The sequence below is a fragment of the Simochromis diagramma genome, unplaced genomic scaffold, assembly GCF_900408965.1.
Source record: "Simochromis diagramma unplaced genomic scaffold, fSimDia1.1 OVJJ01000822.1, whole genome shotgun sequence".
Classification (NCBI taxonomy): Eukaryota; Metazoa; Chordata; class Actinopteri; order Cichliformes; family Cichlidae; genus Simochromis; species Simochromis diagramma.
The window spans coordinates 1,318,566-1,528,856 of record NW_024387520.1 but is presented as its reverse complement, the minus strand read 5'-3'; the positions used below and the strand labels follow the sequence as shown (position 1 = coordinate 1,528,856).

Below are 210,291 nucleotides of genomic sequence, written 5' to 3'. Positions count from 1 at the left end.
GGCCTCCAAACCTTGGAGGGCCTGAGATGTCCCCAGAGAGGTGGCGTCTGATACCCAACCTGACATATAGACACAGACATACAGGCACACACAGACACAAACATCCATTCCCACCCTCATGCTCTCATAGGCACTTACTCCACACTCAACCAACATGGAGACAGACATAAAGAGACGCTGTACACACAATCACACTCCCCAAGCGTACTCTACAAACCGGGTCTAGGTACCCTTGCCCCTGGAGGGGGGAATTGCACCCAGACCCAGGTGGTGTTACCCTTTTCCCTGCGGTGGGGAGAGGCAGACCACCCCGACTCCGCAGCAGCAGGGAGGCCCCACACCCCAGACCGCAGTCGGACGGCCAACTCCTCCTCCTAGCCCCCCCGCTCCAGCAGGCCGCAGAGAATGGGGGTGGGAGAAGACTCCAAACCTCCCTCCACCCGCTCATTGTAGTGTTGATGCATATGTGTTCTAAGGTGCAATTAAAACCCAGGAGGGCATGGAGCTACCTGCCAAGGAGCAGCAGGTAGGCGCATAGTCCCTCCTGCTAGCCCTCAATGACTAAGTGTATTTAAAATTGAGAGGTGGGCAACGACGTCAGGGGTGAGGTATACACCCTGATGGTAATTTGGACTCCGTGATTGTGCCCACCCCCAAGATCCTATATGTATGTGTAATGAGAGTGTGAATAATGTGAATGTCTAAGTTGTGGGATAAAATTGAGGCAGAGGCAGCCAGAAGGGGACAGAGGGGGGGGTAGCCTCCTCTGCACCCTGGTGACATACCCCTACTCCAAGGCCCTGCATGTGTGGGTGGTTGTGGAGGAGCGGGAAGAGGGAGGCAGCTGGAGATGGGGAGGGAAGGAAGGGAGGGGCAGGTAACCCCTCCCTGGGGCCAGCTCCCCCGCTGACCCCAGTAGGCACTCCCACCCTCCGCGACCCGCCAGGGAAAGGGGGCCCAGGCCCATCAGACCGGGGCCCAGTGCAGTAGCGCCCCCCGGCTCCACAGAGCCCTGGACAGTCCACCCAACCCCACCACAGAGAAAACTGCACCCACCCCACCATCCATTCATCTTCCAGACTACATGAGACAATAGACGCCCAGGCTGAGATCTTCCTCCACCTCTCCTGTGTCTCCCCCTCCTGCAGAGAGTTCCTGAGGAGAGGAAAGCTCCTGCAAGGTGTGACAATCTCCCCCACCAGTTGAAGAGCCCCCCAGGCGGCTCGACGCACCGGCGGCACCCCGCGCCAGGGATGGGCCCCCATGCACCCACCCGCCCACAACCCCGGCGACACACAAACCAGGACCCAAGGCCCCGAGGCCCGGCCCGGGCCCCAGCCCAGAGACGGAGCACCCCCAGAACCTCACGCCCATCCCGGACCCACCCAGGGGCAGCCAGGCTACCAGGTCAGTAACCCACGTCCGTCAGCACAGACCCTCCCCTAGCCCCGCTGCACGCAGCCACGAGGAAACAGTCACCCGAGAGCCAAAAGAGCCCCACCCGGACATGACCGCTACCCCCGGGTTGAGCCCCCCAAGGAAGATGCCTCCGGGGAACCCCCCGACGCCCTAAGCCTGTCCCTACCGCCACACCAATCACAACAGTGAAGGCGGGACCAAACTATGACCCCCCACCCCCACTAGGTGATGAAGCTGATCAAAGGAGCCCAGAGCAATTGATCTGATGTGGTGGCAGAGGCTGTATCAAGACTAATGTAATCTAATAGATAATTTCTATATTGGTTAGAATTAAGATTGTTTTTATTTTTCCAGTTCATGAGGACAGTTTTCTTGGCTATGCATAGGGCAGTGAAAACCATATGGGCTATATTCTTTTCTGAAGTAACATTATCTAAGCTGCCTAACAAACACACTAAGGGGGAAGTTGGAATGTTACATTTCAGACACTTTGATAAGTCTTCACATATCTCGCGCGAGAAATCTCAATTCCAATGAAGTCAGAAATGAAAGGTGTAATCTTTTAATTATCAATAATGGCACAGTGTAATATGTCAAATGTCGTTCATTTCAGGTTTTATTTGTCAAATTTTAATTCCTTTCAAGGGTTACATATTTTTTTCCATTACAGTACATCCTGATATGTAAAACCGTAGACTTAACAGTGTTTCTAAGTCTATAACTGTCTTAGCACAAATGTTAAGGACATCTCCAAGCAATGAAAAAGTATTGTGATCATGCAGTTTTTGTTAAAAACATAACCATCCTCATTGAACTTTTCATGTTTTATTTTTTATTTTACAACAGCAAATCGCATTGGATTTAATTACAATCTTCTAACACTGACCTTCAAAATAAATGCTTTATTAGGTCCGTTTGAAACCACTACAATTTTGAGGCATTATCGGCACCAAATGCTCATTTTAACAGGAAACTTGTGAAATGTTATTCACCCATCCATAGGCTGATACAATATGGCCATTTATCTTAACCCACCATTTTTTTCTCATTTATTTTCAGAGATGTTGAGCCGTCGTGTACATTCATTCAGAATAATCCCAGGGCATTCAACAAAATTAAATGGTTGTTTTAAATAAACAATATTACATTTCATTTTATTCTGAGACTTAGCTTATCATATATTGCTAGTAACAATGGATTATTGTATGGAGGACAAAATCAGGAAATTGCACATTAGTTAAAATCAAATCATTAATAATAGAAAACACTAAGAATAAGCAATACTGAATGGAAAGAAATACTGACTAAATATTATAGGTGAATTTACAAAACTAAAGAGTTAAACAAATGATGAAGAGCATTAACAAAACATAAATTAATGAAATAAAATTGCATTTCTTATGAGTGGTTCTGATAATAAGGCCGTGTAGACATGCGAGTGGTGTTTGACACTCTTGGTCATTGTACATTTAGGTAGGACCTTACTTGACAGACATATGTTTTAGGTTATTTGCCTGCTCTCTACACAAGTCACATCACATTGTCACTTTACCTCCCAAAACAACTGGCAAGAGCAACACATTATTGTTGATTATCACTGAGATTTAAGCAGCAAACAAAAACAGAACAGTAAAGTTCTCACATGAAGAAAATGCAACATTTATCCTATAAAATTAAGGTATTTTTACTGCTAATTACATCATTTTAATGGCTCTTTCATTTATTGATTCTTCTGTTGTTATTTATTAAACATATTACATGACAGACATGGAGAAGCATGTTTATAGTTGATAACATTAATGATGATTTGATTTAGAATTTGTAGTGATAGGACTCTCAAGTAGACTGATAGCTAATGCCATTCGTTTAAAAAATATATATACACACACACACACACACACACACACACACACACACACACACATACATACATATATATATATATATATATATATATACAGGGAGTGCAGAATTTTTAGGCAAATGAGTATTTTGTCCACATCATCCTCTTCATGCATGTTGCACTCCCTGTATATGAGAGAACGAGGGAGAGATACTCACATACTTTTTAACATCAGGACTGATTTTGTCCTCCACAGATAGTAAAGTAGTTGCATATTTTCACATATATTTCAGTCCTTAGTGGGGAATCAGTCACTTAGGAGTGAAATGTTTTGACTTTTTCAGATGAACATCAAAGACTTCATTTACTTCAAACCAACTGATACTCCTTCCATGTTTTCAAAATGCTCAGAAGTTTCTCAGGGATGGAAATAAATATTTCTTATCAATCCATCAATGTGCTTTAGAACGTCATTGTGAACTTCATAGTTACGTCAAGTGCTCCATTAGAACAAGCTGACATCTGAGAGTAAGAACAATTAAACGGACTCATAGTGGAGAATACTAAGCCTCGGCTGCATGTAGTAAACTGATTCAGTATTTGTAGAGCATAACTTTTTTTTCTCAAGCTCTCATGATGTACATCACAGTGCACAATCATGTACAATTCAAACAGGCAAAGAGACAGGAAATATGATACGTCATTAACCTCCCATTCTATCAGCCATGCAGTACTTCTTAATACAGTGTTTCAGATTTAAATTGGCCCCTGGTGCTCACACACTCAGTTACCAGTTAATTATATCTCGGACATGGCCCCACAACTTGGTAATCCACAGGTTCACCCCAAGCTCTGTTAAGTACTGAATCTCAGGCATTAACATCTTGCGACACAGCTTCCGATGTGCTTTGTCTATATTCTTTTTTAAATTATAGCCCATGATAGACTTCTCTCCGATTGGCTGCCAGGGCTGCATGTCTGTCTCTTGGATGCTGCCAGCTTCTACAGCATGGCCACCCTCAATGCAGATAGATGTCATCTCTTTGTTCCTCTTCTTGAGCTCTGCCACATCCGCAGCCATACGCTTCCGCCCGTACGCATCTACTTTCTTCCAGAAAGTTTGATTAAAATGCTGGTATAGCTTCCAATCAATAGCATTCCACTCAAGGGCTCTAGCTCTCAGCTCAGGAGTAAATTTAGACACAGTGGATCCCTTACGGATATTGAGCTTAAAGAAGAGCAAATCATCCATCTCCCAGCAGAGGGCATCCTTTAGCAGGATGAGTGATTCCTCAAAGTGTTCCACTAACATGACCAGCTGAAAACGGTCACTGATGAATTTGATTCCTTCTTCCACTCGCGGATCAGTCACATCCAGAGAGTTGTCCAGTCCAAAGTCAAAAAACAGCAGATTCTTGAGGTAGTAAGAGTTGAAACTCTCTGGATCAAAGTACTTGTGGGGATCACGTAGGAACTCAGTAAGCTTGTCATCACCTGGTATCTTCCAAGTAAAAGGCACCAGGCGGCCAAAGTAGTGGAAGGAGGATTCAAAAAGCTCTGCAGGGTCTCGCAGAATGGTGATGTAGGATGTGTCCACAGGCAGCAACTTGGACACTTCAGGTGCATTGAAGCGCATGTGATTACAGATAATATTGAAACACATTCCCGGTCTGTAGTCTTTAACCTGGGAGCGCTGGAAAAGAGATGGGTAGAAGAAGTCATTTCTGCTCTCAGGAAAAGCAAATTTGAGCTGGTGTTTCTCTCCAAATCGGAAAAGGATGTTAAGGAAGGTGCTGCTGGCTGTTTTGTGGGTCTTCATGAACATGATATCAACTTTAGGAGCACAGGTGTAGGCAGTGTCTGAATTGTTGATGGTTGGTTTGGGGTGGGACTGTGTTGGACGGTGGGCGCAGGAATAAGGCACAGGAACCCTACATAGATAAAAAGGAGAACAAACTATAAAGACATATGGAGTTTTGTGGAAATTGTCTCTAAATATGATGTGACACAAAATAAACAAAAGCATCAACCCATCGCACTTGAGAAACTAGAAAGAAAATATTTGTTTTTAAAAACAACTTCAGTTTTGCATTTTTTAAATACTTAAATAATTGAATGTGAAATATATTCCTTGCAGACAAATGCAAATTTTACATGAGGGTTTCTACAGAACACATCCACACCATCTTACTCAGGCAGACTGAAGTGGACCTGTGGCGTGGAGAGGCAGTAAACAAGGATCATGCAGCTTGTCAGGAATGTACCCAGGACCAGGCTTTTGCACATGGACCTCCATTGGATTCTTTGCTTGCCAGTCATGGTCCAGCAGAAGAACAGCTCACCTGAAATGCAGAACAAATCTCTTCTTCATCCTCATAATATGAGGTCTGTAAGATGAAATGGGGCCTGATTATTCAAAATCTTGTAGGATCATTCGATTCTGGATTTGACAAGGAGCCAATCAAGAGAATCCAGTAAAGGAGAAATATGCTCTCTCTTTCTAAACCCGGTCAATACTCCTGCTGCAGCATTTTGGATCAACTGAAGGCTTTTCAGGGAGTTTTTAAGACACCCTAATAATAATTAATTACAATTAAAATTGCAATTAAAATAATGACAGTAGTCTATAGTAATAATCAACTTGTTTCTCATCACCACAGGACAGGATATTTTTAATTTGAGAGATATTGTGCAAATGGGAGAAAGCGTCTACATATTTGTTTAATATGCACATTGAGCTACATATTCTGTTCAAAAACAACTCCAAGATTCCTCACAGCGTTACTGGAGACCAAGGTAATGCCATCCAGAGTAAGCATCTAGTTAGACAACATCTAACCATCTATATAAGAGTTTTTGCACATTGTACAATACAGCATCATGGATAGATAAAGTTGGGTATCATCTGCATAGCAGTGAAAATGTATGCTATGTCTTCTATTGATACTGCCTAAGGGAAGCATGCATAAACAGAACTGGAACTAACACAAAACCCTGTGGAACTCCATAATTAGCCTTAGTGTGTAAGAGGACTCTAAATTTACATCAAAAAAGTGGAGTCTGTTAGCTAGATATGATTCAAACCACTGCAGTGCAGGGCCTTTAATGCCTATGGCATGCACTAATCACTGTAAAAAATATTTTTGGTCAACAGTAATGACAACATGCTCTGATTGCTGTAATAAAATATTATGATCAACAGTATCTAATGTTGCTCTGAGATCCAGCATGATAAGTCCACTATCGGAGGCCATAGGAAGATCATTTGGAACTTTCACTAATGCTGTTTCAGTACTGTGGTGAGCTGGAGTTAACCCAGAAAGATCAACTGGAGAAAAAGACTCTAGATAAATATCAATGGTATTGAACGAAGCTGTACACAATGTAATGTTTTTAAAATGGTCATGAGTATTTTTTTCTCTAATGGATAAATTTTTAGGCAGCACAATAGCAGGGTGGTTAGCCCTGTTGCCTCACAGTGAGAAGGTCCTGGGTTCCACCATCTTCTGCCTTTCTGTGTGGAGTTTGCATGTTCTCCCCGTGTCTGTGTGAGTTACCTCAGGGTACTTTCCCATAGATTTGAATGTGAATGCAAATGGTTGTCTGTCTCTTTGTGTTAACCCTGCAACAAACACCTCTCATCCTACGGGAGCTGGGACAGGCTCCAGCACCCCTGTGACCCTGAATTTGCCAAGTGAAAGAATGGATGGATGGATTTTATTTGTAAAGAAATTCATGAAGTTGTTAAGATTAAAAGAATGCTTGACTCAACAGAGCTCTGACTTTTTGTCAGCCTGGCCACAATGATGAAGAGAAACCTAGAGTTCTTATTTTCTTCTATCAGTGAAGACGAGTAAGATGTTCTAGCTTTGTGGAGGGCTTTTGAGCAACAAACTACTTTCCAGGCTAAATCATGATCTTCTAAATTAGCGAGACAACATTTACTCTCCAGCTTACAACTTATCTGTTTTAAGGTGTGCATTTGAGAGTTACACGAGGGAGTCAAATATTTCCTAATTTGAGATTCTCTTTTCAGAGGTTCTACAGTATCCAGATTCAAATGCATTGAAGATGTAAAATCATTAACAAGATAATCAATTCTGTGGGATTAAAGTTCAGGTACCTGCTCTGCACTCTGCTGGCACAAGGCACTGGAGAAGATAAAACTGGGGGAATTATATCTTTAAAGTTAGTTACAGCCAGTGTTGGTCAAGTTACTTGAAAAAAGTAATCAGTAACGAATTACTGATTACTTACCCCAAAAAGTAATCCCATTACTTTACTGATTACTTATTTTCAAAAGTAATCAATTACTTAGTTACTTTTTAAAAACACGATTTACAACCTGAATAGGTAATAAAGCGATAGATCTTTCAGCCCAATTCTACTTTTTCTACATAATCCATCATACAAAATGTAATCAAATGTAAAAGTCCCTTTTTAAAACTTTTATTAGTTTTAATCTTTTAACTTTATGCATCAAGCAAAAATTTGATTATATGCAACATTCTCTGACTGGAAGAAATTTGTTTAATATTCAAACCTATTTTCTGCACATTCCAGCACATAAAATAATTTTTTTTGTGTGTGTTTACACTCAGTCTTTCAAATAGATTCAAGTAAAACACAGCAGAAAATAAATAAAGTCAAAGACTAGCGGTCCTGTTGCTCTATTTTCACCTGTAAAGCAGGAGTTAGGTAGGCGGAGGTTTACCCTGGTGCAGGTGTGCCGCAGCTGTCAGTGGAAGAATCCGCAAATTTCTCTGTGAATTTCCCATTACCTCGCAGCGCACTCGGTGCTTGCTTGGATGTTTAGGGGTTTTTTTCGCTGTAAAAATAAGTTTTCTTCCCACGCACAACGGAGACTAATGTTTTTGTCACTTTTTATGGAATCAAACTTAAAGTAAGGTCAGTACTTCCACGTAGAGGTCTGCGCGGGAATGTTTTTTTAGTCCCGCTCCCGCCCGCTCCCGCAAGGTTTTGTACCGCACCCGACCGCTCCCGCTGTATATTCAGTCTTTGTTCACCCGCTGCCCGCTTAGAATAATTTTCTACCCGACCCGACCGTTCCCGCTAAATTTAGATCTGGTTTCCAAAATCTCACATTTAAATGGGGTACCACCAAAAAATAGAGATAACAGATAAAACTGCAGGTTGTGCAATGATTGTATTTATTTTTCTTAAACAAGATGCATTTATCTGTCAACATGCAACATTTATCTTTTAACATGGAAAACGTGTTGCAAAAATATGGGATGGGACATGAGTGCCGCCTTAAACCTGAGGTTCCAGTCTTGTGACTGCAAAAGGGTAAAACTTTGAGGCATTTATCGCATTGTACAAAGGGTAATTTTTTTCCATTTGCGTCTATGACGCATGAAAAAGACTCCCATACATCAGACTTGCCTGATGTGGGTTTCCTTAAAGTAAACTGACCGTTGTCTAATCCCAGCTGAACGTCCTTCAAGGAAATTGCATCTTCAGTTTGCTCTGCCATGTTGGTAAAGCGCGCTCTGATGCAGGTGATGCGCGCACAGAGTCACAGACTGTGCAAGTAAAATGCACGTGCAAAAAGCACTGATCCATGCGCTCAGTGCGTGTAACAGGCGTGAGCACTGGCTGTACCAGTGCTCAATTAGAATGAGGAAATCACAGATATGCTGTTCCGAAAAAATGTCGGGCACGCTATATTTTCAGACCGCGCGCTCCCGTTCAAATTACACCAGAGTTACCGACCGCTACCGCATTTTATTTGGAAATTTATTCCCGCGCCGCAAGAAATCTGGTCGGGTCCCGCGGCTCCCGCGGGAATGCAGACCTCTACTTCCACGCTTTAAACGCTGCACGCTCATACTCTCTCCCGCACTCGATATGTGATCCATTGTTGATCTGCACACAGCTGTTGTCACAAACGTTGCACTTGCTTATGTCACTGTCATGAGACATTCTCGCAAAAAATCACGGTTTTAGTAACGCAGCGTTCCTACGGGAAAGTAACGGTAATCTACCGTTTTTGCAATAGTAATCCCTGACTTTACTCGTTACTTGAAAAAAGTAATCGGATTACAGTAACGCGTTACTGCCCATCTCTGGTTACAGCACCTTCAAAAAGACATGTACTGTAATGAAATGTATTCCCCAATTCTGTGTGATCCTTTATTGTAAATTTAAATGTTGGAAAATATCCGACAATAGAGGGTTTTGGGGAAATATTGTTAAATGTTCCGTTTCTGTAGAATAAGTTAGAAGAAGACCTAGAGTGTGGTTAAAGTGGTGGATGGGTTCTTTTACATTTTGAGAGAAGGTAGTCAGAGGTTAAGTTTAAAAATGCCATCCAGAGGCTTTCGTTTTCAGTATCTACATGTATGTTAAAATCACTCACAATAAATATTTTATTTGAGCACTAAATCAGATAAAAAGCCTGAGTAATCAGATGGAAACCCTGAGTAAGGCTCAGGTGGATGATAGATAACAACAAATAAAAAGTTATTATACAGTTAGTATAACTCAGGGGTGCTGATTCATTTAAACTAACATAATCATCCTGCTGTAACCAGGTTTCTGTAGGGAGTTAGAACATGCATTAATCTCACACCTCACTGTTTTACTCTTTGGTACAGTTGTATGTGATATATTGGTCCTCCTGTGATTTTTTTTTTTTATGTTTAATTTGTTTTTTTGGGGGGGGGGTCTTGGGGGGGGGGGGTTGGTGGTCGGGGACCAGACACAGTCTCTAAGGGGATGGGGATTTGGGGGTATAGCAGGAAGAAAGAAGCTGCAGAGAGAAATGTAAGCCTGCAACTTTGCTTCCTGGTCTCAACTCTGGATAGTCATGTTTTGGGGAGTTTAATCAATTTGGCCAGATTCATAAAAATGAGAGCTGGTTTATCCAAAGTGGGATGTGTGTCATCTGTCTTAACAAGACCAGGTTTGCCCTAGAAAGTTTCCCAGTTATCTGTAAAACATACATAATTATTTTTGACACCACTCAGACAGAAGGCAAATTAAGAAAAACATGCAGCTAAACACGTCACTACTGGTGCGAATGGGGACCAGAGAAAGCTGCAGAGTTCGATATTCTTTTGGCAAAGTTACACACTGATTTAATATTAATTTTAGTGACCTTCGATTGACTTAACCAAGTGTCTTTACTGTTGATGTGAATTATAATTTTACAAATTTATGTTTATCTTTAGCCAGGAGTTTTAGGGTTCCCTCAGTGTTGCCTGCTCTGGACCCTGTAAGACAATTATCTATGGTTGCTGGTTTTTCTAGCTTCACGTCTCAAAACAGAATCACCAAGCAGAGTTTGTTCCTCAGCGGGTGTGTCGCTGACAGAGCATAACAAGAACACTTGAAATGATTGATTTAGATAGTTTCTTGGTTATTTAATTGTAATTTGATTACAGGGATTATAATCTTTGTTCGGTTGTGTGTGCAGAAGTGCACACAAAAGCAAAGTGAAAAGAAAAATGCACCACAAAGGCAGGTGAAAGTTGCATTTGTCATTTAGGAAAGGAAGCACTGAATGCGTAGCTTTAACGGTGGTTTTGGTACATGTATTGCTCAGTGGGAACACTCTGACAGAGGGCAGGAACAACAGCTATTTTGGTTTAAAAAAAAAATTAAAGAAGCTCACTAATAGCAGGTTTACAAACCAGTAATTTTACATGGATAGCAGTGCTATAGTGTGGCCTATAATTTAAGGTGCTAAAGAATATGAACCCACAGGGAAAGGTTACACTTACATAGTAAACCTTGGCTGTCTAGTTTATTTAGACAGTTTCACTGAGATTAAGATCTCTTTTTCAACAGAGACCTGTCGAAGAGCAGGTAGGTACAGATCAATAAGTACAATCTTTCAAAATGCTCCAATGAAGTCAGTGAATGTAGTTTCACAATTTGGTCCAGCTTGTTCAAATACATAAGCAGCAAAGTATTTCCACCTTTTCCAAGTTGAGTGTGAATAAGCGGTAACATAGTACATACTGTATATAATGTAAGTGTATCTAATGAATATTTTAAACAGAAAGAATTTGAACTGTATGAGGAATGACAAAATAACATATTTGTTTCTCAGCTTCCTGTGAAATAAATAATGCATCAACACGGAAAGTGATATTGCATTCCCACCTGCAGACTGCGGTAAGGCGAGCCATCTGCTCACTCAGCTACATAAGTAACGAGTTGAAACTCACCACCTGGAATTTGTAACATTATCTGAACCAGTGTGAACCCAATGCATATACATTCTTTTAATTAAAAATTAACCACAGCTTAGCAAAACATAGTATTCTTTGGTATCAACTTGTCAACCACTAGTGGAATAAGATCGCTTAGAGAGAAAATTACCAAATTAAACTACCCCTTTCCACCCCCAGTCCTCAAAAGGTTTTGTACAGTTTTGTAGTTTAGTCAAATGGTTCCTAATCTGGGGTGGGGCCTCTGCAAAGTGCCTCAAGCAGTGTTGGGTGTAACGCGTTACTGTAATTAAATTACTCTACTTTTTCAGTGGAAAAGTAACTGATTACTGTTCATATTTAGGTATTTTAATTACAGTTACTTACAATGTACTTGCGTTACATTGTAAAATAATTAAACTCGCTGAATATCATTATTTAATTTCAATAATTTATCTTCTAAAGGTAAAAGTAAACTCTGCCGCGTTAACATCGCTGTAGTGCAGGTTCAAGTCATTTCGCGCCAGTTTGCTGCATAGTCGTATTCTAAAGCGGAAGATGTCGGACTCGGCTGGAGCTTGTGGCTCTTTTATGAAATGGACATATTCCCGTCTCTTCACTTTTCTGAAACAAGCAGACAAGAATATTACAGTAATATGTAAAAACTATCGGCTGCTGTTAATAGCGCCTGACACGAGAGTATAGACGAACACTTCTGAGTGATCCTTGTTCATCATCCATGGATAACACCACGGCAACTCCTGCTAAGCAGGCAAAACTTGATTTTACTTCAGCAGCACAGAAAGTGTCTGAAGGTGAGCTTAAAATATAATTACAGGCTACATTGTGGAAGAGATGCTACCGCTGCGTACTGTAGAGTCTCCGTCTTTAAAAAAAATTTATTATTTAAAGAGTTTCATTTCTATTGTTTGTCCACTCAAGGTTTATAGGAATTTTAAGAAGTATTTAGTTAAATTACTTATTGAGTAATTAAGTTACTTTTCAGACACAGTAATTAGATAAGTATTTTAAATACAATATTGATTAAGTAATTAGTAATTAATTACTTTTTTAAAGTAACTTACCCAACACTGGTCTCAAGATATGTGAGTGAGCACAAAATTAATAAAGAGTGTGAGTGTGTGTGTGTGGGGGGGAACTTTTCAGACTTATAGTGAAAGAGAGCAGGAGAAGAATTAGAAATATAGAAGTACAAGGACTTACAAGAAGTACATGTACTTTTGGTAACAGTTGCGTATATGAATTATACAGAGCTGACCTCCTTACGGACAGAAGCATTCCAGAATGTTTGGAGCTCTCCAACTGGAGAGATTCTCGAATGTTTCGGAGTTGTAGGAGTGTTATGGCCTGGCCTGTAAATGTTCCAGTCAGTGACACAGGGGGGCATTTTGCCAGCATAGGACAGCTCTGTGTTGTGACAGAACTAAATTGCCTGTTATGTGCTGCTGTTGCTTCATAGACATGTCATCACTGTGCAACTCTGTTTCAGTTGCTGTTTACATTCTTGGATTACTGGTTCCTCTACCATCACGGCGTCAATTAAACACCATCCCACACAATAATTTCATGTCTTCATGAAGTAACAGCATACACAAAAGTTGCTAAAAATTATATTTTTATGTATAATGTAGAAAGATAAACCTATTACAGTGACCATTCTAATAACAGCTTTAAATTAGGTTTCCATTAGAAAATGATCATCTGCGTCCCCTCCTTTTCTGATCAAAGCAGAACTCCTTAAATATTTTTTCTTTTAGTCATTATTGTAAGTCACACATGGCAGTGTGCGTTTGTCTGTGCTGAACTGAATCTGACAGTGTTTTTGCTCCTTTAGAGAATCTTGACTGTTAAGTACGTCATTGCTTCTTGGTATCCACTATGTCAAGTATTCATCTCTTTTTTTGGACTGAGGCCAGCTTTCGAATGAGGTTTAGAGCAGATCTAGTAAAAAGTCCATGCAGAGAAAAGTAACTGTTTGAAGTTGGGAATAGATTGTTCGCCTGCAAAGGTGCAGTGAAAACATTTCCCACAATAATATCAAAACACCAGCCTGGATAAATAAAAACTCAGTTGTGAGGGTAACGTTTAGATTTTCACTAAAGCTTGATTTATCAAAAATGCATCCCTGGGTAGGATCAACATTAGCATTACTTCACTTACTTTCCTGAATGTTTCCTCATCTATCATGGCTCTTAAGCTTTGCATAGCTGGACTACAAAGTTTGTTTTTTCTCTCTCCCCCATTTATATGAGAAGGAATTGAAAAGACAGAACACAACATTGTTTTAAGAGTAAACATTAAGGGTAACAATTACTAGATTTAGTTGAATCGCTGCATTTCGTGCAAAAACACTGGACAAAAGGTGTTGGAAAAGTACAACATGCTTAGAATTGAGATTTACTAAAAGATTATTGTGAAAAGAGCGGAGAAGAAATTCTTACCCTTATGCGCAAGTCCAAAGACAAACTGGTGGTAATGGTAATTTATTGACAATCATTTAGTCCGCCCAGTTCCCAAAAAGTGAATACAAGTTCATCTCCCTCTAACGGCTGTCCTTGTATCTTGATTGTGACAAAAACATGCCGCTATTGACCCAGCACGGTCCTGCTGTCCTATCACATGTCCTGTGCAGCGCAGCTCATTCATCTGATTGCTGTTCCTCTTCTCTTCTTTCTCCCCCTGCCTCTGTACGCACACCTGATGCTTTCAAGCAGCCAGCTGCCTCCTCCCTCAACTTTTGATTCCAAAACTGATCACGCTGAACAAAGCACTGCAGGGAAGCTCATCAAGCCACCTGTGACGTCAGTAATTGTGTCAAGGGACAAGCACTTGCTAGGAAGCGTAAAAGAGGAGGGGTGAGAGGGAGGGAGGTTGAACTGGTGAGGGAGGAGTGAGACTGTACAGTGCCTATTCAGTGTCTACATACAAAAGACCATTGAGTGTAGACACTGGAGTCTGAGCTGCAAGCTGATAGGAGGGGTAGAAAACAGCATAAGAGAAACAAATGTAGAAATCCAGAGCACAAAGACCGAGTGTACTAGTTGATCAAGGCTGCCGAGTATGTGTTGTTAAATTTTACACCACAGATCAGATATTTGATATTTATTTCACAACAAACCTGCACACAAGTTTTTCCAGCTTGTATTTACAAAGGATTGATCTTTTAAATCTCCCTTATCTTTATCTGCAATTCATTAACTAAAGGCTATCGATATTTTAACTCTACATACAAGTTATACCACACGATACCTTCTGATGTGAAACTGCCATCCCAGGCAACCATTTTAGCAGAAAGTGAACATTACTGGAGCGACAAGTCTATCTGGCTTTGTGTACAGATGTTGCAATACGCTGTCAAGACACCGGCCAAAAAAAAACTAAATAAAAAACAAAACCACACTACACATGAACTCCATCTTCCTCTAAACTGATTTCTCGGTTCTTGGAAGGCAGACTTGATCTGTGCTGGTCAACCCACATTCATCAAGCTCAGGCACAACACCGTTTTTGTTCAGCGGGGAGTGGTTCTGCCTGTAGGCAAACAGAGTGCCAGGCTGAGACTTGAACTGGGTGGGCTTGTGAGGAATGTAGATTTGGGTCCTAGGCAAGGGATGAGAGGCTTCAGCGAGTGTGAAACTGTGTGAGGAAACCAAGGAGCGGAGGGGTATGATGGGTGTAGCCTTTGCCCTCTGAGATGGTGCTTTGGTCTTGTGGTTCTTCGTCATTACCACCCACTACTTAAGTGTTAACCAATCAGCAAAGAGGTTCAACCGACAGCAGCAGCATGACCTGAGCCTCTGCAGATGTGAAATCTTAAGCCTTGCGTTACAGATTATATTCTGACCTTTTGCCATCTTGTCTGATCCATGCACAGCTTTGAAAAGAGACAGCTGCCCTAAAGCTACAGCCTCAAGGATAAATAATCATTTTTCAATATGGCGCCAAGACTAAGAGAATCATTTCTTCTTAGAGATGCAATATCACAAGTAACAGGTTTAATTCAGTCCGTTTAACTGTAAAATGTTTCGGTTACAGATTTTAAAATAAACAGGAAGTTGTATTGTACAATACAGAAAAGTGGAGCACAGATCAAACAGTTACTTTTACAATAATAATCACACAACTAGCATTTGTGACAACCTGCGCTGTATGAAGTTCTGCAGAGGTCATTAGAGTGCATGTAGCACGCAGAGCTCTACTGCACTTTCAGGTTTTATGGTATGTAAACCTGCAATGCACTGAGTCTCAAAGTTAAAAAGAAAGTCAGTCTGAAGAAGGCACCAGTTATTTTCGGGCCTTTTTCTTTTTTGCTTTTTCTGCATCATCGTGAGCCTTCCTCTTGGCAGCAAGCTTGTTAGCCTGTAAAAAGAGAAGGAGCCCAGTTAATGGAAGATACTCAACACCAGTTACGCAACCATTTTTAAGCTCAGTGAACTCGGCGGGGGTCAACGCTGGGCTGCGCCGTTCTCTCCGCAGCGGCTACATAATACTGGTAAACACTGTGGCCTGAGATAAAATGCTCAGTATCAACACTAAAATATTCAAAGTTAAAGCTTTTAGGTTGAACAAATATTCTTAGCGAAGCGGCAATGTACGCACCTCACGGACTTTTCTTTTCTTTCCAAACATGATTTTGTCATAGAGGTACTTTTCCTTTTTCTTCATCATCATGATGGCCAGACGCTTCTCCTCTGCTTTCTCCTCTTGCTCCAAGCGTGCCTTATTTTCTACCTTCAGCTTTCCAGGTGTCACTTTGACATGTAGAGACTAAAAGGGAACGAGACGAGTCAATAAAGATTCCAAAAGATGACTAAAAAATAAAATCACAATGACAAAGAAAACAGGATCTGACATATCACCTTGCCCTGGGATCTTTGTTCTTCCATTTTCTTAAGGTTTTTCTCTTCTGCTACTTCCTCTTCATCATCCTCTTCATCACCATTGTCATCCTCTTCTTGTTCTTCTTCCTCTTCTCCCTCCTCCTCCTCCTCCTCCTCCTCCTCTTCTTCCTCATCCTCCTCTTGTTCATTGCCTATAAAAGGAAGAAAAAGGAATTGTTTAAAATTAGTGCTGCTGACATTTCAATCCTGTGTGCCTATATTAAATATTCACGCTGTGAATATTCATCTTTTATTTTCATTACTGTGTGATGCCAAAGTGGCTTTTTAGGACTCTGATCAGATAAACTATAACCTCCACAAGCTGTCTCACTTACAGTTCTTTTAGTAAATCACAACATTTCGATCCAGCCACCAGGAAAAATTTAATCATCCAATTAAGAAATGCTGGCAGTAATTATTCACATAAGCAGACCATCAGAACAGTTCTGTGTTAAAGTCTCCAAAACAACCCAAAAAAGGAAGCAAATTATTAAACTTTTTAAATCAATCACAAATATCAATTACATCCATTCAGATTAAGAGAGGCCATGAATGTCTATTTAACTCTCCACGTGACATTTTAAAAATTCTTTTATCTGTTTTCAGGTTGTTACATGGCCTCGCTCCAAACCACCTCTGAGTTGCTGCACTTGCACTCCCCTTTCCTAGTCGCTCAGATCAGCTGACCGACTCCTTGTATATGCCGAGGACACAGTGCAGGCTCACAGGGGACAGGACTTTGGTGTAGTAGCTCCCAAATTGTGGAATTTGCTGCCATTTCACATTAAACAGGCCTCTTTAAAAAAAAAAAAAGTTTTATTCAAGTGTGTTTTTCTTCCTACGTCCAACCCTTTGCTCAGTGGTTGTTCTTTATAAATAAAGTTGGCTTAACTACTCGATTATGTACAATACTCATAATTTTATGATGTAACAAAATAATGACAAGAGACCATGGTTAGAGGTTATGGTTATCTTATAATTTTCCCTCCTATGCATCTGTTGTTCATTCAGATCTGAAAGTATTTTTTGTTTGTCGTTTTTAAAACTAGGACTCTGACCAGAGGGGAAAAGTCAGTGAATTGTGGGCGTGACCTGCATACACACTGAGATATAACTGAACCACACCTGGTTTTTCTCCTCGCTGTAAGGCCATCATCTTCAGTTTCTCTGGAGGCACATAGTCACCTTCCTTCTCCTCCACAAACGGAGACAGGTGAGGGGGTAGAGTCACCCCAAGGAAATAATCCTCCACAGGCAAGAGAATTTTGGCATTGACACAGTCGTATAGCCACTGGGGTTGGATGTAGTATCTAAAACAAGCAAGGGTTTCGAAAATCATCTGTTATGATGGCAAATAAGTGCATATTTTCATGCGTCTACTATGTAATAATGAGAATACAATCTTGCTCGTTGGTGAGGATTTTTTCTGCTGCAGGATCAAGGGGTGGGGGGATGGGATGGGAAATATTCCAGTGAAAGGAGTCATTGTAAAAGTGGGTAATGTACATGAATGACACACTTCCTGTCTCTAGGATTAGGAATTCTATGACAAAATCAAATACCTCTATAAGAAAAAAAAAAAACCTTCTCATACATGATGAAAAGCACAGCATTTCTCTACCTGTTGATATACTGTTTGCCAACACTGGGCCTGTCAATAATTTGATGGGTGATGGTCTCATCCGTCACATCGTATGTGCTACCAATGCACACAGACTTGTCCCAAGATACCTGACCTCCAAAACACCTGAAAGGCAACAGAAATACACAAAAGTGAAAAAGTCAGCTTCAGGCTTCCGTGGACGTTTCTTTGCTTCACTGTAGCATCTCTCGCTCACCTGATGACGAATGCCAGAGACTCTCTGGGAACTTCTCTGTTGAGGTAAAACTTGAGTCCCTCAAAAAGCTTCTTCTGAGCTTCTTGCTGTTTCAGTTCCTTTTCCCTAGCCTCCATCTTCTCCATGTCCTCCTGTAGCGAAGAAATAAAGGGAAAACATTAATTATTCTTCAGGGAATTTCTATTTACAATTAAATCAGAAAAGTTGTAAAGTCATTGCTTTAAAAACAAGCCAGCAACTAAAAGATGATTTTTATTTATTTTTTTTAAACAACTTCCAACTTGTTGATGTATCATGGTGTCTGATCCATGACAGAGGAATTGTGCAGCTAGATTTATTGGGATTACAACCCTAAAAGAATTCCAAAAGGCAAATGTAAAAAAAGCTATGTAAAAAGTACAACTCACAACTCGACAATTAATACATTTACTTATCTCTGAATTTAAGTTGCTCAGATTTAACTAAAGAATCACAGTCAGGTTCAACAAACTGTCTGAACCGGTGTTAAATTGGTCAGCAATGGTGATTAGTAGACTTTGTTATCTCAGCTTCCCAGCGCAGTTTCCAACAATGGCGGCAGCTAGTTAGTTTTAATGTTACTCTTATTATTCTTTCTGGGTCACAAAATAAACGTTTAACATATTTTCAGGCGAGAATGTGGCTGTGTAAACCTCAAATATCTGCTCAGTTTATCAGGACACCACATATTTTCAAAAGCGCTCCGACGTTTTCGGAGATGTCTGTTACCCACTAGCTCGTTAGCGAGCCGGGGGCTAGGCTCACTAGCGCAGTGAGAACACCGGACTCCCCGCAAATCGTTTTCAAACCCACCGCCGTCTTTCGCTACTCAGGTTAAATATATATGAGTCACTTAGATAACTTAAAATGTTATTGTTTGGCTTTTTTTTTTTAGTATTTTATTTGTTCCTGAGTAAATCGGTTTGGCTGAGGTTAAAGTTATAGTTTTTACACAGCTGAATAAACGTCAAGCAGACAGCTGATTATCAGAAGTGTGAGATGCTCGAGAGTTTACTCCGGTGTCCTGTTATATTTTTATCAGCTGAGGATGCACTTATACATAAAACAGTTGTTGGTGGCATCTGATGACCAATCCCAGACCTGTCTGGAGACTGAAATTTAACATATGAAAAGCAATTTAAAACCAATAAAAACATGTGACATTTAATTAAATAATCAAGGGTAAAAGCAGAAACTGTTGTGTTGTGACAATTTATATCACACTGACTATGCATGCTTTGAAGTCTAATAGAAACGACTACTCAGATGTTGGATAACCAGCTTTAAAGTACCTTATAAATAAAGTTGGCTTGGCTACTCTATCATATGTATAATACTCAAAGAATACAAAATGTAACCGAGTATTAGTGCAGGCTTCATCACATAATTTCCTTAGGGATTATTAAAGTATTCTGATTTTCTTGCATCTTTTTCCACCAGCTTAGCTTGTAGTGTTTGTTGCTTGCAGCATTACCAAGCTACTGCTATGCCTCTGCTGACTGGCTATCTTAAGACAGCAAAAACATTAACATCTCCATAACCAGCTCCTTCAGAGCCTAGACATGGCTTTGCTTGCCTCAAGATGTGTCACACAGCACCACTGCCTATTCATATGGGTGGCAGCACTAATTGCATGCATATGGAGTGGATGACCTGGCTTGCCATGTGCCAGTAACAAATGGAGTTCAATGGTCCACAACTAACAGACAAAGTCCTAGTGGCAAGATGCACCGTGTTATCCTATAATCACCAATCAGATGCCACTGATAAGCAGTAAGCTACGACAGCTTGCCCTTGGGTCTACTTCGAATCATGGATGGCAGAAGCTGATTTTAAAGGAATGCAGTTTATGTTGCATCCCCGTGGACCCCCCAGCTCTGAAATGCAACCATGGAAGTTTGCAGCCAGTTTGCTCACTAATTCCAGGTTAGGAGAATTGAATTGGCTTTTTCACCCACAAAAGACCTTGAGCATACTACACCTATATCTTGAAGGGTAGATGCATTGTGACCTTACTCCTGACAACCCAGGAATAAAGTCTATGGGACCCTGAAACACCTTCAAATATTAACCTAGCCAGCGGGCAAGCCCCAGTGTGATGCTCCACTCTGGAAGAAAAGGAACTAGAGCATCTTGTAGACGGAGCTGGTCTTTGTGAACAACAGTGCAACCTGTACTTCATCAATAGGAAGTACAGGTTCCTTTATTCTGGTCAGCCTGAACACTAACCACATAACAGCAATACCATCTGTTCCAAGTTAAATTCGTGTCATTGGCTTGAAAGGGGTGTCCTCAAGGATTACCACAGCCTCACTGACTCCGACTAGAGAGTAATACCATCACTGCTCGTGCACCAACTTTCTAACTATAGACTACAGCTACAGTATCATAAATGAACCAACAAACATCTTTGAAATTTCATGCAGCCAGCAGAAAACCACTCATCAAGGGATTACAGTTCCTTCCTCTGAGATTATAGGTCTGTGATCGAGACTCATCGGGGAAAAACCAGAGGGTTTAGATTGTCTCTAAAAAAACAAAAAACAAAAAACACCAAGCCCCAAAGGACCAGGGGGTGTAACTTTCCAGGAAAAGTGACAGGTTAGTAGGCCGCTTTAATAATGTGCAGAATTTATCTGTTACGTTCTCAGAACACACAGGAACGCCCGGATAAGATTCCAAAGCTCTGGTAAAATTAATACACCAGGAAGTTACACCTCATGTCTAAGTAATAATTAAGTCCTGAAGTTCCCTGCTTTGTAGTAAAGCTAATGTCTCAGAAGCACTAACATTTTTCAACCTAACTGCACAGCAGAAGAGAAATAGACAAACAAAAAAGTTAAATAAAAATATGTGCTCATCAGGCATGTAAAAAGTTTGAAAAGAAGACAGACATCTATAAGATCAGCCACAGTTTCCACAGTTGATCTGTTAATGCCTTAACCCCTTAAGACCGGTCGGAGCGGGCACGCTCCGTTTTGCGCAGCCATTTTAAAATTCCTGTAGAACTGGAATCACATAAGCTAGCGCAATCATTTTTTTTGCATATGAAACCGGAGGAGTTGTACTTGCATCTTATGCATTCAGCTTGTCCTATGACACGGTTTCCTTCCACATATAGCTTTGAAAATAAATTAAATAAAAAAGCATTTGCAGCAACAACAACATAATATTCCAGAAACACGTTTTGCTGATCCGATCAGCTGTTCATAACACTTCCTACGTTGGAATAGACGTCAGCATGTCCACCATTACCTGCCCAGAAGTGACGTCATTTTCGCGGAAAATGTAGTTGTTGGGTTTTTTTTTTACCTTCAGGGCCTTATTTTTAAAAGTCATGTTTGACTTTTCCGTATCGTTTCTGGGATGCTTCAAACTATAATTACACTGCTGGAAATAGTTTATTTTGATGCACATGCTGTTTTTTTGGGGGGTAAATTTGCATTATATTTATTTTCGTTTTTCCAGCAGTATATAAAAATTGGTGTATCTAAAAAAAACAAAAAAAAAACAAAACAAAAACACAACTATGAAGACACTCAAAATAAATTTCCTGTGGTTCGAAACTATTTTGTGCAACTTTTGTGTATTTAGTTTTGAGGGATAAACTTCTTAAATTTCTCTAACTAGAAATATATGTTAAAAAAAAAAAACAAACCCAAAATGATTTTCATTTTGTAGTTTATTGCACGTTTTTGTAATTTATGTAGTTACTATGCACTTAATGCATATATATTATATAAATTTGGGCTATAACGGTTGTATTGACATATAGCAACTTGAAACAATCCCAAAAATGGCTCTACAGCATGTAAAAATATCAAGATAAGCTCTGGCAAACTTGGCTCTATGGTAGGTCTTAAAGGGTTAATAAAGCACTTTAGTCTGAAAGCTGTAATGTTGAAAGATCATTCAGGTGAGTTGACTTGAAAACTTTATAAAAATCTGTTATTCTAATTTTTTATTCATAAAATTCTCCCGATTAAGTGCCCATGCTTGAGCAAAAAAGTTTTTCCCCTCTGTAATTGAAAAATTGTTACACAACTGATTGTTTCAGTGGATGAAAATACTGTTTTATTAAACTGAGAACGTATTACTAAGACTTAAACTTTTTAATAAAAATTAAGAAACCCAACAAATAAAAAAAGCAAAAAAGCAGAACTGTCCTTTTTGGCAAAAAAACCAAAAACACGCACACACAAAACAGAAAATTTAAATAAATAAACTAAAGCAGAGTTTGAACTACCTACTACTCCTACCTATAATTATAAAAAAGCAGAATGAATTGACAAAAACAATTGTTAACTTCAAATCAGTCAGTGACAACAAGCTTCCCAGGATGAGAAACATATCGTCAGTAGCAACCAAACAAAGCTGTAAATCCCTTGTATCACAGCTTCAAAAGATCAACTGATGTAACCATTAATGTTTAACCTTAGAGACCAATTAGAGCAAAAAGAAAGAATGAAAGTATTTTCTAAGATAAGATAAGACTTTAATGATCGGACGGGGGGGGAATTTGTGCGTTATTACAGCTCATGTACAGATAACAGAAGAATACAAGAATATAAAACCAAGAATACCAAGAATATAAAGCCAAGAAATACTAAATTAATAAGATGATACACTATATACAACAGTAGCTGAGGTTCTATGTACACTCATACACAGTATGTGTTATGGATAGAGGGTTGTGGAAATATGCAAGTAATAAATTTAACTATTCTACTACTACTATCCCTGTGTAAGTAACATATCTATAAGTACCTGTAAGTATAGGCATGTACATGCTCAATTACATTGGTGGGAACTACTGCATTAGCGCAGTTAGCTTGTTAACATGTTAACGCCGTCCAGCCCCACGGTAAGTCGTTAACGGAGATTTGCCGCGTTATGGCGTTAATGTCATTTCAACGAGATTAACGCTGACAGCACTAGTGGGGACACAACGAATATGACTGCACATTTATGCCGACATCATCCTAGTGCAAAGACAAGTGGAAGCAGACAAAACCAACGAGCACGCATGCTACAAACTTTACCCGAGCCATTTACCATGACACCAGAGTATCGCGCACACGTCCATAGATTTATAAGAGGCATTATGCATGAAGTGGTGATCTGTGTGTTTTGATTATATTTCTCAATAACAAATAGTTATGCCTTGCCTGGGTAAATCAAAAGATACATGTGATGTGTCGTGTTTTGCAAGTTAGCTTTCTTACCCCTTCACTGGGAAACTGGTCCAGTTGAGCCTCCTCCTCATCTGCAGAAGAAACCACGCGTGCCAGACTGGCACTCAGAGCTGACAGTTTCTACAAAATCAAAAACAAGGTAAGCACAAGTGTTAGCATTTACACCTCAATGTGTGCGTACTTAATAGATTTAGTTAGTCAACAGTTTAATTTAAGCATGAGGCTTGTTTCTTTAAAAACATGAGTTTACACAATTTCTCTATTAGCATACTGAATGCTTTTAGGTAGACTACATGTTGAGCTCTAATTAAAGTGTCTGAAATGATATAGGGCAAGACCTCATGTTAAGTGTACTGTATGTGTAAGTTAAATTAATACACTTACAAGTTGCTTTATTACAGACACCTGTTCAACTGTTTATTTATGCAAATACCTAATCTGCCAATCACATGGCAGCAACCTTTCTTTCTGGCCAGGCTGGTGATGGCAAGGCAACAGAAACTTGAATAACCACTTATTACAACCATGGCAGAAGAGCATCACATCAATTTTGTGTAAACAACATGAAAGCATGGCTCCATGCTTCTTTGTATCAATAGCTCAGTGGCGAAATAATAATGTGGGCCCCTTAACTGGTCATCATTTAAACCCCACAACCTACCCGAGTATTGCTGCTGACCATGCCCATCCCTTTATGACCAGTGTAACAATCTTCTGATGTTTGCTTCCACCAGGATAACACACCATGAAACAAAGCTCAGATCATCTAAAACTATTTTCAACCTGAGCATGACCATGAGTTCAATGCACTTAAATAGCTTATAGAAGTCAGCAGATCTCAATCCAATAGAGCTCCACTGGGATGTGGTGGATCGGGAGATTTGCACCAGAGCTGAGCAGCAGACAAATGCACTAAAATCTCTGAGGAATGTTTCCCCCAACTTGTTGAATCTATGGCATAAAAAATTCAGGCAACTCTGAAGCAAAAAGGAGGTCCAACCCAGGCGTAACGCAGTGGTTCTCAAACTTTTCACAACGAGTACCACCACATAAAATATATGGCTCTTGAAGTACCACCCCTATGACCGACATTAAAGTACAATAGTATAGGCCTACTTAACACCATATACAGTTTACACGAAACAATTTTATTTCTTATATGAATGTTATTTATTTTAACTGTCAGAAACAGAATGTGACAAGTGATAATAATAACAACAACTATACTGCATTAAAACATTCACAGCAGGTAGGATATCCAATCTTTAAGTGATGCCGCATGAACCCTGCTTTTGGGTACTCTGCGTTTATTAAGGCTGTTGGGTTTTTAACATGTTTTACTGCTTTGTATTTTATTCTATTTCATTTGAACAAGCCCCTAAAAAAGTCAGTGATCACTGTCCGCCTGTCTCGGTTTTTATTACCACTAATCATTTTAAAGCCCAGTTTTTATAACCTTACGATGTAACTACACCCCAGCCCATGCAGCAATATATTAATGACTAACCTCGCATTGTGGATGGATTATCGCAGTTGTTCTCCTGACTGAAGTTTGGTCCGTTTACAGCAGGGGTCCCCAATCCCAGTCAACGAGGACCGGTGTCCCTGAAGGACATGTGTCCTTGATCCAACACAGCTGATTTAAATGGATAAATTACCTTCTCAACATGTCTTAAAGTTCTCCAGAAGCCTGGTAAAGAACTAATCATGTGATTCAGGTGTGTTGACCCAGGGTGAGATCTAAAACCTGCAGGGACACCGGCCCTCACGGACTGGGATTGGGGACCCCTGGTTTACAGCATCCTGCCGTGCAGTTACATTTGTCCCTAACCATCAGGAACCCTCACGTTAGCTTGTAGCGAGTGGGAAAATGTTAGCATTCATCCTCCAGCTTCACTGTGTTTATATTATGCTAACCATAGCTGTGTAGCTGGCCACCACATAGTACATCATTATATACCAGCTAGCTAGGACTGGGCAATATGGCCCCAAATTCATATTTCGATATTTTTTAGCTGGATGGCGATATACGATATATATCTCAATAATTTTGTTTTAAAGTCATAAAGTAAGAAAAGAGAGTTCTTAGTCAAAGCTGTGTCCCAGATGTCACACAGGCACTTTTGTTAACATACAGCATATATGTACATTTAAAAAATTACTCAAAAATAAATAAATACATTATTAAATAATAATGCTTGATAAATAAAAGAAAACAATGTTGTTGTTGTGCACAACAAAAAGCTCACAATTGTGCAGTCAAAATGTAAACTAAAAGATGCTGAGCATAATAACAAAGAGATACATTTCGTAGCTGCTCTGTTCCGAAGTTCTACTGCGTGACTGACAGCCTGGAGTTTGAAATCCGCTTCGTGCCATTTATGGTCCTTATACACACAATACGGTAATAGACTATGTGCACGTTAGCATATGCTACTTCCGGTGCGGAAACTCCTGTTGGGAGCTTTGTTTCCGGTGTCCTATTCGCGCATTGTTTATGGTCCAAAACAAGTTAAGCAAATGAATGAATCAAGCGGCGATTTACATTTCTATAGATGTCTTGGGCATTTACCCAATATATCTGTAAATGATGTTCATCGACTTGTCGATATTTTTTCCCCCCGCGCCTCAGAGCAAAAGAGAAAAGGGATTCAAATGTTATATTTCTCAGCTGTCCCTCGTTTATCGCGGGTGTTATGTTCTAAAAATAACCAGCGATTGGTGAAAAAAAGTAGCCAATTTTATTTTTTGACAGTGCAAAACCTTTCGTGGACATCGTGGACATACAGTACTGCACTTCAGAGTCACACTGCTACGGATCGATGCAGCAATTCTGTACTGTACAGGAGAGACGTCACGGAGGAGATCGTCTGCAGCAATCAGGACGCAGGACACAATGTGACGTAAAAAAAATAAATAAAAATAAGCATGCAAACTTGCACTAAAAAAAAAAAATCCGTGAAACAGCGAGGTGGAAGGTGAACCGCATTATAGCGACTATACTTGACTAGCTGATATCGACATAACGGGGGAAACATCTGGTTTGACTATTCTTCACCTGTAGTTTGAATGCTGATCATTTGCCTGTTTAAATCATAAGACCAGTCACTATACAGAGATGTGTTTCTAAATGTGGACGATGTGTCTTCTGCATGCAGTAATGCAGTTCTGCTTGTGTTGAGTGATGTAAACAACTGATCGATCTAAACTCTTTAAACGTCAAAATTGATCATTAGATTTTTTTATGACACAACAGTGGTGAGTGTTCCCACCTTCTGCTCTTTGTAACTTAACGCGATCTTTCCGTTTTCGAGTTTTGGACATGATTTTGGAGGATATCTTCGCAGTAGCGATTGACCGCAAAGTAAAGCTACCGGAAATTTACAACCCTACATCCGGTCTCAAACCAGGAAGTTAGCATTTTGTCGTGCACAGGGTCTATACTACGTTGAAGCACAGTACGTATTACTCCGCGAGGCTCCAGACTACGGTAGCCGTAATGCTCCGACAATCCATCAAGCGGTGCAGCTCCGTAACTCTACCAAAGTCGTACTAAAACATTTTTTGACAGATTGCTGAGCGCTGTGTACCACATAAAATCGGTTTGCGGTCATCAAGCACAGAATTCATACACAAGGCGCGATGTCAACTTTTGAGAAAATGAAAGGATTTTAGGCGTTAGCGTGATTAGCTCGTTAGCACGGTTAGCTCGCTAACACGTTGACGCCGTCCAGCCCCACGCGCGGGGCGATGCACGGTAACTCGTTAACGGAGATTTGCCGTGTCCATCTTGTTGTTGCCTGCAGGTGAAGCGATGGGGGAGGGGGAGTTGTGTTCAATGAAGGAGAGAAGCGAGGCCGAGTAACGTTGCGTAGAGACAAAAGTGGACGCAAGAGAGGCAAACCTGCGGCTCCACAAGTATAATTATAACGTAACATAGACTATATCGATATAAAGGATATTGTCACATCTTATCTCGTATAAAAATATATCGATATTTAAAAAAAAACCTCAATATAGCGCCCAGTCCTACAGCTAGCCCAACTTCAGCAACCCTACAAAGCCACTGCTGTTTAGTTTTCTGTCTTCGTTTATGTCAGAAGTGATAGCAGAGCTGTACGTTTTAATTTAATCCCTCAATCAGAACATGGTATCATGGCGTGTTGGGAGTGACTAGTTATCTCCAATCATGCCTTGGGAACATGTGTTGCCGTTTAAGCGAGGAAACTTGTGTTATTTACATCTGTTATTGTTGCGTGACTCTTTACTGTTCCTGTTAATGCTACAGTGTAAATGCATTGGCTGACTGAGTGGGTGAGTTCATGTAGGGGGTTATTGAACCTCTGAAGCACTGTGTAGTACAGCGAACTATTCAATAAAGAGCTCCCCCTGAGCTCCCAATGACAACCCCACTGGATATAACCTAGTAAGGAATATGGATCATATTCAGCAGAGTACAAGTCTAAACTTTATAAATGCACATTAGCACATATCCCAGTTTTATGTCTCAGTAAAGCTGAGGGAAAATAAAGACGACTCCTGCTTGAATAACAGAATGCATTGTCTTTACAGATTGGTAAAGCAAGGAAAACAACGTACCCTGTGCTTTAAAAGCTTGTTTTAGAGGTCACCTGGGACATGTTTTTTCCCAAAAAGCATCAACAACGCTTTTGCTATCCTTCCTGGAGAAGTTGTGTGACCGAGTTCTCTCTGCCACTGAAGTGGTGATATAGTTTTAACAAAACTCCAACGCTGCTTTATGCTGGATGGTTTAAGTGAATTTATTCTGTCACTCTGGATAACCAACAAGCCTCCTTTCATTGTAATGAGCACCACGAACAAAAGACAGAGGTCTTTTACACGGTTTAAAACAAAGTGACTCACCTCTAAGTAACTTTCTGAATTCATGGCATAGTCATCCTCACTCTCTTCCTTAGGCTCTGACTCTCCATTACTGTCCAGCTGCAAAATGAGAGGCAATATTAACTGAGGGCAGGTCTGGTTACATATGATCAATTTATCATAAATCCTTTTTTATATTACAGTCCACGATACCTTTGGTGGGTAGACCAAGTTGAGGGAACTGTAGAGCCTGAAACTGACAAAGCCCAGCAGAGTGGTGTACAACTCTGTGAAGGTTGCCATTACTCTGTAATCAACATCAACGGGGTGCTGAAAGAGAAACAAATATTAGTTTGACCAAATTTCAGTGATGCATTTATAAGTGTGAGTTCAATCAGAGTCACTTCCAACATAATTTTTAGTATATTCTAATTTTAAAACAGACAAGCTGCTCACAAGTTAAAGCCATCAGCAAAGTCAGTTTTCTTGTTCATAAGTGCCACACATTTTCTGATTCTTAATGAGCAGGCAAGACATTAAGGACAATTTTTTTTATTTACAATGTTGGCCTGGCAACCTACATTATAACCCAACAGTAATAAAGTGACTGCTTATTATTAGCACTGTCCCTGTTGACTGCAATTTGCCAAACTGCACTTACATCATGGGAGAACTGATATGGCACCACCCATGTAATGAGCTGTCCCATCACCTCAGCCTGATAATATATTCCCTTGATGGAGAGGAAAACCTATCAAAACAGAAACGTTTAGCACATTACAGAACACAGGTCAACCAACTCTCACAGAGTCAGATCAATAACAGGCTGGTGAACTTGCACCTTTCGGAGAGAACGTGATGCGATCACATAGTTCATCCACTCCACAGTGAGGCGTCTGCACAGCTGGATTGTCTGCACATGACATTTTCCTGTTCGAGCAAAAGTGGAGAAGAGGAAGCACATGCAGAGGGCATCGTCGATATCACGGAGGGCATCAATGAAGGTTGGATACCTGCCAAACAAAGAAGCACAAGCAATATTTATGAGGTTTTGTTTTGACAAAAACATCTTACCTTTGAAATAAAATAAAAAAAACAAGATAACTTGCATATTAAAAGCTGTAATAAAAAAAAAAATAAAAAAAAAAAAAAAATAAAAATACTGACAGACTCCTAAAGACTCTGTTCTACTGTTACCCTACAATTTCAATTTAATTCATATAGTGGCAGAGAAAAAAAAAAGAAAAGAAAAAGAGATCAACTATGCCCTCTTATGTTCAGTGTGAAGAATAACCACCCCACCTTTCTTTGATGACGTGATCCAATTTATAGGTCGGCTTGTTCTCTCTCAGTCTTTCCACTGCAGACCACTCTGTTTTTCCATAAGCCTTCTTAAGCTTACGCACAAATATCTACAAGACAAAAATAAATGTTGAAACTAACACAGGTACCAAAAAGATTGTCAACCAAATTTAAATCAAATGATAAACCAAAGACATGATGAGGAAAAACTGATTCAAGCAAAGTGATTTAAACATCCTTTTTATAGAGGTAAAGAACACTAAGGTACTGGTTTCTTATGTAATATACCTTGTACTCTCTGAACTTTCCAACAATTGGCTCATGGAGCAGAAAGCGGATGTCTTTGAGCAGGTAGAAGGTCCTTGGGGCTGTAGAGCCCTTGTTCACCTTCTTCTTGTGTTTTGGCTCATGAGGGTATATGCCTTTGAGAATGCAAAGTCGCCTGAAAATCAGAGAAGAGAAATTATTTGTCTGCAACAAGGCTCCTTTCTGAGAAAGGCTGGAAATCGAGATTTGGAACAAACTTGGAGAAAAGTAAGTTGCTGTGATGGTGTTTAAAAAAAAAAAAAAAAAAAAAAAAAAAAAAAAAAAAAAAAATTATATATATATATAAAATCTTATTAGGGGGAAAAAAATAAAAATAAAATAATAGTTGACCGGTCCATTTTTGAAAATTTAAATATCGTTACATTTGAATTGCTGGTTTTACAAAAAACAAAACACCCAAAAAAGTAATATTGGCATGGAGAGTAACACTTTCAGAACCATGGATTTATTTTGAAATTACCAACCACTGCTAAATATTCTGATCACATTCACTGAAAATTTAAGACACCTCAGAATTTTTTGTTAAATTAATTTATACACATTATATGTCAGATGTGATTTATGGATATAGTGTTGATCATAGAGAATATAACTAGGTGCAGATTCATTACTAACTACTAACATAACTTTGTCTCACTAACTTTGGCGTCAATACAATCTTTCTTGTTGATGGTAATGTTTTTACTGATGTGCTAATTAAATTTTGCTTCACTTTCGAGGCTGCATTAATACTTTTTGCATTTCACTAACTAGGAGCAGAGGCAGTGAAAGAGGATGAGTTTTAATGCTGGGGTCAACCATCCAAAGCAACAGTGCACAAGAGAAGTGAAGAAGAGAGTTCAGGGAGGGTGGAAAAGATGGAAATGAGAGTCAGGGGTGATTTGTGGCAGAAGGATAGCAGCAAGAATGACAGCTAAGTATTGCAAGATGGTAGTGAGACGTGCTGTGAAGTATAATTTGGATGGGAGGCCAAGCTGGTAGAGCTGTAGATGCTGAGACTTTCAAATTTACAGTAGGAATGTAAGAATTGAGTACATCAAAGGGACAGCTAAGATTGAGAAGAGAAAGTTAGAAATAGAAACAAGGCTGGGATGGTTTGGACATGTGTAGAGGAGGAACAGTGGATAATTACTGGACAAAGGATGTTGATGAAGGAGCTGCCTGGCAGGTGGAAAAGAGGAAGACCACAGAGAAGATTCATGGATGTAGTGAAGGACATGCAGAGCGTTGATGTGAAAGGAGGACGCTAGGGACTGGACTACTGTTGTGACCTCAAAAGTCAGGAGCCGAAAAGAAATGCACTTTTGTTTGACCCTGCAAAATTGTCTACCTTGTTCAATACAAACGCGTGAGTTTCACAGCACCCCCCCCCCCCCAAAAAAATAAACTCACTCACTGAGTTTTAAAGACTTTGCGTCATAAAGGGGCCCTCGCACTTTTTCTCACCCAGAAAGCGTTAGCGTTACTATACAATAACGAGAAACTAATACAGCGCCGGCGGGGTATGACTAAATCGTGATTTAAAACACACACACACACACACACACACACGTGTACAATTGCTAACTGCAACGTTACCTGAAATCTGGGAGGCTGAGCTGCAACTTCTTTCGAGCTCTGTTTCTTGTGATGTAGTTGGTGGCAGAGCCCCTCTCAAACTGAAAAACATAGGAAGATGCTCATATTCAACTCAAACGGTATGTGTTAACAAGGCACATAAGCTCATCCGCGTCCAGAAGAATCTACTGTTTGAGAAAAACAAACTTCAGCTAGCTGTTAGCTAACGGGATAGTCAGATTTTTGGTAATAAAACGCCCGACATTACGCGAACACCCACACCAACCTTTTTCTTTTGAAGACCTCCCATTTAGAGACCGTTTCTAACCCTCCACTGAGTTTTATCCAAATGTAGTTGTGTACAAATTACAAAATTCGCAAGGGTACACAACAACGACCGACACAACACGCAGGAGATGCACGTGTGGCTTGACATGCGCGAAAGAGAGGCCCAAGCAGTAGGACCCACGGGTGGGCCGTTTCTTTGCCTGTTTACAAAGGAAAGCCGAAGCAGTGTTTGCACGTGAAACATTCGTACATATAAAACTTATACTCATCTTTGGGATTTTGTTGTCCACAACAAACAGCATATAGCCAACATGATGAAAAGCACCTTCTTTATTAAATCCGCAGTCATCTAAAGATAAAATGTCGTGCCAGGAGTAAAGGTTTACATACACTCATCAATGGTGTGCTTTTAATGATTTCTTTGAACTGTTCTTTTTCCTGAGTGGAATGGTTGTACAGCACACATCGTTAATGACTTTAAAAACCAAGAGCTGGGTACAGAAGTTTGATTTTCTTTTGTATTTTCTCTAATCCAAACAGTAGATTATACAAAATTGTACATACTGGTTTAAATAAATACATACAGCCCCACTTATAATTGGTTCAATGTCACTTAGCAAGTTACACCTCAGCCTCACACTTGATAGAGTTCAGTTATCTTGGTTTGTTTCCCAGCACAGACCTCACTTATAAGGGTCAGTATTGGACTTTTCCATTACTCCGAGAATTGGTCAATAGAATAAGCGCTTTTTAAAAAAAATCCTTTTTATGCTGGAAAGAGAAACTACCACTTGTAGCCAATCATTATCACTAAAAATAAGTTCATAGGTCATCATAGAACTGTCAGCGTCATTTATTAAAAGATTTAACCGAGTGTACGTATATGTTTAAGCCTGTATGTATAATTTTGAACCTGTGTGGATTAGAGAAAATCCAAAATAAATTCAAACTTGTGCACCCAGTTCTTGTTTCATCTTTAAAAGCTCAAAATTATGGCGTTATTTTTGTGCCACTATTCTGAGCGCACGTAAAAAAAAAAATTGCAGGTGCAAAGGTTGCATTTTGAGAAGAAATTTATTTTGGGCGAAGAAAAGCTAAATTTGAGTGAACAAAATTCATTGCTGCGTGCAAAAAACATATTTCAGTGTTTGCTATTATCCATACACACACAATAGCAGCCCCTCTCTCTCAGTTTTGCATTTGCGCTTGCTTGCAATGTGCTACTTGCGCTCTCAACATTTCTGCCCATTCGCGTTCAACTCTTTCTGTACACCGTTATATTTGTGCCACAAAACCAACCAATCACAGACTTGGATGCAAAAAAAATCAGATTCAGAGACTCTGTTGTCCTGCTGGGAGACTTCAATGCTCACGTGGGTAATGACAGCGAGACCTGGAGAGGCGTGATTGGGAGGAACGGCCTCCCTGATCTGAACCCCAGCGGTGTTTTGTTATTGGACTTCTGTGCAAATCACAGTTTGGCCATAACAAACACCTTGTTCGAACATAAGAGTGTCCATAAGTGCACGTGGCACCAGGACGCTCTAGGCCGCAGGTCGATGATCGATTTTGTAATCGTATCACCAGACCTGCGACCATATGTTCTGGACACTCGGGTAAAGAGAGGGGCTGAGCTGTCAACTGATCACCACCTGGTGGTGAGTTGGATCAGGTGGCGGGGGAGGACGCTGGACAGACCCGGTGCACCTAAACACATACTGAGGGTGTGCTGGGAACGTCTAGAAGAGGCCCCAGTCCGCGAGATCTTCAACGCACACCTCCGGCAGAGCTTCAACAGCATTCCGAGGGAGACTGGGGACATTGAGTCCGAATGGACCATGTTCAGCGTCTCCATTGCTGAAGCTGCTGCATTGAGCTGCGGCCGCAAGGTGGTTGGTGCCTGGACACCAGAGGTGAAGGGAGCCACCAGGCTGAAGAAGGAGTCCTATCGGGCTTGGTTAGCCTGTGGGACTCCGGAGGCAGCCGACAGGTATCGACAAGCCAAGCGGAATGTGGCTCAAGTAGTGGCTGAAGCAAAAACTCGGGTGTGGGAGGAGTTCGGAGAGGCCACGGAAAAAGACTTTCGGACTGCCTCGAAGAGATTCTGGCAAACCATTAGGCGTCTCAGGAGGAGAAAGCGGTGCTCTACCTGCACTGTGTATAGTGCAGGCGGAGCGCTGCTGACGTCGACTGAGAAAATTGTCAGGCGGTGGAAGGAATACTTCGAGGACCTCCTTAATCCCACTGACACGTCTTCCGAGGAGGAAGCAGAGTCTGGGGATGAGGGGAATGAACCGCCAATTTCCGGGGGCGAGGTCACTGAGGCAGTTAAACAACTCCTTGGTGGCAGAGCCCCTGGGGTGGATGAGGTCCACCCCGAGTTCCTGAAGGCTCTGGACGTTGTAGGGCTGTCCTGGTTGACATGCCTCTACAATGTTGCATGGAGATCAGAGGCAGTACCCCTGAACTGGCAGACCGGGGTGGTCTTTAAGAAGGGAGACCGGAGGGTGTGTTCCAACTACAGGGGGATTACACTCCTCAGCCTCCCTGGGAAAGTCTATGCCAGGGTGCTGGAAAGGAGAGTTCATCCGCTAGTTGAACCTCGGATACAGGAGGAACAATGCGGTTTTCAATCTGGTCGTGGAACACTGGACCAGCTCTTTATCCTCTCAAGGATACTTGGGGGTGCATGGGAGTTTGCCCAACCAGTCTACATGTGTTTTGTGGACTTGGAGAAGGCATTCGACCATGTCCCTCCGGGTGTCCTGTGGGAGGTGTTGCGGGAGTATGGGGTGTCTGCCCCATTGCTACGGGCCGTTCGATCCCTATACAACCGTTGCAAGAGCTTGGTTCGCATTGCCGGCAATAAGTCGGACTCGTTCCCGGTGGGTGATGGGCTCCGCAAGGGGTGCCCTTTGTCATCGGTTCTGTTCATAATTTTTATGGACAGGATTTCTAGGCGCAGCCAAGTGGCGAGGGCTTTCACTTTGGTGGCCTCAGAATCTCATCTCTGCTTTTTGCGGATGATGTGGTTCTGTTGGCTTCATCGGGTGAGGGCCTCCAGCTCGCACTGGAACGGTTCGCAGCTGTGTGTGAAGCAGCGGGAATGAGGATCAGCACCTCCAAATCTGAGGCCATGGTTCTCAGCCGGAAAAGGGTGGAGTGCCCACTCCGAGTCAGGGATGAGTTCCTGCCCCAAGTGGAGGAGTTCAAGTATCTCGGGGTCTTGTTTGCGAGTGATGGGAGAAGGGAGCCGGAGATCGACAGACAGATTGAGGCTGTGGCTGCAGTGATGCGGACACTGCACCGGTCCGTCGTGGTGAAGAGGGAGCTGAGTGTAAAAGCGAAGCTCTCAATTTACCGGTTGATCTACGTCGGGTAGGGACGTAGATCCCTACGTCCCTGCGATCTCGTTCTTTCGGTAGTGACCGAAAGAACGAGATCGCAGATACAAGCGGCAGAATTGAGCTTCCTCCGAAGGGTGGCTGGCCTCTTCCTTAGAGATAGGGTGAGAAGTTCGGCCATCCGGGAGGGGCTCAGAGTAGAGCTGCTGCTCCACATCAAAAGGAGCCAGCTGAGGTGGTTCGGGCATCTGGCAAGGATGCCTCCTGGGCGCCTCCTGGGTGAGGTGTTCCGGGCATGTCCCACCGGGAGGAGGCCCCGGGGCAGACCCAGGACACGCTGGAGAGATTATATCTCTCGGCTGGCCCCGGATAAGCTGGAGGAGGTGGCTGGGGAGAGGGAGGTCTGGGCCTCTCTGCTTAGGCTGCTGCCCCCGCGACCCGGCCTCGGATAAAGCGGATGAAGATGGATGGGTGGATGGATATATATATATATATATACATATATATATTATTATTATTTTTAATTCCCCACTCAACCTGTAGGCAGTCTTTATCCTTCAAGCTTGGCTTCCCTACCAGAGGCCTGGGAGCTTAAGGGTCCTGTCCAGTATCTTTGGTGTTCCCAGAACTTCACTCTTCTGGACAGAGATCATGTCATTCCTGGGATCTGCTCAAGCCACTCGCCCAGTTTGGGAGTCACTTTCCTGAGTGTTCTGATTACCACTGGGACCACTGTTGCCTTCACCCTCCACATCTTCTCGAGCTCTTCTCTCAGCCCATGGTATTTCTTGAGCTTCTTCTTTCTGATGATGCTATCCTAGCTACATCTATCACTATGGCCGTCTTCCTCTTTTTGTTCACCACTACTTTCAGACCATAAATGACACAGATATATCTGTATATACCAGCTTCCTCATTATGGCATTCCATGCATGCGCTACCTGCTACCATCTTGCACCCTGGTGTTATGTGTTGGATTGTCTCAGGGACATCTTTGCACAGCTTGCACTTGGGGTCTAGGCTGGTGTGGTACACCATGGCCTCTATGGATCTTGTACTTGCAGCTTGTTCCTGCGCTGCCATGATTTGTGCCTCTGTGCTGTCTTTCAGTATAGCTTTATCCAGCCATTGGTTGGATTTCTTGATAACAGACACTTCTTCTATCTGCCGGTGGTAGATACTTTACGGGGGCCTGTCCTTCCATGATGGTTCCCCTTCTTGCTCTTCTTCTTTCTCATGTTTCTGATGCCTGAAGTATTTGCTAAGCACATGGTCATTTGTTGGCATCTTCCTGATGTACAGGGTTGGCTGTAGTTCAGAAGCTAGAGTACCTACTAATTGGATTCTTGGTTGTTTGATCCCTGGCTGCTCCAGACTGCATACCATATATTCTTGTGCAAGATATTAACACCTTGTTGCTCTCCAATGCATCCATCCAAGTGTGAATGTTAGATAGAAAACACTTAAGCATAGAAAAAGGGCTTGTATGAATGGGTGTGCATGGGTCAATGAGGGATGCTGTATAAAGCACTCCGAATGCTCTGATTGAGTAGTAAAAGTACTCGTACAGTTCTAGGCATTCCAGGATCCACGTGTGAGTCATTGAGTCAGAGGCTTTCTTGAGGCTTTCTAGCTTCTTTAGTCAGTATCTGTGTATCATGTCAAGGCCTGGTGCTGTCCAAATCTTCATGCTTAAGACCCTTTCTCGGATGTCTACTACTAGCCACAGAGCATTATTGCTATAGGTTGCATCCATCCCCCACATGGTCTTCCAGTATTGCTAGGTCTCCAGCATTGGTGGGGCTGTTGTTCTCATATTGTTTAGCTGCCACTAAGAGTACCTTGGATGGTTTATTCTCCTGGCTTCAGTCTTTCTGGTATACCTTTCCAAGCAGCTACCCAAGGCTGCGAGTCTTTGCTTGGCAGTTTCTAAGACCTTAGGTATGGACAGGTTATTGTACTTCTTTGGCATCCCTTTTTTCATCACACCTTTCTGCAGGTTTGACAGTTGACCAGAAACATCCAGACCAACACACAGGGGTCAAAGCCAGTCATTTCAATTTAAAATCGACAATTTAAAAACAGTTTATGTGCAAAGTAAGCCATTATGTAAAAAAAAAAGAAAGATAAAAAACTAATAACAAGAAAATGAAAGTTAAAAAAGTCTTGTACAGGGAGAAGCTGATCCAGGCATAAAGCTGATTTATCAGAATAGAGTTGCATAAAAAAAAAATGAAGCCTGCCTTCAACCACATCAGGACCCCACCCCCTACTCTCTCGTTCACTCACTGGTGCCAGGGATGCTTGAGAGAAATGCAGGCTGGAGCGGAGAAAAAGACACAATGACAGATATTTAAAGCTAAATATACAGATTCAATCATAAGACTTCACAAGAACATCTGAGGATATGACGGAAACGTGCCATAAAATCATCATGGGGCTACATAACTTCCTGAAGGAGTATATTCATGGCTTTTGGGACTATGAGACCCCCAAGGTGATGGTGGTTAAGAACAGAACTCTTGGCGTGATTTACAGGGGTGTTCAGTTTCTTGTGATCACTTATTTCATATGGTAAGCTTCATGTTTGTACTTTTGCATGTCTAATGACCAGGTGTGTGGACAATATATGAAATTCAAAGGTTTATTTTGTCTTTTCTACATTTTTTCCTGTTAGATCTGTTGGTCTAAATGTGTTTTCTTTTAAATTTAATTACAGTAAAATTAAAAGCATTTTTTAATGAATAATATTCATGCAGATAAAATAAATACACTACGGCTTTAAATTTGAACTCATGTAGTGCAGTTTTGTGGGGAGGAAATGCATCCCATTTGCAATTAACAGCATAAAATTCAACAATCCAACTGAATGTGGCTCATCCCCTCTCTATATTATCAGAGATTTAAATGCTATCCAAGGAGAACAGATGTAAAGTGTTTCAGATTTGAAATAAACTAAATGCCCTGAATTAAAGTACATCATCACCTTTTCTTGGCTTCAGCAAAGAGGGCTGAGCAGATCCAGTGTAACATGACACCTCCAATAAAAACTGACATCATGGTAGAAAATGTGATATTACCGCTGTCTCTTCTATCATCCTGAAGGTATGTCTTTATAAGTCAGAAAGCATACCAAGAGAGCGAAACCCGTCCAGAGAGCTCTGTTTATACTCTCATGAAAGGCTCAGCAATTCATGGAGATGAGATCCTGGACACTGTGGAGTATGCCCAACCCTCAGAGGTGATTTCTCAATTAAACTTGTGCAGCATAGCTCATGCTTGAGTTAACCACTTTAAGTCTTTTTTTCCCCCTTTTTGTTTAGGGTGGCGATGTGATTAGCACAATACTGAGACGAGAATTCACATTCAATCAGAGACAAGGCACCTGTGCTGAGGTGAGAGGTCAACTAAAATCTACTGAGTAACAAAGACACCTTTTCCCTCCCATCACTGACATGTTTCTCTATTCACTTTAGCATTTTAATGTTGCCGATGCCAACTGCACCACCGATTCTGACTGCGTTGAAGGGGAAGTCAACTTCAGTGGCCACGGTAATGTTTTCACTTCTCATCTAAGTTTTTTTTCATGCCTTTTTTGGTTTGTATTTGCCACCCTTTGTTTCAAACACTTTCCTACAGGCAGAAGGACGGGCAGATGTGTTCAGTACTACAACCACACCTTTAAAACCTGTGAGATACAAAGCTGGTGTCCGATTGAGGAATACGCTGTAGTACGGTAAGATGGGTGCTACAGAATCATCAGCATCATGTCAGGTATATATGCATTGCTCTAAAAATCCATATAAGTTCTAAACAGACTCAAACTGAGCCTAAATATCCAAAAACATGGGAAACTAACATGAAATAAAATACGAATTGGTGCAGCGATTTATTAAAACATGTGCAAACATACATGGAAATGAAGGCAAAAACAAAATGGTACAGTCCTAACAAGCTTGAAAGTCAATATTTACTGAACACACTCAGCCAAGCTTTCTTGTAATTTCTTTTAGTAGTCTTCAGGAATTGAGAGGCCGGTGAAGAATATGTAGGATGAGTTGTGTGGTAGGAGTGACAGATGTTTTTGAAGTGGAGGTGGGATTACATCAGGGGTTGGCTCTGAGCCCTTTCTTGTTTGCAGTGGTGGACAGGCCGACAGATAGGGTCAGGCACGAGTCTCTGTGGACTGTAATGTTCACAGAAGGCATTGTGATCTGCGCTCAGAGTAGGCAGCAGGTGGAAAAGAGCCTGAAGAGGTGGAGGTATGCTCTGGAGAAAAAAGATATTAAAGTCAGTGGAAGCAAACAGAATGCGTGTGTAAATGAGGGAAACAGATGTTACAGTGAAGCTGCAAGGAGGAGAGGTAGTGAAGTAAGATGAGTTTAAAAACCTGTTTAAAAACATTTAAATCCACAGTGCACAAGAGAGGCGAAGAGGAGAGTGCAGGCAGGGTGGAGGGTGTCAGAGGTGATTTGTGATTATGATAGCAGCAAGAGTGAAAAGTAAAATTTACAAGAGATTTGGCTTGATGCATGATTTTGACAAAAAGACAGGTGGCAAAGCAGAAAAATTAGTAAAGCATTAAATATTAAGTCATCATTAAATACAGCTTGGAAAAAAAAACTAGTCATCAAGACACATCCACATGAGTAAAACACAATAAAGTTCACATATTTTGGGCTTTTTGAAAGAACCAAGAACCTTCTCTATGTGAGAAAACAGATCGACTGTGCTTCCTTGGAGACAAGATATTATCAGTTGCTTGGTCACTACTTTGACCAAATGATGACCAAACCAGTCAAACAAATTGTGTAACCTGAACCAGATGCAAGAACCACTTCAAGGTCACTTTAAGGAAATGTTAAATATTTGCTGTCTTCAACAGAGAACCACCATTAGAGGAGGCCATCAATTTCACAGTGTTCATCAGGAACTCTATCCACTTCCCCAAATTTAAAGTGCTGAGGTAGGGTCACATAGAAGTTAATACTTCTGGACATTTAAGCTGCAGATACTGATGTTCTTGTCTTTGGCAGGGGAAACATTAAGGATGCCCGAAACAAGCGAGACATTAAGAGATACCTGAATAAGTGTCACTATGATGAGGAGCGTGACCCCTACTGTCCCATCTTCCGCTTGGGATACATCGCAGCACAAGCGAGGGAGAATTTTAGTGAGCTCTGCAACACCGTGAGTATGATGCCTGCATTGCATGGTGTTCACAATATTTCATTTGTGGAGAGTGTTTCTCATTTAAAAATGTGTGGATCAACATCAACCCCCAGCCAGCAATCTAAAATTAGAACAAATCTTAGAATTACAATAGAAATTAGAATAAATTCATGTCTCTATAAATAAAATTCATATAGACATAAAATAGACATATAAAACTTAGACAGAAAGGCCATTCTTGCGATTTGTCCCAAATCAGCTATTGTAACACTTCAGTAAATATGAAACTTATTTTATAGTTTTGCAGATTCTTATGTGTTAATATCATTATGGTTTGTGCCGTCTCTATCCAAATTTCTCATTAGTTAATTCTAATCTGATTGGTGTCTTGGTGTTTGAATTTTCCCAAGATTAATTTTAGGATTTGCCCAGAAAGTACTCAGGCACGTATTTCATTTGTGTTACTGATAAAGTTTGAATACTTTATATTCTTCTCCTGGGCTATCGCTGTTTACATGATGTCTTAAGAATGGCACCCACGAGGGTTAAAATTGACTACTGTCATGCTGTCTGGGTTCAGGGAGGAGTGATCGGTGTTTTCATCAACTGGAAGTGTAACTTGGATCTGGATCCCTCACACTGTAAACCCACATACTCGTTCCGTCGCCTTGACCTCCGAAAGGATCTGCCCGACGCTGGTTATTATTACAGGTTAGCACCGGCGTCCAACGCTGACTTTTATACTTTATTTTTAAAACAGTCTTTAAAACGCTCTTCTGCTATGCTCACCTGTTTTTTTTTTTCTTGTTGTAATAATTTATGTGTAATTCTACAGGTTTGCCAAATATTACAGTAAGGATGGGGAAGAAACTCGGACACTAATCAAGGCCTTTGGTATCCGTCTAGACATCATAGTTCATGGACATGTGAGTAGATTCTACTTTAGACCTGCTTATTGTTGTATCTATCAAAATATATTTTTTTATGTTATTTTTTTTTTGTTTATTAGGAATTAACTCTTTAGTATTACAAACATTTTCAATTTTCTACGATTTTTTCCCCCAATATTTCAATTCAATTTGTGCCAAATCACAACAACAGTCACCTCAACGTGCTGTAAGCTAAAGACTCTACAATAATACAGGGAACACCGCAACAATCAGAGGACCCCCTATAAACAAGTGCTTCAGTCTACTGAGTGTGGGAACAAAGAAAAAAATCTATCTATCTAGATGTACAACTCCATAACAACTGTGTGTCATTTTTGTGCAGGCTGGTAAATTTAGTCCTATTCCAACCATCATCAGCACAGTGACTGCTATGACTTCTGTTGGGATTGTGAGTATTGACTAATTTGTTTTTATCCTGAGACATTAAAGCGGCACCGTTCAATTAGTGTAACTGTTATTCTGCTTCATCTCCCCTCTCTGTAGTGCACAATAATCTGCGACTGGATCATGCTGACATTTATCGACAAGAATGAAGTCTACAGTGAGAGAAAGTTTGATGAAGTGAGTAAAAAAAAGAGAGCGTTATTCATTAAACGCAACTCAGTTTCATTTGTTTTTGTGAATCTACTTCTATATCCAGTAGAAGACTTTTATAAATAGAATGAAATCGTCCATCCAGAGAAGAAATCTAGTTTGTCTCCAGGTCTTGTGGAGAATGCTGTCAATTATTAGCTCATCAGCCTGAAGGACTGATGAGCTGAGGTCATGGGGAGGCGTCTGTTGTCTATCTTTTCACAATTCACAAGAATCGCTGCTCCTACAGTATTGTTCAAGATTTAATCAAGCATAGACTTAATGGTCAGCTAATGGGTCTTCACTTTAACTGTGGTCAAAGTCAGGGCTACATTTGTCATTTTATGGACAATAACCATGAGACTCTAACACACGTTGTGAAGCTCACTGGCTTCATTACTTTGCTCCAGGCACAAATCATACAACTGTATAGCTGTGTTTTGGTGACTGTTTTCTTATTTTTAGGGACTATTTTGTGAGATATGTTTGTCTTTCACAGGTGATCAAGGAGCCCACAAATCCCATACCCACAGAGCTCAGCTACATCAACAGCTTCGGCTCAAACCATTCTGACCTGTCAGACGGCGTACCGCTGTGACCAAAGTCCTCGCTGGCCAAGTGCATGGACTCCCCACCACCAACTGTGGCAAACAGCAACTGCATCTCAGGTGTCAGTGACAGCTCACTTTGACACTGTGCTGATGTTAGTGGGGATAAAAACGGGCAAAAGAAAGAGATCCCTGTGGAAATCTTTGCATAAGACAGTTAGTTCTCTTTAACTTGACACGACCTCAGAATATATTAACAGCATATAGAGAATGTGTTTATTTTGAAAACAGGAAACCATTTCAGTACACTGTCATGAGAAAAAGACTGGCAGCACTTTATAACAACGCCACACTAGGAAACATTAGTAAGTGCTTAATTCATCATTTGTATGTCATTACTTCTCCTTAGTATGCCGTTTATAAATACAGATGTTTATCCATCATGTACAGCTATCACTGCTACCACATCACTGCTAGAAATAATCATAGTCATAATAATATATCAGTATTTATAAAGGCCATACTAAGGAGGAGTAATGCTATATAAATGATGAATTTGGGCACTTGCTAATACCTTAATAATGTTTGATAGTATGGCATTATTCTAAAGTGCTACCAAAAAATAAAAACCATACAGCATATGTCGATGTATTGTAGACATTCAATCCAACAATAAATAACCTTTAACTTGGTTCAAACATAAAGACTGGTGGGACTTTTTCAAAAGGAAAAACAAAATCATGAAATTGTGACAAAGATAAAACTGAAGCATCTGAAGGCTCTGATTCATTTCCTTCTTTCAGTCTGATGTGCTCAGCACACAGGAGGAAACTACCAGGAGAAACACAAGGAGGGCAATGAACGGTAATCGAATAATGCAGACATTTCCCATAAAATGGTTCCTGTAACAAGATTGTGGGGAAGTGTGAATCCATCTGGTTGCCAATGAGCAATACAGATGTCAGTGGTTTAAAACAACAAAAAACCCACAAAAATTTAAGACTCAAGTCGAATGATCAATATCTGCTATGAAGGTTGGCAGAAAGTCACTTCATTTTGGAAACTGTAGACTTGCACCATATAAAAAAAAATTGTGAAGATTCACAGCATACAGCTTAAATAGTTTTTTGTAATTTGTCTGACAAACCATACTAACTAAATGTAACATTTGCTGAGATCCTGATGCAAATAAGTCATTTAAGAGCACAAAATTGCTCTCATCATTTCATTTTATCAACATACATGCAGAGCATGTCTATGAGAACCTCAAAGAAGTGAATCTGATTGTACAGCAGTTAAGTCTGAAATGTGATTACTTGTCTGGGAGACGCCCACCAGGAGGTAACGTGAGTCATCTGTGAAACAATGAAGTTAAAGTGAAGGGGATGTGTGGATTAAGGCAATTCTAAAGCAGACATACATAACGTTCACTACCAGATACATATTTCCCATATGGGATAACGACAAAAAAAACCCCAATTTCCAACCAACCAGAAATTCGTCTGTTTCAGTCTGCAAGGTTCAAATTTGCTCAATAAAAAAAAAAAAAAAAAAAAGGACGTTAGATTTGTCAAAGTTTTCTTCACTGTCGCCAAACCAAAGAAACAATGAAAGATTACGCAACATGCAATGAGGCAGCATTAGTCACGTTTCACAGCAGAAGAAATTAGAGTGGATGCAGGTCATGTAATTGAAGCTGTGCGCAATTTACAGCAGACACATTAGCAGCCGAGGGAGGGAGGAGAAAACTGAGACAGCGTAACGACAGAGTAGATGTAATTTAGGAAAAATACAGAACTGCAGCAATCACAAGCAGACCAAGACACATGAAAAACACATTTATTATCAGTGAAAAGCTTCATACACATGCATAACTAATACAATCTAAACATATTTACAGGGGAATCATCTTGGTTACACAATCACACAGCAAGAAGCAGAGACCGATGCTGCTGAAGTTTGCTAAAACTCAAAAATGAATTTCAGCACTCTGTTTCCTGATTTGGATGGAGCGAAGGAAGTGTCAGTGAAGCTCATATTCAGTGAACACCCTGGTTGATCTGAGGGCTCATAACGAGCAGCCAGCCTATGGTCTCCTCCAGGAAGCTCATGTTGTAGTGGGATGCTATGTTCCTAAACACCGTGATCTGCTCAGAGAAGCTCTGTAAACAGACCAAAAACAGCAGTGTCAATAATATGCGTTCAACGCTGAACAGAATGGTGCCGTGTGCTTCAAAGTACGAACCTTGGCTGGGAAGGTGAGGTCAAAGTCTCCAGCACATTTGCAGTAGAGGGTCATGTTGGTTTCCTTCACTCCCTTACATTTGCTACACACCTGAAATTGAACAAAACCTGTGAGGCACCTTCTGGAAAATGGGCTGTCAAAAAGCATGCAAGTTAGATTTTACTGCCAGGAAAACTTTGCTTTTTTAAGAAAAACAAACAAACAAACAAACAACCAGAAGTAGTGAGTGCATTTTTTTTTTATCATTTCATTGCTTAAATTTTGCCAGGTGTTTTGATATACTGAGCATTATTTTACCCACCAGATCCTGCAGCGTATAGCTCATCAGTTTCTTCTGCAGAGCTTCTACCAGAGCCATCTCAATAGACTCTGTGTCATACTGCGCCTGACAGTTGGAGCAGAACCACTGAGGCAAAACCGAACCATCCTGAGGAAAAGATAACAAGTTTATCTCATTTAGATTTCTGACTTTCACAGTTTCGAAATGTGATTATCAGGAGTTATTGTACTCTTACCTGTGCCACTGACGGGTCCTTGCAGAGGTCAAGGTCCCGACAGAAATTGCAGTGGTGACAGATAACCTCTGGCAGGATGTAGGAGTTACACGGGTCACGGAACTGGGCTTCCTCTGAAAACTCTCCAACATCCACAAGACGTAGGAGGTCTCTCTTCAGCTTGTTCACCTGATTTACAATGTTGGCGTCTAGTGAAAGAACCTAAACAAGGGAAGGATGGGGGAAATATAAATAACCGCTGCAGGAAAAAAAAAAAAAAAAAAAAAAAGGAGCAGATTTCTTTTCTTTTCTTTTTTTTTTTTTACCTGGCAGACATATTTGATAAACTCCAGTGCTGGGTTGTTGAGTGGAAGGTGTGACCCAGGCAGGATGGGGAACATCTCTGAGGTGTGGGTAACACTCCTGGTACCAGTGACCTTCTTCTGGATTTTCTGAGTGATGGTGAAAATGTTCTGTGTCAGCTCGCTGGACACGTACTCCTGGGAGAAGGAGATCATTCCTGTGGAAGAGAATTTTTAAAGCCGTAAACATTAAACACTCGGCTGAGCGTAATCTGCAGTCCCAGAGAAATACAACAGAAGTCTTTAGCACATACAACAGCTTCCTGATCAGCTTCTTACCAGGAAGTGCACTCAGATCCCCAATTGCCTGCTGGGAAGCCTGGCTGTTGCCACGTCTCTTTACTGGTGTTGCTCCTGGGCCGTTACGTCTCAGCTCCTCTTTCATACTGTGATAGACCGCTGCAATGTACGCTGGTAAGGTAAAGGTGTTTTGAGAGTTAGTAACTTGGAAAGCAAAGAAAAAAAATGTTGGGAGATTTTCCTTCTTTTACCTGAGACGATCATGAGGAAGTACTTCTGACAGGAGGCGGTTTGAGGAAGATACTGCATGATATTCCAGTTACTCTCAATCAAATCCTCTACTTCATCTGTCTCTCCATCTCCATCCTCCTCCTCAGCATTTTCTTCATCTTCATCCTCACTGCCATCCTCATCCCCCTCCTCTTGTCTGGTTTTCTTCTGTTGGGCTCCTTCCTACAAAAAAACAAAACAACAACATTGGAGATGAATTCAGTTCAGGGCCTAAATCGCAAAAAAGAGTCGCCTCAAGGTGCTTTAGTTTGTAAGATAAAGACCCCCAAACCCCCAGCAATCAGACATCCCTGTATGAGCAAGCACTTGGCGACAGTGGGAAGAAAAAGCTCGCTTTTAACAGGAAGAAACCTCCAGCATCTGGCAGTACCTCTCCATACATGACGCTGGAGGGCAGTTTGCCCTTCACGCCACCATAGTTGGCAGGGTCCATCCACAGCAGGAACTCCCAGCACCGCGAGAAGGAGATGGACAACGAGTGGAAAATTTCTTTGGAATGGATGCTAGAAGAGAAACGGTTAGAAATGTGAGATGTTGTGGTTACACGTAAAAGACTGGAAACAGGAAATTAGACTTTCAAAAGTTGTAAACAATAAAAGTCAAACATTTAAAAGGTATTGGTGCTTATTTTAGTCACATACTTTCAGAAAACCAGAGAAAAAAACCACAACAATATTTCAAGAACCAAAATCCCAGGAGGTATGTATCTCCGAGTAGCAATATTGATTTTATATTCATATTTTGTCATAAAGTCAATATTTAAATATCACATCCATTATTTTAATGGGCAGTTCTCCCATTTTGGGTTTAATTTACAGAAATCACTTCAGCTGATGGAAACCACAACAATCCCTGCCGTCTCACTCTTCTAATGGATTATTTTTGTTTTTCTGATTTTAGTGTTCTGGCTCTTGCTTTGCATCATCATCATTTTACTAATATACTATTGTTAATATGTCAAAATAGCCAACAGCTGTGAACACATGCATGCATTTTTACATCTGATTGGATCTGATTTTCTCCAGTAGTTTACTAAAGGAGACGTGCAAAATCACTTTAGTTTGTGATCCAATCAGAGGGAATGAATTTTATTGATAAATGATGTTAACAGCCTACAAAAATGGAACCGATCAATTTTATTATCAGTTTTCTATCAGCTAAAAATCAAACAAACTTAGCAGCAGATTAAGATCAAATGTAATATAATTACATTTTCTGCATCATCAAGAAAATACATTCGATTTCCAGTGATGTGATGCACTAATGTTACAGCTGGAGTTTATTCTGTGAGGTTGCAAATAAAGACATAATTCTTACCTGTTGCCATCAAATGTTCTAATTAAGTGTATTGACACTTGGACTATTTTCACTTACATCTTGTCTATACAGTTAAAGTACTGTTTTAACTTTAGAATATTTAATTTAAATTTAACATGGCACTTTTAGGGCCTCAATTGTATATATTGTTTTATAAACAAAATTTGTGTATTGAAACAAAATAATTTCTCACTGGGATTAATTCTGATTTCGAAAATAAAAACATGTGAAAACTAAAACTCTGGTCATCCCAGATCAGACTGGAGAATTTAAAAAACACTGACCTGTTGGTGATATACTCAACATAGCCAATGGCATCATCAATCCTGCGTTTTTTAGTACACAGAATGATCCTGTTAAAGTTTCCGTACACCACAGTCGAGCCGAGACGTTTGAACTCTGCAACCAACCTAAGGCCAGAATGAGAGAATGAGGTCTGGATAAATGGAAACTGAAAGCATTATTATGAATCAGAGTTCACATCGTCAAATTTTCTAATAAAGTTTTACGCTTAAAATGTAAAAAACAAAAACACAAACAACAGCAACAACCTAAAAATACCAGGGCTTTCTCTTAGTGGTGAAGTCCTACTGATGTAGAGTTTACCATTATTTCAAAAGAAAGCTTTCAGATTTCATTGTTGAAGTATAAAGGATTTGGCACTCACTGCAGAAACACTTTCTTCATCATGTTATGCAGGGTGCGGTGCAGGGCGGGGTCATACAGCAGCGAGCTGGGGGAGCGCAGCCAGCGGTAGAAATGCATCACCTGGTTGTCTGCATACACATTGTGGTACTGTGTGATCTCCCTGACCCATCCCACCACCATGCTCTTTAAGATCCTGCTCAGAGAACCCAGAAAAATTAATCAATGAAAATTGTGGTTTGAGCAAAACACAAAACACAAATCTTGCGCTCAAACACAGAAGTTTACACACCTGAAGGTGTTGGAGCAGAGAGCTGTCTCATCGTAGCTAGCCAGAGCGCTTGCTCCCTGGTTTCCTGACATCATGTCCTCCAAAGATGCCTGCTGGATCACATCAAAACTGACGCCCAGGCTGGCTCCGCCCTCCATGTCGTTGACATGCTGAGACTGGAGGATGGTGTTCACCGCCAGGCTCTGCAGGTCCAACTCCACACATGCTGCACGAAAGATGATGATTAAGACAGACTTCAAAAATCCCTCTAGTGATTTCCTTTTTTTTTTTTTTGTACCTGTTGAATAACATCCCTGAGCATTGATCTCCACAGAGCCTCTGTCATCATTTTCCATCACCAGACGGCTGTCATCAGCCTCTTTTCCTCCCAGGTCAGGCCTGGATGTGGGTGAAAGCCATAGCAGGTGGTTGTGCTTCCGTAGATGTCTTGCCAAAAACAAGTCTGAGCCAAAGATGGACACATCCTGTGGCAAGTTCCCCACAGGTAAGTGGTAATATCTGAAAGTAAAAGAACAATTCACAAGTGCTTGAAAATGTTTTACAACAATTTCTGCTGCCTGGATAAATCTTTTATTAGAGGCTACAACCACAAAGTTAGCATGTAAGACGTTCATAGTGTCCTCTTACAAAAAAAAAATGGTTTAAATAAAAATAAAATGTCTTCCTCTCCGTCTGGAACAACCTTATGTGTGAAGGGAAACTCAGCAGAAACATGCAGATCATACCTGGCCATGTCAAAAGCCTGTGACAGACAGCTGTCCAGGTTGAGGTAGTGGCGGATCATGCGCCGGGCACCGAGCCGTTGCCAGTCCAACACATTATAACTGATCTCATCAACCACATGAACCGGAACGACCGGGAACTCCTCGAGCACCGGCATCCCGGCCGTCAATCGACGCAACTCCCAGTTTGACTGCACTGCGATGAGGGTGGGCCCACGGCGCTCCTCCTGTCAACAGCAACAAACAAAGCAGGCATTTGCAAATTTAGTCGCATGAAACTTAAAGATTAAAAAGTAATAAAAATGTTAAATATAACCAGATTATTTTACCTTGTAGTTTAGGAGTATTCGTTGGAGTGCACGTGAGATCGCCTTCATGTCATTTTCAGCCCGCACCTCAAAGGTGTGTTTCTCCGGAGGCAGAAGCTCCTCCGTCGTTTTCTCCAGGAGGGCCGTGCGTTCAGCTGTGTAGAGGTTACTCAAGTTGGGCATCTGGTTGCTTCGAACCTAAAAAACGCAAGCCAACAACTGAGCTTTATTCTCAATGCAATTAAATGTCATGATGGTACTGAGAGGAAAACAGACTTCTTCTCTGGTACTAAAACAAAGAGGAAACTCAAAGAAAGCCCATTATTCTTACCGTGTCCAGGACGAAGATGCTAGCTTTGCGCTGAGAGGGGATGAAGAGGCCAAACAGAGCCTTGTGGCCTTGGCTGTGATGATACAAATACATGTGGCGAACACTCCCTGAGAAGCAAACATAGTAGTTGCAGATCAAAATTCACAAGTAATTGCAGTGAAACGGTTTTCTTTTTCAGTAAAGGGAAAAGTCATAATTTAGGTCAACCTAAATATTCAAAAAAAGTAAATATTAAATTGTGACATTTATGACCATCAAAAGTCTGCTGTCAAAACTTTTAAATCTAAAGTGTCTGAATGACTCTTACCAGGTTCCAGGTAGCTAAACTGGGCCAGCGACCTCATCTCCAGATGTTCCAGATCAAACGTGTCGGCCTCCCTTCCGGCCATATCTCTCACAACATGTTTGTTGAACATGCACACGCATCCTAGCTGCACCAAAGCTCGAAACAGCAAAGGAACCTGAAACAAACGACTCGCTGTGTTCTGTTTCCAGTACTATACAGTTATAACACAGACACTATGCAGTGTAAAAATTTACACTGACCTGTGTTTCATAGACTCCTTCGATGTCAGGTGCAGAGAGGTCTGCGTTGATCTCATTGATGTGCTCTTGGTACATGTCCTCTGGCACAGAGTACTCATAGAGGTAGTAAACCATGTTGGAGCGAGGCAGCATGCGGTTCACCTGTAATCACACAGCTCTGATAGTTATTTTGGGTAACTTCTTCTATAGTCACAGTGATGTCATTGCATTATTTTATGTATTTTTTTGTAGCGTGCCTTTTTGTACGTCGCTCCCTCCTCCTGTTTTGGGACTTTTTGATTGACGTAGAAGACACGTGGGATGTTGAGTTTCATGCAGTGGAGGTCATTTCCAATCACAGCCCAAAGCTTATACAGACCAGGGTGACTAGTTTCTGCAATCTGAGAAAAAAAAGAAGAAGTAAAAGTAGAGAAGATCAATATCTTTACATTATTAAATTATTTGTGGATGATAACAGGATCGCTCTGCACTACCTGGACAATTTGCCACGGCATATCGAGGATGCTGCGAGCTGTTCTGCGGAGGAAGCTCCCCAGGCCTGTGATGGGACCACCTCTGATCACTCCTCCGCCCACTGGTTGAGCCTCCCCATCCAGCAGCCTCCTCCTCTTTTTCCTCTCCTTTCTCTGCTTCAGCTGTAGCTCCCACTTTTTCTTATGGTAGCGCAGCCAAACTTGACGTTCCTCCTGCACACAGAAAAAGTTGTTTGAACCTTTTAACATTCACCACTGGAACGTCTTGGATTCCAAATGCACTACAAGTGCATTTGGAATTGCATGAAAATGTCTCAAGCTTAATATACTGAAACCTCTGCTTTCTTACCCGTGTTTTTCCCGTGGGAGGGGGCGGTCCCAGGATCTCTCGCCAGGACTGCGTAAGCTCTAAATCCTGAGACTCCACCTGGCTGTCGTCTCCGTGTGACGCCCGCTTCCGCTTAGTGCTGATAAGGATAGCTGGCTGCAGGGGTTTGGGTGGCATCCCAAAATCCTCTATGTCAGCAGCAGGGCCTGCTTCAAGAGGCTGATGGGCAATCTGAGAGCGAGGAAGACATTTAGAGTGCAACAATAAGGCTTAGTGGTTGACACTTTACTGTGAGGTTAACCTTACCTGTCTCTTGCCCTCGCTGGTAAACAGCTCACTAATTTTCTTCTGCTTGTATATGTCATTTTTCTCCAGGAGTTTCTTGTGTAGCCAGTCAGGATGCCTCACTCTGGGAACAGGATTCTTCACCTTATGGAAATAAAAAGTGGAAGGTGCCATTATTATTTTCTTAATCAATTAAATTAATTATTTAGTTTTAAGTTTTCTGTTTATTTATTTATTTTTTAAACATTTTACCTGTTGCAGAGCAGCAGGAATAGTGATGATTTTCTGGATTGCACTACCCAACCTCTCTATGTAATAGCTCCAATCAAGGATCTGGAAAAAAGAAAGAAAGAACCAAAAAACCATATGACATGAAAGTACTTGAACATTTTTGTCTTTGTTATTCGCGTTTAATTTTACCCTTAAAACTCACAGAGCGGATGTCCATGTCATGCAAGCTGGGCATCTTCAACCACTTGCGAAGGAAATGTTTCTTGACGCTCGGCTCGGCCTGAAAGATGGCTAGAGGAATGGCCCTGATGCACAGAAGCAAAAATGAGCCGATGGCTTTAACTTCTGATCATATTAGAGATCGCTAGTTTCCTAAGGATATTCAAAAATTAGAAAGCGAGCTCAAAAAAAGTCTTTGGTGCTGTGTAACACCAGGAAACCTATCGAATCAGTAGCCTAGTTTTTAAATACGGTATTGCTGCAATAGTCTGATGTGACAGATGGATACATCACTGATTTGTGGAGTCATTTTGAAGTCTCAATATTAGCATTGTGGACGTTATCATCTTTTCATTTTTGTTTTGGTTTTTTAAACCAGACCTGACAACCGAGGCACCGCACACTCACACAGTAGCAACTTACCAATTATAGTGTAGCTACAGCCTAAAGGTTTCCCTGCTTTACCATCTAACATATTCAGTACAATACGATAAGTTTACTTTCGCGGCAACTGTCGAACCTTTCTGTGACGGGGGAACCCTCAGGTTTTCGGGAGATGACATAGCGACAGCTCAGACCGGCATCTTTCACCATTTGATCCCCCAGGAACTCTGCCAGCCTCTTAGCTGTGCTGATGGACGTGGACTTCTGCTCACCGTAATCTTCGAGCTTTCTAGACATTGACCGATTCTCTGAAATCAGGTCAAAAAGCTCTGCGTCTGGCATGTTGGCAGCCTGCATCACACATGAAATGATCCAGTGAGTTTTTTTGTTATGCATTTTCTATAAAAAATTATTCTAATAAACGATTGCTGAACAATACAATTCAGAAATATGACAAAAACACCTTGTTACAGGAGACCCTAGTTTATCAGAACCTGGTCAGAGATATGCACCTTGCTGTAAAGTACATCCAGCCAGTAGTCGGCCACTTTGGCCACTGAAGCGTAGACCTCCTCTAGAGTAGTTCCTTTGAGGAAAGCCTCGAACACAGACGACTGAAAAATCTTGATGAGCTGGAGCTCTCCTCTTCTCTTCACTTCAAAACCTTTCAGCTCGGCTAAAGAACCATCCTCATTAAACACAGCGTACCTAAAAAGAAAGGCGACTACCTTTGTTAATTACACCCTGTAAGAAGGCCACAAATCATTTCACAAAATTATCACCTTACCTCTTTTTCAGCTTCTTGCCCTCCTCTTTGGAGGCTGGCAGGATCATTGCCAGATACGGTCCGTCCACCTCAAAGAAGATGCTGTTCTCTGCCCTGATGTTGTAAGTGACGGACGCGGGGTCGACCAGCTCGTGGTACTGATCGTTGGTAAATCCCTCTTTTACCATGATGTTCAACATGGCACCCGGGTAGGAGATAGTCACCTTGGTCTTCTTCTCGTTACTGGTCTTCACCACAAAGTTCTCCGGGAAGGTATTGGGGAGGACACACCAGATACCATCAGTGTCCAACTCAAGAGGCCTCCTGTGTCACAGAGAAGGAGATTTATTGCAGCATTTTTATAGTTGAATAAACTGACCCGCAGCATAAAATATATACTGTAAAGTGTGTGAGCTCAATTAAAGCCAACATGCTGGCAAGAATTATGCAACTCACCCTATTTGCTCAATGAGCTCTCTGGCCTGAGTAATAATATTGGCTCCAGTGAAACACACAATGCCGGCCATCTCCATAGAGTACCATCGGGCCCTGATGGAAACATAAAAAAAAAACAACAAAAAAACCACAGAGAGCATCAAGTCAACAGCACTCAGTACTGACTGCAGCGAAAAGCTCAGGTAACAGCGCAAGTGGATCTGTGATGATTGATGAAAACCGCGGCCGGCTCCTACCCCTTCCTCATGACGTAGCCGTAGAAAGAGTTGAGAATGCACTTGTGAGCGAGCTGAAGGGATTCGTACAGGATCTCCATGTTTTTGCAGCGCTTCACCTCAGCGGCGTCTCCACTGTCCTGAGCTGACGAAAGTTTCTTCTTCCACACCTAAAGCAAAGGTAGCACCGAAAAGAAAACCTTTACCGCACGTAACTATAAAAAAAATAAATACATAAATGAGACAGATCAGGTATAATTTGATCAAATAGCTACAATACCTTGTGAAGTCCTTTGAATTCATAACGGCGATCTCTGAAAGCTCTTACAGTATCCACATAGAAGGAGTTCTCCCTCTGACAGATGGTGGTAACTCGCTCCTCCAGCTTGGTGACGTGTGTCTTTTTATAGGCCTTCTTACAATAGTCTGATTTAAAAAAAAACATAAAGTCAGGACTAACTTTAGCCCTGATAACCCACTATTTTCATTACTTATAGTCAAAGTCTACTATAAGGAGCCAAAAAGAAAAGAGGAACCTGCAAGACGTTTCTTCTCATGCTTGGCCTGCTCCTCCCTGTTGAGCGTGTGGAAAGCCCGAGGAGGACCGTTGGGGAACAGTGGCGGGAACTTCTCAGACTCAAGTTGCTGCTGGATGCGGTGAAACTCACTGCGGCTGGCGGGCACTGCAGAGAGAGACAGCGAGAGACAAAGGTTTCGTTTCCCCCCCCAAATCGCTTAAAAGCAGAGTACAAATATCCAAAGACAACTTACTGATTTCGCCTCTCCATTGCCAGGCCATCCTCCTCTGACACGTGGCACCAGGCTTGTTGAAGTCACAGGCAGCGCACGTGGCCTCATCAACCATAGCAGATGGCTACAAAATTAGAAGATAAAGACTAAATTTAATGCTTTTCTAGATGTGATTGTGAGCATTTTTTGATTAATAAAGTAATAACCTGAAGGCGGTTGGTGAGAATAATATTGGGGTACATCGCCCCAACGTCCAGATGGTAGATGAGGGGACATTCAATCCTGTTTGGAACCTCCTTGAGGGACGTCAGCTTTTTCTTAATTTCGTCACAAACCTGAGAAAATACCGGCGTTAATTCTGAATTTCAAGCTCAGAAAAAAACTTGAGTAACTTATTAAAAAAAAGACAGACAGAGGCAACTCCCCTCCTCCACAAACCTCATTAAAGTTAGTGACTTGCTCCAGAGGGATTTTCTCCTCTTCCTCGATGGCATGACGCATCGTTCTCTCAACTCTTTGCAGCAGGAAGTCAAATGCAGCCGGGTTCTGTTGCAACATCAAAAATGAGAGCGACGTTTAAAAAACAAAACAAAAACAAACAAGTGCTGATGAAGAGTGAGCTCTGAGAAGTGAGCAGACTGTACCATTTTGAAACGGCACGGGATGTCACTCCGAAACACTCCAGACTCCAGCGCCTCCACGTGACCGCCCACGTAAGTCTCGGAGTCCAGGACGTGGCCGTCGTCTGTCAGTTTGTTGAAGATCTGCTCCTGCTTGTTGGGGAAGATGATGTTGGCATGGAAGGCCTGCACCATAAGTAAAGCTTCACACAGCGTTCCCGAACCTTTACGCAGCACCTGAAACAGGTGAACAACGCAAGAAAAGAGAGACTGGTAATTAGTAAAATGCACTTTAAAAAAAAAAAAGAAGAGAACTCTACTTAATCTTTTACAAAGCACGCCATAGACGAACCTCATCGGGCTCCATGGGGATGATGGTACACAGAGCGAAGATGAAGGGGTGGACATATTTCATGTACAAGTAATATGTGGCCACGGCATCTGACACAGAATAGGTTGCTAGAGTCTGACAGGAGGAAAGAAAAGACAGTAAGTGGAAAGTTAACATCCCGTTAAAAATGACTCCGGTTTTTATTTTATAAAGACGGGAGTTTAGTTCTGCACCTGCGGCTCCTCAGTTGCCATGCGGCACATTTCTTCTGGGTCGAGCTCCACGGGGTCATAACCCAGTTTGGCCTTCGCTGCTGCCTTCAGATTGTGGCTTCCCACCGGCAAGTAGCTGTCTCTCTTTACCCACCTGATACAGGATAAGGAGGTTTGAAGTTGGATATATGAAAAACCAACATTACATATAACATTTACTTTGATTATATGTGTTAAAATGTGGTTAAACATGAGATTTTAAATCTTTATAAAATGCTTTCTATTAGGGGTGCAACGATACACAAAATTCACGGTTCGGTTCGATACTTTGGTGTCACGGTTCGATATTTTTTCGATACAAAAAAAATGTTCATGCCTTTTTAATTTGTCATTTATTAAAATTATAAATATATATTTTAACTCAAAAGTACAGTTTTTAAATTTAATGTTGCTGAAACAAAAGTAATTAAAAAAATAAATATATCTCAGGGCTCTCAAAATTTCAAAATCCCTGGTAGCCCTTCGGGCAGGGACTCTTCAGTTTTTGGTAGCCCAAAATAAATGTAAGTAGCCCGAATAAAAAAGAGAGCAATTTTTTGATTGATGTTTTGTTTCCTTTACAATATTATACATTAAAGTATAATATTGTAAAGGAAACAAAACATTAATCAAAAAAATTGTTGAAACACAAATTACAACATTGTATAAAAATTACAATCATCAACTCAAATACTTGGTTCTAATTGAACAGAAATTTCTATGAACTTGTAAGAACTGTGTAGGACATGAATCCGTCTGTGTCAGATCCTGAATTTGAAATTTCCGCTGAAGTCACGGGTAAGAGACAAGTGGAACCAAGATCGAGGCCATTTGCTTTTTGAAGTTTGCAAAGACTGCTAAATTTTGCCAGTGGTAGTTCACTCTTTGCAACATAGTACGCTGTTCTAAACAGATTTTTCAGGTTTATTTTTAGTATGTTATTTGCAATTGGTGTTTGTTCTGGGAAAGATATTGCAGACTGAGCAATAATGCATTTCTTGCATTTCTCATGGCTTCTAATGGGGGCCTTTCTTAAAATGACTGGTCCCAGTAACAAAGGCGCTTGTCGACTCAGAAATCGAGAGAAAACCAACAACACAGCCGGCAGAACATTATGTTATTTACACGGGTGCACATAAGTGGTCCGCATGTGCGCATTCACTGTCAAAATAAAAGACGCGCACCAGATAAGAAGTTGCAACGCGCGTTTGCGTCCATATAAAAAGCACTGTTTTTGTCCGCTACAGTGGGATTTTCACGGCACATTCCGCACCACATCTCTGTGCGTTCATCATTTGTTTGAAGCCAGCTCACCTCCTGCAACCACTTTTCCGAGAATACGTGCTTCTTTTGTGGTTCGGACTCCTTCTGACATTTCTTTGGAGGTAGAGGAACACCAAAGTAATTGCTTAAAGGAGCTTCTTCGACATCTTTAAGAGTTTTAAACAAATGTCTGTCCTCCCCCAGAAAATCTTATGTATGCAAACACGCGTTGCAACTTCATATCTTGTGCGCGTTTTTTTTATTATTTTGACAGCGAATGCGCGATTGCAAAGTGAAAGCAAAAAACAAGCGCAAATTCAAACGCGATTTCAATATGTCACATATTGACAGTGGCTCACCGATGCCAATGACATAATTACCCAGCTACATTTCCGAAAGAATGCAAAAGCATTGACATATATTTTTCCTTCCTACGATAGGCCTACGGGCAGGGCAGAGATAGATTTTGGTAGCCCAAATCGCTAGCCCCGGGACGTCGGGCTAGCGATTTTGCGAGCCCTGTATCTGATTGAGGAATCACTCATCTTTGGAAAAGAGAGTTTATTACAGAGAAATGGCTCTTTCCAAAATAAAAGCTATACTATACGCTTCTTCTGAGCTATATTCTCAGCAGCATATTGTAGCGGGTCAGGGCTGTTCGGGGTTCTGTTTGTACAGTTATGTTTTGTTTATGTTGCCATAGTGACGGGTGACGCCCTCTCGCTGCGACGGTGTGTCCTTCCGGGGTCAGAGGGCGCTCTGTGTGTTGTTGTTGCTGTGCGGTTGCCGCGCTGAGCAGTTAGCTAGTGGCAGTGTTCTTCTGCAGATGTCAATAAACGGCTGTGCTCCCTGGCTAGCTCACCGGAAGCAAGACCAAACGACACCTCCGTCTCCTCCTTGTCTGAGCTCGCCACAATATTAAACATATCAGGTCCCCATAAGGAGAATCATGTGCTAACGGCTGTCTAAATGACTCGGGTAAAGTTTGTAGCATGCATGCTTGTTGTTTTTGTCTGCTTCCACTTGTCTTTGCACTAGGATGATGTCGGCATAAATGTGCAGTCATATTCGTTGTGTTCCCACTAGTGCTGTCAGCGTTATCGTGAATGACGTAACGCCAACATGGCAAATCTCCGTTAACGAGCTACCCCTGCACGAGCTAACTGTGCTAACACACTAGTTCCCACCCATGTAATTGAGCTTTGCGTGGCACATCCAACATACTGTTTTACTTTAGTCCATGACGCGCTTACCTTCAGGGTCATATGTCACATGAAAACCAAAATAATTCCAAACGCCAGATCTGAATGAGGGTGGGGGAGGTTCAATTTGCCATGTTGCAAGGAGAGCTTAACTTCTGTCTCGCTAGCTTGCCCTGCGCTCTTCCTTCTGAGGATGCTGTCTGTGTTGAACGCTCAGTGGATCTGCGCTCGACAGTGCAGCCTAGGCGGAGTAGTCGAACGCAGATTCACTGAGCGCTCAACACAGACAGCATCGTCAGAAGGAAAGTTGATAAAATAAATTACAAATTTTGTATTGTTCGAAAGCACTGTATCGAACGGTTCAATATCGATACGAGTATCGTTGCACCCCTACTTTCTATGTGTTGACAATAGACATTACACAAGAATCATCGTATCCAAGTTATAAAGCTACAGACAGAAAGAGATGCATGCAAATGTTACCAAAAACATAACCTCCTTTATGGAGGTAAAGTGTATGCTTATCAGTTTAAGAGTGTAAAACTTTTGCACACCTTAAACAATCCATGTGGATGGCCTGACTGGCCTTGTACTCTCCCTGGTTATCTTTCTGGAAACCGATCTCCCTGTGCATGCTCAGTCCATGGAGGGCAGCCCGAACCTCAATGAAAGGCCTAGAGAGAAACAGTATGAGGAGAGGTGGAGGATCAAGAAAAGTAATCAGCATAACAAACAGAATAAGAATAAATATTGAATATCTATTATCTAATATAATCAGCTTTTTAACAGTTTAAATAATTCACTATTAACAGCTTCATCATTATGTCGTAGCTGCCTATTGTCACAAAGAACTGGTGCTTGGGCCACTTTTGTTCGAGCTGAAGTGAAACCAAGGACTTAAAAATAATAAAAAGTGTTCACTGCAGCCACTGCCTGTAATGTATTCTACCCACTTCACCTTTAAAGTAAGTAACTGGCTTTTACAGAAACAGAAAATAGGCTTACCAATCAAAGAAGTCTCCATTGTAGGTCACAAAGATGTTTGGCTTTGTTTCTTGAACGTGATCAAACCACCTCTGAATGAGAGCTGCCTGCAACCGTTACAGCGTGTTATTAAACTGACAGAAACACACAGCAGCCTATTATTCACCAATGCTTTATTGTTAGTGGCTACATACCTCATTGTCCTCATTAAAAACAGTGAATGGCCCTTCATACTCAGGTTTGGGGGTAAACTCAAAATCCTCAATGTTCTCAGAGACGATCTCTCGGTTTGTGATCAGAAACCCCTACGTGAAAACACAAGGACTGTTAGATGATACTACAAACAGGAACGTAACAAAAACTTGAAAAATCAAACGCAAATGAACCTTACCTGTCCATCTATCATGTAGGAGATCATCATAATTTGATCCGTCTCTGCGTCTGGGAATTTCAGCGGAAGCTTGGTGGTCTCGATGTCAAACGCCAAAACGACAGGGTCCTGCAGGGAAACAACGTTTCACAGAAAAGCCCCGACATAAATCAAAACTTCAGTATAACTCCGAATGAATGATGGAAGGCTTAAAACAACAAAATCCTGATACCGGTCGCTCCACAAGATCGTCTCTCCGTACAATCTCTGGCGGGTAAGCGCTGCCTCTGTATCGAACATTGTACCAGTGAGCCTGAAAAATAAAGACAGTTAAGATAAGAAGAGCACGTACAGGTGCACAGGTGTAGAGGAACACCTCACTGGAAAACACTGGAACCAGATATAGTTGATCTTACCACGTGGATCTTGAGGTCAATGGAGACACGCACATGGTAAGGCACGTCATACTCTCTCATGTCCACTATGTTGTCTAACTGATCTGAAATACTCTTTGACATCCCGTCTTCATCCACTGAGGTCACGTTGCCACCTGATAGCGCACTAAGAGGACAAAAAGGTGTCCAGGGGTTATTATAAAGCTGGAAACGTCAGGCGGAACATCAAAGGAATCTAACGAAGGTTCGGTGATACCTTGACAACATTGAGGTGTAGGCATCGTTGGACTGCTCCCTCTCTCTGTTTTTACGTACCGCCGGGGCAATCTCACGCTTGACCTTCACGAGGTCGTCCACTGTGTTGAACGCCAGCTTGATGTAGTTTCTCTTCAGTCCGACAAGGTGGTTTGGCTGGAGACACCAGATCAGCAGAATCAGCATGTGAGTGGCTGCACAAAGTCAACACTAGCAGCCAATAGGGTAGTATACTGCAACCTGTTCACGATACCTTCAAAAACACTGATACTAAGGACACTAAATACTAAGGACAAGAGTGCCACAGTGGTAAAGGGGATATATATTTTAGATTTTTCTTAAATGCGTACACTCACTTGGCCACTTTCTTAGGTACAGGTACTCAACTGCTCACTGTAACACATCAGCCAATCACATGGGAGCATCTTAATGCATAAAAACAAGCAGACGTGGTCAAGATGGACCGCTCAAGTTTAAACTGAGCATCAGAATGTGGAGGAAAGACGATTTAACAGACTCTGAACGTAACATGCCTGACGGGCTGGTCTGAGTATTTCACAAACTGCTGATCTGCTGAGTTTTTCCTTCACAAACATCTCTAGAGTTTACACAGAATAGTCCAAAAAAAGGGAAAATATCCAGTACGTGGCAGTACACCTCGTTGATGCCACATTTGGATGGTTCAGTCAGAATCTGACATAAGCAAAATGAAAGCATGGATCCATCCAGCCTTCCAACCCAGTACTAGTGAGGCATATCTAATGAAGTGTCTGGTGAGCATACATAAACAGATTAGATTTTTAAATGAGTGAAAATGTGTTGTGGTGGTGCTCTTGTCAAAAATCATCCATTAATTAACCGCCAACTATTCCTTCATTAATTCTGTGTAAATAAATATAGAAAATATTTATCTACATTTATTTGACTTATTTATTTACTCACTATTTATTTATTAGATAACTTAAAGTCAGTTGAAACTCTCACCAGGTCCAGGTCCTCTTTTGGGAGAATTTCGAGCTTTGCCACCTTTCCTTGGAACTTCTTAGATAAATATGAGATGACTTCTCTCTCGCAGTTCTGGACATACACATTTTGTTATTTATTACTTTTAAAAAAAAAAAATGTTCACTTGGCATAACCACAGTCACTAACTTACCTTTTTCGTCGCAATGTAAAAGTATGGCTTGAAGGGCAGAGACACCTACAGCACAGACAGAACACATGAGAGAAAATGTAAAATGCAGGACATTTAATAAGCTGCGTTACAGCGCTCTGCTTTCCCCCCAAACACACCTTGAACCTGCTTCCATCCTCCTGTATGAAATAATAGTCCACCGCGCTGATCATCCTCTTGTCTTCATCCAGGATCTCTGCCTACAAATGCAGAGCATCAAAAATAAATGTTAAGTGTTTATTTTGCAGCAGACAGAAAGGAAAAACTGTCGCACTGCGAGGACTCACGGGGTGCATGTTGATCAGCCAGCCCGTTTTCTCTCCCGGCTCCTTCATCCTGTCGAATCCGAAGCGAGCGTCCATCTCGTCGGTGAACTGACTGCGCTCCAGCCGCTTGAGGGCCGATAAGGAGGATCCATCATCCCTGGTTCAAACGCACACAACAGTGACACTAAATTCTGACAGTCCTCGGTCATCCATTAATATTCTGAATAAGAAAGTGTTATGAAGCGTTTGATCTGTTAGAGCTGCTGGGACTTACTGGTTTTCCGGATCCCCACTCGGTCCTCGGTCCGCTTTGTAGCGTCCACTGTTCTGCAGAACCATCTTCTATCGCGATGTTCCGGGTACAAAACACTAAAATAAAACAGCTAAACGTGTGCGTGAAGCCGCATTTGAAGACACGCCGCTTTAATAGAAAGTTTTGTCTGCTGGATTTGTCTGCGCCTGTCACAGACTCGCCTGCTGTTTTCCTATTTTGGCGCGTTCGTGCAGTTGCCGCGAGAGGACGAGAGGACGGAGCTGAGAACCGGAAGTACAAAGATCGTTAATGAGAGAGATGAACCCCTCACGGTGGTGTTGAGACGTATCTAATTAGGTTGAATGTCGTGTTCATTGTAACGTTGGTGCTCATAGATCTGCCTTTAAAACAACAACAAAATAAAAACAATACGTTAGAAAGCAAAATGTTTACGTGATTTAGTGTAATTCAGTTACACTAAATCACTTTTAAGTGATTTAATAATTTTAAGTTACATTATGCAATATGGAACTGCTTAAAAAGTAAAAGTTTTTTGGGTGATTTGCAACAAATGTAAGTTACTACTGCTTGCTGGTAAAATCCAGCCTTCCCTGTGCGAAAGGATCTCAATCAGATTTGAGTCTGGACTTTGGCACGTGTAACAAGTGTCACCTGGTAGTTTGTTGCTCTCTGCCAGGTGATTGGCTGAAGAGCTGTGAAAAGGTAGTGGGTGTGTGGGGTGAAGTCAGCGCTCTTCTGTGGAAAAACCCAGAGGCAATTAATTCACTCAGGTGCGAGTGGGTTTACTGTCGGTAAGAGACTTTTGCCATTTTTGTTTGGATCATTTGCTATTGCATGTGCCTATTTTTAATGTGTCATTGGACTTTTTTTTTAGTGTGACTACGAATTTTAATAGAAGAATTGATCAAGCCCTAGATCGACTGCGCGCAGGGAAACTGATCAATATTGTAGGTATATTGAGTGTTTGTTTTAGCTTCATGATTTTGAATGGTTTCATAAAATTGATATTTTATTGGGTAATATTTTACTTGATAATGTTGTTTGTGTTTTTCAGCTGTGCTGTCTCTGCTGTCCTTTTTTCGTTCTTTTTTGATTGATTTGTAATTTTGTTTTGGTTAGTCCGTCCAGCCGTAAAGGCGGTTATTGATTGAGAGTAAATTGTGTAAGGGCGGACTAACCTCCTTTTTTTGTTTAATTGTTTGTGCCACTTCCCTTTATCTCCCAGATCGCAGGCCATGCATAGCACTGATTCCCAGCTGCGCTGAGACCCGAATTGTTTGCAGTGTGTGCCACGATTGAAGTGTCGCTAAGCGGGGTGTGACGGGTTGCAGTGTTGTTATTTTCGCACAGTTTGTGTGGTAAGTCTCATGTGCAGCTGGGATATCAGCAGGGTGTGTTGTAAGTCCTGTCTGGAAATGACTGGGAATTTGTATGTCTAACTCATGTAATAAATAAATGATCAATTTATTTCTTTGCCCCGTTTACTCATCCCTTGTCCTCTGTTACACACGGTCTCTCCAAAAACTTCATTTAGTTTAAAAAAAAAAAAAAAAAAAAAAAGTTTCTTTGTTTCTAACCATTCAGTTGTGTACTTGCTGGTGTGTTTTCGATTATTGTCCTGCTGCATAATCCAAGTCCACCCTGAGCTTCAGGGCATGATCTGATGACCAGACATTCTCCTCCAGGACTTTCTGGTAGAGAATAAAATTCATGGATTCACCAATCACTGCAAGTCTTCCAGGACCTGAAGCAAAAAAAGCTGTTCATACTGCCACCACCACGTTTGACTGTTGAGTGTTATTTTTATGAAATGCTGTGTTAGTTTTACAGCAGGTTTAATGGGACTCAAAGTTCAGCTTTTGTCTCATCAGGCCACAAAAATCTCAGGGATCTGGGAAGGGAAGCTGTGTTTTTGTTGGCAAATGTGAGACGAATCTTTGTGTCCTTTTTGTTCAGAAGTGGTTTTTGCCCCGGGAGTCTCTCATCGGTGCCATTTTTGCCTAGTCTCTTTCTTATTATTGAATCATGATCACTGACCTTAACTGTTCTGCATGCTCTTGGAGTCAGTTTGGGAGGATGACAACTCTTGGAAAAGTTCATCACACACATAATACAGAAGTAACAAGAAATGAAAACAAAGGTGGGCATTATATCAATCAAATTCCATTAATTTGAAGAAAAAAAAAGGTGCTTGTTGATTGATTTTTAATATGAGCTGAACGGTCTTAAAGTTCAAATACACCTTTTCCCCATTGTTCATGAACTCAACAGAAGACCGAGGAACCAAACATTTTTCCGCTGATCGGAAATATAGATGCTTACTGCTTTTCTATCGAGCAGGAACATCTCGCGTATACACGATCTTTGGAGGAACCCTTAACTCTGGGAGAGACCCCCTCCCCACTCACAATCCGCTGAGCAGTGGAGGTAGTGGTAGGTGACTTTGACATTTGTAGCTGCTGGCGAGGCACTGTCTATAATCATAAAGACATTGGCAGCGGTAGCGTTTGGAGGGATTCTGGGGTCTGTGTCACATTAATAAGATAATGACGGATGTATTTTAATTCATGATAAGTTCCGAGTGGTGTGGAGGTGTGGGAAATAATCAGTGGGTTTAAATCGGTTAGCCTGGTACTGTAGCTCTCTGGCTGTGTGAAACAACGCCATCAACAACCCGGGAGCAGAGCTGCCCGGTTTCTGAGTTTGTGCAGGTGAGTGAAAATGGCACGTTTTGATTTACGCGTTACCTTTAATTTAAAAGACAGTCTCGTTTTTCTCCAGACTGAACTCTGGAAAAGATCAGATCAGTGCGCTGATTTAACTTTTATGTCAGGCAGAATCAGTTGTTGTGCTTGGTTCAACTTTTCTGTTAGTTCACAGATATTTGTATGTTTACGAGGTAAAACGTTCACGCCAGAAGTTGGATGCATTAGTAACCTTTTTAAAAGTGACACTCCTATAAAAATTGTTATGTGCTTAACTTTTAATTAGAACAGCAAGTCCTGTGAGAATAAACCTGTTCTTTAAAGAAAAGCACAAGAGAAATAAATCATTCATCTGCTATATGGTATCAGGATATATTTTTAGAAAAATACAGATAAAAAGTAAAAGTATTTCATAAATACATTGCTTCAGATCTTGTTGTTTCTTGAGGAAAGTGACGGTTTAGCCTTTTCCTTTTTTTTTATGTCAGCTTTAAATTTGCTCCAAAGGATAAATTCACAAATTTTGTGCTTCTATTATACAAAATGAATGCTAATAAATCCTTATAATTGTTGTTTATTTAAAAAACAAAACAAAAAACCAATGATATCTTTCAATGGGACAAAGAACATGTGTGTAATGTATATTCTGTATTTGGATGTGTTCAAGTGTTCCTGCTATTGCTGCTGTTTTTTATAGATGTTTTTTTCTTTCCATCCTCCTTCACCTGAACTTCCCTTCCTTTCATTCCCTCAGTGCTGACCTTTACCCCACATGAAGCAGCGCATGCTCTCCATGTCAGCTGTTACAGGCAGGCTGTTTACAGGACTCTCACTGGGAAATGTAGCCTGCAGCCAGGTCCAGCTGTCATAGATAACACACTCGTGTGTATACATAGGACTTAGTCATCTAAAGTATACACGTGACTGTGTAGATCGTAATTACTTCTCTTGCTTCTGTTTGACTGAATTTACTGAATAATTTTCTTAATATATGAAAGTAAGAACTTCAGTGTTGCTGTCCTGAGAGAGTATCTGACCTCTGACCTTCAAATCAGTAACTTAAACAGTACACAGAGACAAACACTACTTAGTATTTCAGTTTTTCTTATAGTCATGATGTATTTTAATATGCTTTAAAGAGGAGTTTATTTCTTATGGGGATTCATTAAGTTTGGACATCAAAAGAATTGTGCTTTTTCCAAGAAGGAGAAAGACAAATATTTAATAGTGATCTTTAAAAAAAAAAAAAAAAAAAAAAGAGTCTTAAACATTAAGTATATGAACAGTTGACCAATTAAAACATAATAATGGCTGAAAAAAGCAATTACTTCATTGTTGTCTAGTTGTTTTTATACAGGGAGTGCAGAATTATTAGGCAAGTTGTATTTTTGAGGAATAATTTTATTATTGAACAACAACCATGTTCTCAATGAACCCAAAAATCTCATTAATATCAAAGCTGAATGTTCTTGGAAGTAGTTTTTAGTTTGTTTTAGCTATTTTAGGGGGATATCTGTGTGTGCAGGTGACTATTACTGTGCATAATTATTAGGCAACTTAACAAAAAACAAATATATACCCATTTCAATTATTTATTTTTACCAGTGAAACCAATATAACATCTCCACATTCACAATTATACATTTCTGACATTCAAAAACAAAACAAAAACAAATCAGCGACCAATATAGCCATCTTTCTTTGCAAGGACACTCAAAAGCCTGCCATCCATGGATTCTGTCAGTGTTTTGATCTGTTCACCATCAACATTGCGTGCAGCAGCAACCACAGCCTCCCAGACACTGTTCAGAGAGGTGTACTGTTTTCCCTCCTTGTAAATCTCACATTTGATGATGGACCACAGGTTCTCAATGGGGTTCAGATCAGGTGAACAAGGAGGCCATGTCATTAGTTTTTCTTCTTTTATACCCTTTCTTGCCAGCCACGCTGTGGAGTACTTGGACGCGTGTGATGGAGCATTGTCCTGCATGAAAATCATGTTTTTCTTGAAGGATGCAGACTTCTTCCTGTACCACTGCTTGAAGAAGGTGTCTTCCAGAAACTGGCAGTAGGACTGGGAGTTGAGCTTGACTCCATCCTCAACCCGAAAAGGCCCCACAAGCTCATCTTTGATGATACCAGCCCAAACCAGTACTCCACCTCCACCTTGCTGGCGTCTGAGTCGGACTGGAGCTCTCTGCCCTTTACCAGTCCAGCCACGGGCCCATCCATCTGGCCCATCAAGACTCACTCTCATTTCATCAGTCCATAAAACCTTAGAAAAACCAGTCTTGAGATATTTCTTGGCCCAGTCTTGACGTTTCAGCTTGTGTGTCTTGTTCAGTGGTGGTCGTCTTTCAGCCTTTCTTACCTTGGCCATGTCTCTGAGTATTGCACACCTTGTGCTTTTGGGCACTCCAGTGATGTTGCAGCTCTGAAATATGGCCAAACTGGTGGCAAGTGGCATCTTGGCAGCTGCACGCTTGACTTTTCTCAGTTCATGGGCAGTTATTTTGCACCTTGGTTTTTCCACATGCTTCTTGCGACCCTGTTGACTATTTTGAATGAAACGCTTGATTGTTCGATGATCACGCTTCAGAAGCTTTGCAGTTTTGAGACTGCTGCATCCCTCTGCAAGATATCTCACTATTTTTGACTTTTCTGAGCCTGTCAAGTCCTTCTTTTGACCCATTTTGCCAAAGGAAAGGACGTTGCCTAATAATTATGCACACCTGATATAGGGTGTTGATGTCATTAGACCACACCCCTTCTCATTACAGAGATGCACATCACCTAATATGCTTAATTGGTAGTAGGCTTTCGAGCCTATACAGCTTGGAGTAAGACAACATGCATGAAGAGGATGATGTGGACAAAATACTCATTTGCCTAATAATTCTGCACTCCCTGTAGTCATCATTTGCCCTGAAATGCCAAGTTAAAACAGTCTATCCCATTTTAAAAATCTAGAAATGTCTTTTTTCCATATTTCTTTGGGGTCATTTCATCTCAAATCACCTTTTACTTGACCATATTTTCCAAAAAACAATTGCAAATTCAAAATTTTGCATTATGTATCACAAACCTTTATACCCTGATAGTGGCCTTTCCTACCATTAAAGATTAGTCAGGATCTGTAATTTGGGAAAGTTACACTGAAAAATTGGGGAAAAATCTAAAAAATAAAACATGAAAGCAGCCCTTTAAAAAAAAATGCAACAATGTTTCATAAGAACCGAGAATTCATCTTTCATTCCTCTTAATGAATCTTAATTGATTCGCTGCATTTATTTGCATGTTCAGAGAAGATTATATCAGTACTTGTTGTCTTTTTAATGCGTCTTAATAAATTTTATTCTTAACATGAATTATCAGACTCGTCCAGGACAAAGTGCACGTGGTTTTTGATAATTAAAATCCTGCACATATTTATCAAAATTATTATCTCAGATAGAGTTAATGTACCACCTGGAAACTCCAGCATTTACATATTTTATTTTTCATTATTGTCAAATACAGCTATAGACCATTCAGACATTGTCTTTAGTTGTTGTTTGCAGAGTTAAGTTTGTTTTATTAATGTATTTTTCAAATATGGTACTTCACTAAAGGCTTTAATTACAGTGTGGGGCCAAACAAGGCCCGAAAGATGGGCTTTAAAAAAATCTAGGATAGGAATTCACAGGCAATTATCATACATGTCCAAGAAATGAGATGATTTGAGATGGAATGACCCTTTTGTGTTTTAGACCAAAACTACAGCTGCAGCTTTCAGCCACCAGGTGGTGTCTGACACTAAACTATTTTTCACATTCATAGTTCAGACTCCAGTTTTTAATGCACTTATAGAAAATCCATTCCAAGTGTCAAAAAGACAGTTGGTATACTGTTAACTTGGCTCACATTTGATGAAAAAATGTTTCTGTTCTCTCGAATTAGTTTTGACATCCGCCTTGTTCCTGTTGCAGTTTCAGGAGGATGTCTGTGAATGCTGGAGTTTGCACTTTGGGGATTTATTCTGTGGGTTCTGCTGCTGTGGAGGATAAATAGTAAGGCCGTAACAATGCCCGTGAAAGGGGAGGAACTTCCTTCTGCAGCCAAGGAGGACGTGCCCACTGCATGCAGCCCTGATGCAGGCATGGATCCTCTGTCAACAGTTGCAGCTGCCTCACAACATGCTGAACATAACGTGCCTCAGGCTGCCAGTGCATTTGCGGGTCTTTGTGGCAGAATAGTGGACTCTGATGCTCTGCAGGGCTCCATGGAGGCAAATTCAAAACAACCAACGGTGCTGCCGACCACCCAAAAACCTTCTAAGAGCATCCCACCAATGCTGAGCTCAGGACCTAAGGCGAGGGAGCGCCTGAAGTTTATTCTTGGAGCATCAGAGGATAACTCTTCGGACGAGGAACCTCTGGTCACGAAACCTCCAAGCGGTGCATCTCAGCCACCGACCTCCACCATCAAATCTTCCCCTCCACAGGCGCCTTCTGTAGTACCACAGCCCAGCTCAACGGTCATCAAGTAAGAGCTTTAAGTAAATGAATGTCAGCTATATAGGTTGGGGCGTGTTTTTACTGCTCTGTCATGTTATAAACAAACAAGCTGTTCACTTACACCATTTATACACTCGCACTATAATGAGGGCATAATGTAAACTGGATTGTTTTTTAGGTCTAGATCAGGGGTGGGCAATCTCAGTCCACGAGGGCCGGTGTCCCTGCAGGTTTTAGATGTGTCCTCGAACCAACACAGCAGATTTAACCCTTGTGTGGTGTTCATATTTTTGTTACTCAGCCAGTGTTCATGGGTCTGGTGGACCCTCTAGAGTTTTGGTTTTCCAAATTAACACTATCAAACAATTTTATGTTAAATTACTCAACAGATGTTTACTTCATCCCAATTACAAGCCATATGAACAGCAAACATGGTTAATGTTTTCCCTTTACCTTTGTTAGATCACATTTACGAATTAATGTGCTTCTCGTTTTTTTTTTTTTTTTTTTTTATAAAATGTTATAAAAACATAAATCAGTTATAATCAAGTGGAGTGAATGGAAAGACACAATACATTTACACGTGAAGCAATATGTTTCACAACTAAATGGGATCAGCTGCTCATCAATGGTGACATTAGGCCCAGGGTTGTAAAACAGGGGGAGGTGGTGCACACACTTATCCCACACTGTCCTAATGGCAGCAAGCTTGTCTCTCTGCCGTCTCGGTTATCAAAACAGATAATCCTGGAAATTTTGTGGAAGTTTTCCAGAGACACTGATGCACAGAAAGGTTCTTGCCGGTTTCTGCATCCCACAGGGATTCTGTGGATTCCCCTTTGGACCTGAAAACTCCTGCAAGGATAAGAACCCCAAAGTAGGCCTTTGGGGTTCTTAGATGAATTTGGTCCATCTCCTTCCACCTCTTTCCAAAAACACACCTTCCTTCTAGATTACTGCAATCCAGAAAAATTTTCTGGATGGAATCTGGGATGAAAAGCTCAAATGAAGACTTGATGCCCTGCACATGAGTAACTGTCAGCCGTGTTGGCCCTGGCTTATCACAGTAACAGCTCTGCAGGGTGGCTCATTTCTTGGGCAAGAAAACCATTCAATTTCACCAGTTATTGACATCCATATTTCTTCACTTGCTGTTTGGTGGGCTTGTTCTGGTCCTGGCTGCAGATGGGGTACTCGTCTTCGTTTTGTTACTAAATGGTGCTCAACCTCATCCTCTTCTTCAAAGTCACTGTCAGACTCTGAATTTTCAGAAATGTGAAATATTCTGAAACCTCTTTGTCAACATCATCATCCGAAGCTCCTCTCTCTTCCAAAATCAATTGGATGGCCCTCGCAGCAGATAATCTTTTGCCATCTTGATCAGTTGTGATAAAGAACCACACTGGCAAACTCTTATTTATAGTATTATGCCCCTAATTTGCAGGTGGGACAGGGTATGAGAAAATAAAATTTGGATCCCTCAAGAAAGAGGGTAAAATGTGTGGGAATGTAAGAGCAGACGGTGTGTTGATAGTTGAATTTTCAACAATGTTGCAACTTTGAGCGAGAGCAGGAGGGGAAGAAAACACTATCAGCAGCACCAGAAAGGAGGAAGACAGAGTGTGGGAACACAGGACCTGCACTTTCAACACTTTTATTAGACCTGGGTCCAGTGGACCCGAACACCTTGTATGTAATGTAAATGCGTGGGGGGAGGTACAGTATGAGGTCATTGAAAATTAGTCCGGATTTATGTTCTTCACAGAAAATAAGCCAAAGCCAATGAATTTCAGGTTGAAAAAATAATTAATTGTTTAATTTTTCTTTTGAAAAAAACTGAAAACGGGTCTCACAGACCCGAACACCATACAAGGGTTAAATGGCTAAATTAGCTCCTCAACATGTCCTGAAGTTCTCCAGAGGCCTGGTAACGAACTAATCATGTGATTCAGGTGTGTTGACCCAAGGTGAGATCTAAAACCTGCAGGGACACCGGCCCTCGTGGACTGAGATTGCCCACCCCTGGTCTAGATGAACATTCCCCCCCAAAAATTGGGCACACATTATCGCATCGGTAGCGCGCTCCTTCGTGCCCTGTCTCCACAAGCTGCACGAGCTGACCTGTGTTATTGTCGCATGCCAAATATCTTGGCTCTATTAATGGAACAAGAGCCTCAGCCAATGACTTTGACAAGCGGTGGTGGCATTAGTCGAGGTCACAGCACAGCAAGCGCTTTGCAATTGTCAACAAATGTTAGTTTTCTTCTTGTTCCTCTGCGATATCGGTGAATTAAGAATTACTTTCATACCAACGGGTGGTTTGTGATATCATGGAGGGTACAAGGATTCCTTCAGTGCACACAGGTAAGTAACTAGCTTGACACGAGTAGCTGTATTGACTTATGGTCTTTATTGTAGTTTAAATATTCTTCTTTTTATTATTAATTTTCTTTCTTTCTTTATTTGCTGTTTAAACAGTTTTTTTATGATAACTATTTACCAAAAGCATATTCGGGTTACTCTTATACTCTATAATAAACATGGGCTTAAACTGCAGACCCTCAGCTTTAGTTTGAGGGTATTCATATACATATTAAATGAAGGGTTTAACTGTCAAAGATGTCTAATCTGTAGCCTCCTCTCTTTTGAAATTGGAAAATGACCTCAAAAGCGTGGCCGGTGCCTGCTATTTCCTCATTTTTCATAAATGAACCAGTTAAAAGGTCAGTATTTGTTTTATTTTCTATATTTTCTTTTTCCTTGGACCCACAACATGTGGTCAAAGGAACATTCAGTGCATGTAAAACATGCAAGAGAAAAGAGCGGGATCATTAAGCTACATTCTGACAAAATAAGGAGGCTCTGGTGAACTCTGCAGGTTAAACATGACACCAGTGGCGGTGGTGGAGGCTCACAGGATCCTTTCCATCCAAACCAATCAAGAAGACTCTCTAAAAGGCATCCAAGTGATACTTATTCAAGTCTACTTTCAGAAGAAGACTTGAGCAAACAGAGATGTAGAGACCCACCATAGGGTGCAAACCATACATCCGCCTGGTGAATAGAAAGGTCAGATTAATCTTTGCCAAATATCTTCAGTCTCTGGATGATTATTCCTTACAGATTAATCAATATAAATATCAGAGGGATGGGGAAAAATACGGAAGCCAGAAAAATGCGGCTCAGGAAATAGAGAAAGTCATTTTCCAATTGGAAGGTCGGTGGTTCAATCTCTGCCTCCTTTCAGCCCATGCGTGTCGTTGGGCAAGAAACTGAACCCCAAATTAGAATCTATCCATCACCACTGGAGTGTGAGTGTGAGTAATAAATAAAAGGTGTGTAAATGGGTGGCTATGAATGCCACTGAACTTCATGTTCACAGCACAGATAGGCAATGACCCAAAACATACCCTGAAGCCAACCCAGAAGTTTGAAGAGTAAACAAGCTGCAGCAAATCTCAAAGTTAGAAACCGTTTCTTGATTAATATCCAGAAGTTCTAGACATGAGATAGCCACTAGCTGACAAAGATTTTTATTTTTGTTCAATTAGAAAACTGTTTTGTTTATTTATCCATGTATTTATTGCATAAAAACAATAAATACATGGATATTTATTAGACTGGCTGTAGCTCAACAGGTAGAGGAGTCGATGCTAAATATCTTTGGTTAAGTTATTCTCTGATGCGCCCACTGGGGCGTGAATGTGTATGAACGTTAGATGGAAAACACTTGAGCCAAGAAAAAGCTACTAGAGCTCCATCGGCCTGGATTTAGTGGGTATATTGTGGTTTACACGGCGAAGAAGAGAAAAGTGAGATGTTTCGAAGCCTCTTCCTATACTTTGTTGTTACTGCACTTAAAAACAAACAAAATCAGTCTGCTCGTGTCGTGCGCTACCGTTTTTAGCCCTTTGATGCCCAATAATAAACATTTCCAATAATGGATTTAGTGGAGCACTGCTCGCTTTGTTTCCAAAGAGCAGCCAGCGCTTTGGCTCAGGGGACTTTATTTGCAGATATGCGGCTGCACATGTGGGAGGGGAGAAGGGAGGAAGCGGACAAGAGGAAGCACTTTGTGGAAGTCTCCTTTGTTTTGGTTTTAGGTTTTAAAAACTCTTTTTTTTATCCTAGTAGTAACACAGCGCGATGTATCATGGAGGGAAACGACTACCCGAGTATCAGCTTATTCCCATATCTCCACAGGTAAGTCCGATAATGCAGAGGGCTGCTGCAGTTTTCGGTAATGTGATACTTTGGTATGTGGAAACTAAACACAGAACTAGTAGTTACTCTGTGTTGAAACTAGTGCCGCTGCAGCACCTTTTGTAGGCTCGTTTGTGAACAGGAAGGGCCGCTGTAGTTTACGGGCTGTGCACAGCTTGCACGCATATAAGGAAACGGTAATAATCAAGCAGTCATTATTGCCGCAAGCCTGTCACTGCGACAAGCCACCGATTTTTCTAGTAATCCCCAAGTCGTGGTTATGATTAGATTATCACTGTTTGTGCAACGCAGTAGGCGTATCGGGTTAAACTAAACCCTCTTGTCCCGGAAAAAAAGTCAGCAAGTGGTTGATACCGAAATGGAAAGCGTTATCAGAAAGCAGCACAATAACAGACTGTATTTCCCCGAGTGAACAGGAGTGAAGTGTAAAGTTCACACATCAGCACAGGCGCACAAACTGCTGCTGCGCTGCAGCTTTACTGTGTGGCTTCACTGATGGGGCAAGGGCGTATCTCCCCGGGGGTGGTTTAAAAAGAAACAGCGAAACCCCGGATTGAACGGCACCCCGGCGGACAGATGACGATAACCATGGTATGTGCGTGAAATGTTCAAATGTTCTGGTGCTGTGCAGTCCAGTTATGTATTTCCAAACATGGGAAAAAGCTTCGCCTGTTTCTTATCGTTGCTCGGTGTGTGTGTGTGTGTGGTGGGATTCATGTGTGTGTGTGTGTGTGTGTGTGTGTGATATCACTTAAAATAAGTACAGCTCAGTTTAACTTATTTGCATTTATTTCATATTTATCTGTAGTTGATTTATTATTGTTATGTGAAAAGTGATAACAGAGACCAACATTTCATTGTCCTTACACCACTACTGCATGGCAGTCTGTGGGCAGAGGTGGAGGATCCACGGCTGCACTTGTTCAAAATGACTCATATATACATATACCGCTAAAACAAACAACTTAACTGCTAACTCTTAACTCTGATTTTTGAAGCCGGGCCTCAAAAGATTGATGATTTTGGTTTCCACTGACCCTTAAGACATTTTGTTTTCAACAAATTACACAATGTTTATTAGTCAAGATTGTCAAGAGTCTGTGTTTGATTTGACTATTTATTTATGAATGACTGATTATTTTGGGTCATGATTATTCTGAGTCATTACCTCCAGCTGTACGTCTGCGCTGCTCTGACATGTGAGACGGTGCACTGCCAAAATCAAAACGCCAAATAAAGGGCAGTTTTTAGAAGAACGGTGCTTCATCTCTCCAGTACTGTCCCAGATTGTAGTCATCGGGGGTGTTTTCACTACTGTTCATGGGGTATAAAGGAAAAAAACATTTTAAGCACACTACATTTTAACATGTCACTGTAGGTAGGTTCTCAGTCATCCAGGCGATAGGAATTATGCTGTGTGTATATAATGAGCAGGAAATTGGACTAAAGGTAAAGTGTGCATGATTACACCATGATGACAACACATGTACATTTATTGGCTTAGCTGTGGTGAACATCTGATAAAAGGGGCCGTCAAGAGTGGTAGATTCAATGCAACATCTGCCCCTATTACTGTGTTCAGGTTACACTGTTCTGAGTTTTGTGCGCAGACTCTTGGATTTAAGGGTATAAAAACTGGGCTGCTCCACAGGCTGCCCTTGCCTGTTGCAGAGAGACTGATTCTAGACTTTGGGTTTTGATTTTCAGTTTAAATTCAGTTGCTTGTTGTCTTCATGCAGTTCACTTTTTGGAGGGGTCAAGACTAACTGTGAACTTTCCAATGCAGGCCTAGCATGTCTGGTCTTCACTTGGTGAAAAAAGGACGTGAACACAGAAAGATGGATCTGCACAGGGACTTTACCGTGGCCTCTCCTGCAGAGTTTGTCACAAGATTCGGTGGCAGCCGTGTCATAGAAAAAGTAAGAACGAAACCCTTCTTGAATTTCTAATTTATCTACATTTTTTTGAGCGGTATTTATGTTGGGTCCTCTTACAGGTGCTGATCGCTAATAATGGCATCGCTGCAGTCAAATGTATGCGCTCTATCCGCCGCTGGTCCTATGAAATGTTTCGCAATGAGAGGACCATCCGCTTTGTTGTCATGGTAACCCCTGAAGACTTAAAAGCTAATGCAGGTAATTGTTATCAGTCATCGCCTAAAACGTATGTGATGAACCAGTAGAAATGCTTTTCTCACTGCGAGTATGTTCTGAGCCTTGCTGCCTGTTTCCCTGCAGAATACATTAAAATGGCCGACCACTATGTGCCTGTACCCGGTGGCACCAACAATAACAACTATGCCAACGTGGAGCTGATAGTTGACATTGCAAAAAGGATTCAAGTGGAGGTGCTGCTCACCGTTTATTTAAACAGCGGTTCTTTTTAGCACGGGCCCACCTGCTGTATTCAGTTGTTACTTTCTCTGCCTGTAAATAAACTACAGTCTGTTTCTGTGCACATTGCTCTTTACAGGCTGTCTGGGCTGGTTGGGGTCATGCATCTGAAAATCCCAAACTGCCTGAGCTCCTGAGTAAAGCGGGCATTTCATTTTTGGGTAAAAGAGCAGTTTCTTTTATTTTATTACTTTCATTTAGTTAGAAAGCTTTGTGCTGCTTCTCATGATAAATTGACCTCTGCTGTTTCTCTCAGGGCCATCCAGTAAAGCCATGTGGGCTTTGGGGGATAAAGTGGCTTCTTCCATTGTGGCCCAGAGTGCCGACATTCCCACACTACCGTGGAGTGGATCAGGTGATGCTTTTCCTCTCTGCACTAACTCCGCCATAAACAAAGCAGCTCTAAGCAGGTGTGAGAGAGTTATCACTGTGCTCTATGCAGTCCTGTGAAAGCTATGTACACCTTTACTGCTTCAATAGGAATTAAGAGGGTAAATAGTAGCCGGGTGCTGCTAATTGAATGTGCTCAATTAACTGCTCATCAGCAGATATGAACATCTTTACAAAAGCAGAAGTTCAGCAACACAATGCTGAGGAGTAAAGAGATCAGCAATGATCTCAGAGAAGCGATTGTTGTTGCCCATAAATCTGAGAGTGGTTATAAATCAGTTTTCACACAAGTTAAAGTCCATCATTTTACAGTGATTAATCATAAGTAGAAAACATTCAAAACATTGTTCAATTTTCCCTGGAGTAGACTGAAATTTGATTGCGCACCAGATTAAGATGTGGTTACACAAACTCCACAGGCCTCAGTTGGCATGTTAAATGTTAAAGTTCTTGACAGTGGAAGTAGAAAAAGACTGAACAGGCATGGCCTGCCTGAAAGAGTTACCAGGAAAAAGCCTCTCCCCTGTGGAAAAAAAACAAAACAAAACGTGGCAGCACGGCATAGGTTTGCAGAGTTGCTACCGAACAAACGAAATGTCCTTCGGACAGACAAGACCAAAGTGGAGATGTTTGACCCTGATGCAGCGCGTTGTGATTGGTGAAATCCAAACACAGCATATCAGCATAAACACCTAATAACAACTGTAAAGCACAGTGGTGGACAGACCTGTGCACATTGTAGTCACTCAGTCTGTCATGAAGTACTTTGTATACCAGAGTCAAAGTCCAGACCTTATCCTGACTGATATACTGTGGCGGGTCCTTAAAGGAAAAATGTGAACGAATGCCCACAAACCTCGAAGAACTAATTGTTAAAAAACCCCCAAAAACAGTGGGCCGCATGACTGTTACATGCATTAAACTTGTAATGTGCTGTTTTGCACATGGCGTAGACTCTATTATGTCGTACATACTCAGTTGGGACCACTTTGTTCTTACCTAGCGTGTGCTTGTGCTCCAGATCTGAGACTGGACTGGGCTGAAGAGGACCAAAGAGAGGGCAATGTCATCAATGTTCCTCCAGAGGTCTACAAACAGGGCTGTGTTCACGATGTCGACGAGGGGATAGCAGTAAGTATAGTAACAAATCAACAATATTAATATCTACAAATTAATTTGTTTTAATTGAAATCTTTAGTACATACTTTCAGTTATAAGTTGTGTCTGGTGCGTATTTTTCTTTTCTCTTCAGGAAGCTGAGAAAATTGGTTATCCGGTTGTAATCAAGGCCTCTGAGGGTGGAGGTGGAAAGGGTATTCGGAAAGTTGAGTGCTCTGATGATTTCCCAGGTTTCTTTAGACAGGTTTGTGCAGTTACGTTTTACAAACTAATGTCTAATTTACCCAGTTTCTTTTAATTTTCTTAGCAGCCAGGATGTCCACACTCAGTTGTTAATTTGCATGGTCATAAAATAAAATGGCACAGTACTCAGTTTGATAGACTTCCAGATTACAGCTCTATACTATATAAACTGTGATTGGATAGGCTGTGATTGTCGAGGAACAAGAAGACTTTACACTTCATGTGTTATTCTGAGTGCAGGTCCAGACGGAGGTGCCCGGCTCACCCATCTTCATCATGCAGCTGGCTCAGCATGCGAGACACCTGGAGGTCCAGATTCTGGGGGACATGTATGGAAATGCCATCTCTCTTTTTGGACGAGACTGCTCCATCCAGAGGAGGCACCAGAAGATCATCGAAGAGGCTCCTGCCACCATAGCTCCCGCTTCAACATTAGAGCAAATGGAGCGGGTAAGTTTATGTCCTTGTATTCTAATGCTAACACCCTAACGTCTGCTCTTAGAGACATATTGTCTCCTCATTATTTGCTTTGTGGCCTAGTGTGCTGTGCGACTGGCCAAGATCGTAGGCTATGTGAGCGCAGGTACTGTGGAATATCTCTACTCTGAAGATGGAAGTTTCCATTTTCTGGAGCTGAATCCTCGCCTGCAGGTGGAACATCCTTGTACAGAGATGATCGCAGATGTAAACTTGCCAGCTGCTCAACTTCAGGTAAACCTCGGTTAGGAGGCTCAGACACATAATTATACCCAAGGAACAAAATTAGAAATTTGTTCTTATTGATCCTACAGATGCTGATCAGATTCTCCCATCTAAATATTTGCTTAATCTCTCACAGATTGCGATGGGCATCCCACTTCACAGAATTAAGGACATACGTGTGCTTTATGGAGAAAGTCCCTGGGGTGACACCATTATTAACTTTGAGTCTCCAGATTGCGTCCCTCGTCCGAGAGGCCACGTCATAGCTGCACGGATCACCAGTGAGAACCCAGATGAGGTGGACTTCAGCTTCATTAACCAGGAAACATGACACTGTTATGTACTGTTCATGTTTTTTAAACCACTGATTCACACTCACTCACTCACAGGGGTTCAAGCCCAGTTCGGGCACCGTGCAGGAGCTGAACTTCCGCAGCAGTAAGAACGTCTGGGGTTATTTCAGTGTGGGCGCGACTGGTGGCCTACACGAATTTGCAGATTCCCAGTTTGGACACTGTTTTTCATGGGGCGAGAACCGTGAAGAAGCCATTTCGTAAGCTCCTTTATTTTATTTTAATTGTATTTTTCCTATTATCAGCTACTTGTAGGCTGTGCGGCAAAGAGTACCGTTTTACCTGATTCCAGATAAAGCGGTACTCTGTTAGAAGATGCAGCATGCCTTTGCCAGCAGTACAGTTGTCTTAAATTTGTCAGCCTTAATTGGTGTTAGATTGTTAGTGTATGTATTTGGGTTTTCTGTATTTTCCAGAAACATGGTGGTGGCTATGAAAGAGCTGTCCATCAGAGGTGACTTTCGGACGACGGTCGAATACCTCATTAAATTACTTGAAACCGAAAGCTTCAGAAACAATGACATTGATACCGGATGGCTGGATCATCTCATTGCAGAGAAAGTGCAGGTAAGAGACTGAAGACAGATATGGACCATTGAACTTGTGTATAATTCCTTTAATTCACAAAGCCACGTGTTCTTTCTGCAGGCAGAGAGACCAAATACCCTGCTTGGTGTTGTCTGTGGAGCTTTGCTTGTTGCAGATGCTATCTTCAGAAAGAGCATGTCTGACTATCTACATTCCCTGGAAAGGTCAGTAGGCACTTGTCGTTAATGTTTCACTGCAGCGCTCTTCTCGTGTCTTTATGCAATTGACTCTTATAAACATTATCTGCTACATCTGTAGAGGTCAGGTACTGCCTGCAAACAGTCTGCTCAACTCTGTCAATGTGGACCTAATATATGAAGGAGTCAAATTCTGTCTGAAGGTATCTGTTTTGTTCCTTTCCTGTTTTGTTTTGTTTTTTTTAAATTCAGCCTCTTACCTTTTTTAATGAATAGATTATCACTGCTGTTTCCTGCAGGTGGCTCGCCAGTCCCCAACAACGTATGTCGTTATTATGAATGGCTCGCACATCGAAATAGACGTCCACCGTTTGAACGATGGCGGCCTCCTGCTGTGCTACAATGGCAGCAGCCATATAACCTACATGAAGGAAGAAGTAGACAGGCAAGGCTACCACTGCGGGGTTTTTTTTTTTTTTTTTTTTTTTTTTTTTTTTCCCAGTTTGGTTATTTACTTCTGGTTTAACTGATTACTCATTACCGGTACGATTTTAACCTTTCAGGTTTCGCATCACCGTTGGCAACAAGACCTGTGTTTTTGAGAAGGAGAATGACCCCACGGTCCTACGCTCTCCCTCTGCTGGCAAACTGCTGCAATACATGGTTGAGGATGGAGATCATATTTTTGCAGGGGAAACTTATGCAGAGATTGAGGTAACAGAATATACGGTGGATAGGATTTTGTGACTTATGCCATTTGTGCCGGTTCGTTTTGCTTACTTGTCCTTATTATTCAGGTGATGAAGATGGTGATGACGTTGACTGCGCAGCAGTCTGGCTGTATCCACTTTGTCAAGCGACCGGGAGCGGTTCTGGAGCTTGGCTGTGTGGTGGCACGTATGGATCTGGATGATCCCAGCAGTATACACAGGGTGGGTTGTTCCAGAGCACATCAAAATCTTCATTTCAAATTTTTTGCAAAAATTTCTAGCAATACTTTGGTGTCCTGTTTACATATTTGGTCTGTATCTATTCATTTTATTTTCTTTTACTTCAGTGTAAGTTCTTCCTGTTATTGAAATTGCTGTGAAAACTTCCTCTCATTTTCTTTCCTCTTCCTTCACAGGTGGAACTCAACACAGCGGTGCTACCGCCTCAGCAGCCACTTCCCATGGCTGGGGAGAAGCTTCACCAGGTGTTCCACAGTGTTCTTGAAAACCTGGTTAATGTCATGGATGGGTACTGCCTTGAAGAACCCTACTTTAGCACCAAGGTATATATCAGCCCTTCTGCCACTGCAGATTTCTCATTACAAGACAAAAGCGTTTTATTGACGTATATGAGCATGTTTGCATGTAAACCTACAGCTGAAAGAGTGGGTTGCTACCCTGATGAAGACTCTAAGGGACCCCTCACTGCCGCTTTTGGAACTTCAAGAGATCATGACCAGCGTGGCTGGCCGTATTCCACCTACTGTTGAGAAAGAGATCCGCAAAGTCATGGCTCAGTACGCGAGCAACATCACCTCCGTCCTCTGCCAGTTCCCCAGTCAAAGGGTAAAATGCTATGCAAAGGCTGCTTGTGAGCTTTTTAAATAAATCGCTTTTACCAGTGTGATAAGATGACGTTTGGCTTATCTGATTCCAGATTGCAAACATTTTAGACAGCCATGCAGCAACCTTGCAGAGGAAAGCTGACCGAGAGGTTTTCTTCATGAACACTCAGAGCATTGTACAGCTGGTGCAGAGGTCTGTTGTTTTTTTTTTTTTTTTTTTTTTTTTTTTTTTTTTTTTTTTTCTCTCCATTTGGTCAGATGCATATTGTGTAGTGGTGGTAGTAGCAGTAATATCTTTGAATTATGTTACCGTTGTAATTGTTGACACATCTGAATTTTTTTCTGTTCAGATATCGGAGTGGAATCCGTGGCTACATGAAATCTGTGGTTCTCGATCTGTTGAAGCGCTACCTGCAGGTAGAGATGCAGTTTCAGCAAGGTAACATCAGCACCCCTTCAGGTTTTATGTCACCTCTTCTTTATTGCAATTGCAGCTCAGTTATGATGGAAATGCTTTTATTTATTTATTTTTGGTCCTTAACAGCTCACTATGATAAGTGTGTCATCAACCTGAGAGAGAAGCACAAACCTGACATGAGTCCTGTGCTCGACTACATCTTCTCTCATGCTCAAGTATCCAAGAAGAACGTCCTGGTCACAAGACTCATTGTAAGGCTCTCATAGTTTTTCACTGACGCAAACCTGATAACCGTTCATCCTGCACAAAGTCACGTGGACGGACAGTGATGAAGGTTTGTCTTTAACTTTGTATAGGATCAGTTGTGTGGACGGGATCCCACTCTGGCAGATGAGCTCATGGCTATTTTGAATGAACTCACACAGCTTAGCAAGATGGAGAACTCAAAGGTAGCCTTGCGAGCTAGACAGGTAAGAGAGCTTGCATTGAGTTTTGCTATTTATTTTTAGTATAGTAAACCTTCTAGAGAGAGAGAAGCAAAAACTGTAGGAATGTCCAAATCAACATTCTGTCTCATTCTTAAAAAGAAGGTCTGCACTGACCAGCCCAGCAACACCAAAAGGCCTGAAAGACCACAGGAGACAAATAAATTGGATGGTGACAGAATTTTTTTCTGTGGTTAAGAAAATAATGTCTCAAAAAAACCCCTCAAGAACAACAAGGTGCAAACCGCTGGTTACACTCAGGAACACGAAGGCCAGATTGGAATTGGCCAGAAAAGATCTGACAGATGCTGCACCTTTGTGGCAGAAAATTCTTTGAACAGATGAAACCAGAATGAACTTGTACCAGGAAAAATATGGAGGAGGATCCAAAGCATTATCTGTAAACATGGTGGAGACAAAGCTATGGCATGGGCATGTATGGCTTCCAGTAGAACTGGGTATCTAGTGTTTATTGATGATGTGACTGCTGATAGACACGGCAGGATGAATTCTGAAGTGTACAGGCCTGTACTCTCTGCAAACTGGTAATGATCCAAAGCGTACTGCAAACACAACCCAAGAGTTTGTCAAAGGCAAATAAATGGGATATTCTTCCGAAGAAGAAAAAAGTTTTGTTTTCCTTCCCCCCCCCCCCCCCCCCCCCCCCAGAAATCTTTCATTGGCCAAGTCTGTCACCTGATCTCAACCCAACAAAGCAGCTTTTCAGTTATTAAGCTGAAGGTGTCTGTGGTATAAGCCTGGCAGAGCATTTTAAGGGAGGAAGCAAAGCCTTTTGTGATGTTCATGAGTTCTAGACTTTCAGGCAGCCACTGACTTCTAAGGATTTTCATCCAAGGATTAAAAACAGTTCTTATATATAAAATTATGTTAGTTTGTCCAGTTATGTTGAGCCTCTGAAAATGGTGGACTGTGCATAAAAACTACTATAATTAGTAGTAAACCCATAGAATTAAAGATGAAAGTCGTCACTTCGATCGTGTCAAGATTTTTTGATTTGAAATCCACTGTGGTGATTGACAGAAGCAAAGCTACAGGATTCTGTCTTTGTCCAACAAATTACAGATCTAAAGCAGATGCATGATTATTCAAACTTCAACAAAACATATGCAGTTAAAGTTATTTTATTTGACTATGTTGTTATAGTATTTGCAAATATCTCATAGGTCCTGATTGCTTCTCATTTACCATCATATGAACTGAGACACAACCAGGTGGAGTCCATCTTCCTGTCAGCCATTGATATGTATGGTCACCAGTTCTGTCCAGAGAATTTGAAGGTTGGCTTTGTGTTTTGTATTTTAAAAAAACGTCTTTGTTACATCACTTTAGAGCAGCACATTTATACCGTGAATGATAAATATATTTTTTTATTTGCCATAGAAACTCATTCTCTCTGAAACCTCAATTTTTGACGTTTTGCCCAACTTCTTCTATCACTCCAATCAAGTTGTATGCATGGCTGCTTTGGAGGTATGGTTAGTGCATTCACACAGACATGTTCTGTCTTATGCGTTTTTATTAAATGGTCATTCTGTTGTTCTGTCTTGACTTTCAGGTGTACGTCCGCAGAGGTTACATCGCCTATGAGCTAAACAGCATCCAGCATCACCAGCTGCAGGATGGAACATGCGCTGTAGACTTTCAGTTTATGTTGCCATCATCACATCCAAACAGGTGACACTTTTACTTCACACCGAGCCACGGATGAATCAAATGATATTCTCTCATTTCTGAGTCACGAATGAGTCACTACCACCTCCAAATTTGACCACATATTTCCTCTTTGTAGCATCCGAGGCTGTAAGCTTTCTCTTTCTCTGTGGAGATCGTTCACTTGTATTGATGGGGATTCTTTAAAGAGACTTTTCGTATGAAATCCAGGCCTTAAAAACATAATTTAGGTGTCCTCTGTACAATGGTGGCCTGATCGATTACCGGTAATCCAGAAAAGAAATGTTCACCTGTCCCCATGGGGTACAGGTGCAGTGCCACCCTGGTGCTGTGAAGTAACATATGGCTAACCCTGAATGCAGTTTTGCCATACTTGACTTTGATGTGAATGTGCTTAGTCTCTTTAAAATTGCTTCAGTCTAATCATATTACCAGACGTAGTAGACATACAGTTTGATCATGCACTGCTAATATTCACCTGTTAATCATCTTATTTCAGAGGGAGCAGCCCTACTCTGAACAGGTAGAGTAAAGCTCCTCCCAACCAAACCACCGTATCCTCTGTTTGTCTCACAGCAATGCATGCTGGATGCATCATGTTGCTTTTTCCTTCTGCCCAGATACATTTGCTTAAGGACTGATTTGTCCTTTTAAATTCACTTTTATGCTGAACTGGGCAATCTGATTTTTTTTTTTTTTTTTTTTTTTTTTTTTTTTCCTGCTTCTTTTAACATGTAAAGCATAGCTGGGCTTTTTAAGAGGCACATTTTCAGCTTTTTTTTTTTTTTTCATGTTCCTCCTAAAAACCTCAGGCCTGAAATTACATTAGTTGTTACCTAATGGCCAGCCTGCATTCTCCAACCTTTAATTTGCAAATCTAAAACCCGATATAGTAACAGTTGCTCTGGATTACAACAGCTCATAATCCCTTTCAGCTCACTTCCTGGTGGGGAATCAGCTTTGAACTGAGCCGGACTTGAGTCATGCATCTACTGACATCACTTGGACTTTAGCTGATGACTTGACTTGGCGATCCTCCCTGTACTCTGAGATAAAAATACATTACTTAGCTAATCAGCCAGACAGCAGATAATCGGGCCACGTAAGCAGAAGACAAAGGTGCATGCACATAGGCACATAATAAAATTCAGGCAGTAAAACATTTTGGTAATCAGAATTACAATGTCTATATTCCATAATTTAAATGACCGAGTATTGTGCAAAAGTCTTGAGCCACCCCTTGTTTTGTCATATTTTGTTTCCAAGGAGCCAGACTTCATTTTATTGTGCTTTTTTTTTTTTTTTTTTTTTTTTTTTTTTTTTTTTCCTTTTCCAAAGTGGTCTTGGTCAACAGTTATTCTGGCTTTCTGGAGGACTTTCAAAGTTTTTCTTTGAAATTGGCGGCTTTTTCACTTATTTTCAGTTCAATCCTAATATCTGATTATTTTCAAAGGTGATTGCCAAAGGAGCTATTAGCTGAAAACTCGGCATATCTTGCCATGCTATGCAGTGTGTCCTTAAAAAGAAAAGAGGAAACTGGAAAAAGAAGTTTCAGGCCTTAAAATAACAAACAAAAACCCTACAGCTGGTTAAGTCTTTGTCAGGAAAAAAAAATCCACCCAAGACTGTCAAAGACTGACTGTAAAGGATACATTCTTAGGAAAGGGGAACAGGGAGAAAAGGCTGATGTTCGCTAAATTACACGAGAACTGGACTGAATATCAGCAGCAACAGATCTTTATTTTTGAGTGATGGACCCATATTTGACATTTTTGCTTCAAATCATCATCAATGTGTACAGAGGAAGTCAGGAGAGAGGAACAGTGAGTGTATACAGCCCTCTGTGGGTGGAGGCGCAGTTGTGATTTAGGGCTATATTTCCATCAGTGGTGTTTGGAATCGTGTCAAAATAGTCCTACTTGCATGACAAGGATCCCAAACACACTGTCAGTGCAGTAAAAGCAGACCTGGATTAAAAAAAACCCACAGTGGAGCACTATCAGTAACGGATTGGCCTCCCAGGAACCCAGACCTCAACATAATTGAAGCAATGCGGGGTCATCTTCACAGAGAACAGAACAAAAGGTAGCCAACATCCAAAGAAGAGCTTTGAATGTCCTTTAAGAAGCCTGGAGAACTATTCCTGTAGACTAAATAAAGATATTAGAAGAAAGTTGCCTGAGAGAGTTCAGACAGTGTTGATGAATAAAGGTGGTCTCACCTTTACTTTCAAGCTTGTCAGAATCGTGCAAACTCAGTTTTTGCCTTATATACTGTTTTTCCACGTATGTTTGCACGTTTCAGCAAAATATGAAGAAATGAGTGGCAGTTTAAGACTTCATCACTGTACAAAATCTGATACTAACAGGTTCTGTCAGTTGTGTATATATAACCTGTTACCCACCCTTACTGGACGACTGAGAACTTTATGCTTAGGACTTTAAGCTGCCTCTGCTATCACCTGTATGTAATTCCAATATGATCTGATGGTGGTGACACTCTGTAATTTGTTTTTAAATAGACAAGACGAGTTATCCACTCTTGCTTTAATTGCTCTCTTTATGAATTTTTGGGCATCTTGTTCGTTGTCACCTCATTGTCCAGTGGTTTTGACTTATTTTTAAATGTGTTTTTTTTTTTTTTTTTAGGGTTCCTGTGCCAGTCAGTGGATCAGGCCAATTTAAATTGAGAAGGCAGGGCAGTGAGCTCCTCCTGGATGGAGCCTTGTCTCCACCGTGCCAGCGAATGGGGGCCATGGTGGCTTTCCAGTGTTTTGATGACTTCAAAAGGTCTTTTTTTTTTTTTTTTTTTTTTTTTTTTTTTTTAAATTTGATGAATTATCTCAAAGTGAAATTAATCAAATGTTAATGTCTTTCTTTTGGTTTTGCAGGAATTTTGATGAAGTTCTTTCCAGTTTTGCCGAGCCACTTATGGAGAATACTCCTTTCTCTGAGTCCTGCTCCAGCTTCTACGATGAGGAGCACTTCAAGGTGAGCGGCTGTGACTGTATAAGGAGGACGGGGCTTAACAATAATTAGACTGTTTTAATCTATATGTGCACGCTCTGATTTCTCTTTTATCTCCTGCAGAGTGCCAGGGAGAACCCAATCCACATCATTAATGTGTCCATAAAAACAGCAGACACAGAAGATGACGATGCCTTGGTCCGAGCCTTTACTGCCTTTGGACAGTCAAAGGTTACCAACCAAATCTAAAATAAAGCATTCTTCTTTTAAATAGCAGATCACAGTTTTCCTTTTTTTTTAATTTTTAGTGATTTTGACTTTTTATTTTATTTTATTTTTTTACAGAAAGCTATTCTCTTCGAGTATGGAATAAGGAGAATCACCTTTCTGATTGTACAGAAGGTAATTGTGTATCTTATGTGCAATGCATCATGATCATAGATGGCTTTAATTTCATTCACATATCACTTTTCATAAAAATCAAGATTTGGGGGGGTACTTACCTTGACTAAATCCTATTGTTTGTGTTTTTCCATTTTCATTTCATTTTCCATTTGGAAAGTCCTTGCAGGCTACTTTTACTTTGAAAGGCTGCAGTCTAATTATTGTTTTAAATTTTCATTTAAACAGAGAGAATTCCCCAAGTTCTTCACATTCAGAGCTAGAGACGGGGTAAGTGTTTTTAAACAACCTGCATTTTCAGAGCTGACATGTCATTTCTAAGGAAACAATGACTGAATCTGTGTTTCCCTTCAGTTTCAGGAAGATCGTATTTACCGGAATCTGGAGCCAGCTTTGGCCTTTCAGCTGGAGCTCAACCGAATGAGGAACTTTGACCTGACAGCTGTTCCCTGCGCCAACCACAAGATGCACCTCTACCTGGGAGCTGCCCGTGTTCAGGAGGGTGCTGAAGTTACGGACTACCGCTTCTTCATCCGAGCAATTATCCGCCACTCAGATCTCATTACAAAGGTAAGTAAACAGAACAAATTTTGACTTTTGTTTTATATGTCCAACAAGATGAGAAATGTGCTTGTAGCATGTGTTATTTTGCTGTTTGAAAAAGATTTTTGCACTCAAAGAACTTAAAGCCACTACATGTTTATTAATAACCAGGAAGCTTCATTTGAATACCTCCAAAATGAGGGAGAACGTCTGCTGTTGGAAGCCATGGATGAGTTGGAGGTGGCCTTCAGTAACACCAGTGTTCGCACAGACTGCAATCACATCTTCCTCAACTTCGTCCCCACTGTTATCATGGACCTATCTAAAGTCAGTGTTCTGCAATCTCTATTGCAGTACATCTTCACAATAAGTTATTAAGACAAAAATATGCATAAAGTTCTCGAGATTATAGTATATTTTATTTTGGTGAATAAATTGTGCTATGACTTTTTTTTTAATATGCACTACATAATATTAGTGTTTTATCAGTCTTTCAGGTATGATTCTTTTTCATAAATGTTTTACTGCTTTTAATATTTTACTACTTGTTTGTTACTAATATTTTGTTGTATCAGTAGTCCACATTCACAGATTCGATACCTAAACCGTGACCTGTAAAGCCTTCAGACTTCACATGTAACATGCTTGCTTGTCCTGATCTTTGATTTATCAGATCGAGGAGTCTGTCCGCTCCATGGTGATGCGATATGGCAGTCGCCTTTGGAAGCTGCGCGTCCTTCAGGCAGAGCTGAAGATCAACATCCGCCTTACACCGACTGGGAATGCCATTCCCATCCGCCTGTTCCTTACTAATGAATCTGGCTATTATTTGGATATCAGCTTGTATAAAGAAGTCACTGACCGAAGTTCTGGACAGGTGAGGACAGTGTGTTTAGCTTTTTTTTTTTTTTTTTTTTTTTTTTTTTTAAAAACCACCAGGCGTTCATATTTTATTTTTCACGGTCATACAAATGTAAAAAATCAACTTGCCAATTTTCCCTTCTCAGATCATGTTTCAGTCATATGGGGATAAGCAGGGCCCCTTGCACGGGATGTTAATCAACACCCCCTATGTGACAAAAGACCTGTTGCAGGCCAAACGCTTCCAGGCTCAAACTCTGGGTACTACATATGTCTATGATTTCCCTGAGATGTTCAGACAGGTACTGTTAGCTCACTGATTTACTTATTTCAGTCTTTGATGTTCTGATGTTGTCTAAGCTCACTGCGAAACTCTTCTCGTAGGCGTTATTGAAGCTTTGGGGTCCAGGGGACAAATGCCCAAAGGATGTGCTGATGTGCACTGAGCTCGTCCTGGACCCTCAAGGCCGACTGGCGCAGATGAACCGCCTGCCTGGAGACAACGATGTAGGATTTTTTTTTTTTTGTTTTGTTTGTTTGGTTTTAAAGATCATTTTCGTCAAAGGATGTTTCTTTAGTGATGCTTTTACCGATTATAATGATTCTCCTCCAGGTGGGAATGGTTGCTTTCAGGATGAAAATGAAAACTCCGGAGTACCCAGAGGGCCGAGACATTATTGTCATCTGTAATGACATCACTCACATGATTGGCTCATTCGGCCCTCAAGAGGACGAGCTGTTTGTCAGAGCCTCGGAGCTGGCTCGCACAGAAGGCATCCCCCGAATTTACCTTTCAGCCAACAGTGGGGCGCGCATTGGCCTCGCTGAAGAAGTCAAGCACATGTTCCACGTGGCCTGGATTGACCCCGCTGACCCCTACAAGGTCTCTACACGTGTTCACTTTGTGAAAGCAGATGAAATAACCACTGATTATTGCAACTCTTATTTTACATTTATAGTGGGTTGTTGTTGTGTGTGTTTTTTTTTGTTTTTTTTTTTTTTTTGTTTTTTTTTTTCCTGCAGGGTTTCAAATACCTTTATCTGACACCTCAGGACTACACCCGTATCAGCGCCACCAATTCTGTTCACTGTCAGCATGTAGAAGAAGGTGGAGAGTCCAGGTACGATCTGTGCTCAAAGGAAGTTGCAAAGTATTTGACATCCTTTACTTTTTGGATGCTTGTAAAGTATTTTACATATTCATTTCTTATGTTGTGGCTCCTTGTTGTTTTCTTGGACTTACATTTTAAGGTAAAGACGTTACAACATTACAGTTTTATTAAAGAAATATTCAACGAGCATAGAGAGACAAACGACAAGCAAGACAAATCACAAACTACAGTTTGTTAATAACAGGCAAGAGTGGGAATAAAAGGCTTGTTTATTGAAATCTAAAATATTTAACTGAAATCCAACTAATCTGAACTGATTTGAATGATAGAGATTTTTCACCTGTTTCAGGTACATCATCACTGACATTATTGGGAAGGACGATGGTCTTGGTGTTGAGAATCTGCGAGGCTCAGGCACCATTGCTGGAGAATCTTCTCGGGCCTATGAAGAGATCGTTACAATCAGTCTGGTGAGAACATGGATCTGATTTTAAGCAGCAGCATGCCAGAGTCCCTGAGATTTTCATGTAAGCCTGTTGGTGCTCTTGCAGGTGACATGTCGTGCTATTGGAATTGGAGCTTATCTGGTCCGTTTGGGGCAGCGAGTGATTCAAGTAGAGAACTCTCACATTATCCTGACGGGGTCAGGTGCTCTAAACAAGGTTAGTAAGTCTAATCAGTTTTTCGCTCATCCAGCTAAAGGACCAATGGGCTCATGCATGGTGTGCTGTTTGTCCATCTGTCCCCAAGAAGAAGAAAAAAAAGTGTCAGTTCCTGTTTCTCTCCAGGTTTTGGGCAGAGAGGTGTATACTTCCAACAACCAGCTTGGCGGAGTTCAGATTATGTACAATAATGGAGTCACACACACCAGTGTGCCAGATGACTTTGAGGGTGTCTTTACTATCCTGCAGTGGCTCTCTTACATGCCAAAGGTTCTGCTGACTGAGTGAATTTCCCACATTTTGTGGTCTAAATATAATCATACAATAACTCAGGCAGTCCTTCAGACCATCTCATATAGTTCTTCTGTCTTCACAGGACAAACACTCACCTGTGCCCATTATAGCAACTACAGATCCAGTGGACAGAGAGATAGAATTTACTCCCACTAAAGCACCGTATGATCCCCGCTGGATGCTAGCTGGCAGACCTCACCCGCGTAAGCTGCAAGATCTAAACTCTAAAACGTCTTTATGTCAGTAGTAGATGAAACTATTTCCTTTTTTCATTTGTGTTGTTAGTGGTGAGAGGTGCCTGGCAGAGTGGATTCTTTGACCATGGCTCTTTCATGGAGATCCTGAGTTCTTGGGCTCAAACAGTGGTGGTTGGGAGAGCACGGTAAATCTGCGCACTTGAAACGTACTTTATATGTATGCTAAATTGCAACTAGACCTTAACCACAAATTGAATGAACACAGGTTAGGAGGAATCCCCCTCGGCGTCATCGCTGTTGAAACTCGCACGGTTGAGTTCACTGTGCCAGCAGATCCAGCCAACTTGGATTCAGAATCTAAAGTGAGTGAATGTCTCTTTGCATTTTTGCCGTATAATAAAGACATATAAAGCCATCACTCTTATTTGAAGAGCATTTAAACTCCATATTCTGTGTGTTCATGTTAGGTCCTGCAGCAGGCGGGCCAGGTGTGGTTTCCAGATTCAGCTTTTAAGACGGCTCAGGCGATTTGTGACTTCAACCGTGAACGTCTGCCTCTCATAGTGTTTGCCAACTGGAGGGGCTTCTCTGGGGGGATGAAGGGTACACCACGAATATGCTAAACTCTGCAAACAGATAGCATGACATTTGCACAGTCTGATATTTTTTATTGTTTAGGCACTTTTAAATTAAAAGTATGGATCTCATAATAAAGTTATATTTACAGCAAAGCTTAACAGTTTAGAGAGAAGTGTCTCATACATGTGGTGCAGGACATGTATGAGGACGGTGGCACAGTGTTGAGGTGTGCACCTCGAAGGATAGATGGGTTTGGAGATGGTGGCATTAACAAAAAGGCAGGAGGCCTAGCTGGAAATATTCAGACTTTCATTGAGAGAGACCAAGATGGTGAAGATTAGAAATGAGAACATTAGAGGGACAGCTCAGGTTGACTGATTTAGAGACACAGTTAGAGAGCAAGGCTGAGATGGTTTGGACATGTGCAGAGGAAGGATAGTGGATATACTGGGCAATATGTTAACTATATTTAATGTCTCATTATGATCTGATAAACCACAGCTGAAGCTCTGCACTTTTAATGCAGTATTCATTATTGCATTTCATTTAAAAAAGAGCCGTGTAACTGCGAAAATATTTGCATTCTGGACTATCAAACGCTGTTGTGTTAATCAAGTCTTCCTTTCTCCAGACATGTATGACCAGATATTAAAGTTTGGGGCCTACATTGTTGATGCTCTGCGTGATTTCCGCCAACCAGTGCTGGTGTACATCCCACCACAGGCTGAACTGAGAGGGGGTTCCTGGGTGGTGATAGACCCTACTATCAACCCACTGTGTATGGAGCTCTATGCTGACAGAGAGAGCAGGTACATGAAGAAAAGTAACGCTTCAAATCTTAGAAATGGATGGATTTTGAGGGTAAGTTTGACGTTTATGCTTCTGGGTATGCTTTTTCTATTCAGAGGGGGCGTGTTGGAGGCTGAGGGTACAGTGGAGATCAAATACAGAAGGAAAGACCTCCTGAAAACCATGAAAAGGCTGGATTCGGTCTATGCTAGTCTGGCTGAGCAACTCGGTAAAGCCTCTTTCTGTCTCAAGTCTAAATATTTGAACTTTTTTTTTTCCCATTACAAGAGAGCTGACTCAGAGCTCTTCTGTTTAAAAGCTTCCCCAGACCTGTCTGACAAAGAGTGCAAAGAGTTGGAGGCAAAACTCAAAGCGAGGGAGGAGTTCCTGTTGCCCATCTACCACCAGGTGGCAGTGCAGTTTGTTGATCTCCATGACACCCCAGGCCGGATGCAAGAGAAGGGGGTCATTAATGTGAGTGTGCACTTCAGCACTTCATGAACAATTTGGTATTGTGTGTGTGTGTGTGTGTGTGTGTGTGAGAGAGAGAGAGAGAGAGAGAGAGAGAGAGAGACCAGGAATTACAATGGAATCAAAGCTTTTCAAACTTATGCTACTGCTCCCTTTTGATCCTCTTAACAGGATATTTTGGACTGGAAGAATGCTCGCAGCTTCTTCTACTGGCGCCTACGTCGCCTCCTGTTGGAGCAGGTGGTAAAGAGTGAGATTCTACAAGCCAACAAGGATCTCAGCGACGGGCACATGCAGTCCATGCTGCGTCGCTGGTTTGTTGAAACCGAGGGAACAGTGAAGGTATGTGACAGCAGCAGTTACTGCACAAAATTCAATTTGCTCTGTTTGTTTTTTTTGTTTTTTTGAAAAATGCAGGTATTAGAGAGTAGGTTACTTTATTTACATTAACATTTTTGAATTGTCAAAGATTTTAAATCATCAAACTGAAATTATGAGACTTATTTACTGCTCATCCGAGTCATGTCTAGTAAAGTTGTTTTTGGCTGTGGATCACAGATCATGAGCAAGTCATTATATATTCCATGCATCACTGTTCATAGGTTTAAAGACATGTTCTCATGCTTTTCCAGGCTTACCTTTGGGATAATAATCAAGCAGTAGTTGAGTGGCTTGAGAGGCATTTGTCCCAAGAGGATGGCATCAGGTCAGCTGTTCGAGAGAACATCAAATACTTGAAAAGAGAAAACACTTTGAAACACATTTGCAGGTATGGAGACACACACAGAACATTAGTTTATTACATCTCAATAAAAGAGCTGGACTGTGTACATAATTAAGTGTTTTGGTCAGAATGACTTATCACATTTGATCATGTTTGAGTAAAATTACCTGTAGAGTTGCATTATTTTTAAGGGAACCTGAATCAGTTCCCAGTATTTTTCCGGAAACTCTGTGAAAGCCTCTCTTACATTCTGGGTTTGGCAAAGTAATTTAATACCTGTGGAGTGATGGTGGTGATAGACGATCAAACCGACTTTCTTGATTATAATTGATGCCACTGAAAACAATATTTTCTCCAGCCACATACAAATATAGTTTAGTACACTACTACATACATACTATTACACATTAGTATTAGTCACACAGCCTGAACTCTCTTAGACAAGCTTTATTGTCATTTCTTGTAGTCATCAGTGTGAGAACATGTTTAAAAGACAACTTCCCCTTGTGTCTAGTCTGGTCCAGGCCAACCCTGACGTAACCATGGACTGCATCATCCAAATGAGCCACATCATCACTCCGTCTCAGAGGGCCAAGCTGTCACATCTACTGGCGACTATGGACAGCACCAGCGATAGTTAACATATGATGCCTTATCGGGATGAACTAAAACAAAACTCGGTGAATCTTGCGTTTAAGATTACAGTTCAGGTATTTAAAAAAATAATGCACAAGGAGAGCGTGTCCTAAACTTTTGTTCTACTGAGTGCCTTCCCGTTTGAAAATGTTAGTCTTTCACATTGTTCATTTATGCACTCACTCACTCAGTCCAGGAACACAGTTTCCCAGCCCCCAGGCTATCACTGTGATGCACATTTCACTTTGCTGTATTTCTGCACAAGTTTGAGTGTTGAATTTGCCTTACTCGACTATTTCCAGTCCAATGAGCCTGAAGTTATTCAGACTTCATGAAATGGAAGACTTAATATGTCGGTGCTAGTTATCGTTGTTAAAGATATTACACCAGGAATGAGCTTTCACTTTTGAATGTAATCCGTCTAAAAATAAGCTTTAAACTGCCTGTTAGTAATTTGATAATTATTCAAATAAAACCAAAAGAAAACACCGTTAACCGTCAGTTCTGTCTTACTTGTACTTTGAGTCAAATAAAAGTTTGACTATTATTGCGATCAAGAATATTAAATATTAAAATAGCTTATTTTATCAAGCAGGTTATGATTTTACTCCTGACGTTTGACTTCAGTCCATCTATTCTGTTTGTGGTATGTTTGGGTGGATTTGCACAGTATTATGAACGATGGTGTGACACTGTGTACTCAGCACCTCATTTGTAAAACTCAGGTTTTGTGAAAAATAGATGGTAATTGGCAAAAAGGTCATAAAAGCCTTACCTGTGATTAAAACACAAGCCGTGACGTTTCATTTGAATGTATATAAACGATCTTTGCTATGACTTGTATTTTACCAAAGGCTGTACTTTAATAAATATCATTGATGTATTTAAATATGAAGAAGCTTCTTTTATTTACCCATTTGACTTTTATTATGATCAAGTTAGTGAACGTAAGATGTACCAGACCTTCAGAAATGTTAATCCATGTGTAAAATGATAATGTGTGAACAGGAAGTGTTGGAATAAACAGGAAGTGTTGGCAGACCTTCACATTTGGGAATGAAGTCAGAAAGCTTTTCTGTGGTGATAGCAATTTGAAACATTCAAATATATACAGCAAAACATTGATAGAGTCATTACTTTCTCCAGCTGTCTTTTTATAAATATAAATAAAACATCACAGCAAAAATGTCTAGCACAATACAACAGGCAAGAGTAAGGGAGCTACATTTATGGAAAGGCTTTAAAATGCAGTGTGAACAGTAGAAAAACTGGTGTGTACTAACACTCATGTTCTCATACAGGCTTTCAGTCTTTGCTTGGCAAAACCAGATACTTGCAGTCTTGCTTTGTCTTTCTTACAGTCGTCTCTTTTTCACTTCTCAGTGAGTTTTTCTGCGGACTCCAGGTGGTTCTCCAGCTCTGATACTTTCAGTCGGACAGAAGAAACCAACATTTAGGCTTTGATTTCAGGCCTCCCTTTAAAAGTATCCAGACAGTGGACTCTATTAGAAACAGTTTGGCTGGTTCAGAGCAGGGCAATAGGCTTGCTGTTAGATGGTGCTCCCATGTACTGGGAAGACAGGGCATCTTGGGAAGCGTAGGAGGTGTAGAGCCCCGTCACCTGCACGTCTGACAGCGACAGGTTTGCGCCACTGGAGACGGGAGGGAGACTGGCTGTTCCCAAGTCACAGTCTGATAGTCGGAGAGGCGAGTTACTGAAGGTGCCTAAAGCATCCAGGTTAAAGCTGTCGTCCTTCATTTCTTCCCACAGATTACCTGAGCACATAAATGGAGAGGTTGGTGTAAGCATGTAATGACACCATAGTTATCATGGAAACAAATACCAAGCCTTAATTTTAGAAGAAGTTGTTACCTTGCAGGGCAAAGTCCATGATGCTCGGGTCCAGAGCGTCCACCTCTGTGTGAGTGTCCCCTTGCATGTTGTAGAAATCATCAGGGGGTTTGCTGGGCTGTTGGGTGAGCGGACTGTGGGACAGGTCGGGGACTGTGTGGAGAGGGGGAGTCTGGGCTGGGGCAGGGGACATGGGGGCCAGTCGAGCCTGAGCCTGAAGCTGGGCCTGAAGCTGGTGGTGCTGGTGCATGGGTAAACACGGCAGGGACAGCGTGACTATAGGTTGAGGTTGCATTTGGGCTGGGACTGGCAGTGGGAGGGCATTTGGACAGCTGTTCAGCCGGGTCATGCCTGGCTCTAAAGGCTTTCGTCTGCAGTTCTCTGGGCGATCTGTGATCAGCTTGTCCAGCTCATCTGTAAGGACAAAGACAGGCTGTCAGGTCAAGCAAAAGTGTGGCCTGGTCAGATTTGTGACAGACCTGTTGCCTCATTAACTGTTTGGCCTTTTACATTTAACAAAATACATTTCTGACCAGGGTTAGCCATGCTGCGCCGAATGGCTGGGAGGTCCTTGCGTTTCCACTTCTGCATCTCTTCTTCCATCTTGTCAATTTTGGCGGGGTTCAATGCCCATAAGCAGCCCTTACGGGATGAGCTGCTCGTCTTGTTCTCCACCTTTTCGAAGCATTTGTTTAAGGAGAGGTTGTGTCTGACTGAATTCTTCCATCCATCAGGTGCAGTCTGCAAGCAAAGAGGTAGAGCCGCTTCTTATTTACAGGCAAGTTCTAGTTTTAGCCTTATTTGATAACATTCAGAGTACTGTACCTTGAAATAAGGGAAGTGTTCCTTCATAAAGCTATAGATCTCACTGACTGGGAGGCTGCCAGTTTTGCTGTTCTTCAGAGCCATGGCAATCAAACAGCTGAGGGAGGGGACAAAAACACATTTCCAAGCGAACTGAGGTAGAAATATGGACACTTGCACACTTTGCAATTCATAAGTCATAAATTTTGTGCCAACAGCTAAAAATGTTTAGTTGATATGAAGTTGGATGTGAATATTTTTATTTTAAGTAAGGTTTTGAGCACTGACCTGTAAGAGTAGATTGGCTTGGGGAAAGACTTCGGCTGCAGCTCCTGTTCTTGTGGAGCCAGGCGAGGTTGTGTGAATAGACTTTGGTTGTTGAATGAGACATTGCTATAGAGTCCACCAGTTGTACACTGAGAGAGAGAGAGAGAGGTGTGAATACTGAGGACCTGATGACCTTTTTTTTAAACCATAAAAACAAGTATTTTCATTAGCTTAACGTATAATACCTGCTGTCCAGTTTGGCTTAAAGAGTACACCTGCTGGGATGTGGGTTGGTAGACTGAGGTAGGGCACTGGTATCCTGGAGAAGGCAGCCCATTCATTGAGAACGGAGACATCTGGGAAATAAACATGGAGACAGGTCATTTTATATTAAAGTAAGCACTGTCTAACATAAAATACACTTTCTTACTGTCCCGTGAAAACGTACATTTCCACTGTGGGTGTTGATGATACTGATTCCCAGAGGGCTGTGCTGCATATTGCTCTGGAGGTGGAGCATGGAGCCCTGACTTGTGGTCATAGTCATGTTGTTCATCTGAGCTGTAATGACAAACAGATGTCAGAATTCCCTGTTTTTCATGCAGATGTTGTGCTCATGAATTATTTGGAAGACATTTTCTGTAACCAGTGATGGTAAAATGAAGCTCAGTAGTATTTATACCATACATATGAAGCTCACATATCAAGATAAGTGTTCAGAAGCAAAACTCTGATTTTTCTTTACACTGACATTATAAAAGGAAGTTGGTGAACTTTTCTCTGGTGGATGTTTTGTTTTGTTTTTTTGGTTTTTTTTTAAAAAGACCAAAGTTTTACATGAAGACCTCAGGCTACTTTAATCTGGACCCTGGTGTGGAGTTGATTGGATTTTATCCTTATATGGTAGAGAAGGAGGCTGGGCTTACAAGCACTGGGTTCTGTTTGTAGAAGCAGGCAAGGGGCAGCCAATAAGGAGAAACTGGACTTGATCTCTTGAAGAAGAGATCAAGTCTAAATCAGATATCAGCTGAAATATGAACCATGCAAAACTACTCTAGTCAGTTTCCAGAATATGAGCCTAACAGGGGGCTTTAAAACAGAATTTAGTGCTACATATGTCATTTATAGGCCTTTACAGAAAAAAACAATAACTTTACTTTGACATAGTGGCTGGTCTTGTTTAGTCAACAAGTTTATACAGGGCTGAGGAAAAACTGAGAGTTTAGACCTGATCACCATAGGTATCAAAACATTGTAATCTCTAAGATTAACTATTTCTGTGATTGTAGATTTATAGATGGGCAATCCCCAGTGGCACCAAAGCAACCTTGATCTTTTGAGGGGGTCCTCTATAACTTTTGCAAAGAAAACAACGAACCAGAAGAATCCAGTAGCCCTGATCTATCCAATCAGAGAGTTTTATCAGATTTTGAATGTTGCACTGTCCCCTCCCTGTCACCTTACCTGTCTGTTGCTCCAGCAAGCTGCCCTGGGAGGGCCCATTGCTGTGGCCTCTGCTATCAGCCATCTGCTGCAGCCGGGGCACATCCACAGAGGTGAGCCATGACAGAGACTGCAGGTCCCCAGGGAGGTCCTCCTCCCTCAGTTGGGAGGGGTCCGTGGTCAGAAGCCTTCAGGAGGGGAGGGAAGAGGGGGAGGTTTTCAGGGTTAACACGGCTGTCAGCCCAGACACACACAGACCACAAGTGGAATTTAAATCTAAACACTCGATGCAACATCCTGTCCTTCAGACAAAACCTCTATAATGAGTCTGAATGTGGGGTACACAGCGATGAAAGCTGCTCGGTGAGTGCGTATTAACCATTGAGGATTTACCATAAGAAGATTACCTACAAGTGTTATTTAACAGTGACAGTTTTAATCAACAAAGAGGGACTTAAATACGCTTTTCATTCACAGCAAATCATCTGTTTACATTATCGTGGATTTTTTGGTTTTGCTGTTTTACTCGAGTGGCGCAATGATCTTTGTTTCCCTCTCGCCTTTTAATTCTGGATTCTTCTGCTATGCAAATTTACAAAACAAACAAACAAACAAACAAAAAAAATCATTTCATACACATTACTTTTCATCAAAGAACAGTTTTCAGTCAATCATTTAATACATTTAAACTTAGAAACTGGATTAATTCAGGCTTTCTGTTTGCCCAGAGCACTACCAGTATCAATCAACTTTCAGTTATTGTGTCTTTTATTACGGCGAGCCCTGAAGAGAAGGAAAGAAAAGAGAGGAATCCTCTTGAATCCTCTCCAGTCTTCTCTGCACACACACTTACTGTGCAAGGGTTCAGTAATTGGGGTCGCTATGACAACACAGGCTATTCAGTTACTTTGTGTGTCTGTGGACAGTGCAGGAACCCCCCCCCCCCCCCCATCCCTCCATTGACACACACCAAATCTCCTAATAAAAAAAATCAACCCTGTGTCAGGTGACCACGGTCTCGCCTTAGCCATTGGCTGAATCATAAGTAAACAACGCAAGAGATCGTTTCAAACATGGGACAGCAGCACATGTTGCCTGCAACAGTTGGCCTTGTCTATTGAAAAATGATCACCTATTGTGTCCTAAACGACAAATCTGCCCAGTGGCACGTGGCTCCATTGTCTTCTCCAGACCCTTCCTTGATTGTCTCTGTCATTTCTTTTCTTTACCCGCCCTTGCATTAATCTGTTGGAATGACAGCCCTCACATAAGAGGGACAAATAGGATGCCATCTGCTTCCCTGTCCCTTTCCAGCCTCTATCCCCACAGCCCCCCCAACCCCCTCCATCACCCCCCAGCCCTTATCGGGGAAATCAACGGAGCCTCAGGCCAAAGGGGGGCTTCAAGTGTAGTTTGAGGTCAGGGTTCTATGTCGGCCATCTGAATGAGTGACATCATTACGGCCAAGAATCAGCAGCGCACGTTGTCAAACACCTTGCATCCACATCCACAAAGGTTGAAGCTAGTTAACCTTTCTTTGTCCCTTTTGTTTGTTTTTTTTGTTGAAGGCTGAAAAACAAATCTTCAAGTACAATTTCAGAAGCAACAAAAGATGCATCAGCAATTTTGTAGGTTTTCCAGAGCTGGCCTATTACACTTTTGCTTGAAGAAAAAAAATATTTCCTGCAATCATCCATCATCTGTGGAGAACAACTACTGATAAAAAACAAAGAATAGATGACACACTTAGGACATTCCCACTTCCCTTCTTTCCTCACTAGTCAAGCATAGAAAATGCTCGCTGATGCAAAACATGTTGAGCTGGTGTTTCCATCTATCATCCATGTCTTTGCAGAAATTCAACATCAACACTGTGCCTCCCCCCTCCTTTCCTTCCTCCCCCATCCCTCCTTTTCTAATTGGGAGCCACTTGTGCACACTGGTGACCCAGAGCGCCCCATCTCCCCCTGAGCTGGCAAACCAAGAGGTTCAGGCTCTCCGTGCGCCGACAGCGGGAGTGTAAACAGAGCTGATGGTTTCTGACAGATCCATTCAGACTGAAAATCATTTATTCTTTGGGATTTTGTCCCTTTCTCCTTCTTCATGCAACCCCCCATGCACAAAAAGAGCTGTCCATCTACCATTAGATTAAACACAGTGGACTACAAAGTTTGCTGCACAACCATTTCAAAATCATAAAGTCAGAAAAATATGGATTTGATCTATTAGGGACTCTCGTAGTGTTTTATATAACAAGAAAAAACAACAACACATTATTTAAGGCTAAAATTTTGCAAACTCTTGTTCTAATATGGCTGAAAATGGTTTTGTCCTACCTGTAATCCTGTGGAGACGGATGATGTCCAGCATTCTCAGTTATTCCTGACATCCTGGAAGTTATTCCTCCTTCTATCATTTCCTGGGATATGTAGTATCTCTGCAGTAAAATACGCTAAACAAAAACAGCATGCACTTTAGTTTGTGATTTAGTGAAACTTCAAGTGTCAATAAACAAGCTATACAGAAATAACATTTTTAATATAGATAATATTGCTTAAAATACAAGTAAATGAACATGAGCACGTGCAATTGTAGAAAATAGAAAGTTGCTCCATGTTTTGAAGGTTGATTAAAGGTTTGATAAGCAGCTAATATAATAATAAACGAAAGCATAAAATTAGCGTTGGTCACCTGCATGCATCTGAAGCTCAGTTTAGTGTTTCTCAGTAATTAGATTACAGAGTTAAAATATGTAGATTAAGCTGTTTATATATTTTTTTAATTAAAAGAAAAAGCCCACTGTGCTTTTGTACCGTGTGCTTTACTAAGTACACAGTACAAATGTTAGTTTCAGTCTAGATTTGAGTGGCTAATTATAAATCCAGCTATAGAAATTACAGTTACACACTAAAAATCGTTTACATGACAGCTGGCTTCACACAACTAACAACCCGACAAAGACTGTGTTGCTGAAAGAGAGAAATCAGGAAAAGAATCACCTGTTTTTGGTTGATACTGAAGAATGTGAGCGCCGCTGCTGAGCCGCTGTACTGTATTGCACTTGATTCTCGAAAAACCGTTTTTAAATTTCCCTCTCTGGAGCTGTCCAGCGCTCTGACATGCGCAGTGGAGACCTCAGCGGCGCTCCCACTGGTGCAGGGGGCAGGATCCCATGAGTTTGACAGCTGTTGTTAATGCAGTGTCTCTCGTAAACCCTTGTAACATTCACACTTTCAGCAGCAAGTGCTTAAGTAGCAACGTGGAGACTTTATTTTCTGTTTCTGTGGATTTTGTGCGCTCGTGGTGCGCTCCTTAATACATCCAGTAGTCAAACACAGGTTTGTTGCGTCAAAAGTCAGGCCATACTCGATCCATACACCGCAGTCTTCTCATTGAATGATTATTGAACAGACGAGCCCCTGTGCACTTTTTTGTCCAGGGGTACACAGGTGCGCTAAGAGCGTCTCAGTAAAACAAAACACACAAGTTCAGGCCTGAAACCTGTTCAGTTAGTGTTTAAAAGTATTTTTGATTCCAGCTGAGCAAAATAAAACCAACTGAAAACAAAAAAATAAAAAAAATAAAAATATAATCATCAACGATCCATTTTGCTCCACCTGTCCTCCTGCGAGGTCATTCCCAGTAACTCCTTCGTGCGGGTCTTAAGACGTTGTGAGTGGTTGCTTGTGGTGGTATCTGTGTATGTGAGTGTGAACTTTTTTTTTTTTTTTTTTTAGGGATGTACTTGTAGATAATTTGCTTCCCGCTGCTGTGGCCGCGTCCCGCTCCCCTCGGCAGTGGGAAAAAGACCCGGGGAGGCGGGTAGGGAGGACAGGGGCTGCAGCAGGAGGCGGCAAACGCTTACACTTGTCTGGAGACCAAGTCTAAAAAAAAAAAAAAAAAAGCACAACCCCCCGCACACAAAAAACTGTTACAATTCTGTAATGGAATAATGGAAAATACAATTAATAAAAAAACAAACACACAAACAAAAAAAGCTGAAAACTGTATAACTTTGCATATTATGAGAAAATATTTATGACTTTTTCTAACTTCTTAACTCTTTCTCTGTCAGGTATGGTTCTTTATACCAGGATCACATTTGAAACCAGGCTGAGATTAAACTTCTGCAGGAAATTAAAGGGGAATTCCTTAAAGTCTGCAGGGAGACAGCAGTAGGCCTATCAGCCCCATGGGACTCTACAGATGGTAAATCTGCCTGTCACAATAGGCACAATCAATGATTACATGCATGAACGTAACGGACAAAAACAAGACCGTCCTCACAGGGCAGACCTTGTAGGTCCTAAAGCCCGTGGGTTTATTATGTGGAACCAGGGGGACGTCCACAGAGCAAGGTGTGCTCAAACTGTGTGAATACTACCAGGTTAGTGTTGTTGGTGTGGTGATGCTTAAAAACTGACACTAGATTATAGTTTGACCTTTGGAATCAGCGTTCAAGAGCGCTGCCAGCAGTGGCTGTTGGATTATACAACACAAACACCTCATCACCTCTGGAAGTGTGATAGCCAGTTAATAATTTCAGTGTTTTCATTTCACCAAAAATGCCAAAGAAATTCTCGGACTGAAGATTTTATGCTTTTGTTTAAGTTTGCAAGCAGGGTTATGTCTTCACTATGGAGACACATTTTATGTTCGTTATATTATTAGTGTTTACGCAGCTCTGCAGAGCCTGGTGTTCAGGAAGTGATTTTCTGAGCTCTGCAGATAAAGCCTTGGCTGGTAACGTTAGTGGTTTCTAAACTGACATTAGTTTAACTTCATGTACACCCGCCCCCCCCAAATCCACTTCTTATTCTTTAATCTAATTCCACACACTGATCAGTCTTAGTAATGCAATTTATTTAACAATATCCCCACAGTATCCCCATCGTCCCATGCTATGGCAGTATTGCTTTTCAAGTTTGTGGTTCTACCATTTCAGGTGCAGAATTTCTTTTTTCATTTAAGGTTTTGACTTATTTCAGCTGTTCCTCAGCTGGTGTTGTATTTTTCTTGTGTTTTCTGTTTGCTGATTAAAAACAAGGCATTTTACTATTCCTCCCCATTCACCTGTGCATGCCTTTTAATGCTGATTTTAGTAAAATGTGGCTTTTTAGCTAATGGCAGTGACCTGTGGGCACCTGGGAGGCTGTGACCTGGCTCTGTGAGATACATACAGACACAGTGCTGCTAACTGCACAAGGACTCCCTGCAGCTCAGGGACTCAGAGTAAATGCTTTCCTCTCTCATGCCTGTTCAGGAGTAATGGGGAAACAATGGGATCACGGCCTGAAGGTTGGCCTTGTTTGTAACCCGTGTTTTTGTCTTGCATCAAGTGTTTACTCAAAACACACCAGCCTCTCTGAGAACGAGGTCAGCTCACCCCTCTAATCGCCTCCACAGGCAGAGACTCAGTGTCCCCCAGAAGAGCATGTTACCCAGAGTGACCCTCTGGCCATACAGAGGAAGCGGCTGTCAGCCACACTTAGCCAAAGAGCAACATCAGTGTCCTGCCAAACACTTTGTTTTCCCACTAAAACCTCCACCTAAATGGAGCAGGAGTGCCTAGGTTGCCAAGCTGTGAGTTGTCTTGTCAAAGATCATCAGTTAGAGATTAAAAAAAAAAAATTGTTTGTTTTTAAAGATAACCTTTGGGGACATTTTATGCCTTTGTTTGAGAACGCAGTGGAGAGAGGAAACAGGGCGAAGAGACAGGAGGAAATGATTCAGCCAATCAAGACTCACTGCTCAGAGGTTAATCTCCATGTGGTACTAGTACATGCCTAACTTGACTATTGTGTTATTGTGCTTTTATACAAAACTTATATAAAATACACATATATAGCAAATGATGAGAAAATTGAGGGAATGTTCTTTACACATCATGCGCACTACACTCATACCTATACCCCCACAATCACCCCGTAACTATTAGCTTGGATAATATCCCTATAATCGATTTTTTTAAATCTTTAACAGACACTTAATGCAGGGATGTCAAACATAACTCCCAGGGGCCAGAAGTGGCCCGACAAAGACTTCAATCTGGTGAAAAATGTGAAACTGTATGTATAACTGTATTTTCTGCTTTGGCTACATATAAAAAAAACCCATCCCACACAGCCAATTATCCTACACTAGAATAAATAAGTACTAGATGATCAATGAAATGACAGAAAGGCTCTTGATTTTCCACTATAGAAATGTCATTTTTTACAATAGGTACACAATTAAAAAAAGCATTTTTCTCTCAAGCAGATGATCATACCAGCTAATTATTGGATGATTACTGTGTGATGTCAGTGCCTGAAGATGGAAGACACAAACTCTAATTAAGATTAAGGGTCTAGAACACACTCATTTAAGACAGTCTTTTAGAGTTTAAGGTATTCTACCTATTGTAGAATTAGTTTTTAAACTATGACAATGTATGGTTGCACTTTCTACCATAGAACAATATATATGAAAGTATTAAAATTATGACCTATATGAAAACATTGAAGTAAAAGTGACTAAACACTTTTTCGGCTTTGTGGACACTTTTTCTGATGATTTTTTTTTTAAAATACTCACTAATGATAGTTTAGTGAGTGAAGTATTTTCAATGCAAGATACTATGAGTTTTTGGTTAGACTCTATAATACGGCTTGTGGCTAAGGCTGTAATTCCACTATAATGAAATGGAGTTCAATGTATTTTATTTGAAATTATGACGTAATTATATTTACTTTCAAATAGTTAAAGGTAGGTACACTAAAATAAGGGGGTAACAACTCAGGTTACAGGAAACAAAGACATAATTTTACTGTAAGTAAATTTAAATAGTGCGTAATTTCTCTGTTATTTAACACTAGAACACTATAGGCCATGTTATAGAGTGGCTTAACCTTGACCATCTTCTAGGTGTTTTACAGGAAAGAAGACAGTAATTAAACTGTAATTTTAAGTACAATGTAACAAAAAAAGACAATTGAATAACAGAAAATTCATAATGAATATTAAATAAAAATGTTTTAAAATAAATGCTCTTCATAATAAAGCTTTTCTGCTATATTTTCAGGAAATTACCCAGATTTAAAATTACTGACAGTATAATTTGTGTCTCCTTTCCTGTGAAATACCTGCAAGTTAGGCAAGGTTAAGCCACTTTATGACATGCACCCCAAAAATATAGCATACCAGCACCAAATTACAGAGAAATTCTGCAGTAGTTAAAATGACTTACAGTGTCAGTCTAAACCTGACTTGTTACCCGCCTGTAATAGTTTACTTGCCTCTAAGTACTTGTATATAAACATATTTCTGTTGTAATTTCTAATAAAATATAATCCAATTCCATTTAATTACAGGGGTTTAACATCCTCATATTATAAAGTGTTACCAAGTTTTTAATATCAACCATCTGTTTCTTTTGGCGTGAACAGAGGAAAGGTGAAGTTGCAGTGGTTTGACAGAGTAATGGTGAATACTGGTCAATCACAGATTCCCCTGCAGCTGAGATCACACCATCTTCTTCTCTTCTACTCAGCAGGTGACCTCTCTGGACAGACTGCTGAATCCCCCGCCCAAGTCCCGCTGTCCTCGAGGATCACCTTTTTTTATTGACCTCTAGTGACCTGTGTCACCCCCAAAGCCTCTGGTCTGAGTTGAGGTCAAGCCTTTTTCATTTCCTAAAGGGCTAAAGATTGAGCAAAAGCCCTCTTGTTTTTCATAGCTGATTGAGTGCAAAAGAGCTTCATTTCCAAAAGAGCTTTTATTTAGTTTTTATGTTGCACAGCCAGTACATGATGTAACCACTGTGGATAACAGTTAGACACCCATAAGTCAAGTTTTATGAATTGCAATCAGCCCTTGTGGTGACCTTTCTAAGTGGAAACATGTAATGTGTCAAGTGTAATGCAATTAGATATCTACAGGTGCATAAAAAACGAGGAAAGAATAAGAAGTCACAATTATAATAGATAGATAATAGAGAGTTATAATGATGCTATCTATTCTGCTTGGTTTTTAAGAGAGACAAAAACAGTCATTTGAGAAAATGCAATGCAGGGTATGAAATAACCTCACTGACCCAGAATTTTGGGACTAAAGTAATGACGGGGCCCAGTGTTCGTTACGGTGCTCTGAAAAATTAGAATAATGGACTATGGAAGAATGAGGAATCCAAAGAAAAGGATGGGGGAAGAAAGAAGGTATTTGGGGAAAGAGGAATAGGAAGACAGAGAGAGAAAGAAAAAAAGAGAAGAGAACAGTGAAATGGACAGAAAATAAGAAGAAGAAGAGGAGAGAGAGAGGGGGGCAGCAGTGGTGTTATCATCAGCTCTCATTCTCAGCATGGAATCTATAATGGGAAAATCAACCTCTCTGACTCCTGTGTAATTGGATTTGCCACATCTCGTGCTGAATCAGAGCCCAGTGGGTAGCACAAAGCTTGTTAAGATTGGACAAGCATTGCTGGGCTGAGGAAAGGTGGGGCGACGGCAGAGGTAACCTTGACAACTTTTCTGTGGTGGAGAGTGAATAATTCAATATGCTGAACACTCAACTGGTCACACATTACAGCCGACTGACTGAAAGCTTTCCAAACATTAATCAGTTCATAAATGTGGTGAAACCTGAGCTTTTATCACATTTAGGTCGTCGCAGCAGAGAAAATGGACACCTGTGTTTCCTTGGAAGGGGCATGTTTTTCTAACACTGGTTACTAGGTTACAGAGGTAAACCCGGTATAATTCACACCTGCTCTGGCCACAAATGCAACCACTACTTTAAGGCATGACAATTCTATTTCATTTACTTAGTATTCACAGTGAATTAGAATTTCCCTTAAGTGTGGCTATCCATTACTTTCTCCCTATCCACTGTCACCAGGTGATAATTGAAAAACTTAATCTAGTTTCTTTTGTACATTTGTGCCATTTATATTTATAGTCAGGTGAGTAGCTGCAGTGTTCTTGAGATAGCAAATGTGGTCAGATGCAGTTTTGTAATATATAATTTGCCCTTATAGCCTTCAATTTATTTCATTTCAACTTTTTGCTTTCAATTCATTTTAGTTTCAATACAAGAAAACACATTACAATAAGAACAGATATTTTTGAAAGCAGACATTCAAGTGTCAATAAATATGTCTATCAAAGCCATATAAAATAAATTCAGATAAAATATATATTTTTTTTTTACCAAACTGACGTACACTACAACTAAGGATATTTCCTCCATGTTTTAAATGTGTTAATAATTAGTTTTTTAAGTTTAAACAATCATTTCAGTTCAAAGGTCTTTTCTTTTCTTTTTATTGATTTTATTTAACCAAAGTGTTTTTCCACATCTAGTTTAAGTTTAGGTTTGGTTTTAGTTAACCGTAATAACCTTGGTTGGATGGTAATATTTTATTGGATGTGCACAGATCTGATGATTTCATTTAGTACAGACAAGTAATGTTGTGTTTTGGTAGTCTCCAAAACAACTGGATGAAGTGTAATTTGACTTTTAAGCCACCCGGTGACCTTTGGGTTTAAACAGATGATTACCAATTGAAGTTCTCACAGGTCAGCTCATTGTTGCCCTACCGTTGTTTGTGTTGTCACTCATTTCCTGTCAGTTCAAGTCTTTCAGCTCTCCAACACAGGCAAAACAATGCAGTCATTTGAATTCTATCGTCTTTAATTAAAGGTGCTGATAATTGTTTTCACTGAGGCAAAAAGTGTGTTAATTGCATTTGGGCACCAGCCTAGTAGAATTTTACAAAAGCACAATTAACACCAGCAGCTCAGGCGGTAGCCCAGTAGCAGTGGTGCTCCCCTGAGTAACATTGTTATAATGAATACTAAAGAAGTGGTGATTAGTCTGTAAACGTTCCCACCTAATCAAAGATCAGTAACCAGACCAGGAATGTGCCAGTTAGAAGAATGGGGCCTTTTTTACTGTTGGTAGTGATGTAATGGAGTTTAGATGGAGTAGTTTGGATCTTGGATCTTGTTTCTGTATTGTTATGTTACACTCAGTAGAGCAGTAGATACCCAGGTAAACGCTGAATAAGATCTCTCTGTCCCTCCACCTACCACAACATGAATGATTAACTACTCGGCCCACAGAGCCCTTTGCCTGAGCCTGGTTCAGCATGATGTGGAGAAACATATATGTGCACCAGCTTCCATACAGCATCACCAGCATAGTACTATCACAGCATGCTGCACCAGTGAGCTACTAACTAAGGGTGTTTTTTCCTATTTACATTATAGAGTCCTGACCTTTGGTAACTAACTTTCAAGAAGCCAGTCCTTCGCTGATTACTTCAATGCAAGCAGACACAGGAGGATACACTATTTTTGTCTCACTTCAGTAGGAGGGGGGGCCTTGTTTGACTTTGGATCCTCACTGAGTTTCTGCACCTGGCTGCAGCAATAATACAGCTTCAGAATGCAGGTTTGGCTTTTCTCTTATGCTGTAACCATTGCTGTGTGTTCTCTTCATCACAAGGAGTTTTAAAGTAACCCTGTGTGTTGTGAGTGGTGTTGAGGCCTGGCCTTTATTTCTCACAGTCACCTAAAAGCTAAGATAAGCAATTCAGTGAGTTTGGAGGTAACAAGATATATTCTTCTTAGCAAAAAGGTGTAAAATATCAGTTTTCATTTCTTTTCATGAGCAAAGGGATTCATGTTAAGAGGGGTTGGTAGACAGATTTGGTAGCTTGATATTCAGCATGCAGGTCTAAAAGCGGTCTTACTCATCTCATCTAAGTCTTGCTAAATGATGGTTTGGGAGAAAAAGAGCCATTGTGAGATAAAACTGTGCTAAGCTAACAGGAAGTATTATTGTGATTAAGTGGAGCTATTCTTTACTGGATGTGAAAGTTTCAACTGCAACCCTCTTTAAAGGGGAGATAACTTTTCCCTGTAAGTTCATAAATTGTCCTAGCAGCTGCTCCCTTCCTCATCTCACCGATGAGGTCACTGTCTCAGGCACCACTGACACTCTAGACCAAGATGAGGAACCATCTCTTAATTAAAATACAATTGGTTGCGCTCTGAGGTAGCAAAGCAATTCACCTGATCTGACAGCGAGTTTAGGGATTCATTACATAATCCTTCTTTCCACTGTGCGTCAGATTGTGCCATCTATTGTTTAATTATAAGTATCTAGTTCTGTTTCAAAACTGCCCCCCCCCCACTCTCTCCATATATATGTGGAAAAACAGAGTTACAAATAACACAAGGATGAGGGGAATGCTTTCAATAATTAGGCGCTTCTTTCAGCTCAGACTCTAAGGATTTAGCCTTTCTTGCATAGTGTCATTAGGAACGCTCCCGCTTGCTGCAGACAGCTTTCTTAAAAAGAAATACCTGCAGAACACCAAAGGAAGCCTGAATGGAAACCAGCAGACCTTTAGATTTAGTCCAAAAATCTAAAACATTAGCATTATTATCATGGCTGAATGCAATAATCCTTCTCTTGACAGGAGCTTATCTGTTCATGTTATTACTTGTAATACTGTATGGCAGATCTCTAAGTCACGCTGTCCCAGCACATTGTCTGCTTGTGCTGCCTTGAGAGAAGTTTGTTCCCATGAAAGAAGGGGGTGTCAAAGATACCCCACAGCAGCACCACTACCATCACAGTGCCAGATTGATTCTGACGTCCAAAAAAGAGTTCCTTCAATGATATTGTTCACCTGTCTCATTGGCTTAAAGTGGGTGGGTGGGAGGTGGGTGAGGGGGGCCGGGTGAGGGTTATTGGTGGGGACACGGGGTGAGGGGTATTGTTGCCGAGAGGGGTGAGAGCACTGGGGGTCGGGGCTGACAGGTGGAAAAAAAAAACAACAACAAAAAAAACCCCACTCTCATCTGACTAGCCTCCTCTATCCTTCTTTGAGGCCCCGTATGAGCAAAGTAATGAAGTCCAAATTACAGCACAAGATTGCTAAGAACAAGCCTCTATTGTTTGGCCTCGGGGCACACTAAAGCACACTAAATGAGTGTCACAGCAAGCAGCGGGGCACAGACCGTTAGTGCACTATTTAGTCTGTCCCGTTGTCTCAAGACAGCCCCGTTTCAGAGGTTCTCAGATCAGACAAATACTGCTCCCCTCCTCCCGCACTCCTTTCGCCTTCGCCCTTCCTCTGTACAGCGAACCCCTCCCCAACTCCTCACCCCAAAGTAGGCCAAATCTCCTCTATTGTGTTTCGACTGCCTAGTGTGAAATTCACTGTGACGTTAAATGTTTTCTAATGAATAATTACTGAATGGTTATGCAGGGGGAATATGTGTAATGGATTGTAGACTGCATTTTAAAGACGTCTTTTTTGTCTCTGCTCCGTGGTATTTACAGGACAAAAACACTTGGCCTTTCTCAGAAGAAACGAGGGCCATAGGCGGAGGATAGAGGCAGGGGAGGAGAGTGGGTTGGTGGGGAAGAGAAGGAGGACTTTGTGTCAATTAGATCCAATGGATTATCTTTTTTAATGTTTTACAGAGAGAGCTGAGAATCAAAGGACTTCTGCTTCCAAAGGAGAGAGAGAGACAGAGAAAAAAAAAACACAAAACCAACAAAAGCTGTGAAAACCTTTGGTCCGAGTGTTGGTGCTGCGAATGCAAAACAGATTGGTGGAATTTTTTTCCCACTACGCTTCTTAAATGTGCCGCTGTTTCGGGCTCCCCAAGTCCATTTGCACAGTGTGTTGTGTTTGGTTGGTGCGTCAGCTCAAGTGAACCATGGGCTGCCAGCCAAGGTCCCTGTGTGCCGTGTAGCGATCATTATCTTCTGTCTGTTCATCTGCACAATCACAGACCTTAGCTTCAAAGACACACAGGACCTCTGGACCTCTTGCTTCAATAGAACTAAAGGACACCATGTTTGTTCTTTTTATGGCACTTTTTTTGTGTTGTCCTCCCGCTTGGAGCCATTAATCCAAACATTCAAACATCCAGCTGCAGTTGTCAAAACACATGACTGAAAATTCTGATATAATGTTGTATATGCACAACATGAAAATGTTACTTTTGCTCTAAACTTTGCTCATCTCATTAATATGGGGAAAATAATAAATAAAGTAAAACTGTCCCTGTGAAGCACAGAATATGCGGCTGTGTTGCAAATTTGTTTTAGACATATACATTTTTGGAAGTAAACACTAGAAATGTCACTTTTCTTAGTGCATTCAGCTGCTATGTTGTTGCTACAACTTGTTGCACAGGGTCAGCTAGACATGGAGGGTGCCCTGACTGCCAGGGACCGTGTGGGAATCCAGGATTTTGTACTGCTGGATGAAACCACGGAAGCTGCCTTTCTGAGCAACCTCAAGAAACGCTTCAGCAAGGATCTCATCTATGTGAGTACAATTTAAACCTTATGTTCACACTTGGCATTTTCTTTGCAAAAAATTTGATGATTTTTAACTCATTCTTTTAGACTTACATTGGAACGTTGTTAGTCTCTGTCAATCCATATAAAGAGCTGGACATCTACAACAAGAAGCAGATGGATATCTACATGGGTGTCAACTTTTTTGAGCTGCCGCCCCACATGTGAGTTTGTATACACACTCCTGCTTTTTTTGGTGCACTAGTTTACACTAGTAAGTCTAAACTTCATCCTACTCCTTTTCCAGCACAAACATTGTGTAGACATGGAGATAATCACGAAAACTTGTTTTTAATTTTTCTTTTCTCTTGTTATTCTAGTTATATTTGCATATTCAAAATAAAATCAACAGCATCACTCAGTTCCTGCAAAATTGTCGGCAGCACGTCCATGATGTGAAACTCACGTTCCACCACATCTTAAATGTGCTGTATGGGATTGAGACCTGGTGACTGTGGAGGTCATTTATTGCAGTGTTTAATAAATCAGCGTGAGATGATCTGAACTTTGTGACATGGTGTGTTATCCTGCTGAAAGCACCCATAAGGAAATGAGCCCACTCCTGTGTTCTTTCAACTTAAATAACTCTGAGTGCAGTTCAAAGTTTACTACTGAAATACTGTAACTGCTCTGCAACCCAACAGTTATGCCTTGGCGGATAATGCGTACCACACCATGCTGACAGAGTTCAACAATCACTTCATCCTCATCTCTGGTGAGAGCGGAGCAGGAAAAACAGAGGCCTCCAAGAAGATTTTGCAGTATTATGCCGTCAGCTGTCCAAGCACCACTCTGCTAAACACAGTCAGAGACAAAATGCTCATGTCCAACCCCGTCCTGGAGGTTTGATGGTTACTACATGCTGTAGAAGTGCATTGACATATAGTGAAGAGGGACAGATCATCAATTACTGTGAATGATTTGACTTTTTTTCTCCCCCACAGGCTTTTGGAAATGCCAAAACACTAAAAAATGACAACTCAAGCCGATTTGGGAAATATATGGACATCCAGTTTGACAGCCAGGTAAGGATCAGATGCTGGATTCACAGAATAGGAAAAAAACTTAGCTTACTGTTGTTTGGTGCCTTGAGTGTAGTTGGTTGTGGTGTGATTATTTTTGCTACACAAGACAAAAAAAGTTGTAGCATGAGTACAAACAACATTACATGAAGCCTGAAAAACATCAAGTTGGTTCCAGATTTATTTAATTTATGTAAAAAAATGACGACTGCTTAACAAAAGTCAACTTTACTGAAACAGAAGGAGATTCTTCATCCTAACCAGTTTTCAATCTGGCCACTGGACCATAGGCTGTGTTTTTTCTGCAAGTTGTAGAGCTGCTGTCTTTAGGATCATGATGCCCATAGGGGGATGCTGTTGGAGGCCATATCCTGAACTACCTGCTGGAGAAATCAAGGGTTGTGCATCAGAATCACGGGGAGAGAAACTTTCACATCTTTTATCAGCTGGTAGAGGGAGGATCAGATGACTTGCTGCATCAGCTGGGCTTGGAGAGAGGTTGCCAGCATTATAACTATCTAACACAGGTACGCATAAGTCAGTGGGCTTTGTTGTTAACATAGAAGCTGATAAGAAAGTAGAACACTTTCAGAAACAGTGTTTTTTTCTATGTTCATTGTTTCTGACAGGGGCAGTGTCCCATTGTGCCCTCCATCAATGACAAAAACGACTGGAAAACAGTAAAAAACGCACTTCAAATCATCAGCTTTGATGAGACTGCCACCAATGTGAGTTGGATGCTGTTGCAGATGGCTTCATTCACAGCAGTCAGTCTTGCTTATAAATTATAATTTTGTGCAGCACTTGTTTGAGGTCATTGCAAGCGTTCTCCACCTGGGGAATGTGCGGTTTGACTCTGATAGTAAAGGTCACGCCCTCCTGAACAACAACACAGAGCTGCACTGGGTCTCAAATGTAAGAAAGTAGAAAATATAAATTCTTTAGCTATTCATTAAGCATATCAATAAGCTTTTTAATGTTTAGTTTTCTTCACAGCTGCTAGGAGTGGATGCACACAGACTTCAAGAGGGCCTAACATTCAGGAAGATTGAAGCCAAAAAAGATCAGGTTCACATTTGCTAAAACATTCTTTAGTTTTAACAATAACAGACTTGTGTTTCTGTTTAAACTATAAACTCAGGTATGATGCTTTGTTACTCTAAAAGGTCCTCAGCCCTTTCACAACTGATCACGCCATCTATGCCAGAGATGCCTTAGCCAAAGCTATCTATGGGCAGACCTTCACCTGGCTGGTCAACAGGATCAACGAGTCAATGGAGAACGAAGTGACTATAAGGATGTGTTTCAAATGACAAATCTCACCTGCCAGGATGCGTTTTTATACGTTTTTTCTCTTTCACTAGGACCCTTCACGAAAGACTGTTATAGGGCTTTTGGACATATATGGATTTGAGGTTTTCTACGTAAACAGGTAGGTGTAATCTTTCTGTGTTTTTTTCTTTTTAATTTCAGCTGCTTTTGCAAACTGATAGCTGTTTTATCTACCTTATAATCTTTATGAAACCTGCAAACTTACCTTTCACCTCTTTCTTGGTCCTTTCCCTCAGTTTTGAGCAGTTCTGTATAAACTATTGCAACGAGAAGCTGCAGCAGCTTTTCATTGAGCTGACACTAAAATCGGAGCAGGAAGAATATGAAGCAGAGGGCATTGAGGTAAACCCCCCTCTCCCCAGCAAACAAACAAGCAAACAGACGGACGTGCAGAAAACATATAAGCGGCTGCTTTTTTTCACGTGTTTATAACTGTATATTTCTCATCTCTTTTTCCACCAGTGGGAGCCAGTTCAGTTCTTCAACAATAAGATCATCTGTGATCTAATCGAGGAAAAACACAGAGGAGTTATATCATTACTGGTGTGTATGTTCACACTGGGATGGCCATTTATAACTGTTTTAAAAATACTGCTCAAGATTATTCACAATGATTATTTTGCAGGATGAGGAGTGTCTAAGGCCAGGAGATGCCACAGATCTGACCTTCCTGGAGAGACTGGAAGAAAAGATGGGGAATCACCCCCACTTTGTCACGTGAGTAATGACCTAAAACACACACACACACACACACACACACACACACACACACACACACACACACACACACACACGCACACACACACGCACACACACACACACACACACACACTCAGTACACGAAATGTACAACATAAATAGAATTGACATTGACACTGTATGCAGCACCAGTGCTTGTTTCTCTGACTCCAAGAGATCTTGAATGCTCCTGCTCTGATCCTGACTGACTCTAACAGAAACGAACAGTCTTACGCACTGAATCAGCCCCATGCATCCCACTTATATCTATAAACAGGACTGCTGGTTATTCCAAAGTCACAATAAAGGTTTTTTTTTGTTTTGACAATGTTGATTTGTGACTTCAAAAATAACAACATTTACTGTAATTAAATACACTGTCTATCTACTGTACAATTCAAAGCCTTTCCTCGGCTCTAAAGTCTGACTCCTTTCATTGGTGTTCTGTTGACTGGTGGCCTGTGAGGGAGTCGACAGTGAGCCGATAGAGACGGAGGATTAGGATTCGACTATAAAACCTCTCACTCTTCATCCCTCTGTCTCTCTCCACCTCTTTGACTCCAGGCATAAACTAGCTGACAAAATGACACGTAAGACTCTGGAGAGGGGAGATTTCCGTCTCTTGCATTATGCCGGGGAGGTCACCTACTGTGTTGTGGGTAAAGAAAACCACAGTCTCTGTGACTCAACCATTTAAACCTTTTTGCTTTGAACTGACATCCCTAAAACACTGATATTTTTTTTTAATGTTAATCTAGGTTTCCTGGACAAAAACAACGACCTACTATATAGAAACATAAAAGATGTAAGTCTACAGCTGATATTATGTCAGATAAAGACGTGTTTTAGACTTTACTGTAAATAGCAAAAGATGGGGGTATTTTCTCAGTATTTGATTAATTATGGTTAAAGTAACTGCCTAAATCTGTGTGTTAATGTGTGCTTGTGTGTCGCTCCACCTTCTCAAAGCTTATGTGTCAGTCTAAAAATGACATAGTCAAAGAATGCTTCTCATCCATGGATCCAGACAGCAGGAGAAGACCAGAAACAGTATGTTCGCCCATGTTTGACCCTCCATATCCTTCATCCATAACATCTAACTTAACTGCTGAGGGGAGTCAGGTGGAAAGGACATTGTGACCCTTGTGTTGTGTTTGCAGGTGGTGACTCAGTTTAAGAGCAGTCTGCAGAAGCTGACAGAGATCCTCGTGGCTAAAGAGGCCTGGTACATACGCTGCCTGAAATCTAACGAGTCCAAGCAGTCAGGTACCTTAACTAACAAAAGGTAGATGTTAATGACACAGAAATGTTTGAATAAGACCAAATCAATCGTGTATTTATCGTTACGTCACAGGTCAGTTTGATGAAGCACTGATCAGGCATCAGGTGAAGTACCTGGGTCTGATGGAGCACCTCAGAGTCAGACGAGCTGGTTTTGCTTACAGACGTAAATACGACGTTTTTTTGAAGAGGTATAAAGGACCGTAGAGTTTCTCAATTTCAGGGAAATTTATGTTTAGGTTTTAAATGTAAGCTCTAGGTGAACTGAGCGGCTTCTTTCGAGCACAGTTTGTTTGGCTTATCTTACAGATATAAACCATTGTGCCCAGCCACCTGGCCACACTGGAGAGGAGTAGCCGCCGATGGAGTGGAAGTGCTGGTTCAACATCTGGGCTACCTGCCAGATGAGTACAAAATGGGACGGTGAGGAAGTCTTTCTCGTTACCTCAACAAATCCAGCTTATGCGAGGAATCACAAAAGTACAAGTTGCTGATTTGTTTATTGCAGGACCAAAATTTTCATCCGTCACCCCAGGACACTGTTCGCCACAGAGGATGCTTATGAGAAATGCAAACATGAACTGGGTGAGTGTCAACTGCCTTAGACCTTCAGTCATCCCGTCTCACAATCAAGCTGATTTATGTTTTTTGCTCTGGATTTGCAGCAACACGCATCCAGGCAAAATACAAAGGCTACAGGGCAAAGGGAGAATACAGAAAACAGAAAGAAGCTGGTAAATGTCACAACATCCAGAATGATAGAAACAGTTTTTGTTAGCAATAAAAAATATTAGATAATGTCTATTTTTAATCTCCTCAGCCACTAAGATTGAATCTTGTTGGAGAGGAACACAGGCTAGGAAGGAGAAGGAGAAGAGAGCCTGGGCGGTAAAAGTCATCAAGAAGTAAGTAAAACACGTAAATATCATAAATAAAAAATGCCCCCATCAGTGTCTCTGTTACATTTGAACTGATCCTGTTCTTTGCCACACATTTCAGATTTATCAAAGGCTACATGACCAGAGGGCAGGCAAAAAACACAGATAACTCAGAGTACCTGGCCTTCGTGAGGCAAAATTACCTGAACAGACTTAGAGACAACCTGCCAAAGACCGTTTTGGATAAAACCCCCTGGCTAACTCCACCAGCTGTGCTCACAGAGGTGCTATAAGTCATATAACAATGAAACAGAGAAACAAAATCAAGCAACTGTTTCTAATACTAATGCATTCATAACTGTGGTCCTTTTTAATTTTTCACACTGTATTTGAATCAAGTAAACATTGAGTTACATAACAAAAAATTTCACAAGTATTTTATAGAATGAGATATGTGTGTCTTATATGTTCCTATAATTTTCTGTATTTATTTCCATGTGAGAATACACTCAGTGGCCACTTTATTAGATACATCTTGCTTGCCCTGTTGCCTTTGAAACTGCCTTCATCATGGCACAGATTCAAAAATTTCTCTGAGATTTTGGTCCAGTCTGAGATGATCTTTCAAGAGATTGGTACATGTTGGTCATAAAGGGATGGGCATGATCAGCAACAACAATAAGATGATTAGCTGTGTCTGACGGACCCAAAGTTCCCCACACCATGACGCCACCACCAGCCCGAACTGTTGATACGAGGCAAAATGGATCCATGCTTTCATGTTGTTTATGCAAATTTCTTTATGTGAAAGTAGCATCAGAAATTTAGGTTAATCAGAACAGGCAGCTTTTTGTCAGTTTTTATTGTCTAATGTTTAACACCGATGAATACTGCCACCTCAGCTTTCTGTTCTTAGCTGACTGGGTGGCACCCACTGCGGACTTCTGCTGCTTTAACCCAACTGCTTTACGATTTGATATGTTGTGCATATCTTGATTGTAACAAGTGGTTATTTGGGTTACTGTTGCCTTCCTATCCGCTCGAAGCAGTCTGGTCATTTTCCTCTGACCTCTAGTATCAATGAGACATTTTCACCCAGAGAACTGCCACCCACTGGATATTTTCTCTTTTTCTGGTCATTCTCTGTAAACCCTATGGATGGTTATTAACAAAATCCCAGTAGATCATCAGTTTCTGAAATGCTCATACGCCATGTTACACTGAAAGACACTTAAATCATCTTCCTCCCTCACTGTCATGCTCAGTTTGAACTTCAGCAGGTAGTCTTCACCGTGTCTGCATGACTAAATGCATTGAGTTGTATAAGGTGCACTTAATAAAGTGGCCAGTGAGTGTATGCTCTTTTTTATTTCCACATAGCAATTTATAGTAATAACGACTAATCAACTTAAATGCAAAACTGACTGAATACAGCTTTTATCTTGACTTTGTGGTGAAGAACTGATTTCGTTCTTCATTAGACATCAGAGATGCTGCGTAAGCTTCACTACCGTCTTATGGTGCGGAAATATGTGCGAGGAATCACACCGCAGAAGAAAGCACAGGTAAGCCACATTAAAGGGCAGTCTTGTTCTCTTTGTAGTCATCACAGTTAAATTTTCCATTCCTTTTTGCCCCTTCAGTTTCAAATGAAGCTGATCACCAGCTCCGTCTTCAAGGGGAAAAAGGACAGTTATCCACAGAGTGTTGCCCATCCATTTGCGGACACCAGAATCAGTAAATATCAGACACCCTCACACAATGCCTGTTCATTTTAGAACCATCATTCATATGTCATTTAACATCTCACTTAATAGGCGAGGAAGACATAAACACAAGGGTCATCCAGATGATTCGCAACGAGCGTATAAAGGTAATAAAATGTCTGTATACTTCTATGGGCAGTTCACACCAAAGATGCACTGATATATGCTGTGTTTCTGCAGTACTGCGTTCCAGTAATTAAGTATGACAGGAATGGCTTCAAACCGAGGCAGCGACAGCTCATCCTCACCCAGACAGCTGTCTATGTGGTAGAGGAAGCCAAGATCAAGCAGAGAGTGCTGTACACCTCTCTCAAAGGTCAGACCAGTGTGCTAATATATATTTTATTAGCCATCAGATATCTTCATTCTCAAATGTGGGACTACATGCTTCTATTATTTGACTCACTGCAGAGATTTCTGTCAGTAACTTGACTGACAGCACCATTGTATTCCACATAACACGTGAAGAACCTAAACAAAAGGTATGCAAATGTATGGCTCAAGCTTGCCTTTTTTTTGTTTTGTTTTTGCTAATGGTGAGACCAATAAAGTTTATTTGTAGCTTAAATGACATGATTAGATATGGTGGAACAAGTTAAACCATAGAATGGCATTTGCTCTGCTGATAATGCAGAGTAACTAAAATGAAGGGGGAACATGCATGTAGTGAAAATTTTGAAAGATTTTCAGGTGGATGATTCTAACACAACTTGTCTGGCTGTTTCAGGGGGATCTGGTAGTACAGTGCGACCACTTGTTTGAGCTTTTGACCAAACTCTGTGTCATTGCTAACAAACAAAATGCCATCAAGGTGGTTCAGGGCAGGTGAGCCTGAGTTTTGAAATGTAGAGATCTAATGTGAAATGCACATTGAGCTAAACTGCTTGTGTATGCATTGTGTTTGCATTAATTCACAGCATCAACTTTGAAATCCAGGCTGGAAAAGGAGGAGCAGTGGACTTTAGCACTGGGCCTGAGCCTATGGTATACAAGGCCAAGAATGGTCACCTGATGGTGGTGAGTTGGGCCTTATCTCTTTTATCTCATGTTTCTCTGCAGACTGGCTACCTTTTTTTTCAGATTATATTTGAACGTTTATTATTTGTTTTAAAATCCTTAAATGCTCAGTCCTAGCTTGCCAAAATCCTGCACTTTTGTGTCACAGCCAGATCAGTTTGCTCATGCGTCAAAAAAACTCTTAATGGTTCCTAAATCCATATTTACAAAAGGTGCTTGTACCATGTATTTTCTAAGGTTTGGAACAGACTCGCCTTAAGTGTTAGATTGTCCCATTTTAGTCCATGTTTATCCCCTAACATGACTTTTAATCAAACTTAGGTTTAGACTCATTTATATTGTCGCTGTTTTATACTGTCCTTTTTCTTATTTCATCCACTTTTGTGTTTCCTACAAGTTATACAGCACCTTAGTATTTGCTGCTTTCGATTGTATCTCTATACATAAACTTGACATGGAAACTCAACGACCAGATGTGCCATTTTAAGTCTACAATTAAGGGCTACAATGAAGTTACAAATGCTGACACAGCATCATTGTTTGCTACTGCAGGTTGCCACTCGGGCAAGGACACGGTAACGTGTGAGGCTGAGGAGGAGACACATAAGACGCCTCTGCATATTTCATCAGGAGACCACTAAGGAGATGATCACCATGTCTGCAGAAAACACATCTGCCCAGAAAGAGATGAACCTGAGGAATCTTGGATGAGGTTGTTTGCTGGACAGAATTTCACACTAGTCATAATTAAAATTTCTTCACTTCATTATTAAGAAAAGAAAGAAGATGCTATCATTTCACAATTGTTTGTGTCTGAAGAACACTTAAAATGACAAAACTCTTAAGGTACCAAAAACTGATGCAATTCTAATTTTGAACAATGAAGCCATATGTATAATAAATTTGTACGTTCACTGATGTTGTAAATTGAAAGCAGCACAAAAGAATGTCTGTAGAAATTTATTTGTGATAAAGTGTGTATAAATATAAAACATACATTTATGTTTACTTCTGTACAGCAGACCTACAAGTACTGTGATTGTTAAACATATAACAACTTAAACCTATAGTGTGCAAACGGTACATTCTGTGATGAATGCGATGATGAAAGACAGGTCTAATTTCTATCCCTGTTATAAGCTTGTAGACAGGGTTCCCTTCCTGCTAGAGTGATATCTAGTTACAGTCATTCACATCAACCTCAGCATCCATCATTCAATCAGCCCAGTACATTTAACACCTCAGGTCATAGCTCAAGTTCCCTCCACTGAAAATAATGGTTTGTTTAGTGGAGTGAAGGGAACTGCGTCAATGTTAGAACTAAATGCGGCAGAAGTATTACAGGAAATTTTGCTTCATCCACCTGTAATTTTTATTGTCTAATGATAAAAAGAAAATATTCAGGTTTTGGAATTATAGACAGGCTACATTATAGCCTTGGTTAATATCATCTAAGAGTAAAACAGTGCCACCGTGTGACTTCATTAAGTACAACACCCGGTTCATCCACTTGAGACTTTAAAATGTACCTTTTGGAACCACGGCAAAGAAAAACTAAACTATCTACATTACTAGCTGCTTCCATGATATAACTCGTCTTCTGCATGTAATTTAATTAGGACCTCCTTCTTCCTGCACTCAGTGATGAATGCAAGCATCCATGTTTATGAGCGTCTACACAGTAGCAGAAAACAGTGATACAAGTTATCATGACCAACAAAAAGAGACAAAAAAAACAAAAACAAAAACAAAAAAAAAAAAACACAAGATGACAAAGAGGAAAACTGGAGAAGAGGACTGCACACAATCACTTCACCACTACACACCGCTGTATGACACTCGTGTCATAATAATCCTCTGGGGAATGCTGGTAAAATATGAGGGAAGTAAATGAAGGAGGCGCTGGGTGTTGTAAGGCACAAGCATAGTGCAAATACTGTCTGGGATCACAGGTTGACTGGTCCAAGTTGAGAATCACTGGTGGTGGTGTGTACGGTCATCAGGTCGTTTGATATGAATCCTACGGACGCGCTCAATTCGTTCTCGCTCCTCATCCTCATCCAGGTGGTTAGATCGCCATGCAGGACCCCCTGTGGCCTCTAACAGAGCATTGTCTGGACCTCTGCCATCATGAGACTCATACAAAAGGATGTTGAGGGTCTCCTCATAGATTCGAGCCTCTGGGAATTCAACCTAGGAAAAAAGTAAAGTGTTACTCAAGAGACAGGTTTATTTAGCCAAAATAACATAGCTCTATGCTTATGAAACTGCAAAGTACTCTGCAAAGAATATTTACCTTTGTCTGCTTCTTTTCAGTGGCATAAACAATGGAAGTGCAACACACTTCAGCAATTTTACGCCCCTGCCCATAAAAAGACCAGCAACAGATCTCATCCCCAATCACGTCTTTGATGAAGAGCACTCGCCCATTGAACCGCAACGACAGTTTGTCAAAAAGCTCAATATTCTTTAGCATGTTGTCATCAGAATTGCTGTGGAGGAAAGAAAGTTAAAAGAGAGGTCATTTATTATGATAACTGACTTGAGTGTATGTAACGACTTGATTTTTTTTTTTTTTTTTTTTTAATATCTAGACAAACTTGACCCCATGATCGGGCTCACCTGGTATATGAATACTTGTTGTTGCTTCTGTTATACAGCAGTTTGACTGTTGGCTGTGAAGACAACCAAGTTTTTAAAAAAAAAAGAAAAATCTAAATGAAAAATGTCTTGATTCTAAATGAGTTGCTGCACATTATATTACAGACATAGCATACCTTATTTGAGGTAGCAATCAGCCTCTGCTCCTCTTTGGATGACGTCATCAGAGGCACTTTACAAAGGGGTTCATATGTTTCCTTGTTCTGGAAAAAAGACATTTTTCCACTGAAAACATTACACAAACACACAAAACTGCTGCATACTGTTAATTTCACAGGATCCCATTCTGTTGGTACAGACTTACATGTGGAAAAAAAAAAAGAGAAACAAAACAAAAAAACAAAAACATAAAAAGGATGAAAACTTTTATTAAATGTATAAATTTTTTTCAGGTGGAGCTGGACTCTCTAAAGGTGGTGTCAGAGAGGTAGATGTTGTTCAAGATAAGAACAATGCTGGACAATGCCTCCCACCCACTGCATGACGTGCTGGCCAGTCACGGGAACACGTTCAGTGAGAGACTGAGATTACCCAAATGCACCACTGAATGAAACAGGAAATCATTCCTGCCTGTGACTCTTTCTATACAATTCCTCCATGAAAAGTACAGTACAAACTGCAATAGTTCCACACTCTTATTATAACATCCTCTACAGAGAAAATTACACTTAATATTATAAGAAGGGAACCTCACTGCCAACTATAAATTTTTAATCTTGTGTGATATACTGTAATATTTATAATTAGAACTATGTTTATTTATTAGAGCTATTTTTTATATTTTATAACTTTGTAATATATAGTATTATTTAATTTAGTTTAATTAGTTACTGTTATTACTGTCTTGGAGCCACTGTGACCACATAATTTCCTCTGGGGATTAATAAAGTATTCTGATTATGATAAGTTACCAAAGATAACCAATAAATTATTTGAAAAAATTAATTGCTGCAAAAGGTCTATATTTTTAAATCAACCACAACTGTTACTAATCCTACGAAATGAGCCTCTGCACCTTTAATAATATCATTAGTGATGCCTGTGGACACCTGTTATTAGACACCAAAAAAGCTATTGTCAAAAAGCATTTTATTAAATATTTCTGCTGCTGTTTCCAGATAAAAATGAAAACAGATTTTGACTTCTAATTTTTGTTTGGTTAATTGGGTTTTTGTTTATAACACTTAATTTCATTCTTTAAAATACACAGACTAATGCTAGTCACATTTATGACTGCATTAAAAAGCAAAAAAAGACAACAGAACATTCATGGGAAAGGGGAGCTAATGAAGATTATGGTGGGAACATAGCATGTTTAACAAAAAGAGAATGTAGATTCCAAAATGTAAATTTTGTAATTTTAAATGTATCAATAACTTTGCTGAAACTTAGTTACTTAACATTTACTCCAAAGGTAAGCAACTTTGTAATGATTGTACCTGCAAGGCAGCTGTGCATTCATCGGCAAGGCCTTGGACAAGATAATACTTGGCCTCAGCGAGGAGCTCCTCGGTTTCCCGTCGACTGTCTGGGAGTGGGACTGCGCCATCTCTAAGGTAGTTAAGGATTGTTCCAAAATGTTTCCCACACCGATCAATCAGGATCCAACCTATGAGTATCAAATGCCAAAACATCAGTAACAGTTTAATTGTAGTGATGGAATAATTGCTGCATATGATCAAGGTTTTACTAACAGCTCACCTTCACTATCTGTGAGGACCTCCATTCTCCCACTGAACATTGCTTTGAGCATTGTGTCCTGTTTAGTTAGTGTCTGCATTGTAGTGTAGTACAGTGCGCCACCCACATTCAACTTCACATATTTTGAGCTGGGGCTGGAGCTTTTGAAGGACGTAGTCCGGGTTGTAGCTGCCGGCACTGGCGAGCTCACCACGCTCTCTCCTGACATCTCTTCCTAGAACAATACAAAATACAACAAAGTCACACATGGATATCAGTGGATTAGAAAATGAACTGTTACATTTTAATTATTGAATGTTCATTGTTTCTTTATTTTTTTCTAAAGGTGGTGACAGTAACACCGAACAGCACCTTTAAATGGCTAAGACAAATGAGTAATATCAGACTACATATACAATTGGAAAGATCAGTTTAATGGTAGTATTGTCCTAACATGTCTTGACAGTATGAAACTATAGATTGCTTCTGATTTAAGAATCAGGATGACAAAGAAAAGCAAAATTATATTTAGAGTGCCCCATTTATTGTTCTGGCAATGCACTCTGATATCTGAGAGCTAACAACTCTCAAAACCTGGAGAAAAGTAGTAGCCTTCTTAAGGGAGTAATGTAGGAAAATGCATAAACATAAACACATCAAAAATCTGTATCAGTGAAGTGCTTACTTCCTTTTGCTCATCTGCTAAGCTCCGTGTTCATAATCTAGATGTTATATTTGATTATTCTCTGGACTTTCATTTGCATGTCTAATCTATTTTATGGTCTTGTTTCTTTCATTTAAAGTAACATTTCGAAATCATCTCTACAGCTAAACAGGAGAAATTTTTTCATCCATTTGATTCATCATGCCTATACTGTAATGCCCTGCTAACCATCTTATATAAATCAACTCTGTCACACCTCCAAACAATAGAAGATACTGCAGCCAGACCTCTTAACACATCCAAGTAAGCAAGCTCACATTACTCTCACATTACCACTTTTATAGTTTCTCCATTGGCACCCAGTTGACTTCGAAACTCGTTTTAAAAGTCTCAGTTGCATACAGAGCACTAAATGGAGAAGTTCGAGACTATTTATCTCAGCTTCTTACTAAAGATCCTGTAGGCTTAAAATGTATTAGTTGTCCCTCGTACAAGACTGGAGACAATAGGGTGGTTGCGGGAACTGAGCCTTGTAGCAACCACTCCAGCTAGCATTATCTGACTTTCTTTTAGAAAGCGATTTTCTGGGGCTTACTTTTGAGAATTTTAATTATTACTACAGTTTTTACTACGTGTTTTTGTTCATTGTGGCTTTGTCTCGTTATTTACTTTTTAATTTTCTACGTAGTTTAAAGGGAATGAGGGTGTGTGACATCATTTGACAGAAGCCCATGCATTGTCTTTTAATTTCTCAGCTATGAACACGCACTTGTTATATATCTAATATGCATTTAACTACATTAATATAAAGCGTCATTACATTTATACGGACTTTCGTAGTTGTTTCCAGTGAAACACTGGGCCGTATCCTTTAATCCAGCGAGTACAAATTTCATTTTAGCCAGCCCGGCTAATGAGCTAGTTAGCATTAAATAAAGTTATGGACATTGTTTTAAACCAACCAAAACATGATATACTACAACACGAACCATAAAATAGCATTCTTTATATTATATCGACAGCATGTCTATTAAATTAAAAAACAAAAACAGAAAAACGACCATATTTACCATAGAACCCACAGCAAACTTCGTAATTGTAGCTTGCTAACGTCAGTCAGCTAACACCCACTTCCTTCCGGTGCGCTGCTGCGCAGTTATTAAAATGACGTCAAGAGTCCGGAGTTGTGTTTAAAGGGGCAGGTGACATTTTTATGTTAAAGTGCAAAAGTGTCCCGGCAGTGATAAATGATAAATAAATAAAAACGCAGTAGTTTCCCTCAGCTCGCGTTACATCCCATCCGTTATACCCTAATATTGTTACTCGCATATTTGAAAAAAAAAAAAATGTTTTAATTACATTAAAATATTTCCGTTTTTTAAGGGGTAACAGGGATAATAGTCCCCCCTCCACCCACCCAACATACTGGGTTGTAGCTTTATTCAACGCCAGAAATACAAAGTCGCTGTTGTTACAATACCACCCCAGATAGCTTGCCACATAGCAGACATTTTATTAATACCGACTCTCGAATCGCGAGTTATAATTGGAGACAAACGCTACCCGGACTCATTTAATGCGACACAGGGGATTAATGGCTGCAGTCAATGTACTGATCTCCTCTCATTGTTTACATTTCGAAACGGTGTGTTCGCGGCGTTTGCGAGACTGTCATTGACATGAGATAAAATCTAAGCCCGCTGTGATGAGAAATATCTCGAAATTGATGTGAATAAATTCACCCAGATCAGTAGTAATCCAGCAAGTAGCTAACTAGCCCTATGTGCTAACCAGCACTGCTCGATTTTTACTGTTTCGCTCCGGAGATGGCAAGTTAGCCTCCTTTTTAAATAAATAAATAAATTTGCTTTTCTCCTGCATGGATCTCATGGACACCCAAATGACCGAGGAGCTATAGCGGAAGGTGAGCCCAAAGGACAGACAAAATCCTCTGAACTTAACTGTCGCAGGTAAGTTTACTGAAAACAACATAGATGTTGTCTTATCACAGACTTCTTAAAGAGCGGATGTTTTCGCTGGTACCACTGCCAAAATGCAATCAATAACTGCACATGCATAGTTTTTGTACAGCGGCCAAGCGATTTTGAATAATTTCTTCCCAGGGTGCACGATGTTTAGTGTACCTCAAAGCTCCAAGTCCGAGTTCCTGGACAAAGCCAGGCAGGCCAGAGAGGAGAGAAAGGGGCAGAAGGAGAAGGAGAGAGCAGCAATTATCATTCAAGCTCTGGTCAGAAGATTTATATGTCGCTGCAGGCTCCAGAAGCAAATAAGGTGATCACTGGTTTCTTGTTGCAGATTTCTTAGAAAACTGTGATTTAAAGAGCTTGGTTCACTGCTTTTACCATAGATGCAATGAGTGAATATTATATTCATTGCGTGTGTGTGTGTGTGTTTCCCCTCTTCTCTAAACAGGAAAGAGATTGATGACTACTTTCAAGCTTCTGAAACTGGGACATCTAAAAGAAATGCACTTTCAATTTTCAAAATTGCTCGCAAATTATTATTCATATATTGCCAAGAGGATAAGATGGTGAGTTACCAGCTATACAAGTATTTAAATCAATACGTTAATAATAACCATTGTCATATAGCTGGTAAAAATAAGTTGAGATTCATATCTGCACTTACCATTATTGACACTTTTGACAGACCCTTGAGGGTTCTGTAAACTTAGCAGTAGTAGTTTATACACATGTCATTTGCTCTGCAATTCAAGTGGCTCTTATTTTGTTTTTCAGAGGTTTGAGAAGCTCTGTCGTGCTATCCTAGCCAGCATGGAGGTTGAAAATGAACCTAAGGTAAACATGCATGCGTTTAAAGTCTCTTCATGCTGAAAACTTTTTCAATCATATTCTCATCTTAATGGCTTTTTGGCTGTTTGGCCCTCAGGTGTGGTATGTTTCCTTGGCTCTGTCCAAAGACCTCACTATTCCCTGGCTCAAACAGATAAAAGATGTGCTTTGGACTTGCTGTCAACTGCTGAAAAATTTAAAGGTTAGTCTTAATTTAAAGCTCGAAAATAGGTTTTGATATTCATTTTATCACTATAAATGTGCAATAATAAAAATAACTGCGTGTTTTGTGATTTCCAGCCTGACATACTTCAGGACAACAAACTGGTGACACTGTACCTCACCATGCTAGTAACCTTCACAGACACATCAACCTGGCGGATAGTCAGGGGAAAGGGTAAGCCTGAAGTCAAGTTTTGGAAAATGTTTCATGGTCTTGCTTTTTGCAAGGAAGAAAAATATAATTTCCTCTGAATATTTTAGGTGAGGCTCTCAGGCCTGCTTTGACAAGGATTTGTGAAAATATTATGGGCCATCTCAATCAAAAGGGATTTTACTCAATACTGCAGGTTCAGTATTACGACTCATTTGCTCATTTTTATGAAGATATGCGTTGAAATAGTGTGACATTGCCTTTCTTCTGAAATGCAAGGCTCACTGTGTGTCAGCTTTTCTTCTTTAGATCTTGCTGACCAATGGCTTGGCTCGTTCTAAACCATCTCTGTCCAAAGGCACTCTGACAGCCATTTTCACTTTGTCATTAAGGTAAGCTAATATTTCACCTTTAATTAAGTAGAGGAGACATGTTAATTGCTGTTGTGTTATGTCTGTTTGTTCTGTTTATAAATTATATTTTTGTTTTCAGGCTACGTTTGTAATTAAATCAAGTATTTTTCAGGCCTGTCATTGCTGCTCACTTTTCTGAGAATCTGCTGAGATCATTCCTCATCCACATCATGTCAGTCCCAGCCATCATAACCCACCTCAGTGGGCTTACTCCAGAGGTAAAAGCACTGTGATGTGTGTTTTTCATTGCATAGTGAGACAATGTAATAAAATGTAAGGAAGTATTTATTAATATTTTCTTTGCCTTGACAGTGCATGGCATCTATCCAGACGCATGACCTGCTGCGGAAATTCATTCTGTTTCTCAGTAGAGAAGAACAGTGTTCGGATATCTGTGTGTGTCTTGAGGGCAGCCACACACTGTGTCTACTAGGTATAGTATTTTGGTTCAAAGAATTGTGCACATTCAGTCAGTTGCATCTTGTGTACAAATTAATAAACAACTAAGTAATATCTATTTAAATGTCTCCTTCTCATTTTTGATAGGAAACCTAATTCACTTAGGCTACCTTAATGAGAAAGTGCTTGAAGAGGAGGCCAACCACTTTGTGAAGGACCTGACTGACATGCTGTCCTACTGCCAGAGATATGTATCCCAGAAGAAGTCCAACCTAACTCACTGGCACCAAGTGCTGGGCTGGTTCTCGCAAACTGTGGACTATGGGTAAGTTAAATTCTTCATGTTTGTTTAAATCATATGAATAAGTTCATATTCACTTGGAGTAGTGATCCCCAAAGCTTCAATTCAAAACTTAGACGGTATATTAAGCTAACATATATGGCTGGCCCATTTCACATACCTAAGGAGGTATGGAGATGTCTAGAAGAAAGGGCACTGGACTTTTTAACCTGATTGTTTAAGACAATCTTGGAGAGTGAAAGGACACCTGAGTGAAGTGCAATGGAGAACCGATTTTCAAGGACAAAAGTGCAAAGTTGTAGCAACAACAGAGGGATAGAGTTGATGAGCCGTGGCATGAATATGTGGGAAAAAGATGTTGAAGCTAGTTTAAGAAGAGCATGATGATCAACGAGCAGCAGTATGGCTTCGTGCTGAGAAAGAGCACTTTCCCTTTATGTGATTAATACATTATGTATATAGTCCGTGAAGAAAATAAACATGAAACAATCTATCATACACATGCAATGTTTGCTTTGAAAGTGTTGATGGTAGAGAAGATCAGAAGGAGTTGTGCTTTTTTTTTGTGGATCTGGAGAAATCATATAATAGGGTACCAAGAGAGGAAATGTAGTACGGCACGAAGAAATCAGAATAGGCAGAGAGGTATATGAGGGCGGTGCAGTGGTAGGAGTTACAGATCGGTTCAAAGTAGGAGTGGGATTACTTCTGGCACAGGAATCCCAGAATCTGAGCCTTTTCTGGTTTGCGGTGGTGATGGATGGACTGACAGATGATCTCTGGCAAGAGTCTGCATGATGTTTGAAGATGGCATTGTGATCTGTAGTGAGTGCAAGGAGACAGGTGGTAAGATGAAGCTACAAGAAGTAGAGATAGTGAAGCTAAGTTTAAATACGTGGGTTCAACCATCCAACGAGAGAGCAGGTGAAGCTGGAGGTGACAGAGTTGAAGATATTAAATTTAAATTGGGAGTGACCAGGATAGAGAAGATTAGAGGGACAAGTCAGGTAGAGCAGTTTGAAGAAAGGCATGGCTGAGGTGGTTTGGAAGCGTGCAGAAGAGGGATATAGATATACAGGACAAAAGATGGTAAAGATGGAGCTGCCAGGCAGGAGGAAAAGAGGAACATCGCAAAGAAGATTCATGGATGTCATGAAGGAGGACGAGTTGAGGGTTGGTGTGACAGAGGAGGATACTCGAGATAGGGTGAGATGGAGGTAGATGATCTGCTTTGTCGACCCTTGAAGTGAGCAACCAAAAGAAGAAGAAAATATGTCTACATGTTTGTATTCTTGCATACTTTCACTTTTCTTTTGCTAAAAAAATGATAAAAGAAATGGTGTACTAAACTATTTTCTCCCACCTGCCTTATTTGTCTTCTGTTCTCTGCAGTCTTAATGAGTCAATGCCCTTGGTAACAAAACAGCTTCAGCACCTGTGGGGCGTACCTGTTATTAGAACTCTTTTCAGTGACGTCCTTTCTAAAAAGCTGGAGAGTCAGGAGCCCACTCCCCCACCACCACAACCTAGCACTTCACAAAATAACCTACCAGTTAAAAGTAAGTTCCTAAGTTCTGTTGTGATATTTTTAAATAAGCACAATGTTTGTTTGTTTTTTTAATAAAGGTTTTGAATACTTTTTGAACTCCTGTGTCTCTGTTTTTTTTTTTTTTTTAAAGACCTTTTTAAACGAGCATTTCAGAAGTCAGCCTCCGTGCGTAACATCCTGAAACCAGTCGGGGGGAAGCGGGTCGACTCAGCTGAAGTTCAGAAAGTGTGCAGCATCTGTGTGCTCTACCAGACCGCACTGTCTACACTGACGCAAATACGCCTCCAGATACTCACTGGTCAGTCCAAAGATCTGGTATTTTATCTAAACTTGAAAGTACGAAGGATACAATACTCAGTCTCTGCTCATTCTGTTTTTTTTTTAAAGGTCTTACACATCTTGATGACCTTTTGCCCAAACTTTGGGCTTTCATCTGTGAGCTGGGTCCTCAGGGAGGCCTCAAACTCTTCATGGAGTGTCTGAACAATGACACCGAAGAGTCAAAACAGCTCCTTGCTATGCTCATGCTCTTCTGTGACTGCTCGCGGCACCTTATCACGTAATTTCACAGATTATTTATTTACTTTCATTAGCCATGCTTTCTAAAAGGTGGTTGCAGCATTTTATGACACACCTTCAATGTGTTACAGAATTCTGGATGACATTGAAGTATATGAAGAACAAACGTCCTTCAAGATAGAGGAACTTGTTACTATCTCCTCTTTTCTGAACACATTTGTGTACAAGATGATATGGGATGGCATCTTAGGTGAGTGCGGTGTCACAATGGCACCTGTTACGCAGGTCATGCTTTCTTATTGAAACGTCTGTTGTGTATTTTGTGTTTAATAGAAAATGCAAAGGGAGAGAAACTGGAGTTGTTCCACAGCGTTCATGGCTGGCTGATGGTGCTTTATGAGCGAGACTGCAGGCGAAGGTTCACCCCTGATGACCACTGGCTGCGCAAGTAAATACAAACAGCATGACTAGCCTCGTGTTTCAGAATGACATGTTTATGTGATATATATATATATACATATATATTTTTTATAAGCACATCTTTACATGTTGCTGCTGTTGCATTCAGGGATCTAAAGCCTAGCCTGTTGTTCCAAGAGTTGGAGAAAGGCAAGAAGAGAGCGCAGCTTTTACTCCAGTACATCCCACACGTTATCCCACATAAAAATGTGAGTAAATGGAATTCTTTCATTTATAGCAGTGAGAGGGGGGTCAGTTGTGTAATTATTTTTTCTCTCAATTTAGAGGGTGCTGCTGTTCAGGAACATTGTTACAAAGGAGAAAGAAAGCTTAGGACTGGTGGAAACGAGCTCTGCTTCGCCGCATGTCACCCATATTACCATTCGGCGCTCGCGGATGTTAGAGGTATGGCTTCAGCCAGTCAAATAGATTTACTTGGACGAAAGCAAATATATTGTTCCTTAATAAAACCAGGATTTCCCTGTCTTAAGGATGGATATGACCAACTGCGCCGGTTACCAGTGAATTCCATAAAAGGCGTAATTCGGGTGAAGTTTGTGAACGACCTGGGTGTGGATGAGGCTGGAATCGACCAGGATGGTGTCTTCAAGGAGTTTTTAGAGGAGATCATTAAGAAAGTCTTTAATCCTGCTCTCAACCTCTTTAAGGTAACTCAAACAAATAGTTGACATTCTTCAAACATGAAGACTTAAGTAGCGAAATTTCAGTGTGTTTTCTTTTTTTCCTGAATATGTTGTGATGATTGTTTGTTGTAGACCACAAGTGGAAACGAGAGGCTGTATCCTTCGCCCACCTCTTACATCCATGAGAACCATTTGCAGCTGTTTGAGTTTGTGGGGAAGATGCTCGGGAAAGCTGTATATGAGGTACGTGTCATGTCTAAAATATACCATGTCTGTAAGATCTTTGAATACATTTCAAACAAAATGTTTGGTTGAGCTTCAGTGTTTCACTGTCACTTCTGCCTGTTCAGGGCATTGTTGTGGACGTCCCTTTTGCCTCGTTCTTCCTTAGCCAAGTCTTGGGTCACCACCACAGCACTTTCTACAGCTCCATTGATGAGCTTCCCTCACTGGATTCAGAGTTTTACAAGAACCTCACTTCCATTAAGGTAACTACACACACTTTTGACTTTGTCTTTTTTGCAATTTGCAGCTCACGTTGTTGTATTTCAGTGTCTGATATCCAGGGCATATTTCACTTCTGATTTGTTTTCAGCGCTATGATGGAGATGTAGGGGATCTGGGGCTGACATTATCCTATGATGAGGATGTTATGGGGCAGGTAAGGATGGGATATGTTTATACATTTTAATTTATAAATATACAAAATACATTAGTTACGAGTTAACTGTATGTTTCATTGTAGCTTGTCTGTCATGAGTTGATACCTGGGGGGAAAACCATGCCAGTTACCAATGAAAACAAGTATGTGCATTTAAATTTGGTAAAACAATAAAAGGATATGGAAGCACTTCATGTCTGAAATGTTGTTTTGTTGACTTTTTGTATTCTGTAGAATTCGCCAGTTATCTCGATGATGTTATCTTTGTCATGTCCTGCAGAATCAGCTACATCCACCTCATGGCCCACTTCCGCATGCACACACAAATTAAGGAGCAGACGGCTGCTTTCATCCGAGGCTTCCGCAGCATCATTAATCCGGAGTGGTTGCACATGTTTTCCACCCCTGAGGTTCAGCGTCTCATTTCAGGAGATAACGCGGAGATTGATCTAGATGACCTAAAGTATGTACCATTTTACCTTTTTGTCTTTTTTTTCGAATACGGAGGATGTCTTTTGCTTGTAGTACATGCTTTCTGTTTGTACAAACAGTTAAATATGTTCATCATTCTCAGGAAACACACTGTCTACTATGGAGGTTTTCACAGCAGCCATCGTGTCATCATCTGGCTGTGGGACATCCTGTCCAGTGATTTCAGTGCTGAGGAGAGGGCTATGTTCCTCAAAGTAAGGTGTCATTTGTTGAGCTAGATATTTTTTTTATTGGTGCCACAATAGTTTAACCATTTATTGTCTTTTTTTTTTTTTTTAAATGTGTTTTCACAGTTTGTTACCAGCTGCTCAAGGCCACCTCTTCTAGGTTTTGCCTACCTCAAACCGCCTTTCTCCATCCGTTGTGTGGAAGTTTCAGATGATCAGGTAAGAAAAAAAGAGTTAGGAATATATATTTTTAGACACTAACACAGTACATAATACCACAGTTATATAACAAAAAGCAGTGCAAACTTTAAAGAAGGTATTCACATTTCATTTTAGATAAAAGGTTAAAGGCAATAGAAAGACAGGAAGGAAAAAGTAATGTAGAATCCCTGAAATGGCTTGTTATGTTAAGCAAACATCGTATATAAACAATAGTGGAGGTAGTGGGATGGTATTATACGACAGAAGAAAGAAAGAGCTGGATGAGCTCTGATGTGCACAATTAAAATCTAGAGAGGGCTACAATTTCTATTCAGATTCAGCCTGTAGAGCCAAAGTTAAGCAGACAGTTGCCTGAATCATTTACATTAATTAGATTATGTTCTTAGTGGGATCGCTGTATTTCGTTTGCTGAAGACAAAATTTAAGCTAACAAACACAAACTTCCCAGACAAATCATCACAAAGGAGGAAAGACATTGTTTGGTGATCTTAGCGAGTTTCAGCCTTGAAAGGTTCTCTATAAGCTGTTAAACATCAACATTTTATTTATGATTGTGTTTATTTGTCCTGATATATTTGATTGGAACTCCTGAAAATAAAGGACTGTGTATAAAGATGGCTGTCAAGCCTTCTGCTGTTGATTAAGTTAAACCTAAAGGTCTATACCAATATTATGTGCTGCTAGGTTAATTCCTGTGTATGATTGTGTCCTTGTGTTCTGATGAATTTGACATTTTCGCCGATGTGTGTAGGACACTGGGGACACCCTCGGCAGTGTCCTCCGGGGCTTCTTCACCATCCGAAAGAGGGAGCCTGGTGGGCGACTTCCGACTTCATCTACATGTTTCAACCTGCTCAAGCTCCCCAACTACAGCAAGAAAAGCATCCTACGTGACAAGCTGCGCTACGCTATCAGTATGAACACAGGCTTTGAGCTCTCCTAACTCTGTTGCATCAGGACAATCTGCACAGGAGGGCTGTATTATACAGTCTGATACCAAGCAAGAGGCTCAGCTTACCTGCGTTGGAGCCTTTAACATCAAAGGGGCATCACTCAAACAAAACAGGACTCTTGAAGGACCCTTTACTTCTTTTTTTGTCTCTTTTATAATCTGGATGAGCTCTAAGTGAGTGAGCTCCAGTTAAGCTGTGTCTCCCATCAAAAAGGGGGATGCTGTTTCTGCAGAACAATCCAATTTCTAACATCTTCCTCTCTCTTTTTACCCCTCCAGAAACTGAGTATACATGTTTCTCAGGCTTAACAGAATAATGAGTCTAACACTCCCACTTTAAGCGAACTGGAAAGCAATACAGAAGCAATGCAAGCCATTACACACATTGTCGTCTCACTTGTGTAAAACTAAGCGATGCATTGTTACTTGTAAGCTTGGATTCCATTATCCCGGCACCCTACAGCTTATATTGAATGAGTCTTAATGTGTCTTTCCTGAACATGATGCTTCTCGTATAAGTGGAAGACAAATCAATGTTTTGTGTTCAGTCTCCTTGAAGGAGTGGTGGCTCATGACGCCGATCCTGTCCGTTACGTTATGTCCCGTTTTTAAGGAAAATCGTTTTTGAGCTCTGTCCCTTTTCTCCCCACTAAAAGACACTGGGTCCACCTGAGAGAGACGTTGGCCTTCTGGTTTTCATGTTCCCAGTAGATCTTAAAAACCAACAATCTGCCTCAGTTCCAGTGACGCAGCAAATAATCCCCTAAAAGGTTTGATCTTACTCTTCGATAAAAGAAAAAGAAAAGAAAGAAAGATGTCGTTTCTGTAGCATCAGTTACTTTTGACCAAAAGAACTGGAAATGTTTTGTCACTATTTGTGTTTGCAGCTGTTCCATGTTGCACAACTTCCACCTTAAAAACACAAAGAAGAGCAAAGCAAACCAGTCTTCTTACTCTGTGTATCTAATGCTAGGGAAAAAAATAAATCTCACTACACCCTGGATTAATGCCGAGTGCCTCACGAATCGTCGTCACCTGTTGCTCACACGCTTGACTGTGTTTCAACCGTAACCAATAACCACGATTTGGAAACAAGCCATAGAAATGTGGGGGCTATGGTCCTGGATATATTCTCTGCTTATAGGAGCAACACAGAGCGGAACCACTGTAATACCACAACAACCGCGGAGGGCTTCACTACAATGCTCTCTGATCTCTGTGGACTTTTGAAGCCATGCGGAAAAGAATGATGTCATGGACTGGTTCGTCAACCAAATGCGACCGCTTGACTTGATGATGTTCCCTTGGAAACGTTGCACACAATTTTGCTGTTTGCGGCAGTTGGGAGGGAGGGGGAAAGGGACATGAGAGTGAATGTGACTTTATAAGCTTAAAAATTTTTACCTTACACAGGGTTCATTTACAGCAGAAGGTCCAGGCACAGACTTTTGGTTATTTGGAGAAAAAAAAAGGACTGCATCATTAAAAGCGATAGAAGAAGAAGAAGGAAAAAAGTCTAACCTAACAAAGTTCTTTATTATGCAAAAAAAAGTTTTGTCATGAATGAAAATTGAGATTTTTGTTAATATGTAACCATGTTTCTAAGAAGTTATATGATGGCCACTAACTCGTGAAAAAAAAGTGATTTATAATGAAAATGAAACCATTACATATATACACATAAGACTGGTTGTAATAAATTTATCTAATACTCTAATAATGATGTTAAATGATGTTAAAATCAAACCTGACAAATCAGTTAAGGGGATCCTTAAAGTATTTGGGCAAGAACTGAAAGCACTGCAAATGGATTTATATGACACACTACTGCAACTGCTCACGAGTGTGTGTGTGCGTGTGTGTGTGCATGGTAGTGTGCAAGAGTGGTGAAAGATACCTCACATGCTTGTCTGTCTCCCGATGAGGTGGCTCATCTGTTTAAATGATGTCAAGAGAAGACTTTGAGTGTACCAGTGATTGCTGATGCTGACTCTTTTAGTACAACAAATAAATAAATAAAAAGAAATTATCCCGGAAATGTTCTCAACCGCTCTTTGTAAGTTATTTTTGTTCCCCCTTTCTCTTTTTAAAAGTGAATGTCTAGGAATCTCGCTGCACTATAGTAAGGCGCATTATTGATTTAAAAAAATATCCCGTGTAAGATTTGTCCATTTGTAAGATACCTCCTCCTGTAATGTTAAATCGTGTACACGAGTGTGATATAAATCATTTGATCACAATTTGTGGGTTTTTTTTTCATTCGTTAATTAGTTGATTACAAACACCTGTAGATCCTGTTTAGAAAAAGCAAACAAGAGTGGAGACACAGGCCTCTGTAAAAGGCTGGTAATTCACAGAATGCATGAGACATAACATCAGGCTGTGGGATTGGTACATTTTCTGGTTCCCTTGAATACCGTGGATGGGGGATTATCGTGTAAATACGCGCGTCTGAAGCAAACTCTCCATTGCGCTCTCTCTCTCTGATTGCACCCGTGTGACCCTTAGTGAGAGGTGGACGGCGCTGCTGGGAAAGCTGCTGGTCGTTTTTACTCCGGCTGCTGCCTGAGATTGAAGCTTCTCAATAACCATGAGCCGTCCTCCGAGTCCTACTCCAGCACGATGGTTTAAGGCGCTGTGCAGGTAAAAAAAAAAAAAAAAAAAAAAAGACCTTTGTTTTGGCCTACTTGCGAGAAATTGAGACTTATTATTGCAAATGACCTTAGATTAGATACAGCTGTTCTGGGTGGCTCAGCTTAAGCGTCCAGCTTTGTTAGTTTTATGTGCATCACCTGACTGTCTGCACTGCAGTTATTCGGATTTTCAATATATGCTGGTGGGAGGCTCTTGCTGAGCGGGTGCACAAGCTTAATTTCACACTGGTTCATTCGGAAAGGCCAGCGGTAGAGATTTATTGACTGACACAGACAGACATGAGTCCAAAAATAAAGGCGTGCTCTGCTTGTCAGAGACATGGGCGGCTAACATGCAGAAGGTGCAGTGATAAACGTGTGTGTGGACTGATTGTGCGCATTCGCCTTGTGATGTTAAAACTAGCGTACTGTTACAGGACCAGGCTCGGGGACCCCTGTCTGAAGACGTATCCTCTGGAAAGCGTGGATCTCCTGAGGAGGGCTAGAGTCGCCTTTCAAGCTGGACGTACCCTGAAGGAGAACTTCAGACTAGCTCAGCTGGAGGCTGTGGTGCAGATGCTGGAGGAACATGAGTGTGACTTTGTGGATGCACTTGGAAGGGACCTCCATAAGGTCAGGGCTGAAGCGGTCTCCCTGCAGGGTCGTTGTTTTTAATAGTGGGAACTGATGGTAGAGTCAAATGTTTTCTTTGACTTCATATTCGTCTACTCTGTTTTCAACCAGCCTCGGTTTGAAACGGTTGTGTCTGAACTGATCCTGGTCAAGAATGAGGCTCTATATGCTATTAACAACTTAAAGAAGTGGATGCAGCCACAGAAAGTGGAAAGGAACCTGGTAAGACTGTTTAAATCATCTCGATAATGTTACTGGGATTAATCATGACCTTTTTCGAGAGAACATTCCACGTACTGCTACAAAGAAATGTATTATGCTGAGCCCTGCAAAGCAGATTAAAACAGAAGTTGCATTGCCCCTTTCTAAAGGAATAAAATGAGCTCATGTGGTTTTTCTGTGTGTCATGATGAACCTTACCAGCTTTTTACTTGTGCTGTTTCACTTGTAATGTAATTTGTTCGGTCTGTGTAGTCCACCACGCTGGACGACTGTCTGGTGATCAGTGAACCGCTGGGAGTGGTGCTTATCATTGGGACCTGGTGTAGTCCTGTACAAATGTGCCTTGTGCCACTGGTCGGGGCCATTGCAGCAGGTGCAGCCAGTATTATTTCATCATTTAGTTCTCCTGCACTCAGGCTAACTGACAGCAACTGATGTTTTATTTTCCATTTGTGTAGGAAACTGTGCAATCATCAGCCCCTCCGAGTCTACTGTGCACACAACAGAGCTTCTCCATCGTCTAATTCCCTCCTACTTGGATAATGTGAGTAAGCTAGCATAAAGGGACTGATTTTTCCCTGCAAGAACTTGGAGTATTTTTCTTAAAATATCAAAGGCAATACTCCCCCCCCCCCCCCCCCCTTTTTTTTTTATTTTTTATTTTTTTTTTGCTCTGAAGCTGATTAGACTGCACACTATGAATTTTTACTTCACTCGCTTTAACATAGGAATAACTGACTTTGGTTGCTACAGTGAGAGTGAAACACTTCATAGTTTTAGCTTCCAGAATAATTTGACTCCTTTGTAAGAATCTGTTTGAGCAGGTACCCTTTTATTGGCCTGTAATCAAATGAGCTTTCATTTGGTGAGATTACACTTTGAGATACTTAAATCTGGCATTTCAGAATTGAGCACTTTGTCATCCATGACTGAATATCTGACTCACCAGTGATATTGCTTTTTTTTTTTAAATTTATTTTATTTTTTTGTGCTTTTAGTTTAGTTGAATTATAAGAGATGCTTGTTTGAAGAGGGGGAACAAAAGGAATTCTCATACAAAACTCTTGTTTTCCTCAAGGAATGCTTCCATGCGATTCTTGCAGGCTTGAGTGACTTGCCTGAAGTGATTGAGCTCAAATTTGATCATGTTTTCTTTACAGGTAATTTTTATTAGTCATCCTTTAATTTAAAAAAAAAAAAAGTGTTCTTTGACTTGTTCACTGTTTAAGCTTGGCTGTCACTCTGCAGGAAACAAAGGGGACGGAAACAAAATTGCTCTGGCTGCCGCCCGCACACTCACACCCGTCACCTTGATTCTGGGAGGGAAGAACCCATGTTACGTGGACCAGCACTGTGACATTTCCACCACTGTGCAGCGCATTGCTTGGGCACGTTTTCATAATGCTGGACAGAGTTTGGTGGCTCCTGACTACATTTTATGCCACACAGATGTCAAAGCTCGGCTGGTGCAGGCCCTCAAGTGCTGCCTGATGGAGTTTTATGGCTCTAATCCCCAAGAGTCACGTAGCTTTGGCCGGATAGTCAATCTAGAGATCTTTAACCGTACTAGAGGGATCTTATGGAGATCTGGCAAGGTGGCTGTGGGTGGGCATGTGATAGAAGCAGAGAAATATATTGGTATGAAAAGCTGAATTCCTTGACACATATTGCACTTAATAGATTGCTTTAACATGGCTGTAATTTTATTTTTTAAATCTGAAGCCCCAACAGTTTTGACAGATGTGGCTGAATCAGACCCCGTCATGCAAAAGGAGATCTTTGGTCCAGTTCTTCCTATTTTGACTGTAAACAATGTGGATGAGGCTATTAGCTTTATCAATAAGCAAGAAAAGCCCCTCTGTGTGTATGCATATTCCACCAACGGCAAGGTAGGTCTACGAGGCAAATTGAACGGGGGGAACTGAAGCCAGAATTCATTGTAGGATTTATTCTGATCATGTGGTGGCTTTTGTGACACTGCAGGTAATTTCAAGACTCATGAGTGAGACCTGCAGTGGAAGCTTTTGCTCTAATGATTGCATCCTGCAGAGTGTGATGGTGGCTCTACCTTTTGGTGGAGTAGGTAAGTCTAAGCTGCAGTAGTAGTATGGATGGTGGGACAGTCTGTAAGTGATCTGCCAGTCTGACCAACTAACCCCCCCTTCCCCCCCCCTCTTTGAAGGTGCCAGTGGAATGGGTTCTTTCCATGGCCGCTACAGCTTTGATACCTTTTCTCACAAGAAATCCTGTCTGCTACGAAGCGCACGGTTTGAATGTGTGACCTACCTGCGCTATCCACCCTTCGAGGACCGCAATCTGTCTCTAATGACATGGGCCAGCAGCCTTTCCCAGAAAAGCCAGGGCTGGTGCCAGATTATGTGACTGTGTGGGAGGGTAATGACAGCCATGCTGGAATTAAACAAACTGCCACTTTTGTTATGAGCAGGCCATGGAAGACAGAAGCGCATTATTATAGAATCAACAAGAATGGATTTCTATGGAGAAAATTGTTAACTGTATATTAACTTGTCTAAATGTATGTTTGAAACTTATAGGACACAAATATTTTGGATGTACACTGTTTATTGTGACCTGTGATCTTTTTACATTAAATGTGGGGAAAATGCATTAAAATAAAAAAAATCTATGTATTGTATTTATAGTTTGAATAAAGTATATGCATCTCAAAAGGTAATGCTTTTTATTTTAATCTTCATATGAGACTGGTCATTCTGGCCTCTTGTAGATTTTCTCTTCACTGCCCTCTTTCATAGATGCATATCTGGCGACTGTGAACAGGTAGTCACTTAACCTGAGTGGGAGGGAAAGGATATTTGTCAGCTACATAGTAGAAGAAACTTTTTTTTTTTTTTTTTTGGTGTAATAAAAAAAGGTACAACACTGACCTGTTCAAGAACTTGGCAACATCTGGATCTGCCTCGCCTGATCGCACAATTGGAGCAACGCTATGGGGAGGGGAACAGAACCAACTACAGATTACTTTGTCATTCAGGACGACCTTACATAGATCATACTAAAACTAACCTGCGCTCTGCTCGCCGACAGACTGTCCGAGCTAAGTGCAAAGCTGCACTGCTCTTCCCACCAGACTGTGGGGGGGAGAAAAGAAGAAAAAAAAAAAACAGTATATATTAGTTCAACAGGGACACGCAAACATTTGTAAAAACGTGCGCAGCTTACTGGTAAAATGAAGCTGGTTAAAGAAGGGAGTTCTTCTGTAAACTCATCAATCCAGGTCTCCAAGTCCACAATTGGCTGTGCAATAAATTTTGTTCTCTCTTGCAAAAAACAGAATAAAGTGTGATCACATGTGACACAATAAATAAAAACAGACTGACTTGATTAGCCAAAGCTATCATACTTATATGGCTTTCTCTTGCAGATGATCGAGGGGTAGCAATGTTGGAGCCCACATCTTGTAAAACGCACTGGATCTGTGGTGACAAAAGCCAAATGATGACAAACCTTCTCTCTGAATTTATGGTGTAGGAACTGAAAGAAGTTAAGAAATGCAGTATGACAAAATCAAACCTTGTCCAATTGATGAGTGAATGTATGACATTTATCGAGGCAAAACTCTCTTGCCAGCCTGTAAAAGTTAAGAATGTAACTTTAGACAAGGCATATCATAAAAAAATGCTAAAATGACATGCCATATTTGAATTGTAGAAATGTTACCCTATAGCTGATGACAGCTCGTCTGTATTCCCCAAGGCTTCAAAAATGTGGTCTTCTTTTGGCCTTCTTTCTCCTGTAAATGTGCTTGAGAAACCTAAGAAGGAATCAAGACAAAGTTTTTTAAAATATTGCTTATTCCAAAAGTACAGTGCGGTAGTGTTGTCTGAGTTACAATGATAAATAACCTTTGTCTCCTGTTTTGGTGTATATTTTGGGCACCCTGTTGTCCTCACCAGTGGCATAACTGTTTTGAAAAAGAAGGATATTAAAGGAAAGGTGTTTAAGCATTTTTATATATTCACCAAACACTATATTAGGTACATCTTGCTTTAATCGGTTTGGTCCCCTCTCCTGTCTTCAGAACCTTAATTCTATGTGGCATAGATACAACAAGATGCTGGAAACACTCCTCAGAGATTTTGATCTATATTAACATCACACAATGATGCAGATTTGTCAGCTGCCACCACAACCACATCTTAAAGGTGCTCTACTGGATTGAAATCTGGTGACTGCAGAGGGCATTTAAGTACAGTTAACTCATTGTTATGTTCAACAAACTAGTTTGAGATTATTTGAGTGGTATGGCACATCAACTTATCCTGCTGGAAGAGGATCGGTACACTTTGGTCATAAAGGGATGTCATTGTCAACAACAATACAGTACCTAACAAAGTGACCATTGAGTTGAATTCTGTTGTATTTTTAGGAACGATCTGTATGGCAGATGCCAACCAGCAGTTGCTAGTTACACAGACAGTTACACGAACAACACGAGCAGAAGCACAACACTGTGCACACCAACGCTGACACAGGACTGTACAGTATAGCTACCTTCTGACTGAAAACAGGGTAAACAACGGTCTCTTTGCCCGATACTCGCTAATGAACCTGCATGTCCCTGGAACGCCGCGAAGGAGAGAATGTCTGAAAACAAACGATGTCATTTTTAGCTACAACACAGTATCGACAGCAACAAGGGTAAACGACAGAATTGTCCTTTTTGTCCATCCGTGGTGTCCGTAGTTCATAGGCGTTTCCATTTCATCGCATGATTGGCCAACTCACCCGGTGGTGGCAGAGTTCTGAATGCTGATTGGCCAGACGAAAATATGCTCGACCAGCTGAAGGGGAGTTGATTGGACACAGGAAATCCTCGCTCGTCCCTCGTCCCGTGTGTCAGGTCACGGTTTAACACTCTCAGATACTCGTGAAGAGAATGTAGTGTTGCTCCATGATTTTTTTAAATCACAAAATTAATTTGTAAAGTTATTAACAGTCATTAATGTTCGCGTAAAGGACGGTGCTGTGGAACTAAGCTGTCTACGGCTTCTTGCCTGTTCAGCGGATTAACATTAGCTAAGCTAGCTGTTATTAATGCTGTCAGTGAAAAGTTGAACTGAAGCGATTGAGTTACGTAGATTTGGGCATATTTTGTGCTCTGCTCTGGAAGCTTTTACAGAAATGCAAGTGACGGACCTTTACGTGTCAGCTCCTGGAAAGGCGATCCTACACGGAGAGCATGCAGTCGTTCACGGAAAGGTAAGCTCTGAAGTGATACCATAATGACATTTAATGCACCAGTCAGCATCTTAGCAAAAATATGACTAATTAAGATTTATCAAACAACCGGTCCAATTGCAAAAGTGTCATTTTATATTTTAATATTTACCCCGTTATCATAAAGCTACAGCATGTCTTTGATGAAAAGGTTAATAACCAAAAATAAAAAAAGAGGAGATTTTATTTATTTATCTCTTTAACATTTTGCTTGTTCTAATGTTGCTTCATGGCAGGTGGCTCTTGCTGTGAGCTTAAACTTGAGGACATATTTGCGATTGAAAGCCGATACTTTTGGCAAGGTTTGCATCAACCTGCCCAATATCGACACATTCCTCAGCTGGGACCTTTCACAACTGAAGCAGCTTGTTACTTACTTCCATGGTAAGGTGCATCAGAGGTGCTCCTGCAAATTCTGTTTTTATGATATTGCGTGCAGTTCAAGCATCCTACAGTGAAATTTTAGTACTGATACCAATTTTGGCCTAATGTTGGTGGTACAGCAGTATATCCACTGTAACACCAGTCTGTGTCTAAATGGGAGACAAAGGTGTTTAGTGTGGAAAAAGTAGGAAAAAAGTGCAACTCATTTACTGTATTTCCCATAATTATTTGAGAATCATTGACGGTACTATAAACTCACCACCATCCAAAGTAATTAAATTTACGAGCTTCTGGGTCAGAAATATTTATTGAGTTTTTTTGCAGCTGTAAATTTCCATTTACTGTCTTTTTATAATGTCAGCCTTTGGATGTGCCAACTAATGACAGTCTTAATTAACAGGTTTTTAAGTAATTTGCTAGATTAAACTATATGCTTTGGTTTTGTACAGTTACAGATCAAAGTGCATTGGTGTGATATACCTTTTAATTGATGTTATTAGGTAAGAGGGATGAGGTGCAACGCCTGGATGCTGAACTTGTGAGGAGACTGCGGGAATTTATTGGCGTAACCAATGGAAGCTTGGATACTTGCAGCATGGCCACCTTATCCTTCCTTTACCTCTACCTGTCGCTGTTTGGATCAGGGTGAGAGAGAGGACTTCTTCTCATCATTTGCACATCTGTAGCCATTTTTGTCACAAAGGCATCAACAAATTGCAGGTGTATATATGAAAATGTTCTCTCTATGCACATATGAAAGTAATAACTCGTGCCTTTTTAAAAACCTGTAGTCAATCACTCACTGAACTCTTTAAAAAATATCGGTACTTCATTCTGAGACAGAGCATTACAGTGTAAAATTTAACATTATTTTAGAAGGAACATTTTGTGCTGAGTAACAGGAAATCTGTTATCATGACTGTTGTGTACTTTTCTAGGAGTAGTGGGGGTTAAAGGTCATTTGTCTAAAGCAGTCAAAGTCTGATGTTTAGTAAGTACAGGATAGTAATTATGTTATATTTCTGTTATAACATCTGAAAAAAGATGAAGTTTCATTTCTATATTAACTCACAGGTTACACAAGTGTTAAAGGCAAACTCTCAAAAGTAAACACTCAAAAGAGAAGTCCAGTAAAAACGATGAAAGACTGCAGCTGTAAACTCATTGCCCAGAGGTGGTGCAACTGAAAATGGCTGCAGCTATTACTTTCCCCACCTACTGGTGATTCAGACAGTGTGCAGACAAATAATGACAAATGACAAAATGACTCTGTCTTGTTTAAACTCTACAGTCTTTCTGTGTGCGTGCGTGTGTGTTTGTGAGTGTGTGCATGAGAGTGCGTCAGGGAGGGCTATTTATTGTGTGTACCATTGTATTCTGTGGCGTATAATAGTGGGGTTTCTTGCATTTCAGATTTTATTGTTTGCTCAGTGATAACTCTGTTTATATTTAGATGTCCCTATTAAAATGATATACACATTACAGTAGATTGTATTAGTTTTGGTTTTGTGCCCACTTGCAATAAATGTAGTTTTAAGTTCAATTTCCAAACATCTAAGTTACCAGTGAAGTAGATTAGGTTCAGGAAAAAGTTTCTCTTCTTTAAAATGAAGATGCTAAAGGTATTGGTTGGATGTTAGTATTAACTGCTTCGGCAGCTGTTAACAGAAAAGATGCTGAGGAGCATTAAGCTGCAGGTTGTTGGGAGGTTTAATCGGCGTTGACAAGGCGGTGGCATGTCTGAGAGAGGTGATGGGTTGTGACAGGATCCCCGCTAATGAGAGTCTGGCACTGAGCCAGTCTGTGCCCTAGTGCCTGTATGCATTTTCCTCTAAAGAGAAAGAAGAGCTGGACATTTAGTTTACAGTATTCACCTCTGCCCAAAAGCAGCGTCCCTGACAGGCATTGACAGAAGTGTCAAGTTTCTGTTGAATGTAGTAGTGTACATGTGCGCTGTAAGAGTCACATGACTGTACAGAAGGCAATATCACATATTATGTACTTTACTTAATGAAGTATACTCTATATATTAAAAATGACTGATAGCTGATTGTAAATGAGAAATGATCAGTAGGATTTTTAAATCTACAGTGATGCTCACAGGTTGTGTTCATTCTAATTTTGGGGATACAGTTGCAAATTTCTATTATCTGCAACTATTTTTTTACCGTTTCAGTGCATATGCAGTCAAAAGTCATACATATACACAATTTAAATTCTATAAAAGCAGTTTCTGTATTTGTTTTCTCAGTGAGCTGCCCAGTTTGACGCTGACTGTGTGGTCAGAGCTGCCTACTGGAGCAGGACTCGGGTCAAGTGCCGCCTACTCTGTGTGTTTAGCTGCAGCTCTGCTTTGCGCAAGTGGAGCCATCCCCCCTCCTCTCAAAGAGTGGGAACACACTGCCAGGTAATGTTCAGGCCTCCATCTCCATCACAAGCTCTGTATGCGGTAGCTGTCAGCTGCCGTTTTGTATAGGCGTCACGGCAGGGCTGCAAAAATGGGACAGCAAGCGTAAAATTTTAAATTACACATCACACAATGGAAATGGTGTCACACAGGCTTTTGGTTTGAAGTTGAAGGTGAGGCCTTAAATTATAACATTCAACTTGTTAAAAAGAAAAACTAATGGATGGGTTTGGTCAGCACCACAACACTTGTATTGCAGTTCACAATACAAAAGATATTGCATTTTACACCAGTACTTTTAACATTTTCTGGCTAAATTTCCAGATTTCATAACAACTGCCTCTTTTTTTGAAAAACTGTCTCGTATATAACCGTTTTAGGATTTTGACACTTCTTCCTTTTATTTTGGTATGACTGGTGTCAGGTGGTGTCAGGAGGAACTGGAGCTAATCAACAGTTGGGCTTTCCAAGGGGAGATGATCATCCACGGTAATCCTTCAGGAGTGGACAATGCTGTAGGAACGTGGGGTGAGGCATTAAAATGTGTAGCTTGTTACACCTTCCTTCATTTTTGTACCGCACTCTTTCATGTACTCATCAGAGTTTTGCACCATCATTGTTCATTGTTATCTGATTATTGTGATTTTAATGATTCATCTTTGGTTTACGTAGGCGGCATGCTCAGATTCTTGGCTGGAAAGATAATACCGCTGAGCAGGTACTAAAGAAGGATTATTAATTAGATTTTATTTAAAGGGTCAATTAACAAACTCATTGTCTGGACAAAATTAATACATCAGTAAAGCACCAGAATAATACGTCTGAATGAACCCTCTGATCTGTCTGTTTTACTTCCAGGGTGCCATTATTAAGAATCCTCCTCACTAACACCAAAGTACCACGAAGCACCAAGGTACTTGTTGCCGGGGTGAAGGACAAAATTAACAAGGTACTAAATGGTTTCTTCCTCCCCCGTGTGTTACTTGCCGACACTGTAATTAATATAATAGGCGGTGCTTTTGCTTGGCAGATACTCCTGCGTGTGGTGTTGAGTGCCTTCATAAAATATTAAAATTAAACTCTTAGCCGGCACCCCTGTGCGCTGTTGCCTTGGTGACACCAGCAGGTGTGCAGATTTTTGTCTGAGACAGAGAATTCGGCCTGAATGGTGTTGTGACAGTGTTGTGATCAAGCTAGAGCACAAGTCAAACCTGCCATCCCAGAATCTGTATTTGTATGCAGCTTATCCATCAGAAAACAGCCATTAAAAATAATATGTGTGTACAGATGTTATTGTATTGCACGAGTGATGTTGGAAAAGTTAATCTCTTTGGGTTTTGTATTCCCCTCCTGTAGTTTCCATCCATCATGGTACCTGTTCTTGACTCGGTTGATGCCATTTCCTGCACTTGTGAAAAGGTCCTCTCAGAGATGACCTGCGAGCCCATCACAGGAGAGCATTACAATATTCTAGAGGTACAAATATTAGTTGATTTTGTGAAGCAGTTTGCATTATAAACATGTCATTAAATGTCATTGTTACTTTTTGAAAGTCTGCTGCATCTAAAATAAATAATGTAATAGATGTATTGTGGAGTACTGTACAAAGGTCTTGAGCCACCCCTCATTTCTTTATATTTGGTTTCCACTTTATTTATTTATTTTTTTAAGCGGTCTCCAGCAATCTAAGGAGCTTGGAAAGAAAAGCGTCTGGACTTCTTTAAGTTTCTTGAAGACGTTTCACCTCTCATTCGGGAAGCTTCTTCAGTTCTGAGAGCAACTGGTGGAGAGTACCAGATTTTTAAGCCCTATTGGGAGCATCACTAAGAGGGTCATGGACCCCCTTGTGATCCTCTGCCTTATCACACGAGCCAAGGTGTGAAACATCTTCAAGAAACTTAAAGAAGTCCAGACGCTTTTCTTTCCAAGCTCCTTAGACTATGATGACCTGGATGACTGACAAACTTCACAGACATACGGACTCCAGCAATATTTCTCCAGGCTTTCTGAAGTTCTTGAAATAAGTTTTTCTTTGGACATTGGCTGCTTTTTCAGTCATTTCAGTCCAGTCCCTGTACCTGATCATTTTCCCAGAAGTGTTTTTTGTTTGTTAAGCTACTTAACACTAACCTATGAATCATTTAAACATAAAAAGGCACCTAACTCAAGGGATAAACTAGTTTTGTCTACACATAATAGACAACTTAGCAAAGAAACAATTATAAATTATATCTTTAGGCACTTTGTTACTGGCAACTTCTCACAAAACATGTATTCCGATTTCTTTAGTTGAATTAGTACTGCAGACATAAAATAGTATTTTTGTACCAACAAAGTGTTTTCAAAAGAACTATTAGCTGAAAACTTGTCATATCTTGGGGCAGTGTGTGTGTCCTTAAAAATTTGAGGAAAGTGAACAAGTGGAGGGCAAAAGAAGGAAAAAAAAAAAAAAGATCCACCATGCAATACCATCTGGAAAGCATCTGATTGGTAACAGCATCACAATGATCCCAAACACACTGCCAGTGCAGTAAAAGCATACCTGGATAGAAAAACACATCAGTAGAGCATTATCAGTCATGGATTGGCCTCCTCAGTGCCCGGACCGCCACGTTATTGAAGCAGTGTGGGAGCATTTTGGCAGGGAACAGAACAAAAGGCAGCCAACATCCAAAGAAGAGCTTTGAATGTCCTTCAAGAAGCCCCAAGAACTTTTTCTGAAGACTACTTATAGAAAAGACAAGAAAGCTTGCCTTAGAGAGTTTAGGCTGTGTTGAAGAATAAAATTGGTTATACCAAGCATTGACTTTCAAGCTTGTTAGAATCATTCACTTTGTTTTGGCCTTAAATATTGTATTTTCATGTATGTTTGCACATTTCAGTAAATCTCTCCACCTATTTCTCAAAATGTTAAGAATGAGGGGCGACACGAGACTTTTGCACAGTACTGTATATTGTATAGTACCTAAGAAATATACTGTATACTTGAGACAAAGCTGACTTTGATCTTTGAGGTGATGAGAGAAGGGGTGCTAGTTGTGCAAAGTTATCACTTTGTTTTCCAAAATAACTTCCTGGCTAAAGTCAAGACCATGTTAGACCACATTAGCAGGTTAGCCGAATAGTATTTACACTCCGGCATGATACAGTTGCTAGCTACGCAAGTGTAGGCTAGCTGTCTAACCTAGTTAGACAAAAGTTAGTGCACATTAGCTAGTGTTGTTAACTGTTGTAGCATAGTGCTGTTTTGAAAATGTCTAAACCACACAGCTGATTTTCTCCCTGTAGCATGTATGAATTAACAACAGCTGTGTGATACCCTTTAAAGGAACTCATTGATATCAACCAGCACCATCTGAATGTGATGGGGGTGGGGCACCCTGCCCTGGACAGACTTTGCCAGGTCACACTGGCCAAAGGGCTCCACAGCAAGCTAACAGGTGCAGGGGGAGGAGGCTGTGGCATCACGCTTCTGAGACCAGGTGCTTTTTATTGTGCATTTTTAAATGATTATGTGAAGAGTAATTTATTTTAAAGGAATGTACTTTATCTGCTGTTATAAGTACCTTTGCAGTTTAGATGACTTGCATAATTCAAATTAATCATTCATTTTTTCCACATCCTTCAGCTGATTGGTCTTCAGTCTTGTAATGAATTAATTTTGATGAGGAATGTTTGAAGAGCTAAACTGTCAGGCTCCTGCTGACAGCAAGTTTGTTTTTGTTTTTTTTTCCCTCATATTCTCCCTCACTCTCATATTAACGATTTGAGTGGCAGAAAATGATGAGCAGGCTGTGCAAGAAAATGTCTTTGGTATGCAAGTATTACTGTGCAATTGGTTCTAAGAAAACTTTGTATCATCCTCTCTTTGACAAAGCAAACAAGCAGAGAACCTGCAAGTTCAGCCTTTGTTTATGCCTGCAGCCTGTAACATACTGAATTTTAACAAGTCTTAACCACACCAAATAGATTTCCAAAGGCTTTTTTATTTGTTTTCTCAGCAAATGTTTCTGACTGAGGGAATTTCCAAGTAGATTGTTTCATATCTGTCTAGTCTACATGCTCTCAGAGGGTTTTTATAGCGCAGCTCTTTAAGTTAAGGAAGCGAGGATTAAGTTATTTTATCTTTGTGTTTTAAAGCTGCTCTTGAATGTGAAGCTTTACATTTTCATCTGAGTCTGTGTGGTTACTGTGAGTATTACTATGCAGCTGCATCCTTACTGTTGAGATGATGTCAAGCCCTGTTTTGGACCATTTCCTTTGCAAAAAGCAGCAGATGTTTGGTACAGTCTCACAGAGCACACAAGTCTGCCTCAGCTTATTAACTGAAGTGACTTATTTTTATCCCTGTCTTGACCTTGTCTTATATTACCTGTTATAACTGGCTTGTTTTATAGAAACCGACTCCCTGATGGTCCAGAGTACAGTGCAGGAGTTGAAAGACTGTGGCTTTGACTGCTGGGAAACAAGCATTGGTGGGCCAGGTGTCCAGCAGCATTCGGCCATTTCTGTTAAGGAGGAAATTCTGGAGATTTTAAATCACTACTAAGACTCACCCGTGGCAGTGTCTGCGAAGGAGGACAGATGTAATAGTGGGCTTTTTATTATCTCAAGACCTGCGGTATACTGAACTAATAAAGGAGGCCGAATGGACCAAGGAGCATTTCAATCTGGGCAGGGTGGAGTGGGATGGGGTGGGATGGGGCGGTCTAATCTCTCTTAAATCTGTGACGATTTAACTATGTTGTGTTTTGGGTAACACTTCTTATTCAGTGAAAATGTACTCACGGTTTACGAGCCTGTGCACTGACATCTAAGTCCAGTAGGTGGCATCAGAGTTGCACAAATGCTTCTTTATGGAAGGAGAGTTGCAGAAGACGGCACTCATAAAATTGACTGACATGGAAGTGAAACACTGGCAGGATTAAGTTATATTTTCTTCCAAATGCTTAAAGCAGTAGGGGTCAGTATATTTTAGGACATTAAAAGATCACCAATCCTGAAATAATACTCCTCTAATACAATGTTGTTGTGATGACGATGAGACATTATTTAACAAGAACAAAGTCAAACTCAACAGATTTCACTCTCATGAAATATTTAAAAATGATGCAAATCATTTAAAAACCTCTGAATCCCATCATGCACTGCTGCATTGCTCTGAAATTTTGGTGTGCTAAAATGTATTCTAATTATGCTAAAACCAAAGAATTTGATGTGATTTCAGTTGTTTCCTTGTTGAGAGCGTCTATAATTTCTCCAGCACTTTGGTAAAATGTCACTATTTTATGCTCTGTTAGTTTTTGCAGTGAAAGGCTAACCGGCTGTGTTGTTTTGCTAATACAGAATGGGGAAAGCAGGAGTGTGTGACTTTCTCTGGAGCCTCTGGATTAGCGCTACTATAATGTGAATCAATGACGAGTGTCCTTCTGAGTCACGCGTTTGTGCTGACATGCAAACACACACACACACACACACACACACACACACACACACACACACACACACACACACACACAAACCAGCTTTCCCAAATTCTTCTCCACCTAATCGCTCCCTTGAAAGCATTACAGAGTATTCTGCAAATGTCGCAGATGGAGAAGACGGATCTGTTTAGAATTTCACTGATTTGGGGAAAAGGTCATTGGGGGATTCAGTTGAGTTTGAATATCTATTTCATTTTCTGCTTTTTTTTGTAAATGTCACAAAGATTGAGTAGTACAAATCTGGCACCATGTGTGAATATACGACATTTGTCACCCTCCCTCCTTTTTCTGCCTGGCGCCCCCTCTGTCCTCTTGAATTGTGTCATCTTTGTCAGGGCAGCCCCCCGTCAGCGTGCCGCACAGTTGCCCCTAACCCCTGCTGGAATTTAATTACCACTGCGCTTTTCAATTGAAATGGCATTGACGAGGAGGGGAGGGGGACAAGAGCGAGACAACGGAGCCAGTTTTATTTGAAGCCCCTCTCTTTCTTTTCTGTCTCATTCTCTTTCGCTCCTTTTAGCCCTGCGAGGCACAGATGGTATTTTTTTTTTATATCAGTGTCAGCGCCTGCTTCTTTCTGCTCTGATGAATAGAATCTAAGGAGCAGGCCTAAGATGATTTCAGATAACAGAGGGAGTGAGGAAGGGGGTCAAGGATAGAGGGAGAATGTCAAAATTAGAGAGATACAGTGGAAAAAACGTGCGCTGTCCCCGCAGCGAGGAGCGAGATGTACAAACCATTTAACATTTAACATTTAACATTTTGAGGGGTTTTAGGGAGTTTTGTCTGTGTGGATCAATGTGATAGAATCTGGGATGAATAATTCATTCTGTCCAAGCAGGAGGAATAAAATGCTAAATGTGAATTTGCTGAGTGGTCATGCACACTGTGGCACATTCCCTCTGGTCCCCGGTCGACTGGTGAAATGCTTGTCAGGAGCCATTAAGTTTGAATACAGAATTAGACCTGACTGACAAGATATCATGTTGATGTCTACTGGTTTCGCCAATGGGGATTTAGTGTATGACTTCCCACAGCGAACGTCTGCATTTGCATCTATAGGGTTTTGGATCACAGTTTGTTATTGGGTTGTTATTATGGGAAACGTCTTGTACTGATTGAATTATATGTCTTCATATCTTTAAAAGAGGATGTGGAATTGGCACACAGCAGGAAATATCTGCGCAACCCTCCTCTGCCCAGCATTCAAATGAACACAATGACAGAGGCAGAATCAACATCATGATGATGCTCTCTGTCACGATGAGCTGCATGACCCTCCTGGGGGTGTTTGCCCTTTTACTAAGTCGAGGTCGGTGGCCGGTGTTCTCAGCAGGGGTCCGATTAAGGCAGCATGGTGCGGGAGGGCCGTCGAAGATCTCGAAGGATTCAGGTTTACATTCACCAATATGTCAAGAAGTGCTTTTAGTTCTTACTCTTTGATTAAATGATTAACTTTTTCGAAAGGCATGATGAACAACTAAGACAGTTTTTTCATTATTGATAAAGTAACCCAGTGCATAATTAAAAACACTTTGTTGCGACAGTGTTAATCGGTCTGCTATGCCTTAGTGTGAGTGTGCTCACTTTGAGTCTGGTCTGCTTGTGCTTTGTGACAGTTTTAGCATTTAATCATCCGGTGGTTGTGACTTGAGTAGACAAACCAGAGTTACTCATTTTTTTTAGGATTTGCAAATACTTCTGTCCTGTGAACGCTCGGTGGTGGAGGAAGTTTTGGTTTGTTTATTAAAATTATCTTCAGGGGTCTGAAGGATGGAAATTATTCTACTCAACCAAACAAAAAACAAATAAATGTGAGGCTAAAAAAATTTTTTTTAATCCATACATGATTTAAATGTAGTTTGGTTGCCTTCTCCTTCAAGGTTATCTCCTTGTGTAACACTGCTAGCTTTCTTATGTTTAGAGCACTCCCTGGAAATCCCATTGTGCCTTTTTGACTTCATCACGGGCTTCAAACTTGTGCAAAGAGCAAACATCCTTCTCATACCGAAGCTTCATGCCAAGGATAATCAGTGGTGACGAGAGCTTGTGGCTCTCAGCTATGACCCAGAGACCAAATAGCGGTTTTCAGAGGAACTGTCCAGTTTGCTAGCCTGAAGGTGGTATATCGAGTCAGGAGCATGCTTGTAATTTTCTTCAACCTTCACAGGGTTGTGCACCTTGAATTCATCACCCAGGGCCATACTGTCATCACTGAGTCCTACTGTAATGTCCCGAGGCTTCTGAGGGAGAACATTGAGCACAAAAGACCTAAACTGTGTTGTATGCCATCATGTGCCAGTCAGGCATTTATGGCCAAACCACCTTGCTTACTCGCCAGGTTTGTCCTCCATCACAAAATAAAATTGGACACACAAGTGGTCAAGAAGCAGCACAAATGGAGAAGGAGCAGTGCAGCATTTTTATATCAGGTAGGTTTTTTATTTTTAAAATTTTTTTTTATTTTGGTGGTACAGCTAAAACTTTTTAATCACACCCCATCAGCAGACCAGTGCTTTATGTTAGCATGCTAACACGGTCATGCTAATTCTAATGTTTACAATATTCACCGTCATAGTTTAGCATGCTAAAAAATGCTAGTCAGTGTTAGTCGCAGCTAAAATTTCACTGAATGAAAAGTTAAAGTAAGTATCTGCTCTAAGGTATTGAAATTCAATATTTTTAACTGACACTAAAACTCTGGAAACCTTTAATATCTGTTAAAAATGTAAATTATTTATAGTTTTAACCTCCTGGACCTGGTGTCCACATATGTGGATATCACATTTTGGGTTGTCTAGACGAAAATACTAAATTTTGCTCTACAAGAGCTTGATATCCACTTACAAGGACATTATATTGCCACTGTTCTATCAAAATTTAAAACGAATGTCCTCATATGTGGATCTTATTTTTCTCAGAAATAAAAATCAGGTAAAAAAACAAAACAAAACAAAACTGGTAATTCTTTGTTTTTACATTCATCAGGTCCCAACCAGCCCAAATGGCAAAGAGAAATTAAAAATGCATGAAAAAGTTTGGGTCTTAGGAAGTTAAATTTATATTTATACTACAGTCTGGAAGCCTTAATTTTGCTGCAACATTTGGATGGTAGGGTCAGAATTTGGGGTAAACAACATGAAAGCATGTGTCCATGATTTCATGGGATATTGTCTTGGCACACCGTGTCCCCTTATTATCAGTAGTGCATCATTTAAACATCACAAACTACCTGAATATTGTTGCTCTCTTAATGACCACAGTGTACCCATCTTCTGATGACTGCTTCCACCAGGATAACTCACTATGACACAAAGCTCGGATCATCTCAAACTTTTTTTTTTTTAACATGACAATGAGTGCACTGTACTCAAATGACCTCTACAGTCACCAGATCTCAATCCAATAGTGCACCTTTGGGATGTGGTGGATGTGGCAACCACTAAATTTGCAGCAACTCTGTGATGCTTTCATGCCTAATTATCAGTTCTGAAAGCAACAGGGGGTCCAACATATAGGCCTGTTTTGAAACGGTCAATATAAAGCTAAAGCTATGCATGTCACTGTAAATCCTACATGTGTTTGTGCAAATGAATCACATTAAAACAGTTTTTATAATAAAACAAATAGCAGCCTAAACTAGCAGCTAGAAAGAAATAAAAATGAGATTTTTACTACAGTGTTTTCATCCACAAATTGGTGGATTGGAAATTGGAATCCATAGTTACAAAATACTATTTTTAAAAATATGGTGATATAATATATGTATATATCATGTGTATACACACACAGACACACATATATTCCCCAACCTCCAGACTTGTAATCCCCTTTTAAACTGGCCTTAACACAGACAGTAATATTTCAAAAGAGGTTTCCACCTGGAGGATCTGTTTGGTCTAGAACGAGGCTTCTTTCATGCCTATGAAATGGCTCCACAGCTATAGAGCGGCTTGAGCTGTTTTACTGTGAACATCTGAAGCACATGACGCAAAGCAGCTCCAGTCCACGTCTCAGTTTCCATCATGGAATTGTATCATGTTGTAGTATTGATCCTGTAATTGATCCTGTGAAGTCGAGGGCACCTGTACATACTCTGTCATCCCTCAGTGCCAGGAGCGCTCTTGTTTAATTGCAGGCTAAGGCGCTGGTTTTTCATGTTGCCTTTGAAAAGCCTCATTGATTTTTATACCACCCTTCATCCTTGCTGTGCTCCGTTTTAAGAGCAAATCCCTGGTGTCGAAGTTGCCGTGAATGTAAAAGTATGAAATCTGTCAGCGCTTTTCACAAGGCTTCCAGGTGTTATCCAGACACGTTAACACTCGTGTTTAAAAAAAGAGTTGGCTTTCTTTCTTTTTTTCTTTTTTACAATTTTAAACAGAAGAAGGAAGAATAGAAGCTGTGTTATGTGCTACTCTGGCTCATATGGGGCCAGATGAATGTGAGCTTGTGAGACTTGTAAGGTCAAGGTTTGTAACTTTGCGCTTGTTTCTGTTGCTTGAATTAAAAAAAAAAAAAGTCACACCCAAGTGAAGATATGTTGAATTAGTTTAATTATTTTTACTTCTTTGATGAGAGTGCATGTAGGGCTGTTGCACCAGAAAAGCATTCTACTTTAAGAGTTCATTGCATTAATTCATGAAATAATCTGAATCCAATAATCCAAACAGGAATGGGTTTTTTGTCAGGCTTTTAACTGCGGCTTAGATACTGGCACAGAAATATATTCAGTACATGAGGGTCTATATAGAACAAAAACATCCTAAATGAAATTTGATTTGCATTAATTTGAGAAGCAGCTTATCTAACATTCATACTTTGAACTTGCTTTGAATTCGAAATAGGTTCTCATCATTTCCCTGGGATTGCAGCCAATTTATTGGATTCGTTTTTTTTTTTTTCCTCAGAGGCTCAGGGAGGCGGATGATCTCAAAATGTTATCACATGACACCATGTGATTGATGGACCATTAAAACGTCAGCCAGATGTACTTAAAACCACAGCTTTTAGGTTGATAAATCATGGCACAAATGGATACATAAAGCTGTTAGAAACAAATATTCCCATCTAGAGCTATCTGCAGTCAGATGGTAATGGATGTTCTATCTGATGGTTTGTCTGTCTCTCTGTATGTTTCTTTCTTCGCATTTTCCCTCTCGCCATGTATCTCTGGACTGCTGCAGTCATGTAATTACAATGGGCCAGGTAGGAGTGTTCATATTTCATCTGCTGCATTCACGATAACATCTAATAATCCGAAAGCGTTGCAAAATTGGTATCTCGTTGCTCATGCATTATGAATGAGTCACTGATTGCTTTTTTGCATAGATTAGCAATCATTTCACAGAAATCTTTCTTATAAAAATGTGCCAGGAGGGTTCTATCGCTTTTTCTGAAGAGTTGAGTTGCCACATCCCGCTCCTTTTTTAAGATCAGGTGATACCACTTCTCCCCCTTGCCCCACTGCTTCTTCTCTTGCTCTCTGATTTATTTCTCTATGCATATCATCATGGGGGGGATAAGTGTAATTTTCAGCCCACTTTGCAACTGATTGCTCACTTAGTGAATATATTCAGCATCTGCAGTGTCATTGTGTTTGGAGCCAAGTGGCTAAGTACCAATGAGATTCTTTGGCATCAAAGTAAACATTTGCAGACTCTAAGAAGTAAGAAGCAACTCTTCAGAGCTCAGATTGTGTGCCCTAAAAATGGATTTCTGTGACTTTTGGTTGTACTCACTTGTGACCACAAACTGGCATCGCACATTTTGGGTTGTAAGGTCTAGTGGTTAGGAAAATAGGCTGAGAACCACATCCCAGTGCAAAGTCCCAGGTAAGGTTTACATAGTACTTTTGTTTCCTGTCAGGCAAATAACCTGTTCCACAGTAGCAATGATCTGCGTCATCCAGTGAAATGTCAAGTCATATTAATTTCACAGAGCACTTAAAGAGAGTGTTAGAACCAAGATGAAAAATGTCACACTTCTTAAAAAAAAACTGCATGAAATTATTTCAATACATAAATGCAGTTTGAATTAAAACTGAATTTGTTCTTGTTGCAAACTGAATTACGACAAGAGTGCCAACAGTGTGAGTCTGTGGTGAGGTGTACCATGTATGGACGCCTGAGCTCATAACCTCTGGCCTTTGCCCCCTTCCCCCAGATGGGCAGACTCTCAGCCAAGGCCCTGTGGACATTGGTGCCCTCTGCTTGACAGCCCGTCACTGTGCTATAGTGGTGATTTTTTTTTTCTGCAGGAGATGGTGTCTGATTGGGAGCAGTGTGTGAATAGCCCTGTCACACTCGATAAGCCAGCAAGACGACCTGTGACGGGGACATATGGCATGTTTGACAGGGAGAGAGGGTGCGAATCGCACTGAATGATAAAATGGTGTTTTTCCCCCTTCGGCAATGTCATGCTTTCAGGCAAGCGCGTGGACCATCGCTCACTCAAGCGACTGACTCCAGCCTCCTTGTGACATCTCCTTCAAGGTCCTGAGTTTCTCTGCCTTGCGCCTGGCCAATTCTGACACTGCAAGCCTTTGCTGCTCGCAGCTGCTCGGTTAGCTTGTCGATGTGGGAAACATAATTGGATATCAGTTTAGTTTAGCGATGCACACTGGGAAATTCATCTTAAGAGCCTGTTCGTCAGTGCTCCTCTTAAAGCTCTCTGGCAGTGCAGCCCTTCATCTTGTCGCTTCTCAGCCTGTCACACGCCTCACACTGTTGATTAATACACACCGGTCTCATCAGACGACTCTAATTGATGGGTTCAGCCTCCTCAGGACCCTGATTTATTTAAAGGGCCATGAACACCGAAGAAAGAGAATGGAGGAAGAAGACAAGCAGGGTTGGATTTAAGTGTGTCGGGGAAATTATTGAGTTGAACTGCACGCCTCTCATCCTTACTGTCAGCCGGGTCTTGACTTCAGCTGTTGCAGCCTCAACTCCTATCCTGTCAAGTGTCACATTGTCAGTGTTTGTGGCCGTGACAGACAGCCCAGGTGTCACACTCAGGCTTCAGTGCACCATCAGGGACCTCTGCTCTGGTCCCCAGTGGCTCACAGTCAGAGAGACAGCACAGTCCAATAACCCCTCTCAAACCCAGCATGCCTTGCTCCCTGGGGAGTCCCCTGTGGAGTTTACTCTCTGTCCATTGGGCCAGAACTTAGAAATTCTGCCAATGGACACATAATCCTGCTTTCACTCTGAATGCTAATTATAACACTCCAACTGCTACAGTGCTACTTCTGCCTTTATAGTGACTTTTTCTTCTGCCTTTTTCCCTCTAAGAATTAGGGCACGTTCCTAAATTCATTGGCTGCTGCTGAACAGGGGACAGAAGGTTGGTATAAGCTGATCTTATCTTATAATGAGGATAATTTGGAAGAGAACTCTAATTGCGATTCAATCTCAGTGGGTGAACTTGTTTAAAGCCTTTACACAGATCAACATTTTATATTAACATATTGTGAACGCGGTAAGAACTGCAAAGAGCCCACAGAAAACATCACCACTGGTACTCTGCAAAACTTTGTAGCATCTTGTAGCCTTTCAAGGGACACCTTGTTTTTTCACTTTAATCTGGTGCTGTTTTGACTCCAGTATCTAACAGTTTATTGACAAAATAGGATGTAAAGATTATGTAAATATGGGATTTATATTGCTTGGAGGACATAAATAGGACTCAAAATGAATGCTAATGTGACTGCGGGTCTAGTAAATGTGTAATTCTAACAAGTTCACTATATCGACTTGAGAGGTGATAATATGCCAGTGTTGTGCTCACAGCCCATTTCTATAAATATAAATGGCTGGTAGGTAATTGGTAGGTTCAGGCATTAAATTTGCCACAAGGTTTATTGAAAAGTACCTGATGCCAATTATTGACATATTTTAAAACACAAGCAACTTTTTAAAAAATATATATACAGTCAAAACTTTCATTTTGTAACTTGAGCTTTGATGAAAACCTGATTTCTGTCTTTAGGTATGCTGTGCTCTTGAATGGGAGCCTTTAGTTATTTGTTTTTCCAGCACATGCCGCAGATTGACTTGGGATTTAGAGAATTTGAAGGCCAATCAACATTTTTTTAAATCCCCAGAACAACTTCTGAACATTTTTATTTTATTTTTGTAACAGTTTGCCAGGATGCATTATTCTGCTGAAAGAGGACACTGCCTTCAGATGTGGTCTCCACCCAGTGTTTAGGTAGGCAGCATGTCAAAGTAATATGCATATAAATGCAGGGACTCAAGGTTTCTGAGTCAAACATTGCCAAGAGCTTGCCTTCTTTCCATAGTTTCTCCTGCTGCCATCTCCCTGAGCTAAATGACCCACATACACACATGGCTATAAAGAAAAAAAAAAAGGTGATTCATCAGACCAAGCCAACTTCTTCTATTACTCTGTGGTTTAGTTCTGATGCTAACTTGCCCATCATTTCCACTTTATGTGGCAGATAGTTGTCGTCATGGGCACTATTGTGGTTTGGAGATATGTAGCCCCATACTCAGTAGCTTAGTGCACTGTGTGCTCTGACACTTTCCCATCTTAACCTGTGTTTTTCAGCTGGATAACATGATCAGCTGACTCCACAGTTCTAAAACATTTGATAGGTAACTTCTGGATATTGGGAAGACGTGACCTGCTGTTCTAGAGGTAATAACTCTGACATTGTCAAAGTTGCTCAAACCCTTTTGCTTCCCCACTTTAATTGATCTTTTTCTGCTTTCAGTTTATTGGCTTCAGGAACAAACTGTTTACTTGCTTACAAGGTAATCAATGTTATTTACTTCATGTTTCAGTGATTTTTATATTGGTTTCAATCAGAAGGTAAATGGCCCAGTTTATAAGGTAGTTTAAATTATTGCTTCCTCGGTGTGCTGCTGCAATAAAATGCTGCTTGCCCAGACTGGATCTTTGACCTTTTGTATAAAATTTTATGAATCATTTCATTCTGTTAAACATTTTGTGTGAAATTATGTTATAATTAATGTTTAAATTCTTCATTCTTCTTCTTCTTCTTTTTATTGTTTTTGTGAGGTCACAGCGTCCATCAGTCACCGAAAAACAATACATTCATTATCCTATTCTTCAGCATGTTTTTCTCTCAGGTATGTTTTTACTGCATTGGCAGTGTGTTTGGGATCTTTGTCATGTTGAAAAATAAAGCTACTGCCAATCAGATGCTTTTCAGATTATATTGCATAGTGGATCAAAATCTGTCTGTACTTTTCTTCATTCATAATTCCTTAAATTATGACAAGATCAACACCGCTGACTGAAATGCAGCTCCAAACGTGACAGAGCCTCCACTGTGTTTTATAGACGACTGCAGACACTCACTGTTACACCTCTCTCCTGACCTTCTCCATACACACTGACGAAGATTTGCAGTTTGAAATGCTTCAGCCTCTGTTTCCCTAACAGTAAATGGATCAACTGCAGGGCCAGCTTCATTAATGACATGACTTTTAGACACTGTTCACCTGGTGTAGATAGTTTTTTTTCTTCTTCTATTGTCCAGCCGAAATATGCCAAGCTCTTTGTTAACCTCATTTTACGTGCAAAAATATTATTTTATGTCTGTCAAACTGTGTTATCTTTGGCAGTTTTCATTGATTCAACTAAAGAAATGGAAACAAATTATATATTTTGAAATAGCCTGCTTGTAACAAAATATCTAAAGATACAATTCAAACTTAGTTCTTTGTTAAATTGTAACAAACACCAATTTTTCTCTTGAGTTAGGTGCCTTTTTAAAAAAATATATAATTTGAGGATTCACAGATTTGGTGGCTTTACAAAAAACCCTTTCTGCAAAAATGGTCAGTTAGAAGGACTGGAGTGAAAATATGTGAAACAAACCTGGAGACCACAATTACAAGAAAGTCTGCCCCCTTGAAAGCAGAAGATAAAGGAATGGTGGCCTTTGCGATTTACCGTATAAGAGAAAGCAGTCACGATTTTGGCCACGGATATCACTAGCTGTTGTTGCATCTTAATTTGAACTTTTTATTATTCAGTTAATTATTGCAATAATAATTTATTTTGTTTGCTACTTTTTTTTTTTCCAAATTAAATCAACATTTCTTTTATTTTAAGTAAGTAGTGAAACTCTGAAGTGAAACGACTCTGGCTCCCTTTCCACATTTCACATGTTTATTGGTGTTGTATAAATCAGTCACAGTTTGGCTTTCGTTTCTTGCATAGCCATAAATTTTCTTGACAATTTTCCATTTCTCAGAATTGCTGTCCATGCCTGTGTTAACCCTGTGTGACAGTTTCTGTTCCACTGGACACAGTTTCAAGCTGAGCAGAGATAAGCCAGGACCTTCACTCATTGACCCTGCATCTAATTTTTTTGTTCTGGATTCCATCAATAAGGCTTGAGTGACAAGCTATCCTCTCGTTCAGCCACTATGCCGAATGCTAAATCGGACTTGGCCTTGCAGCAAGAGATGACCTCAGTGATATGATAGTCCTGCTGCACTGCCATCAGGAGACAAGAGGGGGTCTTTATCATACGCTTCACATTAGTAGTGTGCCATCTCTGTGTGGTGATTGTTTGTTAATCAGCAGTTAGGGCCCTTGGTAGTAAGAGAAACTTTTGTCAAGCAGCCATTTTAAGGATTTGGTCATAGATTTTTGTGCATTTCCCAAGAAGATTATAGGGATAGCTGGCACTACAACAATATTCATAAATATGCATCGGGCTTTGTGGAACACTAGAAACACAAAAGTGGCAATTTTGCATGATTGCATTCACTTACAGGAGGATAATATTGTGGGGGAAGCAATTTTAAAGAAATGCGAAATAAATCAACTCTTAACGTAGCCAACCAAATCTGGGGCTGCTGTGAAAGGGAGGATTTCTCAAGGATAAGAAACCAACAAACAAGACACTTTTGATGCAGCAAATAAAGCAGTTTAACTCAACGAGGATGGTTATCAATGTGGAAGACGTTTATTTTAGTCAGCATGATTAGCTTTACTTAGATGTTTTTGAATAATTTAATAATTTGAAAATTATTACTAGCGTGTTAGGGAATTTGCAGATTTCCATTTTGAGTGGAATTCCCCCCCCCCAGCTTTTATGCAAGAAACTATAAATGTAGATTGTTTTGAGTGCTAGATGTCTACAGGAGAGTGTAATATAGTCACAAAACTGAACACATGTACATATGGAGTCAAAACAATGAGTACTGAGAAAAAGGGCCCCAGAAATGGGCCCTCTGCTTTACGGCCCTGCCCAAATCTATTGTAAAACGCTAAGGTGTTTGTATTTGAAGTATTTTTCTCTGGTGTATAAACATGTAATATTTTCAAAGATGGGTGTGGTATTCATTGGCACTGCAGTTCATGTCATCGTATCACAAGATAGTCTCGTGTAGTTGTTGTCTTTCTCATTAGATGTGTAATGGAAAGTAAAAAAGAGAGAGAGAAAAGAAAGAAAGAAAGAAAGAAAGAAAGAAAGAAAGAAAGAAAGAAAGAAAGAAATTGCTACCATTGAGGATGAACAGTGAAGTATTTAGACCTCATCTGTAGTCATGAGGGCATCAGCACTGATGAGCGTGGTCAGGGTCACAGCACTTAACTCTCCAAAGGAGGACCAGTGCTTGTAATCACATAATAACGTATGATCTCTCATTCAAGTGGAGTTGACATTCAGCAAATGCAAATTATTCCACGGACTGTGTAGCTCTGAGAGTTCTGGTCTTTGTATGCTTGTTATAAGGTACATTCGCATTATGCAAAGCATGCCAAATGTGGGCTGTTATGCTTAAGCTGGAAGAATAATTGATAATCTATTGACTATTATTTTTAGCACAGCATGTGGACTGTTATGCTGCAGTAAATGTTCAATTTGCATGTGTTCTGCAGCTAAGAAATTGAACCCTGGGGGATCATGCAGGAGCTGTAGCCCCTCTGTGTGCTGCCTCTCCCCCCTCCGTAATTAAGAACAACATTTTGTGTTAGATTATAGGGAGACCCATCGTGCCATTGAACTGGGCTGCCTGATTAATAAAAGGCAGCTAATTTCAGTGGAGAAAGTCAGCACTCCAAAATGGCTCCTAATTACACATTAGGAGTGTGAAAGGCTCCTGCCGCTTCGGCCTCAATCCTCCACCCAACCCCGCAACCCCTCCCCAGCCTCAATGCATGTGCCTGCCTACCAGCACATTAACGCTGCTCCCAGGAGTGGCTAATTCCAGCCAACCCGTCGGCACAATCAGTGGCAGATGTCAGGAATCGAAGATGATGAATTATGAATATCCCGGAGATGTGGATAGGATACCAGCGTTAGGGGAGGGGAGGTAGGGGGGAGGATCCTTTTTTTTTTTTTTTTTCTGTGCCATTTTGGGCAGTCAAATAAGCAGGCAGATTCAGGAGGAGTGTGCAGTGGTTAGAGCTATTGATTTCTATTTGTCATTATAAATGAGGTCCGATTGAAATTGGATGTTTTAGTGAAGTCGTCAAGGACTTTATGAGTTGGAGGGGCTGTCTGGCAGTGTATGGACTGTGCCTGACTGTGATAGCAGTAATGACTTCCTCTTCTCCCTCCCCTGGGTGGTCAGCTCAAGGGCTCAGGCAGCTGGGAATGATGTCCCAGAGAGGGCAACATGAACCTCTCAGCGCACAGCATTTGCATGGCTACATGATTACAGCTGAAATGGAGGAGGTGTGGTGAGGGTAGGGCTGGGGGCGGAAGGTGGTGACAGTAACAGCTGCAGAGAAGAGGACAGGAAATGGAGAGCGGTTGTTTTTGTTGCAACTGAGCCACATCCACAGAGGCATGATGGGAATGTTTTGATGAAAGGGAACTGATATCCTGTCACCAGCGCGTAATAAAACCATGCTCGCTTGCTTGTAATTACATTACCATAAAAATTGAGTTGAGTCGAGCTTAACTTTAATACATTTTTCCCCAATACCAGATCAAATGTGTTGTTTTTAAGCAGCAGGCGGTTTAAACTATGCTGACCTTTAAATATAGCCCTTTCATATGAATAGAGGAGACACAGTGGACACTATCTGCTGCATCCAGGGACCCTGGGACAGGCTGATGGAATCAACTTCCTTGTCAAAACAGATGTCAAACTGATGCCGTGGTTTATTACTGACTGACCAGCCGACTGATGAGCTGGCTGCGGATATATGAGCTTGCACCTGGACGTCTGTGGGGGGTGAGGTTCGAGCCTGGGGCAGGCTGCCAGGCCAGACTTCACCTTGCTACCTCCAATGAGGCCACAGTACATTTCCTCAGCCTTCCTGCCATTCATCACCACAGCATGATGGGCAAATTCATCTGAGCAGGAAAGAGGAGCTAATCCTCGATGTCTCAGACAGTGATTGACTTGCTCCTCCACAGGACTACAGCAGGACCAATGAAATTTAGTCTAAAACTGCTGTGGGGGTTCACAGGAAATTGGCCTTGCCAATCATAGGCAGCAACCCAGTGTTGTATCACTAGGCTCAAATTTAATGTCAATTTCAGCAGCATCTGTTCATTTACACTCCCCTATTTTCATAATGAATCCGTATCCATCTGTGACTTTCATTGCAAAGTTGTTGCTTTCTCAACACGAGTTAGAGATTAGTGCAAAAAATGTTTTGAATCCGTAATTCTGGACACCAGAGGTAAACAGCAACCTTATGTCCATAGCAGAGGATCAAGTATATATTATTTTAGATCTCTCCAATGCTCTGTGTGGCTGTATTGATGTAATTTCAACCCATTTTCCTGATGAGTGCCTCAGTTCTGACGCCCACACAGCTTCTCATAATCGCAGCGGTCAGCATATAAGTGGGCTCTCCACTAGCAACTCAGCAATATTGAAAAGTGAAAATCTATTCATCAACATGTTTTTCCGTTAACTACATCTGAATGCAGAGTGGAATCCCCAATAGGGTTGAGTCATTACTTTCAGTAAAATAACTCCATTAAATAAGAGTGAACACAAAGCTGTCCCCCACACGCTGCCTCTTCTTTTCCCCGAGCTGTGGTCCCTCCTGCTGTCTCTCAGAGCTCTGTGTTCAGAAACACTAATGCTGTCTGCCAGTTCAGTTCTACATAGATTTGTGAGGAGACCAGGGGTGATCATTTCTTCCTCTCTTTTTTTTCTCTCCCTCCCCTCAGGTGACACTCTGAAATATATTTTGTGTGCCCTTTCACTTCAGACGAGCTCAGTGTGGAGGAAGCCCAGAGGAGACTAATGAGAGAGTGCAGGGGTATGGCTCCGTCTGCCTCCATGCCTCATTTTTCTTGATTTCAGCCGCTCCAGTGTCGGCACGGGCTCCTGCTGGTCAGGTGATGGCGGTGCCAGCTGGTGCATCCAGCTCGGACGGACAGCGATTCATTTCCCCCAGCTGGTGATTTATGGCACGGCAAAGCAGAGAGAAGCTGGTGCGCATGGCACCAGGCCGCCTGAGTTAGTGCACTGTCCGGCCCCGTCATGCTTTACCACACAGCGGGCTGGACTGCCTAATTTACGCTGGCAGACAGTCACATATATCACACCCCGTCTGGCCAATGAAGATTGGTGGTGTTTGAAAGGGTCTGTATACACAGTCGATTTTACCCGCGTTTTATTCCCTGCCCAACATTGCACCGCGGAATATTGTTTTTCTTTTTCTCTCCTTCTTTGTCCATTTGCTCTTTTATGCTTCATTTCTGTGCCTCTTTTTTCTTCTCTCATTTCTATCTTTCTCTGTCGCCCCCTCTCTCAGTGTGTGGACTTAATGTGAAGTGACTGTGTTGGAGGGAGGCCCTCTCTCACTGTACCGGCTCCTGAGGACTGTGCCCTTCTGTTCAGGGAAGCTGGGGGAGGTCACAGTAGGTAGCTCCCCCGAGCCATGGCGTATTAATGCCTGGGCTGACCTCGGTGATAAGAAGGAAGCTTCGGGCGCATGTTTGATTCATGAGTCCATCCTCAGTGGGCCCTGGGGGGCTTTTTCCACTGCTGTCCTTTTACTGGCAGGGTGGAGGGTTGCTGCGGGGGAGATCAGTCCTGTCTGTCACAGAGAGGTTGGGGTACGATAAAGGCATTGGGTTGGGAGTGGGCCAGAGCACACAGATCGGCCCCAGTGTTGGACACATGCGATGACTTAATGGTGGGTGGTGATGTGACAGCCAAGTGTTGAGGGATATTAGAACGGATATCAGCGATGGGGCCTGACATCCCGAGCACCTCACCTGCCTGGAGGAGGGTTTGTTCGGGACTGGAGCGAGAAAGTGAGCTGAAGGACACTTCTCCACTTTTCTCAGCTTTTTCGTGTGTCGTATTTTACATTTTCTATCATTTCAAAATATTGGACATGTCTGAGGGCTGGCAGAAAGGAGTTAGATGGCTCAGATGGGGTGGAAGATGGGGGTTTGTGGGAGTAAGCCGACACAGTTTCAGTTCCAGCACATATCTCCAAATTACATCCTCTGGAGTTTGGTTAGGGATTACTCCTGTCTAATCCTGACAAATGCTGCAGAGTGAGACACATCTCTGACAACAGAGCAACTACACAGCCTGCGATGACCATGGTGATCGGTTTAAATAAGCACAGGGTACAGGGTGTACTCTCATGCTCCCACAACATGAAAGCTGAACGCGCCGTGATACAAAAATTAGACACCTTAAATTAAAACCACAAAGTTCCACTTTTGACACATTTGAAAGATTTTCTCGTTAAGTAGTCTCGGAAACATTTACAGTAGGTTGTGCTGTGAGTATTCAGGCCATGATTGCGTGCCTTTATAAAAAATCGTTTTCTAAAAGCGCAGATTTGGGTAATTACAGTGCAGACACAGGGAGAGAGGGAGAGGGAGAGGGTGGTGCATCCTTGAACAACAGATTCTTCAGAGCTCCTAATGCCAGCTGTTTGAATATGGCTATGTAATACATAATCCTGATTTGTGTTCCTTTCAGTCACCAAAAGATCTGTACATGCCTCAAAGAAACTTGTCAAGGCTTTTCAGCGCACATTGCCTTCTCACAATCAAGTCGATGCTTGTCAACCCTACTGCTATCAAAATAGTCACAGTAGGGAGGGGCAATCCACTTTTCACACATCCCCATTGCTGTCACCTCCTTGTGCCCATCACTAATCTTTAAAAGCTATTTGCAGTTTCAATATAGATCTCAAATCCCGTTTCCCTTTCTCTCCTGCTCGCACACACACACACGCACACACACTCGCACAGTCATTGTTCTTCTTTTGTGGTTTGCTGGAGATCTGGGTTTGGTGGGCAGAGCAAGCCTTCTCATTCCTCTATGCGTTCCCATGGTCTTGCTTTTGTTTTAGCTAAGCTGTTGCCCCCGGATTAAAGAGAAAATAATCCTTCTTTCATTGTTGTTTTTGTTTTGAGAACCTGCTGAAAAGCGATCTGTTGATTTTTCTCTCATCTTTCACAGATTAAGTTTAAATTGAACGATGAAAGGGGAATTTACTGATAATGTCTGCTTATGTTTGTGCACGCTAAAACAGGGGTTATGTTGCCACCAATTTTTCTTTTTTCTGGTGGTAATTTTGTTTGAACACGGTTGAGCGAAGTAGCTCTTCAACCTTGTCCTGTTTTGGGTAATGCAAATTTGTTGTGAAATGTACTGTATGTTTAATTCATGCAATCTCTGATTCGTATCCACTTGAATTATTGTCTGATCCATCAGCCAAGCTACCCATTTGTGTCAGATGGCAGACTAATGGTGATATTAATGAAGTCATTGCTTTAGTCAGAAAATCAATAGTCACTCGAAACAGTCAATGCAACCGAGTGTGCTTGAATGGTGACCTAGTTCCCATGTAATGACGTCTCCTAACCCATTCTGCATTGTTGGTGCTCGCAACATCTGCTACCTTACTGTTGTACCATCATATTCATGCAACAAAACACAGTAGACTACAATGCACAGCAGTGCAGAGTTTATGAGGGGGAATTGGGGCAGCTGTAATTTCTTTGTTTGTATGTGACAATCAACACTGCGGTGCAAAAATGAATTTGCTGATACTTCACACGACTAGTAATAGCAATATTATTCCACTTCATTAGCTTTGAAAAATAGCTCCAAGAAACATCATCCCCAATCCTCCTTAAACCACAGAAGGCAGGGGCCAAGTGGGGCCAGGAGGTTAACCTGGGTTTGGTATTAAACAGCCCGGCTGTTATTGTGGGGTCTTCTGATTCTGTAAAAGGACCCCGCATTGTTAGCGTTGGAGTGAGGCCATGCAGAGGTCAGCAGAGGCCCATGAGGAGAAGGTGAGGGGGTCTGTATACAAACTCCGGCTCCTGCTTACACAAAGCCATCCTTCACCTCGCCGACATCAGTCAAAACTCACGACTGTGTTAGAGCAGCGTTCTGATGAGCACTCTGAGATGAATAGGCTCCGCATTCAGCCTAACAAAGAGTCTTGGCATGCATACAGGAGCAGGAAGTGGGAATTCTAATACTGCTTTATCGTGAGCAATAAAAGAAGACAATGCGAGCTGTCCCCTCTGAACTGGTTTAGTGAATACTCGTATCCCTGTCTTCTGTGGAGAGACACTCCCTGTAAGTCATTTTACAGAGAAAGCATGTTTTTTTCTTTTCCAAAATGCCTTTCAGTGAGTGAAAATGGGTTTCAGCACTGATGGCTTCATCAATGGCTGTAGCAGTGTCATGTGGTACCTTACCACAGTCACCTTTTCTTAACAAGCCAGTTATCTCTACATTCACACACCAGTTACTGTGCGGTAAATGGCTCTGCATGGGACTTTGTTTAATTTAAAAGGAGTTTCTTCATTAAGGCGGAACAGGATTTTAGGAATCTATGACGATACAGTACCCATAATAATTTACTGTGATGTCGTTCCATTCAAGTTTCCTTGTGAGCATGCAGATTTCCAGTGCTCTGAAACCAAACACAAGTAAGCGGAATTTCCCCATTGTTATTTTTATTAATTGCACCTGAGCTTTTGAACTGAAAAGTCTCCTGTTTTAAACCCTTTGGCAACTCCACTATCTACTAGTGATGTGTAGTGATGTGTCGGTCGCGAACGAAACGGCTCTTAGAGCCCATCTTTGAAGTGAACGACGCGAGCCGGCTCCTTTTTCTTTTTCTTTCTCTCACCCTCTCTCTCGCACTTTTTTTCCGCTTCACTCCGCATGCAAGTCTTGTGAGATCCAGGGACAACAACGTCACATTAGAAAGGTATAGTAATCATCCACAACTATTTTCAGTTGCAGATGATAAAGGATTCAGAAAGTTTATTCATGCAGGTCCATATGACAGAGAATATGCATGTTCTTTTTGTTTTCATATTTTAATTTATATTTAATTGTGTTGTGGTTTGCAGTGTTTTGTGTTGTTTCACTTTAAATTTGTTTAAAAGGAAAAAGCTGAAAATGTAAATATTTAAAAGTTGAAATGTGAATAGTTGTTTTTTGTATTATATAATTTATTTATTACATTTTATGTGAAGTGAATAACACGTAAAAACTCCAAAACACGTAAAAACTCCAAAACACGTACAAAAGACAACAGAAGTGCTCCAGGATGCTAGGCGCAGTGTTGAGCTTTTGTTACCTAGTGGCTACACAAGCCAGCAAGTACCAAGTTTGTACGTGCTTTGTCTCAAGGGGCCATCGCATATATTTATATATAAACATATATAAATAAAACCACTTTTTCTTTTACACTAGTAATTCCTTTTGTGCATAATTTTATATTATTGTTAATAATAAATGAATTAAAGCAACAAAACAACCTGAAGAGCCGGTTCAGAGCCAAAAGAGCCGACTCTTTTTAGTGAGCCGAGCCGAAAGAGCCGGTTCTCTAAAAAGAGCCGGAAATCCCATCACTACTATCTACCTCAGACTGTAAAGGTCATAGAACAGGATTTGCATAATTTTCAAATTCCCACGCTTGTAAATGGCTACAGTTTTCATTATTTCACATATTTTAGTGTTTGTTTTTTGGTGGGGGAGGAAATAGTTCATGTTTTTCAATTATTTTATCTGCTCTGTACATTTGAAATTATAAATGTAAGTAAGTATCATTTGCTTTAAAGTATAAAGCAAACGATACAAGTCGATCTCTATGTGTGAATAACTAAATTCTGCAAACTCTAAGCTCAAATCTGTGGATCAGCATATGGGACAATATTACATAAGATGTAATGGAAGTGATGAGGTCTAGACCAAATGATTGGAGGTTGCACTTTTAAAAAAGTTCCATAATATTTGTCTTTAACTCTTTATATGAATGCGCAGGAAAAAAACTGCATAAAGGAATCATTGTTTGTGGTTGAACGGTCACATATCAGTAGAACAATGACACTGATTTTCAAGTTTCTGAAACTCTGGTGGAGGAAAGTAACACCATACTTCCACCATACATTCCCTCATTTGGTATAACCGAGGTGGATATTGCTGTCTAGCATGAAGGTTTAAAATCTCTCACAGGTTTTCAGTGTGGCTGACTTTGGCAGCTGTGGTGGCTAAAGGACCTGTATTAGTAAAGAGGTAAGTCCTTTCATTTTTCTTTACTCAACAGTTGTTCAACTGCTCTTTAACACTTATATCTAATCAAACAATCACATGGCAGCTATAGGAAACTGAGGCTACAAAGGCTCACCAAAATTGGAAAAATCTTGCCGGGCTTGATGAATCTTGGCTTCTGCTGCTACATTTGGACGGTGAGGTAGCAACATGAGAGCATGGATGCATTCTTCCCTGTATTAATGGTTAAGGTTAGATATAGTAGTGACAGATATTTTCTTGACACACTTTGGGCCACTTAGTATCAACTGAACTTTATGACTTCTATGCTGTCTTCCTTCTCTCACCCCAACCGGTCGCGGCAGATGGCCCCGCCCCTCCCTGAGCCTGGTTCTGTTGGAGGTTTCTTCCTTTTAAAAAGGGAGTTTTTCCTTCCCACTGTTGCCAACGTGCTTGCTCATAGGGCTCATATGATTGTTTGATTTTTCTCTGTGTGTATTATTGTAGGGTCTACCTTACAATATAAAGTACCTTGAGGCAACTGCTGTTGTGATTTGGTTGCTCTATAAATAAAATTGAATTGAATTGAATTAAATACCACAGCCTACCCGAGTATTGTTGCTGACCATGTCCATCCCTTATTGACCATGTCAAGAAGCTCACATTATCTTAAACTGGTTTCTTGAACATCACAATGGGTTCCCTGCATTTAAATGCCTTTCACGGGTACCAGAGCTTAATCCAACAGAACACCTTAGGGATGTGGGGGGGATTCTCATCATGGACGAGCAGCCGACAAATCAGCAGCAACTGTGTGATGCTTTCATGTCAATGTGGACCGAAATCTCAGCGGAACGTTTCCATCATCTGACTGAATCTATGCCAAGAAGAACTAAAGCCAGAAAGGGTCCATCCTGGTGCTACCAAGGTGTACCTTATAAAGTGGCCAGTGAATGTAAATGCATTTAATTGAACTTACTGTATGTAGTGCTTCACATACACAACTCTAGATCACTGTGTATTCACTGACCAATAGAGAATTAAAGCTGCAGTATTTTTCTAGTATTACAAGTTTTAACAGACTCAGAGTACAGATGCAAACACTCTACAGCCCTCTAACTGCTCTGACTGGCCTAAGTGAACTGCACTTACTCTAAAACTCAGCTTATATTTTGTGGATATTGACATTATACTCTTTTATATGTGCATGGAGTGTTGCATACTCCAACCCTTGCTCCCAGCTTTCAGTACAGCAAACAAATATTCACACATTGCCAACAACAACTCACACACTTTCAGGATGATGCTACTAGCAAGTAAAGTCTTTTGTGCCATTTTGTCCATATAATTGTTCCACTTCAATTTTCTCATTCGGGTTGATTCTGCAAATATACAAAAATTCCATAAGGTAGGAAGGATGTGGACTTGTACATGACTTGAACAGGCACACTGAGAGAAGGACGCTGAACGTTGTTGCTCAAAACCAAAATGTGCTGTGCGAACACAGGCTTTAAAATGCAACGAGCTTATTTATAATGATTATTTGTGCACAAAGAGTCATAATATGTGTCTGTGGGGCTAACTCAAGAGCTGTGATGTATGTCTGCGTCTCTTCTGTGGGCTGTGGAGCAGATGCAACTAAAACGCTGTTACCAGAGACAGCTTGGTCCTCAGGCTCAGCTCAAATACCCAAATGCCAGCCCCCCATTCCCACCTCCTCTTCCTTTCAGCAAAATTTCCACATTTTAATCCAATAGTGTGCATAGAGCTCAGGGAAATGATATTTAGGAGACAATGTGTGCCCTGCAGAGAAAAAGAAGGGAGGGGGATTAGAGTGTGTCTCTGAAGTGGCTTTGACTCCCCTACTGATGGAGAGTAATTAAAGCAGCCTACTGTGTTGTCATTGTAGCTAAAGGGGGATAATAATGAAACATCACAGCTCATAGAGCTTTGGCCTGTAGCACCATACTTTGGCCTTGAGCCGCGATTAGGAGGAAAGTCACTATGTAGGTTGTTTCTAGATTTAATGCACACCAACACTGCTGGCCTTCAAATGTTGGGTTTTGTTAGGTACATTCCCCATTTACAGGAGGTGCTATAGCTAACTCAAAGGCTAGTCCTACATTTTGATCAGATAACATGCAAACGTAGAGACTCTCTGCCTCCGCTGGGCCGAGAGGACGTTAGTAAAAATGAACGTTAACTTGAGCAGTTATCTAAGGTCACTTTTTTCCTCACAGGCCAATTACACACAAAACCCTGCAAAGTCCATGACTCATCCTGGTTGCCTGACTCTTCCCTAAATGCCACTGCTTGCATCTTGAAACATGTCAGTGTGCTCAACAAAGTGTACAGTGTGATACAGCATGGAATTAAAATGGATGACTGACTTACACATAGTGTCAAGGCTCCGAGCTCCAGTGTCAGCCAACACCTGGGGCGCATCAGCTGTGGGCCCTCCTCTGAAAATGTTCCTGAAACCCAAAGAAATGTTACAGCAGGCAGATAAATCCCTGCTGAAATGACCTCACATAACTGTATTACCACAGTGGCAATGTTTTGCTTTTTATGTTAAGGGACTAACTTTGGGTATCATAGTGTGCTGTGCATCATTAGGGTTGCAATTGTTTCTTAATAGTTACAATACTGTGGAAAAATCCTTGAACTATTCCTCATTGTTTTCATATTTTGCTTTCAAGCAGCCAGACTTTTAAAGCCAGACTAATTTTTTTTAAAGCAAACCTAACCAATAGCAAAGAACCAATTTAAAATTGTATCTTGAGGCATTTTTTTTTACTTGCACCCTGTTGCAAGAATGCATAATTTGTTCCCATTTCTTTAGTTAAACTACAAAAAAGGCCTAAAATAACAGTTATGACATAAAATTGTCAACTGTTCACCGAAGCCTCATCAGAAATAGTCTCAGTGGAAGGGTGGCTGTCAAAGAAGCCATTCTTAAGGACAGGAAACAGGGAGAAAAGCCTGAGGTATGCCAAATTACACAAGAACTGGACTGAAAATCTCCAACAACAGGTCTAATAGAGTGATGACTCCATAAGAATTTTACATTTTTGTTCAAATTACTCTCAATATGTACGAGGAGGTCAGGAGAGACGTAAAACGATGAGTGTCTGCCGCCACTGATACTAATGTAGATTAGGAGAAAGAGTTAATAGATTTAATTGCTTCATTCTAAATAAATCCCAATAAATGATACATAGTTGTTACACTGTTAATGAAAAACAAAGGTGATACTGAAACAGAAAGAAGCTATACACATATCGTCTGTGGTATATTTCTCTTTAAATAAAATAAAGTACAGACTGATACATTTACAAGCTCGAAACAGTTAATTTACAGTGAACTTACTATAAAAACACAGTTTCTTACAAGTTGGGGCTCAAAAGTTTCTAAGCTGTTGACCTTGTGATCTACACTTACAGTTTATTCTTGTATTTTGAAAATGTAGCTCTGTAGAACATTATTCATAAAGATGAACAGGATCACTCATCTGCCATAATTCAGATTCTTGTTTTTAATGAAATGTGGTAGAAGCTTTTGTCCCACCCTTGTAGTCAGCACTAAAAATTAAATAAATAAATAGCGTGGAGATAAATGCCGGCCAGCACAGATCAACAGTCAAAGTGTGGCAATACTAAAAAATAATAAACTTGTGATTTGAATTCTTTAGCTTCTCTGTGACTTGATGCAACGTGATGTTGTAATGGCAGGACAGAGTGCGACTCGAGAGTGACAAACCGTACTGTACCATAAAGTTTTACAGTGGCTTGCTGTTAAATGAGCTCAGCTGCATTTAATTTAATTTGAGTTGAGCACAGCATTAGGTTTACAAGTCTGGAATCCACATAAAATCTATTTCATAATTCAAATGTATTAAGCCTTAGTGCTTTTTTGTGTTTTGGCCAGTCCCAAAGACAAAATCCTTATATTCCATATTCATCAGGATCAAATGCTGATCAAGTCTGTGCTTTTGTGTGCTTTGTTTTTCACAAAGTAAATAAATAAACCAAAAACAACGGACTCCCTTGTCTGCTCTTGCTACCAAATGGAACATATAAAGACAGTAAAGACAATAAAAACATATTTGACTGAGACTCATTTCTCATTACTGAGGTTCAAGGTTAAACACAGCACCTGAGGAGAAGGACGGGACTTGTTTTCCTACTTAAAGGATGATAACACACTTTATTGCGTTCCTTAGAGGGATCTACCCTGGGTATTATGACTTGATTTTATTGTCTGGGGCAGATTTGGCCAGACTTTACAGAGAGCACCTTGGTTTGCAGGTGGTTAACCAAGAATGGAAAAAGAACTTTAGGTGATAGAAAACTACATATGGTCATTTCCTGTCAAAATCAACCTTCTGATTACCAGTTCTTTGCTTTGGAGAGCATATTATAGTGGAAATTACAGCTACAGAGAGAAACAGCAGCGATGGAGCTCACTCTGCCCAGAAACATGTGGATAATGGATCATTTTCATTCCATCTCCCATGCGTTTACCCAAGTTAAGGGCCATAGAGCAAGGGTGGAGACATCAGTAGATGTTAAATTAAGCATGGCGTGAACACATAAGGAGTTATTAAAGCAGGAAAACATGTCCTAAATATTGTGCTATTTTACACACAGATCCATAATGGTCAAAGCACTTTCACTCAAAGCCACAGTCGCTACGGTAACCCTGGCAGGGGATGGGATATGGGGAGGTTTGATTTTTGAGGAGGGCAATTCTCGTGCTTTCTGAATTTTGGATTTCAGCATTTAGGTCAAACTTTACCCCGGGTCTTGCAGCCATCTGCTCCTGGGATGCAGGCCAAGACCACAGGGCAGTTCTGGATCCATCAAGATCTATAAAGAGGCCTTCTAAAGCTCAGTTTATCCCTGTGATGTGCCTTCTTCATACCCTGTGTTTCAGGTGTTTTCCCTTTTTAGCTGCATCCTCCAGGGAGCCAGCTTTAAAATGGATGATTGCCTGCGACCGTCGCATTAAAAGCATTAATCCCGCTCTTATCAAGCAGAGAATGATGAATTAGGAGCGTCAGCTCTGGGCTCACCTTTGTTGTCATTTGAACAGAATCAAAGCTTTAAATCACAGGGCTGCACCTGGTAATAGGAGGGAGGGGGGACGTTCTAATACTATGTGTGACAGAGCTGCACTGCTTCCAGCTGATTTAATAACTCCAGAAGGAGGGGGTGGTGCTGGGATAAATGAAAATTTGAGCAAGGTTTTAAAATATGATTGCAAGATGAAATGGCAGTTGCCCTCGTTTCTTTTTGGTTAGTGTTCCTTTTGCATGCTGTGTAGGACACAGTCCGGCTGAAAGTGAACTGTTATTAAGTCACCATCAGGCCAGTTTTTCAGATTTTAGCTTCACATTTGTAACAATTTGGCACTTTATTTGCTTGCTGTACTTGCTTTGCCTTTTGTAACTAAAGTCAAAAAGAATCTTGGGTTCTTTTTGGCACAGCAGACTTTATCTATTACATTTGATTTGTTTGTAGATTTAACATGTGTCATTAGATGAGTAGAAGACATTGTCTGCAGGGGTAGGACTTCACTCTCAGTAGTGCTGAGCTGCTACAAATACAACTTTAAACTCACAACAATAGCAGGTCACACTGTTCTCATGACACAGACTACTGATCTGATACAAAATGTTCATATGGCGTAAATTCTACTGGCTTCATGCTGAGCGCTAGTTTAATTTAATCCTTTGCAGTCTTTTCATATCATTTTGATACTGAGGTGGGGGAGCGCACCAATTGAACATGACAAAACAAATCTACCCAGCTTTTATGTGTTTTTAATTAAATTGAATTGTTTATGCGCTAGATTTAACCAGTTAGCCTCTTTTCTTTTTTTATGGACCGCCGCTGTGTATTTATGATAAAAAAGAAAAGCAGAATTAAGCAAGTGTTTAATGAAAACTGACAATGTACCTCTGTTATTAAAATTATTTTCCTGTGTTCATTTCAGTAAATTCCCACATCAAAGCAGCTCATTACATTTTGTTAATTAGACCCAGAATAATTGACCCTTCCTTCTAAATGTAGGAATATGAAAGTAGGCTTCTGTTGTTCATTGAAATATGGGTTGGACTTGAATAGTCTAGCCTCTCTGGAACATCTGAGGCAGCTAAAGGTGATTTTTCACTTTCTAAATTATATTATTATTCCCTAGTCCCCATCTTCTATACTCTTCCTGTTCTTCCTTTTTTCGTCTCTGGCTTTGTCATTTCTTTTCTAACCACCCACAAGGTCTGTAAAGCACTCAGCCAGCTCTATCCATACCCTTCAAGTAGCATGGAGTCTACCCTTCTTTGAGTCTGTAAATGCTGCAGAAAAATATGTGGAAAGACAGTTGCGTTGCAGTGAATATTAATGGCTCTTTGAGTGCTTACTCCGTGGTAAACAGAAGGATTGAGTTGACATGTACCCAAAGACATAATTTGAATCTGGGGAGGTCACAGGAAACATTAGCAAATTATCTACCCAATGCCTTCCAAGATCTCCCAGCAGATAATGGAAAAGCCAATCTATTTGGCTGATCGGTATCTTATCGGAATAGGCTGAGAAAAGCTCACAGTAATTTCACTTGATATGATAGAAGATTTCCCTTCACTTTGAGATTAGGTTTGCCTCAGGGGTCTTTGCTATAATTGTAAACCTCTAACAAGGTGAAACATTTGTGGAATTTACAACTATATTTTTCATGACACATGCAAAGAGAGGCTGGCACTGAGTGAATTGTGTATGTGGGGATAAACCTACATACCCTGTGGTTAATGCTGAAGCAGTAGATTATTAGCAATACATAACTGTTGTTTTATAACCTTTAATTTTAAATGCTCATAGTCTAGGTTATGTACATCCTTGCTAATTCTTTTGTCATTGTAGTTTCATTACTCTAAAAACTACATCCAAAGCATTAGTGCAACTAATGCAGTGGGTATTACACTTTTTGACTTAAATGGTTCATATTAATGGCTCATAATGGCACTTGTTGGCTTGGGTATGAGCCAAAAAAGGCTGCAAAAAATGACTAAGAATATACAGCCATGCTACCAGCTTAGCTTTGCATGCTCTTAGTCATTGTGTCTTTGGGCTAAGTCCTCAGCCCATTATACATCATCATGTCACCATATCACTTAGTGCAGGGGTCGGCAACCCTAGGCACGTGTGCAGAAGGGTTAACTGATGGCGCGACCATAGCTGGACTGGCCATCGGGCATACCGGGCATTTGCTCGGTGGGCCGATGATTTTTTATTTTGTTTTGTAACGGTATAAACAATGAGAGGCGGTGGATTGGCCAGATGCTGGCCGGTGTGTAAAAATAACTCAGTTGTTTGATGGTGGCTATGGCGTAGCTTCCACAGATTCAGTAACATTAGCAAGTGGTGGAGGCCAGCAGGTGGATGAGGGAAAGGGGAGGCAGGAGGAGCAGAGACCCGAGGCAGCACCGGTCCGAGTGTCAGGTGAACTGAACTTCAGGTAAGAAGTTATGACCCGCAGTCTATCTGGGTCAGATATAAACCAAGTTTAGGTGGAGTTTATTTTCGTTGTGGTGACTTTTTACAGTCAGTTACAATAACTCGTACTGCGTAATAGCTAGCATGATAGAGTTTCTATACAGCTGGGTGGGTGCTATGATGTTACTGATAGTGAACTTCATTTTATTCATAAGGTTAGTTAGTAGAGTTTCCAACCGTCCCGTAAAAAGACGCAATCGTCTCGTATTCAGAGAAAATATCACGCGTTTCGTGTTGAGCTGAAAAGGAACACAGTTTGTCCCGTACTTCAGCTAGAATGAAAAAAGACACAAAGCTGGAGTTATTCTGTTGTTCTGCTGCACAGCTGCCTCTTCTCTCTTGTCTCTCCTGTTTCTACTTCAATCATGAAACTGATCAATGATCAACTGATCAGCTTTTCTCTCTTGTTTGTTTGTCGCCCACTTTGTGCCAGAAAGAGGAAACCAGCTGGATGTCGCGCTAAACAACAGCAGCACGTTTAAGCTTGATAAGCTGTTGTTAGAATTTATTTAATATTAATTTATAGTATCAGTTGATGTTTGCTGGAGCCACAGCCGTAAAAGCTGCTGGTCATGATATCGGTTTGGTTATCTGGTGAGGGGGAAACATGAGGATGAAACCAGGAGATGTCCTTACTGAATCATCAGAGCTGAACAGGTGATGGAGAAACAGGTTTACCTTTAGGTCACATGAATGAGTTGAAGGGAAGTTATGAACTGTTTCTGAGAGACAAATAACACCAGGATCCTTTTCTATGTAGCTGACAGCTGGTAACTGTGCAGGGGCGGGTCTAGCAAAGTTTTGCCAGGGGGGCCAGGTAGGGCATTAACAGGGAATCGGGGCACAAAGAAATACTTTCTTATTCTCATTTAAAATGTCTGGCTGTTATTAAATAATTTTCTGAAGCTTACAACCAGAGATTTTATCTGACGTAAAATGAATAGAAATCATATATATACCAACAAGACTGTACATCCCGGTCACAACAGCGTTTGTTTTCATTCAAAGGCTTTATGGCTTTAATACCTGGTGGGCCGGTCTCTAGTCAAAATGCCCAGGCTGATTTTTTTGTCCCAGTCCAGCCCTGGGCACGACACGCAGTGAATTAATCTGAGAAGGTGCATTAAAAAAATAAATCGCCGGGCCAGCGGTGCACATCGCAAATTAGCTCGCATAGACAGATTAGTTGTGCCTCTTCTTAATGACGGTATCTTAGCTAACAACCCCAACTACCAGATTCAACTTGTAATTGGCTAAAAATAACTTGATGAGAGGGATGTTGTTAGCTTTCCACATTCCGACACTTCAAATGCTTCAGGAGCTGTCCACTCAGTGCAGCATCAGCACCACGGAAATACACGGATACATCCGTAGACTCGAGACAGAATTCACAATGTGTTTTTGGGACTTTCAGGTGTGTGGACCAATGTTTTCTTTTCTGATCAAACCAGAAATCTTTAATGTGCACCTGAATTTGTCTCACATTAACTGGCTGAGTTAATGCCAGTTAATACAACATCGAAGCACCACCATAGCTGTGCGTGTTCATGGAGCTCGCATTTTCACCTGCTGGACATCACTACCTGACAGGTTTAACTGTCTTCAGAACATTGCAGAGGCCTTATTGACAGTATTTGGCTCTACATATCTGTGTGAGCAGATTTTCTCTCACATGAAGAGTGTCCTCAGGTAGCCGTCTGAATGCTGGACACTCGGAGACCTGTGTCTCTGAGTGGGAGACCAGAGATCACATTAACATGTGTATTAACAAACATGCCATATTGGCCCAGTTTATTTTTCTTACCATTGTTGTGAGGAGACCACAAATAGCATTTGTATTTTCTGTTGTACAGTTCATTTGCTGTTATGGAGTTCTTGTTATTGATAAAAAGTGTCTTTTTTTTTGTTTCAAAATAGCTGATAACTATTCGCTGATAGCTGCCAACATCTGCGAACAAATATAATTCTATAAAGTGGTTCTATATAGTGTGTAACTGTTAATGTAGAGCATTATTAAATTTATTGCTAATGCAATCATATGGCACACTGACTTCTGAGGAAATTTTAGATGGCACTCGTCATCAGAAAGGTTGCCTACCCCTGACTTAGTGTATTGAATTATAGTGAATACAATGTTGAAATAGCGATGTACAGCTAAAGTTGATGGGATTTGGTGTTTTTTGCTGGTATTTGGATTTAAAAATATTAACAAATTAATTCTGTTCTGGTGTTGATGCCCCACTTGTGATTTCAGAAGAAAACGCAGGGAATCACCCAAGTCATAGGCCTCGTCCTCTGGAAACCATGAAATTTGATTGCAGGCCCTCTAAAAGCTGTTGATGTACTTTGGCAGATGGATGGAGCAACAGACTAAACTTTCCTGTCCAGAGCACAAAGCAAAAAAACTGAGTAAAGAGTTGCAATGCAAAATGTACCACATGGACAAAAGTACTGGGCCACCAATACATTATACCTAAAGAAGCTGCTCAACTCTGGAAAAGCATACCACGAAGCTCCCGGTGCACAGTTTCTGTGCTGATGTTAATGCCAGAGGAGGTTTGGAGATCTGAAGCTGCCGTTGGCAACTTGTACGCACTTTGTGCCTCAACACTCGGCGACCCTGCTCTCTGATTGTGGAATATCTGGGAGGGGAAAAATTTCACAAACTGTCTTGTTGCGGTGGTGGGATCCTATTACAACACCACACTCAACCTCAGTGAGCTCTGTAGAATGACCCATTCTTTAACAAATGTTTGTAAAGGCAGACTGTGAGTTTAGGGGCTTGAGTTTAGACACCTGTGACAATGGGACTGAAAACTCCTGAATTCAAAGATTAAGTGTGACCCAACATTTTTTGTCCATATTATGTAGCTGGCTGCATAGATAGATGCTTGTATGATGGCAGAATTAGTTTGTTTAATTTGTGTAATTATACTGACCCCTGTGTGCCCAAATAGTTTTACTACCACAACGTAATTGTTCAAGGTGATAAATATTTCCACGTTGTTGGTAAATCACTGTGTCTGTGACCTCAAAAATCAGGAAATGAGCCATCATTAAACTTGAAGCCATCTGTTGCGCATCTGTAGATTGAAGATCTGTTTACTTCCAAGAGTAAAGCTGGAGAAGGAGGGAGACAGACAGGCAAAGAAAGACTGAGGACAATTTTGCCTTAATCTTCTCTCTATCCAGTCAGATTCCATCAGACTGCTTTCTGTTCATATTACTCTTCCCTCTAAGGTTTTGTTTTAGTTAAACCCAGCTGAGCTACCTTCAGAAACGGTCATCCACCTTGAAAGAAATGAGCTCTGACAGCTGTGACTACAAAGTGGAAACAGATCTGTGTCTCTGTGTATGGCCTCTGGAATTCCACAACTCTCTGGGGCCAAATCAGCTGTCCTCTACACCGATCAATCGGAGACAATTGATTCTCCCACCGATTTAATTTTCTTCTCGGTGTCTGATTAGCAATGATTTACAGAGCCCCTTGTTCTCTATGCAAAAACCTTTAAGTGATCCTTTAGATAAATTGCCAGATTTCCTTCTGTGCTTTTTTATGCAAGAACTTTCAAATTCACGGGTTATGACCCCACCCAGCAGAGAGGAGCATGTTGTGCCCTCTGGTGATCAGTGGAAATCGGAGGAGCTTATTTTCACCTCACCACAGTAAATCTAGTAACAGAGGTCATCAACTCGAGGGACACTCATGAAAACGCGAGCAGGCAGGTTTCTGCGATCTGGACTTTAATTAGATTATTGAGGTTTCTGTGAAGATATGTGTTAACCATCTCATCATAAAACTGATAATGAAGTAAGTTGTCAGTCAGCTGTGGTAGGTTGCTAAAAGTGTTCTGAAAGCATGATAGCGACAGCAGTTGCTAAAAAATGTGGTGCAAAGCATTTATCAGATGAATTTAACAGATGAATGCTATTAGCGGTGTAATTTGTAATTGACTCTTTTAGAAAGAAGAAATTAAATGTATAGTGCAGAGTTAACCTTTTTTTCATCATAACTAAACTAAACTAGCAACATATTTAGTAGTCACAAAGAAGCACATGTATTGCTTTGAGGTTGGGTCCCCCTGAATTTGTGCCCCCTATTCATGCAACTTTAAAAATATATAGTACACTGTACAAATTTGGGAATGCTAAACCACTTTTTCTTTATACACACCGGGAAAATGTTTCTTTGGACATCCCAAAAAGCTTTTAATGGAAATGCAAGCCCAAAAACTGTGATATGGAAGAGTCCAATAATTTCAACCTAATCGGTCTCAGCAACATCAGAGGAATATCAAGAGTGTACGAACAAAAATAGCCTACTTTACAGAGACCAACCCTACATGCCATGCTCTCCACTGTGTAACCTCCTCCCACTGTGGTGCATAAAGAGCTCTGAGGTCACAGCTGCAGCATGCGGGGGATGTCAGGCCAGGCAGGGTGAAAACCTGGGCCTGAAAGGAGAGTTTTTATTGAGGGAAAGATTTAGAGACTCTGACTTGCTGTCAAGATGAAGGGCCGGAAGTGAAGCTTGTACAAAAACAACCTTGTAAGCAGAGGCTCCCTGCCATGACCCAGTGACTTCTGCTGCAGGTTTCTGTGGTTTTTGCAGTCCAGTGATAAAACACGAGAATGCTTTGGATAGGAACTTTGTAGTTGTAAAAATAAGCATTTGGCAACATCTCTGTGGAGACCTTTAAAAAAATAAACAAACAGTGGAAAAAAATCCATCCATCCATCCATTCTCTTCTTCCACTTATCCACTTCAGGGTCACAGCTGGATAGGCTGGAGCCCATCCCAGCTGACATGGCAAGCGTCAGAGTACACCCTGGACTGGTTGCCAGTCCGTCACAGGGCTAACACAGTCAACCACTCACACCTATAGGCAATTTCAAGTGACCGATTAATGTAACTCCACTAATTGCATATATTTGGACTGTGGGAGAAAGCCGGAGTACCCGGAGAGAACCCGCGCCAACACTAGGAGAACAAACAAACTCCACACATATGGTGGAGTCAAACTCAGGACCTTCTTGCTGTTAGGAGTGCTGCTGTGCTGCTCTATATGATAAATATAATATTTAAAATTATGATACATAAATCCTATATATCCTACTTATTTAGCTTAAGTTGTATTTTCAAAATATATAAGTAGTACCTAAAGTACGTGTACTTTTCAGAATGATATATGTATTATTGGATCTTAATTGCTGATGTATTCAAGCGTGAATCTCTTTCATTTTAAAGTGGCAACTTTAATGTTGCAGTTTTCGATGATTGTCAGTCTTGGTGGTGCTTGGTACCATAATCTATAATGGTGTAGTTTATCAGCAAAATAATAAATAATTAAATTGTATGGAATACAAAGTACAAAGATTATATCCAAAATATAGTGTAACAAAAGCAGAAAGTAGCATAACATGGTAATATTTAAATAATGTGCAGGTACATTAGACTTCAGTAAAATACTTGGGTAAATCTAATAGTGACAGTATTTCAGTCCAATTCCTTTGGTGTGGGAGCAGCAGGGAGGGCCAATCGTATTACAGGAGGGCTAGTGCCACCCCATGCCCCCCTCTGGATATACCCCAGCTCAATTTTTTTTTAAATATCAAACAAAAAGCAGTAATGTTGATATTTTAGAAAATATGTTTCATGAAATTCTCTAGTGGAGATTTGCTAACTATAAAGACCAGATGCAGTGGAAAACAAAAGGTGTGTCTGCAGGTGAAAAAAAACACAAACACTTTTTGACACATTGTTTAAACCCGACAAGAAACTTCACTTAAACAGTAATTTAACAACAAAGAACCAAGAAAGATTGTCCTCGTGTGAGTGCTTTTTTATATTCATATATTTCAGTTTTTGTACGTAATAAATAAGACATAGTGCTTTGTCAGCTTTAGTGTTACTTGTAACTACATTCTTTTTACCTTTGACCTTGGAGCCACCCTCATAATTTCACTGTGTTTCCAAATCTGGCGATAAGCTATCCATAGCTGCTGGCTCAAGTATTATTATTTCTACAGTTCATTATGGGACATGCCTCCACTGCCATCATATAGCCATAGTTGCTAATTCACTACAGTAATATTTGGTTATTATTATTCATTAAAACTGATATATAATATAAACACAGCCTTGAAAGCCAGTTAATATAATCTGATTAAAGGGAATACCTGGATTTCTTTTGTGATTATTGTGATAATATATGATTGTGACCACCAACACCTTTTATAAAACAGTGTTGACAGTACTTTAACTACCAGTATGTAGGAGTCAAATTTCCATATTTCCAGGCTTTTGCTGATGGGAAATAAAGGTAAGGCACGTAACCTCTGGTGTGTAAATGTGAATGTTTCCCCCAAGTCATTTGCTTGTCAACAGACATGAAGACTCGGGGGAAATGAGGTGTGACACACGGGCCCACACACGCCAGGTTGTGGCAGTTGCTGCTTTGATGATTCTGTGAGCTTATGGGTCTCCAGGTGAAACGCAAGTCGCCGTCCCAGACGTTGACTGTAAATAACCTACTGTTGTCTACACCGTTCAAGTAAGGGTTTGACTTTCCTTTCACGTCCTTTCATGTTATTTCACCTTATGTGTTATTCACAGTCTTTCTTTGCAGATTTGTCGCAGTGCAAAGCAACAGCTCATTAGATTTTTATCCTTTCTTTTGTGTGCTCTGGACTTTCCGCATGGAACAATGCGTGGAGATCATCTCTGATTCTGTTGAGACAGCTGATAATTGATTGCGATGTTTGAGCAGCAGGCTGGTAGATTACAACTCTGCTGAGCATCCAGCTTCACGATAACCCCAAACCTGCCCCGATGGAGAGATAGTTAAAAAAAATAAGAGCCTTGGTTATCTCAAGATACCCCAGCAAAAAAGAAGAAGCCAGTAGAATAGTTAGGGACAACAAACTTGTTTCAGATAAAAGAGGCATGTGCACCAAAAACAAAACAAAAGCCACCTTTGCCTCTTGATATGTAAGTTCATGTGAGGTGACATTAATAATAATACCAATTTGTTTGCGATCATAAAAAGCATGTTGTGCCGAGCTTCCCCCGTGTACTCAGAAGCAGGCCCTGATTATTCTTCCACCCTTGCCTTCAAAGTAAGCTTCAATAACACTGCTTCACTTGCAGGTGTCAAAAGTACAAGGCCTCCGAATACACACTGTCAGATTCTCTTTCTCTGTCAAATTATTCCTCTCTGTCTTTGCACTTTGTTTGCCATCAAAAACATCAAGCAGGGCCCCTGTGTTGTTTCCAGGCTTCTGTTTGTTTGTATATGCGACTGTCTGAGCGCATGGGTTTTATACGCACAGTGGGTGCACACAAACACATAGTAAAGCTGATGATGGGCCGATTGATTTCTGACAAAAATAAAGCAGGCTGCACTGAGACAGCGGGTGGAGAAATCTGCTAATGGCAGAGCGTCCCAGATTGAGCCCGTCGGGACACCTGGAGTGAGTTTAACGCTCTTAAGGTCAGGAAAAAATGTGTTTGTGAGTGTGTGTGTTGTGCTTTGACGAGCTGAGTTACCAGAAAACAGCACAGTGTTTGATACTGTATACGTGTCTTTATTGATATTATAATTTTAAAAGATCAATCAACTAAAATCAATTAAAAATCACTGACAATTTGCTGAACTTGTGCTAGTGTCCAATAATTATGATGTTGCACAAGAAAGAAAAAAGAACATTACCGACTATGTGTCTGCATGTAATCACAGCCTAAATCATGTCTGATTACACCATAAGCTCATAAAAAATATTTTATGAGCATAGAGTGAAAATCAATCAGTCATATAACTAAACAGTCTTGTCAAACACGTCCCCAGTAAAAAAATTAACAAAAATTTTGAGCACTCAATCCACCATTTTTAACTCCAGCAGAAGTTTCGTCAGGTATATAGCAGCTCTAAGAGGCGTGGCTTAGTTATTTAAAAACCCTTTATGTCCTGTCTGGTTAATGCGTAACTGCTTCCTGCCTCCACCCACACTTTTCTCATCTTTATTCCTTTTTCCTCTCTTTTGGAGGAGGTGGTGGTGATGGTGGCTGGGTGTCCTCTCGCCTCTCCTCCCCAGAGGGCCCTCTCCCTTATTCACTTCCCCCTTATCTGACACATCAAAGGATCTCATTACGAGCTGTGACACCAGCCCCACCCTGAGCCAACCTGTTCCTACCATCACATTTAAATAGCATCACATTGTATTCATAATAAGTAATGTCATGCACTGTGGTCTCTGATGTCTCACAGATGCCCTATTCCTTTCCTTTCCTCTTCTCCCTATTTCAACTACACATGCCCGACAGACACCCCTCTATAAAATTCTCTTTTATTTATAGCTTGTTTGCTTTTTATAAGGCAGCTGTGTAGACCAAAGTCGCTCGTCTTGTTTGATGTGCACATCTCATCTGTGATTACTAAGTGAATCTTAAAAAAAGGACAGGCTGTTAAATGAAACGACTGGAGTGGAGCCTTCTTACTGAAGATTATTCTGCGCACATTTTATTTTCCTCCTCTCCATTGACAGCACATAATTTGTGTCTGAGATCCTGCATTCGCCACAGCAGCAGACAGGAGGGCCTAGTTTGACAATCCCACCTGGAAACCTTAGTATCCCAGACCCTATCTGTTAGCTCAGGAGTCCCAGAGCTGCAGCCAAGGCCATAATTAACAAGAGCGGGGGTCCCACTCTTGCCATCCCCATTTACTGACTTAATTTATTTACTAAACAGAGCAGTGCCACTGGCTCAGCTCTGCACATGTTCCTGGTAACTCTTTGCACACTGAAAGGCTGTTAAAGAACAGAGCACTGCTTTTCTTGTGTGTTGTAGATAATCTCTCTGGCAGACTTCACTGGGGCCAGTGAGCACAGCCAGAGATGAATTTGATTGTAATAGCGGATGGGGAGTATCTGTAAGCCGCATTTATCATGACCAATGCGAAGACAATAGCATCCGAATGATGGATTTTTAACTTTGTCTCCTCTTTTTGTTCACTAGTTTGACAGACATCGCTCATTCCCCTGCCTAAAGACAGTCAATAAAATCAGTATCAAGTCCACCTTAGATGCTCTCGGTTGACCGACCCAGCTGTGGTACATAGCCGAGTGTGTTCGTGCGTATGCTGCGTGAGTTTCATATTTGTGGAGGGGGACGGGGAGAAGGCACATGCAGAGTTTAGGCAGAGAAAGCACAACTGCAAGGACAACTTCTCCATCTCTTCCAGACATTTATCTGACACTTGAGAGTAATAGATGAAGGTTGCAGCATTTTCGGATGGGGATGCTAGAGTTTTATTTCACAGGATGTTTTGTTTTTCCCGTAGAGGATTTATTTTGGCAGGGCTGTTACTCAGAAGTGCTGCTCTTTCCTCCCTCCTCTCTTTCTCTCCATCTATCTCTGTCCTCTCTACATCTCCATCCTTTATTTCTCTCTGAGGTGCAGTCTCTTTCTCACAGCCTCACCTCCGTTTGATAAACTTTTGAGATTTTGTATAACAAAGCACACAAGAAACAGCATCCATGAGGAAGGGGGGGGGGGGGGGGGGGAGCACAATCACACTGTCAAGGTGCTTTGAAGAGCAGAGCACTGCAGCAGCAGATTAATGTCCTCATAAAGTGAGGGAGCTGATTTTGATGGAGGACTTTATAGATTTTGTAGGTGGACCACCTCCTTTGGGTAATATTTCTTTTCTCTTTTGTTCTACATACTTGAAGAAAGAGAGAGGAAAGGTGGTGAAATTTAGGAGTGGGAGCGTGCACGGGGGTTGATGGTGACAGTGACAATAACCAGATCAGCAACGCAGTCAGTCATGTATATGGAAATCTCTGCCTTGTGGGAGATTGCCATACTGTTTCGATGATTATTACCTCCCGGGAACAATAGACAGCATGTGTCGCCCTTAGCCTTATCCTCCCATACAGGCAAACCCAGAGTTTTCAAACAGCCGTAAGCTGCGACTGATTTTTCACCATTAATTGGAGCTTTTGAGACAATTGTCCAAGAGTGATTGGCTCCTTAAAAACAACGAGTCAATAGTTACTATGGAAATGGAGTCAAAAAGAAAACAGCAGTGGCTATTGACGTGGGCAGGTAATGAAATGATAATACCTCGCAGATGGAACAGTTGTCAAGGAGTCATTGACCTTGATTCACACCAGAGTTCCTTTCTGTTCCCTCTGCTCAGGGTTGATAAGAGCAAACTAGAATGTGCATGTTTAAAAGATCTGTCAGATCAATGCCTTTGTCTCACTACACATTTAAAGTGTAACACAATTTAAAAGTATTTCATGGTTTTATCCATTCCATGCAGTATGTGTCAGTGCTTGACGATGACAAACAGAAAGCGAGGGTATATCTTCTACTAGTGAGTAAAGCCTACTGGAGTGATAAATCAGATGGTGTTTGCTTTTTATAAAATCAAAAGCAAACAGCAGCCCTTCCTGAACATTGACTATATGTGATTGCATATTTGCCTGCAGGGCAAATGGAGAGTCTGTGGAATACAAAAGCCATATGCTATATATCTTTCTTTTTTGTTGAGACCTTTTGGTGAAATTCAATTTAATGGCTCAAACAGAAGTAAAAGGAGAGGCTTGATGGAGGGGAGTTGAGCCTGAGCCATGCAAGCCAGGGTAAGGAGACCTCCCCCTGGGCCTGGCAGCCCAATCCAGTTTATTGATTTTCTGTCCTCTCCTTCAATATGTGGAATGCACCATACCCAATAGATTATGACAAACGTGCCCGCCAGAGACCACCGATCCTCTAATTGATCTTGATGGAGTACAGCTGAGGATCAAAGGTTGGGAAAATTCGGTGACATAGCAGGTTTCTCTACTCGTCCCACAGACACTCCTTCAAAGTCTATAAAACAGTCTGGTGTCTTGAGGGAAAAGGGTGTCTTCCCTTCTTTCCATCTAGCCATCTCTCATGTCTTGTCTTCTCTATGGCTGTGGACAGCAAGACTTTCACCGCACTGCTGAGCACAATGGAGTCAGTGCTTTACAATAACAACCTCCTGCCAAAAGCACAAAAAAACAAGGCAAGAGAAAAGCTCAGTGCTCTATTTTGATGAAAGTAACAAGCACAGCTTGTTGTAAATAGGCTTTCTGAAGCCTGAGGCAGCTTTTCTCCCCAGGGGACGTGCTTTCTGCATCTCTCCCAGGGTTGCTGTCGCCAAAAGGTTCTCTCTGTAAGGGAAAAGGGAGGCACAAACAAGAAGTTGCTTCAGCTCTTCTGGCAAAAGGAAATCATTCCTCAGTAGAGCACACTAGCCGGGATTTACCATCCATTCAGATTAGGAATAAGACATTTGGGTTACAATGCAGGATTGTGTTTGGACCTTTTTTTCCGCTCTATTGTTAGGTTTACAGTCCAGGTGCACACAGAGACCCATTGTTAACTGAGTTTGTTGAGGTGTTGAGCTACTGAGCACAGAAATTGCGCCCTGTCTGTCTTTGAGCTCCTCTTCCTGATCCGTGATAACTCGAATGTGTGCTTATTCAAATGAGTTCTGCTCCGGGCACCCTCTTGCAAATCAGGTGCCATCCACACTGGCATTGTCACACAAATTAGAAACGGATGTTTTGGGCAGAGCAGAGGTGCAGAGACATAGTTAGCCCTGGTTTCTTTGACGAGTTTATGTGCCTTCCACATCTTCACTGGAAGCTCAACCGCAAGACAGAATCTGTCTCACCTCTCTCTGCCTCAAAGAGGGAAAAGGGACGTAAAAGATGATTGTTTCCAACCTGCCACCCACATTTGAGAAAGTAGGGTTTTTTTTCTTTTAATAAATCTCCTCAAACCTCTCTCTTCAGTTACCTTTCTCCTCAATGCCTATAAGCCCCTCTGATCCTTTCCAATAATAATGGCATTGCCAGCCAATCTCTCTGAAAATGGGTTCAGCGCATACCTAATCCCATTTAATTACTTAGACACACAGGGCTCAGGACACACTCCTCAGGCAGCGCCCCCCACCCCTCTGTAAGCATGCCCTGTTTGCACCCCATCCACCTCTTCTCATGAATTATGGATCCCTGGCTGCAAGCGAGGGGTGATCATTCTGCCTGCTCTGTCATAAGGCTCAGGGAGAGCCTTAGCTCAGTGTAAATATGGTGCCTGTCTGGGGTTGAGGTGCCCTATTGTGCATGGTATTAAAAGCTCACCACTCTCCCACTCAGTCCCTCCACCGCTGCAGTGCTCGCAGCAGGGGGCCAGGGGTAATCGCACAGGCCTTCCAGCACTCTGCTCTGCTGCAGCCGGGCTCATGCTGACCGGCATTATGGCTGACAGTCATCATACCTGTGAGGAGGGGAGAAATGAAAAAGAGATGGAAGCTGAAAAGTGGAGAAGTGGGTTGAATCAAGTCGGTTTTGTTGGTTACTGTTGATTTGTCACACAAATGCTGACACAAATGCTGACATCTGATCACTTTCATTGTGATCAGATGTCAAAGTCCACCCGACTCTGTTCTGGGTGATGTAACGGCGATATGACTTGGACAGACAGTGTCTGAACGAAAACCAGGAAGTGGCTTTTTGCTGGTTTAACAGAGATATATTTATGCCACCTGTGCACCGAGTTGTGGCTGTGGATTCCAGTCACTTCATGGCATTAGCAGATGTGCAGCACACTGGATAAATCATGCTGTCCACTCCTTATGTGCTCAGTTGACAGGATCAGACCTCTCCTTTCTAGCTGCTAACAGGTGCTTCAGCTGCACACACTTCAAGGCATGATACACTGTTCTCTTGCATCACTTGCTGGCTGGAAACATGATGACATGTTTATTGAGAAGAAAACCTGACAAAAGCCTTCAACCAGATTTTATACATTCACAGAAACACTACAAGACGGCCATCTAAGGACTCTATAATTGGCAATGTCACAGTTCTCCCCTTGCCCTAGGAAAAGAAAGGGAAGATGATGTCTGTGTCAGCTCTGAGATGGTTCGATGCTGTCTGTCAGGGCCCTGAGCACATTTCCCTGAGCTTGATACAGACAGGGCTTGTCTCGCTGCCCTCAGCAGCAGACAGACGTCTCATCTTTATCTCTCCAGATTTTTACCTAATCTGTTTCTCTCCCCTTGGCCTCTCTTCATGAATCTATCATAAATCATTTTTGGATTCTGGCCCCGTTTGCACAGACGGTTTCATAAAGGCAGAGGAATGGGGATCAGATATCCAGACTAAATAGCGATCAAATTACATGGGATATGAAATGCTGTAGTTTGGAATCCATTATACTACTCAATAAGAGTCTCCGCACTTTAATATGTCAGCTCTGGCCCTGAAGGGACAAAAGCACAGATGGTACTGTATATGTGCAATATGCATATGACTGAACAGTCTAATAACTATAGCTGACAGCTGAGTGAGCAACATACAAGCTTAATACATACAACTTGTTCATCATGCAAACCATCTTCAGTGCTGGTCCCACCATGTATCCATCAAAGTTTGTGTGATTGCAGCTAATTTTGAAAATATGATATAAAAAAAAGAGAAAAAGATCAGATACACAGCGAAACATTTAGGGGCTTTGAAAATTAGCTTCAAACCGCCCACACCAGGTGCTCTTATGCACAGATGAGGGCTCCTCTTATGCTTGGTCTTCTTTACTGGCTGCATTGATCCCAGAGGTTAATTACAATGTTTTTTTTCTCCATTTCGGGTTTACATGAAAACAACTAATTACATTCAATAACAAACTAAAGTGACGAAGGCACTAAATGGACTGCACCTATCTGCCGACATCTGTTAAAACCACTGTCTTTTTTTTTTTTAAAGGGCTCTTCATTTCCACAAGTATCATTGAAAAAATTCAGTCGCCATGGCAACGGCAGACTCATTACATTTAATCCACTAATTGCTAACTAGCTCCACAATTGGCTGTAATTGCTTTGGGGACACAGTTAACCCCTTGGTTGGTATGCAGAGCAAGGCTACTTCTGCAGGCATCGGACAAAGGCCAGAAATGAAAGATGCTGCTGTGGAAACCCCACCCACGACATCCAACCCACCCTCCCCATCCTATAGACAAAATATAAATAAATCTGCGCACACTCTCTGTCCTCGCCATCCAATCATTCCTAAATCTCCAAGTGCAATATTAATTAATGGGGATGGTTGCCATGGTGATTGATCACCATATTCTCTGTCAGCAGTATTTAGTCAAATGGGCCCTAATGTTTGTTTGTTAATGGTGCCGTAAACAATACTGCTGGAGGTCTTTTATTACCTCCTCAGCAGCTCAGCTAGCACCTGGGCCATTCAACAGCACACTACACAAACATCAAATGAAAGAGAGGAAATCTGCTCTGCATTTCTTCTTCTCATAGATGTAAGATTAGGAAATAGAGACGGATAGCCATCTAATGCAACAATATTCTAATAAAATATATATTACCAAAAAAGAATTATAATAATAATAATAATAATAATAATAATACGGTCACCGTTAAAATGTTTTACACTCACTCACTTCTCCTTAATGTCTGTTTAGGGGATTCGTCATAGAGAGCTATACTGCATAGTGAGCTTATTGGCAAAATGAAAAACACCTCTGGACAGTACACAGTTCATTTTCTTTGTACAGTTAATTATGCTGTTGCTATTGCATAATTTAAACACAACAGATTAACTTTGGTTTAATAAATAAATTCCACCGTGCAATTCTGTGATACATTTTTTCCCTGTCTGCCATTTTTCCTTTAGTGCAGTGCATGATGTTATACGGCGCTTGAGTAATGACAACTGATTCTACGCTGCCTTTTGCAAGGCTTTGTAGGATATTTTGAGTGCACTACATGGGGTATAGCAATATTCACTATACATTTGGACAGCACTTAAAAATGACAAACCCACCACAGAGTCCACTATACATTGAGGAGCAAGTGATTTAGAACACAGCCTGCATTGTAAAGGGCATCAGAGTGTCCTGAATACATGCCTGCCAGACCAAACAAAGGGTCCTTTTAGAAAAAATTCAACTAATTATTTAGGCAGCATTTTTGATGGTATCATGTCATCATTAAAATGACTCACAGAAATTACTTTGTGATGATAAAACATATAGGATGACCAATTTGAGAAGTGCTTTTAGTTTTCTCTGTGTGTGTGTGTGTGTGTGTGTGTGTGTGTGTGTGTGTATGAGTCAGGGCACTGAACAAACCCAAACCCCTTTGAAGAGTGAAAGGCTCAAAGGATGGAGAGGCAATCCGAGAACTTCACTGGCGCAGAGGGGAAATTGCCTTGAACCTTGAGGTGTATGAAAGTGCAATTTGTGTCCCATCTGTTCTGCTTCCCTTCCATTAGGAGGAAGGGTGCTCTAAGGCCACCGAGGAGAAAATGCCCCTGTGAGGGTCTCAAGGTACACAGAGGCTCTCGTAGATTTAATTTACCAGACTAGTAATTCCCTTTTCCTGTCTGTATTATCGCAGCTTTTAATGCTATTACCTTGGTCCTCTGTGTATGTGTGTCTTTTTTTTTTTTTAAATAAAAGAACAATGCGTTTGGGGATCGTTATTTTATTTTATTTATTTATTTTTTATTCGAAATTTACCTTAAAAAGTGGGGGGTTATGTGTCTATTGTGTCTGTGTGAGTTAATAAGTCCTTTGACTATTTTCACACTATTTCCACAAGAGATGGGAACATTGGTGGAGAGAGAATGAAATGGGAGTGAGACAAGCCTGCAGCTCTATTGAGAAAGGAGTCTCCCCACTTTCACTGAATCCTGTCTCTGTCATACCACTTTGCAAAGTGGCTGGATGGGCTTCCTTAACTTTTTGCCCTTTCTTCAGAGGGATTTGCATGACAGAAGCAAGGAGAGAAGTTTGTTGCCCGGGAAACGGATTGCCTCCATTTGCAGTTGGAGTAGAGGTGTTGGAAACCATGGCATCAGAGATTAGATGGGCCCAAAGGATACATGTTTGTCAGGGCTAAGCTAGTAGAGTGCATTACTGGCACCAGAAAGAGCCCCTATCATTCACATTTTAAATGTAGCATTGTAGCAGGGAATCTTTGAGGCTTTACTGGTGCATTAAGTCAACTGTTGACCGTTTTATCAGGGAGGGATCAGCACAGACATTTTCGTTTAGAAAGGTATGTTGACACTTTTCAATTTAAATGTTATAGTTTGACTTCCTCTAGAAAAATCAGTTGCATGAAAGTTTAAATTTGTTTCTAATTAGTTGTTGCAATCACTAGCTATGATTTAAGATTTTATATATACCAAATCAGGAAACTCTAATGGTTCTCCATTGGCAGTGCATTGGCCGACTGCAGGGAGATAATGACTGCCCTTCTATCTGCCCCTAATGTTGACAAAGGTCTTTTGCTAGTGGTACAACTGGTCCGTGAGCCAGTCTGCCTTATGAAGCTGTTGGTGGATCAGCAAGTACCAGAGAAGAGCAAAGTTATACAAAGAGCAGAACTGAAACTGACTGAAGCTGACACTGAAACGTGTCTGCCGCAGCCTCTGCCTGTGCTTTTCATGCTGTGTTTTGGTGTTTAATATATTTATTATTTTTCACAATGAAATACAAAAATACAAAGCATCAAATAAAAGTAAAAGAGGGGAGAAAAATTAAAATAAAAACCCACCCTAACAAACAACACCCCTGTTCTCTGTCAAGTAATCAAAAGTTTAAAAGGAAAAACTTTCAATCAGTGCAAAATAACACCAGCCAAGGTATACAAAAGAAGAAAGAAGAAAAAATAAGCAAACAAATATAATTAAAAATAAATAAATAAATAAATGAAGGTCACTCCTGAACCTGTGTAGATGGTTGGTCAAAAAATATCAAAAAGGGTTTCCAGACTTTATTAAATGTATTTACAGAGCCTCTCAAAACGAACCTAATTTTCTCTAATTTAAGATGAAATAATACATCCTTAACCCAATGCGAAACCGTGAGCGAGGCTGCGTCCTTCCACTTCAAAAGTATTCATGCTGTGTTTTGTTGATCTTTGATGTTTTATCATGCTTCTTCCCTTCCTTGCGAATTCCTGAATGGGAGAAACGAAGCTCTCTTCCCTCTCCTCGCCCACTTGCCAACCAATCAGCATTCAACCTACACACAGCTGAGCTACGTCTTGTTAGGTTTCTAAAGGACTGCATAGGATGTAGTGAGGGTTGAAAACCCCTCTCTGTAGGCTCTCCGTAGATCACACAAATGGTCAGAACATTGGTACAAAAAAAACAAGCATAGCACCATCTCACCGTCTCATTTGCTGTGATATAGATGCAACAACTTGATGATGAGCTGACCAAACTAACTTAAGACCTGTTGTTCTACACAGAAGACAACAACAAGAACTCTCACGCAGTGGTTCTCAATCATTTTTCTGGCATATCCTACTTTGGAAGCCAAAACGTTTTTCTACATCGTTTTCCATTCCAATAATTAACAATATGAATTTATACAAGTTAAATGTTAGAATAATAAAACTCATCACAACAGCATTGCCAAATTTTTGTTTGTTTGCTTTATTAATTTCCTACAAAAATTATTACTTTGTTACTTTCACTCCATATTTATTTCTTGGTCATCCAAAATAAATAAATAAATTAAAATAACAGGATTTACACCAAGTACTCTTACTTGTCAGTTGGAACGGATTTCAGACACAGCATCAGAGTAGGAATGTGTGCATCTTCATTCCTCGGACTGCACTCTTCTGGACAGAGGCCACTGATGTTGGAATCAGCTGGACCCATTCTTAGAGTTTTGGGGTTACAGCTCCTAAGGCTCCTATTACCATTCTGGAATTTACCTTCCATATCTGCTTACATTGTCCCTTCAGCCCTTGGTACCTCTCTATTTTCTTGTGTGCCTTCTGGGATTGCTACACTTATCACAATTGCAGTCTTCTGCTCCTTGTCAACCACCACTATCCAGCAGCTGCTTGTCTGTCTGGAACTTGAAGTCCCATAGGACCTTAGCCCTGTCATTCTCAAGCACCTTTGGTGGTCTTTCCCGTTGGGAACTGGGGACTTCTAGTCCATATGCGGCACAGATGTTCCTGTACACTATCCCAGCCATTTGGTTGTTCCTCTCAGTGTATGCTGTCCCAGTTTACATCTTACATCCTGCTACTATGTGCTGGATTGTCTCTGGGGTAACTTTGCAGTCTTTAACTTGGGTCCTGTTGACTGTGGCCCTGCCTCTCTGGTGCTTAGGGCCTGTTCTCTTGCTCCCATGATCAGAGGCTCTGTGTCATTATAGCAGCTGGACAGCAACTTTACCGTATCTAGAACAGTTGGTCGGGGTTTGAAACCTGGTGAAGGCATGCAACCAGAAATGGTACCAGATAAATACATCAGAATTTATTTATTCAATATTTGGATTTTTTTTTTTCAATTATAGTAATTTAAAACAATGAATGCCAACAATAACAGACATATATTGCATTATAGAGGGCGATAGTATTTGGTATGAAAGATTTGCTGTATCTGTCCTTGTGGCAGTGGAGCTGTATCGGTCTCTTAGAGTAAGTTGTGCTGAGGGTGGTCAGGATAATCCATGGTGGATAAAAGTTTGTTTGGTGACCTTCTCTCCAACACAGCTTTAAAGGTGTCCAGTTTGCAGCCAATCACAGAGCCAGCCTTCCTGATCAGCTTATCCAATGCTGGTGTCACCAGCTCCAGTGTTGCTCCTCTAGCAGACCACTGCAAAGTAAACTGAACACAACACTCAACACAACTGACTGATGGAAAAACATTTTCCTGTACATTTTGAAGGATCTCAGAAAAAGAGCCTACTCATCCCCTTCTTGTAAATAGCCTCTGTGTTGGTTTTCCAGTTCAGCCTATCCGGTCGTTAAGTGATGACGTGACTTCTGGGCCTAAAGTAGTCTGCGTTTAATATGGCTTTTGTGTTGTTAACATGTTTAATGTTTTGTATTTTCTCTATTTAATCTCAAAAAGCTCCTAAAACAGTCAGTGATCACTGTTGACCTCCCTCGGCTTTTATTACTGCTAATCATTTATTTAAGCTCAGTTTTTAAAACCAGGATGTAACTACAGCCCAGCCCATGCAGCAGTATATGAATGACTAACCTCGTATTGTAGATGGATTATCTCAGTTGTTTTCCTGGCTGAAGTTTGGTCCTTTTACAGCATCCTGCCATGCGATTACATTTGTTCCTGACCACCGAGAACACTCACGTTAACTTTTATCGAGTGAAAAAAAAGTTAGCTTGTGGACCTGCAGCGGAGTTTAGGCCCAGACACGGCTAGTGACGTCAGACTTAACGACCGGATTGTTGATGCGGATACTCAGCTACCTGTATTCCTCCAATACACCAACATCCTGTTCCAGGTTAGACATGGGTCGTGTAGTCTTCCTCTTCCTTCTGAAGTCAATCACTGTATTTCTGGTGTTGATCCAATCAAACATTTACAGAATGTGCCAGAACAAGCCAGAACCATGGAGGGTAAACCCAACAATCAATACGACCCAAAGCCAGACACACCAAAACCCAGGTCCTGTGTTCCTGTCCTGTAACACAATGGACATCTGCACAACATTATCCAATGATGTAGCAGCTAAAGTGTTATGTGTAAATGATATTACTCTTTTGGTCCCGTAGTTGATTTTCATATCTGCAGAGAGAATAAGTTTTGCTTTGTGTGTAATCTCTTATATTTCTTTTAAAATCCTGTGTCAACTGATCTTTCTGTTTGTCCTGATAAAAACTTTTTAAGGTGTGTTCCCTCAATAACAACCCATTTAAAAGGAGTAAGGTCAAGGGTGCAGACACGTCAACCCCTTCCCTGCTCATAATAGTGAATCTTGATGGCACCTTTGAGTGAAACGCTCGTCTCGACAAATTGATTTCCATGTGTGAAAGTGAGACTTGTCCCCTGAGACAACAGCTCCTAAAACATTCTTCACACATATATACTGCTAATTCAGAGGAATGGACAGAAAATGAATGTGAAATAGAAAAGAGGCTGCATTGCTTAAGAATATTCAGAGTTAAAGGGGGTGGGTTCAGCCGGCGATTAGAACCACAGTTTATACAGAGGAGAGTGCACACAGTCCCTATTGCCAACTGTGAAACAAATGGCATCTAAATTGAATAATTCAGTCTGGGGGAGAAAGATGTGGGATTTGCACACAAAGACTGACTGACAGATAGAGTGAGAGGAGAGGCAGCCAACCTTTAACAGAGCTGGAGAGAAAAGACAGTAAATGGCAAGTTAGATTAATAGATTGGCAAGGTCTCACAGAAGATGGGATAATAATTCACCAAGCAAAAGAAAGGCAGCTTTTCTGAGGTTAGAGTTGAGTGAGGAGGAATGATGTAGATGGAAATATGAATATTGAATAATGCAGTCAAGATCCTTCCTTGAAACAAAAAAGGGATTAAGAGTGGTAGGAAGAGTCAAAGGTTAGAAGCAGTTGAGAAAGAGAAATGAATCAGGTGGGTGTTGAAGGAAAATCTGTGAAGAAACTGAAGTGAGGAAACTAGAACAGTTGAAGAAAGAAGAGTGCAGTGCTAGACAGAGGTCAAGGTGTTATTATAATCTGCATCGAGCAATGACTGTGTAGTTTAAGCATTCACCACTGTCGGTGCACCTTTTAACCATCATCTGACATGCAGACACGAGGTAGCAAACGGACATGTAAATGAACACCTGGATTCCTGAGAGCTTCTTTGGATCCAGTTTCTTTTGGAGTGATTTTAGCCGAACAAATATAAATCACCCTGAAAGTCAATTACGTCGTGGTGAAATGGGAAATGGACTATTTAATTTTTACAAAGCATCCTCTAAGTCCAGCTAATTGCATGCCGCTTATATCAGCTAGTTTTTCTTCCCATGTGAAGTGGATGTTTCTATCTTGCTCCAGCTTTCCACTCTGAAGACTCCAGTTTGAGATTTCGCTCTGATCTTGTTCATACTTTGTGCTTTGACTTAAGATGTCCTGCTGGGAGACTTAACCTGCTTTCAACACAGACTTTCAACCTGCTCTCTCATTTCTGCCTAAATATTTTGATAGTTTATTCAGCTTATTTTTAAAGGGTAAATTTTTATGTCTGTGAAGCAGCCCCTCATCGCAATAGCACAGTGAAATGTTCAGCTTTAAAGTGTCTATAATCAACAGCCTTTTTTACTACATATTGTTATAGAACAATAGCTAACGCTACAGTCATACATACAGTGGTTGGATCACCAAAATAACTGCGGACGTTTGGAATGAACTTGTGATCTCGTTGGTTGAAAATGGTTCAGTGATGGGAACCATGTCTGCTACTACTTCCAGTCAGTTGCCGTCTTCCAAGTGATTTTGGTGCATCAAGATGGTGATAAAACAGCAATAAGATGGACAGTCTTCTATCAGGTCATGATTAAATGGATTGGCATTTACATGCAATCTGCTTGCGAGAATATGGTAATAACCAAAATCTGTGGCTGTCTATGTAAATTTCCTAATAGTATAGACTCTGTATGGAACTTCACCAAACCTTTTGAGACTTGAGTTTGTCATTATTTAAGTTACATGTTTTTTCATCATGAAGTGACCATGTATGGAAGAGAGCGTAGAGTGCTATATTTTCAGCTAACACTGTCCATCTGTAGCTAATGTTAGCTAGTCTGAATAGCAACATTGCTATGCAAGGATTTTTTTTTTTGATAACTTTTTAATTTTACTCCCTACATTTTGACACAAACATCTATAATTTCTACTCCTTGGATTTTCAAAACAGGCTCCTTACTTTATGTTCAACTGTATCATTTATAGTGTTTTATTCAAGGATTAAATTAAGTGAGTTAGATTAAGTGCCGGTGTCCATAAATGGTGGCCTTTGTACTTTAGCATTTAGCTAGCAATACAGAAGAGGAGCAAGCATAAAGCAAGAAAAGTTTTTTTTTAACTGTCAGGTAATTTCAAATGCAACATTTCTAATAGCTTAACAAACATCAGCAAGCACACAAACTGTGTACAGTCTGTTGCACATTGTGTTGCTAGCTAAAGGTTCAGTTGCTGTATTTAAAAGGGAGCAAAACGAGTGTGAGATACTCAGAAATGAAGAAAGATGTAAAAGTCGACTGGAGCTCACAATAGAAATTTTTGTGAGTTGTGATTCTTTTCCCCACGCTGAGCCATTACCACCGATCTCAGGGTTCTCCCACTTGCCAAATCTCACTTTAACTCCTCACTGCACTTATTTTCCTTCTTAAGTGTGGAGGCAAACTCCCCCTCTACAATGTAGGCAGCAGAAAAGTTATTTTTTCAAAATTCTTCTCCTACATAACAGATTCCAGATGAGAACATTCATTTAAAGTAGAATTTAGATTTTAATCACATTTATATTCTTATGGATTAATATAATTTTATTTTCATATTAATATATATTAATTTCAGCTAACTTTGCATAAAAATAAATAGAATTGTCCTTCAAGGAGTTCTTACCTCGTGTACATTTCAGAGCCTGTACTTTTCACTTTTACCTGAGGAAAGAAACTGATTCAGTACTTTAACTTTTACTGTACTGTATACTGAGTATTTTCTTTAACACAGGTATCTGTACTTCTACTTAAGTAAAAAATGTCTGTAATTATGCCACCTCTGGTAGCTTGCATATGTTGGCATCACCCCTCGAAATACGTAATGTTAATAAAAAGAAGTCCGAGTTAGTATATAACATTTTATGCCCTGTGCAGTTTTCACTGGAGAAATACAAGCTATAAAGACTAAAACTATTTTTGGCACTTCATGTTGTTTCTTTTTCAGTCACAGAGGTTATAGCTTTCAAAAAAGTTAGCCATATCAACTTTAAAATATGCACATCAATGTCACGTTGACATTCATCTTAAGAAAATTATGTAAGCCACATACGACAATAGTGACAGTAGCATAAATACTATATACTATAATTTACCAAAGTTGTCTACTCATTGCAATAACGTGGCAATGTTTACCTTAAATATTTAAGAATGTGTTATTAAGTACAGATTTCTGTTTATTGTAAAGCTGTTATAGTGAAACATTATCATATAAACAATGTAAATACGAACAATTAACTTAAACATAGTATTTTAATGATGATCATTATCATTATCACTGTATAGCAGCTAAAGCTCCTGTAGTGTCAGAGAAATGCAGTCATCAGAGCTCACATTCCAGTTGCATCAAGGACAATTTGTATGGAGTTAAGTAATTGAACCAAGAATCTGATGAGACAGTTTCAGCGTGGTGATTGCTTCCAGGAGACAGCAGTGCCCCAGTGTTGTTGAGAGGTTGTCTTTAATGTGATTAGCTGTCTGTTTCAAATTAAACACAAGCCAATAATGAAACTAGGGACAAAGTATCCCATTGTCCTCAACATCACTACAGATATCCTCAGTTCTCTGTTTCTTTCTATGCTTTGACAGCTTTTGTTTCGCCTTTCATTTTCAGCCGTCATCCTTTTAAGACACAGACAGTAGAGAAAAATGTGTGTGCGCTTGCGTGTGTGTTTTTTGGGGTGCAGGGTGGGTGAAAGGAGGGAGCACTCAAATCCCAGTGGCTCTGGGGAGCTGTCAGAACTGATAGTGCTCTATCACTTGCAAACGGAGGTGCAAAATTGGGCAGAGCTGAGCACTGCGCAAAGCAGAGGATGATGGTCCCTCTGTCCACTGGAGCCTGACTGACTGAGATGGAGAGACGCGGAAAGTGTTCTGCCAGCTACCTCACAACTTGAATTGAACAAGCCAGGGAAATTCTAAAATTGACACAAAAAATTCAGAATATGGTAACTGGCAAACGGGATTACAAAATCATGTGGATCTATTAATGCAAATAACTGAGCGCAGCCAAGACTAATATTAACAGACAGACAACTTTGCTACTTTACAAGACCTTACAATGAAGTCACGATATGATTAATTTCTTGCAGAGCTAGGTGAACAGTTCAATGTCAGTCCCATATTTGTACGTTAATCCTTCAGCTTCAGCTGGGAGACGGCTAATTTTGCTTAAAAGAAAAACAGTCTTCACAACACACAACTCCGCCTACTTGGATTGTTCTTTGTAACTGTTGTACATTTAACATGACACAATATTTAATGAACTCAATATGTGCTGTCACAATAAGACAGACAGAATGGCTATTTTCAGTATCTGTTTACAGCTTACTTCTCACTCCAGCTTCATGAGCAGAAAAACAGCGTTGGCAAGAAGATAGCACTAATAGACTTATTACACAACATGTTTAAATATGGCTTTAAAATGTTAAGTTAAAAAGAATTTGGTCCCCTTTGCAGTGCATGGACTACAAGCATTTTGACATTATTCAACAACCCCAATTCCAAACAAAGTTGGGATGCTGTGTTAAATGTAAATAAAAAGAGATACAAGTACAATGATCTGCATAACTCACAAACCCAGATTTTATTTACTGTAGAACACACAAAGCATATCAGATGCTTAAACCTGAGACATTTTATTATTTAATGAATAATATTTTGGCTCATTTTGACTTTGATTGCAGCAAGATGTCTCAAAAAGGTTTGGACAGGGGCAACAAAAAAGCTGAAAAGTTGCACAAAAAGAAACACCTGGAGGAACAACAGGACAGAGGTTCACTAATAAATACCCACATCTACAAATTGCAGAACAATTTCAGAATAAGGATCATCAACATAAAATTGTGAAAACTCATCATGTCATCATCTACAGGGCGTATTATCATCAAAAGATTGAGAAAATCTTGAGAAATCTCTGTGTGCAGCACTGGATGCCCGAAATCTTTGGCCTTCATGCAGGACTGCATTAAAAACAGGCACAATTTTGTCATGGAAATCACTGAATGGGCTCAAGAACACTTGCTGTGCCATCGACAAATGCAGGTAAAAGATCTATACAGGGAGTGCAGAATTATTAGGCAAGTTGTATTTTTGAGGAATAATTTTATTATTGAACAACAACCATGTTCTCAATGAACCCAAAAAACTCATTAATATCAAAGCTGAATGTTTTTGGAAGTAGTTTTTAGTTTTAGCTATTTTAGGGGGATAACTGTGTGTGCAGGTGACTATTACTGTGCATAATTATTAGGCAACTTAACAAAAAACAAATATATACCCATTTCAATTATTTATTTTTACCAGTGAAACCAATATAACATCTCCACATTCACAAATATACATTTCTGACATTCAAAAACAAAACAAAAACAAATCAGCGACCAATATAGCCACCTTTCTTTGCAAGGACACTCAAAAGCCTGCCATCCATGGATTCTGTCAGTGTTTTGATCTGTTCACCATCAACATGCGTGCAGCAGCAACCACAGCCTCCCAGACACTGTTCAGAGAGGTGTACTGTTTTCCCTCCTTGTAAATCTCACATTTGATGATGGACCACAGGTTCTCAATGGGGTCCAGATCAGGTGAACAAGGATGGCCATGTCATTAGTTTTTCTTCTTTTATACCCTTTCTTGCCAGCCACGCTGTGGAGTACTTGGACGCGTGTGATGGAGCATTGTCCTGCATGAAAATCATGTTTTTCTTGAAGGATGCAGACTTCTTCCTGTACCACTGCTTGAAGAAGGTGTCTTCCAGAAACTGGCAGTAGGACTGGGAGTTGAGCTTGACTCCATCCTCAACCCGAAAAGGCCCCACAAGCTCATCTTTGATGATACCAGCCCAAACCAGTACTCCACCTCCACCTTGCTGGCGTCTGAGTCGGACTGGAGCTCTCTGCCCTTTACCAATCCAGCCACGGGCCCATCCATCTGGCCCATCAAGACTCACTCTCATTTCATCAGTCCATAAAACCTTAGAAAAACCAGTCTTGAGATATTTCTTGGCCCAGTCTTGACGTTTCAGCTTGTGCGTCTTGTTCAGTGGTGGTCGTCTTTCAGCCTTTCTTACCTTGGCCATGTCTCTGAGTATTGCACACCTTGTGCTTTTGGGCACTCCAGTGATGTTGCAGCTCTGAAATATGGCCAAACTGGTTGCAAGTGGCATCTTGGCAGCTGCACGCTTGACTTTTCTCAGTTCATGGGCAGTTATTTTGCGCCTTGGTTTTTCCACACGCTTCTTGCGACCCTGTTGACTATTTTGAATGAAACGCTTGATTGTTCGATGATCACGCTTCAGAAGCTTTGCGATTTTGAGACTGCTGCATCCCTCTGCAAGATATCTCACTATTTTTGACTTTTCTGAGCCTGTCAAGTCCTTCTTTTGACCCATTTTGCCAAAGGAAAGGACGTTGCCTAATAATTATGCACACCTGATATAGGGTGTTGATGTCATTAGACCACACCCCTTCTCATTACAGAGATGCACATCACCTAATATGCTTAATTGGTAGTAGGCTTTCGAGCCTATACAGCTTGGAGTAAGACAACATGCATGAAGAGGATGATGTGGACAAAATACTCATTTGCCTAATAATTCTGCACTCCCTGTACAATAAAGTAGTCCAGAATCCCTGGCATCTTCTCTGGTCAAAGCTCATTAAAATGGATTTGGGAAACTATTATGTGGTCAGTTGAATCCAAAGTTAAAATGCTTTTTGAAAAACATGGACGCTGCATCCTCTGGACTAAAGAGAGAGGGACCATCCAGCTTGTTATCAGCACTGGGTTCAAAAGTCTGCATCTCTGATGGTATGGGGCTATTGCCAATGAAGTTGGCAGCTCGCACATCTGGACAGGCACCATCAACGCTGTAAGATGTATACAGGTTTTAAAGCACCATATGCTCCCATCCAGATGTCGTCTTTTTCCTGCGTATTTCAATAGGACAATGCTAAACGGCATACTGCAGCAGCAGGATTTGATGGTAGAAGAATCCGGCTGCTGAACTGGCCTGCCTGCATTTCAAACCTTTCACCAACTCAAAACAATACAACAAAGAAGACCCAGGACTGTTGAGCAGCTAGAATCCTGTTTTAGACAAAAATGGGACACCATTCCTCCTAAAAGCCCCCAAACTGGTCTCCTCAGTTCCCACATGTTTATGTTGGTAAAAGAACATGTTTTGAATTTGCCACTATCAAATTCAAAACAAGCTAACATTTTTCTTTTGTCAATTTAAACATTTGATTTATTTTCTATGTTAAAAATAAAAAAAATGGGTTATGATTCTTGCAAATGACTGCATTCTGATTTTATTTACGTTTAACATGGCATTCCTGCTGTTTTGGAATTGTGGTTGTACTTGCTGTGTTCATAAAACTAAGTACTCTTTGGAAATAATGACTGTAGAAAGCAACTGCTGAGCCTGGATGTCAAGAGATTCATCTAAAGGTTGCTGAAGAACATGACTGAAAATGCCCCAAAATGCAAAATCTGTGTTGGCAACAGCTGTGAGCGGAGCAGTTATGTTTTTGGTATGTCAGTCAATTGGATTCTTCTGAATGCAATATCTCAGAAACACCTGGAGGGAATTTCATTACATCTGCCAAAGAGGTCAACCTGGACTAAAGAATGAACTTATTAGGGTGTAGTGGGCAAAGGTCAAAGGTCACCGTGACCTTACAAAGCACATTTTAGCCATAGGCCAAGGATCCATAGGCTAATTATGATGGCACTTCGCACAAATGTCTAATAGCATAAATTGATGGGTTAGTGATGAGGTTAAAGGTCACGCCTTGGCAGACATGGAGAATTGCAACTCAATTGAATAGCAGAAGCACATAATTCAAATTCTTTTTCGAGATGCTCCTGCAGCTTTCACTGTTTTTGATGACTGCGAGAACCTCCTGCAGTTGTATTAAATTAAATTTGTATTGCAAATTATACATACAGAACCACACTCAAAAGGAAAATTCAGCATATGTACACACACTCATTTTGAGTCCACCTCAGTGAACACACTGCATACTTGAAATGCTATTAGAATGAGTCAAATCTAATCAAAATCATTTTAATACAGAATTAACTTTTTAGTGCAAACACCATCAGAAAGTGTTGCTTTTGAATGTACACACAGATGAAATTGAGTAAATGTACTGGACCGACTGAAAATGATACTTAACAGATATAATGCTTGACTATGGAAACCCATCCCATGAAGCTCCTGGCATGCAGTTTTTGTGCTGATATTAATGCCAAAGCTCTGCAGTTATTGAGTCAGCAGTGCGCTGGGGACTTGTGCACACTATGCACTCAGTGACCTCGCTCTGTAACCTCTGTGGTTTATGGTGGAATATCTAGGACAGAACAAATTTCACACACTGACTTGTTGCAATGGTGGCATTTGAGCGTGGCAGTACCACACTCAAATTCAGTGAGCTCTTTAGAGCAAAGAGTTCTTTCACAAATGTTTGTAAAGAGTACATGACTCTGTGCTTGATTTTGTGCACCTGTGGCACTGGGACTGAAAACACCTGAAATCAAAGATTAAGAGGTATTTTTGTACATTCAATTCATCTGTAATTGATGTTTCTGTATTATATGTCATGCAAAGTGGTTTCATGGTGTTGATTTTATGTGGAGTTAGGAATGAATAACAATGCACAAGTTGCCACCTTCATGAGTAAATGATAGCGCTACATAGAGGTCTTGTAAGATTAATATGTAAAATGGCGGAAATTGTAGTTTACAACTTTTTTAATGTATTTTTCTGATTTTTTTTTCAAACATATTAACAATGAATCTTTATGTTTCTTATTGCTGTTCCTAGGCCCCTTTCTCTAAAGCAGTCCTTTACTTAGGTTACATTCAGTGGCCCCTTGGCTGCTACATACAGTGGTGCTGCTGTGACATTGCATTGTATGAGGGGAGAGGTGATACAGCATGTGCAGCTGTCAAACAACAGGAAGAATAGCTGTGTTCTCGGCAGACCTGCCTTAACCAGATGCTGTGGGGAGGAAAACACTGTAAATGTGCGATTTCAAGAGCGCCTCTTAATAGACAAGAGTGGTGTGAGGTAAGTTGCTAATATTTTGTACTTCCAGTTTTGTAAGATTCTGATATTTCTATATGATCCTGAAAAGTAGTAGATGTAAAATATTTAAATCCACCACATTTAGATTAACGAATAAAAGAATATAGTTAAATTTGTCGTTTTTTGATATCCTGCTAGGTAGTGCAGCTACTATAAAGATGCTGACAGACCCTGTGGAGGTGGTAAAAGTTGTTTTATTTTCTTACTGCAGTGACAGCTACAAGGAACAACTTCTGCTTCAAAGCCTTCCAATTACTGGAATCTGGTTTCCTACCTTAGGTGTAGCAAATTCAAACAGTTTGGGCGTCTGCTTCCCTGTGTTTTTTGTTTTTATGAGGAGGACGAGATGCCGTGAGATTTTACAGGGTGTGACAGGGGGTCACGCTGTGAATGATCTTCCCACACTCAAGAGCTTTTATGAGTCCCTTTAATGAAGATGTGCAAGGATCTGGCTACGTGAAACAAACATCATATTTCATCTCTGATCATCTGTGGGTATCTGTTTCATACTCAACATTGTTATTTCTCATTTACAGCACAGTTTTTGCTTTTCACACCCTTATGTGGTAACAGTAATTGGATTTTACTTTTGGTTTTTTTAGAAAAATCAACCTTGGTCGCATGAATAATAACAGTCATCACGCACAGCACAGTTGCACCAAACACAGGGCATGCATTAGATAACCTTAACTCAGCCTCCCTGCAAACGGCTTCCTGTGTGTGTGCGGAGGCATTGGGGGGGTTTCTCGTGAAGATATCACTGGTTGGTCACACACAGGAAACCAAGATGCTTTCCAGGGTTGAACCAAAACGCCGCTGAAAAAAAAACAACAGACTTCTAAGTCAAACAAGTGTCATCTTGACTTAAACTGCACTTTGCAAAAAGGGAAAAAAATAAAATAGACTCGCTCTTAGCTAAAGCTGCTCAGGAACCACTTGAAGCCACGCTATGATTAAACGACTCCTTTTAAAACACAAATAGGTGTCGGGCTTCTGGTCGAACAGCTACATTTTTACTACACCCTGAACACAGACGCACAGACTTTGGGAAAGTAAAACAAAATATTTAAAAAATGCTGCCACAATGGCAATGAAAAGAAACTATGTCTGCTTTTCTAAAATACCCCTAAACATACAATTAACATCAAACAACAGAAAATAATAGTTCTCTTTTAGCGTTGGCATAAACAGGAGACTGCCAGCAGTCACAGCAGAGGAAAAGGGATGTTGTAAAGATACCAAAGTTGAGCAATAATGCTTCTCTGCCTGTGTAGCTGCTCTGGCCTCTGATCTCTGTCCTGGCTTCCCCTCTTCTCAACAACATATGGCTGTCAGTATTAAGTCTCTGAGGAGGCATCTATTTGCCAATAGTTGAGACTTAAAATATTGCAAAAGTTGCTTTTCTTGTCAAGCACTTGCAACAGCGGGATTTGATAAATGCTTACACACAGTGTTATTGTAACAACCTTTTACTTCTCACTGACTAAACTGTTGTTGCCCCGCTGCCTCAGCTGCTTATAATACTCTGAAATATTAGAGTCTGATGTGTTATTTTAATCTTAGATGTTTTTTATTATCAGACGGATAGAGCAGAGTGGATTTAAACAGGTGTCATGGCGGTGGTTTTAACTTGAGGTCCTTCGGGTCACTCGGTATTCTGCTTTCAAGTTGATCTCTCCTCACTCCTGTCAGACATTTTAACACAACGCTATGGAGACTGGGGCCCACATGGTAGTGGTGTCATCCTTGCAACATTATCCCCTCTTATCAAGCCTTTCTTCTTCCGCCTTCTTTCTGTTTGATACTTCATGCCCTTGCTCCCACTCCAGTCTACTCTTCCTCCCCAGCCACCGCTCGCTGCGCCCGGTCTCATCCTCCACCTCTGTGTCCTCCAACCACTTGACACCTTTTCAAATTCATCCCCATCAGTTGGCAGACAGCGTGCATTTCAACCGCAGGGCACAATGCAGCGATCCTCGTGAATCAATGGCAGATAAATCAATGCTATCTCTTTTTTCCATGCCTCTGCCGCCATCGATTTTTTTTTCCTGTTACTTTGCTGTTTGCGGAGTCTTGAACTTTGCTCAATTAAACTGAGTTGACTTTCAGGAACAAATTGCAACAGCGTAAGGCTTTCAGCTCTGAGACAGACATTAATGTTAGCTCCGGATGGGGAGTATAAGAGCTTTATTTATGAGATGCCCCATTCAAAGAGATGCTGCAGTGATTTCTACTGAAGCAGAACCTGGATTTACTGGTATTGTGAACCCTCTTTCAGATGTGGCATGCAAAAGTCTTGCCTTGATTCTAGGTCTTTCATTTTGAACCAGAGCTAATACCTAAAACAGAGACAAAGCAAATATCCTTTGATCATATTTACTAAGAAAGAGGGAGGCCCAATTAGCATGTGAATAACCCTTGCTTTGGTGTTTTAGATAAACGCTCATAGATTTCTTGGCAGGGGAAATATCTAATATGATTTCATGTCCAATCTCCAGGCTCTAGATCCTGTCACTCGGAGGGAATGATTTCTGGGAAATGCACAGACTCAGGCATATCATTTTGAAAACTACATTTAATATAGCCCAAAGAAAATTATCCACTGTGATATTTCACTAGTCTCCCCCATAAATAATTCATTGTTTTTATGTGCCCTCATGCTGCCTTGGGGATTGGAACAGCTGAGTGTTTTCACAACGTATTTGTGTCCAATCTTCTGCGTATTGGACGTACTCTAATCAAACCACAGTAAACATGCCTTGAATGTTTGTTGAGTCATCTGCTTATCAGCTAATCAAATGGCTTATTTGCCTGCCTGCCTGCCTGCCCGACTGCCTCACTGGAGCACAGCACAGGCCTGTTTGAGTATTTTTCAATTAATTGTTCATCTGTTTGATTGACTGCGCAGCCACACAGTATGTGTGATATGAATGAACTCCACAAGTTTTAAATGTATGCTTTTTAGGTCCACTGCAGCAATAAGCAGGAGATCTGATTGAGAGTGAGTAAGTCAGGCAATCCATTGTTCTGGAAAGTCTACATTGCTTTCTCTCTCACACACACATTGCTTTATTATTTGACATGTAGGTGTAAGATCACATAAAAGATCCTGTGTGTACATACAGTATGTGTCTGTTTTTCTGTGAAAGAACTAGCACAAAAGTGCAAGTCATAGAGAAAATTTCAAAGGCAGAAGCCAGGACAGCGACATGGAGCTGCCAGGGATTGGTGAGCAATCAGATAGGGCAGAATTGATGACCTGGCTCACGATGGATTTCTTGGAG

General features: G+C 40.8%; 12 protein-coding genes across 20 annotated transcripts; 6 read left to right on the top strand and 6 right to left on the bottom strand.

The window, feature by feature from the left end:
- Positions 1-2,017: 2,017 nt before the first annotated feature.
- On the bottom strand, positions 2,018-15,282 carry gal3st1a (galactose-3-O-sulfotransferase 1a). Its single transcript, XM_040019030.1, has 3 exons — positions 13,905-15,282; positions 5,454-5,604; positions 2,018-5,193 (listed from the first exon to the last, which is right to left on the bottom strand). Exons 2-3 carry the CDS (start codon positions 5,579-5,581, stop codon positions 4,050-4,052), a joined length of 1,272 nt encoding a protein of 423 aa, XP_039874964.1. The 5' UTR covers positions 5,582-5,604; positions 13,905-15,282; the 3' UTR covers positions 2,018-4,049.
- Positions 15,283-15,443: 161 nt separating this feature from the next.
- pes (pescadillo) lies at positions 15,444-31,892 on the bottom strand. Its single transcript, XM_040019028.1, has 15 exons — positions 31,709-31,892; positions 31,444-31,523; positions 29,827-29,980; positions 29,539-29,648; positions 29,078-29,249; positions 28,898-28,987; positions 28,450-28,566; positions 28,279-28,356; positions 23,425-23,514; positions 18,182-18,312; positions 17,965-18,090; positions 17,469-17,653; positions 16,323-16,495; positions 16,063-16,230; positions 15,444-15,822 (listed from the first exon to the last, which is right to left on the bottom strand). Exons 1-15 carry the CDS (start codon positions 31,730-31,732, stop codon positions 15,748-15,750), a joined length of 1,773 nt encoding a protein of 590 aa, XP_039874962.1. The 5' UTR covers positions 31,733-31,892; the 3' UTR covers positions 15,444-15,747.
- A 3,693-nt stretch (positions 31,893-35,585) lies between these two features.
- On the top strand, positions 35,586-42,929 carry p2rx2 (purinergic receptor P2X, ligand-gated ion channel, 2). The gene is made up of 12 exons (XM_040019031.1): positions 35,586-37,628; positions 38,160-38,295; positions 38,378-38,449; positions 38,531-38,606; positions 38,694-38,790; positions 39,940-40,020; positions 40,091-40,244; positions 40,807-40,937; positions 41,062-41,152; positions 41,499-41,564; positions 41,660-41,737; positions 42,249-42,929. The coding sequence occupies exons 1-12, from the start codon at positions 37,462-37,464 to the stop codon at positions 42,345-42,347; spliced, it is 1,248 nt and encodes a 415-aa protein (XP_039874965.1). The 5' UTR covers positions 35,586-37,461; the 3' UTR covers positions 42,348-42,929.
- A 90-nt stretch (positions 42,930-43,019) lies between these two features.
- pole (polymerase (DNA directed), epsilon) lies at positions 43,020-62,031 on the bottom strand. Its single transcript, XM_040019027.1, has 48 exons — positions 61,583-62,031; positions 61,330-61,465; positions 61,162-61,242; positions 61,025-61,069; positions 60,853-60,945; positions 59,870-60,024; positions 59,635-59,779; positions 59,451-59,531; positions 59,240-59,347; positions 59,043-59,153; positions 58,870-58,955; positions 58,419-58,538; positions 55,382-55,514; positions 55,170-55,283; positions 54,842-55,054; positions 54,636-54,743; positions 54,404-54,532; positions 54,219-54,321; positions 53,984-54,130; positions 53,728-53,873; positions 53,469-53,617; positions 53,233-53,325; positions 52,798-53,100; positions 52,523-52,718; positions 52,147-52,361; positions 51,610-51,712; positions 51,429-51,509; positions 51,198-51,320; positions 50,913-51,122; positions 50,564-50,776; positions 50,327-50,470; positions 50,091-50,231; positions 49,852-50,005; positions 49,545-49,651; positions 49,235-49,411; positions 48,909-49,132; positions 48,461-48,681; positions 48,184-48,388; positions 47,914-48,087; positions 47,531-47,656; positions 46,300-46,432; positions 45,890-46,091; positions 45,678-45,809; positions 45,363-45,556; positions 45,058-45,258; positions 44,844-44,969; positions 44,543-44,632; positions 43,020-44,459 (listed from the first exon to the last, which is right to left on the bottom strand). The coding sequence occupies exons 1-48, from the start codon at positions 61,645-61,647 to the stop codon at positions 44,337-44,339; spliced, it is 6,879 nt and encodes a 2,292-aa protein (XP_039874961.1). The 5' UTR covers positions 61,648-62,031; the 3' UTR covers positions 43,020-44,336.
- Positions 62,032-63,538: 1,507 nt separating this feature from the next.
- acacb (acetyl-CoA carboxylase beta) lies at positions 63,539-94,070 on the top strand. 8 transcript variants are annotated; one of them, XM_040019018.1, is made up of 55 exons: positions 64,015-64,293; positions 68,256-68,811; positions 72,915-72,986; positions 74,794-74,926; positions 75,004-75,142; positions 75,245-75,354; positions 75,480-75,561; positions 75,657-75,755; positions 76,812-76,921; positions 77,043-77,153; positions 77,393-77,602; positions 77,693-77,863; positions 77,991-78,152; positions 78,244-78,407; positions 78,624-78,774; positions 78,856-78,959; positions 79,054-79,135; positions 79,232-79,377; positions 79,496-79,646; positions 79,730-79,864; positions 80,059-80,205; positions 80,300-80,488; positions 80,580-80,680; positions 80,838-80,926; positions 81,032-81,156; positions 81,262-81,375; positions 82,575-82,688; positions 82,792-82,881; positions 82,967-83,085; positions 83,582-83,605; positions 85,731-85,871; positions 85,973-86,072; positions 86,172-86,279; positions 86,394-86,450; positions 86,679-86,720; positions 86,805-87,020; positions 87,165-87,320; positions 87,667-87,870; positions 88,001-88,156; positions 88,239-88,361; positions 88,468-88,737; positions 88,878-88,975; positions 89,316-89,436; positions 89,518-89,628; positions 89,755-89,898; positions 90,005-90,125; positions 90,208-90,304; positions 90,385-90,481; positions 90,587-90,722; positions 91,330-91,507; positions 91,604-91,716; positions 91,807-91,961; positions 92,130-92,300; positions 92,591-92,727; positions 93,197-94,070. In XM_040019018.1, exons 2-55 carry the CDS (start codon positions 68,276-68,278, stop codon positions 93,321-93,323), a joined length of 7,359 nt encoding a protein of 2,452 aa, XP_039874952.1. In that variant the 5' UTR covers positions 64,015-64,293; positions 68,256-68,275; the 3' UTR covers positions 93,324-94,070. The 8 variants fall into 8 exon arrangements, with proteins under 8 accessions (XP_039874960.1, XP_039874952.1, XP_039874954.1 ...); XM_040019020.1 differs by lacking the exon at positions 72,915-72,986 and having other exon boundaries at positions 64,016-64,293; XM_040019019.1 differs by lacking the exon at positions 83,582-83,605 and having other exon boundaries at positions 64,016-64,293.
- A 168-nt stretch (positions 94,071-94,238) lies between these two features.
- Positions 94,239-101,765, bottom strand: foxn4 (forkhead box N4). The gene is made up of 10 exons (XM_040019029.1): positions 100,684-101,765; positions 100,021-100,136; positions 97,706-97,872; positions 96,690-96,802; positions 96,487-96,597; positions 96,263-96,390; positions 95,996-96,092; positions 95,704-95,911; positions 95,192-95,584; positions 94,239-95,094 (listed from the first exon to the last, which is right to left on the bottom strand). Exons 2-10 carry the CDS (start codon positions 100,098-100,100, stop codon positions 94,844-94,846), a joined length of 1,548 nt encoding a protein of 515 aa, XP_039874963.1. The 5' UTR covers positions 100,101-100,136; positions 100,684-101,765; the 3' UTR covers positions 94,239-94,843.
- Positions 101,766-109,424: 7,659 nt separating this feature from the next.
- On the top strand, positions 109,425-119,957 carry myo1ha (myosin IHa). Its single transcript, XM_040019227.1, has 31 exons — positions 109,425-111,017; positions 111,098-111,213; positions 111,694-111,892; positions 111,994-112,074; positions 112,419-112,598; positions 112,701-112,799; positions 112,873-112,986; positions 113,068-113,139; positions 113,238-113,357; positions 113,436-113,503; positions 113,640-113,745; positions 113,866-113,946; positions 114,029-114,120; positions 114,706-114,800; positions 114,900-114,946; positions 115,111-115,191; positions 115,302-115,407; positions 115,496-115,613; positions 115,732-115,845; positions 115,931-116,007; positions 116,088-116,156; positions 116,243-116,327; positions 116,422-116,584; positions 117,782-117,865; positions 117,944-118,037; positions 118,118-118,173; positions 118,247-118,382; positions 118,478-118,548; positions 118,794-118,891; positions 118,984-119,083; positions 119,636-119,957. The coding sequence occupies exons 1-31, from the start codon at positions 110,826-110,828 to the stop codon at positions 119,660-119,662; spliced, it is 3,141 nt and encodes a 1,046-aa protein (XP_039875161.1). The 5' UTR covers positions 109,425-110,825; the 3' UTR covers positions 119,663-119,957.
- A 73-nt stretch (positions 119,958-120,030) lies between these two features.
- Positions 120,031-125,290, bottom strand: kctd10 (potassium channel tetramerization domain containing 10). The gene is made up of 7 exons (XM_040019231.1): positions 125,159-125,290; positions 123,446-123,659; positions 123,184-123,353; positions 121,861-121,947; positions 121,706-121,758; positions 121,380-121,575; positions 120,031-121,276 (listed from the first exon to the last, which is right to left on the bottom strand). The coding sequence occupies exons 1-7, from the start codon at positions 125,159-125,161 to the stop codon at positions 121,058-121,060; spliced, it is 942 nt and encodes a 313-aa protein (XP_039875165.1). The 5' UTR covers positions 125,162-125,290; the 3' UTR covers positions 120,031-121,057.
- Positions 125,291-125,508: 218 nt separating this feature from the next.
- Positions 125,509-136,193, top strand: ube3b (ubiquitin protein ligase E3B). Its single transcript, XM_040019226.1, has 27 exons — positions 125,509-126,058; positions 126,212-126,380; positions 126,522-126,639; positions 126,848-126,907; positions 126,999-127,103; positions 127,202-127,298; positions 127,385-127,470; positions 127,584-127,666; positions 127,800-127,905; positions 128,000-128,120; positions 128,234-128,411; positions 129,780-129,946; positions 130,067-130,234; positions 130,324-130,495; positions 130,587-130,705; positions 130,789-130,903; positions 131,024-131,123; positions 131,200-131,319; positions 131,406-131,582; positions 131,691-131,801; positions 131,909-132,046; positions 132,154-132,219; positions 132,304-132,362; positions 132,500-132,682; positions 132,794-132,905; positions 133,005-133,097; positions 133,852-136,193. Exons 2-27 carry the CDS (start codon positions 126,220-126,222, stop codon positions 134,041-134,043), a joined length of 3,207 nt encoding a protein of 1,068 aa, XP_039875160.1. The 5' UTR covers positions 125,509-126,058; positions 126,212-126,219; the 3' UTR covers positions 134,044-136,193.
- Positions 136,194-136,377: 184 nt separating this feature from the next.
- On the top strand, positions 136,378-139,995 carry aldh3b2 (aldehyde dehydrogenase 3 family, member B2). 2 transcript variants are annotated; one of them, XM_040019229.1, is made up of 10 exons: positions 136,378-136,695; positions 137,123-137,318; positions 137,430-137,540; positions 137,793-137,913; positions 137,999-138,084; positions 138,619-138,700; positions 138,789-139,178; positions 139,263-139,429; positions 139,524-139,623; positions 139,723-139,995. In XM_040019229.1, exons 1-10 carry the CDS (start codon positions 136,643-136,645, stop codon positions 139,920-139,922), a joined length of 1,506 nt encoding a protein of 501 aa, XP_039875163.1. In that variant the 5' UTR covers positions 136,378-136,642; the 3' UTR covers positions 139,923-139,995. The 2 variants fall into 2 exon arrangements, with proteins under 2 accessions (XP_039875163.1, XP_039875162.1); XM_040019228.1 differs by lacking the exon at positions 136,378-136,695 and adding an exon at positions 136,875-137,047.
- Positions 139,996-140,226: 231 nt separating this feature from the next.
- mmab (metabolism of cobalamin associated B) lies at positions 140,227-142,257 on the bottom strand. Its single transcript, XM_040019232.1, has 9 exons — positions 142,074-142,257; positions 141,425-141,483; positions 141,240-141,333; positions 141,093-141,150; positions 140,923-140,995; positions 140,742-140,839; positions 140,586-140,650; positions 140,447-140,506; positions 140,227-140,352 (listed from the first exon to the last, which is right to left on the bottom strand). Exons 1-9 carry the CDS (start codon positions 142,184-142,186, stop codon positions 140,268-140,270), a joined length of 705 nt encoding a protein of 234 aa, XP_039875166.1. The 5' UTR covers positions 142,187-142,257; the 3' UTR covers positions 140,227-140,267.
- Positions 142,258-142,388: 131 nt separating this feature from the next.
- Positions 142,389-150,595, top strand: mvk (mevalonate kinase). Its single transcript, XM_040019230.1, has 10 exons — positions 142,389-142,781; positions 143,036-143,183; positions 143,684-143,828; positions 145,435-145,590; positions 146,015-146,118; positions 146,263-146,308; positions 146,449-146,539; positions 146,947-147,066; positions 148,919-149,072; positions 149,988-150,595. Exons 1-10 carry the CDS (start codon positions 142,704-142,706, stop codon positions 150,137-150,139), a joined length of 1,194 nt encoding a protein of 397 aa, XP_039875164.1. The 5' UTR covers positions 142,389-142,703; the 3' UTR covers positions 150,140-150,595.
- Positions 150,596-210,291: the final 59,696 nt, after the last annotated feature.

Bases quoted from the DNA above. Each gene is read 5' to 3' on its own strand.
- acacb (XM_040019018.1), top strand. From the start codon at position 68,276: ATGCTGGAGTTTGCACTTTGGGGATTTATTCTGTGGGTTCTGCTGCTG. The intron at 72,987-74,793 runs GTAAGTCCGATA...TTTCCAATGCAG, and splicing joins TTATTCCCATATCTCCACAG to GCCTAGCATGTCTGGTCTTC. The intron at 90,482-90,586 runs GTGAGTGAATGT...TGTTCATGTTAG, and splicing joins ACTTGGATTCAGAATCTAAA to GTCCTGCAGCAGGCGGGCCA.
- mmab (XM_040019232.1), bottom strand. From the start codon at position 142,186: ATGACATCGTTTGTTTTCAGACATTCTCTCCTTCGCGGCGTTCCAGGG. The intron at 140,996-141,092 runs GTTTGATTTTGT...TTGTCACCACAG, and splicing joins TCACTCATCAATTGGACAAG to ATCCAGTGCGTTTTACAAGA. The intron at 140,353-140,446 runs GTCAGTGTTGTA...CCTCCCACTCAG, and splicing joins GTTGCCAAGTTCTTGAACAG to GTTAAGTGACTACCTGTTCA.
- ube3b (XM_040019226.1), top strand. From the start codon at position 126,220: ATGTTTAGTGTACCTCAAAGCTCCAAGTCCGAGTTCCTGGACAAAGCC. The intron at 126,381-126,521 runs GTGATCACTGGT...TTCTCTAAACAG, and splicing joins AGGCTCCAGAAGCAAATAAG to GAAAGAGATTGATGACTACT. The intron at 130,496-130,586 runs GTAATTTCACAG...AATGTGTTACAG, and splicing joins TGCTCGCGGCACCTTATCAC to AATTCTGGATGACATTGAAG.
- pes (XM_040019028.1), bottom strand. From the start codon at position 31,732: ATGGGAGGTCTTCAAAAGAAAAAG. The intron at 16,231-16,322 runs GTGATATGTCAG...GTTCCCTTTTAG, and splicing joins AACAAAGATCCCAGGGCAAG to TCTCTACATGTCAAAGTGAC. The intron at 15,823-16,062 runs GTGCGTACATTG...CTCTTTTTACAG, and splicing joins AGAAAAGAAAAGTCCGTGAG to GCTAACAAGCTTGCTGCCAA.
- mvk (XM_040019230.1), top strand. From the start codon at position 142,704: ATGCAAGTGACGGACCTTTACGTGTCAGCTCCTGGAAAGGCGATCCTA. The intron at 142,782-143,035 runs GTAAGCTCTGAA...GCTTCATGGCAG, and splicing joins ATGCAGTCGTTCACGGAAAG to GTGGCTCTTGCTGTGAGCTT. The intron at 146,309-146,448 runs GTACTAAAGAAG...TTTTACTTCCAG, and splicing joins AAGATAATACCGCTGAGCAG to GGTGCCATTATTAAGAATCC.
- gal3st1a (XM_040019030.1), bottom strand. From the start codon at position 5,581: ATGACTGGCAAGCAAAGAATCCAATGGAGGTCCATGTGCAAAAGCCTG. The intron at 5,194-5,453 runs GTAAGATGGTGT...TTATCTATGTAG, and splicing joins GTCCACTTCAGTCTGCCTGA to GGTTCCTGTGCCTTATTCCT.
- kctd10 (XM_040019231.1), bottom strand. The intron at 123,354-123,445 runs GTGAGCTGTTAG...TGATACTCATAG, and splicing joins GGTCCTCACAGATAGTGAAG to GTTGGATCCTGATTGATCGG. The intron at 121,576-121,705 runs GTGAGCCCGATC...TTTCCTCCACAG, and splicing joins AACAAGTATTCATATACCAG to CAATTCTGATGACAACATGC.
- p2rx2 (XM_040019031.1), top strand. From the start codon at position 37,462: ATGACGGAAACGTGCCATAAAATCATCATGGGGCTACATAACTTCCTG. The intron at 40,021-40,090 runs GTAGGGTCACAT...TGTCTTTGGCAG, and splicing joins CCCAAATTTAAAGTGCTGAG to GGGAAACATTAAGGATGCCC. The intron at 40,938-41,061 runs GTTAGCACCGGC...GTAATTCTACAG, and splicing joins GACGCTGGTTATTATTACAG to GTTTGCCAAATATTACAGTA.
- pole (XM_040019027.1), bottom strand. From the start codon at position 61,647: ATGGTTCTGCAGAACAGTGGACGCTACAAAGCGGACCGAGGACCGAGT. The intron at 59,532-59,634 runs GTAAGATCAACT...TTTATTTTTCAG, and splicing joins TTGACCTCAAGATCCACGTG to GCTCACTGGTACAATGTTCG. The intron at 55,055-55,169 runs GTTCGTCTATGG...CACCTGTTTCAG, and splicing joins TCCCCATGGAGCCCGATGAG to GTGCTGCGTAAAGGTTCGGG.
- foxn4 (XM_040019029.1), bottom strand. From the start codon at position 100,100: ATGATAGAAGGAGGAATAACTTCCAGGATGTCAGGAATAACTGAGAAT. The intron at 96,803-97,705 runs GTAAGGTGACAG...TTGTCATTACAG, and splicing joins CTTGCTGGAGCAACAGACAG to CTCAGATGAACAACATGACT. The intron at 95,095-95,191 runs GTAACAACTTCT...TTATGTGCTCAG, and splicing joins CATGGACTTTGCCCTGCAAG to GTAATCTGTGGGAAGAAATG.
- myo1ha (XM_040019227.1), top strand. From the start codon at position 110,826: ATGTCACTTTTCTTAGTGCATTCAGCTGCTATGTTGTTGCTACAACTT. The intron at 116,585-117,781 runs GTGCTATAAGTC...GTTCTTCATTAG, and splicing joins CACCAGCTGTGCTCACAGAG to ACATCAGAGATGCTGCGTAA. The intron at 118,383-118,477 runs GTCAGACCAGTG...GACTCACTGCAG, and splicing joins GCTGTACACCTCTCTCAAAG to AGATTTCTGTCAGTAACTTG.
- aldh3b2 (XM_040019228.1), top strand. From the start codon at position 136,986: ATGAGTCCAAAAATAAAGGCGTGCTCTGCTTGTCAGAGACATGGGCGG. The intron at 137,541-137,792 runs GTAAGACTGTTT...CGGTCTGTGTAG, and splicing joins AGAAAGTGGAAAGGAACCTG to TCCACCACGCTGGACGACTG. The intron at 139,179-139,262 runs GTATGAAAAGCT...TTAAATCTGAAG, and splicing joins AGAAGCAGAGAAATATATTG to CCCCAACAGTTTTGACAGAT.